This window comes from Equus caballus, chromosome 1, assembly GCF_041296265.1.
Source record: "Equus caballus isolate H_3958 breed thoroughbred chromosome 1, TB-T2T, whole genome shotgun sequence".
In the NCBI taxonomy this organism is placed as follows: Eukaryota; Metazoa; Chordata; class Mammalia; order Perissodactyla; family Equidae; genus Equus; species Equus caballus.
In genome coordinates, this window is record NC_091684.1 from 35337966 (window position 1) to 35626323 (window position 288358).

At 36.5% G+C, this 288358-nt stretch overlaps 4 protein-coding genes, 1 long non-coding RNA gene and 1 pseudogene across 15 annotated transcripts; 2 read left to right on the forward strand and 4 right to left on the reverse strand.

Moving 5' to 3' along the window:
- Positions 1–4387: 4387 nt before the first annotated feature.
- On the forward strand, positions 4388–6104 carry LOC100071087 (transmembrane protein 41B pseudogene; annotated as a pseudogene).
- A 2562-nt stretch (positions 6105–8666) lies between these two features.
- CYP2C113 (cytochrome P450 family 2 subfamily C member 113) lies at positions 8667–81397 on the reverse strand. Of its 2 annotated transcripts, none has more exons than XM_070269593.1 (9): positions 81032–81397; positions 56657–56819; positions 56335–56484; positions 44741–44901; positions 43409–43585; positions 23910–24051; positions 21032–21219; positions 16821–16962; positions 8667–9192 (listed from the first exon to the last, which is right to left on the reverse strand). In XM_070269593.1, exons 1-9 carry the CDS (start codon positions 81197–81199, stop codon positions 9011–9013), a joined length of 1473 nt encoding a protein of 490 aa, XP_070125694.1. In that variant the 5' UTR covers positions 81200–81397; the 3' UTR covers positions 8667–9010. The 2 variants fall into 2 exon arrangements, with proteins under 2 accessions (XP_070125694.1, NP_001278231.1); NM_001291302.1 differs by lacking the exon at positions 81032–81397 and adding an exon at positions 58279–58446 and having other exon boundaries at positions 9011–9192.
- Positions 81398–99422: 18025 nt separating this feature from the next.
- CYP2C114 (cytochrome P450 family 2 subfamily C member 114) lies at positions 99423–130916 on the reverse strand. Of its 2 annotated transcripts, XR_011422346.1 has the most exons (10): positions 130653–130914; positions 129068–129230; positions 128745–128894; positions 124794–124954; positions 122230–122406; positions 117466–117607; positions 111961–112148; positions 107236–107274; positions 101843–101984; positions 99601–99957 (listed from the first exon to the last, which is right to left on the reverse strand). XR_011422346.1 is itself a non-coding variant. In XM_001502256.5 (9 exons), the coding sequence occupies exons 1-9, from the start codon at positions 130818–130820 to the stop codon at positions 99776–99778; spliced, it is 1473 nt and encodes a 490-aa protein (XP_001502306.3). In that variant the 5' UTR covers positions 130821–130916; the 3' UTR covers positions 99423–99775. The 2 variants fall into 2 exon arrangements, 1 of the variants encoding a protein (XP_001502306.3); XM_001502256.5 differs by lacking the exon at positions 107236–107274 and having other exon boundaries at positions 99423–99957; positions 130653–130916.
- Positions 130917–153385: 22469 nt separating this feature from the next.
- Positions 153386–196756, reverse strand: HELLS (helicase, lymphoid specific). Of its 4 annotated transcripts, none has more exons than XM_070261693.1 (22): positions 196664–196756; positions 192098–192582; positions 191565–191686; positions 187856–187978; positions 184881–184937; positions 182384–182420; positions 182233–182297; positions 175668–175892; positions 175124–175306; positions 174285–174428; positions 171533–171729; positions 169378–169474; positions 167633–167794; positions 166397–166536; positions 166170–166308; positions 164725–164808; positions 164525–164644; positions 162260–162376; positions 161798–161957; positions 159892–159988; positions 159495–159571; positions 153386–153957 (listed from the first exon to the last, which is right to left on the reverse strand). In XM_070261693.1, the coding sequence occupies exons 2-22, from the start codon at positions 192126–192128 to the stop codon at positions 153863–153865; spliced, it is 2472 nt and encodes an 823-aa protein (XP_070117794.1). In that variant the 5' UTR covers positions 192129–192582; positions 196664–196756; the 3' UTR covers positions 153386–153862. The 4 variants fall into 4 exon arrangements, with proteins under 4 accessions (XP_070117794.1, XP_023497992.1, XP_001502326.3 ...); XM_023642224.2 differs by lacking the exon at positions 196664–196756 and adding an exon at positions 179248–179289 and having other exon boundaries at positions 166170–166311; positions 192098–192308; XM_001502276.6 differs by lacking the exon at positions 196664–196756 and adding an exon at positions 179248–179289 and having other exon boundaries at positions 192098–192284.
- Positions 196757–199591: 2835 nt separating this feature from the next.
- Positions 199592–280592, reverse strand: TBC1D12 (TBC1 domain family member 12). 6 transcript variants are annotated; one of them, XM_023642245.2, is made up of 14 exons: positions 279484–280536; positions 252758–252881; positions 249123–249159; positions 227930–228045; positions 223402–223484; positions 221341–221458; positions 220018–220124; positions 215212–215292; positions 211965–212062; positions 210972–211043; positions 206630–206758; positions 206251–206360; positions 202247–202505; positions 199592–201482 (listed from the first exon to the last, which is right to left on the reverse strand). In XM_023642245.2, the coding sequence occupies exons 5-14, from the start codon at positions 223463–223465 to the stop codon at positions 201414–201416; spliced, it is 1107 nt and encodes a 368-aa protein (XP_023498013.1). In that variant the 5' UTR covers positions 223466–223484; positions 227930–228045; positions 249123–249159; positions 252758–252881; positions 279484–280536; the 3' UTR covers positions 199592–201413. The 6 variants fall into 6 exon arrangements, 5 of the variants coding, with proteins under 5 accessions (XP_023498013.1, XP_005602416.4, XP_070117834.1 ...); XM_005602359.4 differs by lacking the exon at positions 249123–249159 and having other exon boundaries at positions 279484–280592; XM_070261733.1 differs by lacking the exons at positions 252758–252881; positions 279484–280536 and adding an exon at positions 251153–251211.
- Positions 262424–266543, forward strand: LOC138923311 (uncharacterized). The gene is made up of 2 exons (XR_011436792.1): positions 262424–262540; positions 266380–266543. It is a non-coding gene; the product is annotated as an uncharacterized lncRNA (long non-coding RNA).
- Positions 280593–288358: the final 7766 nt, after the last annotated feature.

The window sequence follows — 288358 nt, forward strand, 5'->3', positions numbered from 1 at the left end:
TTATTAATGTATCTGCACCTAACGTAGGAGCACCAAAGTATACAAAGTAGTTATTAACAGACCTAAAGGGAGAAATTAACAATAATGCAATAATAATAGGGAACTTTAATACCCCACTTACATCATTGGATAGATCATTCAGACAGAAAGTCAACAAAGAAATGTCAACCTTAAATCAAGCATTAGACCGGACAGACTTCATACATATATAGAATATTTCATCCCAAATCAGTTGGAACACACATTCTCCTCAAGTGCACATGGAACATTCTCAAAGATACATCCTATACTGGGAAATAAAACAAGTCTCAATAAATTTGGGAAGATTCCAATCATATCCAGCATCTTTTCTGACCACAGTGGTATGATACTAGAAATCAACTACAAGAAGAAAGCTGGAAGTTACAAATACATGGAGACTAAACAACATGCTACTGAACAACCATTGGAGCAATGAAGAAATCAAAGAAGAAATGAGAAAATACCTTAAGATGAATGAAAATGAAAATACAACTACCAAAATCTATGGGATATGGCAAAAGCAATAATAAGAGGGAAATTTATATCAATCCAAGCATTGCTCAAAAAAAAGAGAAAAATCTTAACAAACAATCAAACATCACACCAAAATAAACTAGAAAAGGAAGAGCAAACAAAGCCTAAAGTCAGAAGAAAGGAAATAATAAAAATCAGTGTAAATAAATGAAATAGAAACTAAAAAGACTGTAGAAAACATCAGTGAAACTAGGAGCTGGTTCTTTGAAAAGATAAATAATACTGACAAACCTTTAGCTAGACTCACTAAGAAAAAAGAGAGATAAATAAACAAAATCAGAAATGAAAGAGGAGAAATTACAATGAATATCACAGGAATACAAAGGATTATAAAAGAACATATTAAAAGTTATACTCCAAAAAGTTGGATAATCTAGAAGAAATGGATAAATTCTCAGATTCATACAACATTCCAAAACTGAATCAAGAAGAAATACAGAATCGGAATAGACTGATCACCAGTAATAAGATTGAAACAGAAATCTGAAACCTCCCAAAAAACAAAAGTCCAGTACCAGACAGCTTCTCTGGTGAATTCTACCAAACATTCAAAGATGATTTAATACCCAACCTTTTCAAACTCTTCCAAATAACTGAAGAGGAGGAGACATTTCCTAACTCATGTTATGTGACCAACATCACCCTGATCCCAAAACCAGACAAGGACAACACAAAAAAAGAAAATAATAGGCCGATATTACTGATAAACATAAATGCAAAAATCCTTAACAAAATATTAGCAAATTGAATGCAACAATACATGAAAGGGATCATACACCAAGATCAAGTCGGATTTATTTCATGGATGCAAGAATGGTTCAACATTCACAAATCAATCAACAAGATATACCATATTAACAAAATGAAGAATAAAAATCACATAATCATCTGAATAGATGCAGAGAAGGCAGCTGACAAGATTCAGCATCCATTTATGATTTTTAAAACTCTCAATTAAATGGGCATAGAAGGAAAGTACCTCAGCATAATAAAGGCCATATACAACAAACACCCACAGCTAACTTCGTATGCAACAGTGAAAAGCTGAAAGCTATACCCCTAAGAACAGGAACAAGACAAAGATCCCCACTCCCACCATTCTTATTAAACATAGTATTGGAAGTCCTAGCCAGAGCAATCAGGCAAGAAAAGGAAATAAAAGACATGGAAATTGGAAAGAAAGAAGTAAAACTGTCACTATTTTTGGATGACATGATTTTATACATAGAAAATCTTAAAGAATCTTGCAAAAAAATCTATTAGAAACAATAAAAGAATACTGTAAAGTTTCAGGGTACAAAATCGGCATGCAAAAATCAGTTGCATTTCCATACACTAAAAATGAACCACCCGAAAGAGAAATCAAGAACACAATCCCATTTAAAATTGTCACAAAAAGAATAAAATATCTAGGAATAAATTTAACCAAGGTAGTGAAAGACCTGTGCACTGAAAAATATAAGACGTTGAAAGAAATCAAGAAGATATAAAGAAAAGGAAAGATATTCCATGCTCATAAATTGTAAGAATTAACATAGTTAAAATGTTCATATTTCCTAAAGAAATATACAGATTCAATGTAATCCCTATGAACATTCCAATGACATTTTTTTGTGGTACTAGACAAAGAATCCTAAAATTTGTATGGAACAGCAAAGACCCTGAATAGTCAAAGCAACTCTGAAAAAAAAAAAAACCAAAGCTGGAAATATCACACTGCCTGATTTCAAAATATACTACAAAGCTATTGTAATAAAAACTTCATGGTACTGGCACAAAAACAGACACAAAGATCAGTGGAACAGAGGTGAAAGCCCAGAAGTAAACCCACACATTTATCAACAGTTAATTTTCAACAAAGGAGCCAAAACATACACTGGAGAAAGGAGAATCTCTTCAAATAGATGATGTTGGGAAAGCTGGAGAGCCATACGCAAAAGAATGAAACTAGGCTACTATCTTACACCACATACAAAAATTAACTCAAAATGGATTAAAGACTTGAATGTAAGACCTGAAATTATAAAACTCCAAGAAGAAAACATAGGCAGTATGCTACCTGACATTGGGCTTAGCAATACATTTTTGGATATATCTCCTTAAGCAAGGGAAACAAAAGAAAAAACAAAAGAATGACACTACATCAAACTAGAAAGCTTCTGCATAAAAAAGTATCAACAAAATGAAAAGACAATCTACCACTTGGGAGAAGATATTTGCAAATCATATGTTCAACAAGGAGTTAATTTCCAGAATATAAAAGAACTCACACAACTCAATGAGGAAAAAGAAAAACAACCTGGTTAAAAAATTGGCAGAGGATCTGAACACAAATTTCTCCAGAGAAGATATACAGATGGCCAACAGGCACATGAAGAGACATTCTACATCACCAATTATTAGGGAAATACAAATCAAAACCACAATGAGATATCACCTCACACCTGTCAGAATGGCTATTATTAAAAAGACAAAAAACAACAAGTGTTGGAGAAGATGTGGAGACAAAGGAACCCTCATACACTGCAGGTGGAAATGCAAATTGAGGCAGACACTATGGAGATTCATCAAAAAATTGAAAATATAATTATCATAGGATCCAGCTATTCCACTGCTGGGTATTTATCCAAAGAACATGAAAACACTAATTCGAAAGGGTATATTCACCCCTATGTTCATTTCAGTATTATTTACAATAGCCAAGATTTGGAAACAACCTGAGTGTCCATTGACAGATGAATGGATAAAGATGACGTGGTATATATATGCAATGGAATACTAGTCATAAAAACAGATGGAATCTTGCCATTTGAGAAAACTTGGATAGACCTTATTATTAGATCCATATTATTATTCCAGTAAGCAAGATAAGTCAGATGGAGAAAGACAAATAGCATACGATTTCATTCATATGTGGAAGATTAAAAAAGAAACACATAGCTGCGGAGAACAGATTGGCTGTCACCAGAGGAGAAGGAGAGTGAAGGAGTGAAAAGGGTAAAGGGGGACATTTGTAAGGTGATGGAAGGAAAGTAAACTTTTGATGGTGAACACGATGTACTCTATGCAGAAGTCGAAATCTAACAATATACACCTGAAATTGACATAATGTTATAAATCAACGTTACCACAATAAAAAATAATCATGATAAATAAATTATATAATATAGCCTCTAAAAAGCTTTTTGGTCAAAGAAGAAATTAAAACTGATATTACCAAATTATTTGACAGCAATAGCAACTAGAACGTCATATAATAAAATGTTTTATTTTTCTGCTTTCCCTCTCCCCAAAAATAAGGATACCCTGAATCTAATAATGAGGAAATGATCAGGCAAACACAAATTGAAGGATATTATACAAAGCACCAGGTGTGTACTCTTCAAATTGTAGCTCTATTCTAAAGGGGAAAATGTCATGCTTGACTGATGTATTCCTAAGAGAATCCTGGGCCCCAAACTCCTAATTTAACAGGGGCCTTGGCCTAGTGGCTTCTGGCAGAACTGGAGGCAGAGGCACAACGCTAGATGATCAGACACCATAGAAATGGTCAAACGGATAGCTGCTGAATCATCGCATGCGTCCATGCACACTACCTGCTCCCTAGAGATGTGATGAGCCAATCCATCTGTTGACAAGTTGTTTCCTGATGAACTATTCAAAAATAGAACAAGACAGAAATCGTCTGTGGGAATATCATCCTCGTTTAACTGGTTATGATAAAAATAGAGCTCAAGGCATTGTTTGATATTGTTGGGACATTTGAGAAAATTTTAATAAGGACTGACTAATAGATAGCATTATGAAATAATTAATTTTCATGATTGCGATAATGATGATATGGTACCAGGGAAAGGTCCTCCTTCTTAAAAGATTCATGCTAAAGTCCCTGTGGGTGAAGTGTAGTGTTTTCAAATGGTTCAATTAAAATGATTCAGCAAAATCTTTATATATATTTATATATATAATATTATATAATGTTATATATAATATGTTATATATAATTTTAAAGTATACATAATAATATTTAATATATATCCTATATGGCAAATTTATACATAAATATATTTATATTTATGTATATACATGTATATGTAAATACATTATACATATGATTAGAGATAAAGGAAATGTGGGAAATCATTAACAAGTGTTAATTCTGCTCAACTGAAAATATTAACTGTTGAATCTAGGTGGGGATATATGATGGTCATGGTACCGTTCTTTCAACTCTTCTTTAGGTTTAAATTTTTCAAAATAAAAAGGTGTGGATTCCTAGAGTCCTCTCCACAATGTTTAAGAATTTTAAGCTGTTTCTGAAGTAGTCATTTTCAGAAGCACTATCATTTATATCCATTTTTCCCTGGCTTACTATGAACCCAGGCAGCAGGGTGCCCAAGAAAGGAAGACAATCTTCTCTTCTCAAAGAAACTGTAAACAGAAAATCAGCCTCAAGTGATAAATCAAGAAAAGGGAGGGCAGAGCGCAGTCTGAGTTGGCGCTGCAGGTGTCAGCCCAGCGTCACTGTGCTCGCAGGGCTGAGGTCGTCTTAGGTGAGGTGGTCGCCCCGGAAGTAGCTGAGGCTGTGGCCACTGAGTGTTCCAAGGACCTGCGGCAGAGTCGTTAAGGGCTTGCGACATCACCCCGCTCCCTTCACCTTCTCTGCCGCAGCCATAACAAAAGGCAGAGTTGCCGAAAGATAGCAGACGTGGGCACTCCATGCGACCCCTCCATAAGGAGGATAGGGTAGGGGGGACGCGGAGTCCCACAACGCCAGGCAGGGGAGACCACCTGAAGCTGTGGGTGCAGAAACTGGGTCAGCAAGAATGTCGCTTCTTACATTGGTGTCCATTTTTTTATCTGCAGCTTTTGTTATGCTTTTGGTATATCAAAATTTTCCTCACCTTAGTGCAGAAGAGTGAATATGAACATTCCCAGAGATATGGATGATGCCAAGGCTCTAAGGTTTTATCCAAATATAAGCACATCTTTTATGTACAAGTATTTGTAGTTCATTTTGCTATGTATATTTGTAGTTCATTTTGCTATGTATATTTTCTTGCAAACATTTGCTATTCCGGGCTCTATATTTCTCAGTATACTCTTAGGGTTTCTTCAACCCTTTCCGCTAGCCTTATTTCTTGTTTGTTTGTGTTCTGGACTTGGTGCCTCATTCTGCTATATGCTCTGCTATTTAGTTGTAAACAAATACGTAACAGAGAAAGCAGTAAAATGGTCATAGCGGGTTGAACGTCATGGAGAACATGTCATTAACTACATTATATTTTTGAGAATAACACCATTTCTGCCTAATTGCTAATATTATGTCTCCTGTGATAAACGTGCCATTGAAATTTTTCTTATTGGCACTTTTCTAGGTGTCACACCTCCCTCTTTTGTAGCGATTAAGGGCGTGAACAACACTGTACCAGCTCACAATCACAGAGGAAGCTATTTCCTGCAACCCAGTATTTGTTCTAACAGTTTTGGCTCTTCTTTCTATTCTGCCAGCCATCTTCCAAAAAAAACTAAAGCAACAATTTGAGTGAAACATGATCTGGGTTTTAGTTTTCCTGTCATCAGCATCTCAAGAATGCCAAGTTTATGTGTTAAAATCACCTCTTCAGTAACTGAAACAAGGAATTTGCAAAATAAAATTTCTTGTCAGACGGTTAATATATTTAAGTGGCAAGGGAGAGAAGAAAGTAAAAACGGAAATTGATATACTATGAAAAATGCTGTCAGTAGTTATGATAGACATCTTTTGAATTACTATTCTGAGGGTAGCTATACATACTTAGTGGCAGTGTAGTAGGAAATTCTCAACCTGACTGATTCATTCAATTTAATATATTTCTTGAACTGGCTATACATACTTACTCTTGATTTGATAATTTAATATTCTTCTCTCTTATCCCTTACTAATAACTAAAATAGAAAGAGTAAATACAAGGGCAAAGATTCTAGATATTTAAAAACAGTATTGCAGTTCTGGCTAATGTTAGCCTTCTTTCAGAGCAGAACTTGAAAACTAATGCTCAAAAGAGATTTACATCTCTTTCCTCTTTTTACCTTTGAGGTAATGGATTTGTTGAGAAGTTGCATCTCAGTGGACTACAGAATTTGGAAAGGACATCAAGTTATATATATTTTGTGAATTTTATTTTTGTCTTTTCCTGTTCTAGATTATCATGGATTAGTCTGAAATTTAAAATTCTGACCAGTCTATTTTCATATTTTCTTCTAGCTTTCACAATATTTCCACTGTGCATATATAAAATGATAATTACATGATAATTGTATCATATTGATGTTGATAAGTTATATTCAGATAATATTTTGTTACGCAGTGTCCCTTCATCTCATAAGGGGGTCAAAAAAGCAAACATTCAAAGTATGCACTTTTTTGGTTGTTAGAGTAATTATATTGCTCTGTATTTTGAGACAGAAGCAGTGGCCGTGCAACAGTTAAATGGTCAAATATAGTTTATTTGTTCCAATGACTAAAATTTACCTCATTTGCTTATTAATATGGTCATTAAAGTATGTATTATGTAATTATCCTTTTTATGCATGATACACTTATAAGAATGCTTGTTTCATTTCTGTTGATGGCTTTTTGGTTTGGGACTGCTTTTGATTAATGCAATTTCCCAATTTAGTGTTTTTACTTTTTTATAACTCAAAGTAAAATTGACTTCTCACATTGTAACTACTATATTTAAATAGTCCTGGAAAAACTAAACAGCTTTTTACTTCTTGCTTAATGGTAATACCCTTGATTCCTTGATTCCAGGACATAGCTGATCTAAAGTAAAGCACTCTGTCAGTTTTACCTTCACCCAAGACTGTCAAGTTGAAAAGTACTGTAGCTGTGGGAGAAATCCTGTTATGAGAAGTGTGATCATCTTCAAAGTCTGTTTCTACTACATAGTGTGGACTCATTATTTTTTCTATCATAGTATTAACAAATGAATTTATTGGAAATACAAAGAAAATATATTAATTAATATACTATTATTATGTCAAAAAAAGGAGTCCTGTTCTTACCATATTAAGTGAGATAGGGAATTTACACAAAACTAATTGCATTAATAATCCAATTTTTGTTCTCACGATGGCAAATAAAGAAAACAAAGAAGCTGTATGAAAATGTTAACCATTATTATCTCTGTGTATTATCAGTGATTCTGTTAATGTTAATCTGTAGTAAATGCATATTCTATTTTCAGGGGAAAAATTGGGTAAAAAAATATTGACTCAGGCCAGTGGACTTTACTTTCAGCCAAGACAACCTCCTAGAAGCCTAATGTGCACAGCATTGGTCCAGACAACTAAGTCCACTTACATCCCCTGTCCACGTATTAGCCCTCTCAGGAACTCAAAGATGACTATAGGCATACAAGCTTGAGTCAAAACATATCTGATGAAACTGAAACACTACAGGATATCTACTTTCCTCCTCCTTCCAAGCCCCAACACCTCCTCCGCATAGGGTAAAGATGATCTGTGTTCCTTGAGTTTTTATCAATTCAAAGCTCACTCAAAAAACCCACGTAAAATTGTCTCATTTAAAAAAAGTGATAATCCCTAAAATGGTTCAAATAATTAGTTGAGACCAGTATTGTTAAAGACATGAGAAAATTTACCCAAAAAATTATCCTTTTTTATTTTTAACTCCTCCTCCAGTCCCTGGGTTTTCTCTTGAACTCAGTCCTCAATACTCCTCTTTCCCAGTCTGCAATTCCATAGGGTCATGACAGAAAAGTGCTGAATTTGCTTCCTTCTCCCTCTGCTTCTAAAAAGCATTTGAACCAAGGAAAAGAAGATCAAATAAAACTCTCCAAAACAAAGAATTATAGGAGGTAGATGCTTGGAAGGGAAAAAATCTATTGACACGTAAGAAGGCAAGCCAGTACACTGTTCTCGTCAACCTTAGTCCCAACGATTCCATGATTCCTCCAGTCATGTTCTGGAATATCTTCCCTTACCTACTGCTCCTTCATATCTCTCTCACTTTCTTACCTCTCTCTCTCTCTCATACACACACACACACACACATACCACAGACCACAGACATTACCATACAGAGAAACAAATATCTAAGAGACTCTTGTGTTAATATTTAATATTTATATGCATTTCTCATTGTGTAGTTTATCTGAACCTTATATTCAAGAATTATCACATCCAAGTTACAGATGAGGATCTGAGTATGGGAAGTAGTAGCAGAGTATAGAGAATAGCAGATAAATCTGTGCAGTGAAACTCAGGAAACTCTCTTTAATGGAGGTTGGATATTCACTGGATATTGAGGTAATGGGGAGATGTGAATGGAGAGGTCAGAGAAGGCATTCCTTGGAAGAGAATGAAGTGGAAAGGAGGTGAACGATGCCCGCAGAGGAGAGGAAGTTGCAGATGACGGCACAGCTGCAGCCAGATGGTCCTCCCTTCATCACACAGGAATGAAACAGATCTTGTAAAAGGGTGGCACAGAAGCAAATCCATTGACAACTGGGGTGACGTCGATGTCTTTTGGGTCAACCAGAGACTTCAAGTTAAATTTCTGTAAAATGGTTGTCAGGAATAAAAACAGCTCCATGCGGGCCAGGCCCTCTCCCACACAAATCCGTTTTCCTGAAAATAACAAACACAGGAGACAAATGCTCTTTGAATCCTGTATGTGTGACCAGCGCAAAGAGAGAACACAGTAACTATTGATGAATGATTGGATAGATGGATGGATGGATGGATGGCTGAATGGAAGGAAGACTGGTTAGATAGACACAGAGTAACAAAAATTAGCAAATGTTTTATTCACTTAATGTCTTATCTTAATGAACACCCTTCATTTAACAGATATTTATTATCAGCTCTATACTAGCATTCAATAAGTATTCTTACATTTTAACTTCTCTTTTGACATTTCAAATTTCCATCTATCTTTTTCGAGGAACACACTCACGTTACTTGGCCAGTGGGTTGAAGGGAGAAGGACTGAAAGGAGGAGGCTCATATGTCTGTGTTTCCCCTTCTATCTCTGGCCAAAACACAGCCCAATATTTTTTTCCTCAGTGTACTTTCAAAAGACATGTATAAACATGTCACTTCCTAAATTTTAAAATTTTAAATTGCTCCCCACCTGTCCTATGGGATAAAGTCTGATGGCTTGCCCTGCCTGTTCACAATCTGTTCCCAGTCTGATATTCCACAATCTTTCCTTCCATTCTTCATACGCTGTACTCTCAGCTCTAAGCATACACACTCTTCATCAATCTCCAACACACCGTCAGTTTCACGCTTTATCTCATGCTGTTCCTTTTGGCTAAGATGTACTTCTCTTATACTTCCTTCAGGATCTAGGTCAAATGTTATTTCTCCTTTACACTCTTTGTGATCCCCTAAGGTAATAGATTGTCACCCTCTCTGAGTTTCTTCAGCATCATATTCATGCTTCCAATGAAGCATAGATCGCTTTAAATCATAATTATCTATTTTTATAGCCTGGTAAAATGTGAGTTCCATGAAGGGAGGGCTCACTCATTGCCTTCTTGATATTTACAGTGCCCGACCCAAAGCAGGCATCAAGAGTCGTAGAAGAAATGAGGTCTCCATGGCCAGACATTTCAGGAATGGAGACCCAATAACCCAGATATAGGATCATGATTGGAGGAAGAGCAGGGTGCTCTGGAATCACAGTATAGTATGCTACTACATTCCCAATATTTCCCTGACACTATAATTAGCTGGCAGGATTTTCTTCCTCCTTGATCTAGAGCAAATGTCCTACTCCAGTGGTCTATTACCTCCTTAAAAGTGTCCTTCCTGGGCCAGCCCAGTGGCACAACAGTTAAGTTTGCACATTCTGCTTCAGCGGCCCAGAGTTTGCTGGTTAGGATCCCAGGTGCAGACCTCTGCACCACTTGGCAAGCCATGCTGTGGTAGGCGTCCCACATATAAAGTAGAGGAAGATGAACATGGATGTTGGCTCAGGCCAGTCTTCCTCAGCAAAAAAAAAAGAGGAGGATTGGTGGCAGATGTTAGCTCAGGGCTAATCTTCCTCAAAAAAAAAAAAGTGTTTTTTTAAGTGAAATGAAATATATATATTTTTTTAAAGTCCTTCCTTCTCTAGTTTTCTTTCTCTCTGCCCCATGTAAGGCAGCTCAAATATCATTTCTCTTATTAAAATGTCATTAGTCCATTTTATGCCTCACCAAGAGATAGGAATAATCAGGAAGGAGGCAGTTTTCATCTCCTGTCCTGATCAGCCTGTTCTTCCCTCTATCACAGCACTAATTGTACTGGATTACCACGGTCTGTTTACTCTTCTCCTTCTCTAATTGGGATGTGAGCCTCTGGGCTGCCTATACTGTACCTCAAGATATTTGGTCCCCAGATCTCCTCAGAGAGAAGCTTCAGGTTTTGAGTTCCCTCTAGATTATGGGCCGCCATACTGGTGGTGGGGTTTTGGTGAGACTGTGTCTCAGCCTCTCCTACCCACTTTGATGTGGGTTTTTTCTCATTTGTTTGTTAGGTAGGAGTGGCCCAGCTAGTTTTGGGGATTTTTTTCAGAGGAAATTGGGCTGTGTGTAGCTATACATTCAGTGTGTCCATGGGAGGAGATGAGTTCAGGATCTTCCCACATTGTCATCTTGAGCCAAAACTCGGGAGGTTTCTGATTACTGAATCAATCTCATTCCTTATTATAAACCTATTCTGACTTTCTGTTTCTTCATTATTCAGTATTGGTAGGTTGTATGTGTCTAGAAATTAATCCGTTTCTTGTAGATTATCCACTTTGTTGCCAAAATTGTTCATAGAAGTCTCTTATGATCCCCTTTATTCTGTGGCAACAGTTTCATGGCTTCTCTTTAATTTGTGATTTTATTTGTTAGAGTCTTCTCCTTTTTACTCAGTCTAGCTAAAGAGATGTCAATTTTTTTTATTTTTTCAAAGTACCAACTCTTAGTTTCTTAACTTTTGTCTATTCTTTTTCCAGTCTCTATTTCATTTGTTTCTCCTCTAATCTTTATTATTTCCTTCCTTTCTCTAACTTTGGCTTTAGTTTGATATTTTTTCAAATTTACTGAGATGTAAATTTATGTTGTTTATGTGAGATCTTTCTCTTTTTTAATGTAGCTATTTCTTGGTATGAAATTTCCTCTTAGCACTGCCTTAACTGCATCCCATAATTTATAGTATGATGTTCTTCCATTTTAATTTTTCTTAAGGTATTTTCTAATTTCCTTGTGATTTCCTCTTTCACCCATTGATTGTTCAAAAGTGTGTTGTTTAATTTGTATGTATTTGTGAATTGCCAGTTTTCCTTCTGCTGCTGATTTCAAGTTTCATTCCACTGTGGTCAGAAATAATATTTGGTATGATTTCAATCTTCCTAAATTTGTTAAGATTCATTTTGTGATCTTACATGACATCTATGCTGGAAAAATTTTCATATGTGCCTTAGAAAATTGTACATTCTGCTACTGTTGGTAGAATGTTCTACATATGTCTGCCACATCCATTTGGTCTATAGTGTTGTTCAAGTTCACTATTTCTTTTTGGCTTTCTTTCTGGTTGATCTATTCATTATTAAAATGGGATACTGATGTCTCCTACTATTATGGCATTGCTACTATTGTATTATATTAGCATGTATTTCTCCCCTCAGTTCTGCCAATGTTTACTTTATATATTTAGGCACTCTGGTGCTGCGTACTTATGTATTTATAATTGTTATATCTTCGTGATGGCTTGATCCTTTTATCATTATATAATATCCTCTCTGTCTCTTGTGACCCTTTTTGACTTAAAATCTATTTTGTCTCATATAAGTATAGTGACTCTTGCTCTGTTTTGGCTACCATTTCCATGGAATACCTTTTTCCACCCATTTACTTTCATCCTATGTGTGTCCTTATCCAAAGTGAGTCTCTTGGAGACAGCACGTAGTTGGATCTTGACTTTTTAATCCATTCAGCAACTTTGTATCTTTGATTGGGGAGTTTAATCCATTTACATTTAAATTAATTATTGATAGGGAATGGTTTACTATTGTCATCTTGCTAATTGTTTCCCATTTGTCTTGCAGATCTTTGTCCCTGTTTTCTACTCTGTCTCACTTTGTATTTCATTCTTTTTGTATACTTTGATTCCTTTCTTTTTCTTTTGTGTAACACCTACAGGTTTTCTTTATGGTAACCATGTGGTTATCAGTCTATTTTAAGCCGATAACAACTTAACTTTAATCACATACAAATCCTACACTTTTAATCCCCTCATTTTATGTTATTCATGTCACAATTTACGTATATTTACATTGTATATCCAGTAATATATTTTTTATTTATTCTTATTTTAATTTTTTTTTTTGAGGAAGATGAGCCCTGAGCTAACATCCACCACCAATTCTCCTCTTTTTGCTGAGGAAGATTGGCCCTGAGCTAACATCTATGCTCATCTTCCTCTACTTTATATGTGGGATTCCTGCCACAGCATGGCTTGATAAACAGTGCACACGTCTATGCCCGGGATCAAAACTGGCGAACCCTGGGCCACCAAAGCAGAGTGCACAAACTTAACTGCTATGCCACCAGGCCAGCCCCTTATATTTTGTCTTTTAACTTTCATACTAGAAATAAAAGTCATTTTCCTACCACCATCACAGCAATATAGTATTCTGTATCTTGCTATATATTTACCTTTACCAAGAGGTTTTATACTTTCTAATACGACTGTGTTGATGCTTATGGGCCTTTTGTTTCAAGTTGAAGAACTCCTTTTAGCATTTCTTGTAAATCTGTTACAATTGGTGATGAATGTTCTCAGTTTTGTTTGTTTGGGAAAATTGTATCACTCCTTAAATTTTTTCTTTTGTTTTTTCAGAGAAAGATTCACCCTGAGCTAACATCTGTTGCCAATCTTCCTCTTCTTTCTCTCTCCCCAGAGCCCCAATGCATGGTTGTATATCCTAGATGTAAGTCCTTCTAGTTCTTCTATGTGAGCCACCACCACAGCATGGCAACTGACAGACAGGTGGTGTGATTCCATGACTGGGAAATGAACGCAGGCTGCTGAAGTGGTGAGAGCACTGAACTTTAACCAGTAGACCATCAGGGCTGGCTCTGTCGATCCTTCATTGCTGAAGGACAGTTCTTTGTTGGTGGGTTTTTTCTTCTGGAACTTTCACCCAACTCTCTTCTCTCCTGCAAGGTTTCTGCTTAAAAATCTGCTAATTGTCTTATAGGAGTTCCCTTGTATGTGACAAGTGGCTTTCTCTTTCTGCTTTCAAAATTCTCTCATTGTCACTGACTTTTAATAATTTGATTATAGTGTGTCTCATTGTGGATTTCTTTGACGTTTTTATTATTTGAGGTTCTTTACACTTCTTGGGTCTGCATGTCCACTTGTTTCCCCAGACTTGGGAAGTTTTCTGCCATTGTTACTTTGAATAAGCTTTCTAGTCTTTCTCTTTTTCTCTTTTCCTTCTAGGACTCCTATAATGTATTTATTGGTCCACTTGATGGTGTCCCATAAGTCCTTTAGGTTTCTCTTCTTTTTCCTTCTTTTTTTCTTTTGGCTCCTCTGATTGAATAGTTACCAGTGACCTATCTTTGAGTTCACTGATCCTTTCTTCTGCTTGATCTAGCCTGCTATTGAACCCAATAATGACTTTTTCAGTTCTGTTACTGTATTCTTCAGCTCTGTGATTACTGTATGGTATTTTTATATGGTCTTTTTGTTGAAATTCCTACTTTGTTTGTTTATTGTTCTCCTGACCTCAGTGATCATCTTTATGACTATTATTTTGAATTATTTTCAGTTAAGTTATATATCTTCTGTTTCTTCATTTTTCTTTGCTCTCTGTGCTGCTGTCTGCACATTAGACAAAACAGCCACCTCTCCTAGTCTTCACTGGTTAATCTTGTGCAGCAGAACAAATTCACCCATTAGCCCAGTCAAAAATTCTGTAGGTCTCTCAAACTTGCATGCTAGTCTAGCTTGCTTTTTTGTTCTAGCAGCCCCCAGGTGTCTAGAGTACACTGAATCTTGTCAATGCTCCAAGACAACTAAGACTGAAGTCAGTTCCTCAAGCAACTCCCCAAAACAGTTTTGAAAGTTGGAATGCTAGATGTGCATTCCAACTCTTTTTCTTCTCAGAAAGAAGCTGGGATCTAGGGGGCTTCTCACCAATTCTATTGCACTTTTCTGGGGTTGGTAGTCACAGCAACAGTGTGTCTCCACTTTCACTTTTGGCTATGATGTGGCTGGATTCACGTTAACTCAGGGTACAGGAATCTTTTAACAAGTCTCCGGACTTTTTACAAAAGGAATTGATTGATGTCTTGCTGTGAATCAGTGTATCCATTGGAGGAAGGAGAATCCAGAGCTTACTATTATGCCTCGTTGCTGATGTTACTCTTTCTTATGCGAATTTTGACAGACTGTGTACTTCAAGAATTGATCCATTTCATCCAAGTTATAAAATTTGTGGGCATAGAGTTGTTCAGAATCTTGCTTTCTTATGCTTTTATTGTCCAGGGTATCAAAGCAATGGCCCTCTTTCAATTCTGACTTTAGTAATTTGTGTCTTCTCTCTTTTGGGAGGTAGCTATGGATTTGTCTATTATATTTAACTTTTCAAAAGCACAGCTTTGATTTCATTGATTATTTCTATCAATTTCCTGTTTACAATTTCATTGATTTCTGCTCTGATTTTTATTTGTAGTTTCTGTGGCTTAATTTTTATTTAGTTCCCCACTATAACTGATCTCAATGTTTCCCTATGGGATAAAGCTACTCCTGACCACAATTTCCTCACTTTCAAATTCAAACCTCAAGTAGCTCTAGATGACATGCAGCCAAGAGATCTTTTCTGCTCTGGTATCCTTTGTCCTTCTCTGTGCTTATCATTATGAGGACCAGCATGACCTCTTCAGATAATTTTCTTTCGTTTCTTACTGAGTTTGCACAAAAAAAGTAAAATTTGAAAACTGGCTTATCAAATTATATTTTTTATTTAGAAATGCCAAGAAGAAATGGCTCTGCATTGGCATACACTAATCATCTTGCTCTATTTAGTATTGACTATATGGTACTACTCAGTGTTAGATAAGTATTAGGACATATGATGGCCAGTACAAATGTTATGGTGTATGGAGAATGCTAAATACATTTGTGTAATGAAACTCAGAAAATTCTCCTTTAACAAAGGTTGGATGTTCCTGGATGAAGAGAAAAGAGGTCATAGAAGGCATCCCCAGTAAGAGAGTGAAGAGGAAAGGAGGTGAACAATTCCCTAGATGAGAGGTAGTTGCAGACAACATTGTAGGAAAGGCCATATGGTGTGACCTTCCTCACATGGGAGTGAAGAAGAGCTGGTAAGAAAGTGACACAGAAGCAAACCCATTAGCAACTGGGTGGTATCAATGTCCTTTGGGTCAACCACAGATTTTAAGGTAAATTTTTGTAAAATGGTGGCCAGGAAGAAAAACAGCTCCATGTGGGCCAGGTCCTCTCCTACACACATCCATTTTACTGAAAATAACAAATTCAGAGAGTAGATATTCCTTGAACACTGTGTTTCTGGCTTTCAGAAAGAGAATATGCATTAACTATTTGATGAATTGTTGAATGGATTAATGGAAGGCACAATGGTTGGATAGACAGTTGGACAAAGGATGAACATACATGCTATCCACCTAACATTTATTTTAACAGGTATCCTTCTTTCAACAAATATTTATTGAGTATCAGCACTATGCCAAGTATTTCATTAAGTATTCTCACAATATAACTGCTCCTTTGATATTTCAACTTTCCACCAATCTCCTTCTAAGAAACACATATACATTGGTTGTGCTTTCTATTCATAGTCTGATGTCCCATGATTTTTCTTTCTGTTCTTCACAGCCTCTATTCTCTTCTCTAAATATACCTACTTTCCATCATTCTCCAAACACCATGAAGTTTCCAATTTTATATCAAACTTCTCCCTTTGGCTAAGATACACATATTTTCAGTACTTAACTCAAATTTCATTTCTGAATTTGAAAGAACTAGGTCAACTCTCCAAAACTCCAGTGTTCTGGCCCATTAATGAGGATGTATCATGAGGAAGGAAAGTGTGTGGACACTGGAACTGCTGCTCGTGATGATGAACAAAAAGAAATTCTACAGACCAAGAGTGAGTACTATGTATATTCCAACTGATCTTAAGATGGTATCTTGTGCTCTGAAGTACCAAAGGATTGAATTTGTATTACCTGCTGAGAAAGCCATGAAATAGTCACTCTTCTTAAAGTTGCCACTCTTGTCCAGGAAGTGGCCAGGGTCAAACACCTCTGGGTTAGGGAATTCTTTATCATCATGCAACACAGAAGTCAGTGATATTAATATGTTTGTGCCCTGGAAATAACAGATAAAGATAAACTGAGTTATGAAGAAGTCATGGTGCTGGAAGAAATGTTGCAAATTTTTTAGTCTAATATTATGATCTATAGATGAAGAATCCCAGGTTCAAAGAAGGACAGTGGCATTTTGAGCCAGACAAAACAAGTAATAAGCAAGGATAAGTATAAGACCAATGGCAGTGATGCTGCTAAAGTGGACTCTAATTGCTTTTGAAATACTGAATACATGGGTCCTATGGTGCCAGACCTTCTGAATGCATTCTGTTTATCACCACGTTTGGACACTTGTGTATGTCCCCACCAGCTGCTTTATTTTATCATTTCACTGTTCACTCATCTCGCATGTGGATTATGGATTAAAATGGAAGTCTCTGTTGGAGCTTGAAATGTCTGGAGTTATCTGTTCATAGGGCTTTTGTAAACAGACATGTGATCTGCCTAAAAATAACTTCTGTGATAATAACAAGAAACGTAGTAACAACTATTAGTGTTTATCATTGCCATGAAGGTCATTTGTCTTAATTCAAAAATATGAAGTAGATTTCATTACATATTAATCCTGTCTTAGAAACACAGAAAAGATGATAAAATTAGAAAAATCACTTTGCAACAATTCAGTTTAGGATCACTAATTCAGGCAAGTTTTATCAATTAATGATAAAACTGTTGGGGGAATGATTGGGAAGCATGATGTTCACAAAGTCCTAAAGTACCATGCCATAGATTTTTATTAATTAAATGCCAAAAACAGAACTTCTGTAATGGAGAATTCTGGCAGATACCAATTTAGTACATGAGAAACACAATGTAACCAATAACAAGATAAGGGACATTATGTTCCCTCACCTCCCCAACGGCTTTCAGAAGGACATAAAAGCACTTATGTAGTTCTCTTGCCAAAATCGTAACTGGAATCTAATCTCTAGAAAACAATCGCACAATACCAGTCTGAGGAATATTTTACATGACCTCTTGGCTGGACTCTTAACAAAGTTATATGTACTCAAAGAAAACAAACAGAGCAAAGGTAATTCCTAACAGGAGACTAAAAAGAAAAGATAACCAAATTATGTTCTTGTTTCTTGACTGGATACTGAATTGCAGAGATAAAAAAGCTATAGAGGATATTCTAGAAAACGAGAAAATTTACATTTCGCTGTACATTAAATGACATTATTGTATGAATGATAACTCTTAAGTGTGAATGCTATTATTGTTCTCTATTCAAAAACGCTGTTAATAGGATATACTTACTGAAGTACCGAGGTGTTGACAAATAAATAGGTGACAGATAATTGGATGTAAAAGTAAATATATACACAAATTCATATATCACATATATATGCACATGTTTTTAATGATTTGGGTTTTAAAAACTTTTAATGAAAAGTTGGGGGAAAATTCTATCCCCTAAGTTTATGATATAAGAGGTCTATAATTCTATTTTTAAAATTATTCCCTTGCATTCTTTTAAACAAGTAATATGCAAAAATTTTTTCCCTAAGATACAAAAGCAAAAATGAAAGTTACAAAAGCAAAAATATTTTCGTCAAATGTTGCTCAAAAAATTGGATAAAGTAAAAGGAGCCATAACCATTACTTCACACTGTTGTAAAAATTTACCTGAATGGATCAATGACCTAAATATAAGCACTAAAACTATAAAGTTTTAGAAATAAATAAGGGTAAATCTTTGAGATTCTGTGCTTGGAAATATTCTTTAGATAGGACCAAAATAAAAGCACAAATCAACCTCACATCATTTCCAAGTTTTCTATTAGACAGATTGCCTTATAACAGACATTGACAACAACCCATGTGGAAATCCAGCCTACCACCTGTTTTTCTAGAGCCCATGAGTTAAGCATTGTAAATTGAAAAAATCAAGGAACAATAAAACTTTGCTACATGAAAATTACATGAAATCTAAATTTCAGCTTCCACAAAAATTAGGATATAGCCATTCTCATTTGTTTATATTTGCTCTATGACTGCTTCCATGCTACAATGGCAGAGCTGAATGCTTCATCAGACACTTCAAGACCCAGACAGTCTAAAATATTTACACTCTGGCCCATTACAGAAAAAGTTCACCAACACCTGTTTTAGACTATTATCTCCACATAGCTCAGTGCCTCCAGCCTCTTTTAGAAGAAATCACTTATTTGGTTGGTAAGAAGGTAGAATCTGCCACCCAGTGTTGCATATTTCTGTGCTGGCATGTCCCATGCAGAAGGGAACGGTCATTCCCAAATCCGATGTAGTGGATGGGAGAGATAGGCAATCCCATTCTGATTCCTAGTCCATTGTTTCCCATTTACTTAGAAATAGCAGGGGAAACCAGTTTGATAATTTATTACCCTCATACGCTAATATTAAAAAAGAAAAGTCTTCTCCTCACTGCATTCTTTGTTGAAAAAAGAGTGGACTTGAAGTCCTAACCCTTGTACTGAATCTATGATCATCGAGACATGCCCCATCACCTCTTGGTAAAATCATCAATTCTGTCTTCTGCAAAGATTGGCATTAGTACCTGCAGCCTTGCCAATCTCACTGCTTTCTTTCCCAAACAGAAAACAAATTTGTTATACTATTTTTTCAATGTAATACTAATATGTCCTGGCTTCAAGTAAACACGAATAGCTTGTAGCATATCAACTGAATAGTCTGAATATATACAGAAATGATGTGTTAGAAAGCACTGGAAATCTGCTAAGATGAAAATTTGTCTCCAGATTCCATAGTTGGGAGAACCTCAGAGAGGTAAGCGAACACCTAAAATTAACTTTAGTCTGTGTCAATGTCCAAATTTTAATCAAAACAAGAGACTTACATCATTCTGACTGCCTGGTAAGAGAGGGATAAACTCTTTCTGGAAGAAGACAAATATCATCTGAAACTCTGCATTTTTTCTGTACATAATAATTGGTATTTAACCAAAAGATATTAGGCCTTTCAAAGACAAAAAAAGAAGGGAAGACAATAAAAGCAAACCCACATGAGGGAACATTTCTCACGTATTTTGTAAGGGTATCATTACCTTGATATCAGAAATCTGACAAGAAAATTTTGAGGAAGAAAAATTGTAGACAAAAAATTTCTCATAAATATAAATGCAGAAGCCCTCAACAAAATGTAGCAAATCAAATCCAGCTCTGTGTATATACTTATAATATGTATATTTAGTGCAAAAAGTGAGACTAATGCATGCAATCATACTAATAGATGCAGAGAATTGATATGAAAAAATTGTATACACATTCATGACCAAAAAAATCATAAAAGACAAGAGGGTAAATTTCCTAATCTGATAAAGAATATCTACCAAAATATACATAAAACATCATTCTCAATAGTAAGATGTTAAATCTCCACTCTCATGCAGATCAGAAATGTAACAAGGATGAAACAAGGATATTAATCTAGATAGCAGGATAATGAATGCAGAAACTGCAAATTAATCTAGAGACTAATTATTGGCAATGATCTGAAACTTAGCAAGTTTGCTACATAAAAGGTCCTCAAAATGGTAAAATAGATTATGTTTCCATATACCAGATAAGAGAAATGGAAAATGCATTTTAAAAATTTATAACAACAATAATAAGTACCTAGGAAAAAACAAACAAAAGACCTGCAAGCCAATGTACTGAAAAGCAATTATCGAGAAAATTAAAATTGGGTTCATATACCATACCTATTAAATGAAACATTCAATGTGTCATGATTTTAAGTTTTCCAAATTGATCTCTCACCTTGATAAAAATTCCAGCAGAGTGTTTTGGTAAATTGACAAACTGATAGTAAACATTCATTGGGAAATGTAAACAGCTAAGGCAAATAATACTGAAGAAGCAGAACGAACGTGGAAGACTTACACTGATAGCTCTCAAAACCTGTTATAAAGCTTTATAATCTAACAAGAAGCAACAGGAAGTCCATCAAGTTGCCATGCATATGATTTTGGTGCTTCTCTCACTTTGTATTCATTCAAGATTGGATGCATACTTTGAAAATAAGAACTTCACGCAAACTAAGGTCAGTATAAGAGAAACAAATCTTACCTTGGGGATGAGGTAGTTTCTGAATTTAACGTCACGGGTCACTGCATGGGGCAGGTTGGTGGGGATGAGGTCAATGTATCTCTGGACCTCATGTATCACGGCATCCATATAGGGCATGTGGCTCCTGTCCTGCATGCAGGGGCTTCGGTGTCTGCCAATCACACGATCAATCTCTTCCTGGACTTTAGCTGATAAGACACAAGTAAGGCTCATGGAAAAAAGAGAAAAATGCATGCCACATTTGTATGTCAATTCAGGAATATATGAAGGAATAGGATGGTATCCCAACATCATTATAAACATCATTATAAACATCTGTTATATGCCCAGAAATACACCTACACATAGAGAGATAATTACTATAATATAGATACATAAAACTCTCCTACAAGCTAAGCTTAAGATCATCTATACATACATATATATCTGCATACATAATACAAACAATTGATGGAATGTTTCAAAATATAAATAGAACATAATTAAGTCAAGAAATTAAAGTCCTTGCAGAAAGAAAAATAGGAATTTTCCTGGAATGGGAGGTGAGAATTTACTCCTCCATCCCCACCTCATACAAAATATGCACAGACATACACAATTCCCCTTACTCCATTTCCCCTAATACATTTAGACCACAATTTTTGGCTGTTAGAATATTCATCTTAATATCATTCTAACTACATAAACAATGCTAAAAAAAATAATTTAAAGCAACTAAGATTATGTTTCATTTTGGGTACTTTCTTGGACTTACCCATCTCTCTTTAGTTCAATATGTTATTTTCTATATCTTGATTTAGAATTTCCAAATACCGAGGTAGGTGTTTCAAACTCCTAACAATAATGTCTCTATTATTAGGTTGTCTCAGGTAATTCATCACTTCTCTTTTGTTCTTGGAATCTCCCCTCATATCTGCTTTATCCACCTAATCCATTTTGAAATGGATATTTTCTAGGCCTGGTGTCTGTCAACCTCCTTGACACTTTCATTCTCCTGCATGAGTTCCCCTGATTCCTTGAGCCTATGACTTTCTCTGACATGACTTTAGACATTTGGATAAGAAAGGGGAAAGAGGGAGTAAAAATTTTGTCAAACATGCAGGTCTGAAAACACCCTCTTTTTTTTGTGAGGAAGATCTGTAGCCAGTCTTCCTCTTTTTGCTTGGGGAAGATTGTTGCTGAGCTAACATCTGTGCCAGTCTTACTCTATTTTATGTGGGATGTTGCCACAGCACGGCTTGAGGAGCAGTGCTAGGTCTGCACCTGGGATCTGAATCTGCAAACCCCAGGCCACCAAACAGAGCACACAAACTTAACCACTATGTCATTGGGCTGGCCCCCTGAATATACCCTCTTTTTATTAATACACAATTTGATAGTTGCTCTTGAAAATTCTGATACTGTTCTGAATCCTACCCTTATATATGACTTGATATATCTCTCCGAAAGTTTTTATGATTTTCTCTTTAATCCTAGTGTTCTGAAATTTCATGACGCTATGTCTTGGGTGGATGTTTTTATTTCATTTACTCGGCTATACATCTCAAGAGAATTTTCTACCTGCACTGCAAAATACGAAGATTTTTTCTCCAAAGCTGTTCACTTGCTGGAGTTTTTTATCTGGCTACTGAATTTCAGGAAGCAGGATGGAGAAAGGAGCTAAGACTCTCTGAATTCAAGAAGTAAATTCTTACCTAACCTTTCTCTTCAACCCTACAGCTCAGTATTTCCCTGTCACTGCTCAGTGTCCCTGAGTGGAGGGCCTCTTAGCTTCATTTTCTCTAGAGCAAACCTCCCTCATCCTGTTGGGGAAAACAATTACCCGATAAAAGGACTTGTTGAAGGGTCCTAGGGAGAGAGAGCTACCTTTTTCAGCCTATTTCTCCCCCTATCTTCTTTGACACTTGGTACTTCCAAATACTGAAACTTACAGGGGTGTAGGGGCACAAATGACTTTTCCTCATTATATAGCTTCCTCTTCTAACATTTAGGTTACAATTTTACCCTCTCTACTGAGTTCATTTTCACTCTCACAATGCTGTCAGTGTTTCATAAGTTTGTTTAAGATTTACTGGCTGTCTCCTGACTTCCTCTTGTCCAACTGTAAAAGACTAATTCTCATTTGCAACAGTTTAGGGTCATTTCAGTGGGACTCTGACACAGGACAAGAAAACATATGTCTCTAAGCTCCTATGCATAACCATAACTCTTTAAGGATAAATTTCTAACATAAAGTCCTTTATGAAAGGTAAAATTAGTGACGTCCCAAAATTCTTATTTTGGCAAACACCACTTTTCTGGCAGCATATTTCTGGAATAACAAAATTCCTTTACACTCATCTTAAGACTGAATAGCACCACGTTTCTTGTGAATTTAAATTTTCAGGGCATTTCCTAGACTGTGGAAATTATCTCAGCCGGGCTCACTAAATCTCTAGGATTTCCACTTATGCTTCAATAAGGTGAGTCTCTATTTTTCCTACTCTGGTTCTAGAACACTGTATTTTCAGAATGAGGAGACATTTCATTCTGAAAATATACCTGCAAGAATACACCTGCTGCTCAAAGTGGTCTTTTCATAACAATATGCAGTCCCAGGCCAATATATGCTGGCTGTGCCTTCCACAAATAACCCCCCATGAAATCCAGACATTGCTTTATTGCTTTTGCTACTGTCCACAATGTCTTCACTCTTCTCAGTCATCCTCCTGTATTACGTGAAGATATCCCATTATTACGCCTTCTTTAAATTTAGAAAAAGTAAGCTGGTTGAACAGATATTTAAATAATGAAGCTTCTCTAAGAAAAACAAGATGGAATGCACTTGTCTTTCCAACATGTTTTCTGAAGTTTACCCTGTCCACCATGCTGGTCATACCTGTGACCTCTGGGTGCTTCAGCAGGAGGAGAAGTCCATATCTCAGGGTGGTGCTCGTTGTCTCTGTCCCAGCTCCAAACAAGTCAGACACAGTGATTGTCAAGTTTTCAAAAGTAAACTCTGACTGTTTATTTTCTTTTTCCTAGGGATGATTTGATAAAATAATTAGACCAATTAATTTGCCAGACTTACAGTTAACCTAAAATAACTCACATTGCTATAAAGTTAAGCCAACATGTAAACTGCAGGGTGCAACATTAGAAAATACTATTGCATGGTATGGCAAGAGACTGTAGATCAGCTGACTCAAACATCATTTTCTACTGCCTAATCCTTCACTTGAATAAAAGTTCTACTCATCAGCCTCTTTTGCAGTTAGGTGAGCCATGCAGCATAGTTCTTGCCAGTGAGATATAAAGAGAAGCCTCTTGGTGCCACTTTGTCAATTTCCTCCTTCTCACACAAAGCAAAAGCCTTAAGGTGGAGGTAGAGATGATATCTACTTGGGACAAGAGGATTTAATCATGAAGTGAGATCTATATACTAGTCATAGGTGAAGAAAAATGGAAGGTCTCATGTTTCAGGGTTACAGGTGTTTCAAGGCTACTGCACTATCCCTACACTGACACATCACAAGACTCCTTGTAGTGAGGTAAACAAAACCACTAGTTGTTAAAGCCATTGTTAATAGGTTTTCTATTATTTGTAGACAAACACAATCTTAATTAGTGAAAATAGGTAAATCAGGCACATATCATGAAGAATGCTGTAAGCCTGAATCGAGATTTTGTAATTCTCTTCTTTGCTAAAAACTTGTATGAACTCAATATTGTCCGAGGATTCACTATGAAGTTGAAATTCTGCAAAAATTATTGTGGCAGTTCAACTTGAAATGAATTATAGTCAAAGAGAATGGATTCACAAAGACAATATGGGGCCACCACTATAACATTCCATATGCAATGCAATAGGAATTTAGTCTAGGAAATAACTGGAGGAATGAAAAGGAATACACAAATTGAGGAGGCACTACAAACCTGAAGACAGAGAGTTGGGGCCTTCGCTGCCCACAAGGGAAAAAGGAGAGAGAGAGAAGGGGTAATGCAAATGCCAGACTAATTGAATAGCGTTCTTATAAATTGCAAGCTGAGAGAGAGATAGCAAGGGACAATAACAAGTAATGCTTGTTTAGAACTGAGGAAATGATATGACACGTCAGTAAGTGGGCAGTTTGAAATACTGAATAGAAGAGATAATTAACATACAAAAAAGAATGTTTTCTGCAAACATGTCCCTAGCCAGCATTAATTTTATGATGCACTTACAATCTCCAGGGGTCCAGTGGCATGTCTATTATTATGTAATAAACACAATTAAGACAGACTAAACCCTCTGAATCTGTGTACATGTTAGCTAAAGAGTCATCTCCCTTGGTAACATTGGCTTCACACAATGTTTTAAGCCTGTCAATTCAAAATTACTCTAAAGTCAGTAAGAAGAGCAGTGCACTCATAAAACAATATTAGTATTTCCATTTCTTGAAGTGGATTTGGAGATACAGTGATTATGTGCACATAGCCTATCATTTTCAAGCTATACAAAACAGTGGTGAAAGAAATTAAAGAAAACCTAAATAGAAAAACTTTCCTTGTCATAGATAAAAACACTTAATATTGTTATAATGGCATTACTGGAGTAACATCACAAAGATGGCAGACAGGACATTCCGGGGAATCAGTCCCTCCACTGAAACAACTATTTGCCATGCATAAACTGTCTTAGCAACTATGTTGATACTCTGGAGACTAGTTAACCACTTGCAGCATCCAGTGGACTATCTAAATAAAAGAGTCTGGTAAATTTGACATCTCACATAGTGGCTAACATTCCTCATAACCCAGTTCCAGGTCAGAAAGTTCATGCTCCTAGTGCAGCCTACAGGTTCCAGAGTGGGCAATAGGACCATGTTCTTCAATAATCAGGGTTGCATGTTTTGATCACTGAGAGGCTGGCACAGAGAATAGCCATTGTTTCAATCTCCTCAGTTTCAAGTAACTTCCCCAACAGCTTTAACTGAGGAGATAAACAGAATGACATCATTTTTCTTTTCTTTTCTTTTCAGGTTCAAGTGTTTAAGAGAATCTCTATAAGGTCACTACCTGACTATGGAGATAACTGAATAGAGGGTCAAGTGATCACACAAGAGGAGAAAAATAGTCTCGGCAAAAATAATTTGGAAAAGTTACTAAACAAATGGAAGAGCGAAGTCTTCATCAAGTGACAACAGCAATTAATGGGAGAGGGAAAAATCTTATTTCCAGTGTTACCACGTTACAATATATTAAATGCTCTGTTCTCAATAACAACAAAAAGATTACAAAGCATACAAAGAAATGGGTAAGTATACCCCTTTGACAGCTAAAAAAAAAGTTGACACAAATGATTCCTGACAAAGCCTAGACACCAGACTTACTAGGTAAAAACGTTAAGGTAAATGTCTTAAATAAGCTCAAAGAGCTGAAGGAAACCATGAACAAAGAACTAAAGAAAATCAGAAAAGTGTATGAATGGTATGAACAACTAGGGAATTTCAATAATAAGAGAAATATTACAAAATGGAATCAAATAGAATTTCTGGGGCTCAAAAGTACAATACCTGAATTTTTAAAAAATCACCATAAGGTTTCGACTACAGACTTCAGTTGGTCTGAGAAAGAAACAGAAAATCTGAAGACAGGACAACAGAAGTTATCCAGTCTGAATGTCAGAAAGAGAAAGGAATGAAGAAAAATGAACAGAGCCTAAGGGACCTAGGGAACTCAATCAAGTGTATCAACATATATTGTAAAGTCAAGTCCCAGAGAATAGAGAGAAAAGGAACAGAAAATAATATTTGAAGAAAGAATGGCTGAAAACTTCAGAAATTTGATGAAAGACATGAATCTACATATGAAAGAAGCTGAGCAAAATCCAAGAAGGATAAACATAAAAAGACCCACACCAAAGCATTTTTTAACCAAACTTTAAAAGCCAAAGACAAAGAGAGAATGTTTAAAGCATCAAGAGAGAAGTAACTGATTATGTACAAAGGATCTTCAATAAGAGTAACAGGTGATTTTTCTTCAGAAACGATGGATGTCAGAAATTGGTGGAAAGATATATTTAAGTTCCTGGAAGGAAAAATGCCAAACAACAATTCTATCTCTGGCACAACTATCTCTCTATAATGAAGGAGAAATTAAGACATTCCCAAAGTAAACAAGCTAAAGGGTTCCTCATTAATAGATCTGCCATATAAGAAATGCTAAAGAAAGTCAGCTTTCAGGTTGAAACCAAAAGGCTCTAGATGATAATTCAAAGCCATATTAACAAAAATTCTTGTTAAGGATAACTATGTAGGTAAATATAAAAGGTAATATTATTGTATTCTATTATGAAACCCTCTCTTTATTTTCTATATTACCTAAAAGAAAAATGCATGAAACAATTACTATAAATATATGTTACTAGTCATGCAAAATATAAGGAAGTAATTTGTGGCATAACAAAAAAGGAGGATGAATTTGGATGGGAACAGAGTTAATGTACGCAATTTGAAGCTGCTTTGGAATTAATTCAATCCAGATTGTTATAAATTTAGGGTGTTAATATAAATCCTCTTGTAAATAGTAAGAAATTAAATTTAAAAATACAGAGAAAAAGAATTGAAGAGGGAATAAAAAGAGTACACTAGAAAAAATTGATTAAACAAAAAATAAAATTATTTTGGAGGAATTGAGAAACAAAAACAATAAAGGGCATTAGTTCAAAAAATAACAGCAGAAGTAAATCCTTCAGTATGACTAATCATTGTAACTGTCAGTTGATTGAAACTCACCATTTAAAAGATAGATATTGAAAGAATAAATTTTTTTAAATTGTATATGTATGTATGTATATATATATATATACACACATATATAATGGAATATATATATATATATATAATGGAATAGATATATATAATAGACTATTACTTAGCCATAAAAAAGAACGAAATTCTGCCATTTGCAACAACCAGAATGGATCTTCAGAGAATTATGTGAAGTGAAATAAATCAGATAGAGAAAGACAAATACTACAAGATCTCACTTATATGTGAACATAAAAAAAAACCCAGAAAACAAAACACTGAACTCATAAATACAGAGAACACATTGGTGGTTGCTAGAGGTGAGGAGTAGGAGGTAGCAAAATGGGTGAAAGTGGTCAAAGGTACACACAGTTATAAAATAAATCCTGGAGATGTAATGTACAGCATGGTGTCTACAGTTAATAACACTGTATTGTATATTTGAAAGTTCTAAGGGAGTAAATCTTAAAAGTTCTCACCACACGAAAAAAAATTGTAACTATGTGCACTTATGGGTGTTAACTAGACATACTGTGGTGATCATCTCACAATATTGAAGCATTAGCTGTACACCTGAAACTAAGATAATGTTATATATCAGTTACATCTCAATTTTTAAAACTGCATGTTGTCTATAAGAGACTCACTGTAGAACCAAAGACACAATATATTGAACAAGAAAGAGGGAAATAGATTTTGCAAGCAATGAGCAGCCAAAGAGAACTGTAACGGCTATATTACTATCAGAAAAAATAGATTTTTATCAAAAGTCGCTTTTAAAAAACAACCAACAAGAATATTTTCGGGGCCAGCCCCATGGGTGAGTGGTTAAGTTCGCACGTGCCACTTCGGCGGCCCAGGGTTTTGCCAGTTCAGATCCTGGGCACTGACATGGCACTGCTCATCAGGACATGTTGAGGTGGCATCCTATATGCCACAACTAGAAGGACACACAACTAAAAATATACAACTATGTACTGGGGGGATTTGGGGAGAAAACGCAATAAAAAAAAAGAAGATCGGCAACAGTTGTTAGCTCAGGTGCCAATCTTTTAAAAAAAAAAAAGAATATTTTATATTGGGGGGCCAGCCCCATGGCCAAGTGGTTAAGTTTGTGTGCTCCACTTCTGGGACCCAGGGTTTCACCAGCTGGGATCCTGGGTGCAGACCTAGCACCACTATCCAAGACATGCTGAGGTGGAATCCCACATAGCAGAGCCGGAAGGACCTACAACTAGAATATACAACTATGTACTGGGGGGCTTTGGGGAGACAAAGAAAAAAACAATTGGCAACAGATGTTAGCTCAGGTGCCAATCTAAAGAAAAGAAGAAAAACATTTTATATTGGATTAAAAAAAGTGAGTTCATCAAGAAGCTATAACACTATACAAATACACACCAAGCAACAGACCCCCCAAAATATATGAAGCAAACATCGAAAAAGTTGAAGGGATAGACAGAATGTTCTACAATAATAGTGGGAGACTTCAATACCCAACTTTTAATGATGGGTAGTTCATCTAGACAAAAGATTAAGGAGCAAATATAAGACTTGAACAACACTAGAATTAACTATACTGACAGATATATAAAGAATATTCTACTCAACAACAGCAGAATATACAAGCTTCTCCAGTGCACATACAACTTTCTCCAGGATAGACCACATTTTATGTCATAAACAATTCTGCATAAATTGAAAAAGATGAAAAATGATACAAAGCATATCCTCTGACCACAATGGAATGAGGCTAGAAATCAATAATAGAAAAAAATTAGAAAATTCACAAATACTAAAACATAAAATAAATCTGGCAGTTCCTCACGTGAGGAGTTTCGAAGTTGCAACTCCATCCTAACAACATGTAAAAAGCTGAACAGACTAAAAGATCAACAACTCTTCTAGGATCTATAAGAGAGGTGAGGACAAGGGAAAACCACTGCCTCCAAAATGGAAAGGTTGACAGGGGAGTACAGGGAGTCATGACTTAGAAGAGAAGAACCTCATGAGTGGAAACCACCATGAAAACCAGTGCCAGGGTAGGAAGACCTGAATTGTAATTGAGAAATTACTGAAAGCTCAGGGTTCAAACTTCTGAGAGAAAATCTACAAGGCGACCCAGTCATAGAGGGGCCCCCACTATTTTGTGAGACTTACCTCCAAGAGCTCAAGCAGATTCTCACAGCAAATATTTGAGAAAAATCCCCTCATGCTTCCAGCAAGGAGAGGAAAAAAGAAACCATTTTGAAATACACCAGAGCATTCTATTCTTAATAAGCCATAGTTAACTAGAGCCTAACCTACTGGGTATCATCAGAACCAAACTGCACTAGGGGAAGAGAAATGCTCAATCCAGTCAGCTCCAGCATTCCACATGGGAGAAGGGAAACACCCAACCCCAGCCCAGTCTAGCTATCCTCTCCCACCTAAGGAAAAAAAACACACTGGGAAACACTTGTGAAGTTCACAGTCCGGGGGTATAGGCTCACTAAAATCTGAGATCAAATCACAGGACTATAAAATGCTTTCCCTCCCTCCACATCTCTGCACCATATTACTAAATGCCTATTTACAACAGTTCCTTTTACCCGTAACACCATGTTCAGCTAACAAGAAAAAGTTCCAGCATACCAAAAGCCAAAGACAATTTGACAGAACAAGCATCAAAACCAGACATAGCAAGGATGTTGGAATTAACAGATGAGGATCTTATTTTTTCTGCCAAATCTTTTTTTTATTTTTTTTAATTGCAGTAACATTGGGTTATAACATTATATAGCTTTCGGATGTACATCATAATATATTCCAAATTCTGTGTAGATCACATCGTGTTCACCACCCAAAAACTAATTATAGTCCATCCCCTCACACGTGAGCCTAATCACCCCTTTTGCCCTCCCCCTACCATGGTACCCACCAATCCATTCTCCATTGCTATGTGTTTGATTGTCGTTGTTTCTATCTTCTACTTATAAGTGAGATCATATGGTATTTGACTTTCTTCCTCTGACTTATTTCACTCAGCATAAGACCCTCAAGGTCCATCCATGTTGTCACAAATGGCCAGATTTCATCATTTCTTGTGGCTGAGTGGTATTCCATAGTATATAAATACCCAATCTTCTTTATCCATTCATCAGATGAGGATTTTAAACAACTATGATTAATATGCTGGGGGGGGGTTGATGGATAAGATAGAAAGCATGCAAGAATCAGACGGGCAATGTAAGCAGAGAGATGGAAATTCTAAGAAAAAAACAAAAAGAAGTGCTAGAGATCAAAAATGCTGTAACAGAAAGGAAAGGTGCCTTTAAAGGGCTTATTAGCACACCAGACACAGATGAGGAAAGAATTCCTGAGCTTGGGGATATCTCAGTAGGAACCTCCAAAACTGAAAATAAAAGAGAACAAAGACTTAAAAAAGAATAAAGCATATCCAAGGACTATGGGACAATTACAAAATGTTTAACATTTATATTATATGTAACATACATGTAATGGGGAAAAAGAAGGAGAAGAAAGAGAAAAGGCAAAAGAAGAAATATTTGAAAGAATAAGGACTGAGAATTTCCCCAAAATTAATATTAGACACCAAACCATAGATCCAGGAAGCTCAAAGAACAGTAAACAAGATAAATGCCAAAAAATTTTAAAACTGCACTTAGGTGTGTATTTTCCAACTACGAAAACTAAAAGATAAGTAAAAATTTTTGAAAGAAGCCAGAGGAGAAACTGTAGAGGAACTTAGGTATGGAGGAGCAAAGATAAGAATTACATCTGACTTCTCCTCACAAACCATTCAAGCACTAAGACAGTGGAGTGAAATACTTAAAGTGTTGTCAGAGAAAAAAACACCAATCTATATTCTGAACCCTGCAAAATTATCCTTCAAAAGTGGAGGAGAAATGAAGACTTTCTGAGACAAACAAAATTAAGGGAATTTGTTGGCAGTACAATGTCTTTGCAAGATATTAAAAGTTCTTTACAGAGAAGGGAAATCACATAGGTCAAAAGCTCACATCTACATAAAGAGCTACAAAGAAGGAATAAGTGAAGGTAAAAGAAAGTTTCATTTTCCTTATCCTTTTCTTTTTGGATGTATCAAAATTTATTCAATCAATCTCTTATATTGTGCATTTATTTCTAATATTTAATGGATATAAGCAATGTTGCAAAGAACTTTTTAACCCATGTCTGTGCACTTTTCCAATTTTTTTCCAGCTCCAGAATTTTTATTTTATTGAGGCCATAATAATTTGTAACATTGTGAAATTTCAGTTATACATTATTATATGTCAGTCACCATATATATGTGCCCCTTTACCCCTTATTCCCCCTCCCCAACCCCCTTTCCCTCTGGGAACCACTAATCTGTTCTCTTTGCTCAGGTGTTTATCTTCCACGTAAGAGTGAAATCATACAGTGTTTGTCTGGCTTATTTCGCTTAACATAATACCCTCATGGTCCACCCATTTTGTTGTAAATGGAACAATTTTTTATTTTATGTGGCTGTGCAGTATGTCATTTTATATATACACTGAATCTTCTTTATCTATTCATCAGTCTAAAGGCACTCAGGTTGCTTCCACATCTTGGCTATTGTGAATAATGCTACAGTGAACCTAGGGGTACAGTGAACCTAGTCTCTTTGAATTGTTGATGTCAAGTTCTTTGGATAAATACCCAGTAGTGGAATAGCTGGGTCATACGGTATTTCTATTTTTAATTTTTTGAGAAATTTCCATACTGTTTTCCATAGTGGCTAAACCAGTTTGCATTCCCACCAGCAGTGTATCAGGGTTCCCTTTTCTCCACATCATCTCCAACATTTGTTACTTTTTGAAATAACATTTGCTATTTTTGTTAAGATCTCCTACTATTATTGTGTTGCTGTTAATATCTCCTTTTAGGTCTGTTAATAGTTGTTTATGTACTTTGGTGCTCCTGTGTTAGGTGCATACATATTTATAAGTGTTATGTCCTCTTGGTGAAGTCCCTTTTATTATTATATACTGCCCCTCTTTGTCTCTCATTGTCTTTTTTATCTTGAAGTATACTTTGTCTGATATAAGTATAGCAACACCTGATTTCTTCTGTTTGCCATTAGCTTGGAGTATTGTCTTCCACCCATTCCCTCTGAGCTTGTGTTTGTCTTTAGAGTTAAGATGTGTTTCCGGGAGGCAGCATGTTGTTGGGTCTTGTTTTATAATCCATGCAGCCACTCTGTGTCTTTTGATTGAAGAATTCAAACCATTTACATTTAGAATGATTATTGATATATGAGAGATTAATGCTGCCATTTTATCACTTGTTTTATGGTTGTTCTCTATTTCCCTTGTTTCTTATCCCATGTATTTCAGACTGCCAATTAAGTTTGGTAATTCTCTATGATGGTGTTCTCAGTTTTCTCTTTATTTATCCATTTGTTTCTCTGTTTTTATTTTTTGTTTAGAGGTTACTGTGAGGTTTGTATAAAGGGTCTTGTAGATGGGATAGTTCATTTTCTGATAGCCTCTTATTTCCTTAGTCTAAGTAGGTTCCATCCCTTTCCTCTTCCCTGTCTAAGTTATTGTTGTTGCAACTTATTTCCTTTTGTGTTGTGAGTTTGTGGTTAAAATGAAGTGATTGTAGTTATTCTTGATGTTTGCCTTCCCTTTATATTTAATGTTATAATTAAGCATCTGCTAACCTGTTCTGATAGGGAGCTGTAATTTTCTGATTGTGTCTGCCTATTTATCTCTTTGCTCAAGGCTTTGTAAACCCTTTCTGTTATTATCAAGTATGAGGGGGCTTCTTGATCATTTCTGGTATGTGAAGTCTTGTGGTGATGAACTCCCTCAGGTTTTGTTTATCTGGGAAAGTTTTTATTTCTCCATCATACCTAAAGGAGATTTTTGCTGCATAGGGTATTCTTGGCTGAAGGTTTTTATCTTTCAGAATTTTCAATATGTCCTTTCCAGTCTCTCCTAGCCTAGAAGGTTTCTGCTGAGAACTCTGCTGAAAGCCTGATAGGGATTCCTTTGTAGGTTCTTTTCTTCTGCCTTGCTGCCCTTAATATTATTTCTTTGTCATTGTCTTTTGCCAGTTTTACTAATAAATGCCTTGGAGAAGGTCTTTTTACATTGATGTAAATTAGGAGTTCTATGAGCTTCTTTTACTTGTAATTGCAGCTCCTTCCCCAGGTTTGGGGAGTTCTCAGCTACTGTTTCTTTCAACAAGCTGTCTGCTCCTTTCTCCCTCTCTTCTCTTTCTGGAATACCCATAATCCTTATGTTGCATTTCCTAATTGAGTCAGATATTTCTCTGAGAATTTCTTCATTTCTTTTTAGTCTTAGTTCTCTCTCCTCCATCTGAAGCATTTCTATATTTCTGTCCTCTAAATTGCTAATTCTGTCATCCATAATATCAGCTCTGTTATTTAAGGACTCCAGATTTTTCTTGATCTCATTCATTGTGTTTTTCATCTCCAACGTTTCCAATTGATTTTTCTTTATAGTTTCGATCTCTTTTGTAAAGAATTCCCTCTCTTCATTAATTTTATTCCTGATTTCGTTGAACTGTCTTTCTGAGTTTTCTTGTAACTCATTGAGTTTTTTTATGATAACTATTTTGAATTATCTGTCATTTAGATTGTAGATTTCTGTGCCTTCAGGATTGATTTCTGGGTGTTTGTCTTTTCCTTCTAGTGTGGAGTATTACCATACCTCTTCATACTATTTGATGGGGTGGATTTGTGCCGTCACATAGTTTTGGTATGTGGTTGCAGATTCCACCTCCTGCCCCTGGAGTGGAGGCGGGGAAGGCAGGAGCTGCGTATTCTGAGCCCACTGTGATCCCTGGCAGCAGTGCCTGCTCAAGCCTGGGACACTCCTTGGGACCAAAGCAGCACCATGGGCTCCCCCACCAGATGGGAAAGTGATCATGTGGGGGCTCAGAGCTGCTACTGCCTGCTGTCACAGTCCTGGTGAGAGGCACTCCCATTGCCATATAATTCAGCAATTCTACTTCTGGATGTATACCCAAAAGAATTAAAAGCAGGATATCAATGAGATATTTTCACACGTATGTTCATATAAGAATTATTCACACTGGCCAAAAGGTGGAAGTAACGCAAATGTCCATCAACAGTTGATTGGATAAGCAAAATGTAATATATAAATGAAATGGAATATTATTCAGCCTTCAAAAGGGAAGAAATTTTGCAAACTGCTACAACATGAATGAGTCATGAGTTATTTCCTAAGTGAAATAAGCTAGTTACAAAAGGACAAATACTGTATGATTCCACTTTCATGAGCTACCTAGAGTACTCTAATTCATAGAGACAGAAAGTAGAATCACGATTTCCCAGAGCTAGGGAGAGGGGAAATAAAAGTTACCTTTTAATGGGTACAGAGTTTCAGTTTGTAATATGAAAAGAATTCTGAAGATAGATCATTATGATGGTTTCGCAACAATACTTAATACCACTAAACTGTATACTTAAAATGGTTAAAACAGTAACTTTTATGTTATGTGTACTTTGCCACAATTTTTTTTAATTTCAAAAGTAGATACCATGACCAAGTGGGATTTATCCCAGAAATGCAAAGAGGATTCAATATAAGAAAATCAATCAGTGTAATACAACACATGTTAGGATGAAAAGAAAACCCATTACCATCTCAATAGATACAGAAAAAGAATTTGGCAAATTTCAACATCATGATAAAAACACTCAGAAAACTACAAATAGAAGAGAACTTCCTTATCCTGATAAAGTGAATTTATGAAAACTCCAAAACTAAATGATACTCAATCGTGAAACACTAAAAGAGTATCCCTTAAAATCAGGGAAAAAACAAGGATGTCCACTTTCACCACTGCTGTTTGAAATAGCACTGGAAGGACAGTGACGTCAGCAACATGGCAGAGTAGGAAGCCCTACCTCTAACTCGTCCACAGAGACACTGATAAAATGATGATTTTTGTTCCAAAACACCTTAAAGAGAAATTCAGAATCCAGCAAAAAAGTAGACACCCTAGAGGAGCACAACCTGAGAGTATTTTCACTTATACCAGTAAGAAGAACAATTTCACCTTACCTGCCCTAGTCCCTCTCCCAAATCAGCTTAGCTCAACAGTGAGAAGGTCACCTCACTCCATGATTTCTCTACAGGGGAAGGAGAAGTGAGACTGGAGTGTGTGCATGGCTGCCTGACCTTCTGGCCACACGAGGCATCCTCCATGGGGGAATTTTTATCCTACCTCATAGCAGGCACTGGATGACCTTCAGAGCCCTGTGCCCAGGGCAGCTGGGAAAAAAGGGAAGAGGAAGAACAGTGCTTTACAGCCAGAAATGCTCTCGGAGATTGAGAAAAGTTACATAACTGAGGTTTTTCCTCCACAAAGGAAGAAAGAAAGTGAAGGGGGGCTTATAACCAACAATTCAGTGCACCTTATGGAGAAATTTTGTCTGACCTCAAACTGAGTACTGAGTGACCCACAGAAAGTGGCCCCTAGGGACAGCTAGGTAAAAAGGAAAGGGAAAGATGAGCCATTACACCCAGCACTGCTCTGAGAGATTGGGAACAGATGCAGAACTGAGGTTTTTCCTCCACCATGGAGGGAAGGTAGTAAAGGGAACCTTATCCTAAGCATTTCAGAGTGCCTACATGGAGCCAGTTTCTATCTTGTCTCCTACCAACTACTGTACAACCTCTAGACTCAGTTCCCTGGGACAGTTAGCAACACAAAAAAAGAAGCCAATATTACCCTGATACCAAAACCAAACAAGGACAACATAAAAACAGAAAATTGCAAACCAGTATCATTGACGAACATCGATGCAATAATCCTCAATGAAATCCTAGCAAATCAAACACAACAATACATTGAAAAGATCATACACCTTGATCAAGTGGAATTTATTCCAGGGATGCAGGGATGGTTCAACATCCACAAATAAATCAATGTGATACACCACGTTAACAAAATGAAGAATAAAAATTACATGATCATCTCAATAGATGCAGAGAAAGCATTTGACAAGATACAACATCCACTTATGATAAAAATTCTGAATAAAATGGGTATACAAGGAAATACCTCAACATAATAAAGACCATATACGACAAACCCACAGTTAATATCATTCCCAATGGAGAAAAACTGAAAACTATCCCTCTAAGAACAGGAACCATAAAAAAGATGCCCAATTTCACCACTCTTATTTAACATGGTATTGGAAGATCTAGCCAGAGCAACTGGGCAAGAAGAAGAAATAAAAGGGATGCAAATTGGAAAGGAAGAAGTGAAACTGTCACCATTTGCAGATGACATGATTTTATATATAGAAAACCCTAAAGAATAAACCCAAAAACTTTAAGAAATAAAAAATGAATATGGTAAATTTGCAGGATATAAAATCAACATACGAAAATCAGTTGCATTTCTATGCACTAACAGAGAAGTACCAGAAGGAGAAATTAAGAATACAATCCCATGGACAAATGAAACAGAAAGAATAAAATACCTAGGAATAAACTTATCCACAGAGGTGAAAGATCTGTACACTGAAAACCATAAAAAATTTTTGAAAGAAATTGAAGAAGACACAAAGAAATGGAAAGATATTCCATGCTCTTGGATTGGAAGAATAAACATAGTTAAAATCTCCGTACGTCCTAAAGCAATCTACGGATTCAATGCAATACTTATCAAAGTTCCAGCAACATTTTTCACAGAAATAGAACAAAGAATTCCAAAATTTATGTGGAACAACAAAAGACTCCAAATAGCCAAAGGAATCCTGAGAAAAAAGAACAAAGCTGGAGGTATCACAATCCCTTATTTCAAAATATACTACAAAGCTATAGCAACCAAAACAGCATAATACTGGCACAAAAACAGACACACAGATCAATGGGACAGAATCGAGAGCCCAGAAATAAACCCACATGTCTATGGGCAGCTAATTTTCAACAAGGCCGTCAAGAACATACAATGGAGAAAGAAAAGTCTCCTCAATAAATAATGTTGGGAAAACTGGACAACCACACGCAAAAGAATGAAGGTAGACCATTATCATACACCATACACAAAAATTAACTCAAAATGGATTAAAGGCTTGAGTGTAAGATCTGAAACAATGAAATTTCTATAACATAGGCAGTATGCTCTTTGACATCGATCTTAGCAGCATATTTTCAAGTACCATGTCTGACTGGGAAAGGGAAACAATAGAAAGAATAAACAAATGGGATTACATCAAACTAGAGAACTTCTGCACAGCAAAGGAAGCCATCAAGAACATGTGGAGAAAAGGGAACTCTCATACACTGCTGGTGGGAGCACAAATTGGTGCAGCCACTGTGGAAAACAGTATGGAGATTCCTCACAAAATTAAGAATAGAAATACTGTATGATCCAGCTATTCCACTGCTGGGTATTTATCCAAAGAACATGATAACACAAATGCATAAAGATACATGCACCCCTATGTTCACTGCAGCATTATTCACAATAACCAAGAGTTAGAAGCAACCTAGGTGCCCAAGAAGGGATGAATGGATAAGGAAGATGTGGTATATATACACGTGGAATACTACTCAGCCATAAAAAGTGATGAAATCTGGCCATTTGTGACAACACGGATGTACCTTGAGGGTATTGTGCTAACAAAGTAAGTCAGAGGGAGAAAGTCAAATACTGTATGCTCTCACTCATAAACAGAAGAAAAAAACAACAACAAACAGTGACACATAAACAGAGATTGGAGTGCTGATTACCACAGGGGATGGGGTAGGGAGGAGGGCAAAGTGGTGATGGATTGTAACTATTCTTTGGGTGGTGAACATGATGTAATCTACACAGAAATTGAAATATAATGATGTACACCTGAAATTTATATAATAAACCAATGTTACCATAATAAAAAAAAGGGGGAGGCAGATGTCCTCTTACAGGCAGCATTGCTTGTGTAATTGGAAAAAAGCACAGAACTGAGTCTATTCTTCTACGAGTGAGGAGGAGTTGAAGAGGTCTTTTCCCCAACCGTCATTGTAGTTTCTCCAAGGGGTCAGTCTCTATCTTGCCTGATATCAAGTACTCCTCACTGGTGAAATTCTCTCACAGTCAAAACCATTCCATAAAGAATGGGAAAGACAGCTGCTTCATCCAATGCAAAGACAATACAGCAAACTTACACGAAACATGAAGAATCAAGTAAACACAACACAATCAAAGGAAGAAAACAAACCTCCCATTACCAACCTGAAAAAAAAAGGATATCCATGAATTGCCTGGCAAAGATAAAAAGTTACCAACTTCGTGGAGCTCAGTGAGTAACAGGAGAACACAGACAACTAAATAAAATCAGGAAAATAATACATGAACAAGAGAGAAGTTCAACAAAGTGATAGAAACCATTTAAAAAACAGACAGAAATACTAGAACTGAAGAATTCTGAAGTGAAAAATTCACTGGAGGGATTCAGAAGCATATGTGATCAAGCAGAAGAAAAAAACCCGTGAACTTGAATACAGGTGATTTGAAATTATCCGGTCAGAGAAGAAAAAAAAAAAAAAAAAAGAATGTAAAGGAGTGAAGAAAGCCTAACTTAAGATTAACCATTGAGCAAACCATTGAGGAAAAAGCTAGAACACCTATTTAAAGAAATAGTAGCTGAAAACTTTGCAAATCTGTAGAGGGAAATCAACATCCAAATTCATGAAGCACAAAGGAATCCAAATCAATTGAATTCAAAGAGCTAAACACTGAGATACATTATAATCAACTTGTCAAAATTCAAAAACAAAGAGAGAATATTGTAAGCAGCAAGAAAATAGTGACATGTCACATACAATGGAGTCCTCATGACACTGTTGGCAGATTTATCAGCAGAAACTCTGCAGGCCAGGAAAGAGTGGGGTGATATATTCAAAGTGCTAAAAGAGAAAAACTTCCAAACAAGAACACTATACTTGGCCAAACTGTCCTTCATAAATGAAAGAGAGAGAAAGACTCTCCCAGACTAACAAGTTGAGAGAGTTCATCACCATTAGACCTGCCTTACAAGAAAATGCTAAAAGAAGTTCTTCAAACTGAAAAGCAAAGATGCTAAATAGCAGCATAAAAACATAAGAAAGTATAAAACAAATTGGTAAAGGTAACTATAGAGTCAAATGCAGAATGCTCTAATACTGTAATGGTGGTGAGTGAATCACTTGCAACTGTGGCGTAAAAGTTAAAAGACAACAGTAATTAAAATAACCATAACTATAATTGTGTGTTAGCAGATACACAGTATAGAAAGACATAGATTAGGCTGGCCCTGTGGCCGAGTGGTTGACTTCATGCACTCTGCTTCAGCGGCCCAGAGTTTTGCTGGTTCAGATCCTGGGTGCAAACATGGTACTTCTTGTCAGGCCATGCTGAGGTGGCATCCCACATAGCACAACCAGAGGCACTCACAACTAGAGTATACAACAATGTACCGGGCGGAGGGGGGCGGGAGGGGGGCGGGAGGGGGCGGGGGGGCCTTTGGGGAGAAGAAGACGGAAAAAAAAAAGATTGGCAAACAGATGTTAGCTCAGGTGCCAATCTTTAAAAAAAGCTATAAATTGTGACATCAGTAACACAAAGTATGGAGAGAAGGAAGAAGTAAAAATGTAGCATTTTTGTGTGCAGTTGAATTTAGGTTATAAGCTTAAAATAAACTGTTACTATAAGGTTTTTTATGCAAGCCTCAGTACACACAAATAATAAACCTGTGGTAGACACACAATATATAAAAGAACAAAAACATATCACTAAAGAAAAATAATCAAATCACAACAGAAGACAGCAAGAGAGGAAGCAAGGAAAAAAAGGAACAAAAAACACAAGACAATAATTTTTTAAACAGCAACAATAAGCCTTCACCTGTCATTAATTATGTTAAATGTAAATGGATTAAAATCCCCAATCAAAATGCATAGAATGACTGAATGGATAGCAAGATATAACCCTATGTTGCCTATAAGAGACTACTTTAACTAAAGCTGAAAAAGGACACATATAGACAGTAAGTGAAGAGGTGAAAAAAGATATTCCATGCAAATGGTAACCGAAACAGAGCAGGAGAGGCTATTCTTATATCATACAATATAGACTTTAAATAAAAAACTGTCTAAAGAGACAGAGAAGGTCATTATATAATGGTAAAGGGATCAGTTCATTGAGAGGGTATAACAATTGTAAATATACATGTGTCCAACATCAGAGCACTTAAATATATTAAGTAAATATCTACAGATATTAAGGGATAAATAGACAGCAATACCATAACAGTAGGCAAATTCAGTACCCTAGGTTCAACAAAGGATAGATCATCTTGACAGAAAATGACTAACATTCCACCAATAGTAGCAGAATACACATTCTTCTTAAGTTCAAACAGAATATTCTCCAAAATAAATCATATGCTAAGCCATAAAAGAAGTTTTAACAAATTTAATAAGATTGCAGTCTTTCAAGTATCTTTTCCAACCATATTGGTGTGAAACTAGAAATCAATAACAAGAGGAAAATGAGAAAATTCACAAATATGTGGAAATTAAACACACTCCTGAACAACCAATGGGTCAAAGAATAAATCAAAGGAGAAATCAAAATGTATCTCGAGAATAATGCCAATAGAAACACAACACCTCAAAATTACTAGAATGCAGCAGGAGCAGTTTTAAGAGGGAAATTTATATCAATAAATGCCTACTGTAAGAAAAAAGATGGGTGATGTCATCAAGGTGGCAACATAGGTTTTCCCTAACTACAGTCCCCCTCACAAGGTCAACTAGCAGCTATCTATAGAGAAGACACCATAGTGAAAATCCCAGAGCCCAGGGGTGAGGCTGATGCACCCCCCTGGACCACAGAAACTGAGAAGAACTGCCTTAGAAAGTAAGAGGAGCAGTTTCACTTTGACCCTCCCCAAGGCCAGCACAGTGCCACATCAATAGGATCCTCCAATGGAAAAAAAGGTGACAACCAAGTCCCCCAGCATTGTGAGACATTTCCCAGGAGGCCTACTTGGGTCTCAACTCATAGGGATCTCTGGGGGAATCTGAAGGGCTTGCACACTGGGCATAAGAGAGAGACCAGAAAGGGGCTGCGCTTACAGTAATCAGTGTTCAGATCTTGGCAGACTACATTCCTGCCTGAAGCAGTGCCCAAACAGAGATCCCAGCCAGGCAGTGTGCCCATCTGTAGAGACAAGCTGGTGGGACAGTTCAGCCAGAGATCTTGGTTAGCAGTTCTGCCTAATTTGGCTGTCAGCCAATGAGATACATCAGCCATGGAGCCCATTCTTCACCCCAACAGGGCAAGGAAGCCAGTTCACAGTTCTGCCCCACTAGGAAGCTTGGTCACAGGCACCCAGCAGCAGCAGAGGGTAACTTATGGCCTTCTTGGGCAAGGAAGTAAATTTGCAGTCCCACCCAACTGCAGAGCATAATGTCCAGTTCCACCCCACTGAGAAGTGTGGACACAGATTCCCAGCTGCCTTAGACCACATGCTACAGCCCATCCAAGCAGGGAAGAAAGTTCACCACTCCACCCAACTGCACAGGATACCCACATGTGCTACACTGCCAGGTATCCTAGCCACAAGCACCCAGCAGCTATGGAGCACATTCTATGGCCCACTCAGGCAGGGAAGCAAATTTGAAGCCTTGCCCAACCGCTAAGCATAGCCTTCAGTCCCATCCAACCAGAAAGCCAGTCTATCAATGAACAGAAGACTTGGAGCACACACTATGGCCTGCCTGGGCAGAGAAGCAAGTCAACAGTCCCACCCAATTGCTGAGCATAGCCTCCAGTATACATGTATGAAAACAACATGTTGTACACTTTAAATATATACAGTGTTTACCGGCAATTATATCTCGATAAAGCTTAGAAAAAAATTCTCTTTTAAAAATAGTACTTGAAGAATTAATCAAAGCAATTAGGGAAGGAAAAGAAATAAAAGCATCCAATTTTGATAGGAAGAAGTAAAACTGTCTATTTGCAGATAACATGATTCTGTATATAGAATCCCATAGAATACACAAAAAAATACCAGAGATAATAAATGAATTCAACAGAATCGCAGGTACAAGACCAATGCAAAAATCAGTTGTGTCCCTCTACATCAGCAATGAAATGCAAATATCAGTGTGTCTCTACACCAGCAATGAACATCTCAAAATGAAATTAAGGAAACAATTTCATTTACAATAGCATCCAAAAGGATAAATATCTAATAATCTATTTAACAAAGGAGGTGAAAGCCTTGTACACTGAAAACTAAAACCCATTGTGAAAAGAAATAAAGAATGCTTAAATAAATAGTAAAACATCCCATATGCAAGTATTGGAGAATCTAGGATTGTTGAGATGGCAATATTCCTAAAGCAATGTAACAATTTAATTTTATATCTTTTATAATGCTTAGAGTAGATTCATTCATAAATGAGTACTTAAAATGCTTGTCAGCATTACTTGCCTGACCCATTGAAACATCCCTGGTAGATACGGAACTATTTAATGAACCACAAAATGCACAAGCAATCAAATAACTGAGCTGCTGTCATTAACATTTTACCTGCTCCATTTTGATCAGGAAACAATCAATAAAGTCCCGAGGGTTGTTAATGTCCAGGGATTCTTGGTGTTCCTTTGTTTTCTCCAAAACATAATTGTTTATATATGCAATATTTTTAAGCAATTTGTTATGACTCCCTGGGAAATAATCTAAGAGAACAGGGAAATGATTGCAGAGCTAGAAGAGAAAATAATTTAGTTTATTAAATAAAAGATATTTATTGAAGACTTATATACCATATGCCAAGCCCTGGTTAGAAACTGTACTATGAATATTAATAAAATATAGTCTCTGTCTTGATAGACTTTTTTTTTTTACAAATACATAATTTTCTATGCTGATAGATGCATTTGAGGGAGAAAATTCTGACCAGAGGATCAAAGATGAGGAATATTTCTTATACTCACACATCATGTTTATAGTATAAAAACATCTTTGTATCAATTCTTCCATTTTTTACATCAATTCTTCCCTACAATCTTGAAATATGAAATGGCATGAAATATTATGATTCACATTTTGTAGATGACAACAGAGTTTAAGGGAGTTTGGGCAACGTGATACAGAGCACAAAGCTAGTCCCTGCCATTTCGAATTCTGTCTAGAAGCCCCAAACTTAGAATCAGTATTTTATAACTGGGAGAGTCCTGAAGATGCCATGAAACATAACTCAACGTTTTATGTATAAAGTAACTGTGCACTGGAGCAGTTAAGTGACTTCTCCAAGATCACACCATTATCTTTTAGCAGAACGCAGAATATGTCAGCTCAGCACAGGAAAAATGTGATGCCTGTTTGTGATTCATGTACCATAAAACCAATCATTTTGTCATCCCCAAAACAACTACCTTGTCAGTTAGGATGCCAACAAGGCATCGGTGGCCCCCAAGCATGCTCCCTCTTTGATGGAGATATTCTCTTCCTTCTTCAATGCAGGTATTTCTGCCAACTAATGTGATGAAGTCGCTAAGAGTTGATGGAATGACAATACTTGTGTGTAATGGAAGCCTTTCAAGAAGGGTCTGAAAGTCCATTTAATGCCATGGGCATGCTTTAGGGAAGTTAGCAAAGTACTTTATAAAAACTGGGCCTTGGAGTTTAGTGGAAAAACCACTGGACAGGGTCAAGGGATTGAATTCCAGTTCCGTATTCTGGGTGTATGTTTTATTGTCTGTCATTAAAGGCTCAGCCATCTTTCTCACATATTCGCTCCATGATACTATACTCTGGAGAGAACTGTGGCCTTCAAACATTCACTTCACCGAAGATATTTGGACTTCTTGGAGAAAAAGAGCATAAGCAATTCCGCGGGAAGAAAAAATCTTGGCCTACCTGCATCCATGGAGAGCTACCGATCCTGACATTTTCATCAAATTTTTTCATTATATTTAGAAAATTCTGATCTGTATAATCAAAACGATTCTGGAAAATGATGGAGCAGATCACATTGCAAGGAGCACAGCCCAGGATAAAAGTGGGATCACAGGGTGAAGCTAGAGAATCAGAAACAATTTTAAAACACCATTAAACTGTACATATGAAACAATTTGTCTTTGAGATAACAGGTAAAGATAATTTTAGATACTCTAAAGCAATATCTTACCTACAAATTCCCTTAACATCAAAATATTCAACATGTATTAAATCAACACATCACCTTTACTTTAATCTGTGTAGACTATTTCAAATAGCTAGTTAAATTATGTTTTCTATTATTCAGTTCACATCCACTGCCTTTATTTGTACTCTTTACACCCAAGGTGCCTGTTAATTTGGAAGGAAAAAAGGAAAAAACATTTAAAGAGGACATTTTTTATATCATTTAGTAATTAAAGTTATTGGTACTGAATAGCATCTGCCTTCAAAGCCTGTAGAAAATTAAGCCCTGATATAGAAAAAGAGAGGTAGTTAGGGACCTTAAAAATGTTTTATGTATACTGAACAGTTGAAAGAATCATGTGTACAATTGGCAGAGGGGACGCTAAAGAGAGAGACCGTGGATGAATTCATGTATTTGAAAGAATAAGTGTAAAAAAACAGGGAACATTCTTGTTGTATAAGAAGAAAAACTAATACAAATGAACAATTATTTCAGATGGGTTTTTTTGTCTAAAATAAAAATAAAATTAGAAAATTTTATATCAACATAAACCCCAGGTAGTCAAACAAGAAAGGTAAACTGATAAAAGGAGTTCTTTTATTTTTTCATTTATATATTTTAAAAAGATCCCTCCTTAGGAAGTAAATGTTCATCACTTCCAACAACCATCAAAAATTAATTTATTGGGACAAAGCTGGCTACGCAGACTTCTGTGATATTATTCTGTACAGCCATCAACAGAATAGTATGTTTTAATAAATTTTAAATTTTGCCCATCATTTAAATCAATTTGGTAAATTTCTAGTAGAGAAATTACATTAGAGGAAAAGTTTTCTTTTTGGGGAGGGAATTTGTAAAATAGAATCGTTGCAAACGAATGATCAATGAAAGATCATTACCTGTAAAAAGATTGAAAATTCACAATTATAGCAATAATTAAGGATGACTTGAATCAAAAGTATTGAGGCAGAGTGACATCAGGAAGACGGTGGAATAGGAAGTCCTAGCCCCTGTTCTCCCATAGAAACACTGATTTAGTAATGAAATATGGACTAAAATTCTTTTATGATATTTTCAGAATCCAGTTAAGATGTTGTAATACCAGAGGTGAGGACAAAGCAGAGAGCAGCCACATTAAAACTGGTAAGAAGAACAATTTCACTTTACCTGCATCAACACCTCCCTCAAGCTGGCACAACTAAATGCTGGCAGAAAATGCCCCAGGTTGTGATCACTCCATCACAGGAAAGAGAAGGATGGAGCACGCATCCATGTACCAGGCTGAGGGACTGGTGTCTGTCTTACCTCACTTAGAGTGCTGACAGGACTGGCAGAGTGTTGATGCCTCAGACCACTGAGAATAAAGGAGAGCAGGGGGTAGTGGCTTGCTGTGGCCAGCATGGCTTGGCGCAATCCACAGATGGTGCACAACTTAAGGCTCTTCATTCAAGGGGAAAGGAAGAGGAGTGGAGCATGCATCTTGCATTCTGTCTTCTGGGAGGGCTACCCAAGGAACTATGTCTGTCTCTCCTGACTCAGGGCACTAAGGAGGAGCCTGCAAACTTTTGATGCTACTGAAACAAAGGAGAGTGGTGTAACTTGCTTCTCTCAAACCAGGGAACTTGCAGTACTGCAGATGCACACAACAAAGAGAATAAGAGAAGAGATTACTGGCTCCTCAGAAAGAAATTTTCAAGCCTCTCTAATTATGAAATTGTACACACAGCCCCAGAGAAGTTGCATCTACTAAAAGAAAAAGGCTTCACAAGCCCCCAGAATCTCTAGCCAGGATAACTGGTGAGGGTTTTTCCATATACAAAGCCAATTCATAAAGACTTGGAGAAGTGGTTATTTTTTAAAATTCATGAATCCCAACACAAAGTTATGAAACACATAAAGAAGCAGGAAACATGTCTCAAACAAAGGTATAAAATCAGTCTCCAGAAACCAATCCCAAAGAAATGGAGTCATATCAGTTATCTGAACAAAGAATTTTTTAAAAATTGATAAAGATGCTTTATGAGAACAAGAAAATGATGCATGAACAAAAGGAGCATATAAAGAAAGAGATCACATAAAAAAGAACCAAACAGCTGAAGGTTGGGGGGGGCTGAAGAACACAATAACTTACCTAAGAAAGCTTGCTAGAGACTTTCTACAGCAGACTTGATCAAATAGAAAAAGAATCAGTAAACTTAAGGACAGGTCATATGATATTATTCAATCAGAAGAACAAAAAGAAAAAGAAATGAAAAAGAATGAAGAAAGCCTAAGGGACTTATGGGACAACAAGAGGATCAATATATGCATTATGGAAGAAGAAAGAGAGAAAGGGGCAGAAACCTTATTTGCAGAAATAATGGCAGATAACTGCCCATATCTGGGGGAAAAAATAAACTCAGATTCAAGAAGACATTCTAAACAGGATGAACAAAAGAAATCCACACTAAGAATATTATAATCAAATTGTCAAAAGTCAAAGACAAAGAGAGAATTTTGACAGCAGCAAGACAAAAGTGATTTGTCACATATAAGAGGACCACCATAAGTCTATTAGTGGATTTCACCAGAAACCTTGCAGGCCAGAAAGGAGAGGAGTGATATATTCAAAGTGCAGAGAGAAAAAAGCTGCCAATCAAGAATACTATTTCTGGCAAAACAATTCTCCAAAAATGAAGGACAAAAAAAGACTTTCCTAGATAAACAAAAGCTGAGAGAATTCATCACCACTATATATGTTTTACAAGAAATATTAGAGACCTTAAAATTGAACCAATAGGACACTGAACAGCAACACAAAAGAATATGAAAGTATAAAGCTTGCTGATGTAGGTAAATATTTGGACAAAAACAGAGTACTGTAACAATGTAAAGGTGGTACATAAGCCACTATTAATTCTGGTATAGAAGTTAAAAGACCCCGTGGCCAAGTAGGTAAAGTTGCATGTGCTCCACTTTAGCATCCCAGGTTCACAGGTTCAGATCCTGGGCGCAGACCTACTCCACTCATCAGCTATGCTGTGGCAGCATCCCACTTACAAAGGAGGAAGATTGGCATAGGTGTTAGCTCAGGGTGAATCTTCCTCAACAAAAAAACCCAAAAAGTATGAAAAATAGGCTTAACTATTAAAATATGTTAAAGGATACACAATATAAAAAGATGTGATTTTATCAGATGGGAGAAATAGGAGTTTTCTATCACATTTCCCCTAAAGAATACCAATTTTCACAATCACCTATGAATGATAGTGTCTTTGTGGATGTCTGGGAGTCCAGCAGAGAAGTTCTAACACCATTGCAGGGGAAAAAAATCCATGATTGAATACACTAAAGAGGATAAAAGGAACACTTTCACTTTAGCTGCATCACTCCCACCACAAGTGGCACAGATCAGTGCCAGGAGTGATCTTCTTGGCCCATGATTTCTCCCATGGGAGAAAGGAAGAATGCGTGAGTGAAGGAAAAGCTTCCCCAGGTGTGCAGGATGCTGCCAAAGAGACCCACTTCTTTCTTGCCCCGTGTAGAAAACTAAGGTATGCTGCACATCTGAAGGGCAAGAAGTGTATGGGAGCACAGCAGTCAGGGCTTTCAGAGGGCATCACAGGATGCAAATCCCACTGACAGTTTCAAGGACTCCATCAAGAAGCCCATCTATGAGCAACTGGGGGTGTCTCACCTGCAGATTACCCCAATGGATCCATGGGCACTTCCAACACTCTGTGAACCTCACTGACACACGCGCACACACACACACACACACCCCTATGGCTGGCTCCCTATGCATGCCCCCAAGGGCAACGAGTGAAACTTTGTAGATAGTGAGCAACCAGCCTGACTGTGGGATTGGGAGAATCCATACAAACTTGAGCATTTAGTACAGCCCTAGAGAAAACAAGCAAATGGGAGATAGCCAGCACCTGGCCTGGCTTCACAGAATCAAGAGAAGGCATACAGTCTTAAGAGTTATCCCTCAAGAGAGAACAAAATTGTGCAGCAGGCATATTCGTAGAAAATGTCTGAGAAAGCCTCAGAATCCAAACAGGACTGACAGAAGATATTTCTCTCCCAAAGCCAGTCATTAAAGGCTAAGGAAGTTACTCCTTCAAATATGAATACAGCAAGCAAGACTTCAAGGAAAATGAAAAATTAAGGAAACGTGGCACTACTAAAGGAACACGATAATTTTCCAGAGTCTATCCAAAGAATTGGAGATTTGTGATCTCCCTGAAAAAGAATCCAAAATAATTTTCTTCAGGAAGCTCATTGAACTGCAAGAAAACACAAAAAGACAATTCAACAAAATCATAAAAACAATACATGAACAAAATGAGAAGTTTAACAGAGAGATAGAAATCATTTAAAAAAAACAAACAGGATTTCAGAGCTGAAGAATACAATGAATGAAAAGAAAAATATAGTAGAAGGCATCAAAAACATAATGGATCAAGCAGAAGGAAGAATCTGTGAGACAGCCAACAGGCACATGAAAAGATGTTCAACATGGCTAATTATTAGGGAAGTGCAAATCAAAACTACAATGAGATATCACCTCACACCTGTCAGATGTCAATTATTAAAAAGATAAGAAATAACAAGTGTTGGAGAGGATGTGGAGAAAAGGGAACTCTCATACACTGCTGGTGGGAATGCAAACTAGTACAGCCACTATGGAAAACAGTACAGAGATTTCTCAAAAAAATTAGAAATAGAAATATCACATGAAAGTACACTTCTGGGTATTTATCCAAAGAACATGAAAACACTAATTCAAAAAGATATATGATCTCCTATGTTCATTGCAGCATTATTCACAATAGCCAAGACTTGCAACCTGAGTGCCTATCAATGGATGAATGGATAAAGAAGATGTGGTATACATATGCAATGGAATACTACTCAGCCATCAAAAAGACAAAATCGTGCCATTTGCAACAACATGGTGGACCTTGAGGGTATTACGCAAAGACAAATACCATATGATTTCACCTATACGCGGAAGATAAACAAACACATAGATAAGGAGAACAGATTGGTGATTATCACAGGGGTAGGGGGTGGAGGGAGTACAGAAGGGGTAAAAGGGTACATATGTACAGTGGTGGATGCAAACTAGACTTTTGGTGGTGAACACGATGCAGTCTATACAGAAGCTGTAGTGATGCACCCCTGAAATTTGCACAGTGTTATAAAGCAATGTGACCTCAATCAATAAATCAATTTTTTTTAAAGTTTCCATTTCAACTGACTTGATATGGGGTCCAGAAATCAGTAGATTTGAAAACTTTATCAGGTGATTCTAATGTGCAGGGCTGAGAGCCAATGATCTAGATTTACAAAGAGAAGCACAGATAGATCGATGGGGACTAGAAAGATACATAGATGATAGAAAAGTAGGTAGATAGATAGATAGATAGATAGATAGATAGATAGATAGATAGACAGACAGATAGATAGATAGACGGTTGATCGTAGATAGATAGATGATAAGTAGCTTACATAGACAGTACATCTGAAGGTCTAAAGGAAAGGAAGAGGGAGGGGAGAAACGGGAAGAAGAAAGAAGAGAATTTGGAATGACACAGCCAGATGAGAAATGAGCCAGAACTCAATCCCTAATTGAACCTAGAAGAGAAGGAAACAAAAGTGAAAGCAGAAAAATAAAAAGTGAATGTGTCTAGCTAAAAGAAAAAGAGAATCTGTGAAGTAGAAGGCAGGTTATTTGAAATTTATCCAGTCAGAGGAGAAAAAAGAAAAAAGAGAATGAAAAGAGTGAAGAAAGCCTATGTGAACTATGAGATACCATTCAGAGAAACAATCTGCACAATAGATCTCTCTCCCTGAGAAGAGAGGGAGAGAGGAGCAGAAAGCTTATTTAGAGAAATGATGCCTCAGAACTTTCCAAATTTGGGGAAAGATTCAGACATCCAAGTTCACGAAGCTCACAGATCCCACGAAAATTTTACTCCAAAATAATCTCTGCCAAGACACACAATAATAAAACTGTCTAAAATCTAAGAGAAAGAGAGAATTTTAAATGCAGCAAGAGAAAAAAAATCCTAGCATACAAGGGAACCTCTATAAGGCTATCAACAGATTTCTCAGCAGAAAGCTTGCAGGCCAGGGAGAGTGGTATGATATATTGATACCATTGAAAGAATAAAAACTACCAACCAAGAATACTTCACCAGAAAAAGTTGTCCTCCAGATATGAAGGAGAGAGAAACACTTTCCAAAAAAAACACCAACTAAGGAAGTTCACACCACTAAACCTAGCTTACAAGAAATGTTTAAAGGAGTTCTTCAATCTGAAGTGAAAAGATACTAAGAAGTAACATGAAAACATATGAAAACATAAAACAAACTAGTAAAGGTGAACATATAGTCAAATTCAAAACAGTGTAATATAGAAATAAGTACAATAATTTCTTGATGGATACACAATATAAAAAGATGTACATTGTGACATCAGAAACAAAAAAGAGGGGTTACATGGTAGAGTTTTGTATGCAACTGAAGTTAAATTGTTATCAGCTTAAAATAGGCTATTACATAAGATGTTTTATGTAAGTCTCATGATAACTACAAAGCAAAAACCTACAGGAGATACACAAAAGATAAACAAAAGGAAATCAAATCATACAACTACAGAAAATAAGTATGCATGGAATTGTGTCCTTGATGTAATAAGAGAACACAAAATGCAGAACAGTATGTATGATCTCATTTTCTCCAAAATATAGAGAAAAGCCTGGAATAATACACCAAATTGATAACAGTGGTCCTCTGACTAATGAAATTGCCCGGCTTAGGCATCAGGTGTGGGGTGAGGAAGAAGGCAGATGTTCATTTATCGCTTTACACACGTATTGTATTTCTTTTGTAATTTTAAAGTAAAAATTCTTTATTTGCAGAAAAACTGAATAAAGCAATTTCAAATAAAAAAATACAACTTCACATCTCAAGGAACTGAAAAAAGAACAAACCAAGCCCAAATTTAGAAGAAGGAAGGAAATAAAGATCACAGCAGAAAATAATGAAAGAAAGACCAGAAAAACAATAGGAAAAAAGTCAATGAAATTAGAGCTGGTTTTTGGAAACCATAAAAGAAATTGACAAACCTTTAGCTAAACTAAGTAAAAAGAGAGAAGACTCAAATAGTTAAAATCAGAAATGAAAGAGGATACATTACAAGTGACATCACAAAAATACCAAAAAAAAGTGGAAACACTACTATGAACAATTATACACCAACAAATTGGATAACCTTGAAGAAATGGATAAATTCCTAGAAACATATGACCTACCAGGATTGAATCATAAAGAAATAGAAAACCTGAACAGACCAATAATGAGTAAGGTACTTGAATCAATATTCAAAACTTCCCAACAAAGAAAAGCCCAGAACCACCTCATTTCACTGGTGAATTCTACCAAACATTTAAAGATTGGCAAACATTGTCAATCCTTCTCAAACTCTTTAAAAGTATTGAAGAGGACGGAACATTCCCAAACTCATTTCATGAGGCCAGCATTTCCATGATACCAAAGCAATAAAGACACTACAAGAACACAAAACTTCAGGCCAATATAGTTGACGAATAAAGATGTAGAATTCTCAACAAAATATAGGCAAACCAAATTTAACAGAATATTAAAGGATCATACACCATGACCAAGTTGGACCAAGCACAAACAATAAAAGTGAAAAGAAACGCATGGGACTGCATCAAAATTTAAAAGCTCCTGCACAGCAAAACAAATGATCAAGAAAATAAAAAGGCAACCTAAGAAATGAGAGAAAATATTTGCAAACCCTATATCTGATAAGCAGTTAATATCTAAAATATATAAAGAACTCACACAACTCAATTAAAAAAAATCTTATTAACAATGGGCAGAGGAACTGAATAGACATTGTTCCAAAAATGACATACAAATGGCCAACAGGTACATGAAAAGGTGCTCAGCGTCACTAATTATCAGGGAAATCCAAATCAAAACCACAATGAGATATCACCTCACACCTGTTAGAATGGCTATCATCAAAAAGTCGAAAGACAAGTGTTGGCAAACATGTGGAGAAAAGGGAATGCTTGTGCACTGTTGCTGGGAATGTAAATTGGTACAGCCACTACAGAAAATAGTATGGAGGTTCCTCAAAAAATTAAAAATAAAACTACCATATGATCCAGTAATCCTACTTCTGGGTATTTTTCCAAAGACAATGAAAGAGAGTATTGAAGAGATTTCTACACTCGCATGTTTATTGCAGCGTTATTCACAACATCTGAGATATGAAAACAACCTAAGTGTCCATCTGCAGATAATGTTTGAAGAATATGTAGTATTTATATACAGTAGAATACTATTCAACCATGAAAAAGAAGGAAATTCTGTCATTTGTGACAACATGGATGGACCTTGAGGGCTTTATGCTAAGTGGAATGTCATATAGAGAAAGAGAAATACTGTATAATATCACTTATAGATGGAATCTTAAAAAGCTGAATCGTAGAAACAGAGACTAGAAGGGTGGTTACTAGGGCCTTGGGGGTGGAGGAAATGGGGAGATGTTGGTCAAAGAGTACAAATTTCCAGTTAGAACATGTATAAATTCTGGGGATTTAATGCACAGTATTATAATTGTAGTTACGCTACTGTATTACATACTTGAAAGTTGCTGAGAGAGTCAGCCTTAAATGTTCTCCAAAGAAATGGTAAGTATGTGGCCTGATGGAGGTGTTAGCCAATGCCGTGTGGTAATCCTATTGCAATATATGAATGTTTCAAATCAACGCATATACTTCTTAAACTTACACAACATTACAATCAATTATATCTCAATAAAGCCAGGGGGTGAGGGAGAAATATTGAGTGTAGACCACACCCTTTGAAGAACGTTGATGGGTTTCTTTCAACCTGGATATGTAGGTGTAATCACAGCTACAGTGTAAGGAAAATATGTGCTTCAGAGGAAAAGTGCATTGTCTATAGCTCACCCTTCTGCTTTATCTGACTGTGATTCTTGTACAGGAGCTATTTTGGGACTTTTTAAACTATCAATAACTGACGGCAGTGCAAAGTAATTCCTGTCTATAGACATGCAAATTCTATTCTGTTCAGTAGTGGTTCAATTGACTCCCCTGGCTAGTTTTGTCTTCATTCACACATTCATGTCAACATTCTTATACTTTAAACAACCTTGTACTTTTTGACCCTTGTCCTTTGAACTGGTTGTAACACCTGACTAATTTCCTCATTAATGAGTTAAATAATATCTTTAACTTGTGTTTATTTAAAAAAAAAAAAGACATACGAATGGTCGAGAGGTATATGAAAACATGCTCAGCATTACTAATCATTAGGAAACACAATCAAAAGCAATGAGATATCACCTCATATCTGTTAGGATGGCCATTATCAAAAAAAAAGAAAAAGAAATTAAGTGTTGGTAAGGGTGTGGGGAAATTGAACTGTTGTATGTGGTTGGCAGAACGTAAAATGGTGCAGTTAGTATGGAAAACAGTATAGAAGTTCCTCAAAAAATTAAAAATCAAATTACCATATGGCCCAGCAATCCCACTTCTGGATATTTATCCAAAAGAACTAAAATCAAGATCTCAAAAAGATATTTGCCCTCCCACGTTCATTGTAGCTTTATTCACAATACCCAAGAAGTAGAAACAATCTAAATGTTCATCAGCGATGAATGGATAAAGAAAATGTGGTAAATACACACTCTGGAATATTATTCAGCATAAAAATGAAAGAAATCTTGTCATATGCTATAATATGGATGAACCTTGAGGACATTGTGCTAAGCAAAATAAGTCAATCACAGAAGGACAAATATTGCATAATTCCACTTACTTGAAACATATGAACTAGACGGGCTCATAGAAACAGAAAGCAGAATGCTAATTGCCAGAGCCTGGGGGAGGAGTGAATGGAGAGTCACAGTTCAATGGGTGTAGAGTATTCAGTCACTCAAGACGAAAAGTTCTAGAGATCTGCTGTCCGCAGCGTGATTATAGTTCACAATAATGAACACTTAATAATTCATTAAGAGAGTGGATTTCATGTAATGTGGTTTTTTACTTTACATTTCTTTAAAATGTTAGGGAGGAATGGTAAGACATGGAATAAAAGGAAACATAGTTAGCGGTTTCTTGCCAGGCTCCTTTAAATGTTCCAAGGCTTTAAGCTTTAAAACAACTTTTGTTTTTGCTATATTGGTGGAGGGTAATTTGGTAAGCCTTGGGGATTTCTTTGCGTGTATGTGATTCACAAGTAGTCTGATGTTCAGTCTTTCCTTTCACTTCATATGGAAGAAAGAGTTAAAAAAAAAAAAAAAAACAGAGTAATTTGTACTCCAAGCTGAAAATCAGAGTCACTGTGACTTTACACTTTATAGGTGTAGTGGTACTCCCGGCAGTAGTAGGTAAATAATTACTGTACCATGAATTTGTTACCAAAATCCAGTAAAGATAAGGCAAAGTTTAACAAACTGAAAACAGAGCCAAATTTAACTTAGAAAAGACACGGTAAGCAGTTATTGAAATGGTTGAAATCTAATTAAATAAAACATATTTTAACTTGCTACTTGTATATTTTGAAGAGTTATGGTGTAGCATATATTTATTCAAAATATATAAATCAATAGAGTAGTATGAGTAACAAGAAATAATGCTGGCATTTTTAAATAGTGCTTATCTTTAGAGAGGTCATAATTGACAAGAATTGCACTAAGATATGCCTAAGGGATTAAATCCATAGATGGCATTATTCTTGGCCAGAACCGTAAACATGGACTGTGGAAGAAACTCTCAGACATGTCTATGAGGCTGACCATATAAATATAATGCAATTAAGTGAAAGTACACATGACTTGTTTCATGCTCCATAAGAGTGATGAGGTCATTCCCACCAAGTTTACTTGACAAATGTTCTCTGGTGAAATGTTCTGGAATAGGTAAACTACTTTCATGCTATAGGAAAAACATTGTTCTCTAACTCTTTCAGAAAATGACTCAAAACTGTTTTTCGTGACTTCTGATTTGAAAACAAATAAAGCTCAGGAGAGACTAGGATTAAATGACCTATTATGCCTACTCTGTATGCACAATCATGGGTGTACACACACAACAAGCAGACATGCACAAAAGTTCCCCTGACTCTCTGCTTCACATCCTCCCTCTTTCACTTGAAGACTGGTAGCAACTACCCATAATGAAAGATGTGGCCACCCCTGAATTGTTTCCAAGGACATCACCAGAAAGGTGAACAACCTGTTAAGGTCAGAGTTACAGAGAATAGAATCACCCACCATTGGTTTTTCTCAACTCCTCCACAAGGCAGCGGGCTTCCTCTTGAACTCGGTCCTCAATGCTCCTCTTCCCCATCCCAAAATTCCGCAGAGTCATGAGGGAGAAACGCCGCATCTCCCTCCATATCTTTCCATTGCTGAAAACGATTCCTACCAGGAGGGGAAACAGAAACTGAGAGGGAGGTCCTAGGGAGGGAGGAGGAAGCTGACACTTGGCAGCCTTGTGTCCCGGCCAAGATCGGCTAAGGAGCGCTCCAATTTCCTGTTTTCCATCCTCCCCACCCCCATCACCAATGCTGAACACGCACACATGCACACCTACCAAGTCCTTTATTAGCTCTTTCAGACCCTGGGGAATTGCCTCTTCCAGAAAACTCCTCCCCCAGATCAATCAGGGATTCCTTCACTGCTTCATATCCATGCAACACCACAGCGGGCTTCATGCCAATATACAGAGTAAACACAGGGCCATAGACTTTTGAGAGCTGGGAAAGGAGATGCAAATAATAGTAAAAGAAGTCACTACTTGATAATTTATTGTGCCTGATTCAGAATGACATTAACATCCTATTTTTACATTTTTATTCTGCCACATACAGCTTAAAATATTTCTGATCTTAATATATAAATATGAGGGTGATTATTACAGCTTCCACTTATGAATGGCCTGGGATGTGCCAGGTAATGTCCTGAGTAATTGGTACACAGATTACAATTAATCCTCATATCAGCACCTTCAGCACATTTATTTGTCTCACTTACAAATAGGAAACTGAGGTCAGAGAATTCCAGTTCATTTCCAGCGTCCCATGGCTACTATATAGAAGATTCAAATTTGAACATCTTATTCAACCTCTGATCCTCAAGCAATATTTCAATCCTAAATGTCCACCTTTGGACCAATATCCAGCTGACTGCTTCAGGATCACATGTGGAGCTCTTCCCATGCAAATTCTGATTCAGTAGCCCTGTGACAAATACTAGAAATCTATATTTTAAAAAAATTATTCAGGGGCCCACGCGGAGGCGCAGCGGCTAAGTTCACATATTCCTCTTCAGCATCCCCAGTTCACCGGTTAGGATCCCAGGTGTAGACCTACACACACGTGTCAGGACATGCTGTGGCAGACGTCCCACAAATGAAGTAAGGGAAGATGGGCACGGATGTTAGCTCAGGGCCAGTCTTCCTCAACAAAAAGGAGGACAATTGGCGGCAGATGTTAGCTAAGGGTTAATCTTCCTTAAAAAAAAATTATTCAAACAACTCTAATGTGCAGGCCTGTTTGTGATCCACAGAAAGAGAGCGAGTACCACAGAGGCAGGGCCAGGCCATTGAGCATCTCATGGAAGAACTGTTTCTTCCACCCTGAAGCGCTCATAGGGTACAGACAGCAGTTTTGTGCAGAATCCAAATGAGTGCTGTTATGGCCAATTAGGTCCTGACTAATTACTACTTTCTTTTATTCCCTCACCCTGGTGCTGAACCCAGAGCCATTTCGTTGAGATCAGGCACAATTTGCTTCTTCAGAGAAGTTCAGTTTTCATGGGTATCTGAATAAAGCACACAGCTTATATAGTAGATGACTTCTGGATGAAACCTCTAATCACAACCACTTCTCTTACAATTTACCTTCAGTGAAAAAACAGCAAATGGCTGTGAAACAAAGAAGGGAAACAACACTCCCAGCTTTTGTCACTTTATTATTTGGATTCTACTATAGAAAAACCTAAATGTTTCTCTACTCACAAAACACAATATTCATTCCACTATCTATGCCAAAGACAGACCAGAAAAGGCAAAAGAAATATTAAAATTTACAGGGAGTAATTTGCTTTACAATGACCTATTGTAATAGTTACCCCCAGGAATATATTTTATTTTTAAAATTGGGTTCAGTTTACTTACCCTTTGCAAGCCACAGGAAGAGCATAAAACATACTTACATTGGTTAAGGATTTGCTGATGTTCTTAACATCTAACTGCAGGATATTTCCAATAATAGGGAGAGGAGTGGGGCCAGGTGGGAGCTTCCCTTTCCTGGAGCTCTGTTTCCAGAGTGAAAGGAGAAGCCAACAGGAGAGACAGAGCCCCAGGACCACAACCAGATCCATTGTCTCTTCTTACTCAGAAAACTGTGAGCCTGAAATCCAAAGCTTTTATAACACTCCCTGTTAAAACAACACGTGCCTCGCTGAGGTATAAGGAGACTAGTCAGTTACATCCTCTTTATACTCTCTTCCAAGTGGACTTTGGACCACTAGTAAAAATAAAAATAAAGTGTTCTTTGGTCTTGTTTTCCTTCTGTCCAGAGACAACTCTGGAGATTCTGATTTAATTATACTGGGTCGGAGTTCATGTATTTAAAACAAAAAAAAAAAGTGATTGCCATGTGCAGCCAGGATTGCTTGCACTGGCTCAAGTACGTAATCTTGTGCCAAAAATGGCTCAAAATTCTGGATTCAAATCAATGACCATCTGGGAATGTCTGATACTGAGGACAGTCAATGTATTCTATGCCTTGTATGTAAAAAGTGTTTATCCTGTAACGCTGTATCTAACACTAGGATACTTTGTCCTCAAAAATGAGAGATTTTTCAATATTTTAAACTACCGTACTAACATTACAGCTCCCTATACATAAAATAGCTAACATAAGTCAAACATCGTGAATGACCAAACACTCATAAAGTAATTAGCTAAGTAGATTTACATACCTTTTATCAAGAAATCCTCCCCTTCCCCACAAAAAAAAAAAAGAGTAGAGATTATTATTTTGGATTTTTCAAATAGGGGAAAGGGAGATTCTGGGAGAACAAGAAACCTGTCCAGTGTCACACAGCTCATAATTGATAAAACTAGGATTTAAACTGAGATTTTCTGATGCCCATTGTGATGCACTCGCTTACACCACAGGTGCCTCCAGAACAATTTTAGCAAAACAAAAACCAAACCCCAAAACACGTCCCTCTGAATATACATCCCACTGACTCTGTTCACAAAATAACAGGGTTCATATTAGATAGATGCCCCTTACTTGTCTCCAGGGATAAAAGTGCCATAGATTCTCAAGAGGAGAAATAAAAGATAGAGATTCTCCCCGCTCCATCATTGCAGAGACGGAACTTGCTCAGATTACTGTGGAAAGAGCCAATCTCGAGAATTTAGTGGAGAGGGCTTGAGAAACTATGGCTTCTCCCACTCCCAGTCACCTCCAGACACAACTGCTTTTGTTGTCTTTTTGAGTCCGTCTTTGTCAAAAAAAAAAAAAAAAGGAATGAACTATGCACAGCAAGGAAGGGAATTTTTAGACAGAACAACAGGCATGGACTCAGCGGAGGATGGGAGGCAGGGACTTCATTAAACAGACCCACAGTACAGAACCACCACAGCACGCAGACCGGAACAGATTTAGTGGCCGCGAGGACCTAAATATCGCTAAAATGATATACTTAGTAGATAACTAATGGCAATGCTTGTACAAAGGCATGTTCCCTAAAGATTTTATATTTGTTCTAAATTGTTTAGTGCAGTTATTTCTAAGCTCTTTTGATAAGGAAAAAATAAGTTTTTGCCAAGATCTAATTACAACATGTTTATATGGATTCTGACAGTTAACAGAGAATTTTCACACCCATCATATCTCTTTTGATTCTCTCAATGCCCTTTGCCTAAGGTAGAATTATTTCCATTTTAGGGATAAGAAAACTGGACCTTGGAAGTTCAGTACCTGGGTAAAGGACATGACATCTGCAGGTGGCAGAGCCGAGACTTGAACTCACATCTCCGGAGTCATACACACTTCCCTCCAAGCCAACATTCAGTTCACCAGGGTCACCACATCTACTAATGTGTACTATGATGCAATATTTCCTGATTCATCCCAATCAGTGACTTTCCAGAGTTATCAATTTAGTTAATAATTATATCATCAGCTGATTAAAATGGGGGTCAGAAAAGTTTACTTTTGTAACCTTTAAACTTGACTGAGTCCAGACTTGGTGTAACCTTTATCCAGACAAAGAAAAGCCATAATTTGCTGCCTAACTCACATAGCTCTAAACTTTTAAAGAACTGCGCCAGCTTATTTTGGATGAAATAAATCCAATCACTTGCCTTAGAGCAACCATTTTATTCCTTGAAAAATGAATGTCACCGCTCTGTTCCACTTTCCTTCCACTGAGGCTCCTGACTGGCCTTTTGTTTTTATAGAATGAAGGAGTCAAAGATAACTTAAAGATACAAGGGACCTCTGAGATCAACTAATCATTTTTTTTCAAATGAGTAATTGGTGACTCAGTGAAATAAAATGTCATTAATGCATTAGTGCAAGACCTTGTCTTAGAATCCAGTTTTCCAACTCCGAATTCAGTGGCATCTCACATCGAATAGCATTCCCATTGCTGTCCAAATGATCAAGGGGACATTAGCATCAAGCCCTCCATTGGCACAGAGTAATGCAAGTTTCAGTTTAGTTAGCGTTGTGGATTAGGAGTTTTCTTTTTAATTCTTAGTATTTATTTTTTAGAGCAGTTTTAGTTTCATAGCAAAACTGAGCAGAAAGTGTGTAGTTCCTACATGCTTCCTCCTCACAGCCACACACACAGCCTCTCCCACCCACTACCAACAACCCTCTCCAGTGTATTGTAACATTTGTTGCAATTGATGAAACAACATTGACACAATATAAACCAAAGTCCGAAGATTACTTTAGGGTTCATGCTTAGTGTTGTACAGTCTATGGATTTGGGCAAATGTATGATGACATGTGTCCACCAACATCGTGTCATACAGAAGTTTCAGTGCCCTAAAAGTCCTCTGTACTCCGTCTATTCATTTCTCCTTCACCCCAAGCCCCTAGCAAACCACTGATATTTTACTGTCTCCATATTTTGCCTTTCTAGAATGTTACAGAGTTGGAACTATACAGTAGGTAGCCTTCAGATTGGTTTCTTTCATTTAGTAATATGTTGTGTTACCTTTGCTCCTTTGTCAAAGATCAGTTGACTGTATCTATATGGATCTATATCTGGGCTGTCTATTCTGTTCCACTGATCCATTTGTTTATTCTTTCATCAATACCATACTGTTTTCATTACTGTAGCTTTATAGTAATCCTTGAAATTAGATAGTGTTAGCACTCTGACTTTATACTTCTTCTTCAATATTATGTTGTCAAATCTAGGTCTTTTGCCTTTCTGTGTAAATTTAGAATCAGATTGTCAATACTTGAAAAATAACTTGCCGAGATTTTGATTGAGATTGCAGTGAATCTGTAGTTCAAATTGAGAACTAATGTTTGATTTTCAAATGATGAATCTGTTTTGTCTACTTGAAATAAATCCCACTTGAGAATAGTGTATAATTCTTTCTATATACTGTTGAATTCTATTTGTTGGTATTTTGTTAAGGATTTTTGCGTGTATATTTCTGAGAGACATTAGTCTGCAGTCTTCCTTTCTTGTAATGTCTTTGTCTGGTTTTGGTTAGAGTAGTGCTGGCCTCATAGAATGAGTTAAGAAGAATTTCCTCTGCTCCCATCTTATGGTAGACATTGTAGAGAATTGGTATAATTTCTTCCTTAAATGTTTGATAGAATTCACCAGTGAACCTATCTGAGCCTGATGCTTTCTGGGTTGGAAGTTACTAATTATTGATTCAATTTATTTCATAGTTAAGGACGTATTCAGATTGTCTATTTCTTCTAGTGTGAGTTTTGGCAGATTGTGTGTTAAGGAGTTAATTCATTTCCTCAAAATTATCTAATTTGTAGTCATAGAGTTGTTCATAATATTCCCTTATTATCTTTCTAATGCCTATGTTGTCAGTAGAGATGGCCCCTCTTTTAACTCTGACATTAGTAATTTGTGCCTTCTCTCTTTTTTCTTGGTGAGCCTAGCTAGAGGTTTCTCAATTTTATTGAACTTTTCAAAGAACTAGCTTCTGGTTTCATTGATTTTCTCTCTGATTTCTTATTTTCAATTTTGTTAGTTTCTCCTGATTTTTGTTTCATTTCTTCTGCTTACTTTGGACATAATTTGCTCTTCTTTCTTTAATTTCCTATGGTAGTTGTTTACATTATTGATTTTATATCTTCCTTCTTTTTTCAGACATGAGTTCAATGCTATAAATTTCCCTCTGACCACTCCTTTCACTGCATCCCAAAAATTTTGATTAGTTGTAGTTTCATTTTATTTAGTTCAAAATATCTTTAATCTCTCTTGGGATTTCTTCTTTGACCTATGTGTTATTTAGAAGTGTGTTGCTTACTCTCCAAATATTTTGAGATTTTCCAGTTATTTTTCTTTTACTGATTCCTAGTTTAGATCCATTGTGGTCTGACAACAGATATTGTGTGATTTCTATTCTTTTAAATTTATTAAGCTTTGTTTTCTGGTCCAGAATGTGTTTTGTCTTGGTGGATATTCCATATGAGCTTGAGAAGAATGTGTTTTCTGCTGTTGTTGGGTAAAGTAGCATAAAAATGTCAATTAGATCCAGTTGATTGATGGTGCCGCTCAGTTCAACTCTGCCCTTACTGATTTTCTGCCTATTGGATCTGTCCATTTCTGACAGAAGAGTATTGAATTCTCCAACTAAATAGTGGATATATCTATTTTCCCTTGCAGTTCTGTCAGCTTTTGCCTCACATATTTTGTTAGATGCATGCACTTGAAAGATTGTTATGTCTTTTTGGAGAATTGACCATCTTATCATTATGTAACTATGATACATATTTATTGAGGATACTCTTTATCCTTAACAATTTTCTTTGCTCTGAAGTCAGTTTTGTCTGAAATTAATAGAGCTATTCTAGCTTTCTTTTGATTAGTGGTAGCATTATGTGTCTTTTTCCATTCCTTTACTCCTAATCTATATGTTTCTTTAGAGTTCAAATTTATTTCTTCTAGACAACATAGTTGGGTCTTTTTAATCCTCTCTGACCATCTCTAGCTTTAATTGGTATATTTAATCATTGACGTTAGAATGATTATTGATATAGTTGGATCAATATCTATACCATATTTTTTACTGTTTTCTACACATTGACCTTGTTCTTTTTTTCTATGTTTGCCTTTAATACTTTTTCTGATTTTTGTGGTTTTAATTGAGTATTTTATATGATTCTATTTTCTCTCCTTTTTTAATTAAAATATATTTGATGTATAACATTGTTTAAGTTTAAAGTGTACAACATGTTGACTTGATACATTTATATATTGCAATATGATTGCCATTGTAGCATTCGCTAGCATATCTATCACATTACATAATTATTTCTTTTTTTGTGGTGGGAATAATTAAGATCTAGTCTCTTAGCAAGTCTGTTAGCTATAACTAGTATACTGTACATGAGATCTCCAGCACTTATTTACCCACTACTTGAAGTTTGTACCATGTGTCATTCCACTCTCTTCTGGCTTATAGGATTTCTGCTGAGAAATGTGCTGATAGCCTAATGGGAGTTGCTTTGTAGGTTACACATTTTTTTTCCCTGATTGCCCATAAGATTCTTTCTTTATATTAGATTTTTGATAGTTTTGTTATCATGTGTCTTGAAGAAGGTTTTTTTGGCATTGAGTTAATAGGGTGATCTATTAGCTTTGTGAGCTTGAATGTCCAAGTCTTTCTATAGGTTTGGGAAGTTTTCCTTTATTATTTCTTTAAATAAACTTTCTACTTCTTTCTCCCTTTCTTCTCCTTCTGGTACCCTAATTGATCTGGTATTTATCTTTTTGATGAAATTCCATAGCTCACAGAGACTTTTCTTGCTCTTTTTTATTCTTTTTTCTTTATCTTTTGTGTTATTTCAAAATCCCTATCCCCTAACTCACTTATTCTATCTTCCATCTGTCCTACTCTATCACAAATACTCTCTATTGCATTCTTAATCTCACTCATTGAATTCTTCAGCTCCAGAATTTCTGTTTGGTTCTTTTTTATGATTTCTATCACTTTGGTAAAGAGCTTATTTTGGTCATATATATTTTTTTTCCTGACATCATTTAACTATCTGTCTGAGTTATCTTGTAGCTCGTTGAGTTTTTTCAAAGCAGCTATTTTGAATTCTCTATCACTTAGATCCGAATATTTCATGATTTGAGCTGAGTTGTTAGAAAATTATTGGCATCTTTTGGCAACGGCATATTTCCTTGATGTTTCATGTTCCTTGTAGCTTTATGTTGCTGCTTTCACATTTGAAGTAGCAAATTTTTACTGGTTGTCTTCAGATGGGTTACTGTTTGTGGGTGTTGCTATATCTGAGTTTCCTAGGTTTTTTATGGAAACACTACGCTCTTCTTGCTCCTTTCTGTGGTAGAATTCTTAAGCTTTTATGTTTTCTTTTGTTCTTACTACTCACCAGGCTGGTTGCTGGAAACTTCTTTTGTTTTCCAGAAGATGGCACTATTGCTCCAGTTTTTGGTTTCTCCCTTTCTCATAAACCATGGTCTGTATTTCTGAGAGCACTCCAATTGCTGGACCTGCTCTCACCTCTGCAATCAGGAACCCCACACAAGGATCCAGGCACAGAGTCGGGGAAGGTGTGGGTTCAGCAGTCAGGGCTTTAGGTACCTGAAGATCCTGCAGTGAAATCCTCCAGTGAGATATTCCCAAAGGCTTGTGTACAAACTTCCTACTGATGTCCTGAAGCAGTCAGTAGGGACCACATTCCGTTAATGTCCTTTGAAATTCTTATCTACTTCTTTCCCTTTATCTTCCTTCCCCCTAGTCATGGAGATCCCACCTCAGTACCCTGAGACCCACCCAACTGGGGTAGCCAGGCACTCACTCATTGCTTTCCACCCCCTCCCTGGGAGAGGTCACTGCCACCAGACATCTTAGCTCCTTGCTGTGTTGTAGGGGAGGGAAGGCAGCTCTGGTTGAGTTACTCCCTCTCCACTGCATCTAAATTCATATCCTTCCCACTCCAGTGGCATGCTGGAGTCTCCCCTCAGGCAGGCTGGACTTCTATAAATTCTCTCTTGCCTGTGGGTCTCTGCCCAGGTCAGCAAGCTCCATGTTTTTTTCCCCAACCACAGCAAGAAGAGACGGGCAGGTTCATTGACTTTCTTGGATCTGCAGTCCTTACTGAGGTCTGTTTGTCTATTTTGGATGCACAGGTGGGCAAAAGTCTCCCAGGTCCACTTGTACAGAGTAATGGGCCCCACATCTCCCACAGAGGCACTTTTATTCATGGATGGATTGATTAGTTTTTTAAAAAGAAAAGAGAAAGGAGGACTGTCTTATGCCCCCATGATATGCTGATGTCACTCAGCTTCTCTCCTTTCTTAACATATTATTTATACTTATTTTTACTACGTCGTTTTTTAGTGGTTGCCCTAGAGTTTGTAATATACATTTACGACTAATCCAAGTCCACTTTCAAATAGCACAGTACTGCTTCATACAAAGTGTGAGTACCTTGTAACAAACTATGCCTAATTCCTCTCTCCTATCACTTAGATCACTGCTACTATTCATTTCACTTATTCATAATCTGTAATCACAAAATACATTATTGCTATTATTATTTCAAACAAACTATTCTGTTAAATCAATTAAGAATCATAAAAATAAAAGTTTTATGTTATCTTCTGTCATTTCTTCTGTAATGCTCTTCCTTTGTTTATGTAGATCAGAGTTTTTTACATTATTTCTCTTCTCTCTGAAGAAATTCTTTTTAGTGTTTCTTGCAAGGCAAGAAGTGGAGACAAATTCTCTCAGTTTGTTGTCTGAGAGTCCTTATTTCTCCTTCACTTTTAAAGATAATTTCATGGATACATAAATCAAGGCTGGTGGAGGTTTTTTTTCTTTTAACATTTTATTTTATTTTATTTTATTTTTTAAAGATTGGCACCTGAACTACACCTGTTGCCCCTTCTTTTTTCATCTTCTTCTTCTTCTCTCCAAAGCCCCTCAATACATAGTTCTATATTCTAGTTGTGAGCACCTCTGGTTGTTCTATGTGGGACGCCACCACAGCACAGCCTGAAGAGTGGTGCCATGTCCACACCCGGGATCCGAACCAGTGAAACCCTGGGTCACTGAAGCAGAGCATGCAAACTTCACCATTCAGTCATGGGGCTGGCCCCCATCTTTTAACATTTTAAATAGTTCACTACACTCTCTTCTTGCTTGCATGGACTCTAAAGAGTATTCCAGTGTAATTCGCATCCTGTTCTTCTATAGATAAGATGGTTTTTTTCCTCTGGCTTCATTCAAGATATTTTCTTTGTTTTTATTTTCTGCATTTGAATGTGATGTGCCTAGGTGTAGAATTTTTGGCATTTATCCTACTTGGTATTGCCGAAGTTTCCTGAATCTATGGCCTAGTGTCTGAAATTAATTTGGGGAAATTCTCTGTAATTACTGCTTCAAATATTTCTTCTGTAGACTAGTTTGTTTTTAAATAATCTTTTTCACTGAAGCATAATATACAGAAAGAAAAATACACATGTTCTAAATGTGCAAGTCAACACAATACAATGTGAACATATCTGTTTAACCAAGATACAGGTCATGAAAAAGAATTCCACAATTTATTTTTTCCATTGTACTATTGTGGACATTTGAGTTGCTTCCAGTGTGGGGCTATTTTGATTGGTGCTGTTAAGTACACTTCTATACTTGTCTTCTTGGTATCCCAACGTATTGCATTTCTGTTAAGTACATACTAAGTGGAATTACTTGACGTCTACAACATTGCCACTTTTGAAGGGTATAGGCCAAGTATTTGTAAGACATCCCTCCATTTTAGTTCATCTGATGTTTCCTAATGATTAAATTCAGGTCATGCATCTCTGGCAGGAAATCACAGGATGATGCTTTTTCTTCTCCTTGTTAGGTGACAATTTCAAAATATCTCATTACAGATTTCCTCTTTTTTATTGAGGTCATAATAGTCTTTAATATTGTGAAATTTCAGTTGTACATTTTTATTTTGTCAGTCACCATAAATACGTGTCCCTTCACCCTTTGTGCCCAACGCCCAACTCCCTTTCCCTCTGGTACCCACTAAACTGTTGTCTTTGTCAGTGTGTTAGTTTATCTTCCACATGTGAGTGAAATCACACACCATTTGTCTTTCTCTGTCTGGCTTATTTTTCTTAACATAATACCCTCAAGGTCCATCCATGTTGCTGTGATGGGACAATTTTATGTTTTTTATGGCTGAGTAGTATTCCATTGTATATATATATACCATATACGGAAGATTTACATTTTGATTACTAAGTTCAAGTAGTGTCTGGCAGTATCCTCTATTGTATTCAACTTTGCAATCTAGAAGTATTTTGTGTCTAGATTCTTTGAAACTCTTTATCAGTTCCTCATCACTTTTCAAGCTATTCATTTATTTATTTATATCAATATGGAGCCATGGATTCAATTGTTTTCAATGGGTTATAGTCCATTACTATTATTTAGGTGCTCAAATAGTCTCCTAATGACCAAATTCAGTGTCCTTTTCCATGTCTCCATCAATCTTTAACCAGTTCCTTACTTTCTGGCACAGCAAGATATTCCAGACTCATTTTATACTTTTCCTGCCTCAGCTCTCCAATCACTAATTCTCCAAGAAGCTGTGGTTCTTTTTATTTGAAAATGTGATTTATAAGTCAAGATCTGTGCATTAGGTATGTTTATTGCCATGAAGGTGTCACAGCTCCCAGGCCTTCTCAGTGAACAGAGTTAGAGACTATGTTCATTGTAGACATAATATACATCTTGAGAATAGAGGAAATGAAATGACTGAACTTTATCAACAGAAAGAAATAGAGCATCTTGGATTATTACCTCTCAGGCAAATCATGACTTTCAGGAAGAGGTGAGAAGTTCCGAAGCAAAAAATGACCCTATGAACAATAAAACAGAAGAGCTAGTGCCCTACAAAAAGAGAACCAAAGATCTAGAAAAACTGCTAGAAAGGACCATTTCTTCTGAGAAGCTGGAACTAAAAGCTCATATTCATTGAGAATTCAGAAGGTTGAATGTAACGTCATCATCCATGGAGAGGAGGGTGCAGACCTGAGACAAAGAATCACCCAATTTTAATTAAAGTTCAGCTTCAAGATACTGATCCTCAAGCAGTTGATGACCCTGAGAGAGAATTTGTCAGGGAACATTTGCTCCTTGATCTCTGTGCACAAGGTGATGCTTCCCCTGAAACAGGAAAGTTTCTTGTTCCTCTCCTCAATGCTCCCCTGGCTGCCAGGCCATCCTCCTCTCTTTCTCTCTCCAATTTGAAGTTTCCCATGGATCCGAAAGGGCTAGTCTCAAATCAAAGAAATGGAAGACCTTCCTTTCCCCCAAGACTCAAATCTGAGTCTCTGCCGTTCTTAGAATGAATTTCTAGAATGCCTGGGGTCCAAGGGGCAAATCCTGAGAATGGAAAATCTTTATGAGGAGCTTCACTTCTAGGTGCTGTCCAACTGGACTCCTCACTCTTCACATTCTGAAGGGTTTGCAGACATACTGAAGCAGGGAATTACTAGGGGCATTGAAATAAGGATAAACCAGTTTCCCAGCCCTGTTCCCAATGAGTCATCCTTGGGCAGGAGCTGTGGTGCTGGACAGGAAGTGTAGTCCTTACATTTAAGGTCATTGATGCAGTGGGGAAATTCCACTTTCTGGTCATGGTGGAGTAGCCTTATTAGTCATACCTTCGCACAGACAACGATGTTTCAATCTGGAGAAACTACACAGAGAACAAATTTCTGACACTGCTGGTATTTGGCATGCAGGCTTGAATATTTCTAACATCTTATTTTCTATACCCCTTTGATAAAAATTTTAGAACCAGTTTCTCTTTACCAGGCAAAGGAATGCAGTACCATTACCATCCTTCTACATGAAACTGATTCCCCTGCAAAATCTTGCTATTTGGCTAGACAATTTTTAGCTCAATATGCAATGCTAACCAGTGCCTTAACAAACTATTACTTTCTGAAAATGGCTCCCCTTTAAAAAATCACTCACTTTGTATTTTATGCTCTCTGGGTAGAACTGATTAAAGGTGGATAGGTTCTTTGTTGTCATCTAGGCAATGACCTAAAGAGATATTCCAGAGCTTATTAAGGAAAAAGTGCTGGATCTTGCATCCACCAAAAACAAAGAAACTGCCTGGCCATTTGGACTTTGGAGGCAATGTATTTTGCATCTGGATATTTCATTAAGCCTCCATGAGAAACCATTACATGCAACCAACTTCGAATGGAATCTCTTGCAGCAAGAAACCTGGGAATCATTCCAGGAAATATAAGCAAAATCTACACCTGAGCTCCCATCTCCTTCATACTCACGTAATTCCTGCTGTCTATGAACTGTCTCACAACTAGTTGAGCCTATAGCAAAAAGATCTCTTAAGTATTAGCCACTCCTAGAGATTTTAGTCACAAGAAATTCATCAGGTTGCTGAGCAGTATGTATTTGTTGAGCAGCAATTCATAATCTGTCACTAGGCCCTGGAGAGACAATATATCATTGAAAGAAAAGTCATGATTCTCTGACCAAATATTCCTGTATTACAATAGCTTTGACAAGCTGAAAAATGTTGTTTTGTGAAAAGGAAATGTGATATCCAAGAAAAGGCCAAGTATGGTCCCCGAGGTCTTAGCCAATTTCACATACAACTGACAGTCCTATCTACTTCACACAGATGGCTGCACTTGCTGCTTTAACCCAACCACTGGTCCCATGGGGGTTTTGCCTACAAGATATATCACCTGATGAGGACTCATGGTTTACTTAAAAATCTGTCTCCAATGTAGTAAGACCAATGGAGAGCTACAACCAACCACTGTAACGGTAAAATTTCTGACAGCCTATGATGTTAGACATTCTACCCAATGGCTGAACCTCAAGTAATGCTCCTTGCCATGACTCAAACATACCCCTACATACACTCAAGTTATGCTACAAATTGTCTATATACGTGATCAAGTCATTTGGACAACCTAACACTGGACTATAAAAGACACAGTCATATCATATACCCCCTCTACGAAAGCAAAGCCAACAACTTAGTCATGAACCAAATCTTTATGTTACAATGGAGCTCCATAAGAAGAAGTAATAGTTGGAGGAAAACACATGGTATGAAAAACTAATCAAGGACATGCAGTTATCATTTCTAGTGTAGTCAACTGGATCCTTGCTTGAACACTAGGTGGTAATGAAAGCTTCCAGAAGAACTGTGATTTCTTTTAGTATCTAAAAAAGCTGCTAATGTCTACAAAGCACATACTATGTACTAGGTCATGGATCTGGACCATATCATTATGGGCAAATCAATTTTATAGACTCCCTACCCCTGATATAAACTTAGGACTACAGTGGGTTTTAACTGTCATAGATACATTTTCAGGATATTGTGGAAACAAAGTAAAACATTGCCCTGCCTCTATAATGGTGGTTGGGAAAGAAATTATTATGCATGCTGGAATTAAATTTAAAGGAAAAAGAAGGTCATCTTGAGTAGCACTAGTTCCCTAAATAAATGAAACCTAAAGCCTTTTTTCATAAATTATTGACTCCCTAATGAAAATAACTTTATTCCTGGCTTTCACAATGCTGAGATTTGAAGATATGTCACAAATTTTGTGGGTATGATAACTATGTGAGAAAATTGTTCTTTTGCCACTATAAACAGGCTAACAAAAATAATGCTAGTAATATTATGGAGTATTTTCCTCTAAATGTCTCCTGTATTCCTTTACTTGATGAGCTAGTGGATCCAAATTCTGGACTCCTTGGGGTACAAAGTTGAAGTAACAGACAGGTGAAATTTTTGTGTCCTGTGTTTACTTTTTACCTACAGCTGAAATCGTGAAAATGAAGCTGCGATTTCTCTTGTGATGTATGGTAAAACATTTTTTAAGTATTTTCTTCTCACAAAAGAAGGGTAAATAGACTTTTTTAATGATTTGCTTATAATTATAACAATCTTTATCTGTGGCAAATTCTCTTGGGAAACTTAGAAATTAATTGGTCATAAAATCTGCCATTTTATACACAGTTTAGGAATAGATAAAGGTCAGACATAATATCATAGGTGAAAAGCTTTACAAAGATTTAAGAAAAGCTTTATACTGGCCATCAAGATGGTGATATAGCTCTGGGTGATGTCAGCATCATGGCAGAGTGAACTTGCCCAGGACTCTCTCCCTTCCAACATACAACAATAAGGGGCATTCATACTCCAGCAGAGGACATCCTAACACAACACAAAAATGTCACAGAGGCACGCAGCCATATGATGGAGGGCAGAGAGGCTGGAGCCCCCCTCAGAGGATCTGGAACAGGGAAAGAGAGAACTTCACTCCCTCCTCTAAAGACTGCAATCCACGACCAGGGGAGGCTGAGAGAGGGAAGGAGCAGGGGAGGGGATGTTCATTTGCAGGAATATCAAGGACTCCCTAGGGTCCTTGTAGCTTAGAGGGAAGCCCTCTAATGGGGTGAAAGGTTTTGTAGGGGGTGACCTTAACAAGCAAATACCCCAGGAGACCCGCTAGCTAGAGCAGAGCGAGAAAACCCTGAAAGCACACAGGAGAAAGTGCCCCCTCCTCCCATCTGCCCTGCCCCCACTCCACTGCCTAGGATCTCAGCTGAAGGCAGAGGGCTCAGAATATACGGCTCTTGACCCCCCCCCCCCCCAACACACACACACACACACACACACCCAGTGGCAATAGGTGGTAACTGCAACCAAATAATATCAGAATGCATAAGACCTGAGCCACCTCCTCTAACAATATCAGACATTACCTCAAATCTCCAGAACAGAGAGAAAATGACAAGTACCCAGAATTCATTCCTGGAGACACAGAAATATGTACTCTAAATGACAATGAATATAAAATAGCTATCATCAAAAAACTCAACGAGGTAAAAGAGAATGTAGAGAAACAATTCAACAAATTCAGAAGCTACTTCACAAAAGAGATTGAAACTGTAAAGAAGAATCAATCAGAAATATTAGAGATGAAAGACACAATGGAAGAGATAAAACAAAATAGGGATTCCCTGAACACTCAAGTGGACATCGTAGAGGAGTGTATCAGCATAATCAAAGATAGACATGTTGAAATGCTCCAGACAGAGGAGGAGAGAGAATTAAGACTAAAAAGAAATGAAGAATGTCTCTAAGAAATATCCAACTTAATGAGGAAATGCAAGATAAGAATTGTAGGTATTCAAGAAGGAGAAGAGAAGGAGAATAGAGCAGAAAGTGTGTTCAAACAAATAATAGCACAGAACTGCCTAAAACTAGGGAAAGAGAGGGAAATCTGTGTGGAAGAGATTTCCAGATCTCCTAGATTTGCCAACGTAAAACTACCTACTGCAAGGCATATAGTAGTAAAACTGGCAAAAATGAATGACAGAAAGAATACTCAGATCTCATCAAGGTGATGGCATAAGCAGACTCTGAACTCATCTCCACCCATGAACACAACCAGGTTACAACTATTTTCGGGAAAAATTACCCTGGAGAGAAAACTGAAAACTGGATAAAAAGAACCCACACAACAAGCGACAGTCCTGACTAAAGCAGAAGAGGCAGAAATTCCTGCTGGAGAGGAAAAAAGCCACCTTTGAGAGCAGCAGAGCTTCTCAGCTGGCCAGGTGGGAGACACCCTAAGGTACGCAGCCCTCCCTGGAGAAGTGAGGTCCGGAGCGGGAGCCAATACTGCTATAACCATCCTTCAGACTCAGCCCAACTGAGACGGGGGTCTTACTGTCTGGCTTCACTGGCTATTAACTGCAGCGAGGATACCCCCAGAAAAGCTATCAGCCAAAAGCCCAAAAGATCCGGGTCTTAAAGGGCCCATGCACAAAATCACTGATTGTAGCAACCAAAAATCACTAGAGAGAAGGCTGACAGTCCTTCGGTGAAATGAGACTCACCTGGTGGGCTCTGGGGGCATCTTGGTGAGAGGAGGGACCTCTCCAGAGACTGAGACATTGGTGGGGGCCATTGTTCTGACCCAGTCCAGGTGTGCTGACACAGGCTCCAGTGGGCACCATTGAGGTTCTTCCCTTGGCCTGTTATCCCTGGGGTCTGCCACACCCACTAGAGCACAGATTTAATCCAGTTCAGCCAGGGCAGGCAACCCACCCCATGGACCGACCCCACCTAACAGCAAGCCCTTAGGCTACTTTTCAGCCTTCATTGATTGGGTGCCTTGGTCCTCTATAGGCAGGCCAGTGTGTCCGCCTCTGTGGGGCAGGGTCTGTGTGAGGACCAGGTGAACTGTGGGGGGGCGTTGGTGGAGAGGTGGGGGCCTCTGCAGTGCAGTACCCACAGTGGAGTGGGTACACTCCAGGGGGTTGAGAAGTGTGCATGGACCAGGACTGTGTTGATGGTGTGTGTAGTCCTGTGAGGGGGTGAGGCTTAGCGGCAGAAGACCTGTGCTTCACAAATAGCCATAAAAAGGATCAGCTGGACCTTCCAAAGCCTGAAACAATTAGTGCTCCTGTGCCTAGGGCCAGCCCCACTCAGCTGTACTCCTAAGAGAACTGACAACAGCCTTGTAGGCCTGAGACCTATCGCAACTGTAAGCCCCTGAGCCTAGCAACCAGATACACTGGGTTCCAACCCAATTAAGAGGAAAATTGCAACAGGAGTGTGCTGATAGACTTTGTAGCCAACAGTGTTGAAGCTCCCCAAACCGGATTTACAAACAGCTGGCCAGGGAAGGAAAGAACAGACTCCCTGGGTACCTGCAGTGGGAGCAACCCTGCCACAGCAGAAGGACACAAGTAGCCCACAAAGGGATCACTCTTGGATTATTTGGACTGGTGACAAGAGGGAAGCACACTGCTGGGCCTCATAAGGCATCACATACATAAAGCCACTTCTCCAAGATCAGGATCCATAGCCGACTCACCTAATACATAGGAATAAGCACAGAGAAAGAGGTAAAATGAGGAGACAAAGGAATACTTTCCAAGCAAGGGGACAGGACAAAACCCCAGAAAAAGGATTAAATGAAACAGAAACAAGCAACCTACTCGACAGAGAGTTCAAACAAAATATCATAAGGATGCTCACAGATATTGGGAGAAGACTGGATGAACACAGTGAACTCATCAGCAAAGAATTGGAAGATATTAAAAAAGAACCAATCAGAAGTGAAGAATACAATGCTGGAAATGAAAAATTCACAAGAGGGACTCAATAGCAGAGTAGAGGATGCAGAATAACGGATCAGCGAGCTAGACAAAAAACTAGAGGAAATCAACCAAGCTGAACAGTAAAAAGAATTAGACAGAATGAGAACAGTCTAAGGGAAATCTGGGACAATAGCAAGCATGCTAACATTCGGATTATAGGTGTCCCAAAAGGAGAAGAGAGAGACAAAGGGGCAGAAAATTTATTTGAAGAAATAATAGAGAAAATTTTCCCAACCTAAGGAAGGAAACAGACATCCAAGTACAGGAAGAACAGAGAGCTCCAAACAAGATAAGCCCGAAGAGGCCCACACCAAGACATATTATAATTAAAATGTCCAAAGTTAAAGATAAAGAGAGAATCCTAAAAGCAGCGAGAGAAAGGCCACAAGTGACATACAAAGGAAAGCCCATAAGGCTATCAGTGGACTTCTCAGCCAAGACCCTACAGGTGAGAAGAGAACAGCACGATGTATTTAAAGTGCTAAAAGGAAAAAACCTGCAGCCAAAAATACTCTATCCATCAAGGTTGTCATTCAGAATTGAAAGAGAGATAAAGAGCTTTCCAGACAAGCAAAAATTAAAGGAGTTTATCATCAAGCAACCAGTTCTACAAGAAATGCTGAAGGGACTTATTTAAGTGGGAAAGCAATGACCACAAATAGAGATTTAAAAAATTATCAAAAAGACAGGCAATAAAATCACTTGTAAAGGTAAAAATATAGTAAAGGTAGCAGATCAACTACCTTTGAAGATAATGTGAAGGTTAAAAGACAAATGTACTAAAATCACCTATTTCAATGATAAGAGGGTAATGGATAGACACACTAAACAAGAGACTATATATGATTTCAAAAACATAAAATGTGGGAGGAGGGGAGTGAAAAAGCAGAGCTTTTAGAAAGAGGTCAATCTGAAGAGTCTATCTACTTGATAGAGACTGTTATATACATAGAACATTAAATAGGATCCTCATGGTAATCTCAAATCAGAGACCTATAATAAGTAAGCAAAAAAGTAAGACAAAAGAAATCAAACATATTACTAAAGATAGCCATCAAACCACAAGGGAAGAGAGCAAGAGAAAAAGAAAGGAACAGAGAGGAACTACTAAAACACCTAGAAAAAAAATTAACAATATGTCAATAAATACATATTTATCAATAGCTACTTTAAACATCAATGGACTAAATGCTCCAATCAAATGCCATAGGGTAGCCAATCGGATATAAAAACAAGACCCATGTATATGCTGCATACAAGAGACACACTTCAGACCTAAAGACACTCACAAACTGAAAGTGAAAGGATGGAAAAAGATATTCCATGTCAATGGCAAAGAAAGGAAAGCAGGGGTAGCAATACTTATATCAGACAAAATAGACTTTAAAACAAAAGTTATAACAAGAGACAAAGACAGGCACTACATAATGATAAAGGGAACAATCCAACAAGAAAGTATAACACTTGTAAATATCTATGCACCCAACATAGGAGCACCTAAATATATAAAGCAATTATTAACAGACATAAAAGGAGAAATAGTAACACAATAATAGAATGGGACTTTAACACTCCGCTGACACCAATGGATAGATCATCCAAACAGAAGATCAATACAGAAACAGTGGCTTTAAATGACATATTAAACCAGATGGACTTAGTAGATATATATAGAATATTCTATCCAAAAACCACAGAATACACATTCTTTTCAAATGCACATGGAACATTCTCCAGGAGTGATCACATATTAGGCCACAAAACAAGTCTCGATAAATTTAAGAAGATTGAAATAATACCATGCGTCTTTTCTGACCACAAAGGTATGAAACTAGAAATCAACTACAGGAAGAAAAAACCAGAAAAGCCACAAAAATGTGGAGATTAAACAAAATGCTACTGAACAACGATTGGGTCAATGAAGAAATCAAAGGAGAAATGAAAAATTCCTGGAGACAAATAAAAATGAAAATACGACATGCCAAAATCTGTGGGATACAGCAAAAGTGGTTCTAGAAGGGAAGTTTATTGCAATTCAGGCCTATCTCAACAAAGAAGAAAAGTCCCTAATAGACAATCTAAAAGTGCATCTAAAAGTACTGGAAAAAGAACAACAAACAAACCCAAAATCAGCAGAAGGAAGGAAATAATAAAAATCAGAGCAGAAATAAAGGAAATAGAGACTAAAAAAAAAAAAAATAGAAAAAATTAATGAAACCAAGAGCTGGTTCTTTGAAAAGATAAACAAAATTGACAAACTCTTAGCTAGACTCACCAAGAAAAAAAGAGAGAAGGCTCAAATAAATAAAATCAGAAATGAAAGAGGAGAGATTACAATGCACACCTCAGAAATACAAAAGATAATAAGAGAATACTATGAAAAGCTATACGCCAACAAATTGGATAATCTAGAAGAAATGGATAAATTCTTAGAAACATCCAACCTTCCAAAACTGGACCAAAAAGAAGTAGCCAATTTGAATAGACCAATCACCAGTAAGGAGATTGAAGCAGCAATCAAAAACCTCCCCAAAAATAAAAGTCCAGGACCAGATGGCTTCCATGGTGAATTCTACCAAACAGTCAAAGAAGACTTAATACCTATCCTTCTCAAACTCTTCCAAAAAATTGAAGAGGAGGGGAGGCTTCCTAACTCATTCTACAAAGCAAACATTATCCTGATACCAAAACCAGACAAGGGCAACACAAAAAAAGAAAATTACAGGCCAATATCATTGATGAACATCAATTCAAAAATCCTCAACAAAATTCTAGCAAATAGAATACAACATTACATTAAAAAGATCATACACCATGATCAAGTGGATTTCATTCCAGGGATGCAGGGATGGTTCAACATCCACAAATCTATCAACGTGATACACCACATTAACAAAATGAAGAATAAAAAATCACATGATCATCTCAATAGATGCAGAGAAAGCATTTGACAAGATACAGCATCCATTTATGATTAAAACTCTAAATAAAATGGGTACAGAAGGAAAATACCTCAACATAATGAAGGCCATATATGACAAATCCACAGCAAATATCATTCTCAATGGAGAAAAACTGAAAGCTATCCTTCTAGGAACAGGAACCAGACAAGGACACCCACTGTCACCACTCTTATTTAGCATAGTATTGGAAGTGCTAGCCAGAGCAATCAGGAAGAAAAAGAAATAAAAGGGATCCATATTAGAAAAGAAGTGAAACTGTCACTCTTTGCAGACGACATGATTTTATATATAGAAAACCCTAAAGAATCCACTAAAAAACTTTTAAAAACAATAAATGAATATAGTCAAGTCGCGGGTTACAAAATCAACATACAAAAATCAGTTGTGTTTCTATACACTAACAATGAAGTAGCAGAAAGAGAAATTAAGAATACAATCCCATTTACAATTGCAACAAAAAGAATAAGATATCTAGCAATAAACTTAACCAAAGAGGTGAAAGATCTGTACACTGAAAACTATACAACATTGTTGAAAGAAATAGAAGAAGACACAAAGAAATGGAAAGATATTCCGTGGTCTTGGATTAGAAGAATCAACATCATTAAAATGTCTATACTTCCTAAAGCAATCTATAGATTCAACTCAATCCCTTGCAAAGTTGCAAGACTTTTCGCAGAAATAGAAGAAAGAATCCTAAAACTTATATGAAACAACAAAAGACACCAAATAGCCAAAGGATTCCTGAGAAAAAGAACAAAGCTGGAGGTACCACACTCCCTGATTTCAAAATATACTACAAAGCCATAGTAACCAAAACAGCATTGTACTGGCACAAAAACAGACACACAGATCAATGGAACATAATCGAGAGCTCAGAAATAACCCACATAATAAACCCTTTATGGACAGCTAATATTCGACAAGGGAGCCAAGAGCATACGATGGAGAAAGGAGAGTCTCTTTAATAAATGGTGTTGGGAAAACTGGACAGCCACATGCAAAAGAATGAAAGCAGACCATTCCCTTACACCATGCACAAAAATTAACTCAAAGTGGATTAAAGACTTGAATGTAAGACCCGAAACCATGAAACTTCTAGAAGAAAACATATGCAGTACGCTCTTTGACATTGGTCTTAGCAGCATATTTTCAAGTACCATGTCTGACCAGGCAAGGGAAACAAAAGAAAAAATGAACAAATGGGACTACATCAAGCTAAAAAGCTTCTGCACAGCAAAGGAAACCATCAACAAAACGAAAAGACAACCTAACAATTGGGAGAAGATTTTTCAAACCATATATCAGATAAGGGGTTAATATCCAAAATATACGAAGTATTCATATATCTCAACAACAACAAAAAACCCAACAACCCAATTTTAAAAATGGGCAAAAGATCTGAACAGAGATTTCTCCAAAGAAGATATATGGCTGGCCAACAGGCATATGAAAAGATGCTCAACATCAATAGCTATCAGGGAAATGCAATGAGGTATCACCTCACTCCAGTCAGAATGGCTATAATTAACAAGACAGGAAACAAATGCTGGAGAGGATGTGGAGAGAAGGGAACCCTCATACACTACTGGTGGGAGTGCAAATTGGTGCAGCCACTATGGAAAGCAGTATGGAGTATCCTCAGAAAATTAAGAATAGATATACCATATGATCCAGCTATCCCACTGCTGGGTATTTATCCAAAGAACTTGAAAATGCAAGGGCATAAAGATACCTGCACCTCTATGTTCACTGCAGCGTTATACACAATAGCCAAGAGTTGGAAGCAACCTAGGTGCCCATCGAGGGATGAACGGATAAAGAAGATGTGATATTTATACACAATGGAATACTACTCAGCCATAAGAAATGATGAAATCCAGTCATTTGTGACAACATGGATGGACCTTGAGGGTATTATGCTGAGCAAAATTAGTCAGAGTGAGACAGTCAAATAGCGTATGATCTCACTCATAAGTAGAAGATAAAAACAATGACAAACACATAGCAATGGAGATTGGATTGGTGGTTACCATAGGGGAAGGGATGGGGAGGGTAAAAGGAGTGATTAGGCTCACATGTGAGGGGATGGACTATAATTACTTTGTGGTTGGTGAACATGATTTAATCTACACAGAATTCGAAATATATTACAATGTACACCTGAAAGCTATATAATGTTATAATGCAATGTTACTGCAATTAAAAAAATAAGATAAAATAAAGACTGTAATCATCATCATATTGTTGATATTTTTATTCTGCCAAACATAACTTCAAACATTTCTGGATCTTATACAGCGATGTGTCGCTTAATGACAGGGATAAATTCTGAGAAATGCATTGTTAGGCGATTTTGTCATTGTATGACCATCATAGAGTGTTCTTACACAAACCTAAATGGTTTAGCCTACTACGTATCTAGGCTATGTCGTCCTAATCTTATGGGACCACTGTGGTATATGGAGTCTGTCATTGACTGAAATGTTATGTGGCACATGACTGTATATAAATATGATGGAGATTGTCATAGCTGACACATACAGAGGGACTCTGATGTGCCAAGCAATGGCCCAGGCAATTGGTGCTCAGATCATTACAAGTAATCATCAAATCAACACCTTTATTTTCCTGTTTTACAGATAAAGAGACTGAGGTTCAAATAATTTCCTATTTATTTCCAGAGTATCACAGCTAATAAATAGAAGACACAAATTTCAACCCTGCTTAGTTGAACCCTGATGTCTAAGCAATTCATCAGTTCCCAATGCTCACCTTGGAGCTAATCCTCAGCTGACTACTTCAGGATCACCTGTAAAGCTCATTCCATGAGGATTCTGACTCAGTAGTGATGAACGCTAGAAATCTATACTTTTAAGAATCACCCCAGAAAATTCTAATGCCCACCTCAGTTTGAGATCTGCTGGTATTACTAACTCAGAGAGTGAGCATCACAGCAGCAGGGCCAGGAGATGCAGCATCTCACGGAAGAACAATGTCTTCCACCCTGCAGTGTTCATAGGGTACAGAGAGCAGCTTTGTGCAAATCCAAAAGGATTCTGTAACCACCCGGCTAGCTCTAAATCGTTCTCTCCTGATGGTCCTGATCCTAAGCTATGTCTTTGACATCAGGCATCACTGGTTTCTTCAGAGAAGTTCAATTTTCATGGCTATTCTGAACAAAACACACTGTTTATATAGTACAGGACTTTTTAAATGAAATCTCCATTCACAAATCATTTCCCTTATTTACTTTCAGGCAAAAATCATAGCAAATGGTGGTGAAACAAAGAAGGGAAGGAACAATCTCATCTTTTGCCACTTTATTACTTTGATTCTACCATTTATAAAGACCTAAGTGTTTCTCTACTTGCAAAATGCATTAGTTATTCCACTGTTCTTGACAATGACAAGCCAAAACAATAGTCCACAGGGAGCAGTTACTTTACAATGACATATGTTAATAGTTTTATCTTAATCTATTCTAATATATTTCATTTAAAAGTACAGGTTAATTTACTTACCCTTTGCAAGCCAGTGGAGGAGCATAAAACATACTTACATTGCTTAAGGATTTGCTGATGTCCTTAATGTGTAACTGTAGGATATTTCCAATAATAGGGAGAGGAGTGGGGCCAGGTGGGAGCTTCCCTTTCCTGGAGCTCTGGTTCCAGAGTGAAAGGAGAAACCAACAGGAGAGACAGAGCCCCAGAACCACAACCAGATCCATTGTCTCTTCTTACTTAGACAACTGTGAGCCTGAAATCCAAAGCTTTTATAACAATCTCTGCTAATTCAACATGTGCCTCTTTGACTCATAAAGTGACTAATCAGCTAGGTCTACTTTAATCTCTCTTTTGAAGGGACTTGGGCCCACTGATGAAAAATATGGTGTTCTTTACTTTTGCTCTCCTTCTTTCCAGTGCCCCACCCTGGAGCTTCTGGTTTGACAGGTCTGGGGTGGAGCTCTGTTACTGGTAACTTTTCTTTTAATATCCCAGGTGGTTGAGAACCAGTGAAATAAATGAATTCATTAAAAAAATTCCTCAATATTCTGGATTCTCAGATTAATGACCAGTTGAGAATTTATGACTTTGGGGAAAATCCTTGTATATTAGTAAAAAAGCTTATTCTTTAATGTTTATCAAACACTACTGTGAAAGATGACATGAGTGGAGCCATATTAAAATAGAGCCAGAGGAGGCATTTCACAGGAATTGCCTTGCACATCTTGTTCTCTTTATCTTCCAAACTGCACCAAACCACCAACATTCCAGGAAGTCAGTAAGGACAAAAATATCCTGTCTGCAGGAGCCAAACCATACAATGGAGAAAGCAAAGTCCCTTCAATAAATGATGTCTGGAAAATTGGACAGCAACATGCCAAAGAATGAAAGTAGACCATTATCTTATGCCATGCACAAAAATCACCTTAAAATGAATTAAAGACTTGAATGGAATACCTGCAACCATAAAATTCCTAAAAGAAAACATAGGAAGTCACTCTTTGACATCAGTCTTAGCAGTATCTTTTTGAATGCCATATCTACTCAGGCAAGGGAAACAAAAGAAAAAACAAATAAATGGGACTACATGACACTAAAAAGTTTCTGCACAGCGAAGGAAACCATCAGCAAAATGAAAAGACAACCCACCAACTGGGAGAAAATATTTGCAAATCATCTATCAGATAAAAGGTTAATTTCTAAAATATATGAAGAGCTGATACAACTCAACAACAACAAAAAAGAACAACCCAATCAAAGAATTGGCAGAGGCTAGGAGAAGACATTTTCCTAAAGAAGATATACAGAGGGTCAACAGGCTCATGAAAGGATGTTCAACATCACTAATTATTAGGGAAATATAAGTCAAAACTACAATGAGATATCACCTCACACCCATCAGAATGGCTATGATTAAAAAGACAAGAAATAACAAGTGTTGGAGAGGATGTCGAGAAAAGAGAACCCTCATATTCTGCTGATCGGAATGCAAACTGGTGCAGCTACCATGGAAAATAGTATAGAGATTACTCAAGAAGTTAAAAATAGAAATACCATATGATCCAGCTATTCCACTTCTGGGTATTTATCTGAAGAACATGAGAACGCTAATTCCAAATGATATATGCACCCCTCTGTTCATTGCAGCATTATTATTCACAATAGCCAAGAGTTGGAAGCAACTCAAGTGCCCATCAACAGATGAATGGATAAAGAAGATGTGGTACATATATACAATGGAATACTACTCAGCCATAAAAAAAGATAAAATCATGCCATTTGAGACAAAACAGATGGACTTTGAGGGTATTATGTTAAGCAAAATAAGTCAGGCAGAGAAAGACAAATACCATATTTTTCACTCATATGTGGAAGATAAACAAACAAACAAACACATAGATAAGGAAAACAGATTGGTGGTTACCAGAGGGGGAGGGAGTAAAGGGTGGGAAAAAGGGGTAAAGGGGCACATATGTAGCATGACAGATGGAAACTGGACTTTTGGTAGTGAACACATTGCAGGCTATAAAGAAGCGAGAATACAATGGTGTACACCTGAGACTTACACAGTGTTATAAACCAATGTTACCTCAATAAAATAATTTTAAAAAAAGAATATCCTGTCTGTAAGAACTGATGGAACTGGACTTTCCTGACGGCCAGATCGCTAACCAATGAATGAAGTACAAATCTAACCTTTTGCCTGATGCTCGAACCTCAAGCCAATCTCTGAAGCACAAACCTAGCTTTACCTTTTCTAGCAACCAGTGACTCCTCTTTACTACAATTCACCTCAACCTCCCTTTTTCCCATAAAAACCCTAAGCCCTTCTCCTATAATTGGAACACTATTTGGGTTTCTACCTGAATCTGTGCTCCCCAAATTCTTTGATCCCAAACAAGTGCTTTGCCTCTTAAACTAGTTTCTGTTTTTGTAGGTTGACATACAGTGTCAGAAAGCGGGACCTGAAGTCATCTCATCTTGGAGGACCAACATCCATTGGAAGCAGGTTTGGTAACATGAGCCCCCTTGTGTGCTCAGCCATTTCCATGGACAATCAATTCCTCAGGCCATGGGACCTCTCAGGCTCAGACCTTCCTCCCATTAGCTGAGGTCAGTGTCTTTCTATGGGATTGGTGCAGTGGCTTTCATCATTACAGGAGAGATTTCTCTCAAGTAAGGAGGGGACTCCCTGGTTACAGCACTGATGCAGCTTTTGCTGCAGTAGAGGATTCCCTCCGTAGATATGTTAGTACTTTGAACTTTGGAAGGGATTCCGTCCTTTAAAATTTCTGCTTAGACAAACTTTGCTATGGGTTAATATGCACATGAGGCTAAAGTTATTGCTAAGGGATATCTTGGAAGCCAAAGCCACAAAATTGGTGGGCATGGATAAAGCAATTAAGAGCCATTAGGGCTCTCACCACCTCAAGAAGTCTCCCGTGAGGGGATAAGTTGGTCACAGAATGGGTCAGATTGATGCCTAGGTCACCCACCAACCTCAAGGAAACTTCCAGGAAATGAGGTACACTGTAAAAACACCACACAATCCCCAACCCAGGGGCACATCTCTCTGAGGTATTAGTTTGGCTCCAAGAGACCCAAGGCTTAGCTAACTCTGTTACTGGTAGATATAAAAAACCCTACTGTCCTCGTAAGTTGCACGCTTTTCTTCACCATGGGACTTATTTTTCTAAAGCTTTCCAAGAAGGTCCTCCCTCAGGAACTCCAGCTGGTTTTACATTCTGAAGAACTATTGTCTTTCCTCTTTTACATTTTTGTCCTAGTGGATCAATAATACTAAAGATGATTTAAAATTACAGTGACCACTTTGGGGTTCTTTTGGACATCCAAAATTTGTCTTTTTGCACACTAGATTTGAGAACTGCAGACCAGAAAAATTAAGCACAATCTTTAATTTCTAAAGAGTCAAGTGCTCACCTTCTGGCACACCTGCTCAAAACTGTGGTCTCAGAAGCTGTAAATCTTTACAAAGAACAGCAAAATCTTCCTAAGCTTATTTCATGTCCTGAGAGGTTGGCTTGGTAACCATCACCCTGGGGACCCCAGGTGGTCAGATATGGCTGGACAGAAGTGTGGGTTGAACTCCATTTACAGCTAGGGTCCTACCAAACTGCCGCCAGCCTCAGGGGAATCACATTGGCCATTAGAAAACTCATTTCCAATTAGACAAGATCCTTTAAGAAGTGCACTTAAAGGCAGAGACTTCAAAATTCCAAAATAACCTCATTAAAAGTTTCATTGCCAAGGCTAATGAAAATTGAGATATAAGAGGTACCTAAAAGAAAAGACTATACATAAGTCTGTTAAGATAATGGCTTTACTGACAATCTCATATCTACCTTCAAAGGAGGACCCCTATGAGACCCACCCAGAGTTAATGAGCCTCTGAAATATTTTCTGGTAAACTGCTACATTATTCCCTTAAACAGTCAAGGGGAAACTAAAGTTAAAAATTAATGGAACCCACCAACACCTTGATCTTGGATATCCAGCCTCCAGAACTGTGAGAAATACATTCTATTGTTTAAGCCAGCCAGGCTGTGGTATTCTGTTACGGAAGCCCCAGGAGACATTAATACAGCCTATTGCACTCATTTCTGTAATTGTGCAAATTTAATAAAATATTATATAAAATGAAAAAAAGTTAATGGAGTTCTTTAATACTGCCAGAAACATTTGCTGTTTGTCCCGGCTGAAATCTGATAAGATAATTGAAAAGATTCAGTAATTTATGTTCAGAAATTTGACCAAATTGGAAGCTGATATTCAGAGCCTGATATGAATTTTTTTTATAGGCCTTCTTCTCTAAGTTAAAATAAAACTATGTACCAAGAGGGGAAAAAAGCAAATTAGGGATGATGTAGTTGGATGGATTGATCGATCTATGATATCATTTGAGTTACATCTGAAATTCTGAGGAATTAAGAGCAACTGTCCTTATCTTACAAATCTTTTCAAAACTGGAAATGCAGCTCTACAGGCACTTCGGATTCCACCCAGCACCTTTCACCAGTTCCAAAAACCTCCCTCATTTATCTCAAAAGGCTTATAACCTCTCTGCAAACTGTTATCTAGATCATCATCAACTCCTAAGACTGAAGGAAAAAAAAGAAACAAAAAGAGCCAAACGCTATAGAAGCCCCCCTGCCCAAAATCCAGCATCTTAAGTGTCTTCTCCACAAACACTAGTAGAAAAAAAGCTTTAGTTGTCTAAGCACGTAACCTTAATTTATTCCATCTTCAGAAACAAAATTTGGATTCAATTATATTCTTTGATAAGTAGTGAGCTTTGTATTACTGTACCTGATTCATGGCAGTAATTTTAAAACAACACCTTTGGGGTCTCTATGTATGTGTGTCTATATATATGTATGGTGTATATATATGTGATATTTTTCTACCTCCAGATGGTATCATTTCTAAAGGAGCTCTATTTACTTAGCTTAAAATTAGCACTTACATAAATTATTTCTAATTATAATAGAAATTAACTCAAATGAATTTCAGAATCACATGATGTAGGAAAATATTTAGTATTAAAGCCAACTTAAGTTTGTCATCTTTAGAGTTACCAATATTAAATAAAAAACTTTTGTTCTACCTAGGTTTACTAAAGGTCAAACAAATTTACGTTATCTCTGATACAAAATTTGCCACCAAAAAAATTGATTGCTGACCTTGTCTAACACCTCATGAAGTTTTTCTAGGTAATCTAAATATAATTATTGGGAACAAACTAACTAAGTAGATGTAAGTAAGATTAAATGGTTTTTAGGTAGAAATTTTAACAATAATTGTGTGTTATGGTATATGTACTTAAAAATATCTTCAAACTCTTTTGGTAACTTGAAAACTTAGAGTTTTGTTAAATCAAGTTACATGATAGAAATTTGAGTATCTAGAACATTTCCAAATAAGACAAAATATTAGACATTAATTACTAAACATAGGTTTATCTATTTTGGCTTCCTATTATAGAAAAAGTTAAAAAACTTGGGTTTACTAATAAGTATGTCTTGGGCCATGCAGAGAAATTTTCTGTGAGAAACACGTTTCTAGAAAGTATTCATAAGTCTGCCAATCCACAGAATGCTAATGTAAAAGACAATTCATAATTGCTTACTTCTTAGTTTTCACTAAAAATTAAGCCTTCTAAGGGTTAAGAATTCTAATTAATGTATGTGATTACAGCTACCAAAAATTAATTATGGAAACATTTCTGTACACAAGGAAAGTAAGATGTGTGTTTTCAGTAAAAGAAGGTATAAGGAATGGATGTTTTTGTTAAGAAAGTAACTTCGTTCAAAAGTAAAACTGGTTAGGGAAAAAAAGAAAGACAAATTCTGAAAGTAAGAAGAAAAGTTATAGAAGGTTTGTGGAAGAGGAACCTTGAGAAAAGAATTTTGTGCTTAGTCAAGCTGGCTAAGAGTGAAATGAATTTAACTAAGCAAATGAGGAGGTTTTTTTAATGATTTTTATTTTTCATTTTTCTCCCCAAAGCCCCCTGGTATATAGTTGTATATTTTCAGTTGTGGCTCCTTCTAGTTGTGGTATGTGGGATGCTGCCTCAGCATAGCTTGATGAGCAGTGCCATGTCCACGCCCAGGATCAAAACTGGTGAAATCCTGAGCCACCGCAGCAGAGCACATGAACCCAACCACTCGGTCACAGGTCTGGCCCACAAATGAGTTTTAATATAAAAAGTAAGCTGGTGCAAAATTAGAATTTGGTTTGCTCCCTCAACTAGACCAGGTGGACTTAATAGATATATAGAGAACACTCCATCCCAAAACAGCAGAATACACATTCTTCTCAAGTGCACATGGAACATTCTCAAGGATAGACCATAAGTTGGGAAACAAGGCAAGCCTCAATAAATGTACAAAGATCAAAATCATATCAAGCATCTTTTCTGACCATAAGGCTATGAAACTAGGAGCCAACTACAAAAAAATTCTGGGAAAGCGACAAAGATGTGGAGACTAAACAACATGCTACTGAACAAACAATGGATCATTGAAGGAATAAAAGGAGAAATCAGAAAATGTCTGGAAACTAATGAAAATGAAAATGCACCATATCAACTCATATAGGATCCAGCAAAAGCAGACCTAAGAGGGAAATTCACAGCAATACAGGCCCACCTTAACAAAAAAGAAAACTCTCAGATAAGCAATCTCAAACTACACCTAACAGAATTAGAAAAAAGAAAACAAAAAAGGCCCAAAGTCAGCAGAAGGAGGGAAATAATAAAAATTAGAGCAGAAATAAATGACATTGAAACAAAAAAAGCAAAACAGTGGAAAGGATGGATGAAACGAAGAGCTGGTTCTTTGAGAAAATAAATAAAATTGACAAACTCTTAGCCAGATTCACTAAGAAACAAAGAAACAAGCTTCAAATAAATAAAATTAGAAATGAAAGAGGAGAAATTACACTGGATATCACAGAAATACAAAGGATTAGAAGATCATACTATGCAAAACTTTATGCCAACAAATTGGACAATCTAGAAGAAATGGATCAATTCTTAGACTCATACAACCTCCAAAATTGAATCAAGAAGAAATGGAGAATCTGAATAGACCAATCACAAGTAAAGAGATTGAAACAGTCATCAAAATCCTCCTAAAAAGTAAAAGTACAGGACCAGATGGCCTCTCTGGAGAATTCTACCAAACATTCAAAGATTTCATACCTATCCTTCTCCAACTGTTCCAAAAAATTGAGGAGGACAGAACACTTACTAACACATTCTATGAGGCCAACATCACCCTGATACCAAAGCCAGGCAAGGACAACACGCAGAAGGAAAATTACAGGCCAATATTGCTGATAAACATGGATGCAAAAATCCTCAACAAAATATTGGCAAAGCAAACACAGCAATACATTAAAAAGATCATACATCATGATCAAGTAGGATTTTATACCAAGAACACAGGGATGGTTCAACCTCTGTAAGTCAATCAATGTGACATAACACATTAACAAAATGAAGAATAAAAACCACATGATGACCTCAATAGGTGCAGGGAAAGCATTTCACAGGATCCAAAATCCACTTATGATAAAAACTCTCAATAAAATGGGTATAGAAGGAAAGTACCTCAAATCATAAAGGCCATATATGACAAACACACAGCCAAATCATACTCAGCAGGGAAAAACTAAAAGCCATCCCTCTGGAATTCAAGAGCACATTCAAGGATCATACACCATGATCAAAAGGATTCGTTCCTGGGATATAAGGATTGTTCAACATAAGCAAATCAATAAAAGTGATACGTCACATTAACAGAACAAAAGATAATCACATAAAATCTCAATAGATGCAGAAAAAGCATTTGACAAAATTCAACATATTTATGATAAAAATTCTCAACAAAGTGGATGTAGGGGGACATAATTCAACATAATTAAGGCCATATATGACAAGCCCATACCTAACATCTACTCAATGGTGAAAGTTGGAAGCTTTTCCTCTAGGATCAGGAGAAAGACAAGGGTGCCCACTCTCACCACTCTTTTTCAGCGTAGTACTGGAAGACCTAGCCAGCGTGATCAGGCAATGAAAAGAAATAAAAGGCATCCAAATAGGTAAGGAAGAAGTAAAATTGTCTTTGTTTGCAGATGACATAGCCTCAGATATAGAAAATCCTCAAGACCCTGCCAAAAAACTGTCAGAACTAATAAACAAATTCATCAAAGTTGCAGAATACAAAATCAATATTAAAAAATCAGTATGTTTCTATACAGTAACAACTAATTATCTGAAAAAGAAATTAACAATCGCATTGCAATAGCATCAAAAACAATAAAATACTTATTAATACATTTAACCAAGGAAGTGAAAGATGTGTGACCTGAAATCTATAAGACACTGATGAAAAGACAAGTAAATGGAAAAAAAATCCCATTTTCATGGATTGGAAGAATTAATATTGTTAAAATGTCCATACTACCCAGTGTAATCTATATATTCAATGCAATCCCTATCAAGATTCCAATGGCATTTTTTACAAAAACAGGAAAAAAAATCCTAAAATTTGTAAGGAAATACAAAAGACCTCAAATAGTCAAAGCCATCCTGAGAAAGAAAAACAAAGCTGAAGGCATGACACTTCCTGATTTCAAACTATCTTATAAAACTATAGTAATCAAAAGAGTAGAGTATTGGCATAAAATCAGACACATTGATCAATGGAACAGAAATGAGAGCCCAAAAATAAACCTATGCATATACTGTTAACTAATATTCAACAACGGAGCCACAAATACTCAGCAGAGAAAACACAGTCTCTTCAATAAATGTTGATGGGAAAAGTGGATATTTACGTGCAAAAGAATGAAACAGGACCCTTATCTTACACCACTCACAAAAGTTTGCTCAAAGTGGATTAAAGACTTAAATAGAAGAACTGAAAACATAAAACTATTGAAGAAAACACAGGGGAAAAAGCTCCTTGACATTGGTTTTGGCAAGGATTTTTGTGGATATGACACCCAAAGCACAAGAAACAACAGTAAAAATAAATATGTGGGGGGCTGACCCAGTGGTGTAATGGTTAGGTTCGTGCACTCCACTTTGGTGGCCGGGGTTCACCGGTTCAGATCCCAGGTGTGGACCTACACACCCCTCATCAAGCCATGCTATGGTGGCCTCCCACATACAAAATGTCACAGACGTTAGCTCAGGGCCAATCTTCTTTACCAAAAAATAAAATAAAATAAAATAAAATAAAGCAAACTAAAAATAAACAAGTATGACTACATCAAACTAAAAAGTTCTGCACAGCAAGGGAAACCATCATCAAAATGAAAAGGCAATTTAGAGTTGGGAGAAAACATTTGCAAACCATATACCTTATAAGAAGTTAGTATCCTAAATTTATAAAGAACTCATACAACACAATAGAACAAAAAATCCAATTAAAAAATGGGCAAAGTAGGGGCTGGCCCTGTGGCCGAGTGGTTAAGTTCGCGCACTCCACTGCAAGCGGCCCAGTGTTTCGTTGGTTCGAATCCTGGGCGCGGACATGGCACTGCTCATCAGACCACGCTGAGGCAGCGTCCCACATGCCACAACTAGAAGGACCCACAACGAAGAATATACAACTATGTACTGGGGGGCTTTGGGGAAAAAAAGGAAAAAATAAAATCTTTAAAAAAAAAAATGGGCAAAGGACTTGAATAGACATTTTTCCAGAGAAGACATCCAAATAGCTAATAGGTACATTAAAAAGCGCTCAACATCACTAAACATCATCGAAATGAAAATCAAACATGCATTGAGATATCACCTCCCACCTGATAGAATAGCTATTATCAAAAAGACAAGAGAACAAACATGACAAGGGTGTCAAGAAAAGGGAACCCTATTCATTGTTGGTGGGAATGTAACGGTACAACCCTATGGAAAATAGTATGGAGGTTCCTCAAAAGAATAAAATTGGGACTAACATATGATCCAGCAATTCCACTTCTGGGCATATGAAATCACTATCTTGAGACCTCTGCATCTCTATATTCATTGCAGCATTATTTACAATAGCCAAGATATGGGAAAAAACCTAAGTATCCATTAATACGGATAAAGTACATGTGCTATATATATATATACAATGGAATATTATCCAGCCATTAAAAAGAAGGAAATTCTGCCTTTGCAACAATATGGATGAACCCTGAAGGCATCATGCTAAGTGAAATAAGTCAAACAGAGAAAGACAAATATTGTAGATCTCATTTATATATGGAATCTAAAAAACTGAACTCATAGACACAGAGAATAAATTGGTGTTGCCAGAGGTGGGCATTGGGGGTGAGGTAAATAGGCGAATATTGTCAAGATGTTTATAAGATGAATAAGTTCTGGGGTTGTAATACAGCATGGCGACCATAGTGTAACAATACTGTATTGTATATTTGAAAGCTGCTAAGACAATAAATTTTAAGTTCTTACAGCAAAAAAAATTGTAATTATGTGAGGTGATAGACGTACTAATTAATCTTATTGTAGTAATCTATTTTCAATATATCTCTATATCAAATCATTACACTGTACACTTTATATTTACACAATGTTACATGTCAATTATATCTCAGTAAAGCTGGAAAAATCCTTTTATAAAAATTTTTAAAATTAAAAAAACAGAAGAGAACTTTTATACTAATTTTATATGGCTTTAGAGTATACATAAAGGATTTTTAAGAGAATTTTCTTGGTTTATACAACAATTTTATAAATGATTTGAATCAACGTTGTACTGAGAATTAACGCTTCTAGCTTGTCAGGTGCTTCATGTCCTCCTCATAGAAAATACTCAAGAAATATGAAGTGTTCTGAGTATGTAATTGTTTCTCTTTTATTTCAAAAGGACATAAAGTAGTCACATAGAATTATACAAATGAGCTAGGTCAAGATATCAAGGTGAGTGCCCTGTGCCAGCAAGGCATTAATAGATCAAAAAGTTAAGCTTTTAGTTCAACCCATAGTCTGACCAAACAATTACTGCAGGAAAAAGAGAAAAGAGCAAATAAAGAAAAGGGGAGAAATCTGTCTATGAACTCCCAATGAATTCCTTAGCTTGCTCAAGAATTTGATAAAATTCTTCCATTTTCTGAGTATGAAATATTTTCTCAACAAATGTGTATACATTTACTTATCTCCAGATTAGTAAAATAACTAATGAATTAGATTTTAAACTTTCCTAAATTTAACAGAACTCCTTTTTAATCAGACTATGAAGATTAATAAATATTTGTATAAATTTAAAGCAAAAGAACAATAATTTCTAGAAAAGTAAAATTGAACTTTTAATGCTTTAAATTACTGACTTTTTTTTGCTTTGTAACTCTGTAACTGTGTAACTCAGACTTCTTAAGTCACTAGAAAAATATTTTTAATTGAATAATAATGAAAATACAACAGAGAATTTGTGGACATGCAGCTGACACAATACTTAGAGGAAAACTAAAGCCTTAGAAAACCTATAACAGAAAAAGAAGAAAAGTCCCAAATCAATATCATCTTTGACCTTAATAAACTATAGAAGAAAACATTAAATTCAAAGCAAGCAGAAAGGTGGAAATAATAAGGTAAATATAGAAGCAGATAGAAATGAAATAAAAAAGAGAGAAAACAAAGTAGAAGCTAGCTCTTTTTTAAAAAATTGATAAAATTTATAAACCTCTAGCTAGAAAAAAAAAGGAAAAGATGTATTTTACCAATATCAGGAATAAAAGAAGGGACATCACTACAGAGCCTTCAGAATATTAAGGAATAATAGAGGGTTATTATAAACAAGATTTTTTTTTTAGAAAACGATTGGCACCTGAGCTAACAACTGTTGCCAATCTTCTTTTTTTTTCTGCTTTTTCTCCCCAAATCCCCCCCAGTATATTGTTGTATATTTTAGTTGTGGGTCCTTCCAGTTGTGGCATGTGGGACGCCGCCTCAGCTTGGCCTGACAAGTGGTGCCATGTCCGCACCCAGGATCTGAATCAGGAAAACCCTGGGCCACTGAGGTGGAGCACATGAACTTAACCACTCAGCCACAAGGCCAGCCCCAAACAAGATTTTTGACAACCCAAATGAGATGGACAAATTCCTTAAAAGACACAGATTTCTGTATCTGACCCAAGAAGAAATAGAAAGTTTGACCAGCCCCACATCAATTTTAAAACTTGTATTAGTAACTAAAAACTTTCCAACAAAGAAAACTGCAGGCGTATATGGCTTCATTGTTAATTCTACCAGACAATTAAAGAAAAAAACACATATCAATACTACACAAACTCTTTAAGAAAATTTAAAAAGTGAACACACTTCCAGCTCATCTTACGAGGCTAGCGTAGGGGAGGAAGACATTTCCTCTACCCACTCTAGGTCCTTCTGGCTGGGCTATGAACTAAGTTGACATGAGACAGAATAACAGGAGAAAATCAAACAAAGCTTTATAATTTGTATACGTGGGAGAGACTCAGGAAAACTTAGTAACTCACCAAAATGGTGGAAGATCTCAACTTAAATACTATCCTCAGCCAAAAACAAAGGAAGATGTTGGGGGCAGGGGAAGTCAGTAATGGGGGTTTACCAAAAAAGTACAGTAAATAAGAGTAAGGTCATTATGCAGATTTAAGTCCTTGCCTTCTGCATGGATAAGAGTTTCCAGGGATAAGGTCCTCACCACTTCTTCCTGATACAGAGAGGGAGACATCTTTATAGATGGAGATTTCCCTTACAAATGTAAATGTCTCTTGCAAATGGGTTAAATTCTACTTTTCAGATCTTCTCCCATGTCTGCAGTTTTTAAAATTAACTAGCCCAAAATCTTCATGCCAAAGAGACACATTTTGGGGTAGTCAATTCCAATCCTCCATACTAGTATTACCCTGATTCCAGAACTAAAGACATCACAAGACAAGAGAACTACGCACCAATAAGTTTCATGAACATAGATGCAAAAACCCTTAACAAAACATTAGCAAATTGAATTCAACAGTACATAAAAAGGATCATATATCATGACGAAGTGGAGCTTATCTTTGGAATGCATAGTTGGTTTAACATCTGAAAATCAATCAATATAACTCAAAATATGAATAGAATGAAGGAGAAAAGTATGTAATATTTTTCAATGGATGTAAAAAAAGCATTTAACAAAGTTCAACGCCCTTTCATGACAAAACTCTTTGTTAAGGAAGGAAACTTTCTCAACCTGATAAAGGGCACCCATGAAAAACCTACAGCTAATAACATATACAATGAGGAAAGGCTTGATGTTTCTGCATAAGATGAGGAACAGAGGAAGGATATCCAGTCTTGCCATTTTATTTGACATTGTGCTAGAGATCCTAATCAGTTTATAAAGGCAAGGAAAAAATAAAAGCCATATCAACTGTGAAGGAAGAAGTACAATTACTTGCAGATGAAATGATCGTGTAGGCAGAAAACACTAAGGAATCCACAAAAAAGCTACTAGAACTAACAAACGAACTTAGCAGGACATACAGCCAATGTATAAAACTCAAGGAAAAAATCAAAACATTCTATATTCTAGGAACAAACTATTAGAAAATGAAATTTCAAAAGGAACTCCATTCACCAATAGCATCAAAAATAATAAAAGATTTAAGAATAAATTTAAGGATGATGTGAAAGACATTTACACAGAAAACGGTAAGATATTGCAAAAATAAATTATAGAATAATTTTTTTTTACCAATTTCAATTATCAACAGGCAAAATGAATTAAAGTGAAATCTTGCCCTGTAAAGTAAAAAGACTGCTTGAAATCATATTAGAACCTCAAAGGGCAGTTTTAATGAACAAATCATGCTACGTGTAGTCTTTCAGTATATTGCCATATTATAACAATTTTCAGCATAAATTTCAGTATTAAGTTTTGACACTATTTTCCAGCTTGCACACTGAGAGGGCCCCCAATGATTTCATCTTACTCACTTAAGGCAAAGAAAAGTTTGTCTAAGAAATGAGATGATTAAAACTAATCAATAAAATGTTTGTATTTACTCAGTCACTACTACCAACAACAGGAAATCCTTTGAGTTAGCTAACTCCAAAATAACGGTCCTTCCCAGTTGAAATATTATAATTCTAAGTTTGGAGCAGAATTTTTATATTCTTTGGAGAGAAAGAATAGAGTCACTAAGAAATTTTTTCCCTTTATTGTCAAGTGGAAGATGAAAGAGCTGAGGGACACTTGAGAAGCCAAGCTGACCAGTGGAGACGTTCAGTGGCCCTGATCCAAGCCCAGCCCAGGGCAAGTGCGATCCTTGCATGGACAGTAATCACAAGAAGGTCATGTGCTGGGAGGGGGCAGTGGGACCACAGCCACCTTAGCTGGAGGCCTAAAGACAAAGTTAACAGGTATGCAGCTCCAAGGTAATTTCCTTAAAAGCGAGAATAACTAAGGACAGATTCACAGAGAATAAAGTGAACAAAAAACAGGGAGTAATTGATAACAATAGAAATCTGACAAAAGAAAGCACCCATCTATATTATATCTTTCCCTAAAGTACATAAAAGCAGTTGTTAGGCAATAGTAAAATAACTTACACTGTTATTTGATAGGCTTTAATTTTCAGAGAAAAAAAGCCTATTGGATCCGTAACTTGAAATTTGCCATGGTGTAATCCTTAACAGACGGCCTTGTAATGATTTATACTGAAAGATTTAGCATAAGTAAAGTTCTTGGAACAGTGCCTAGCACATTGTAGCACCATACAAGCATTAGTTCTCTTTATCGTTATACTATCATTTTAGAAATTTTTTTGTTGTCTGCAAGCTGGCATCTGACAAAAATTTTCTGAAGTAGGATAACATACAACATGCTGGTTAAGAAAAATATTGTCCTTTGGATGATTATAACAGCACGTGACTCAAAACTCTGCTTCATGTCTCCCTGACAAAAGCTTTAAGGTTTTAAAGCTGGCTTAAAAGACTGTGGGCAAGCAGATTCTGCCTGTGCATGTGCTCCCTTTTGCTTCCTTTGGTCAATGTAGCCAGAATTCTGTAAAAGAAAGGCAGCTCTTACTCCTGTGACTAATGATAAAAATGACAAGCAATAGGATATATTGGAGTATATGAGGAGGCCATTTGGTGTAAAGCTGATTTGGCCTAACTTTATTTTTCTTTTTTCAAAAGGGCCAGACATGGCCATGGAGCATGCATCGTGTATCTGCTTTAAGCATTTCCTATGTCCCAAAGGTAAAAACAAATACCCTTAAGATAAAGGTGCAACTTCCCCCACATTGGCATTTCCTTAAGGATAAGCATCTCTCCCTAGACTAGGAATTGACTGCTATGCTCACCTGTGACCACCCAGCTCACCTGTGACCACCTAGATGGAGACAACAGAGTTGCTTCCTGTGCCATCAGGGCAATCTCATGACTATTGTAAAAGGGATATTTCAATCACGTGTGATGCATGCTCTTTGACAGTATATAACCACTCTTTACACCCCCACTTCTTTGGAGTGCTCCATTCCTTTGTGGAAGGACTCTCCCAGACTATACGGTCCTCACATTTGGCTCAGAATACACTCAACCCAATTTTGATCTATAGATTGATTATGGGTTATTTGCATAAACACTAACAGAACGAATGACACCCACTCCTGGAGACACAGCCCTCTCTGCAGAAGTGCATGGTGGCAAGGAGGAGCAGAGTAACAGCAAGACACCATAGGGCCAATCCTTGTTGCCTTACTCCCTTCCCAGGAGTTCCCAATCTGGCTTAATTTACGTTCCCAGTCTGTCTTTTTTGACTCAGCAAGGAACTGTACTGGCCATAAAGTGTTCAGAATGTACCAAACTAAAAAGGCATATTATAAAATAATATAGAGAGAGCCTCAATTTTAAAGAAAACATGTAAATATACACATATGTTTACACTGAAAAGTATGGAAGGGATTTGCTGCCAAGTTTTTAATGGTCGTCACCAGATGGTGAAATTATGAGTAATTTTTCTTTTCTTTTTGTTTTTTTAAAATATCTGATGTTTTGATACTTTCAACATGAAACATGTATTAGTTTAGAAAGGAGAAAACAAAATAGCAAAAAGTTATTTGGAAAAAATAGTTTGATTTTTTTAAAGACTGGAGAAGTTCTGCATATGCACTTACCAGTCTTGTCTTAAATATTTATTTGGCGTTAGAAATTTTTATCAAGATTAATATTGTAATCATAATGCAAAGCATAAGGCCCAACTATGTTGAAAGGGCAGGTATAAACACATGTTCAGTCTAGATCAGAAGGGATAAGACAAAAGGCTTATTTTCAGGTGCTTGAAACACCATTCCTTTTGGAAATGGCCTTAAACATCTTGCTCATTTAGGGGGCACCACGGTCTTCTGATAAGAGCTGAACTTTGACCAAAACTAGCAGCTTAGCAACCACATCCTGTCAAGGTACAGAAAATTCCATCCCCCTGGAAAGTTCCCTCACACCTCTACCAGGTCAATGCCCATCTCAAGAAGCAACTACTGCTCTGGTTTCTGGCTCCACAGATTAGTTTTACCTCTTTTAGAACTTTACAGAAATAGACATTTTTGAATGATGAAATTGGCTCCTTGCAAACTAGAGTTAAGAGGTCTTGAAGATTATCTTTACAAATGATTGAAGAAAACCTTCTAGTTTGGGAAGTCTAGCTAGTTACAATGAGATTAGTCTCATAACTCAATCATCAAATGCTACTACATTTATACAGCAGAAAAATAAGACACAGGCATCCTACATCTAATAATCTTAGAAAAAATAAATTGTCACTGGGGAGTCTGGATGTGATTTGCTTCTGCTTCTTTTTAAGGAAACAAGTCACATAACAGTTTTATATAAACCTTACTGGAATTTGGGGGTTTGTTTCCTTATAGAAAATAATAATAATTAAGATATATGAGGACTTCTTGCAGGAGTTGAGGGAATTTCTTATATCCTAGAACCTTCTTTGAAGATCTGCTTACTCTTTCATCTACGTGTTTATTCAGTAAATATTTACTAAACAATTAACTACTGCATACCAAGGCCTGGGCTAAGAATTAAGGGAAAGGTGCAGAAAAAAAAAAAAACACCCTCAAGGATCTTTCATTCCACCTGTTTAGATGTCCATGTCCTGGTCCCCAGACCTGTGATTATAGAAGTTAAATGGAAAGAGAGACTTTGAAAATATGATTAAGTTAAGGATTTTTAAAAGGGGAAGTTATCCTAAATTATCCAGGTGGGTCAAATGTAATCCCGAAGTCCTTATGAGAGGGAGGAAGAAAGCTCAGGGTAGGTGGGAGAAGACAAGCATGAGGATGAGTGATGGGAGGATGGTGTCAAGAGCCAAGGAATGCAGGCAGCATCTAGAAGCTGAAAAAGGCAGGGAATGAATTCTCTCCTAGAGCCTCCAGAAGGGAGCAGCCCTTCCAACACCTTGATTTTAGCTGGATTTTAGCTCAGTGGAACCGATATCCCCATATGTTATCTTAAGAAATTCATGCCAAAGTATCAGTGGATTTCTCTTGGAGAGGAGCTGGCAAAAGGTTAAAGGATGATGCCACTTCTCATTTCATACACTTCAAGACAGAAGGAAGGAAAAGTGATGACAATAATTTGACTATTTTAAATATTCAGGGGCCAGCCCCGTGGCCAAGTGGTTAAGTTCACTCACTCCGCTTCGGCGGCCCAGGGTTTCACCGGTTCGGAACCCTGGGCGCGTACATGGCACTGCTCGTCAGGCCACGTTGAGGTGGCATCCCACATGTCACAACTAGAAGGACCCACAACTAAAATATACAACTATGTACTGGAGGAATTTGGAGAGAAAAAAGCAGAAGAAAAATAAAATATTCAGTTGTCTCTATGCTTTAGAGATGACATGAGACTAAAGACTTCAGCATCATAGCATCAAACTGCCATCACACTAATGTTAAGTATAAAACAGAGCAGTGGAAAGTAGAAAAAAAATACAATCTGGTGACGCCTTCCAGGGATTTTGTTCTTGTTCGGGGAGAAAAGAAAAACACTTAGAATACGGGACTAGCAACATCAAAGCATAGTTAATAACTCTAAGTTTAAACACAAAGTAAAAAGAATATTTCAAGTCTTTTAGTATTCACCACGACACCAAAGCAGAGGAACGAATCCTAACATTGACTATTCATTCCTCCCTATTGCTGATCTTCTCACTGTTTCCCCAGAGGTTAAAGCTGCTTCTGGACACAATTTTTCTCACTTTCAAATCCAAACCTCAAGTAACTCTAGGTGACATTCAGCCAAAAGAGCTTTTCTGCCCTCTTCCCCTGTGTCCCTCTCTGTGCTTATCATTATGAGGATTAGAATGGCCTCTCTGGACTCTGTTTTCTTCCATTTCTTACCTGCATTAAGCACAAAAAAAGGAAAGTCTAAGAACTGACTCAGCAACCAATAATGCTTTTTATTTAGAATATGCAGAGGACAAATGGTTGTGTATTGGCTTCTACTAATCATTTTGTTTGTTTCACAGTGATAACATATTAATAACTCAATATTAGAGAAGTACTAGCATATGGTGGTCAATACAAGTATTACAAAAAATAAAGAATAGCACATACATTTAGGTGGTGAAACTCTCCTTTAATGGCGGTTGGCTGTTCACTGGATATTGAGGGAATGGGGAAATATGAAATGAGAGGTCAGAGAAGGCATTCCTGGGAAGGGGGTGAATAATGCCCCAGAGGAGGAGGATTGTAGATGGCAGCACATCAGCAGCTGGATGATCGGCCCTTCCTCACACAGGAATAAAGCAGAGCTGGTATGAGGGTGGCACATGGCCAAACCCACTGGCAGCTGGGGTGGTGTCGATATCCTTTGGGTCAACCACAGATTTTAGGGTAAATTTCTGTAAAATGGTGGTCAGAAATAAAAACAGCTCCATGCGGGCTAGACCTTCTCCCAGACACATTCGTTTTCCTGAAAATAACATAGAGAATTTGTTCCTTGAACATTATGCTTTGAACAGTCACAAAAAGTATGCAGTAACTATTTGATAAATGACTGAATAGATAGAGGGCTAGAAGGAGAGTTAGAGAGACAGATGCATAGAAGGATGGACGCACTTGCTATTCACCTAATATCTTAGTGGGAGACCTTCGTTCAACAAATATCTGCTGAGTATCAGCTCTACACCAAGCACTTTATTACATATTCCCACATTATAACTGCTCTTTTGACATTTCCAGTTTCCATCAATCTTTGTAGAAACATACCTATTTTTCTTGTCCAAGTGGGTAGAAGGCAGAAGGACTGAGGGCAGGGAACTCATATATCTGTTTCCCTTTCTATCTTGGGCACAAAATGCAGCCAAATTTTTTTCTTTCATGTGCTTTCAAAAGCACGTGTCTAAGTGTGTCACTCTCTCACTTTAAAATATTAAATGTCTTCCCCATCTGTCCTATGAGATGAGGTCCAAATGGGTTGAACTTCACATTTTGTGAGGTTCACATTTTGTTCCCAGTCTGATGTTCCATATCATTCCTTCCATTCTCCACACCATCCGCTCTCAGATCTAGCCAAATCCACTCTTCATCACTCTCTAACACACCATAAAGTTTCCAGCTTTATCTCATGCTGTTCCATTTGGTTAAGGTGCACTTCTCTTATTCTTCCTTCAAGACCTATGTCCCATGTCGTTTCCTCTTTATTATCCTTGTGATCCTCTCAAGCAGTAGAATTTTGCCCTCTCTGGGTTTCCTCAGCATCATATTCACACTTCATTTGAAGCATGGATCACCTTGAATCATAATTCTCTGTTTATTTATTTTTCTACCATGCTAAAATGTGTGTTCCTTGAAGAGAAGGCTCAGGCCTTAACATCTTGGTATGTACAGTGCAAGACCCAAAGCAGTCACCAAGGTCACTGAATAAATGAGGATGACTCTGTGGCCAGAGATTCAACACACACACTGTAGCTGTGGAGACCCAATATCCATGATGTATGATATGAGTGGAGGAAGATCAAGGTGCTCTGGAACCACTGCAGAGTATCCTGCCACAGTCCCAAGATTTCCCTGATGCAACACTTGGTTGGCAGGTTCTGACCTCCTCGACTTTCAGGAAACGTCCTGCTCCTGTGGTCCACTCCGTAAAAGTGCCCTGCCTTCTCTTCTTTCTTTGCTCCCCATCCCTTGTGAGGCAGCTCAAATTTCCTTTCTGCTGTTAGAATGTTTCTTATTCCATTTTATGCCACACTGTGGGGTATGAACGAGCAGGAAGCAGGCAGCTTCCCCTTCTGGTCTCCTGAGTAGCCTGTGTTTTCCTCTCCCACGGCACTAGTCTTACTGGATTACAATGATCTGTTTACTAATCTGCTTCCCTAACCAGAGTGTGAGCTAGTGCTCCCTAACTTTGGTGTTCATTCTGTGCTTGTGGATACCTGCAACCCGAGAGCTCAGTCTGGGGAATGAGGGATATCACATAGAAGATACTCAAAGTGGTGGAGTTACATACATTTCTCACGGAAGGCGAGGAAAATCTAAATGAGTTTCACCTTCTAAGAGGAGTTCTTGGTGATATATTAGTTATCAATATATTGGTGATTAGCTCAGTGACATATATACAGGCAGAATTCAATCTATTTGCTAACTTTTTCACATTCAAAGAACTGGGTCAGCTCCCCAAAGTTCCAATAATGGGGATGTATGAGGGTTGGGGGAGCGCATGGTCATTGGGAGTGGCGCTCATGATCATAGACAAAGAGCAGTTCTACCAGGCCCAGCGTGGACACCACGTAAGTTCCAATTGATCCCATGAAGGTAACCTGTCCCCTGAAGTACCGAAGGAAATACATTTTTATTACCTGCTGAGAAAGCCATGAAGTAGTCGCTCTTCTTAAAGTTGCCACTCTCATCCAGGAAGTGGCCAGGATCAAACACCTCTGGGTTGTGGAATTCTTTAGCATCGTACAGCACGGAAGTCAGTGATGTTAATATGGTCGTGCCCTGGAAAGAACAGATGAAGATACACTGAGTTATAAAGAAGTCATGGAGCTGGAAGGAAGGTTGCGAATCATTTAGTCCAATCTTCTGATCTATTGATGAGGAGTCCTGGGTCCAAAGAAGGACAGCGGCATTGTGAGCCAGACAGAAAAGCAACACGCAGGACAAGTTCAAGACCAGTGGCGGCGATGTTGCTAAAGTTGCCTTCAATAGCATTTGAAATACTGAGTACTTGGTTACTTGGGTACCAGATTTCTGAATCCCCTCTACCCATCACGACGTTTGAACACTGGTGTCTGTCCCACCCTCTGCTCTATTTCACCACTTCGGTTTTCATACATCTCATATGTGGATCATGGTTTAAAATGGAAGCCTCTTCTGACTCTTGAAGAGTCAGGAATATTTGGAATCTGTTCATAGGGCTTTTCTAAATAGAGGTCTGATCTGATTAAAAATGACTTCTGGCAAGGGGCTGGCCTCGTGGCCGAGTGGTTGAGTTCACGCGCTCCGCTGCAGGCGGCCCAGTGTTTCGTTGGTTCAAATCCTGGGTGTGGACATGGCACTGCTTATCAAACCACGCTGAGGCAGCGTCCCACATGCCACAACTAGAAGGACCCACAACGAAGAATACACAACTATGTACCGGGGGGCTTTGGGGAGAAAAAGGAAAAAATAAAATCTTAAAAAAAAAAAAATGACTTCTAGCAAATCCATACAGACAGAAATAGCTTAGTGGTTGTCAAGGGCTGGAGGGAGGGAGAAATGGGAAATGATTGCTTGACAGGTAGGGGATTTTCTTTTGGGTTGACGAAAATGTTATGGAAATAGTAGCTATGGTTGCACAACCTTGTTAATGCACTAAATTTCATTGAATTGTACACTTTAAAATAGCTAAAATGGTAAATTTTATGTGTATTTTACCACAATAAAAAAGAAAATTTGCCCAAGAAAAAAATGACTTCTTAAAAATTATCAACAAGTACACTAACAACTACTGAGCATTTATTTTTGGGATGTAATTGGTCTCTCTCAATTTAAAAATATGGGGGGGCCGGCCCCATGGCTAAGTGGTTAAAGTTCCATGCGCTCTGCTTCAACAGCCTGGGGTTCGCATGTTCGGATCCTGGTGTGGACCTACTCCACTCATCAGTGATGCTGTGGAGGCATTCCACATGCAAAGTAAAGAAAGATTGGCACAGATGTTAGCTCAGGGAAAATCTTCCTCCCACACACACAAAACTACATATATAGGGAACTCTTCATTGTGGATGAATCCTAGCTTTAAAACACACACACACACAGATGGCAAAATTAGAAAAATTACCGTTTTTCAACAATTCAGGTAAAGATCGTCAATTAGTGCTAAAACTGTTAGATGAATGATTCAGGAAACAGGATATTCACAAAGTCTTAAAATAGCATGCTATACACTTTTATTAATTACCTAAGTAAAAAAGAACCTCACTAATGGAGAGAGAGGGCACACACTTCTTTAATAAGTGATTACATTGGCATCACCAGTAATGAAATAAACCAGCCAAAATGTGGTACATTGGGACATACACAACATCATCTATGTAGCTTTCCTGCCAAAAACACAGTACTGGAATCTAATCTCAAGAAAACAATCACACAAAACCAGACTGAGGAACTTTTACATGACAACTGTCTTGGTCTCTTTAAAACTGTCGACGTATTGAAATGAAACAAATAAACAAAGGAAAAAGAACTATTCTTGATAACAGGGGACAAAAAGGACAAATAATCACATTATATATTTGTTCCTTGATTGGATACTAGATGCCCCCTCAAAAAAAGCTATAAAAGATCTTTTAGGATAATTGAGAAAATGTAATTATAGGCTATATATTAAAGCTATTGTGAAGATGATAACTCCTTGAGTGAGAACGCTATTATTACTATGCAAAAGGAAGTCCTTGTTATTAGAAGATACATACTGAAGTATTTAGGTGTTAAGTGCGGTAGGTAGATGATAGATAGATAGATTGTTAGATGCAGAGAGATATGTAGTTAAAATACAGATATATACACATTTTCATATATTATATATACATATATATTTCTGTTGTGTGTTTGTTTTAAATGTTATTCAGATTTCTAATGTTTTTTTAATTTAAAATTGGGAGAAAATTCCATCCCTTAAGTTCACTATAATTTTGTTTTTAAAGTTATTGCCTTGTATATTTTAAAACAACTAATACATGAAAATGCTACTTTAAGATTTAAAAAGCAGGTATATTTTCAGTAAGTGGTGTGGGTACAAGTGGATATCCATAAAGAAAAGAATTGAAGTGTCATCATTACGCCACACCATAGGTGAAAATGAACTTTAAATGGATCATAGACCCAAATATAAAAGCTAAAAGTATAAAACTTGTAAAAGAAAAGATAAGTGTAAATATTTGGAAACTTGAGCTTGAAAATAATTTTTAAGATAGGCCACAAAAGCACAAATCATTAGAGAAATAAAAACTTGTATACAAATGTTCATAGCACCTTTATTCAAATAGCCCAAAACTGGAAACAACTCAAATATTCATCAGTCAACAGATAAATAATTTGTGGTACCTCATACGATGGAATACTACTCCTCAAATAAAAAGCAACAAACTAATGACACATGCAATAACAAAGATGAACCTCAAACACATTCCGCCACATAAAAAGCAGAGAGAAGGGTTTATATTGATTACGTGTTATTCCATTCATGTCAATCCATCATATTGCATTCCCGAAAAGGCAAAACTATAGGACCAAAAGCAGATCAGTGGCTACAAAGGACTGAAACTGGGGGAATGGATTGGTTGCAAAAGGAGAAGGAAGGAACTTTTTGAGATAATGGAAATGTTTTATGTGTTAGTTGTGGTGGTACCTACATAACTTCACATACTGGTCAAAACTCATTAGACTTTACAGTTAAACAGGTGAATTTGCTTTTAGATAAGTTATACCTCAAGTTAAAAACAAAGTGTTACGTTAAGTCACAAAAAGCAATGTGGTGAAAAGTCACTCTCCCTCCCATTTAATCACACAAATCCACTTAGACTTTTCAAAAGCAACCATTCCCACCAACTAGTTAAATGTCCTTCCAGAGAATATGTCCTTCCTCTCAGAAATATTAAGCTAATCAGACAGATAAACCTATCTACTTTTATGCCACTTACCACTCTCTTCTTTTTTTTATCCAAATGACAAGCATCCCCTGCATCTTGATATTTTTATTTAATAAAATAACTTAGATACAGTCCCATATCAACACATACACATCTGCCTTATTCATGCTACATAATGTGAATGTGCCCTTATGCTACTGATGAACATTTAGAGAATTCAAAATATTTTTATTACAAGCAATGATGCAAGGAGAATTTTTTTGGACATTCCTTCATTAGCACTTGTAATAGATATCAAGAATTTTAATTCTTGCATTTTAAGATATTATATTTTATATTTTAATGGATATTGCCAAACTGTCCTCCAAAAAAAATGGACTTATTTATAATCCTGCCAGTCGCACTTGCAAGTACTTGTTTACACATATCCTCATCAACACAACATTTTCTCAGCCTTTGACTTCATCTCTCTGATAGATGAAAATGTTGTCTCATAGTTTTAGCATATGTATTTTGGGTATGTCACCTAGTTTAATTCCTGCAACATTCTATTGAAGTAGAAAAGTTTCAACAGTTTACAAGTGAGAAAACTGAGGCTCATGGGGTTAAAAACTTTATTCAAGATTATAGCTAAGAGTAGCAGAACCAGAGTTCATGCTGAGTTCCTCCTGAATTTGCATCCTGCTGCCATGCATTTCTGAATACCTACCGGAATTTTCCATTTTTAGGACACATTTGACAGAGGCAGTACCTGATTCTTTTAGAAAAGCCAAAAGGGGAATATCCCTCTGCACACGTGACACTCCCACCCCTCTGCCCTAAGCATGCAACTATGATTCTGATCATCTGTTTTCCTGGCTGGGAAATAAGAACTTGCAAACCATAAAGAGACATAATCTGGGCACATGAAACACAAATGGTCATTCTGCAACCAGAGGAAGTCATCCTTCCCCAAAGTGACTTCATCAACTATTTCAAAATTATGTGTAGGAGGACCATTTTAGCCTCTTGCTATTTTTCTGCTTCAGCCCATAAAATAGGAGCATTTGTCTTCTTAGAGGTGTAAGTACACAATCCTTTGTCTGAAACCATGGAGCCAAATGTATTTTCATATTTAGAATTGTTTGAAATTTTACAAAGATATTATGATCTATATGGCGTAAAGTTTATGACATCGCCAATAATGTGACAAATACCAAACAATCAAGCGCATTGCTATTTCTTTAGCAAAACATGAATAGTCACACACAGTGGCATAAATAAGGAATATAAATAGATTTATTTCAGTTCAAGTAAGGTTTTGGCCCCTGAATGAAATTGCACCAAACTTACCTTTGTTTTAAATTTTCCCAGTTCTGAGTATTGCAAAATTAAGGATGAGGGGTTTCTAAACCCACATTACAGAAAAAACCTTAGATCAGCTCTGTCCAACACAGCCTTGAATGATCCAAGGTTATTTACACTTAAATTAAAGCTAATTAAAAGTAAATAAAATTTAAAATTCAGTTCCTCAGTTGCATTAATCACATTTCAGGTGTTCCATAGGCACATGCTGCTAATAGCTACCATGTGAGGCAACACAGATATTCAGAATCCTCTCTCCCCCAGAAGATGGCAGTAGTAATTTCAACCTTAATAAACTCTCAACTCTTGTCCCCTCAAAGTAGAATTTTCAGTTTTTTCAAAAAATAATAGCAGTATGTGCAGGCTTCGAATGGGAATATTTTGTAGGATACTAACTAGAAAGTCTGAATAAATAGAGAAACCATGTGTCACAAAGCATTGGAAAGCTGCTGAGACAAAAATTAGTCTCCAGATTCCAGAGATGGAAGATCCTTGGAAAGGTAAGCCAATATCTACAGTCAATTTTCAACTGCGTTAATAACCAATTCTGAAATGGAGCAGAAGGCATTACATAATTCTGTCTGCCTAGTGAGGGAATGAACACTTTCTGGAAGAAGATAAATATCACCTGAGACTTCATTTTTTAATGTAATATCTGCACTTAACAAAAACTTATTAAGCACACTAAAGACAGAACTAAGTGAACACAAAAAGAGAAAGAGGCAATAAACTATATAAGGCAATAAAATATACCCAAGGTCAGAAAAATTACCCACCTTTTTTTATGAGGCCAGCATTACCTTCATTTCAGAAGTCTGACAAGAAAATATTGAGGAAGAAAAATTGTACATCAAAGTCTCTTATGAATATAAATACAAATATTCTCAATAAAATGTTGCAAACAAAACTCAGCTGTGTATATGTGAGAGAGACAGAAACAAAGATAGAGATCAAAATACATGCCATATAAATAGATGCAGAGAATCCATTTGATCAAATTGTACACACATTTATGACAAAATAATTATATAGGTTGCCAAGAGCAGGGGAGATGGAGAAATGATGAGTTCCTAATCAACCAGTATAGAGTTCCAGTAATACAAGATGAATACGTTCTAGAGATCTGCTGTACAACATTGTGCCCATAGTTAACAATATTGTATTGCAATTTAAAAATCCATTAAAAGGATAGATCGCAGTTTAAGTGTTTTTACCACAATAAAATTTTTAAATTTCATTTTAATTTCTAAAAATTGAAAGAAGTACCAATTTGCTACAATCTCTTTCAGAAGGTAGAAGCAGAAGAAATACTTCCTAACTCAATCTATAAGTCCAGCATTACCCTAATATCAAAACCAGACAAAGACATCACAAGAAACGAAAACTACAGACTAATATCTCTCAGAAACAGAGGCCACTGGGGCTGGCCCCATGGCCGAGCGGTTAAGTGCGCGCGCTCCACTGCAGGCGGCCCAGTGTTTCGTTGGTTCAAATCCTGGGCGCGACATGGCACTGCTCATCAAACCACGCTGAGGCAGAGTCCCACATGCCACAACTAGAAGGACCCACAACGAAGAATATACAACTATGTACCGCGGGGCTTTGGGGAGAAAAAGGAAAAAATAAAATCTTTAAAAAAAAAAAAAAAGAAACAGAGGCCAGCCCAGTGGCATAGTAGTTAAGTTCACACACTCTGCTTCAGCAGCGCAAGGTTTGTGGGTTCAGATCCTGGGTGTGCACCTACACACTGCTCATCAAGCTATGTTGTGACAGTGTCCCACATACAAAACGGAGGAAGACTGGCACAGATATTAGCTCAGGGATAATCTCCCTCAAGCAAAAAGAGGAGGATTGGCAAGAGATGCTTAGCTCAGGGCCAATCTTTTCACCAAAATAGTAATTTAAAAAATCTCTCTCAGAAACATACATATAAAAATGCTCAACAAATATAACTTAGCAAATGCTTAGCAACTATAACTCAATAGTGTATTTTTGAAAATTATACACGGACCAAGTGAGATTTATCCCAGGCATGCAGAGCTAGTTCAACATTTAAAAACCAATTAATGCAATCCATTACGTCAACAGGCTAAAGAAGAAAAATCACACGATCATGTCAATAGATGCTGAAAAAACATTTGACAAAATCCAATACCCATTCATGATAAAAACTCTCAATAAACTAGAAACACAAGCGAACTTCCTCAACTTGATAGAGAATATCTACAAAAGCCCTATAGCTAACATCAAATTTAGTGAGAAACTCAAAGAATTCCCACTCACATCAGGAACAAGGCTAGGATGTCTCATCTCACCTCTGCTTTTCAATATCATGCTGGAAATCTTACCTAACGAAATAAGACAAGAAAAGGAAATAAAAGGTATACAGATTGGGGAAAAAGAAATAAAACTATCTTTGTTCATAGATGCCATAATCATCTACGTGGAAAATCCAAAAGAATTTTTAAAAAATTCCTGGAACTAATGAACAATTATACCAAGATTGCGTGATACAAGGTTAATATACTAAATTCAATCATTTTCATACATATCTGAAATGAACAATTGGAATTTAAAAGTAAAAACACAATGCCACTTACATTAGCATCCAAAAAATGAAATATTTAAGTATAAATATAACAAAATATGCATAAAATCTATAGAGGAAACCACAAAACTCTGATGGAAAAAATCAAAGATCTAAACAAATGGAGAGATATTCCATGTTTATGGGTAGGAAGACTTAATATTGTCAACATGTCAGTTCTTCTTGACTTAACCTACCAATTCAATGTCATCTAAATCAAAATCCCAACAAGTTTTTGTGTGGATATCAATAAAGTAATTCTAAAGCATATATGGAAAGGAAAAAGCTCAGTGGAACAGAACAGAGAGCCCAGAAATAGACCCACATAAATAAATTTGGCTGATCTTTGACAAAGGAGCAAAGGCAGCCAAATGGAGAAAATATAATTTTTTCAAAGAATATTGCAAGAAATCTGGACGTCCACAAGCAAAAAGATGAATCTCACACCCTTCACAAAATTTAGCTCAAAATAGATCACAGACCCAAATGTAAAACACAAAACTATAAAACTACTAAAAGATAAAACAGGAAAATATCTAGATGACCTTGGGTTTGGCAATGACTTTTAAAAATTTCTGCTCTGTGACAGACATTTTCAAGAGAACGAAAAGACAAGTCACAGACTAGGAGAAAATATTTACAAAAGACATGTCTGATAAAGAATTGTTATGCAAAATATACAAAGAACTCTTAAAACTCAACAATAAGAACTCAAACATAATTTAAAAATGGGAAAAAGATCTGAATAGACCCCTAATCAAAGAAGATATACAGATGACAAATAAGCATATGAAAAGATGCTCCACATCATACATCATCAGGAGAATGCAAAATAAAATAACAATGAGATACCACTTTGCACCTTTTAGGATGGCCATAATCCGGAACACTGACAATATCAAATGCTGACAGGGTTGTGGAGCAACGGGACCTCTTATTCATTGCTGGTGGGAATACAAATGATAGTGCCATTTTGGAAGACAGTTTGGCATCTCTTACAAAACTAAACATACTCTTACCACGTGATTCAGCAATCACATTCCTTGTTATTTACCTAAAAAAGCTGAAAACTTATGTCCACACAAAAATCTATACATGGACATTTATAGAAGCTGTATTCATAATTGCCAAAACTTGGAAGCAACCAAGATGTTTTTCACAAGGTAAATGAATTAAAAACTGAGTTGTATTCAGACAATGAAATTTTATTCAGCACTAAAAAGAAATGAGCTATCAAGCCATGAAAAGACATGGAGGAAACAAATGCATATTACTAAGTGAAAGAAGCCAATGTGAAAAGGCTACATACTATATAATTCCAACTGTACGATATTCTGGAAGAGGCAAAACTACAAAGACAGTAAAAGGATCAGTGGTGGTTAGGGGTTTTGGGGGAAGGAGGGATGAACAGACAGAGCACAGAGGATTTTTATGGCAGTGAAACTACTCTGTACGATACTACAATTATGGGTACATGTCATCATACACTGTCCAAATCCATAGAATGTACAATGCCAAGAGTGAAGCCTAATGTAAATGAAGAGCTTTGGATAATGATAACATGTCAATGTAGGCTCATCAATTGTAACAAATGTACCATTCTGGTAGAGGATGCTGATAATGGGGCATGCTATACATGTGTGGAGGCCGGAGGCATATGGGAAATCTCTGTACCTTCTGCTCAATATTGCTGTGACCCTGAAACTGCTCTAAAAAATAAAGCCCATCAGAGAAAATCATACGAAAATAAGAGAAGAGGAAATATTTTCCTAAGCTTATTTTTTTAATATTTACAAAAATATACACAAATTGGGGCTGGCCCCGTGGCTGAGTGGTTAAGTTCGCGCACTCCGCTGCAGGCGGCCCAGTGTTTCGTTGGTTCGAATCCTGGGCGCGGACATGGCACTGCTCATCAGACCACGCTGAGGCAGTGTCCCACATGCCACAACTAGAAGAACCCACAACGAAGAATACACAACTATGTACTGGGGGGCTTTGGGGAGAAAAAGGAAAAAATAAAATCTTAAAAAAAAAAAAATTATATAAAAAAAATATATATATATACACAGATTATCGTTCCCAATGATGAGACATTAAACCCCACCCCTTCCTGGATATCAGAAGTGAAACAAGATGTTCACTATCACCACTTCTATTCAAAACTATCTGGAAATCCAGCCAGTGTGCTAATACAGTAAAGATAAATTAAAGTCATGAGAATTGCAATATAAAAAATAAAGCAAATATTAAGCCATATCGCAGAGCTGTGTACACAGAAATTATAAATGAATCCACAAATAAATTATTAGCAATGATAGGTGAATTTGGAAAAGTTTCTAGACACAAGGTGACCAAAATAACACAATCAATTATATGTGATAACCAAAAAGTACAAAAGGCATTTTTAAAATTATACAATGTATAAAAACATCAAAAATATAATTTATCTAGGAAAAACGTAATAGATGCGCAAGCCACTGTACTGAAAACAAAACAATATTGAAAAAGTAAAAGAAAGTCCAAATAAATTGTGAGAATGTACTATAGCCCTGAAGTGAAAGATTCAAGATGTCCATTTTTTCCCAAATTAATTTAATATTACTCTGATAAATCACAGCTGAGTATTTTGCGTAATTGACAAACTAATACTAAAATTTATGTAGAAATGTAAACAGCTAAGAGTAGTCAAAACCATATTAAAGAAGCAGAACAAATTTGGAAGACTTATACAGCCAGATATCAAGACTTGTCATCAAGCTTTACAGCACCAACTGGCAAGAACACAAACTTCATCAAGCTGCCACACATGATTTTTGCTCTTCTCATATCTTGGCGTCAGTAGAGGATTGAAACCATATTGTGAATATGGGAACTACAAGAGCACTGAGGTCAGTGTAGGAGAAACAAATCTTACCTTGGGGATGATATAGTTTCTAAATTTAACGTCACAGGTCACTGCATGAGGCAGGTTGGTGGGGACGATGTCAGTGTATCTCTGAATCTCGTGTATCACGGCATCCATGTAGGGCATGTGGCTCCTGTCCTGCATGCTGGGGCTCCGGTGTCTACCAATCACACGGTCAATTTCTTCCTGAACTTTAGCTGGTAAGACACAAGTAAGACTGATAGAAAAAGAAGAGAAGAATGCATAGCACATTTGCATTCCAACTCAGGGTTACATGAAGCACTATGAAGGTGTGCCAACAGCATTATAAACATAAGTTATATGCCCAGAAGTACACCTAGACGTGGAGTTGCCACCATATAGATGCATACAACTCTCATACAAGCAAGGCGTTGAGATACATTTGCGCACACCTATACAGGATAATCAATACAAGCAGAAATGATGAAATGCTTCAAAATATAAGTACACTATTTAACTTAAGAAATTACTGTCCTTGCAGAAAGAAAAACAGGAATCAAGTATTAATTTCATATAATATATGATGTTTTAAAAACCAAATTCTATTAACTGATGTATATATGTGTATGGTTTGTGTGACTATATGTGTGCTGTGTGTGTGTGTTTCTGCAACTTGCAATGATATCTTTTCTCATCCTCACATTCCCCAAAAGTGGCCACTTTGAAACATTCTGGCAGTTTCTTCTGAAATGTATGTTTCTTATTTCTATAGTGATTATTTCTTGATTTATCCATTTTTTAGACACTGTCTAATGACTTTTTCTGGTAAGAGATGTGAGGACTTACATCTTAACCATCATCCCATACAAAATACCTATACCTACAAACAGATGCACACACACACTTCCCCTCACCACATTTCCCCCAATATATTTATATAACGATTTTGATCATATCAGTATGCACTGTTTATATCATTAAGATTATAATAAATATTGTACAAGTAAGAAAACTATGATTATGTTTGATCTTTTGTACATTTGTGGGCTTATAAGTGCTTATTTCAATTCCTAATTTTTAGATGCCCATTTAGAGCTATTGCAAATGCTCAGGTGGATGCTTCAAACTCCCAGAAATAATTTTCTAATTACTGGAAAATCTCAAAAAATCAATCATTTCTCTTTTGTTCTTAGTGTCTCCTCATTTCTGCTTTATCCATGTGGTCTATTTTGAAATACACGTTTTCTAACCCTGGTGCCCAGCACCCTCCCTGAAACTTCCATTCTCCTCCATGAGTTCTCCTGAGTCCTGGAGCCCATGGCTTCCTCTGATTTGATTTTAGATATTTGGAAGGAGCATATCCTTCAATATCATTCTGAGAGGATAAAAACAGATATTACTTTTTGCCAATTTATAGATCTGAAAATATCCTCTAACTATTAATACTAAGGATGATCTTTTACTCTTGAGAATTATAATGCTATATATGACCTGATTTATGTCTGAAAGTTTTTATGAATTTCTCTTCAATCCTGGTGTTCTGAAGTGCCATGACCCTCTGCCTTGGGGCAGGTATTACTACGTTCACTTTGCTGGGCATATGGTGAGAATTTTCCATCTAGATGGCAGAAGATGGAGATCTTTTCTCTGCTGCTGTTCATTCTCTGGAGTATATATCTGGCTGCTGAATTTTAGGAACAGGATGGAGAAAGGAGCTAAGGGTCTCAGAATTCAAATGGACTCCTACTTAGTCTGTTTTTTCAGCCATGCACCTCACACTTTCCATGTTACTGCCCAGTGTCCCTGAGTGTAGGGCCTCTTAGGTTCCATTTCTGTAGAGACTAAGCCTGCCTTTCCTGTGTAGGAAAAACTGTTATCTGCTGCTACTTCTCCACAAGAGAAGTTGTCGAGGGAACCTGGGCAGGGAGAGTCTGCTGTTTTCTGCTCCATTCTTCCTATACCTTCTTTGACAATTGGTTCTTCCAATACTGAACCTACGTGGATATAGGGGCATGAATTTGCTTGTTTACCCATGATAAATCTTCCTTTTTTGACACTTATGTAATGACTTCAATCTCTCTACTGAGTTGGTTATCAGCCCTACATCTGCTCTCTGTTTCGGAAATTTGCTAAAGACTTCATGATTGTTGTGCTCCTTTTTTCCAACTTAAACAGGAGTAACTCTCATTTGTAGCTATTCATCGTTTCAATGAGATTCTGACCCAGAAAAACATAATGTATGTAGCTAATCTGCTATGCAGAACCAGACTCTATTTGAAGATAAATTTTTTAAGAAAGTTGTTCATAAAAGATAAAACTATTGACCTGAAAAGAAATTCTTATGGTAAACAACATTTTTCTGGACTCAGACTTCTGAAATGATAAAATTCCTTTAGAAGGGTGACATCAGTACAAGACAAAAAAATTACAGGCCAATATCCCTGATGAACATAGATGCAATAATTCTCAAAAAAATACTAGCAAATTGAACTTAACAGCATATTAAAAGGATCATACACTATGATCAAGTCGGATTTATCCCTAAGAGGCATGAGTGGTTCAACATACTTAAAACAATAAACATGATATGCCACATTAACAGAATGAGGGACAAAATCATCTCAATAGATGCAGAAAAAGCATTGGACAAAATTCAACATCCTTTCACGATAAAAACTCTCAACAAACTACATACAGAAGGAATGTACCTCAAAATAATAAAGGCCATATATGACAAGCCTAAAGCTAACTTCATACTCAACAGTGAAAAGCTGAAAGCTTTTCAGCTAGATCGGGAACAAGACAAGGATGCCTACTCTAACCACTTTTATTCAGTATAGTACTGGAAGTCTCAGCGAAAGCAATTTGACAAGGAAAATAAATAAAAGGCATCTATATCAGAAAGGAAGAAGTTAAATTGTCTCTATCTGCAGATGACATGATCTTATATAAAGACCTAAAGACTCCATCAAAAACTATTAGAATGAATTTTAAAAATTCAGTAAAGTAGCAGGATACAACTCAATATACAAAAATCAGTTTTGTTTCTATACATTAACAACAAACTATCTGAAAGAGAAATTAGGAAAATAATCCCATTTACAATAGAATCGAAAAGAATAAAATACTTAGCAGTAAATTTAACCAAAGAGGTAAAAGATCTGTACGCTGAAAACTTTAAAACACTGATGAAAAAAATTGAAGAGGACACAATTAAGTGGAAAGATATCCCATGGTCATGGATTAGAAAAATTAATATTGTTAAAATTTCTATACTACCCAAAATCATCTACTGGTTCAATGTAATCCTTATCATATTATAATGACATGTTTCACAGACATAGAACAAGAAATCCTAAATTCATACGGAACCACAAAAGACCCTGATTAGACAAGGCGATCTTGAGAAAGAAGAATGAAGCTGGAGGTATCACACTTTCTGATTTCAAACTATATTACAAAGTTATAGTAATCAAAACAGTGTGGTACTGGCATAAAAACAGACACATAGACCCATGGAACAGAATTGAGAGCCCAGAAATAAACTCTTGCATCTACGGTCAACTCTCTTTGACAAGGGTACAAAGAATATACTATGGAGAAAGGATTGTCTCTTCAATAAATGGTGTTGGGAAAACTTGATATTCACATGCAAAAGAATGTAATTTGATCCTTATCTTACACCATTCACAAAAATAACTTGAAGTGGATTAAAGACTTAAATGTAAAACCTCAAAAAGTAAAACTCCCAGTAGAAAATATAAGAGAAAAGCTCCTTGACATGGTCTTGGCAATGATTTTTTGATATGACAGCAAAAGTACAGGCAACTAGAGCAAAAATAAACAAATGGGACTACATCATATAAAAAGCTTCTGCACAGGAAAAGAAATGATCAATTTAATGAAAAGGCAACCTATGGAATGGGAGAAAATATTTGCAAACCATATATCTGAAAAGGGGTTAATATCCAAAATATATAGGGAACTCATACGACTCAATAGCAAATACTAATAACCACCAATAAAAAATGGGCAAAAGACCCAAATAAACATTTTTTCCAAAGAAGACATACAAATGGCCAACACATATATGAAAAAGTACTCAACATCACCAAACATCAGGGAACTGTGTATCAAAACCACAATGGGGGCCGGCCCACCAGCCCCGTGGTGCAGCAGTTAAGTTCACATGTTCCGCTTCTCTGAGGCCCAGGGTTCACCAGTTTGGATCCTGGGTGCAGACATGACACCGCTTGGCAAAAGCCATGCTGTGGTAGGCATCCCACGTATAAACTAGAGGAAGATGGTCCCACGTATAAAGAGAGGAAGAGGATGTTAGCTCAGGGCCAGTCTTCCTCAGCAAAAAGAGGAGGATTGGCAGTAGTTAGCTCAGAGCTAATCTTCCTCAGGAAAAAAAAAAACCCACAATGAGTTAACACCATACATCTGTTAGGATGGCTGTTATCAAAAAGACAAGAGAGAAGTATTGGCATGGATGTAGAAAAAAGGGATCCCTTGTACACCGTTGATGGGGATGTAAATTGGTACAGCCATTGTGGAAAACTGTATGGGCGTTCCTCAAAACATTAAAAATAGAACTACCATATGAAGCAGCAATCCCACTTCTAAGTACATGCCCAAAGGAAATAAAATGAGTATCTCAAAGAGATAAGTGCACTGCCAAGTTCATTGCAGCATTATTTCCAGTAGCCAAGTTATGGAAACAACCTACGTGTCCAATGGATGAATAGATAAAGAATATGTGGTGTATATACATATACAATGAAATATTATTCAGCCATAAAAAAGAAGGAAATCCTGCCATTTGCAACAACATGGATGAACTGAAAGGACATTATGCTAAGCAAAATAGGCCAGACACAAAAAGATACATTGTATACCTTAAAATATACAATTTTTATTTTTAATTATATCTCAATAACGCTGGAAAAATAAAGTTGTTTAAGAAGAAAAATATTCATTTAGGCACATCATCTATCTAAATAGCATATATCTTTTTTATAAATCTAACCTTTTAAAATATTTCCCAAATTGTGGGAATTTTCTCATACCTTTTCACCAAATTTCTAGAATTTCTGCTGTACTTCAACGAATACAGTTCCCATCTTCCCTACCCCAGCATTAGAACACTGCAAATTCAGAATAAGGAAAGAATTCTAACAAACATGCTTACCATTTAAAGTGGCCCCTTCTTAAGAAAACTAATATTCAATCCTAGGCCAATTTATGCTGGCTGTTCCTGCTACAGATCCCTTCCTATGAAATCCAGACATTTTATCCAGAGTTTTTTATTGATGAGATATAGCTTCATCGTTTTTGCTACTGCTCACACTGTCTTTGCTTCTCTCAGCCATTCTACCCCTATTGTGCAAATTCTCACTTTTACCCTTTTTTCACATTTGGACAAATTATAGCTAGTGGCACAGAAATTGCAATAGTGAAGCTTCTCGAAGAAAAAAAAGATGGAGGACGTTAGGAGTGTCTTCTCAACATCTTTTCTGAAATTCACCCTGCCCACCATGTCGGTCATACCTGTGACCTCTGGATGCTTCAGCAAGAGCAGGAGAGCATATCTTAGGGTGGTGCTCGTTGTCTCTGTCCCAGCTCCAAACAAATCGGATACAGCAGCTATCAAGTTTTCAAAAGTAAACTCCGACTGTTGATTGTGCTTTTCCTAGGAATGATTTGATGTAATTATTTGATAGTTTGCCGCCATATTTAATTAAATGAATCCAAAATAACTCATATGGTTATAAAGTTAAGCAAACTTAGACACTAGAGAGTGCAGTATTAAAACAACAACAACTGTATGGTATGACAGAGTGTGTGGATTGGTTGACCCAATCCTCATTTCCTACCTCCTTATCTCTTGCTTGCCTAAAAATTCCATTTCCCAACCTGTTTTGCAGCTACATTGGCCAAACAACATATTTCTTATCAATGACATACAAGCAGGATCCTGTTGATGCCACTATTTCTCTTTCCTTCTTCTTACTTACAACACAGATACAAACGAAGGATGAGATGGTATAGACATCATCTTGGAACATGAGTATTTGAGCATGAAGAAGAAGCTTACATAGTAGGTATGGTGAAGAAAATTGGAAGGCACCTGGCCCATGATACTTCAGGGCTACTGAACTGCCTGACATAAGACTCCTTGCATATGAGATAAATAAAACCACTATTTATTTAAATCATTGTTAACTGGGTTTCCTCTTGTTTGTAGGCAAACACAATCCCTGCTAGTATCTTTGCAGAAATTGACAAGATTATTCTGAAATTCATATGGAAATTTAAGTGATGAAGAATAGACAAAACAATCTTAGAAAAGAATAAAATTAGAGGATTCACACTTCCTAATACCAAAACTTACAACAAAGCTATAGTAATCAAAATTGTGTGGTACTGGCATAAAACAAGGTATCTAGATCAATGAAATAATAGAATTGAGAGTCTAAAAATAAATCATCACATTTAGAGTCAAATGATTTTCAACAAAGGCACCAAGACCATTCCACGCGGAAAAACATTCTTTTCAACAAATGGTGCTGGGACAATTGGATACCCATGTGCGAAGGATAAAATTGGGCCCATATCTCAAAATATCATCAAAAATTGATTTAAGGGGCCAGCCTGTTGTTGTAGTTGTTGGGTTTGCATGCTCTGCTTTGGTAGCTAGGGGTTTGTGGGTTCAGATAGGCATGGACCTATACATGGCTCTTCAAGCCATGCTGTGGTGGCATTCTACACGCAAAATAGAGGAAGATTGGCACAGATATTGGCTCAGCAACAATCTTCCTCAAGCAAAAAAGAAAGATTGGCAACAGATGTTACCTCAGGGCCAATCTTCCACACCAAACAATAAAATTGTTTTAAAAGCAATCATAGGGGCTGGCCAAGTAGTGCAGCAGTTAAGTGAGCATATTCCACTTCGGTGGCCCAGGGTTCACCAGTTCGGATCCCAGGTGCAGACATGGCACCTCTTGGCAAAGCCATGTTGCGGTAAGCGTCCACATATAAAGTAGGCGAAGATGGGCACGGATGTAAGCTCAGAGCCAGTCTTCCTCAGCAAAAAGGGGAGGATTGGCAGCGGTTAGCTCAGGGCTAATCTTCCTCAAAAAGAAAAAAAAGGTAAAAAAAATAAATAAATAAAAGCAATCATAGACCTAAATGTAATAGCTAAAACTATAAAACTCTTAGAAGAAAATTTGGGGTGAATATGTGCGAGTTTGGATTAGATAATAACTTCTTGGATATGACACCAAAAGCACAAGAAACCATAAAGAAAATAAATTGAATTTCACAAAATTAAAAACTTTTGTATTTCAAAAGACATTACCAAGAAAGGGAAAGGACAACCCACAAAACGGGAGAAAATATCTACAAATCGTATGTCTGATAAGGGATTGTATCTATAATACACCAGAACTCTTCCATCTCAGTAATTCAAAAATAATAATAGCTAAAATCAAAAATGGGCAAAGAATTGAAATAGACATTTATCCAAAAAAATGTAGAAATGGCCAATAAGCACACAAAAGAAGCTAAACATCATTAGCCATCAGGAAAATGCAAATCAAAAGCACAATAAAAGACCACTTCACACCTATTAGGATGGCTAGAATCAAAAAGACGGACAATAAGAAGCATCAGGAAGGATGTGGAGAAATTGTAACCCTCATACCCTGCTGGTGAGAACGTAAAATGCTGCAGCCACTTTCACGTCTAGGTTCTCCTCTGAGAGTTTTATATTTTTAGCTCTTACGATTAGGTCTTTGATCCAGCTATCCTTCCTCCAAAAGTTCGATATAAAGCTACCACATGACCCAGCAATTCCACCACCAAGTATATACCTGAGATTAATTAAAACATATATCCACACAAAAACCTGTACACAAACGTCCATAGCAACATTATTCATACTGGCCAAAAAACAAAAACAACCAAAATGTCCATCAACCAATGAATGGATATATAAAATGTGATTTATCCACACTGGAATATCATTCAACCATATAAAGGAATGAAGTACTGATATATGCTACAACATCAATGAACCTTGAAAACACGTTACATGAATGAAGCTAGATGCCAAAGACTACATATTGCATAATGCCATTAATATGAAACGTCCAGATTAGCACATATATAGAGACAGAAAGTAGACTAACGTTGTCTAGAACTGGGAGGTTTGGGGGGCAATGGGGGTGACTGCTAAAGAACAGAAGGGTTTCTTTTCCTGGTGATGAAAATGTTTAGAAATTGTGGTGGTGATTGCCCAACTCTGTGAAAATACTCAACTATTGAACTGTACTTACAATATGTGAAGGGTATGGTATGTGAATTACACTCAATAAAGATGTTACCCAAAAAAATTAACTAGAGGGCCGCCCCCGTGGCCGAGTGGTTAAGTTCACGCGATCTGCTTCAGGGGCCCAGGGTTTTGCCGATTCGGATCCTGGGCACTGTTCATCAGGCCATGCTGAGGTGGCATCCCACATGCCACAACTAGAAGGACCCACAACTAAAAATACGCAACTATGTACCGGGGGGCGTTGGGGAGAAAAAAGAAAAATAAAATCTTAAAAAAAAAATTAACTAGACTCTAAATACTATAGTGAAGTCCAGAGGAACAATGCAGTTTTTAAGTATAGTATTTAGGAAATACCCACTGTTAATTGAAATACCAGAGAACTTAGAGCCCTGCTTAGCCCATGATTAATGGAGAAGCTTTATAACATCGAGATAATTCCTCGAAATATGTGCAAAATACCCAAGAACTTGTATAGGTGAATTCTCCTGAAAAAAGTCCATACTTTTAATAAGATTTGCAAATCAATTAGACCCCAGAACGATAAAAATTATTGCCCTAGCAGCAGAGTAGGCAGAGAGTAAAAGTAATTTGTTTCTTCCCTCCTCCAGTTTCTTCAAACCATTCCATCTTCTTCACTTCATTCCAACTAGAACATATGATTTGGGCACTCCAGTACAAATCCAGGGACAATTCTTTGAAAGTCACCTTCATCAGCATCTTTGACTTCTTGCCATTTTAGCCTGCTAACTGATTTTTCATTTCTGCCCAGTGTTACAAAGTGGTTGAATAAAATACTGGTGGCCTCAGATGAAGGAATTTCCTTCTCTAAAGTTAGATCTTCTCAGAATGTTCTGGATTCTGTCTCTCTCCAGTTCAAGGAGGACTTTGTACCTACACAAGTGTCCTTATGGCATGTATGTTACTCTTGTAATAAAATTTCCGACTTGACCTTACCACTATTCTAATTCACTCTTCAAATTCACTAACTGAATCTTTCCCTCCTTGATAAAATATTCTTGATAGAATATCCCCTCAGATAGAATATCTGGTCTTATTTTTGAAATTTCCCATACAGTCCCTACAATTTGGCTCTCATCCTCTCCTCTAACTAAAACCAATCTCTATAAATCTCTGAGAATCTGATAAGATGGACAACTTGATTTTATTTCAGAATCCTTTGCATTTCCATGGTCTAGAGTTTCATCACGCCACAGTTCAAAGAAATGAAAAATCTCTCAGCTGGTCCTTGAGCTCCACTCTCATCATACAGTTCATCTTACAGAACTCCCAGGATAATTTTCCTAATAATTATTTGCATTCCACTCTTGTTGTGGCTCATACACACACTTGATCAAATCAAAGCTTTCATGTCAACCTTCAGGTTTACAGTTACTTGACAGACACCAACCCCTAACTCCATATCTGTCCAAATTCATTTTTGATTACCTTCAGTTAAGGCTTCTCTCTTCCATCCATCTAATCTGTTTGCCACCACATACCTCTGAACCTCTCATTACACCATTCTTCCTAGCTGAAATTCCCTCCTCTGTTCCTTATTGCAAATATTTGAAAATATATATTAAACCTGTGGACATGCAGGAAGCCCACCTAGGATAAACTCTTCCTTCTCACTCTCCCACAGGCTGTATGACCCAATCACATCAACCTTCACTTTATGGCTCAATATGTTATATTTTCCAACTTGTCTGCATTTCCATTTCACCTGAGGTGTACATTCTCTTTTCCCTCAGGTAGATTATTAGTACCTAACAAACAGGGTCCATGTATTCTAGTTATTTAACAATACAATCTTAAATCTTCCATGATGTTCAGCCGAGATCTATGCACACGATAGGTACCTAAAGTACTTCTCAAGCATTTCTTGACTGACCATTTAAACATTCCTACCAAGTACAGAACTAATCAATGAACAAAAAAATGCAGGCAAACAAATAACCAATCTGTCATTAACATTTTACCTGTTCCATTTTGATCAGGAAACAATCAATGAAGTCCCGAGGATTGTCAATGTCCAGGGATTCTTGGTGTTCTTTTGTTTTCTCCAAAACGTAACTTTTCAAATAATCAAAATTTTTAAGCATTTTGTTATGACTCCCTGGGAGATAATCAATGAGAGCAGGGAGATTATTGCAGACCTTAAAGATTAAAAAAATATTAAATTAAAAATTGAAGACATATATACCATATTCCAAACCCTGGTTAAAAACCAAGGTGAATAAAAAATGGTCTTTATCCTCTGGAAGATTTTACATTGTACATATAAAATAATCCTTTATGCTGATAAAGATATTTAAGGGAGAAAACTCTGCCCCGAAGATGAAAGATGATGATAATTTCCTACACTCATTCATCAACCTTATAATATTAAAGCATCTTTATGTCAATTCTCACATTCATTTACAATAATTCTTCCCTACAACCTTGAAATATAGATTGGCATGAATTACTATGATTCACATTTTATAGATGAAGACAGAGGGCAAGGGAGCTTGGGCAACCCGACATAAAGCACAAAGCCACTCCCTGCTATTTCTACTGCTATCAGGTAAGCTCAGAAATAGAATCATTATTTCATAATCGGGAGGGGTGCAAAAATGCCATGAAATTCAATTTAGCATTTTGTGAATAAAGCACCTCTGCACCAGAGCAGGTAAGTGACTTCTTTAAGATCATGTAATTTTATTTAGGCAGAGTGCAGGATGTACCAGCTCAGCACACAGGGCAAAATTGTCATGTTCATTTATGATTCATACACCAAGAAACCAATCATTTTGTCACCCCAAGCCCAATTACCTTGTCAGCTAGGACCCCAGCTGAAGCCTCCAACACCCCCTACCCTAGTCAGCATTCCCTAGAAGCATCTGTGGTCCCAAACATTCTCCATCCTCAAAGGAGATGTTCTCTTCCTTCCTGAATTTGGATATTTTTGCCAAGGAATGTGAGGAAGAGCTCAGTAATTGCGATTGGAGGACAATCCTGTGGACAATGAAAACCTTTCAGGGAAAGACTGGATGTTCATTCAGTGCTATGGCCATGCTTTGGGGCTGTCACCAGAGTAGTTTATGGAAACTGGGCTTTGGGGTTTAGTGGGAAAATGACTGGCCAGGAGCCAAAGATCGTGAATTCTAGCTCTATATTCAAGGATTTGTTTTCCTGTGTGTAAAATAAAGGGCTTGGCCATCTTTCCCAGATGTTCCCTCCATAACATTAAGCTCTGAGCAGGTCGATGGCTTTCAAACATTCACTTCACAGAAAACATTAGCAAAAATGGCACAGTAGACAGCTCCAAAAGCCCATTCTTCCATAAAAACGTCAAAAAATCATGCAAGAAGTGTCCGAATCAACTTGTCAGAGCTCTATAAAACAAAAGCTTATAGCAATCAAGTGAATTCTGAACCAAGAAAATAGGAACTTAAAAGTGGTGGGAAAGCTTGGTTGTATTTTTTATTTGTCCTTGTGCCACCTCCCTCCTCAGCTTGGCAGTGGTCTGAACAAGGGTAGTTTCTTGTGTGGAACCCTGGTTCCTGGTTTCAGAGGGACCAGAGTAGACCTCACTTGCAAAGAATTGTGTTTCTCTGTTCTAACCTGTCTTGGGCAACCTGAAGGACTGACACATGCACTTGTCTTTGTTTCATCTAACTTAGAACTCAGAGTGGAAAGCAGCAGACATGACTCATAAACCTGGCAAAGTGAATGAACAACCCACAGCCACATGGGGCAAAAGTTAAGGCACACAATAGAGCACCAAAACCCTGGGAAGAAAAGCTGAGAAGAAAGCATCTTCAGTTCTTAGGGCATTCAAAAGCACCCATGTATACGGAGGAATGAAGAAAGTTATGTACATGCCCAGGGCAGGATACAGGCTAAGAAAAGACCTGAGAAGACTTTAAGCTTTCACCTCTGACTGATCCCTAGGCTCAGTGCAAGCAAGAAGTGAAGATTAAGACACAGTTGAAAAAGGCCTGGCTAAGAGTTGAAGGAGTGCCCCTGCTCCGAGCCAATCTGCAAGTTATTCTCCTCCCTTTCTCCCTCCCTCCCTTCCTTCCTTACTTCCTTCCTCCCTTTCTTCCTTTCTTCTTTCTTTCCTTCCTCTTCTTTTCTTTCTTTCTCACTCTATCCCTCTCTCCATCTCTTTCTCTCTATCTCTTCTTTTTGGCTCTTCACATTCAAGGAAATCTCTGTCAAAACACCAGCTGAACACAAGCTAAAGGAACAGATATTTCAGAGACCACACATGACAAAAAAAAGACGCTGCAAAAACAGTTTAGAAAAGTCACTAAATAAACAGCTACAGCCTACAGAAGGCAAAAAAAAAAAAAAAAAAAAGAATCAAAAAAAGCTATAGAAGCAAAAAAAAAAAAAAAAGGAGGAGGGAGAATCTGATTTCCAGAGTTGCCACATTATAGTATCCAGAATGTCCAGTTATCAAACATTCGCTTCCCAGCTTTGTCCACAAAGAATGTTGGACTTGTCAGAGAGAAGAGCATACATGATTTCTCAGGAAAAGAAGACTTTACCTCACCTGTATCCATGGAGAGCTCATAATCCTGAGGTTTTCATTAAATTTTTCCAGCAAGTTAAGAAAAGTCTGATCTGTATAATCAAAACGATTCTGGAAAATAATGGAGCAGATCACATTGCAGGGAGCACAGCCCAGGATAAAAGTGGGGTCACAGGGTGAAGCTAAAGAATTGGAAAGATTTATAAAATACCATTAACATATACATATAAAACTTTGTTGTTGATAACAAGTAATTTTAGTATCTCTAAAGCAATATCTACCTAGAAATTCCCTTATCAGCAAAAATTTCAACATGCTGGGACCGGCCTGGTGGTGTAGTGGTTAAGTTTGCACGCTCTGCTTTGGCGGCTGGGGGTTCACAGGTTCAGATCCCAGGCACGGACCTACACACTGCTCATCAAGCCATGCTGTGGCAGCATCCCCCATACAAAGCAGAAGAATTGTGGCACAGAGGTTAGCTCAGTGACAGCCTTCCTCAAGCAAAAAGAGGAAGATTGGCAATGGATGTTAGCTCAGGGCCGATCTTCCGCACACACACACATACAAAATCAGCATGCTTAATATCAACATATCACTTTTCCCTTAAATGTGAATTGACCATTCCATCCTAGTTTATTTAACAGTGGTTTTCCAAGTACTCCATTTCATCACTGCTTTGGTTTAGTCAATTCTGACCCAAGGTGCCTGTTATTTTGAAGAGTAAAAGAAAAAATTTTTAAGGCTTCATTTTAAAACACTTAATAATACAGTTTATCAGTGCAGAATCACATCCATCTAGTAAGCTTATAGACAATTAAACGTTGATATAGGAAGGAAGAAAATAGTTTGGGACATGGAAAATCTTTTACATACAATGAATAGTTGAAAGAACTTCACGTAGAATCAGCAGAGGGAAAGGTTAAAGAGAGAACGATTATGGGAAAAAATCAAGTTTTTGATAGAAAAAATGTAAAGAAAGCAAAAGGCACTCATGTTGTATCAGAAGAAAAATTAACACAAACGAATAAGAACATAGATTTGTTTGCATAAAATAAAAGGAAAATAAAAAAACTTCATTACAAACTGAAATCACAGACAAAGCAAACAAAAAGTTTAAATTGATAAATGGAGTCCTTTTATAGCAATAAAACGAATTTCCTGCTCCAGGAAAGCGTCCATCCCGACCAATCAGGCCCACATTTAATTTACCTGGACAGAGCCTGCTCTCTTGTGGAATTCTGGGACATTGCTACATATAGCCACCAACAGAATGCAATATGTTATTATACATTTTTTAATTGGACCATCATTTGCGTCAATTCCATCACTTTAAAGATAGATAAATTAAAGCAGAGGAACATTTTTCCTTTTTAGTGGGCAATATTTAAATGAAATTGTTATATCCAAATGATCAATAATCTTTACATGAAAAAAAAATCCCAAATTCACATTATAGACGTAATTAAGAGTGACTTGAATCAAAAATGTTGTGAAGAAATGATAAGAAATTAAATAATAGGAAATCTGTCTAGTTAACTGCTTCTATGCCAAGCTCCTTTCAGCTGAAACACGCCAGGATACTAAGCTTTCAGAAAACCTTTTATTTTAGAAGGTAGGGGATAATTCGGAAAGGCCTTGAGATTTCTTTGTGTGTGTGTGATTCACAGCTAAAATCTCATTTTTTTAATCCTTCCTTTCACTTCATTTGAGAGAGAGAATTAAAAAGCAGGGTAATTTGGAATCCATGCTAAAGATCAGACTCATTGTGGCAAGCACTTCATAGATCAGTAGAGCTGGCATTGGGGGGTAAGTAATCACCATAAAAGTTCTAACCCAATGTCCAATTGTTTTAAAATGCACTTGGGATTTTGTTTTTATTCAGATGGTGAGGCCAACAGATCAGGAAAGGATAACCATTGTAAAGATACTTTGTTACTCACAGTGCCCAAGAGGAGGGGGCACACTTCACAGGGCCACATGGGCAAGCACCAAGGTTGGTCAAGAAGCAGAAGGAATGAGGGGAAAGCATGGTCCTGAGCCTTTATTGGGGTTTCCATGGGAAAGGAATGAGCAAGGCAGAGTAGGTATGCTGAGTAAATTTAAGATTGGATAGTGTGAATAATTTCAGGGGCTTTGGGCTGTGAGGGTGGTCCTTAGTTGTCAAGTACGTGGCCCTGGGTTGATTTAGGGCAGGGAGAATATTGGCTTGGTGTGTGAGTGTTTGATAAAGGAAACAGCTGGGGGTATGGGCTTTGGATAGGTTGGTTTGCAATTCAAAGCCATGCCCACAGACAAGGTATTTGCTCTATCTAATAATTAGCTAACCCTGGGAGGGGGTAGTTGCTCCCTGGTCTGCAAGGCCCAGGTCAAAGATGTCAAAGCACTATAAAATAGAGAAAATAGGAAACATGATTGAGATATCAATAAAAGGGAAGAGAAATATAAGGAAAGTTGAAAACAGAGCCAACTAATGGGGAAGGCAGGATAAAGAGTTATTAATGATAGTTTAAGTCTGGTTAAATAAACCATTTTATTATCTGGTATTTGTGTAATTTTCAGAATTATGCTATAGCACATATTTCTTAAAATATATAAAACAATACAGTAAGTAGGGAGCAATATTAAATAACTCAAGCTGATAGTTTAAAAATAGTTGTTTACAGATATATATCCCTATGTTCATTGTAGCACTATTCACAATATCCAAGACATGGAAACAATCCAAGTGCCCATCGACCGATGATTGGATAAAAACGATGTGGTATATATATATACACAATGGAATACTACTCAGCCGTAAAAAAAGACAAAATCATCCCATTTGCAACAACATGGATGGACCTGGAGGATATTATGCTAAGCGAAATAAGCCAGACTGAGAAAGACAAACACCGTATGATTTCACTTATGTGCAGAATATAAACAAACACATGCACAAGAAAATAGTTCAGTGGTTACCAGGGGAAGGGGGCTGGAGGGTGGGCACAGGGCGTGAAGGGGACACTTATGTGGTGACAGGCAAGAAATAATGTACAACTGAAATTTCACAATGATGTAAACTACTATGAATCTCAATTAAAAAAATAAAATAAAATTGGGGGCCGGCATGGTGGCACAGCCCTGTGTCCACACGTTCCGCTTCTCGCGGCCCTGGCTTTGCCGGTTCGGATCCCAGGTGCAGACATGCCACTGCTTGGCAAAAGCCATGCTGTGGTAGGTGTCCCACATATAAAGCAGAGGAAGATGGGCACGGATGTTAGCTCAGGGCCAGTCTTCCTCAGCAAAAAGAGGAGGATTGGCAGTAGTTAGCTCAGGGCTAATCTTCCTCAAAAAAAAAAGAAAAGAAAAGAAACAATTTACAGTAAAATCACAGTTGAGGACAGCTGCACTAGGGGGTGCAATCAAAAAATTAAGCAATTAAAACAATAAATAACAAAATATAAATAACAAAACTGTATGCATGGGCCTTGGAAGAAACCCTCAGATATGTCAGTGAAGTTGACCATACAAATATAGGCCAATTAAGTGAAAGCACATGTTACTTATGTCATGCTGCATAAGGATGTGATGAGATCATCCCCACCATGTTCACTTGACAAGTGTTCCCTGATGAAATATTCTGGAATAGGTAACCCACATTTATGCTATAGGAAAAACATTGCTCTCTAACTCTTTCAGAAAATGACTAAAACTATTCTTCACGATTTCTAATTTGAAAACATTGTGCAGGAAAGACTAATATTAAATGATCTTTTATACCCACTGTACGCACAATCATGAGTGTACACACACAACGAGCATAGATACATAAAAGTTCCCTTGGCTCTCTGCTTCAAACCCTCCCTCCTCCACATGAGGGCTGGTCACCATTACCCATATGAAAGATTTGGCCACCCCTAAAATACTTTCAAGGAGGTTATTAGAGAAGAGGTCAGCTTTAAGGTCAGTGATACACAGCACAGAATCACCCACCATTGGTTTTTCTCAACTCCTCCACAAGGCAGCGGGCTTCCTCTTGAACTCGGTCCTCAATGCTCCTCTTCCCCATCCCAAAGTTCCGCAGAGTCATGAGGGAGAAACGACGGATCTCCTTCCACCTCTTTCCATTGCTGAAAAGGATTCCTACCAGGAGGGGAAACAGAAACTAGGAGGGATGTCCTAGGCAAGAAGGACGAAGCTGATATTTGCCAGCATCAGGTTTGGGCAAACTCTACTGAGGAGATCTTTAAATTCCTGTTTTCCATCCTTCCCACTTCCATTACCAATGCTGAACAACTGCACACACACACACCTACCATGTCCTTTATTAACTCTTTCAGCCACTGGGAAACTGCCTCTTCCAGAAAACTCCTCTCCCAGATCAATCAGGGCTTCCTTCACTGCTTCATATCCATGCAGCACCACAGTGGGCTTCAAGCCCAAATACAGAGTGAACACAGGGCCATAGAGTTTTGAGAGCTGGGAAATGGAAAGGAAATGCAAATATTAGCAAAAGAAGTCTCAATTTTATCTATATTTTGTGCGTGATTAAGACTGTAATTATCATCATATTGTTGATATTTTTATTCTGCCAAACATAACTTCAAACATTTCTGGATCTTATACAGCCATGTGTCGCATAATGATGGGGATAAATTCTGAGAAATGCATTGTTAGGCGATTTTGTCGTTGTATGACCATCATAGAGTGTTCTTACACAAACCTAAATGGTTTAGCCTACTACATACCTAGGCTATATGGTCCTAATCTTAGGGGACCACTATGGTACATGCAGTCTGTCATTGACTGAAATGTTAAGTGGCACATGATGTAAATATGGTGGAGATTGTTATAGCTGACACATACAGAGGGACTCTGATGTGCTAGGCAATGGCCCAGGTAATTGGTACTCAGATCATTACAAGTAATCAAGTCAACAGCTTTATTTTCCTGTTTTACAGATAAAGAGACTGAGGTTCAAATAATTTCCTATTTATTTCCAGAGTATCACAGCTGATAAATAGAAGACCCAAATGTCAACCCTGCTTAGTTGAACCCTGATGTCTAAGCAATTTATCAGTCCCCAATGCCCACTTTGGAGCTAGTCCCCAGCTGACTACTTCAGGATCACCTGTAAAGCTCATTCCATGAGGATTCTGACTCAGTAGTGATGAATGCTAGAAATCTATACTTTTAAGAATCACCCCAGAAAATTCTAATGCCCACCTCAGTTTGTGATCTGCTGGTATTACTAACTCAGAGAGTGAGCATCACAGGAGCAGGGCCAGGAGATGCAGCATCTCACAGAAGAACGATGTCTTCCACCCTGCAGCATTCGTAGGGTACAGAGAGCAGCTTTGTGCAGAATCCAAAAGGATTCTGTAACCACCCAGCTAGTTCTAAATAATTAGTTTTTTCTTTTGTTCTCTCCTGAGGGTCCTGATCTTAAGCTATGTCCTTGACATCAGGCATCACTGGTTTCTTCGGAGAAGTTCAATTTTCATGGCTATTCTGAATAAAATGCACTGTTTATATAGTAGAGGACTTTTTAAATGAAGTCTCCATTCGCAAATCACTTCCCGTATCATTTACTTTCAGGCAAAAATCATAGCAAATGGTGGTGAAACAAAGAAAGGAAGGAACAATCTCATCTTTTGCCATTTTATTATTTTGATTCTACCATTTATAAAGACCTAAGTGTTTCTCTACTTGCAAAATGCATTAGTTATTCCAGTGTCCTTGACAATGACAGGCCAAAACAATAGTCCACAGGGAGCAGTTACTTTACAATGACACATGTTAATAGTTTTATCTTAACTTATTTTAATATATTTCATTTAAAAGTAGAGGTTAATTTACTTACCCTTTGCAAGCCAGTGGAGGAACATAAAACATACTTACATTGCTTAAGGATTTGCTGATGTCCTTAACATCTAACTGTAGGATATTTCCAATAATAGGGAGAGGAGTGGGGCCAGGTGGGAGCTTCCCTTTCCTGGAGCTCTGGTTCCAGAGTGAAAGGAGAAACCAACAGGAGAGACAGAGCCCCAGGAACACAACCAGATCCATTGTCTCTTCTTACTTAGACAACTGTGAGCCTGAAATCCAAGCTTTTATAACAGTCCCTGCTAATTCAACATGTGCCTCTTTGACTCATAAAGTGACTAATCAGCTAGGTCTACTTTAATCTCTCTTTTGAAGGGACTTTGGTTCTTTACTTTTGCTCTCCTTCTTTCCAGTGCCCCACCCCGGAGCTTCTGGTTTAACAGGTCTGGGGTGGAGCTCTGTTACTGGTAACTTTTCTTTTAATATCCCAGGTGGTTGAGAACCAGTGAAATAAATGATTTGATTAAAAAAATTCCTCAATATTCTGGATTCTCAGATTAATGACCAGTTGAGAATTTACGACTTTGGGGGAAATCCTTGTATATTAATAAAAAAGCTTATTCTTTAATGTTTATCAAACACTACTGTGAAAGATGACATGAGTGGAGCCATATTAAAATAGAGCCAGAGGAGCCATTTCACAGGAATTGCCTTGTACATCTTGTTCTCTTTATCTTCCAAACTGCACCAAACCACCAACATTCCAGGAAGTCAGTAAGGACAAGAATATCCTGTCTGCAGGAGCCAAGAACATACAAAGGAGAAAGCAAAGTCCCTTCCATAAATGATGTTTGGAAAACTGGACAGCCACGTGCAAAAGAATGAAAGTAGACCATTATCTTACGCCATACACGAAAATCACCTCAAAATGAATTAAAGACTTGAATGGAAGACCTGCAACCATAAAATTTCTAGAAGAAAACATAGCAAGTACACTCTTTGACATCAGTCTTAGCAGTACCTTTTTGAATGCCATGTCTACTCAGGCAAGGGAAACAAAAGAAAAAACAAATAAATGGGACTACATCACACTAAAAAGTTTCTGCACAGAGAAGGAAACCATCAACAAAATGAAAAGACAACCCACCAACTGGGAGAAAATATTTGCAAATCATCTATCAGATAAAGGGTTAATTTCTAAAATATATAAAGAGCTCATACAACTCAACAACAACAAAAAGAAGAACCCAATGAAAAAATTGGCAGAGGCTAGGAGAAGACATTTTCCCAAAGAAGATATACAGAGGGTCAACAGACCCATGAAAGGATGTTCAACATCACTAATTATTAGGGAAATATAAGTCAAAACTACAATGAGATATCTCCTCACACCCATCAGAATGGCTATGATTAAAAAGACAAGAAATAACAAGTGTTGGAGAGGATGTCGAGAAAAGAGAACCCTCCTACTCTGCTGATCGGAGTACAAACTGGTGTAGCTACTATGGAAAATAGTATAGAGATTACTCAAGAAGTTAAAAATAGAAATACCATATGATCCAGCTATTCCACTTCTGGGTATTTATCTGAAGAACATGAGAACACTAATTCCAAATGATATATGCACCCCTATGTTTATTGCAGCATTATTCACAATAGCCAAGAGTTGGAAGCAACTCAAGTGACCATCAACAGATGAATGGATAAAGAAGATGTGGTACATATATACAATGGAATACCACTCAGCCAGAAAAAAAAAGATGAAATCATGCCATTTGAGACAAAATAGATGGACTTTGAGGGTATTACGTTAAGCAAAATAAGTCAGGCAGAGAAAGACAAATGCCATATGTTTTCACTCATACGTGGAAGATAAACACATAGATAAGGAGAACAGATTGGTGGTCACCAGAGGGGAAGGGAGTGGAGGGAGGGAAAAAGGGGTAAAGGGGCACATATGTAGCATGATAGATGGAAATTGGACTTTTGGTAGTGAATACAATGCAGGCTATAAAGAAGCCAGAATACAATGATATAAGCCTGAGACTTACACGGTGTTATAAACCAACGTTACCTCAATAAAATAGTAAAAAAAGAATATCCTGTCTGTAAGAACTGATGGAACCGGACTTTCCTGATGGCCAGATCGCTAACCAATGAATGAAGTACAAATCTAACGTTTTGCCTGATGCTCAAACCTCAAGCCAATCTCTGAAGCACAAACCTACCTTTACCTTATCTAGGACCAGTGACTCCTCTTTAATACAACTCACCTCATCCTCCCTTTTTCCCATAAAAACCTTAAGCCCATCTCCTATAATTGGAACACTATTTGGGTTTCTACCTGAATCTGTGCTCCCCAAATTGGAATTCTTTGATCCCAAATAAACGTTTTGCTTCTTAAACTAGTTTCTGTTTTTGTAGGTTGACATACAGTGTCAGAAAGCGGGACCTGAAGTCTTCTCACCTTGAAGGACCAACATCCTCTGGAAGCAGGTTTGGTAACATGAGCCCCATCGTGTGCTCAGCCATTTCCATGAACAACCAATTCCTTAGACCATGAGACCTCTCAGGCTCAGACCTCCCTCCCATTACTGAGGTCAGTGTCTTTCTTTGGGATTGGTGCAGTGGCTTTCATCATTGCAGGAGAGATTTCTCTCAAGGAGGGGACTCCCTGATGTAGCTTTTGCTGCAGGAGAGGATTCCCTCCGTAGATATGTTAGTACTTTGAACTTTGGAAGGGATTCCCTCCATTAAAATTTCTGCTTAGACAAACTTTGCTATGGGTTAATATGCACATGAGGCTAAAGCTATTGCTAAGGGATATCTTGGAAGCCAAAGCCACAAAATTGGTGGGCATGGATCAAGCAATTAAGAGCCATTAGGGCTCTCACCACCTCAAGAAGTCTCCCGTGAGAGGATAAGTTGGTCACAGAATGGGTCAGATTGATGCCTAGGTCACCCACCAACCTCAAGGAAACTTCCAGGCAATGAGGTACACTGTAAAAACACCACACAATCCCCAACCCTGGGGCACATCCCTCTGAGGTATGAGTTTGGCTCCAAGAGACCCAAGGCTTAGCTAACTCTGTTACTGTGTATATAAAAAACCCTATTGTCCTCATAAGTTGCACACTTTTCTTTACCATGGGACTTATTTTCCAAGAAGATCCTCCCTCGGGAACTCCAGCTGGTTTTACATTGAAGAACTATTGTCTTTCCTCTTGTACATTTTTGTCCTAGTGGATCAATAATACTAAAGATGATTTAAAATCAGAGTGGCCACTTTGGGGTTCTTTTAGGCATCCAAAATTTGTCTTTTTGCACACTAGACTTGAGAACCGCAGACCAGAAAAATTAAATGCAATCTTTAATTTCTAAAGAGTCAAGTGCACCACCTTCTGGCACACCTGCTCAAAACTGTGGTCTCAGAAGCTGTAAATCTTTACAAAGAACAGCAAAATCTTCCTAAGCTTATTTCATGTCCTGAGAGGTTGGCTTGGTAACCATCACCCTGGGGACCCCAGGTGGTCAGATATGGCTGGACAGAAGTGTGGGTTGAACTCCATTTACAGCTAGGGTCCTACCAAACTGCTGCCAGCCTCAGGGGAACTCCATTGGCCATTAGAAAAAACATTCCAATTAGATAAGATCACTTAAGAAGTGCACTTAAAGGCAAAGACTTCACAATTCCAAAATAGCCTCATTAAAAGTTTCATTGCAAAGGCTAATGAAAAATTAAGAGATAAGAGTTACCTAAAAGAAAAGACTATACAGAAGTCTGTTAAGTTAATGGCTTTACTGACACTCCCATATCTACCTTCAAAGGAGGACCCCATATGAGACCCACCCAGACTTAATGAGACTCTGAAAGATTTTCTGGTAAACTGCTACATTATTCCCTTAAACAGTCAAGGGGAAACTAAAATGAAAATTAATGGAACCCACCACACCTTGAACTTGGATATCCAGCCTCCAGAACTGTGAGGAATACGTTCTATTGTTTAAGCCAGGCAGGCTGTGGTATTCTGTTACAGAAGGCCAGTAGACATTAATACAGCCTATTGCACCCATTTCTGTAATTGTGCGAATTTAATAAAATATTATATAAAATGAAAAAAAATTAATGGAGTTGTTTAATACTGCCAGAAATATTCGCTGTTTGTCCCAGCTGAAATCTGATAAGATATTTGAAAAGATTCAGTAATTTATGTTCAGAAATTTGGCCAAATTGGAAGCTGATATTCAGAGCCTGATATGAATTTTTTATAGGCCGTCTTCCCTAAGTTAGAATAAAACTATGTACCGAGAGGGGAAAAAAGCAAATTAGGGATAATGTAGTTGGATGGGTTGATCAATCTATGATAACATTTGAGTTACATCTGAAATTCTGAGGAATTAAAAGCAACTGTCCTTATCTTACAAACCTTTTCAAAACTGGAAATGCAGCTCTACAGGCAGTTCAGATTCCACCCAGAACTTTCACCAGTTCCAAAAACCTCCCTCATTTATCTCAAAAGGCTTATAACCTCTCTGTGAACTGTTATCTAGATCATCATCAACTCCTAAGACTGAAGGAAAAAAAAGAAAGAAAAAGAGCCAAACGGCTATAGAAGCCCCCCTGCCCAAAATCCAGCATCTTAAGTGTCTTCTCCACAAACATTAGTAGAAAAAAAGCTTTAGTCGTCTAAGCACGTAACCTTAATTTATTCCATCTTCAGAAACAAAATTTGGATTCAATTATTCTTTAATAAGTAGTGAGCTTTGTATTACTGTACCTGATTCATGGCAGTAATTTTTAAACAACACCTTTGGGGTCTCTATGTATGTGTGTCTATATGTATGGTGTATATATATGTGATATTTTTCTACCTCCAGATGGTATCATTTCTAAAAGAGCTCTATTTACTTAGCTTAAAATAAACACTTATATAAATTATTTCTGATTATAATAGAAACTAACTCAAATGAATTTCAGAATCACATGACATAGGAAAATATTGAGTATTAAAGCTAACTTAAGTTTGTCATCTTTAGAGTTGCCAATATTAAATAAAAAACTTTTGTTCTACCTAGGTTTACTAAAGGTCAAACAAATTTATGTTATCTCTGTTACAAAATTTGCCACCAACAAAGTTGATTGCTGACCTTGTCTAATGTCTCATGAAGTTTTTCTAGGTAATCTAAATATAATTATTGGGAACTAAGTAACTAAGTAGATGTAAGTAAGATTAAAGGGTTTTTCGGTGGAATTTTTAACAATAATTATGTGTTATGGTATATGTACTTAAAAATATCTTCAAAATCTTTCGGTAACTTGAAAACTTAGAGTTTTGTTAAATTAAGTTAAATGATAGAAATTTGAGTATCTAGAACATTTCCAAATAAGACAAAATATTAGACATTAATTACTAAACATAGGTTTATCTATTTTTGGCTTCTCATTACAGAAAAAGTTAAAATTTTAGGATTTACTAATAAACATGTCTTGGGCCATGCAGAGAAATTTTCTGTGAGAAACACGTTTCTAGAAAGTATTTATAAGTCTGCCAATCCACAGAATGCTAACGTAAAAGACAATTCATAATTGCTTACTTCTTAGTTTTCACTAAAACTTAAGGCTTCTAAGCGTTAAGAATTCTAACTAACATATGTGATTAAAGCTACTAAAAATTAATAATGGAAACATTTCTGTACATAAGGAAAGTAAGATGTGTGTTTTCAGTAAAAGAAGGTATAAGGAATGGATGTTTTTGTTAAGAAAGTAACTTTGTTCAAAAGTAAAACTGGTTAGGGAAAAAAAGAAAGACAAATTCTGAAAGTAAGAAGAAAAGTTATAGAAGGTTTGTGGAAGAGGAACCTTGAGAAAAGAATTTTGTGCTTAGTCAAGCTGGCTAAGAGTGAAATGAATTTAACTAAGCAAATGAGGTGGTTTTTTTAATGATTTTTATTTTTCTTTTTCTCCACAAAGCCCCCTGGTACATAGTTGTATATTTTTAGTTGTGGCTCCTTCTAGTTGTGGTATGTGGGATGCTGCCTCAGCATGGCTTGATGAATGGTGCCATGTCCATGCCCAGGATCAAAACTGGTAAAATCCTGAGCCACCGCAGCAGAGCACACGAACCCAACCACTCGGCCACAGGTCTGGCCCGCAAACTAGTTCTAATATAAGAAGTAAGCTGGTGCAAAATTAGAATTTGGTTTGCTCCCTCAATGAGACCAGGTGGACTTAGTAGATATATATAGAACACTCCATCCAAAAACAGCAGAATACACATTCTTCTCAAGTGCACATGGAACATTCTCAAGGATAGACCATATGTTGGGAAACAAGGCAAGCCTCAATAAATGTACAAAGATCAAAATCATATCAAGCATCTTTTCTGACCACAACGCTATGAAACTAGGAATCAACTACAAGAAAATGCTGGGAAAGTGACAAAGATGTGGAGACTAAACAACATGCTACTGAACAAACAATGGATCATTGAAGGAGTAAAAGGAGAAATCAAAAAATGTCTGGAGACAAATGAAAATGAAAACACACCATACCAACTCATATAGGATCCAGCAAAAGCAGTGCTAAGAGGGAAATTCACAGCAATACAGGCCCACCTTAACAAAAAAGAAAACTCTCAAATAAGCAATCTCAAACTACACCTAACAGAATTAGAAAAAGAAAACAAAAAAGGCCCAAAGTCAGCAGAAGGAGGGAAATAATAAAAATTAGAGCAGACATAAATGACATCGAAACAAAAAAAGCAAAACAGTGGAAAGGATTGATGAAACGAAGAGCTGGTTCTTTGAGAAAATAAACAAAATTGACAAACTCTTAGCCAGATTCACTAAGAAACAAAGAAACAAGCCTCAAATAAATAAAATTAGAAATGAAAGAGGAGAAATTACAATGGATATCACAGAAATACAAAGAATTAGAAGAGAATACTATGCAAAACTATATGCCAACAAATTGGACAATCTAGAAGAAATGGATCAATTCTTAGACTCATACAACCTCCAAAATTGAATCAAGAAGAAATGGAGAATCTGAATAGACCAATCACAAGTAAAGAGATTGAAACAGTAATCAAAATTTTCCTAAAAAGTAAAAGTACAGGACCAGATGTCTTCTCTGGAGAATTCTACCAAACATTCAAAGAAGATATCATACCTATCCTTGTCAAACTATTCCAAAAAATTGACGAAGACAAACACTTACTAACACATTCTATGAGGCCAACATCACCCTGATACCAAAGCCAGGCAAGGACAACACAAACAATGAAAATTACAGGCCAATATTGCTGATAAACAGAGATGCAAAACTCCACAACAAAATATTCACAAAGCGAATACAGCAATACATTAAAAAGATCATACACCATGATCAAGTAGGATTTATACCAGGGACACAGGGATGGTTCAACATCTGCAAATCAATCAATGTGACATACCACATTAACAAAGTGAGGAATAAAAACCACATGATCACCTCAATAGGTGCAGAGAAAGCATTTCACAGGATCCAAAATCCATTTACGATAAAAACTCTCAGTAAAATGGGTATAGAAGGAAAGTACCTCAAATAATAAAGGCCAAATACAACAAACACACAGTCAAATCATACTCAACAGGGAAAAACTTACAGCCATCCCTCTGAGAACAGGAACAAGAGAAGAGTGCCCACTCTCACCACCCTTATTCAACATAGTACTGGAGGTTTTGACCAGAGCAATTAGGCAAGAAAAAGATATAAAAGGAATCCAAATATGCAATGAAGAAGTAAAACTCTTGCTGTTTGCAGACGACATGATTCCAAGAAAACCCTAAAGAATCCAGCAGAAAACTATTAGAAATAATCAACAACTATAGTAAAGTTGCAACGTACAAAGTCAACTTAAAAAAATCAGTTGCATTTCTATACTCTAGTAATGAACTAACAGAAAGAAAACTCAAGAATACAATCCCATTTACAATCACAATAAAAAGAATAAAATATCTAGGAATAAATTTAACCAAGGAGGTGAAAGACCTAGACAATGAAAATTATGAGACATTACTGAAAGAAATCGATGAGGACATAAAGAAATAGAAAGATATTCCTTGCACATGGATTGGAAGAATAAACATAGTTAAAATGTCCGTACTACCCAAAGCAATCTACAGATTCAATGCAATCCTCATCAGAATCCCAATGACATTCTTCATGGAAATAGAACAAAGAATCCTAAAATTCTTCTGGGGCAACAAAAGACCCCCAATAGATAAAGCAATCTTGAGAAAAAATAACAAAGCTGGAGACTTCACAATCCCTGACTTCAAATATACTACAAACTATAGTAATCAAAACAGCATGCTACTCGTACAAAAATAGACACACAGAAGAACAGAACAGAATTGAAAACCCAGAAATAAAACCACGCATCTATGGACACCTAATCTTCAACAAAGGAGTAAAGAACATACAATGGAGATAGGAAAGTCTGTTCAATAAATGGTGTGGGGGAAACTGGACAGCCACATGCAAAGGAATGAAAGTAGACCATTATTTTTTGTGATACACAAAAATTAGCTCAAAATGGATAGAAGAACTCAAGGTTAAGACCTGAAACCATAAAACTCCCAGAAGAAAATATAGGCAGTACACTCTGTGATATTGGTCTTAGAAGGATCTTTTGGAATACCATGTCTACTTGGACAAGGGAAACAGAAGAAAAAATAAACAAGTGGGACTTCATCAGACTAAAGAGCCTCTGCAAGGCACAGGAAACCAGGGACAAAATGAAAAGACAACCCACCAACTGGGAGAAAATATCTGCAAATCATATATCTGACAAGGGGTTAATCTCCAAAATATATAAAGAACTCACACAACTCAACAACAACAACAAAACAAACAAGCTGATCAAAAATATGGGTAGAGGATATGAACAGACAGTTTTACAAAAAAGATATACAGATAGCCAATAGGCACATGAAAAGATGATCAATATCACTAATCATCAGGGAAATTCAAATCAAGACTACACTAAGATATCACCTTACACCCGTTAGAATGGCTATAATCACCAAGACAAAAAATAAATGTTGGAGAGGATGTGGAGAAAAGGAAACGCTCATACAATGCCAGTGGGAATGCAAACTGATTCAGCCACTTGGAAAACACTATGGAGATTTCTCAAAAAATTAAAAATAGAAGTACCACGGGTCTGGCCCAGTGGTGCAGCGGTTAAGTTCGCACGTTCTGATTCTTGGCGGCCTGGGGTGCGCCAGTTTGGATCCCGGGTGCAGACATGGCACCACTTGGCAAAAGCCATGCTGTGGTAGGCGTCCCACATATAAAGTAGAGGAAGATGGGCATGGATGTTAGCTCAGGGCTAATCTTCCTCAAAAAAAAAAAAAAAAGAAAAAGAAAGAAATACCATATGACCCAGCCATCCCACCACTGGGTATTTATCCGATCTTAACAATTCAAACATACGCACCTCTATGTTCATTACATTATTATTCACTATAGCCAAGAAGTGCAAGAAACCCAAGTGCCCATGGACTGATGATTGGATAAAGAAGATGTGGCATATATATACAAGGGAATACTGCTCAGCCAGAAAAAAAGATAAAATCACCCCATTCACAACAACATGGATGGACCTTGAGGGTATTATGTTAAGCAAAACAAGCCACACAGAGAAAGACAAACATCATATGATTTCACACACATGTGGAAGACAAACTCACACATGGACAAACAGAACAGTTTAGTGTTTACCAGAGGCAAAAGAGGTTCAGGGTGGGCACAAGGGGTGAAGGGGCACATATGTATGGTGACTGACAAAAAATAATGTAAAACTGAAATTTCATAATATTATAAACTATTATGACCTCAATAATGTAAAAAAAAAAAAAGGATAGTTTCCTTGCACTTTTAGTCTGTTCTTTATAAAGAGATTATGGAAAGATTTGCTTTATCTTTGAGTAAGTCTACCTAAAAGACAGAAATTTTACTTTTTGTCAAAATAATTTTGTATATTGTAAAGCTGAGATTTCTATTAAGAGAGGTAAGGGGATTTTCTTAACTGTTTAACTCTCTGTTTGCCTTTAACATCTTCTGTTGCCACTTTGGTTAAATGGATAACTAAGCATTGTTTCACAGTGACCTATGATCCTATTTGACCAAGTGTTTTAAAAACTTTTGATATTTTTGACAAACTTCCCAAAAATTCAAATCCTAAATAAAGTCTTTCTTTTGACGTGAAAGTAACTTTGAGAATTCCAGTGGGATCCTGGAACTTCTCAAAGAATTTGTTCTCTCCTCTTATAAAAAGGGAAATATTAAACTAATCAGGTTTATTTGGTATGTTAAAGTGCATGGGAAGCGTTCTCAAGTAAGTGATGTTAAGCCTCCTTTATGGATATCCTTGCATGCACATATGTTATTAATATGTGTTTTAGAAATTATATGAAATTTTTAAAATTCTAATATGTTCTAGTATAATGTTATCCCTCGTGATTCTAGTTATTATCTTAAAACGTTGTATGTCATAAAAATAGCCAAGTTTGTCAATTGCATTATAATATTAAGTCTTTTGTCATCTACAAACAGTCACTGTTTTACTCTGATGCTTTTGCAAATATGTTTCATCTTCAGAGAGATTCATGGCAAGGCTTCTCACATTTATTCTAGAAGACAAATCTCTGATAAACTTTCAGATCATGAAACTGGACTGGGTAAGAAGTTACAGAACTTTAATGAAGAAACTGATGGCTTCATATAACTGCTAACACATTCTACGAGGCCAACATCACTCTGATACCAAAGCCTAACAAGGACAACACAAAAAAGGAAAACTACAGGCCAATATCACTGATGAACATAGATGCAAAAATCCTCAACAAAATATAAGCTAGTTCAGTTCTTTTAGAGTTTAGAGCTAACAGAGTTAGGCAGAAAATTACTGCTTCTCTTTTTCCTGGATAAAGGTCACACTGAGTCTTGAATTAACTCAAGTTTAAAGGTTACATAAGTAAATTTTATGACCCCCATTTTAATCAGCTGGTGATGTAATTATCAACTAAATTAGTATATTAGGTAAATCACTGATTGGGATGAACCAGGAAGTACTGAATCATAGTACCTATTCAGTAAGTGTGGTGAACCTAGTGAACTGAATATTGGCTTGAAGGGAAGCATGTATGACTCAGGAGATGTGAGTTCCAGTCTCAGCTCTACCACCTGCAGATACCAAGTCCTTGGCTCAAGTACTGAATCTCCAAGGCCCAGTTTCCTCATCCCTGAAATGGGAATAATTTTACCTTAGGCAAAGGTCATTGAGAGTATCAAGAGATATGATGGGTATGAAAACTCCCTATTAATTGTCAAATCCATGTAAACATGAGGAATAAAACATTTTGTAATTATATCTTGACAGACCTTATTTTTTCCTTACTAAAAGAGCTTAGAAATAACTGCACTAATCAATTTAGAATAAATATGATGGTATCTTTATAGAACGCATGTGTTTTGGAATAGCTTGAGAAGGATAGGTATTAAATCCTCTCTGAAAGTTTGGCAGAATTACCCTGGGAAGTCTGGTCCCAGCGTTCTATTCTTTGGGATGCTTTTGATTACTCTTTCAATCTCTTTCCTTGTGATTGGTCTATTCAGATTTTCTGAATAAAAGTCCTCAGTCAAAGATCAAACCTCATACATAATGGAATTCAGAGTAGAGATAAACCCTATGAAAATAATGGACATGAAAAAACTTTCCATGATAGTTCATCCCTTACTCAAGAAGGGAAAACTTAGAGTAGCGAGAATCCCTATGAATGCCGTCAACGTGAAAAAGCCTATAGTCAGAAGTCATATCTCATTAGGCATCATAACATTCACACATTCACACAATTCTGGCTTTTTCTTTTGGTTTTGTTAGTCTGCTTCGTTGACTTCTGCCCTTATTTTATTTTATTTTTTTTAAAGTTTGGCACCTGAGCTAACAACTATTGTCAGTATTCTTTTTTACTTCTTCTTCTCCCTAAAGCCCCCCAGCACGTGGTTGTATACTCTAGTTGTGAGTGCCTCTGGTTGTGCTATGTGGGATGGCACCTCAGCATGGCCTGAGGAGCAGTGCCATGTCCACACCCAGGATCTGAACTGGCGAAACCCTGGGCCACCGAAGCAGAGCACGTGAACTTAATCGCTCTGCCACGGGGCCGGCCCCTATTTTTTTTTTATTTTTTTATTAATGTTATGATAGATTACAACCTTGTGAGATTTCAGTTGTACATTTTTGTTAGTCATGTTGTGGGTACACCACTTCCCCCTCTGTGCCCTCCCCCCACCTCCCCTTTTCCCTGGTAACCACCAATCAGATCTCCTTATCAATATACTAACTCCCACCTATGAGTGGAGTCATATAGAGTTCTCTTTCTCTGACTGGCTTATTTCCCTTAACATAATACCCTCGAGGTCCATCCACGTTGTTGCGAATCGGCCCCTATTTTTATTATTGCTTTCCTTCCTATTTTTTTGGATTTATTCTCTTGCTCTTTTTCCAAATTCTTGACTTGAATGCTTAGGTTGTGTGCTTTAAGCCATCATTGTTTTTTATATAAGTATTATTAAAACTAAAAATTTCTGTCAAAATTAAGATTTAACTCTAACATATTTTGACATAGTACATTTTAAAAACTATTTGTTAGGTATATATAGGACTTATTGTTTAATGATCTGATTCCTAACAAAAATCTATGGGGTGGAGTTTTTTTGGTTAAATCTTTTGTTGTTGGCTTCTAATTTATTCCACTATGGCCAGAAAACAGTCTTTTTGACATTGATCCTTTGTAAGTTATCAAGGCTTTCTTTTTCGCCTATTACGTGACCTATTTTTGTAAATGTTCAGAACAGACTTGCAAAGAAAATGTTTTCTCTAATTATTGGGTATAGACTTCATAACTAATGATTTAAGCTTATTGATTTATTCAGATTTCAGATACCTCTTTATATTTTTGCCTACTTGATTCGTTGGTCTTGGACAGGAGAACATTAAAATCTCCCATTGTAATTGTCAGTTGTTACGTTTATGATGGTTATATCTGCTCATTCTGTTGTTATTCCCAGTGTAATAACCATTGCTGTGAACATATCTTAGCCCAAAAGTCTATTTTATCAGATATTAAGCTGCTACTCCAGCTTTCTTTTTGTTCACACTTGCTAAGCATTTCCTTTTCGATCCTTTTTTCTTTTCTGCGACTTCTTGCTTTCAAGTTTATATCTTATAAACACCATATTGTTGGATTTTAAATATAAAATCTCTAATTTTCAAATTAAAAGCCTTTTAATTAGTGAGTTTAACCCATATGCAATTTTTACAATTATGGTTATATTAGGACATGCATTTTATATTTTCAATTTACTTTCATCTTTTTTTGTGAAATACTTTCCTCCTTTTTTGTTGAATAAATTGAGTCCTCTTATGATTTAAGTTACACATTCTATTTTTGTTCTTATGGTGGTTTTCACTTTAGATTTATTTATTTCCTACTATTTGTTTCTGAAATTTAATGCTCCTTTGGTCTACACACACACATGCCACAACATATTAATATTTTCTAGAATTTAGTGCCAATTATAAATTTGCTTTCTTTTTTCTTTACTCCTTGTTTTTCTTAAGAATAATTTTATTATTGTACATTGTTATCCTTATATCTTTTATATCTTTCAGTATCACCTAGGTTTGTTTCTTTACATGAGAACTTTCTCTGTGATTGTTTTCAATATGGATCTACATATGGCAAACATTCTGAGGCCTTACATGCATGAGGATATTTTTATGTTCTAACATTTGACAATTCGTCTGACATAATATTCTAGGTTAAAGTGCTTTTCCTTTAAACTATTATTCCATTATCCTCTTGAACTCAGTCTTGAAAAGTCTGATGTCAATATCATCTTATTCCTTTATAAGTTATCTGTTTTTTGTCCCTGAAAATTGTTAGAATTCTCTCTTTAGCTTTGCTATTCTTAAATTTCACTATAACGTATCTAGTTTGGAGCTTTTCCTTGTCTCTCGTTTTGCACTCTGAGCCATTACATTCTGGGATTGTTTATCTTCCTTTAATTTTTGGAAATGTATCTTCATCCTTTCTTCAAATATTTTGTCCTATTTTCTTTTCTCTTTACTTCTGGAACCATTATCCAGATATTGGTAGTTTTAATTCCATCCATCATATCTCTTAAACATTTTTTTATATATCCTATCTCTTCACCCTTGCCTGCTGACTTCTGAAAGAGTTTCTCAATCTGATTTCACCAATCAAAAGACAGACTCCTAGATTGCATTGTAGAAAAAATCCAGAAATACAATTACTATGACGCATTACACAAAAGAATTCAGAAAAATTGAGCATAAAAGGATGGAATAATATGCCAGGAAAATACAAAGTTAAAGAATGCTAATATAGGGGCTGGCCCCGTGGCCAAGTGGTTAAGTTCTTGCACTTTGGCGGCCCAGATTTCACCTGTTCGGATCCTGGGCGCGGACATGGCACCGCTCATCAGGCCATGTTGAGGCAGCATCCCACATGCCACAACTAGAAGGACCCACAACTAAAATATACAACTATGTACTGGGGGGATTTGGGGAGAAAAAGCAAAAAAAAAAAAAAGGATGCTAATATAGCAATATTAATAACTGACAAATAGCATTCAAATGAAAAGCTGTCCTGGGGACATATTATATATTGACAAAGGAATATACACGCATCTTACAATACAGTTCCAAAATATATAAAGCCCAAACTGACAAACTACAGAAACTATTAAATCCACAACTGTAATTGGAGATTTTAACATATACTTCTCAGAAAATAATAAATCAAGCAGATCAAGCAGTCAAAAAATAAGCAAACATTTAGATGATTTATATAATACTAAAGAGGAATATTATAAAGAATTTTACCCTCAATAATCAGGAAATATACATTCTTTTCAAGTACAAGTGGAAACATTTGCAAAATTGACCATGTAGTAGGCCACATAGGAAGCATCAATACACAGTTACGCATGGCTTAATGATGGGGATACATTCTGAGAAATGCATTTTTAGGCAATTTCATTGTTGTGTGAACATAGAGTATACTTATACAAACCTAGATGGTATAGCCTACTACACACCTAGGCTATATGAAAACATGTTCAATATCATTAACTATCAGGGAAATGCAAATCAAAACTGCAATGAGATATCATCTCACTCCAGTCAGAATGGCTATAATTAACAAGACAGGAAACCACAAGAGGGGGAGATGTGGAGAGAAGGGAAGCCTCCTGATACACGGCTGGTGGGAGTGTAAATTGGTGCCGCCACTATGGAAAACAGTATGAAGTTTCCTCAGAAAATTAAGAATAGAACTACCAAACGATCCAGCTATTCCACTGCTAGGTATTTATCCAAAGAATGTGAAAACACTAATGCATAAAGATACATGCTCCCCTGCGTTCATCACAGCATTATTCACAATAGCCAGGACTTGGAAGCAACCCAGGTGCCTATCAAGGGACAAATAGATAAAGAAGATGTGGTATATATACACAATGGAATACTACTCAGCCATAAGAAATAATGAAATCTGGCCATTTGTGACAACATGGATGGACCTTGAGGGTATTATGCTAAGTGAAATAAGTCAGAGGGAGAAAGTCAAATACCGTACAATCTCACTCATAAGTAGAAAATAAAAACAACGACAAACAAACACATAGCAACAGAGATTGGATTGGTGGTTACCAGAGAGGGAGTGGGCAGAGAGAAGGGATGAGTATGCACACGTGTGTGGTGATGGCTTGTAATTAGTCTTTGGGTGGTGAACACGATGTAATCTACACAGAATTTGAAATATATTACGAAGTACATCTGAAAGTTATATAATGTTGTAATTCAATGTTACTGCAATAAAAAAAGTAAAATAAATATATAAATAAAAACACTACCTGCCATAATCTGAGATATAACTAAAACAGTATTTACAGAAAAAATTACATCATTACTTTATCAGAAAACAATAAACACTGAAAGCAAAATAATTAAGCATTCAAGATGTTGCTTATTTTACATCAAACACAAAGAACCCAGACAGAAAAAAAATTTAAGGATGAAAGCAAGAATCAATGATACACGGTAAAGAGAAGGACATTTTAAAAAATTAGAAGCTGATTCTTGGATTAATATGATAAGCAGAACTCTGGCAAGACCGATCAAAAGAAAAAGATCAAAAAAATAAAATGCGAGAAATGCAAAATTTGAACAGGAAGATGCCACTTTATGACAATCAGAATGGCAAAATCAGAAAGGTGAATGAAGTGTTGGTAAGGATGTGGAGAAATGGGTACTCACTAGGACTGCTGGCGAGGGTGTCAACTCATACAGCTATTCTGAGAAGTATTTATTCTGGAAGTATTTCATGAAATTACTCTAGAGAAATTCTTGCACAGAGCTATAAGAGACTAAGTAAAATGTGGTGGATAAATGTAGAACGAAATGTATGGACAGCAATATGGGGGATCTTTAAAATAGAGTGAAGAGTAAACAGCAGCATGGAACGTTGCAGAGGGAGCACACCCTACACACCAGCAGTTTTCAAGCATTTTGATCTTCGGACCCCGTTACATCCTTAAAAATTACTGAGGACCCCAATTTTGTTTATGAGAGTTAACTGATCAATATTATCATATTAAAAATTAAAGCTGAAAACTTCTAAAAATGTATACTAGCACAGATTCCATTAGCCATCTGAGCTATGATGTCATCACATCTTCATACTATGTAGCCTCTGGAAAACTCCACTGTAGACCAGTAAGAGAATGAGAGAAAAAGGCAAACAATGTCATAGTACTATTATGAAAATAGTTTTGATCTCCATTCTCCCTGAAAGGATTTTGTGCACTCCAGATCACATTTTGAGAAGTTGTGCCCTATACTAATCCAGAGATGCATGAATCTCCTCTTTTTCCTCCAGTCTCTGTGATATTTGGTTACAGCAAATTTCAAATCCATTATAATGTATATTTTGTAGCAATATTTGAGTTTCTTATGTGATAGGCACTACACAAAGCATTTTGCACATACCATTTAATCCTCACAGCAATCTGAGGATTACTATTGTTTTCCCAGTTTACAATAAGGAAACTGAGGCTCAGAGAGGTTAAGTGATTTCCCAGAAGTCACAGAGCTAACTTGGAACAGAATGAGGATTTGATCCCAGTTCTGATTCTATGGCCCACACTCTTAATCACAAAACTACATTGCTTCTTGTGATTCATATTTCTATAATCTGCAGAGCTTCTGTCTACAAAGCTGACAGAAGAGCAGTTAAAGAGACACTGATATGTGAGGTCTATGGAGAGCACTAATTTGGGCTATAATCTGAAACTAAAACTTTCTTTTTCCAAACACAGGTTTGAGTTCCTGCTTGAGCCTTCACCGGTAAACACAGAATGGTCTCCTTTCCTTAGACGGGACTCTTGCTGTAATAAAACACAGTCTGCTCATACCTTGAAGCTATGCACTAGATAATTTGGAGTGCTTTTTCACATACTTTGTTTGATTTGCAAAAGAAACCTGTAAACTAGGCTGGGCAGGGACGATCAGCCCCACTGGTGTGAGAAAGTAGATTTACATAGGCTGCCTTTCCCAAGATGGTACACAGGACAGAGCAGTAACTGTAATCAGGTCTTCTCATTTCAAATCTGGTATTTTCTTATTATATGCTAAAATTAAAGATTGTTTTTGTCTTTTTTTCCCCTCAAAATTTCCACATCAATTGTCAAGAGCTTTTAGGAAGTTCTACTCACTCTGCACTAAGAGAATTGCTCTCCACTTAATGTGCTCAAGACAAACTTCTTTTTGGGTTCTGCAAGCCAAGAAAATGCCTCAGAATTGCAGCTACACATTTACAGTAGAAATGAAAGGAATGGAACTTGGTCGAAAAGAGGATTCTTTTCCCTTCAGAGAAATAATCAGATCTTTTTGTTCAAGGAATGGCAACTTTCTTTTGGTTTTTGGAGAAGCATTACAGCACAGCAGAAAGATTCTGACTAGTTTGGATTTGGGCTCTTCCACTTGAATGCTGTTTCTTTGGTAGTTCACTAACTACCACTACGAAATTGCCATTAATAAAAATAGCATGTCATGGTCTTAGTGACAATAATGTTAGCTTTCATTTATTAAACATTAACCAGAAGACACTGAAGTACTTTATGTACAATGTATTATCTACCCATATCTTTGAGGTTACTATTAAGTATGTTCTTTTGTGCAAGATCCCACTTAAGCCCTACAACATCCTAAGGTAGGAGTTACTACTATTTCCCCCATTTTGCACAAGTTTCTAATTGCCAGAGCCAAGACTTAACCACTATTCTGTACTACAGAACTAAGTTTACAAAAACATGAGGAAATCACAAAAGTACATTTTTCTGACACCTAGAAAAGCATTTAGTTCTAATTATTCAGAGAAATACATATGTTAAAACTAAAGTGATAATAGCATCGTCATCTAAGGGAAGTGGTTCAAAAGCTGCACCCAGTTCAGGATAACATCAGACCTAATTCTGAAGGTGTGGCCGCTTGTTTAGTGACATCAGCTGCTGGCTTGAAATTCATCCGCATCTCCATCTGGCTGCTGGCTATTACAACTGCTTTGCCAATAGTACTGCGGGTTATTAGGAACGGCCTACATTTTGAAGTACTGAATCAGGAAGATCCTCAGCACGGTACTAAAGAGCCATGTCAGGACACGTGGATTCTGCATTAGGTTATTTCTAACATACTTCACAGAGGTGGTCAGTCACTTTACCTCCTTTTGCGTGGCAAAACTTCTAAGGCCTTGCTTGCCTGAAAATACCTTGATTATTCCCTCACATTAAAATACTATAGATGGATATAAAACTCTAGGTTGTAAATTTTTTTCATTCAACACATTGAAATTTTTACTGTTTTATTTTACTGAAAATAAAACATCTGCTATCTACTTGATCACTGTTCCTTTGTAAGTGATCTTTCTCTCTAGAAGTTTCGTAAGATTCTCTTTGCCTTTGATGTTTTTATTTTATCTATAAGGCATCCAAGTATAGTTTTTCTTCAGTTTAGCACTTGATATACTAACCCAGTAAGAGGTCTTTCACCTTTCTCTAATCCTAGGAAACAGTCAGTATTTTTTGATCCAGTGTTCACTTGGTTCTTCTATGTAATTTTATTCCTGCTTCGGACTTCCAACACGCTCTCACATAATGGACAAGACAGACAAGTGTCCAGTCTCATGAAGAGAATGAGATGCTGACAGACTGGAAAGAATGAGATCTTGGGGGGCCAGGGCTGGGGGTGATCAGGAACATTCAAGACACATGTATAACCAATCTGTTCTCATCAGAGGTTTTCTTACCATTTCACCTGTGCCAAGAAACGTTTTCATTAATTTAACGTTTCCCAAACTTCATTAATTCAGGTACCTGTCACAGATTTTGCTATGTAGAACTAGTCCATCATGATAAAGATCAGAAGAGTAGACATCTTGAGGGAGGCTTACTCATTAGAAAGGCGCAGGAGCCTTCTGAAATGCTAGAAACATTCCATCATAATCTGGATGATAGCTACACTGGATACACCTATATACACCAAACTGAGCAAATAAGATTTCTGCACTCCCGAGTATGTGATAAAAAAAAAAAATTTGCATGTTTCTGTGATGACTATGCTATTTTTATACTTCAACTTTTTCTAGGAAAAAAGCTTTTCTTTAAAAGCTAAGAAATGACACTCTCATGTGACCACCTTAACTGTGTAGGTGGTGGTGGAGAGTACGGAGCATGAAGAGAGCCAAGCATACATTTTATAAATGTTCCAAAATACCTACGAGAAGAGCAACAGCCTGTCAACGATGGCCTCTTCAGGTGGTGATATTTAAGCAAGATAGTGAAGGATATAAAGGAATCTAAAAAGTAGTAAGACTCAGGAAGAAATAAAAAGACCCAGAGAGGTGACTTGGGGGTTATACATACATGTGGCTAGAAGAGACAGATTTGTGAAAGGAAAAATTATGAACAAGTTATTTTATCCTTTGGGGCTGCATTGCTCAAACTGGAACCTTTGGAGATAGCTCAGGAATGAGTTTTTATGTGTATTCATTTCAATTAAATCTACACAAAACTTATACAATACATTCTAGATCACATGAATGACCTTACAACCAAGTACAGCTTACCTGTAATTAACTGTTCATATTTTGAAATTATGTTGGTATCAAGTAACTCCTACAGAGTGACCACTTTTATTGTGTCTGTCTGACATTTGCACTGTTGTCGAACTCATGTCCTAGTCATGCACAATAAGACTACATTACAACATGTGGTATTTGAAGCTTAGTTCACCAATTATAAGCCAAAAATATATAAAATTCTGAGGAAAAGTAAATATTTGCTTTTATAATTCATTTTTTACAATCATTTTAATTTTTACTTAAACCTGTTTAGAGTTAACATTATGAGCTAAATTAGGGGTATAAAATGTGTATAATGGAAAGACAAGCTTCACTAAATTTTGACAAGTTACATCTTCTCTGAATGCAGCAGCAGTATATTAAACCACATGACGACAATAAATGATTCCAAAGAAGGAAGACCAAAATCTTTTAAATTTTACTCATAAGTATGATTCCCTGGGCTTGATTTTTCTAACAAAAATTGATGAAGTAATAAGAAACATAGTATGTTATTTGTGGAGATGTCCTGGCTGATAAAGCAAATACAATTGTAAAAACTTAAGTAGCAGTAACTTAAAAAGAAGCTCAAAACCAAAATAATTCTTTGAAATAAAGCACGGAATTTAAAACCAACAGAAGCACTTAATGTTTTGAATATAAACATTAGTTCTCTCCAGCCTACTCATAAAATACTACTTCAAACTGCCAAGACTAAAAAGTCACATAAAATTGCTAAGACATTAGTGAAACATTACCAAATGTTTGCTTGGAAATGTTCAAGTGCCACTTTCATTCTACCTCTCAATACATTCAGGAACTGCCTAATAACATGGAAGAATGACTCACTGAACAAATAAACAAAGTATTTTTCACAGCAATTTGATCAAGTGATGGAAGACAAGTCCTGGTTTGAGAACATATTTTATACAAGACAAAGCAGGGAGAACCTGCTTCGTTTCAATATCATAGAATGAGAAGATCTATTCCCCTCTGCCCCTTACCAGAATCTGGAAACTAGAATAACAGTAAAACGATGAAAGAGGCATTCAACTCTCACATCAAGAGAAGAGATGAGATGACAAAATAAGATTTTGGAAGCTGAAAAATAAATGAATGAGTGGTAACAGTCTCAACAGGCTGGGGAAGTACAAGTTCTTAAGTTCAGATTTGGGATAGTTTGAGTTATCAGGCAATGAAGTAAAAATGTCAAGTAGGCAGCTGAACTGAGCTCAGGAGAAAGACTCTGGCTAGAGATATAAATTTGAGTCATCACTACCATCAAGGGAGCCCCAAGCCCTGCCTGGGACATTCTAATGTTTAGGGGTCAAAGACATGAAGAAACAGCAAAGGAGACTGAGAAAGCCAGAGAAGTAGGAAGGAAAACCAAACAAATGCGTTTGTTTAGAAACTGTTTAGTGGAGAAGATTAAACAATCGTATGAAATGCTGCTGAAAAATGAAGTCAGAGGTCACTGGAAGTCTGAATAAGAACAGTTTCATGAGTGATGGGGATGAAAACGGACTGGAATGGGTTCAGAAAAGAATGGAAAAGAGAAACAAAAGTGAATACAGACAACTTTTCAAGGAGTTTGTTATAAAAGGAGACATTTCTGTTGGCTCTAGGCAGGACAGACAATATATATCCACAGTAACAGGAAAAAAAGATACATAGGGCACAGATGCTGGTAGATTTATACATGCAGTGGTGGCAACTTTTGCGAGTTTTTTTCTGATTGTTTCTAATTTCTCAGTGGCAACAGAGAGCAAGGTAAGGAAAGAGGTATTAGAGATGTGAGGACTGAGATGAACCCACAAAATACTCATTTGGGAGGATGTAAGAGACAACACAGTAGGAAAACTCAGTGAGACAACTAAGCAACCAAGGTTATGATGACAATTAGTCAGCAGGGGTGTGATGGGTAAACATTTCCACTCAAAAGAAAAAAAAACCTGCTCTGAAGACTTTCTTGTCTTTTGACTGAATATTCTCTCCAGTTTTTCTCTGAGCCCTAGCTACATTGCCCTAACGTAGAGATAATCTGATCTACAGTTAAATATGCACAGCAACAAGAATAACATTTTGACATGAGATAAACAACCTACACAGAAATGTAAGGTTCACGGAGCATTCAAGATTTCTCTACCTCGTAGTCTGATAGACATACAGGGCCTAAACTGTTCCCATTTTGGCCTTTATGAGCCTCTATTATGGATTCTGTATTACTTATATTCCTAGGTCTTGTTTCCTTCTCTCCAGTACTATTTACTCCTCCTATTATAAATTTTCAGGTCTCTTCTCTCTTCTTCTATTCTTGTCTTGCATGATATACTACCACTTGCAATTTCTGGTCATTTGTAAAGACCTTACAGTTTCTTCCAGAGCCTTCTCTGCATTAATTAACCCAATGTTCAGCTGAAATCTGTATGTGACATATGTGCGTAGTAGTAGTGAATGAAACCACATCAGCATAAGAATGTTGAATTGTAACGCCAGTCAAGACTTTTACTATTATTTCACCTGATTCATTATTTTTCTGAAGAAATAATTTGATGAGATCATCTTATAATGAAGATTTATTTGGTAAACCATTTTATAGAAACAGACCCTAAATTCAAACAATTTCTTATTTAAACAACGGAAAGCATTATCTCAATCTTTCCCCCATCAAAAGCCTACTCCATAACTGAAGTACCAAAAGCCCATGAACTGTACTGCTAAACGGTGGGGAAAAGACATTAAACTTCCACAGGAAGACTGTATAAATCTGGCAGTGGTGACGTACACATCAGCCTGTACCCAAGAGTACTACCGAGTCTGAAAAGTTAACCGAGAAATCTACACCTAATGTGAATACTTCTTTGTTCTGAATAAAGCTCAGAAAATTATCAACTATTAAGTATGCAATGGTACAGGTTACATTATGTAAACTGATATAATCAAAAAGTAAAGTGGATAATCTGGATTTCAACACCAATAAAAGTAAATCAGTGGATGTAAATAAGAATTTTTTAAAGACATTCTTTAGCTCCAATTTAAAACAAACATTCAGGACTGGAATCTTCAGAATTTTCTAGTATCTTGAAAATCCCCATCTTCTCTTTAATCGGTCCTGAGGCATTCATTTGATCTAAGAGAAAAATATTAAAACAAGTATTTATTTCTTAAAAAGTCTAAGAACCTAAAAAGGAATTCTAAAAGAGATGTCCAATATATTATGAGAAGTGAGTCAGTCATCCGTGCAAAATTTAAAAATTCAGAAATGTGGGTCATTTTATTCCTTTATCATTAACAGTTAATAGCAGCAAAAGCAAGAAAGCGCATTCCTCTTATTACAACTAGAACTGGCCTCCAGGGAGCACAGAAACTGAAACATCAGTTTGTGAATCAAAATCACTTCTGCTGAATTTAAGATATATATAGAACAATAAACAGAATACCAATTTGAATTAATTCTCAGAGAAGGTAAAAAACAAACAAACAAAAAAAACCAAGCCCAACCATGGTTAGTTCAAAAGTTGGGAAGCACACCATGAAAATTTATCTTTATACACACTCCCATTGCCAATATGTGATCTTTTACATTTTTGTCAAAATGATAGTTATGGAATAAAATCTCTACTGGTTTTAATTTGCATTACTCTGATTTCCAGGGAAGTTAAAGCATCTCTTTATGTTCGCTGGCCATTTCTTTCTCTCCTGGTAATCACTTGCTCAAATGTTCATTTTTCTTACTGATTTTTAGCTATTTGTATATGATAAATACTTCCTGTTACGTGTTGCAAATATTTTTTGTGGTTTGTTATCTCTGTTTATGGTATCATCTGTTTTTACAGAAGTCTTTAAATTAATGTAATAAAATGTTTTCACATTAGTCTTTAAATTAATGTAATAAAATCTGTATCAATCTATTCATTTAGTTTGTGAGTTTTGTACCTTAGGAATTCTTTTCCTACTCTAAAGCCATACTTATATTTTCATATCTGTTAAAAGTTTAGCTTTTAATATTTAGGTTTTGACTAGTTAGATTGTTAATTTATCTAGAATTTGTTTTTGAGGATGGTATGAGGTTTTCCCTGTTGATTACAAACTGTCCCAGCATCATATATTGCATAATAGGAATTTCTCCTCTCTGGTTTGAATTGCCCTTTCTGTCATTTATTGGTTTTCCACAGAAATATAGTTGACTTTCCAGATTAATCATACCACTAATCAATTTATTTTATCATATGCTAATTCAACAGTCTTGATTATTATGACTTTTTTTAATTAAATCTTAATTCTATCTATGGAACATTTTGCTGTTCTTCAGAATTGTCTTTGCTCTTCACCTTTCACCCTTCATATAAATTTTAAAAACAGCCTGTGACAGTTCTTTAAAGTCCTATTGAGATTTTGGGGCTGGCCCTGTGGCATAGTGGTTAAGTTCATGCACTCTGCTTGAGCAGCCGGGGATTCATGCGTTCGGATCTCGGACATGGACCTACACACTGCTCATCAAGCTGTGCTGTGGCGGCATCCCATACACAAAATGGAGGAAGATTGGAACAAATGTTAGCTAAGGGACAATCTTCCTCAAGCAAAACAAAAGAGGAAGATTAGAAACAGATGTTAACTCAGGGACAATCCATCTCACCAAAAAGTCATATTGACATTTTAATTAGAAGATCAATGTAAGGAATCTAAGTTAATTCGGGGAATACTGACGTTTTTTAATATTAAACATTCATATCCGTGAATGTAGTTTAATCTGTACATTTACTCAGTCCTTCTGTTACTGTCCAATGTTTCATAATTTTCTTCACAAAGGCCTTAAAGAAATTGTTATAATTAATCCTAGGTATGTTATAGTTTTGTAGCTGCTGTAAATAACTTATTTTTTAAATAATTATTGCTGATCCACATACTGTTAATTTATACCAACATTCTTGAATTCCATTCTAAAAACTTCTAGATTCCCTTGGACTTTCTATGGAGACAACTGCACCACCTGCAAATATAAGCAATTTCAATTCTCTCTCACTACACAATAGTCCCCTCTTTTTTGCTTTCTGTGGTTTCAGTTACCTGTGGTCAACCACAGCCCAAAAATATCAAATGGAAAATTCCAGAAATAAACAATTCACAAGTTTTAAATTGCACTCCATACTGAGTAGTGTGATAAAATCTCACTCCATCCACTCAGTCCACTCAATCCTGCCTAGGACGTGAATATCCCTCTGTCCAGCGTATTCACGCTGTATACACTACCCGCCCTTTAGTCACTTAGTAGCTGTCTCTGTTATCAGATCGACTGTTGCAGTATTGCGGTGCTTGTGTTCCAGTAACCCTTATTTTACTTAATAACAGCCCCAAAGTGCAAGAGTAGTGATGCTGGCAATCAGAATATGCCAAAGAGAAGCTGTAAAGTACTTCCCTTAAATGAAAAGGTAAAAGTTCTCAACAAGGAAATAAAAAAATTGTATGCTCAAGTTGCTAAGATCTGTGGTAACTTTTAACTACAGCGTATTGTTCTAATTGTTCTGTTTTGTTATTAGTTATTGTTGTTAATCTCTTACTGTGCCTAATTTATAAATTAAACTTTATCATAGGTATGTATGGATAGAAAAAAAACAGGATATGTAAGGTTCAGTATTATCCGTAGTTTCAGGCACCCACTAGGGGTCTTGGAATGTATCCTCCAAGGATAAGGGTGGGTTACTGTAATTATTATTCTTCTAATCTATTTTATCTTATAGCATTAATTAGGACTTTCTTGTACAGTGAACAATGTTGTATACTAAACAGTGTGAGCGAGAGCTGGTATCTTTGATTGTTCTTCATTTTAGCAGTAATTTACTAGATGGATACATTTTATCAAATTAAGAATATTCTTCTCTATGTCTAGTTTAAGAATTATGAGGGTGATTATGTTGTATCAAGTGGCTTTTCAGTATCTAGGAATCCTTTATTCATTATAATGTGAGTTAGTATCTTCAGGTATTGCACTATTCTTGTATACCTTCTATACTGCTGCATTTTATTTGATAATGTATTTAAGATTTGGCCACAAAGCTTTATCTTTCTCATATTTTTTCCTGAACTATTTAAAAATTAAAATTCATATAAACATGCAAAGAACCCAGAATAGCTGAAACCAATGTGATAAAGAACAAAATTGGAGGATTCACTTTTCACAATTTCAAAGCTCACTACAAAGCTACAATAATCAAGACAGTGTAGTACTGGCAGAGAACTGACAAACAGATCAATGGGACAGAATTGAGAACAAAGAAATAAACTCTTACATTTACAATCAAATGATTTTCAACAAAGGTGCCACAGTAATTCAATAGGGGAAGAATAATCTTTTAAACAAATGGTGCTGAGACAATTAGATGATAACACGAAAAATAAATATTTAGATCTTTCCCTCATACTGTACACAAAAATTAACTCAAATTTAAGAACTAAAACCACGAAACACTTCAAAGAAAAAAAAGATCATGACCTTAGGTTAGGCAAAGATAACCTACCAACATGATAGCAAAATCACGAGTGCTAAGAACAAACACAAGAAAAACTGGACTTCATCAAAATAAAAAATCTTTGCCCTTCAAAAGACACTAATTAAGAAAGTGCAAAGATAAGCCACAGATTGAGAAAAAATAGCTGCAAAACATATATCTGATAAAAAACCTGTATGTAGAATTTAGAAAGAATTCTTTTAGAGGCAGTCCCGTGGCCTAGTGATACGTTTGGGACGCTCAACTTCAACAGCCCAGGTTCAGTTTCCAGGTGCAGACCTACACCACTCATTGATAGCCATGCTGTGGCGGTGACCCACATACAAAACAGAGGAAGACAGGCACAGATATTAGCTCAGGGCGAATCTTCTGCAAGCAGAGGAAAAAAAAGAGGAAGAGGCCAGCCTGGTGGTGTAGCAGTTAAGTTCGTGCGTTCCGCTTCAGTGGCCCAGTGTTTGCCAGTTCAGGTCCCGAGCATGGACGTACGCACCACTTATCAAGGCATGCTGTGGTGGCATCCTACATATAAAAAAAGAGGAAGATGGGCACAGACGTTCGTTTAGGGTCCATCTTCCTCAGCAAAAAGAGGAAGATTGGCAGATGTTAGCTCAGGGCTAATCTTCCTCAAAAAAAGAGTAAGGTTGGCAACAGATGTTAGCCCAGGGTGAATATTCCTCAGCAAAAAACCAAAAGATAAAGCTTTCAATTCAAGGATAAGACAAAGACAATTTTATTATGTTTTTTTCTTTCCTTTTTTTTTTTTTTTTTTTTTTTGAGGAAGATTAGCCCTGAGCTAACTACTGCCAGTCCTCCTCTTTTTTGCTGAGGAAGCCCGGCCCTGAGCTAACATCCATGCCCATCTTCCTCTACTTTATATGTGGACGCCTACCACAGCATGGTGTGCCAAGCGGTGCCATGTCCACACCCGGGATCCGAATCCATGAACCCTGGGCCACCAAGAAGTGGAACATATGCACTTAACCGCTGCACCACTGGGCCAGCCCTACAAAGACAATTTTAAAAAGAGCTATTTGAAACTAAGTTGAAGACATTACAACACTATACACGGTGGTATACTGGTAAATGTTTAAGAAAACCCTTCTCCCTAGCCCAAAAAGGGCCCTGGTTTGTAGTTTTTCCCTAGTTCCATAGTATCAAATATTCCTATCATCACCAATATCAAGCTGCCAACATAACTCTGCTGAACACAGAGCTGGGAAAAGATGCACAGTAGTACATCATTTTATACTATTTCCACCATACAGATACAACACACATAAATAATCAAGAGCACACACACACACAAATTAGGAGATGAAGGGTTATATTTGTTATATTTGTTTTCAAGATAATTTATGGTCACCACTATAAGCATCAACTCCTCACTATAAAAATTGATAAATAAAAGAAGCAATTTATCCTGCCTCCCATTAGAGATTATATCTCAGAGTAACCAAAGAGTTGATATAGTAAAGTTAACAGACTAATTCCAGCTAATGAAGAAATGACAGAACAAGAAAACCATCATTTTGCAGTCCTTAAGGAAATAGTTTAAAACATCATCAATGGATGCTAAAACCATCAGCTTAAATAAAAGGCTGACAGGAAACAGCCTGAATCAGCTGATCACTCAGCTCACTAAAACTAAGAAACCCAGACATATGTGCCTCCTGGCATGATTTACAACATGAGAACAAAGCACTGGTATTCCTAAGATATGGAATCTAAATGTAATTGAGCCTGTAGAGCTATTTACCACTCCACAGAAAACAAGTAGATTGAGGAACAAATCAAAGGACAACACAAGAGGAGAAAAAAAAAAAAAATCAGCCGATTCCAGTCTAAGTCATTTTATAGGACAAATAACCCAGTTTCTCCAACAAATCAACGGTAAGGAAAAACAAAAGTGAGGAGGATGTTACAAAAGGAAAGAGACACATCCTAGATCCTGATTCAAACTATAAAAAAATTTAAGACAGCAGGGGAAACCTGGATATGGATTGGGTATTAAATGAATTAAGGTTTTAGTGCCAATTCTCCTAAATGTAATAGGAGAATGAATTATACATAGGGGTACACTATACTATTCTCTCTACTAAAGTGTATTTTTCAAAGTTTCCATAAAAACAAATAAGTAAATACAAGCATGAGAGATACTTACCAATGAGATCACTTCGATCTAACAACAACTCTAAATCTTTATCGCTAATGACCTTCTCTCTTGATCCTTTGACTTCCCTATAAGAAAAGAAAATATTGAAATCTCTATGATAAATCAAAACTATGAATTACTTTTTTTTTGCTGAGGAAGATTCACCCTGAGCTAATATCTGTTGCCAATCTTGCTGTTTTTTTTGGCTTGAGGAAGATTCACTCTGAGCTAACAACTATGCCAATCTTCCTAATTTTGCATGTGGGTCGCTGTCACAACATGGCCACCAAAAAATGATATAGGTCCACGCAGAGGAAGCGAACCTGGGATGCCTAAGGGGAGCACGCCAACTTAACCACTGAACCACAGGGCTGGCCCTGAATTACATTTTCTTAAAAAATCTTACCTTTCATAATCTCTAGATTTTAATAACTCCATTAACTCCTTAGGGTCTAAGAAGTTCTTAGATTGATTTAGCCCAGACTGACCACCTTTGAAATGATCTAGAAAAAATTTTCAAGAAATTAAAAACATTCAAAATTGCTTCTTAAACCAAAATACAATACATTACAAACCAATCAGAATAGCTTACATTAAAAAGGACATACAAAACCAAGTGTTGGTAAGGAAGAAAAACCATCTAAACTCTCATACTTTGCTGGTGGGATGTAGAAAGGTATGTCCACCTGGGGAAAAGTTTGGTAGTTTCCTTTAGGTATACACCCACTTTAAGAAGAAAAACAAATAAATCTATGTCCCCCAACACTTGCAAAAGAGCAACTTATTCATAAAAACCAAAATCTGGAAACAATTCAAACATCAATCAACAAAAGAATGGATAAACTATTTGGCAATTTAAAAAACAAAATCCCAAACTTCTAATATACACAACATAAATGGATCTCAAAATACTATGTTCAACAAACTAGTTAGACAAAAGAGAATACAAACATACATATGAATCCACATATGAAGTTAAAGGAAAAACTAATCTGTGTGACAGAAATCAGAATATCAGTTGCCTCCTAGTGAGGGGACGAGGGAACACGTGAAATGACTGGGAAGGATGCACGAAGAAACATTCTTGGATGATGGTAACGTTCATTATCTTGATCTGGATGATAGATATTTAAGTGTATATATTTGTCAGAATTCATCAAGCTGTACACTTAAGATCTGCGTATTTTATTGTATGTATGTTATACCTCAGTAAAACACTATCAGTATTTTAAAAATTCCTTTAAAATTGTTTTTTCAAATTGATCTCTCAAAATAGAACTTGGGAAAATAAAACTACAAATAAACTTTAACTAATTTATACTATCTTCAATAAACAAAATATAATTTATTTCCTCATTCAAATTCCTAAAGCTGCACAGGTGAAAATTTTATTTTGCACAAAATCTCATTAAGATTAAAATTCTTTTTTCTTCCAATGCAAACTCGAACTACAATCTGAATGCTCTATCAAGTCAAATTAAAGATGTCTAACACCTAATCCACATTTCCCTCAAAATCAGACACCTTGGAGAAAGTATTTCCAAGTAGAAAAACAGCATAAAATAAATTGATAGTGATTTTCAACATTATTAAGATGTTCCCATTTCTTTAGGCTTCCCAACTTACATATATGATTTTCAACTTTTCTTAAGGTAGCCATCAAGCCATTTGTCCAAATAGAATTTTTTAGTGAATGAATAAAAGTAGAACTTCTCCAAGGAATTTCAGTCAACAGAACATAAAATGCCAATGCCTCGCCCATTTCACTTTCCTTACTCCTCAGAATCTTTTCTGGACTAAAGATGACTGTGTTTTTAAAATACAAGACCAAAAATATGAAAAAGAGCATTCCAGAATCAAATATTTTTTGAAATAGTGGGTTCAATAAAATACATACATTTTTTTCATAGTACTATTTCAGTATACCCTTTAATAATCTAATGTTTAATATAACGAAGTTACAAACAGAGGCTTGGAAGTTTTCTTAAAGCTTTGTGGCAGGTAAATCTCTTATGAAGAATAAGCATTAACATCATGTCATCCCCATGACAGAGTTTAGGACGTGGCACTTTAAAAGTATCCTTGTTAATTCTCTCTGCTCCTTTGTTCCTCATCTAGACACTCACCAAAGTTTGTTTCTTTTATTTCTGTGGTCATCAACTTAGTTTAGGTCTCTACAGGTCCAAATTACCCACTCCCTATTTAAATCCTGCACTCATTAAACTGCACTAATTTCTTTCATAAAGAAAAAATACCAAATATTCACAATACACAATAGACAATCGAAACAAAAAAGTACTAGAAGGTGTTACTTTTGTGGATGATCAACTTTTCCAGTTTTCTTTTAGCAGCTGCTCTTTCCACAATTTTCTGATCAATAGTATTTGCTGTAACAAGACGATATACAACAACTGGCTTTGTCTGACCAATTCTATGACATCTATCCTGGGCCTGAAGATCAGACTGGGGGTTCTTAAAAGGAAAAACAACATTTAACAGTATAAGGTTAAAATTATTTAAACTCAAACTATGGGTAAAGTCAACATGCATGATCCAATCAGAAATTTAAATAGTGCCTTAACTCAATTAAGACTTCTAGAGTGGCTTCATTGATAAAAACACGTTCAAGTCTTTACACACAGGACACTTGATAAAGAAATGATTTCTATCTTAAATATCTTTTCAAAACATAAGTCAAATTGCAAAGTGTACAATGAAAGATTAAAAATTCAGAATAGAAATATAATCGGCACACTGCCATACTTTCAACTTACCCAATCACTATCATAAATGATAACTGTATCTGCTGCAGTCAAATTAATGCCCAGGCCACCAGCTCGTGTACTCACTAAGAAGATAAATACATCTGGATCTGTGTTGAAGTTGTGCATCTAAAACCAAAAAGGATGTAAACACAGGAATTAAGAAACTGTTCCTGCCTAGAATGTGGATGTGGTGCTGCATGTGGAGCAGTCATCTTATAACCAGGTGTCTGCCAGGAAAGGAAGGGGACTGGCAGTGGTGTGCCAAGGGATATAATAAGCCAGCATTCTTCAAACTGGGTATGAGTTCTTCAGCATCCACAGGACTGCGGGGGTAAACAAATACTGAAAACCCCAGGGGCCAGCCCCGTGGTCCAGTGGTTAAGTTCCTGCGCTTTGCTTCAGTGGCCCAGGGCTTTGCCAGTTCAGATCCTGGGCACGGACATGGCACTGCTCATCAGGCCATGCTGAGGTGGCATCCCATAGAGCACAACCAGAAGGACCTATAACTAGAATATACAACTATGTACTAGGGGGCTTTAGGGAGAAAAAGGAAAAATAAATAAATAAATAAATAAAATCTCCAAAGAAAAAAAAGAAAACTCCAGCAGCGCTAAAAGTTCAGACAGACCAATTTGCTGGAAAGAGATAAAATTGTCAAAGACATGCCTCACCTCCCATGGAACAAAATATCACAGGCACGTCTATTGCCCAGGCTGTAGCAATAAACCAGGGGCCTTGGGACACACTGTATCAATGTGACCTGCAGAGGGGCTTGAGATGAGTAGCTCAGGCCAGGCACACAGGTGATCCACGCCTACATGACCAACTCTGAATAAAAACCCTAGACACCAAAGCTCAGGTTTGCTTCCCTGGCTTACTTCACATATGTTGTTAGAAATCGGTGCTGGGAGAATTAAGCACTGTCTGTGGGACTCCACTGGAGGCTCACATCTAGTTTCTTCTGGATTTCACTCCATGTGACTTTTCTCTTCGCTGATTTAAAACTGTATGTTTTCACTGTAATAAACCGTAATGGAGGGAGGAACTAACTTTTTAAAGACTGAGGAGGGAAATTGTTTTTAACTACAACTATTAAAAGTGTATCCAAGGGAGGCCAAATCAATCATTCAGATCTATAAAACAATTATGTTATATAGAGTACCTGTTCATGTTAACTTCATTTATTTTCCAAGCACTTTTTTAATTAAAGAGATTTTAACTTTGTTAAAAAACAAAACCAAAAAAACCCTCACATATCACAAGGGAAGTTTAAGTGAGGATATCTAACATTAGAGAAAAGTCTATGGGGGCAGCCTGGTGGCATAGTGGTTAAGTTCGAATGCTCTGCTTCGGCAGCGTGGAGTTCACAGGTCCGGATCCCAGGCATGGGTCTATGCACCGCTTATCAAGCTATGCTTATCAAGGCAGGCATCCCACAGATAAAATAAGAGGAAGATGGGCACAGATGTTAGCTCAGGGTTAATCTTTCTCACCAAAAAAAAAGTCTACGCCATACTCCCTCAAAAAGTGGTCACACACACACAAATAAATCAAGTGGTTACCTAGGAGATTGGATAGACAGGAAAAGTAGGTTGACTGGGAGGTGGCATGAGGGAACTTTCTGAGCTGATGGTAAAGTTCTCTATCTTGATAAGAGTTTGGGTGACACACATGCATTCATCAAAACTCAAAAAATGTACACTTTATTCAATTCTGGATATGTAAAACTTTTACTCCCAAAGACTTAATATGCTGAAGAAATTAAAAGGGAAATATCTTCTATAATTGGTTTTGAAATGCATGGATACAGTAATTCACAGGTATGTGGTAAAACAGGAATAGCAAAATTTTAATGGTAGATCCTAGGTGGATTTACAGGTGGTTACTGCAAAATTCTTTCAACTGCCATATGCTTGAAATTTTCATAGTAAAATGTTGGGGTAGAGAGACCAGCCAAAAAGTCAGGAGAAAAAGTTTTCTGTTATCTCAATAACAGAAGATTATTATATAACTTATATATATTATATAACTTATACATATATAATAACTCATGGTTAAGTAGGATATTATTAAGTAAGGTTGTGTCAGAAGATATATAAAATTTGAGAAACAAGACTTATTAATACTAAATCAAAATGCTTATGTTTTAGATCCAGCTATAGGGTTTTTGCTCTTTCATATCTATTAATCTGTGAGTCGACTTTACATTACTTTAGAAATCAAGATAGGAGTTACAAAAAAAGAATTTGGTATGTATGACATAAGTAGTCTTACATTTTTTTCTCTCTCTGAGTAAGACATGGATCCATCAAGCCTGCTAAAGTTGAAATCTCTAAAGTGGCAGTAATCCATCAAAATGTCCAACATTCTTGTCATTTGTGAAAAAAGCAGCACCTGAAATTTAAATATATCTTAGTATTTGTACTGATCAGTAGAGAATAATTAAACACCAAAAATCAAATCAAAAGTACCACCTTGTGACCTCTAGTTTTCAGTTCTGGCAGCATTCGATCCAAAATTAAGAATTTCCCAGAATTTGTTACCAATTCTTCGTCAATCTTAAAAGTGGACAAAGACAGAAAAAACAGAAAAAAGTCATGATAACTACCAATAATTTGTTTTTGTCAAAATAAAACCTATATAAACAGTTCAATGAAAAATTTTTCAATGAAATTTAAGTCCCTGTAAAGTTAAAATTTTTTTAAATTGACCTTGTTATTTGATCTTTTTTATCAGAAGATAGTTCCCCAGGAAAGACATACTCTAGAATTTAAAACCAATGATTTCACAAAAACAAAATTCAGTTCAAGTCTAACTGATCTATTCTTCCCCATTCCTCTCCCAAAATCTTTGTATAAGACATCAATAAGTTCAAACTTACTGCATATATGTTGAGGTTTATTGTATGTAACTGAGTACATTTTCAACAAAATAGGTATGAAAATTACAACTAGAATTCTCAGTAGAAATTCTAAAGAAAACACAGGAGCTTTAAACAACCTAAGTATTGAAGATAAAGAAAATTTTCACCTTCTGATGAATATCCATCATCTCATTAGAGATTATCTTCTTCCTTACTCAAATGAAAAACTGTAAAGCAGTAGTTCTCAAATGGGGGTAATTTTGCCCTCCCCCTGCAAGGTGTATCTGGGAGTGTCTGGAGGCATTTTAGATTGTCACAACGCAGGGAGGGAGATATTGCTGACATCTAGTGATCAGAGACTGGGCATACAGCCAAGTGGCCTACAGTCCACAGGACAGCACCTCCTAAACAAAGAATTATGTGGCCCAAAATGTCAATATTGCCAGGCATGAATAAACTAGCATGCTGTAAACTAGTATGAAACAGCGTTATTGAGGGTTACTGAGAACTGATTTATTTTAATACTATGTATACTATTTTTCCATCAAATGTCCAAGAAAGTAATTTCATTCACTGAATCTGAAAGCCCATAACTCAGTATCAACTTTTTAGTTCTCAACTGAGGCTATCTGTTGAAACCAAGAGCTGCCAGACTGGTTTTGACAAGCAGAATACTAACTAAAAGGAATAGTGAAAAGGTGACAACAATTGCTAAACTAGAACAGCAAGTAAAACAGAGTGAAATCAATAGCATTACTAAAAATATATATATTTTCAGTATCGCTCTAACTTTAGGATGATTCTTACTATTCATATATAATATGTAAATAAAAATATTAGTTAGCTTACATATAGAAAGTGACCTTCATTCAAACACTCAAAGTTCTCAATTTTGTGAGAGAAGACGTCTTTGTCTCCACTTACTGGAAGGATTACAATATTCATGACAAACACCACAGTATTTAAGTATAATAATCAAAAATACAAAATAAGACTTTTCCCCCCACATAAAAAAGTAACAGAAATCAAAACAGTCCATTATTAAATGGCATTCACCTTAAACTCTTGTGTCACCGGGTCTATAGGGTACTCAATCAAATATGGATGATTACAGCATTTACGAAGTAGCATCATTATATTCTGCAGCTTCAGATTAACTTCAGATTCTATAGGGATATTCGCTTCCACAACAGCTCTACTGAAAGCATATAATCCATGAACACAAGAAATACAAAAAAATACCACAGTTTAAAGGATACTTAAATTCATTTCTAAACTCACACCTTTCTCGGTCTACCTCTGGCTGCATTTGACTGATCAATTTTTCCAATTCATTAGGGAAATCATCTATTTTGCTGTAATTTATTGACTTTCTAGTTCGCCGTTTTGGTCGTCCAGTGGGACTTAGCTCAACTGTTTCTTTCTAAAAAAGAACAAATTAAAGGAATATCTGTTTTAAAAGCTATATCCTTCAACTCTAAATATATACAAAAGGGGGGATAATATTTTTATGTACAAAATCTTTTAAGATATAAAGAAAAAAATTGTCTTTAATCATCAAGTTTCGTAATTTCTAAAGTCAAAAAATCAAGGATTCATAAACTATAGCCAAATGCAAATGACGTCATGTGAAATTTATTTGTTTTAACACTGATGACAATATGTGAGAATTAAATTGAATGCCTTCATATCTCATTGGAAAAATTAACGGATATAACTGTTTTGAACTTATATAAAAGGATTTAATGGCTTAAGGCTGATATAAAGCTCCAGAAATCTGCATTAGAGGGTATTTCTTTGGATTGGTATAATATTGCAACGAAATTCCTCACAATAAGCAACTACTGTAAGTTTCTAATAGCTAAAAAACCAAATCTCCCCTTTATTAAAATGAAAATGGGAGAACAGAATCTAATGGCTGTACAAACCAGAAATGCATAACCATAGTATTTTGAAAAGTAATACACAGGTCCATGGCATACAGAAAAAAATCTGGACAGTTAAACAAAATTTAAGGTTCTCCTAACTTTTAGTTATAAGATAATCTACATTCCACTCAATCTCCTGTAATATGGTGAGTGACTAAAGAAGGTATTTCTTTCAAATAGGACATTCTATTAAATTTTTTGGCTATCACTAACCTCCTGTGAAGGGATTATGTATTTTGGGAGGATTGGTCTAGTTGGCAAGCTGTTGGTATAGTATGTGCTTCCTGAAATATATTTCCAAGTCCATCCCCAGATAGCATGATTAGGGTTAATCTGGGCCAGTGATTAAACTTTTTAACAAGCACTCCAGATGACTATAAAGCAATTAATCCATGAGCCATCACTTGAATTTTAGTAGAACTACAGAATTACTAGGAGACAACTTTTGCTATTGGCCTTATGCCTTCTACTCCAGATAGAAATGCACCCTCAAAAAGTCCCGCAAACAAGTGATAAGCATTAGACTGAAATCAACCAGGAAATTTTCTATGCCAACTGTCATTTACAGTATATTTCAAATCCACACTCTACCTTACTGGATCCAAACATGTTCGCAATTGTACGGTTCACAATGGCTGTATAAAAGATCTCTTGTTTCTTTGAAAGCGGTGCATAAACGACTACTTCTCGTTTAGGAGGAACTTCAAGAGCAACATCAGATTTTAGTCTTCTCAGTAAGAAAGGTGTTAGAATCTAAAATTTAAACATGAAAAAACGTGAATATTAAACATTCATATGTTTTCAGGGAATACTCTCTCCATGTACCACTCAACCCCTTCTTTCTCTCATGTTTCCTATATAAATATCATTAAGTCTTGAAAGGTGAGATAAAACATCTCCTTGAAATTTTCCCAGACCAGACCACCACATAACACATAAAATTTATCCATAACATTTCACAATTTACTAATTTTTCAAAATCTCTAGGGGGCCGGCCCTGTGGCTAAGTGGTTATTAAGATTGCATGCTCCCCTTAGGCAGCCCAGGGTTTTGCTGGTTCGCACCCTGGACGCGGACATGGCACCACTAATTAGGCCATGCTGAGGTGGCATCCCACATGCCACAACTAGAAGGACGCACAAATATACAACTGGATACTGAGAGGATGTGGGGAGAAAAAGCAGGAAAAAAAAGCAGATGGGCAACGGTTGTTAGCTTAGGTGTCAATCTTTAAGAAAAAAACAAACTAATATATCTTGAATATTTTAAAAAGCAGAAATAAGGTACTTTTAGGGTTAAACTTATAGCCTACCACTTCAGGCTCTGGACTAGTAGAAAAGCAATGAACCAACCAATCCAGAGATGTAGACATGAAAGGTTCTATAAGTTCTAAAACTTCAGACTTAAAATTACCCTCCTTCATTAGCTGTGTGATGACAAGTGATTTACACATTTATAAAACAACACAGAATAACTATATCATTATTAAACTGCTGAGGTCTTCAAAAGAAAACACAAACTTGTTTAAAATCACTTTATATCTTTTATAGCCATATGTCTAAATAGAAAATAACTGATTTACAAATAGAAAGTTAATTTTTAGGGCTCTGTACTGAAATAACCCACAGGAATGGAGCCAAACATAGAGAAACTTGACCAAAGAAAGAGAGAACATTACGAATAGTTTAAGAAAAAACTATCTGTAGACAGCAGCCCAGAAACAAACATACCTATAGGCAATCATCAGGAAAAATATGGAAATAACTTGATAGGGGAAGTATGATTTGAGATATTTTTACTTTTGATTTCTTCACTATTTCCTTTTTTATCATGGATATGTAGTATAAACTTTAAAGTAAAAGAAAATTACAAAAGACTGAATAAAATTGTCAAAGCATAACTGAGAAGCTTTTGGTGCCCAAATATGAAAATGACTAGGAGATCTTTGAAAGATTATGTTTCTCTAAAGTAAATATAGGAAAGATGGGTAGAGATTGCAGGGAACAGTAAGAACGGATCATGCAAGTACAGAAATTATACATAAATTATTGACAAACATTGCATAAAAACCACTCATTTTCATTTTTAGGCTGACAAACATCAGTAACCATTAGGGATAAAATTAAAATACAGGAAAAGGGCAAAATTTTAAAAATCACTTCAGTTCTGCTATAAAGCCATGTGACTTGTGGGGTTGGGGAAGGGCAGCGGAATAAGTTAAATTTGGCGAGCCCTAATTTTTCTAAATCTACCACGAAGGGATGAACAGCTGATCACTAGGGTTCCTTTTTTATTCTCTGAGTCTATAGTAAACAGAATAAGAAAAAAGTCAAAACCTGGTGCAGCATATGCAATACATTCTGTTCTCTTTCTTTAGCAATAATATCTTCAGCAGTTTCAGAAAGACTAGTGATATCAAACCAAGACTCAAAGCTGTAAGAGAAAGAAATGATTAGAAGTTAACCTATCACACGAATCAATTATATTAACATTTTACATTCTTGCAAATATTTTCTTAAAGTGGACATTTTTCCTGACTTATAAATACATTAACGTCTTACAATAATATGAAACTCAAACATTAAGGTACATTTTTCCCTTCTTTTTTAAGGCAGACTGCTGCATGCAGTCCCTCACTTGCATGTATCTGGAATCTTGGAAGCTTGACTACCCTACATTCTCCTATGAACAGACCCTGACAGCTTGTCTGGAGGTTCTAGCAGAGTGCAGCTACTTGCATATCCTTGACCGAAGAAGGATCCTCCTCTACCAGGGAAGGTCATCCTCTTCGACCAAGCGTGTAGCTTCAGGAGGGATGCACATGGAGCAGTGAGGAAGGAAGGGGACACCCAACAGCAGCCTGACCAACCGATAAGCTGAATCAACCCTGGTGATCAATGGGTTGACAGATGTCCCAGCCAGATCGCCCTCACATCCTAAGGTACATATTTTATGAAACACTTTAATAAAGTTATAGAAATGAAAAATATCTCTGAAAGCCAAGGCCATATGATCTCTCTCTTTCGGTATAAATATGACCCGCTAGAACCAATGTTTTAAAAGTACAACATATACATACCTTGGTAGTGATTACCTAACATATAGCCTTAGTTCTTTACAATGTGAAAAAAAACTATTAAAATGAGCAATTAAATAGTTCTCACAGTCTATACTAAGTCAGACTATAATGTTGGTAAGTGCTATTGGCAAAAATGCTGATAACATTTATGCGGTATTTAGACCAGGTAGTTACAAACTTTGGTCACCTGAATCACGTTTTATAAATTCAGATTCCCAGCTCCTACCTTGATGTTCTAACTCAGTAGAAATGCACAGGACCTGGAAACCTTGTCCATCAATAATAAATGTTTCCTAGACATCCAATAAGACTGCCTGACCTTGGGCCAATATTTGATAACCAAAGGCAGAATACTTTCTCAAAATAAAACATTAAAAGTTACTTTCTTGTATTAAGTGAACTTTCTTTAATGATGCCAAAATAAGTATAAATCAATTATTTTGCACTCCTGATTTTGGTATTTTCATCTTAATTATTTTTAACTTCTGTTAAGACTACTGTCTCCTCTTCCATTCTGAGCATGCTAATTATTTCCTAAAAACTATTTTTATTTTGTGGTTATTATGATATAAGCCAAGACAGCTTCTAGAATAAAAAGCACTAGGTTTAAACCGGGAGAACCTGGTTTTACTTTTGCACTTGGCATTAACTAGTCTTATTTTTAATAACTTCATACCTGGATTTTCTTTTATGTGAGATAGGGGATATATCCAACTTCTCTATCCCCTGAATTGTCTTATGAGGATAAAATGAGAAAAAGCCATCTCAAAGTGTTTCACAAAGTCAAGACAATAAAGAAAGAGCCTTATAAAAATAAAGGTAGCATTCAAGAGTTTTCTTTTAATTAATCAAAACAAACACTTTAAAATAATCTTTTATTTATCTGCTTTCACATCATTTATGTCAAGAGTAAAACATCCAGGGGGAAGGGAAATTGGAGGAAGGTGGTCAAAAGGTACAAACTTTCAGTTACAAGAAAAGTATTAAGGATGTAATTACAACATGATGACCAAAGTTAAGATTGCTGTACGATATATATGCAAGCTGTTAAGAGAACAGATTCTCTTAATAGTTATCACATGGAGGATTTTTCTTTCCTTTTCTTTTTATTGTATCTATGAGATGATGGATGTTAACTAAACCTATTATGGTAATTATTCCACAATATATGTAAATGAAACCATCCTGCTGAACATCTTAAACTTGCATAGTGATGTAAATCAATTATTTCTCAAAGGTGGAAAACAAAAACACCACACAGAACATGTAATATATATACCACAAAGAACCTGCCAAAAAGCTACCATTTTAATTAACACAGCTAACAGGAAGAAAGGAATTAATTTTAACTAAAAGCACAGATTTTGAGGTTAGAAAAATACAGAAAATAGTTAAGTAAATGGCTCACCTACCTTTTCAAGTCATCAAATACATCTGGCAACAAAAAGTTTAGCAATGACCAAAGTTCTGATAAATTGTTTTGCAGGGGAGTACCAGTCAAAAGAAGTTTGTTATCCGCATTGAACCGTTTTAACTCCCTGATTAGACGGCAGTTCATGTTCTTAATCCTGTGTCCTTCATCTACTATCAAGTATTTCCAATAGCAATGCTAGAAAAGGAATTTAGTTAAATATTTTTAAATGATAATCTCATGATTTTTCCTACAAACAACTCTAAAAATAAAACTTTTTTAGGGAACGGATGTTCAATTTTATCAAATAGCATTTCTGTATCTATTGAGATGATCATGTTTGCCTTTGATCTACTAATAGGATAAATAAATTTCCTAAAATTGATGTATACTTGTGTTCCTGAAATAGACTTCACTTGGCCATGAATTAATAATTAAAGTCCACCTGCTATTATGTAATTAAGATTTCTCCATTCACATTCTTCAGTCAAAGCAGTCTGTAGTTTTCCTTCCTACGCTTTGTCAATTTTTGATTAGTTTTAAAAAAAACTGAGGGGCTGGCCCCGTGGCTGAGTAGTTAAGTTCGTGCGCTCCGCTGCAGGAGGCCCGGTGTTTCGTTGGTTCGAATCCTGGGCACGGACATGGCACTGCTCATCAAACCATGCTGAGGCAGCGTCCCACATGCCACAACTAGAAGGACCCACAACGAAGAATATACAACTATGCACCGGGGGGCTTTGGGGAGAAAAAGGAAAAAATAAAAATCTTTAAAAAAAAAAGAAAAGAACTGAAAGCTTTTATTAGTTCCATACACTCTGAAACATTAAATAGCATTAGAATTCTCATTGAGGCCTACATCTGAGATTGACACTCTTTTAGTCTGATGGTGTTCTCAATTTCTTATAAAGTTATTGGTTTAAGTTTTCCTTTTCTTCTGCAGCTAATTTTAACCACTTACATCTTCATAGAAAGGCATCCATTTACTTTCGTTGTCATGCAAGTTGATTTAATTTCTCATATTTATTATCTGTGCTTTCTCTCTTTTATCTTGATCAGAGAAACTTAAAGAATCTATTTTATTGTGTAAAAAATACAAAAACATGCAATATTTCTGGAAAATACAAATATCAAACTGACAAGTGTAGGTATCCTTGGATAACTGGGTTGGCAAATTGGATGAAGAGTATGAAATGGGATATCTTTTGCATTTTACTTTATACATTCATAGCAGAAAAAGAGATTTTTTTACATAATATCATGACTTTATTTATTTATTTATTTTGAGGAAGATTAGCCCTAAGCTAACTACTGCCAGTCCTCCTCTTTTTGCTGAGGAAGCCTGGCCCTGAGCTAACATCTGTGCCCATCTTCCTCTACTTTATACATGGGACGCCTACCACAGCATGGTGTGCCAAGCAGTGCCACATCTGCACTCGGGATCTGAACCGGCAAACCCCAGGCCACCAAGAATCGGAACGTGCGAACTTAACCGCCGCGCCACCGGGGCAGCCTCTATGATTACTTTAATAAAAGCTTGGGACTTTTTTCTGGTGTTATAGCAAACCACATAACCTAAATAATCTCTCAGTATAAGACACCTACCTTAGTAAGCCAAACAAAATATAAAACAAACTTTATAAACAAAGAGATAAAAAAGAGAAGAGAAAATACAATGAAAAAGAAATGATGAGGAACCTGAAAAATGAATTACGAAGTAGACTCAGATACCTCTGCTGCCACTCAGGAACAGGAGCCCTGCACCCCGAAATGCCATTAACCCTTAAAGTTAGGATGCTTGATATAATAACATAAGCTCAGTAAATGCCACTGGCAAATGGAATTGACCAGGACACTTAATGTTTCAATTTGGGCTTAGTAGGGACAGTATAAATAATTGGAAATGTCTTCATGTTATATTATTTAATAGAAAACAGAAGTTTTAAGAAAGAACACATAGTATGTAAATTATATCTATTTATTAACAATAGTTATTTAATAGAGCAGTAGTAATTGTCTGGTAGTATTTTAAGTCTTTCTGCACACTACTTTTTTCTACAAGCAGTATACATTACTTTTACTGTGAAAAAACAATATAACTGCAAATCATATTCTAAAGTTCCTACATCACACAAGTTAAAATTCCATGTACTGGTCAGAGAAAGGAAAAACAAAGCAGTAAAGAACCATATGTAAAATAGGTGGAACAGTGAGGAAGAGGTTCAAAACACTAAAAAAATGAATTGACAGAAGCAACGAGAGAAGGTCAGTTTTCCAATTGCATTATAATAACTTGGGCACTAATAAATAAATACCTACAACATGAAGAAAAACAGTTACGGAAATGTTATACCATAAGATCCATAATACAGTCTAAAAATAACTTGTTTTCATATATCCTAATTTGATAAATTAAATGGATAAGAAAGTTCTATACACTTAAACCACAAGTCAGAGAGACATCTGTAATATATTCACAGATTAGGTCTATGTCTGGCTGATTCAAATACATTTAAAATGATATCATGGCTATAGGTTCAAGTGCCACAGGCTTTAATTTTCTTGTTAGAGACTACAACCTTCATCTCAATCTTTCTGTTAATATAAACCTCCAGTTTCCAAGGGAATATGCACAATACAATCTATTACTTCCATCAGAAAAAATAAAATAAAATGCTACTGGATGGCAAAAAGGTGTAATGAATTAAGAAAAATGTGTTATGGATTATAAAGAATCCAATGAAGACCATCTATACCTGTAACGCATTTCGGTCTCTCATGGCTATTTCAAATGAAGTGATTACCACAGGATGAATCTGGAGTGTCCCTTTTCGTTTGTGAATATTCTTTACCAATTTTCGACGTTCCTCCTGGGTCCCATGATATAACATAGTAGGAATCTAAAAGATTTTACATTGATTTATAATAAACTTTAGAACAATGTAAATATCAACGATTTGGAAAATGTAAAATTAATCATTTTCCAAGAGAAAAAAGATAACAATTTAGTTCTATTTTTCTACAACAAAATCAGTCAATTAATTCTAATAAATTATTAGACTCCTATCAGAAAATTAAAAACCCATGAAAACAAATCTAGAGTAAGGTGAGGTAGACAGCAAAGCTACTTCTGGAATATATACTACTCATAAATACAGGATGTGACTAAGGCAACCATATGTATGGAAGGAAAACACCATACATATATATATAAAATATATGTATCCAACATATGCCATATTATACCATAATAAGTTTAATATAGAATACTACATATATATACTAATATAGAATATTACATACTAAGAATAAACAGAATTTAAAAATAAATTCTAACTAGGTCTCTGGTGAATCATATTATCCAGTGCACTGAAAATCATCCAGGGATATTTTTGGCAAGATGTCTGAGATTACTAATACCTGTTCAGCTATATAAACCTAAAGTAGGTATTGCTGAGATTTGAAGGATAAATCAAGTAATTGTGTTTATGCATAAATCAATATAATTTTAGTAAGATCTACAATTTAATTCTGCCAACAAAACAGAATAAAACATTTGAAGTGGTAATATATTTAATGAAAGGAAATGTCTTACTTCTGGTGTAAATCTTTGGAATTCAGCCATCCAGTTAGGAAGCGTAGACAAAGGGCCACAGACAAGAAAAGGTCCAGGTACTCCTCTCTGAATCATCAACGCAATTGTAGCAATGCACTGAACTGTTTTTCCCAATCCCATTTCATCTGCTAAAATGCCATTAATTCCATTTTCCCAAAGCATCTGAGCAAAATAATATATGCTGCATTTAAACTCTGATATAAACACCTATTATAGTTTATGTCTTATTTTCATCTAAAGATGGTAATTATGAGACTGATATATTCAATATACAATAAGTTATAATAACGACGGTGGGAAGCCATTTATCAAAGCCATAAATGTGTTGGTAGCCTTGAATAGGATAATTTTTACTTTTAAAAATTTACTCTGGGAAAATAAATTAGAAAATATTTACACACAAATGCCTGTTGTACCTATAACAGTAAAACACGGAAGGAATGACTCAAGTTGTGTTACACTACATTAATAGATCATAATAAAAATGAACGAGTATCTGGAATTAAAATTGAGAATTCATTACCCTAAGCCATTCCATGCCTTCCACTTGGTACCATCGCATCACCCCTCCTATAAAGTGTTTTGGTTGCTGAAAGGGTACTGGTTGTCCATTACATTTCCGAACTGGGTCAAAAAAGAATTTAGTATTCTGTCTAACCGTTTGAGACAATCTATCTTTAATCATACTATTTGAATCTTTGTTTCTCTGAAGATCTTCTACACAGAGATGAGATGAAGAGCTTTCATCCTATAAAGAAAAAAGTTTAATTAGAAGTTTGATACATAATGCTGCAACCCCCTATTGATCAGAAAATGTAACTACAAGTCACAAGTTACCCAGTCCTATAACCACTAATTATGGAGAAATAAAACCATATGTTAAATAAAACCCTAAAGACAGTTACCTCCACACCCTCACAAATGCAATGTCATTGAAAAAGAGACTTCTGAAAATAACCCTTATAGATTATAGGCACACACTTTTGAAATGATCTTTACAATTGTACCAACCTTCCAAACCTCTAAAATATGCTACCCAAGAATTATTAAACTATTTTCTTTTTTTCTGTTTGTTTTTTGGAGGTTTTCGTTTTTGTTTTTTCTTTTTGAGGAAGATTAGCCCTGAGCTAACATCTGTGCCCATCTTTCTCTACTTTATATGTGGGATGCCTGCCACAGCATGGCTTGACAAGCAGTGCATAGGTCCGCACCCAGGATCTGTACCAGCGAACCCAGGGCCGCCAAAGCAGAACATGCGAACTTAACCACTGCGCCACCAGGCTGGCCCTATTAAACTATTTTCTTAATAATTTCCTTCACCAATAACAAAGATAATGGAGAATGCCTGTTTTAAACAAGAAAGAACTTTCCTTTGAAGGAACATAGAAACATTTACTTCCATCTAAGTAACTACTTTCGTTGAAGGGAAAGGGGCAAAGTAGTTTAAAAACTTACTCTATCACACTTAGGACTGTCAGTTTATCTGTTTGTGACACTCAGGACCAACTTATGACCAATGATAGATTCTACTGGCTAGCAATGTCCACAACTCCATTTTAAGAATGTGAAAAAGAGTATTAAGTCAATTTAAAGGGAAAAGTCTTATAAATGATCAGTCTTATAAGTGATGCCACAAGTGGATATTCATGTGGAAAAATATGAACCTTGAGTCTCACCACTCCATATATAAAATTATTTTGTGATGAAGTTATACATTTAAACATCAAACCCAGAACCATCAAGCTTTTAGAAGAAAACAGACTATTTTGACAACTTTGTGATAGGCAATGATTTCTTATACAAGACCAAAAAAGTACCAATCACCCAAAGGAAAAAAATTGATAAATTGAGCTATTACAAAATTTAAAATTTATGATTAAAAGATATCATTAAAAAAATGAGCAGGCAAGCCACAAACTGAAAGAAAATATAGTACATAAATCTGACAAAGAACATGTATCCAGAATATATAAAGAAATCTTACATATCAACAATAAAAAGACAAATAACCCAATAAATGGGCAAAAGAAATAAAGAGAAACTTTATAAAAGAAAACATACAGGCATTAAGAATGTGAAAATATACTCTGCATCATTAGAAATTAAGAAAATGCAAAATAAAACCACACAAGACTCATTTCACTTTCAGTAGAATGGCTAAAATTAAAAAGACTAACAACATGAAATACTAGCAATACTAAGAAAGGAAACTTTTCCACACTGCTGGTAAGAGTAAAACGATGTGTTCACTTTGGAAAAAGATACGCATTTTTATAAAGTTCAGCATACATTTACCATATGATCCAGCAGTTCCATTCCTAGGTACATACCCAAGAAATATGCAAACATGTCCATACAAAGACTTCTACACAAATTATCATAGCAGCCTTATTCATCATAGTTGCAAACTAGAAATAATCCAAATGCCCATCAAGAAAATGGATAAAGAAATTATAACATTCATTCAATGGAATACTACTCAGCAACAAAAAGAAACCAACTAGTAATAAACTCAACAACATAAATGTGCTTCAGTCATGTTGACTGAAAAGTAGAAGGAAATAAAATATTGTTATTTGGTTCGTATGAAAACTTGCTTGTGATGGAAGTTAAAAAATCAGGCAAAAGTAGTTTGTGATAGAAATCAAAAAGTAGCTGCCTCTAGGTTTGGGGTTAGGGAAATGACTGGAGATACAACGGATCCTTCTACCATAATGGAAAGGTTCTATACCTTGATTTGGATGATGACTACACAGATGGATACATTTGTCAAAATTCATCAGAATGAACACAAGAACAGCATATTTATTGTATATTATAAAATGAGGTGGAAATCCCACAGTAAATCTTGATATAAGATTAGATTATGCCTTTATCTTTAAAAATGCAACTAAATAGGGGCTGGCCCCGTGGCCGAGCGGTTAAGTTCGCGCGCTCCGCTGCAGGCGGCCCAGTGTTTCGTTGGTTCAAATCCTGGGCGCGGACATGACACTGCTCATCAAACCACGCTGAGGCAGCGTCCCACATGCCACAACTAGAAGGACCCACAACGAAGAATATACAACTATGTACCGGGGGGCTTTGGGGAGAAAAAGGAAAAAATAAAATCTTTAAAAAAAAAAAAAAAAAAAATGCAACTAAATATTATTTAAAATATGCTCATGTAATCTTATTTACATTTAACATGGTTAGGTTATAATTGCATCATAAATTAACCCTTATGCTGAACAAAAATCAATGCACTTTTGCGGCATAAATAGTGGACAAAATTATGAAAGCCAAATGGATTCTCTCTGATTTTATAATTAATCATCAATTGTCCCAAGGGCCTATTAATCTTTGATAGGTAAATTAATTTACTTCATATCCTGTAGCGAACATTTTTTTTTTTTTTTTTAAAGATTTTATTTTTTCCTTTTTCTCCCCAAAGCCCCCCGGTACATAGTTGTGTATTCTTCGTTGTGGGTTCCTCTAGTTGTGGCATGTGGGACGCTGCCTCAGCGTGGTCTGACGAGCAGTGCCATGTCCGCGCCCAGGATTCGAACCGACGAAACACTGGGCCGCCTGCAGCGGAGCGCGCGAACTTAACCACTCGGCCACGGGGCCAGCCCCCTGTAGTGAACATTTTCATGTTATAATTATTTTTGCTTCCCTAAGAAATCCTGTACTTGTAGGGACTTGGATAGTAAATACTCAGATAAGAAGGAACCTCTCTATAAAATGGGAGTGGGGTGGGAATCAAGCCTTCCCAAACAGAACCAAAGAACATCTTTAAGGCCAGCAACCAGATTAACATCCCTGATAGTGTCCACAAGCTGTGGAACATATATATCCATACGGTTACAGGCACTTGTATCATTGCTAGACTCCCAAGGACCCATAATTTAATATTTACACATTAAGAAACAAGCAATAGGACACCTAAAGTTGATACATAAGAAAGAATCATGTTAGGATAAAGAAGTGAATGGGTATTTTTTTTTTAAGGCTATGAAGTAGGGTAACTAGTGAGGAAAATGTACATTGGTGATTAAAAGAAAGGGGCTAATAATTACGGAAGGAAATACGACTCCTTAATTTATTATCTATTATAAATCTCTTACCTCATTCTCCTTTTTATTTTTTTTAGCCACAGACAAAATTTCCTAAAACATTAAGAAAACAAAAACAAAATAACAATATATGTAGTTCATTCAATTATTTACTCAACAAACATTTATTCTGTTCTGATTTTATGCCAGGAAATGGAGATAAGGTTCTCAAAGTAATTAAAATACAGACGACTCAAACTGGTGGACTCTAAGCAAAATTAAGCCAACGGTGTCTTATAAAATTCTGAATTACTCAGCAACACTTAAAAATTGGGATATTTATTCATGAATTTTCCAGTTGTCTTTTTTTAATCGAAGTTTACCTGAATAGACTAAGTCCAAATTCACACATGGCAACACTCCTAGTACAGAGTGGCAAATCACAGCCTGTGGACCAAATCTAGTTGGCAACTTGATTTTATAAATAATTGGAATAAGTCAATTTCCAATTATAATTATAAATTAAATTATATTATTATAATTATATATTTAATATTTTAATATTTATTATTATTATTATTGTAATTTCCAATTATAAATAGCTGGAAAAAGTCAGGCTTATTTGTTTAGTTTGTCTCTGGCTGCTTTCAGGCTACAATGGCAAAGTTCAGGCCTGATTAAGTTACCCACAAAACTATTCAAAGCCAAAAATATATACCATCCAACCCTTTAGAGAAAAAGCTTTCCAAACACTGCTCTAGAGTCAAGGTGTGGGCTCTCCTGTTATTCAAGGATTCACTCCCAAATGTCCCAACTCCAGCCCACTTTACAATTTAGGCCTCTGTGAATAGATGTATGAGTTTGCAATCTTGAGCATGATGAAAAGACAAATAAATTAAAAATACAGAATAAAAGTGTTTTGATTTTGAAGTTATCTACTTGATGCTAAGGGTGTGGAGATAAGCAACGTCTGAGCGCCACCTGGTGACGTAGGAGAGTATTATGTTATATCAAATTACCTAAAAAAGCTGTCATAAGGCGCATGAACATTAAAGACAGAGTATGGGGACATTTCAGGCAGAGAGAATACCACGTGCAGAGGACAAAGAGGATAAAATAATATGATACATTCAAGAAACTTTAAGCGTACCTCAAATTTAAGATGAGCAGGAAAAGCACTTGACATGTCAGTAAGTGGCTGAGAGACACATACATGTGTCATGAGTGTATGTAAAGTATTAGGGAAATACAGATTATTCATATTCTAAGGCTCAAGGTACTTCATATAGGGAACTGCTAGAAGAGTTGTTTTTAAATGACTAAATAAGGTGAAGCTTTTTGGAGAACAATTTGTAATGAATCAAAACATAAGCACACCACCACCTATGAAGTATTATAAAAAATTAAACCTCATAATTAAACTCCTCACTCTGCTTACCTCTAACAGCTTCATCCTTCACCACCCTTTCGTTTACATACAAACCAGAGCCAAATATACTTTTTTGAGCTTGCCAGGATCTCTCCCGCCTCTGGAAGTTTGTCAAAAGTTATCTCTTCCTAAAATACTTTCCTACTGCTTTCCCTGTTCCTTACTCTTTCCCTATTAACCTCCCTGCCATCTTTAAAGGATTTAACTTTTATCCCTCAAGTTTCAACTTAGATGTCACTTCCCGGAAGAAAACTATGAACCTCATGCCTGATTTAAGAGCCTCACTATATGCTCTATAGCGTCCAATTTTCCAATTATAATTGACTACTTACTTCTATATATTTCTCACTGGATGTGGGCTAAGGCAAAGACAGTGTTTACCTTTCTTTCTAACTGATCTTATCCACTTAGGACAAAGTTTGCCCACAGCAGATATGCCACAAACATTTCCTGAGTCATATTAAGAGCTACACTTAAGTGATTTCATTTAGTGATAAAGCAATCAACTAAACTTCAATAAATCTCATTAATAAACTGCAGGCTGAGTATGTTCCATAATCAATTAAATGGGTCCTGGGGCCCGCCTGTGGCTGAGTGGTTAAGCTTACATGCTCCACTTCGGCAGCCCAGGGTTTCACTGGTTCGAATCCTGGGCACCTACATGGCACTAGGCATCAGGCCATGCTGAGGCAGTGTCCCACATAGCACAACCAGAGGCACATCACAACTAGAATATACAACTATATACTGAGGGGCTTTGGGGAGAAGAATTCAAAAAATTAAATTAAATTAAAAAAAAGAAAAAGATTGGCAACAGTCGTTAGCTCAGGTGCCAGTCCTTAAAAGAAAAAAAGAAAAGGGTCCTGATTATTATTTTTAAATGAAAACAAAAAAAATCAGAGCACATCCCTAAAGACAAATATTATGTGAAATTTTATATTTTATTAAGACCTAAAGAGCCTGAATTTCAGCTAGAAGAAAAATGCAGTAGGTAATAAGTTTAGTTTTTTGGGGTTTTTTGCTGAGCAAGATTCCCCCTGAGCGAACACCCATGCCAATCTTCCTCTAATTTTTAGCATGTGGGCTGGCAGCACAGCACGGCCGCTAAGAGAGTGGTGTAGGTCCACACAAGGGAATTGAACCTGGGCCACCAAAGCACAGTGAACTGAACTGAACCACTAGGCCACCAGGGCTGGCCTCAGGATAGAATTTTTTTAAATATAAGAATGTAATGAATTAAAATATGCTTAAGGAATATTTAAGGTTTGTCATAATTGAAGATGCTCTTTAATTTCTATTTTATGAGGTAACAAGTGAGAAGGTGAAAAAGCAATCTGGTTTTAGAAATGAATATATGATTTTAGCTCCTTAAAGGTCTTCAACAAGAAACAAGAACAAACTGCTAAAGGTAAGGCTTTGAGGTTACAAGAAATTATAATTTCTGATTAGCGAAGCTCATGCTCCTTTAACAAACAGGAAGACAATACCATCTTCTTCCCTAAAACGCTTAACAGGCTCAAAAGCAAGTAAGTAAGAGCGATCCATGCAGCTTTAATGTGGTTCAAAACCCACAGTAGGTGTTACTCAACATGGAATCTTATGTACCCTTCCCCCCTTTTTTTTTTTACCTCTTTTGACATGACCTCTGAAATATTGTATGATTCATCTTCTCTTCCTCTTTTCTTTCTCATAACTATAAAAAAAATCATTTTATGTTTGACAGTAATTAAAGCAAAAATACAAACACATATTCTTCAAAACTAGAACAAGGATATTTACCTGGATTCTCCTCATTTACATCAATGGAATTTTTACCCTATAAAACAAGGATTTAGAATATTATTTTTCTAAGGACTTCTATGGTATTACATATTAAAAGGTACTGATTAAGTAAATGTTCCTTGGAGTTGAACCACATCCACAACTCTTTTGTGGATATTATACTATTATACCTACCAACATGTAATCTTTTTCTGTATTTCCCTACAATAACTTCTTTGTAACCATATCCCTCTACTTTTTCCCAAAGACTCTACTTTCCTCAATATTCTTCCATTTAAGAAGACAAATTTCAAAATTAAACATAGAAGGCATTTTTATTTTGAAATTACCATGCACATCTTCTGTAACTGTCCGTTTATGCTCAAAGATATTTAATGCGTATGGTATGGAAGAAGCACTGATTTTCAGTAAAATTTATAAGTTAAATACAACTAAAAAGATAAATAAAAGAGAATACTGACTAAAAAATTTTAGGGGAAATAAGGAAAAGGAAGAGATGTTAAAAAACAAAGTTTCAAAGCAAGAGTTGGAAAAGATGATTAAGAACAGGTAGACAGCATGTATGTGAAATCAAAATGACAAAGAGATAAGAAAAAAAATGAAGTAAAAAAGGTAACAGATTAAGAGAAAACACCAAAAGGGACTAGCGAGATGGGAGTAGGTAGAATTTAATGGTTGGCACCTTTAGAACAAAAGCGAAAAAAAGCAAAACCCTGGTATATAGTTAGCTGGACAAAAGTGAAAGATGGTTTAAATGTACAGGTTGAAGAACAGGGAGTAAATGGTTAAGCCAGTAAAATTATATGTTCTTCAAAAACCCAAAATAAGTCCTTAGAACTAGCAACCGAGTCAAATATTAGTTTTCAAGAATTGCTTTTGTTGCAAAATTACCTACCATGTACTTTAACATCACCACTAACCACACTAAGAATCAAGGTAGCTGTACTTAAAGATACCCTATCTATTTTGCCTATTAGCATTTTCATATTTCCTAATAAAGTCAGTTTAGTATAGAAGTTAAGTGTGGGGTCTCAAACTAACCCTGGGTTCAAATTCTGGCATTATTATTTACTAGATATGTGACCTCCAGCAAGTTACAGCCAACTCTCATTCACACTAATTATATTCTATAAAGTTGCTGCAAATACTTAATTAGTGACCAGTGAATCACTGCCTCTAGGAGAAATACAAGTTTAGGTTCCTGTAAGCCTCTGGTCACATTTTCATCAATCAAAACATAATCCTGTTTTTCATGTGTGTTGCTGTTTAGAGACATCTTAGTTAATATACACGTTGATTAACATTGAACCCAGGGCCAACAGCACTGTAACTCACACCTGAAGGAAGCTTATCTAACACGGATTTCCTTCATGAGGCACATCACAGCCCTTCTGCATTAGAAACACTAGACAGCACTTCAGTACAATGTGGCTGAGGGCCACTTTAAACAGCAAAATCAACAAAAAGCACAAATGCAAAAATCGTGGCGTTAAACAGACCACAAAAAGGATACTTCTTTGCAGTGTGACTGCTTAAATAAAGCAGATCACTACTTTGAGCTCAGCTGCAAATGTTGTGTGCTGGGAGACTCAATTTCTCTGCCATTCTGCACATGCACATGTCTGTGTACAACCACAAAAACAGGAGTATTGATTCTGAAGTTCAAATAAATTTTAGCCAAGTGTTAACTGGTAGATATGGAATCTACAAATAATGATGAAGTGTATCTCCTTCATCAGCTTCTTTATATGTGAAATGGGGATAATAAAAATACCTCTACCTAGGAGGGCTGTTTTGAGAATAAAGAAAAACAAGTAAAACTTATTTACTTTATTTATTATTGTTCTAATACCTGACACACAGTAAGTACTCAATAAATGTTGCCTTTATTATTTCTCTTTTCACTAGCACAATTGTTCTTTATACAATTCCCATTAATACGGCATTAAACAGCCTCATGTTAAAACATATTCCCCAAAAAGATTACATTTAAAATTCAGGCTATTTGAATTCAGTCTAAATGAATGCTCTATTATCTGAAATGATATCAGCAGATACACTATCTGCTCTAACTTTGGCTCCACTGCTGAGCTATGCATAAGACACCAATTTAGATTATTGTTATAGCTGCAAGTTGACATGAGGTTGGAGGCATGAAGGAGAAAGAGTAATCATTACAAGCTCCAAGAGAGCTGGCCACTAATAAAATGCTATGAGGTATAAAACAGTTGCAGACTTTTTCCAGTTCAGAAAGTAAAATTTTGCTATTACCAAAAACAGTCCACAGAATAAGAAACTGAAGGTGTCATTCTTTAGCTCTCCTTTCATATCTAAAAGACTGAGAAACAGATCTTATATTTCTATGCAACCTGAAACAAAGATAGGTTATCAGATAAAGAAGGTTGAAATTAAACAGATGATCAATAAAGTCAAAAACAATCTCTTTAATATTTAAGGTAACATATACAAAATATTCCAGCTTACTACATATTACCTTTGTAACTTTTAAAGATTCCTTTTTTCTCTCCAATTTCTCTTTCTTCTTCTGTTCCTGTAAAATAATTTTTTCTTAATGTCACAAATGGAAAATACAAATTATAAAACACATCTCAAATAACTTATGTTCACAACAAATAAACTATATAAAAATTAAAACAGTGGAGAACTTCCACTTCAAGCTTTTGGAGAGCAAGAAGAAACAGATTTACCCTCCTGCCTTAAGCAACTAAAATCCAGGTAAAATAATTAAACAATGGTTTTCAGACAACATACAGCAAAAGACAGTAACAGTGACAAAGGAAACAAATGAGGGCAATCTTCTGATTGCCCAGGTTAAAGGCAATTTCCAAGTGCAAATAATAGAGGGAGAATCCAAACAGAGTTCAACCGTCTCCCTGAGTTGAGACAGAGCACAAAACTTAGAGCAGCTAGCATACCCAGGGTGAAGTACCAGAGAAGGAGAGCTGCGCACAAAGAAAGCTAGGAAGATCTGAGGCCGAGTCTTCAGGCTAAGTACCCATCAGTGCATGAGTGTAGGAACACCAAGGCCAGGAAAACAGCCACTAGAAAGAAGACAGAACAATCCCCTGTGCTCATAAGGGATCAGGAACAGTTCACACTCCTGTCAGCCAAAGCAGAAAGGCCTCCTAACATACAGGGTATCAAAAAGAGTGCTCTGTACAGGGACCGGGTTATTCCTAGACTAAAAGCTGTTCCATATGCACCCTAAGAAAGCTTTAAAAGCAAGACACAAAAGGATTCAAATCATTTCTAAGAGGAGGTCAAAAGGGTATATGCCTTATAATAACTCACTAAGCTTGATATTTGTTTTGTTTTTCTATATCTGTGTTTCTTTTTACTATACAAAGCTTTAAAAGGGGATTTCAACAAAGGAAAAAAGAACTTAGCAAATGCAGCAAAATCTTGATTGATAATTGTTACATGTATCTAGTAGATAATAAATTATATAGTATTCTAGATAAGTGCAATGGGAAGAACAGAGCAAGGTAAAGGGGATCAGGAGTGTGAGAGCGGAGGTGGTGTCAGGTAGCAACTTTATTTAAGGTTGTCAGGGCAGGCCTCACTGAGAAAATGTTTAAGCCAAGGCTTGAAGATGATGAAGTAAGCAACGCTGCTATCCTGCGAGAAGAGGGTTCCAAACAGAACAGCCATGGCAAAGACCCAAAGGCAGGAAACACACTTAGAACGAAGTGTGAAAGCTAATGGTGTTGAGGGAGGCAGCCACATTGCTTACAGTCTTGTAAGGCCATGGTAAGGACTTTAGCTTTCTCAGAAACAACGTAAGCTGGAAAGCAGTGAAACATCATTAGAGTAGTGAGTGGGGGCAGGGCAGGGGGTGGAGGATGGCGGAAAGGAAAAGGAAGCAGTGAAGAAAAACAATTCTTTACCCAGTAGAAATATCTTTCAAAAAATGAAGACAAATGAAGACTTTTTCAGACATATAAAAGCTGAAAGAACATATCATCAACAGAAAATGTAAATGAAATCTTTAACAGAAAGCAGGTCAGTGGCTATCTGGAAATGAGGGAAGACAGGAATAAGGGATGGGAGTGAATTAAACAGGGGCAGGAGGAGCTGACCCCATGGCCTAGTGGTTTAGTGTTTAAGCTCAGCACATTCCGATTCAGCAGCCAGGGTTCCGTTTCAGGGCTCAGACCCACACCACTTGGCAGCCATGCTGTAGCAGCAACCCACATGCAAAACAGAGGAAGACTGGCCAGTATGTTAGCTCAGGGTGAATCTTCCTCAGGAAAAAAAAGGGGAAGAGGGCAGGAAATTAGCCATTTAAAAAAGGAATGAAATCATGCCATTTAAGACAACGTGGACGGACTTAAGGGCATTATGCTAAGTGAAGGAAGTCAGAGAAAAACAAATACCACATGATCTCACTCATATGTGGAGTCTTAAAAAAAAAAAAACAAAAAAACACAAACTCTTACATACAGAGAACAGATTGGTGGTTGGGGGGGGCGGGCAGTGAAGGGGATCAAAAGGTACAAATTTCCAGTTATAAAACAAATCAGTCATGGGAATGTAACGTACAGCATGGCAACTGTTGTTAAAACTATATTGCATATTTGAAAGTTGCTGAGAGTAAATCTTAAAAGTTCTCATAAAAAAAAAATTTGTAATCATGTATGGTGATGAATGTTAACTAAACTTATTGTGGTATCATTTTGCAATATATACAAATATCAAATCATTACATTGTACACCTGAAACTAATACGTCAATTATACCTCAAAAAAAAGGGGGGGCAGGAAGAATTTTTTCAAGTTGATGATGATGTTCATTATATCTGATTGTAGTGGCTTCATGGATGTATGTATGTCAATACTTACAAAACTGTACATTTTAAATGTATGTAGTTTATGTCAATCATATTTCAATAAGCAATTTAGGAAAAAAAAGACTAAGAAACATAAAATTCACAATTTCCAGCATCCAAAAAAAATAAAAACACTAGACAGGATAAAAATCAGCCAATAGGTAAAAAGAAAAATAAATGGTAGGACATTCATACAATGGAATGCTTCTCAGGGATAAAAAGAATGACCCATTGAATAGACACAACATAAGTGAATCTCAAAAATATGCTGAGCTAAAGAAGCAAGACACAAGAAGAATGCTTACCATATGATTCCATTTATATAATATTCTAGAAAAAGCAATACCAATCTACTGTGACAGAAAACAGATTATCAGTGGTTGCCGAGATCCAGGCATGGGGATCACTGAGACAAGGGAACTTTTTGGGGTGATGAAAATGTTCTTCATCTTGATTGTGCTGATAGTTATTTATACAGGTCTATACATTGGTCAAAACTCATCAAATAGTACATTTTAAAATGTGTTCATTTTATTGTATGTAATTTATATTTCAATAAAACTTTTTAAAAAATTTAAGCTACTGGTTGTAATCAATTGATTACAATCACCTATACATACCTCTAATTGTTGCTGTTCCATTTTAGTCAATAAAAATTTGGAGTAGATATTGCTTTTTTCAAGCAAATGTTGAAGTCTACGGTACCGAATGTCCATGGATTCTCTATCCCAAGACATGCGAGCCTATCCAAAGAGAAAATTTCCCCGTAATTAAGTTATCTTGACATACACTGACTTTTTTTGCATAAGGTGTAACAAAAATGGTTAGATAAGTGCTCTCTAGGTTTAACATAGTTCCTATATATATTTAATATATTTCCTATATATATTTAATATATTTATAAAAAACAAGTTTATAATATTAAATTCATTTACTAAAAATAGTTTATTTTCCAAACCAAAAACTAGAACAAATAGCTGAAAAATATGATTCTTGGGTTCAACAGGCAATCCGGTAAGATGTAGTTTGGACACCAAAATACTGAAATTAGGACAGTGGACATATGGTTACCGGCATCTACTGAGCTGAGGATCCATTTTTAAAATATTTGAAATTAAAGTTAGAAAGTAAATATTTAATTCAAGGTGGATTTATGTTTTTAAACAAGCAAACGATTTCAGAAAAGAAAATTCTCATATACCAGTTTTATTGGAAAGAGCATTAGAATGAAAAAACCTCAGTGGCTAGGGATTAGAACATCTATTTGTAGAACTTAAAAAGTGTATTGTCAAAACACTTCAACATGCTAAATCTATGGATGATTTCTTACAAGCATCTCTTTCCACCTCAGTATTGTGTTCCCCTCATCTTTTTGCTTTCTTACTGTCATACTGCCATACTCTTAGCTTTATCTTTCACCTCTGTATACCTTCCAATTACAAACCGTTGCTTTTCATATTACTTTTACACACGATTTATTTACTGAGTGATTTCTAAGAGTCTACAATAGTCTAGTGGCTGAGGAGGAATCCTCTCTTAATTCACATTGCTAAAAGTTAAATATTTTAAAAGAAAAATACCAGAGAGTACAAGATAGAAAAAATAAAAGCAACAAATAAATAATATAGTTCAGTGGTCCACAAACTTTTCCTGTAAAGGGCCAAAGGGTAAATATTTAAATATTTAAGCATCATATGGTTTGTACTGCAAATTTACAATTCTGCTTTTTTTCTTGGATAAGAGGGGTCATAGACAATATGTAAACAAATGGGCGTCGTTGTGTTCCAATGAAATTTTACTTACATAACTAAGCACAGGCCAACTCCAGTTCATAATTTGCCAACCTAGTATAATCTGAATTCAAAGGAAAGCATCAAGTGGGCTGAAGAGAGTCAAGTGAGAGCTAAATTCATCTACTAAAGCCAAATACATGCAAACCTCACCAACCAGCAACGCCACTCCTGAGACAGAGTATGGGTGTGTGTGTGTGTCCGTGCACACACTCGCATGGGCTAAAGTTAGCATAATCTACTTAAATTTAATTTAGTGGTTAAGGACTGAGCTTGCAACTCAGACACCATTGTATGTTGGCTTCTATTTCCTAGATCTTATGTCCTCTCTCTCGTTTTTCTTCCAAAATAAATTGCTTTTCTATTACAAAAACACTGACAATAAGATGTCTAAGAATAAGTCTAAAGTGACACATGTGCATTACAGAAAAATTAAATATTAAAAAAAAATCACCCATAATCCTACTGTGCAGATAATCTGTTAACATCTTATCAAACTGTATTTTCAGTTCTTTTAGGACAGCCTTTCTTTTACCATTACCACTATACTTCTGCGATTACACCTGGTAGCCAACGAATGAGGCGGTTATTATAAATGGGGATATAAAATTAGACTTCATAAAGATGAACTCTTAAATTTTTAACTTTCTTAATCTGTTTAAAACTTTAGCTAAAATATTCTGGACTTAATTTAGATATATCTGCTACCTTAAATTCTGTTCAGGATAAATTAGCATAATTTTTTAAGTAATTAAAGTTTTAAGATGCCATCATGGAACAATAATTTATAATTAACATAATTAATACTATGCTAATGTTTAACCTTTAAACCCAATCTTCCCTATTTCAAAATAATTTTGTAGTAAATCTTATTTATCATTACTCTTTCTTGACTTAACAATTTTATTGTTTGTTTTATTAAGGTAAATTGTAGCTCCATCTGTGGAAAGCACTGAGTGCCTGGCAAGGAGCATCTCTTGACGACTAGAGTGAAAGAGTATGCCAATGGACACCAAGAGCACCAATTCCCCACTGTCTACCCCATTATCTCTCCCATCACCAACTCTAAGATTCAGGCGATGAGGAGGAGGGGAGTTATATTTCAGTCTACACAATATGAACTATTTTCCTTTTACCTCTCCAAGAAATCTCCCAACTCTTACCTTTTCCCCTCCCCCACTACATATACTGAATGCTACTCTTAAGTCTTCTAGACTAACAATGACTTCTTTCAAAAGCAAATGCAGGTAAAAAGCCAAAGAAGATAACTGCAGCAAATGAATGTCAAAGTAGTTCTCCAGGCTCTTCACAAAACTTAAAGTCTCCTAAAGCAAAGTAAATGCTTCCCATTAACGAACTTAAGCTGGCTCTACCTCTCTTAAGTACTTCTAAATATATGCCCATAAATACAGTATTCTCCCAAAAGAAAAGGAATCTTTACTTTTGCATAGTGAGTTTTTGGCCTCCAAAGACAGGTAGGAAGAGACTTAACTCTTAGAATTCTCTCCAGTCACCTAGGGAATAACTAAAAGTGTCAAGGGCAAAAATTAATAAATTCTTTTACTACCTCTACAAAAAAGCAATGTAACGACAATAGATGACAATACTACCAGATTTTTAGCATATTACACCTTTGTGTCAGAAGGACTGAAAAGAGCTCTACGCTTTATTCACGGAAGGACTGAAAATGAATTAGAAATGGCTATTTTAAGTTCTAGGATATGTAACTGCATCATATTATTCAATGTATATTTCCTTAGAGAGGTATAGGGTTAAGGACAAGAACTCTGGCGACCGGTGGAGTTCAAATTTGAGTTCATTAGCGTGTGACCCCCCAGTGCCTCAGTTTCCTCATATGTAAAAGATTTCAAAAGTACCTATGTCATCTTAATATTGAGGATAAATATATTATAAAAAAAAAATCACTTAGTAGGCAGTACCTACTAGCCGATGGCATCATTCTTTCTCTTTTATACGCAATAATTAAGCAGCAGGGTAGGACTTGATTACTGAGGTGAAGTATACTTAAGAATTGAATTTTCAAGCAGTTAAAAATTACTTTTAGTAATCTACACACTAGATACTCTGTACAAGAAAACCACAATAACTTATCATCAAAAAAAGTACACCAAGTTTTACCTAAAGGAATCTTATTTAGCATTAGCCCAAGAAACCAAGAAAACAAAAAGCAAGTTGATCACTTAGGTGGAAAACACCACTGAGAGAATTCACTAGAGAGGATTCACTAGCGACATTGGAAGAATTATAATAGCTGAACAAGCAATTTGAGATGCTCACTTAAAAGAGAGATGAGGCCACTTTATAGAGTAAGACTCCATCTCCTAGAGGCATCACTCAAAGCACGTGCGAAGGTTTCTCAAAGATAGCATCTGTAAACACACAGACAGATAAACAAGAAAGCCCGTTTCCAGGTTTATGAAAACACCAGACTAGTCAACCTAGGAGCACAAACCACACCTCCCAGGAAGCAGCAGGTTACTCCTGGCTCTAACGACGATGAACTTGATTCCTAAATTACCTTTTCTAGCATCTTCCGCTCCCTCTCAAGTCCGGCAGCCTCAAGCTGTTCCTCCTCTTCTAGCATGGCTGGGGTAATCACGGCGGGCTCCACTCGCTCAGCCACATCTGGAGCCAGGGACCCTAAGAGGGCAGAAGGCTTTTAAACTGCACTTTTAGAAAACTGCCAATTACTCAACTCCCACATTAAACAACCTTCCTCCTCTTCCCACATGCATCTGAGGCAAAAGACCCACGGAGACGCCAGCATCACCTCAGAAGACATCCTAGGTCTTCCCAACGTCACTAAGCTGCCTGGACCCATTCACAAACCGGGATGCTGAGGAAAATGCAGCTTCCCTGAGTAAAATCTCTTCCATCACGCACGTATGTGCCATTCCGGGAGTCCTCCACGCCCTCTCCACAGCTTCCTTCCCTCCTCAGGCTCTGCCCGGGGTCGGCTCTTCCCCTGAAGCTCGGCTGCAGCCTCCATGCTGCACCCCCCCGGCCCGGGACGCCGCCGCCCGTGCCCGGAGGAAGGTTCTCGTCACTCACCGCCGCTGCTCGCGGGCCGCTGTGCCGGCATGGCTAAACACACACTCTAGAACCAGGTCCCTTGGTCTCAGCGCCTGCAACACCGCGCGCGATATCCTCACAGCGGCTGCCGGTCCGAGTCTTCTCACCAAATCCCCGACCAGAGAAAAACGCGCGCTTCTCTTTCGCGGGAAAACGCCGTCATCTCGCGATACTTCGTGCTACCCGCCCCGCCCCCGAGTCCCGGAGGCGCGAGATTTGGCGCAGTTTGGTGCTCGTCCGAAACGGTGAGCTTTCACCTGGGCTTGTGTTTCGGGGTTGCGCTGCAGAAGTCGGCCTTTAACCAGCGCTGGGATACCGGACGAGCCTGCCTGCCGTGGAGGGCCCCGTTTCCTCGCGTGTTGGATGATAGGTCCGAACTACGAAATACTTTAGGAGCGCTCTTAAGAGTTTGCAGGGCACCTTCACGCACTGGCTGATGTGATTAAATCCGCCAAGCGATGATCCTTTAGGTAGAAAGATGTATGAGTATCCAGGTGAGGATGTCGGAAGCGAATACTGCCAGGCTCGCCTGCGAGGCGCAGTGCGTAGCTCACGTTTTGAGTGAATATTCCCCGAAATGACCCAGAAGAGGGCTTTTTTTATGGGTGGAATGAGAGAGAGAGAAATATTAAGATTATGATAGAGTTTTAAAAAGTTGAGGATAAGGGAAAACCGAATGCAGTTTTAAAGGAGCGGAATGGCCAGTAGAAGGGAGGTAAGATTGAGGAATTCCGCAGACCAGTAAAGTGAGCACCTGAAGGAAGAGGCAGGGCTTTTCTTGTCTCTAGTTTTCCCTTCAGCCTTCAATTCCACCCTTTCTTGTCTTGAAGTCCCTTTCAAAAAGTTCCTGTGTCGTCCCCCCACCTCAGAATTTATGGTGTACCTGCCATGTAACAACCTATTTCCCTCATTTCTGACTCCAACAACTTTAATAATTGTATTTGTACAAAATCTTAAGGGTTTACATTGCACATGCATCATAACCGTCTTCAGCAACCTTCATTACAACACCGAGATTAGCAGAGCAGATTTTTATTCCTGCACTATAGTGAGAAAACATGCTCAGAAAGGATAAATTGACTTGCTCAGAAGCCAACAGTCACTGTGATAGAACAGGAGTCAAACCTAAGTCTTTTGACTCCTAGTTCAGTATTATTTTGAAATAAAGTGTAGTCTCAGCTCTTAAATCATACCTCTTTCTAATCAAAGACAATAGCTATCAGTCTCACTCTACGTAAAATTTTTAACCTTCACCAAACTATCCTCCAAAATTTTTCTCTTTAACGTTTGAAACACGGCTTTTTACAGGTTTTCCCCCAAATGTATTGAAAAACTTCCCTCTTCCTTCTTTTGAACTCAATTGTGGCCCACCTCCCAAAATCTTTCCTCCATCTGTTGCTTTTCTCTGTGCACTTTGTTCCTTGTAGCATCTGCTCTACAGCCTTCGATGATCAGCTTAAGGCCGACAACTTCCCTTCTAAATCCTTAGTGATGAAGATTTGTCCAAACACACATGAGATGGAGTTCAAGGCAATTTCATCTGATTCGCAAGGAACAGACATCTCATCTAACATCTGGCCCCATACTTGTTAATATAAGTACACTGGTGCATTTCCTGACCCATGTCTTCCATTGGGCAGACCTTCCCTCAGAATGGCTGTGAAAAGTTTTGTTCATTCATTCTTATTTAAGGGCCTACATTTAAATGTCTTCTGGGTACCGGGAACTTTTCTATGAGCTGTACAGCAATAGACAAGACAGACAAGATCCCTGTTGATATGGAACTTAAATTCCAGGAGTTGTGGCAAATAAGTGTGTGTGGGAGGGGGATGTGAGAAGTAATTTGCAAGATATTAGAATAGAGTCGCGTGAGAGGAACTGAGTAGTTATAGACTGGGTAGTCAGGTATCGGAGGAAGTGACACATTTAAGCAGTGAAGCAGCCAGCTTGCCCAGGGGAAGAATATTCCAAGCAGAAGCTAGAGCTAGTGCAAAGAGACTAAGGCAGGAATAAGCTTGGGCATGTCTGAGTATCAGAAGGCCAGTATGATTGAAGCAGAGCTGGCAAGGGGTGTGACAAAAAGTCAGAAGTAGTCCGTCCAGATGAGGCACTGATTTTTTTTTTTTTGAGGAAGATTAGCCCTGAGCTAACATCTGCTGCCAATCTTTCTCTACTTCATATGTGGGACGCCTACCACAGCATGGCTTACCAAGTGGTGCCATGTCCTCACCCAGGATCCGAACCAGCAAACCTCAGGCCACCGAAGTGGAACGTGCAAATTTAACGGCTGCAACACCGCCAGCCCCTGATATTTTCTTCTAAGTAAGATGTCACAAGTCATTCTTTTGTTTTCTTACCCACACAAAATGTCTTCTTCTTCTAGAATCCTTTTCATATTAATGGATTCACCATCTACCCAATCATAGAAGTAAACAAAAAACAAACAAAAATCAAAAAACAAAATCAGTGTTCCCTCTTGCTTACACTTAGATGGCCCCACTTCCTGCCTACCTCACAAAGTAAACAAGAGCTACAAAACAGAACTCCCCTTTCAGATTCCCAAGACCATATTTACACAAACCTACCTGCAGCTGAACACCTTTTCCACCTTACCTCGTGCTATACTCTGGATCCAACTCCTGGCAGCCTATTCAGGAATCTTAGATTACACATTATCCCATTCTCTTTCTTACACCTCTACTGAAAACTTTCCATTAGTACTTACTTACATCTCTCCCATCTTAAAAGGAAGGAGGCAATCTCCTTTTTTACAACCATTATCTATTCTCTCTTTCCCTTTATAGCTAACTTAGCTATCTTTAATTTCCTTGCCTCCCACTGATTCTTCAACCATTTGTCTGGCTACTGCACTCAGCCCACACTAAAGTGAGGAAATCAATGACCTACATGTTGCTAAATTTAGTGGACATCTCAGTCCTCATCTCAACCTCACTGCCACATGACACTATCAATCACTCTTTTATGGTCCCTTATTTTTTCTGACCCCCAATATTCCTATTTCTGACCTCTACTAGTTCATTCTCTTCTACTCAACCTTTAAATGGTGAACTTTCTGAGTAAGCCAGAAATAATTTGAGTTGTTTCTAGCTAATTGCATAATCTAATAGAAATATTTTAAATGAAAGATAAGTTCACTGAGAAATGGCCCCATATAAAAGTAATCTATTCATCCATATATATCACAGGTAGTGCTAAGCACTATTTTGGGCACTAGCAATCAGTGGTAAAAAAAGACAATGTTTCTGACCTCAGAGTTTACACTGTAGTGGAAACAATAGACAAACAACTATATAAGACAATGTGAGCCAGTGATAAGTAATAGGTACTATAAAGAAATATGAGGGGCCGGCCGCGTGGCCAAGTGGTTAAGTTTGCGCACTCCGCTGCAGGCGGCCCAGTGTTTCCTCGGTTCCGATCCTGGGCGCAGACATGGCACTGCTCATCAAGTGACGCTGAGGCGACGTCCCACATGCCACAACTAGAAGGACCCACAACTAAGAATATACAACTATGTACCAGGCGGCTTTGGGGAGAAAAAGGAAAAAATAAAATCTTTAAAAAAAAAAAAAAGAAATACGAAGCAGAGTAAGGTCCCGAGAATGACAGAGGATGGATATTTAGAGAAAAGTCCGATTCTGAGGAAGTGACATTGAGCAGGGATCTGAATGAAAAGCTAATATAAGCCATACAAAGACTGAGGCAAGGAACATTTCAGAGGGAACAGCAAGAGGAAAAGCCCTTAGGTAGATAGCAGTTTGGCAGATTGAGAAATGGCAAGAAATCCATTAGGTCTACAGTGGCGTTAATGAGGCTGAGTGGTTGAAATTGTAGATAGGCAGAGACCACAACACACAGGAACTTGTAGAGCAGGGTAAAGAGTTTGGGATTTTTCTTTTTTTTTAGGGAGATTAGCCCTGAACTAACATCTGCCACCAATCCTCCTCTTTTTGAGCTAACATCCATGCTCATCTTTCTCCAGTCTATATGTGGACGCCTGCCACAGCACGGCTTGACAGGTGGTGCATAGGTCCACACCTGGGATCCAAACTGGTGAACCCCCAGCTGCCAAAGTGGAACATGCGAACTTAACCACTGTGCCACCAGGCTGGCCCCAGAGTTTGGATTTTATTATGAGGAATGCCACTAGAGGGTCTTGAGCAAGGAAATGATAGGATTTGCTTTACACATAGTCTAATCAAAGGGATGAGAATTATTTACTTTTTCAAGGGCTCACATAAGTGGGTTTAAAAATCAAATCAGAAGAAATATTATAACAAAGTAATGAGAAATTACCTTATTGCACCACAATTTATTTAAAAATCACTTGGTTTAATTATAGAACAAACCCTATCATTCACTTTCCAATTTATCTTCTTACTTTAAAGTCCAAACACAACATGCAAAGCCTTTTACAATCTACAAGGTTTTAATCAATACTTCCCTTTCAAAATTTCTTAAGAATTTAGATGCTAAAATTAAAAGCCTTTGGATTTATGTGATAATCAAAATACATTATCTACTTACAATACTGGTTATCGATATTGCCTAGACCAGGAAAATTGGAAACTTCACTTTCTGCCTTTATAATACCATTGTGTATATCATTTCATCGTATGCCTGAAGATGAAAAATGAGAACATATATATCCCATTGTTGTCAATTTTGTATACTCCAAGTCTATATTAATCATTTACATTTTATTACAAAAATAATTTTCCAAGTACACTGCAATAGTACAAAAGTGATTTTACCTTAAATAAAATCATGAAAGTGTTGGTGCCTACAAACATAGGTTCCCTACCCGCCACAGACAAGGGGCCAAATAAAACTGGACCACCAGGCTTATGGCAAGAAAAGGGTTTTTATTTCGGATGGTATCAGCCAGGAGACGAGAGTGAGTCCTCAAATTTGTCTTGTTTTGTCTTGTCTTCCCAAAAGATGGGAGGCAAGGCTTGTGAGAAATGTGGCTGTTTGTAGACAGGGGCAGGGAGTCAGTGACCTTGCTGGTCAGAGCCTTCCCACCAGCCTGCTTTTGGCCTTGGGAGGCTGCTTACAGGAAGAAGGATGATAAGGGAATTTGCAGGTGGGCCACGTTGGCTGTTTGTCTCCATGGCAGATAGTGGGGATAGTGGATTCTGGAACCAGGAAGCCAGGGGGTAAACAGGGAATGAGTGTTTTGGCTTTAGCCCCATATGTGCTGGGTTTAATGTGGAGGAACTGATATCAGGGCCAGTATCAAAAGTTTTTTTTTTACTTAAGGGACCGCCTGGTGGCGCAGCAGTTAAGTTCCCACGTTCCGCTTCTTGGCAGTCCCGGGTTCGCGGGTTCAGATCCCGGTGCGGACATGGCACCGCTTGGCAAAAGCCATGCTGTGATAGGCGTCACACGTATAAAGTAGAGAAAGATGGGCATGGATGTTAGCTCAGGGCCAATCTTCCTCAGCAAAAAGAGGAGGATTGGCAGTAGTTAGCTCAGGGCTAATCTTCCTCAAAAAAAAAAAGTATTGTTTACTTAAATATTTAACAGATTAAAAAAAATTGTATTGCAAAAGTGTCTAAAGTCAAATTTCCTCCTGGTGTTTATTAAAAAATAAACCCAACCCAAAAAACAAAATGCACATGATAAAACCTCATTAATTGGAACTGAGGGAAGATCAATGTGAATGGTAGAATGTTTGGAAAGAAATGCAACTTTGCTAATTTAGCAAGACTTGTAAGTTGAGGTAATCTATCAAAATGTTAAGAGGCAGTGCTTTGCTCATAATCACAGCTTAACAAGTGTTGCTGCATTCATTCAAAGTACCAAGTAGCTCACTTCTACTGCAATTACACTGTTAGTAAGCAAACAATATTTTTAAAGGGCAAGGCTTCGTTCTCTCTCTGAAGTGGCTAATTTTCCTGAAATCTTTCTAAAACTTCCATTTAATTTTCATTTTTACATGTTATGAAAGCAGTGAAGTTCTAATTAATGTAGTTTTACTACATTTGGGAATTCATATTTTGGACACTGCTTTGACAATATCAAAGTAATATGAATTCAATACAAAAATCACTTTCTCTGCCAGAGGGAAGACTTTGTTTTCTGATTCTATAGATGTTAACTAGTCAAGGCAAATTAAAACCTGAGTTTCCAATGCTACCTCACATGTGTTTTGCCTCTTTTATACCAATCTCTGCTGTCTGAATATGCTCATGGAATACAAAATAATTTTCTTATCCAAACGAAAATAGGAAATGAAAAATCAAAATAAGCCATATGGCATCATAAAGTAACATAAATTATTCCATCATCATAAGCTTTAGAATTATACCCTCCAACAGTGTAGACTCTAAAAAGTGTAAAAATAACATTAATTCCTAAGCTACAATGAAAACTGTTATCCTGAAGTCAAAGGCTTTGAAAATCTCAATGCCCTTTTGCAAATGCCACTAACTTTTGTAAAGACAAACAAATATGCTCAAACCAATAACATTATATGAAGGTCATCGATGTAAAAGAAATCAGCAAAAACTATGACTATATTCTATGACTTTAGGAAAATTATGCTAGTTACTGGAGTCTTCTAGTAGCATTTAAATAAGACAATGTAGACCTGGGCTAAAAGGACAATGAAGTGAGATATATATAAGGTAGACAAACAAATGAAACACCATATTATTTCACATTTATCTTGAAGATTTTAGGAAAAGTTACTTTTTGTTTTTTGAGAAAGGTTAGTCCTGAGCTAACATCTGCTGCAAATCCTCCTCTTTTTTTTCTGATGAGGAAGACTGGCCCTGAGCTAACATTCGTGCCCATCCCATCTTCCTCTACTTTATATGTGGGATGCTTGCCACAGCATGGCTTGACCAAGCAGTGCGTGGGTCTGCACCCGAGATCCGAACTGGTGAACCACCAAAGCAGAGTGTGCAAACTTAACTGCTGCGCCACTGGGCTGGCCCCTAGGAAAAGTTATTTTATTTTTGAGGAAGATTAGCCCTGAGCTAACTACTGCCAATCCTCCTCTTTTTGCTGAAGACGACTGTCCCTGAGCTAACATCCGTGCCCATCTTCCTCTACTTTATACATGGGATGCCTACCATAGCATGGTTTTTGCCAAACGGTGCCATGTCTGCACCCGGGATCCGAACCGATGAACCCCAGGCCGCCGAGAAGCAGAACATGCAAACTTAACCGCTGTGCCACTGGGCCGGCCCCAGGAAAAATTATTTTTTAATTGACCAAATAAATTGTCATCCACTGACCATGTGAATAACCCCGTATTGCCTGTATAGGAGGTTCAAGGGAAGATACAATATTTAGCTGCCAGTTGTCAGTCTTAAGAGACTGAAGGCCTAGTGCATCCCTTGGAAGAGAAATTTGGCAAAAAAAAACACGTTTATTCCTTTTTTCTTCTAAATGTGGTTAAATAATCCAGATATCCCCAAAGTAAGGAAGACTCATTTCAAGTAATTACTCTGCTTACAAGTTTTATTTACACAATAACTGTTAACAGTGGTTCTTAGTGAATTCCTTGTATTTACATTTTATATACACAATCATACTTGAAAAGTAAAGAAACTGTACAATAATAAAAGTAAGAAAAAGAAATACAGTAACTTAGATTCAACTCAGGAAACAAATACACAAAGTTAAGATTAAATTTAGGCCAGTAGTATAACCTCAATGAGATTACTGCCAGGTGTTACATTCCCTCTATCAGGGCCACCAATACCAAGGAAGTAGCTACCAGAGTTAAAATGTCATTCTAAAACCGATTAAGACCCTGGGTGCTCCTTCAATATTTTACTATACTACCAGTTTCCACTAAGCAAGCTCCTATGACAGGAGTTAACTTCAAAGGGTTCCACTAGTGGTCCCTAGGCTAGAATGACCCATGGGGTAAAAATATATGGGTACCATCTGGTCCCATACTTCTAAAGAGGCAGTCACTATACTAACAAGGTTCTGAGGCTTGTTAGTTTGAAGACTATATACCACTAACACAAATAGTGTGCTTAAGTGTTGTTTCAAACCAAACTGCAACAAAAAAGCACACTATAAATCTAATTACTAACCAAATAACATGTTATACAGATACCACTCATAATACTCAAGTGATTTATTTTAGGTTAAAGAATTAAACATATTATAATAAATTTAATGTCAATTTATCAATAATTAATAATTACTTTATCCACTATATCATCAAAATTAGGCTCATTAGAAAAAAGTTAATTTTATCTTTTTCTTTTACTCTTATTTCCATTGATTAGAAAATTATACACAGTGTTTTTAACAAATCATGGACTTTGCTACATATTAAGATTTCAAATTTCAAACTGGAATTAACAAATTTTGTTTCTACAGACAGTAAAGGAATTTTAACTAAAAAATTTAGTCTTGCCAAGTAGCACGCTATTTAAGAACTCTTAGAATTCATAACTTTTTACCCTTATCAGTGAAAAATCTCATTTATATTTATGGACTTACTCCCAAAATCAAGTCATCAGTCCACTAAAGTGCAAAGAACTCTCCTTCTACCAGTTAGAGTCTTAAATTACTAGATGAACAATTTCTTAGACAAGAAACAGAAAGGCTAAAATTCTTTCAGGGATAGGAATTCCTTAAGGAAAAGAAATAATTTCTCTTCAAAAACAAATAGACATGATACTGTAGAAAAACACCTAAACAAATGCTAAACAATCTTCCACCAATATTTCCAGTTCCCAGATAACCCAAACTTGCCCCGGTCTGTGAATGAAGATCAACAACAACTTCAGTGACTTAAATAATTTACAATCAAAGTTACTTATTCTTGGTCCACAATATCTTCAAACGGTTGGAACTGGAGATAATACCTGTATGTACTAAGGTGTTTATTTCAAACAGTATTTTGGAACTTAAAGTAGTATTTAACAATCATTCTCTGACCTCCAAAGTGCCTTTATGGTAACTGTTAAAAAAGAAAAGATGTTGTAAAAATCCGAAGTATCTCCAAAGCTGTTAAAAAAATTTATTGCATTAAACTTGTTTACTCCAAATTATGGAGTATGTACTAGCCATTTAAACTTTTTCTTTTTTAAAATGGCTCTCCCTACAAAATACTTTTTTATTAATACTGTCAGTAGGTTATTCATTTCATTTACTTCAGCCATGGAATTCAAAATCAGTAGTTTTCCATGTCTTGATTCTTTTAGATTTCTCCATTTTCTTCCATGCTTTTTACATAGGAAACAAAAAACATTTATCAAAAAAATTTTTTATATTTCAATTAGTCTGTTAATTTTGAAGATTAGCTTTTCAGAGCAGGACTATTATTCTTGTCTCCTTCTTTAATATCCTTCATTACAGATGAAAAGACCTGGAAATTATATAAAGTAAAGATTAATCTTCAAAAAACTACCGCACAGATTAAAGAGATTTAAATAACTATAGTTTATTAATATGAAACAGCTTTAGTATACTTAACTCTGTCCCCTGAAAGACTGCCATTCTCAAATCCTCTTGTTTGTTTCAACCCAATTTTATGGTATATAATTACATTCCAGTTTTCATCACTTGCCAAATATTCTGAAATTACTATTTGGTAACAGAATATTTTCTGGACCAATATTCTTACATTTTCATTTTCATAAGCAATAAAACTGTGAGCTTTTAATGCCTACTGTCTATTTATTCATGGAGCAAGAGGTAATGCCATCTTTTATGTCACTTAACTTTAGACTGCCAATACGTTTGCCTCCCTAATAAGACTAAGCATCGAAAAAGCCAGGATCATACATTATAATCTTTCTACTGCAAACCTTCAATATACAGCAGGTGTTAAATACAACTGTTGTCTATTTGAAAGACCAAAATAATTATATAATGGATCTGGCAAATACACGACAATTGTAGGTTGTACTTCACTAAGCTCATTAACTACTCTGGACTTACATAAAAATAAAGCCATAGATCTAGATCAGTCAAAGAGGAACAATCTGGTTTTCTTTTCAAAGTCAAAAATTATTTTTTAAATATATTTTTTAAATTTAAGCGTTAACATTTGAGAAATTCATAACTTTTTTTACAAGTCAACTGATTGTTTTAACACATTTGTTAAGAGGGAAGAAAATGTCACTCTACCTGAGTCCATTTTTTGGTGCTATTCTGCATCTGAATGGCTGCAATACAGCTGAACAGCTTTTCTGATGTGATATCTTCTGGCAATTTAGTTAGAAACTGTGCTATATGAATAAAGTCCATCTGCAGAAGAATATCTTCATATAATCGGAGGATTCCTAATCCAGTCCTAAATAAAAATTCCTCCCCATCTCTGCAAAATACATCCCAGACTCGACAGGCCAGATCAAGTGGTAGTGATTTGCTATATAGTGTGAAGATCCTAAAATTAGGGGGGAAAATACTCATTGAAATTTTTCATTCATTGATTCATTTACTCATTAAGCATTTCTAGAAAAGAATAGTGTTTAATTAGGGATAAAAGGCCAATAAAATATAGTTTCTTCCCTCAAAGAACTTGAGTAATGGGAAATTAAGTCATAAATAACATCATTATGTTAATTTACAACCTTACATAGAGATACAGCCTACTACAAACTAGAGTAGCAAAAGAGCCTCTGGTTCAGGGTATGCGCTGTGAAACCAGAATGCCTGAGTCTGATTCTTAAGATTTGCAACTTATTAGTTTTGTTACCTTGAGCAAGATATTTATCTTTGCCATACCTCAGCTTCATTAGTAAACAAAAGATAATAAACTACCTACCTCTCAAGATTCTTCTGAAAATTAAAGAAGTTAATAAATGTAAAGTGTTTAGAACAGTGCCCGGCACATAAGAAATGCTCAATGAAAGTTACCTATTATTATTGTATGAGGAACCCAAGTACCATCTTTTAGTAACCTAAACACAAACCAGAAAGTCTGACTTCTCTCTTTTCTCTTCTCTTTCCACAAACATCCAGTTTTTTTTTTCCCTTCACCAAACTTTACTTAATACTTCTCCTGCAACAGAATCACCAAAAGGTTTCTCATCCTTTCTGACAATGTCTGATCATGTAATTCCTTACCCAGTGGTGCTTCGGGGTGGCATTCTGGTTGGGGAAGTAGGGAGAGCAGGTGCTAGAAAACTTCTCTTGAAATTGCCTTGGCACAGAAAGTACAGACTTTTTACACAGACTGTGTTTACTTGAGGTAGTGCTGATGAAACTTGAGGAAGGGAACTAAAGACTCTCCCACCAAAAAAAAAAAAAAATACCCTTTAGCACTGCCATTTATTTATTCCTCTTTTTTCTTGCATAACTGATTCTGGGATTTGTATGTAATAAGCTAATAAGCTCAAAAGGCAGTGAAACAAAAATCCATGTCTACTTCTTAAATTATAAACACATATTTAATTGCATAACAAAAAGCATACTCTTGGCAGTACAGAGAATATTAATTCACTGTTCAAAATGAGAAAGGGATAAATCAATGTTACCTCAATAAAAAAAATTAAAAATTGAAAAATTATAAAATGAGAAAGGGTACCAGCAATGCCTAGGCAATTTCTTATACACAGTACTCATTATTAGTTCCAAACTGTTCCCTATATCAATTGTGATCCAGATTTGCCTCATGTTCACAATCTTCAAGACTGACAATTGGGGTTTTTTCTCCCTTCTTTACAGATTTAGTATTTGATTTTGGTCCCCTGGGTCCTATGATAGAAAACCCTTCTTCTCCCCTTTATCTTGGGTCCTTCCCAAAGGAACTCTAATTTTCCTAGTGAGAATGGAAGAGAATACATTGAAAAATGACTTAGTTTTTTGAAAAGTCCAAACAAAAGAGCCCCAAACAACTGAGAAGATATCACATTTGATCAATGCCATTATTTATTTTTCTATATTAAAATTTAATCATTTATACTAAACCCACTGATTTTGAATGATTAGGATTTAAGGTTTAAGTATTTCATATTACACTTAACAACCTATCTTAAGAACAATTCTCTACCTCTTCCGCAAAATTAACTCCCCGTTCTATAATCAACTGGCTACTGTTCGCAGAGCCCTAGGCAAACCCTCCAAGTTAAAACACAAGAGCTGGAATCAGAAAGTTGAAAAAAGACATTTGCACCTAAATAAGGCATCATTCCTCTGCCAGAAAGCTGGATAAAGCCTTAGGGGAAAAAAGCCCTCAGTAAAAAACACTATCATAACTATCATAGGCCCTTGTGTTAAGAATAATAAAGGAATAGCAATTAATTATTTCTGAGAGCTTAGTATGTACCAGGCATTGAATGAGATAATCCATGTAAAATACCTCCACTGCAACTCAAGATATAGATATTGATACCAGCTCCACACAAGGTTGACATAAGTGAAGCCATATTGTAGAAAAGACATCATATTGTAACTTTCAATGACTTCTGACTAACTAACCTATGCATGCTCTGTAGATTTTATGGATCCTCCCAGCTACTATAAATTGATAATTTTGTTCTTTTGAATTCCTTAGGAATGTGATGACCCCCAGGCAGAGAGTCTGTGCTGACAGCCATCATCAATGACAACTGAAAGATCAGGGTATAGGACGTTGCTGTGGTCTCTGCATATCCAGTAAAACAAAAGACTATCAGGAACTGAGACCAGATGTCTGCCCCCAGCTGGAGATCAGATGGAGGCCCCACTGGGATTAGGTCTGTTTTTCAGGGACTGTTGAAATTTGGGTTTTCTATACTTCTTATCCTTCTGGTCAGACACCTGATTATAAAATGTGCTTTCATATGTTCCAAAACTGTTGAGCAAGATACAAAATTCTAATACAAAAATGTCAACATGAAGCCGGCAACAAGGGAATATTTCCAAATGAGTGCTTAAACAGTTTCATTCCTCTAACCCAAATCTATGCCCCAATTCAGTAGGAAGTAGCTAGACTGGTCATAGCCCCAAATCCCTCAAGAATGAGGAATACCGAAGAATATGAAGGACTGAAACTAGCAAAGAGTTAGCCACTGATGATTAAGTAGCTAGGAACTAAAGGTTTTTTTTTTTCCTTTTTGCAATTACTGATTATAGTTTTTAGCTGTTTTACCCACCCATTGTTAACTGTGCTGTTTAGGCAATATGCTATCAGACTCCCACTAGGTTCCTATAGATAACATCTCCCTGGAGCCTGGGTCACCATGGTAATGGATGTTTGAGCTGCTTTTCAGGAAAAACCCCTTTGTCCACTCCAGGCTGGTTTAGATCACCAACTCATCAACTGGGCCCATGCAGATGTACAAGAGGCAACCTTTTGATGTCAAGAGGATAAAAACTCCACCTTAGATCATGTTCACACCACCATCTTGTGAGCATGCATCCTATGAAGAGGCATGGAGTCTGACTACACTTGCACACATCATCAATTACCTCACCTCTCCTCACCTCCAATCACCTATCTCCCACCTCTCCTCACCTCCAACCGCTTATCTCCACATTTCAGTCCACTTGCCCCCCATCCTATAAATATCCCTGGGTCCCTATTTTCGGAGAAGCTGATTTGAGACTCATGCTCTCACTTCCTCACATGGCTGCCTTGTGATTAAACTCTCTCTGCCACAATCTCATCATCCTGGTGTTTGGCTTTCTAGGCAGCGGGCAAAAACTAGCCTGGTGCAGAAACAATATTATCATTTCCATTTTATAGATAAGAGTCTTGGGGGCCGGCCCCGTGGCCGAGTGGTTAAGTTCATGTGCTCTGCCTTGGCGGTCCAGGGTTTCGCCAGTTCAAATCCTGGGCATGGACATGGCGCTGCTCATCTAAGCCATGCTGAGGCAGCATCCCACATGCCACAACTAGAAGGACCCACAACTAAAAATACACAACTATGTACGGGGGGCTTTGGGGAGTAAAAGGAAAAATAAAAGCTTTAAAAAAAAAAAAAGATAAGAGTCTAAAACACAAACTGAGGGATTCTGATTTCAACCCAGAGTCCATACTCTTAATCAAATGCTTCCCCACAGAAATGTGAGAGTTTCTATTTGTAAAGAAAGTTTTTTTATATGTATAATCCTGTGCATGAGGTTTACTCTAGTTCCTAAAACACATGCAAAGTTATACTTTGTTTTCCTTTTAATTATTATATTTTATGTATGTTATGACTTACCAGTCTATCAAGTATATGTCTGGTGTAAGACTATAAGATTTGAAATGAAGAAATAGTTTGGAGAGATTTTCTTCAAAAAATACTTCAAATGTTGCAAAATATTTCAACATCTAAAGACAGAAATATCAATAAAATTATTAAAGAGTATACTCTGTAAATAGAGAAATTAAATCCTTAATCATAAATTAACAGAAAATCTTGCTTCGCACACCTTTCCGAGTCTTTTCGTCAAGTGTTCATAAAAGTAAAATTCAGCAAAAAGTTTATTTTAGGTCAGATTACCTTAGTGTTCTAATTATTGTTTTTGACTCTAAAAGGGCATTCAGACCACAGAAACTGACAGTCAAAGGAAAATACAATCCTTTCCAAATGTCCATACCATGCTGTGATCCACACGAAAAAAGGCCAGCTGGCATGGTTTATTCAGGAGATTTGCAAATGCAATGAAGGCATCCGCCTCTTCCAAATTGAGAATGAGAACTGCTGCTATGAAGGACATCCCTTGGACCTTCAAAGAGAAAAGCAATTAATTAAAATGTGCTTACAATAATAATTCTATAGTTTATTGCATTCCTGAAAAATTACAAAGTGATATTACAAAGTAGAAATAACCAAGATTTCTCCTTACTTCCAAACAAAGGTAAACAGAGAGAACCTACTAATAATTATGAGTCCTCCCTAATTTTATATTTTTTGTTCATGTGGTGTGGTTTAAAAAGTATTAGGGAAAATTTTGGAAAAAAGAAAAAAGTATCAGCTTTCACTTGCTACAAAAGCCTATTCTCAGCGTACTACCTAGTTTTCATTTTCTTTCAATCTGAAGTCTTTCAAAGTAAAGTACAGAATCACCAAGTTTAATGACAATCAGGTGATTGTCTTCATTCTTATAACACATCTGTCGGAGGTAGAAAGTGAGGAACTAAGAATAAAAGCGATCTATGAGAAGTGCTGCTGAAATTCCAAAAAAGAAGAGTTTGTGGGGCTTGAGACAGTAAGGCTGACTTCCTGGAAAAAGAGGAGGAAGAAATGTGGAAAAACCATTCCAAGATGGAAAAGATGTATGAGCAAATACATACAGGACCAGCCCAGTTGGAGCACAAGATTTACAAGGGGAACAATGGGAGAAATTAGGAAAAGTAGGATGTATTTACGAATTGTGAAAGGTCTTGAGTAAAAAGCTAAGCCAAACAGATGTTTGCTTGTGAGTTATGGGTAGCTATTTTACATTTTTCAGCAGATAAGTAATATGGAACTACTATTATAAAAAATATTCATTCTTACATTAAAAAAAAGTTTATCAAGAACTTCTGGTAGAGATTTGTATAACAGACTTACACAGAGAGACCACTAAGAATATTTGCAATTATACCCCTCTGTTCCCAGTCAAATGTTTTGAAAGGGCTGCCTAAAATCGCTATTTCTACTTTCTCAGCTCTATTTAAACTCTAGTACACTTTAATCTGAATTCCCACTCTGTTACTTTTACTGCACAAATGGGGTTCTTCTATCTGATGCACATATGCACATAAAAAGCTAATTATTACAGCATCAGCTTTTCAGAGAAGCAAGTTATTTGAAGTCTTTTTCTCTTCCCCTATGCCTAGCTAGTACATGGGAGGAGGTCATTTACTCAGATTACCCATTCTCTATTATCTTTGCAGACATGCAAACAGATCTTTCTTATTTTAGGGGATATTTTCTTATTTTATAGATAATCACTATAAAGAAACAGCTTTAATGAAAAATAAATGTGGGAAAGTTACAAAGCTTACAAAGTTCTTATGGTTGAATCTGAGTCCTGGTCTACAGTTTCTGACTCCTCCTGAGATACTGGGAAATTTAGTTTCTCTTCTCACTTCCACTTTTATGGTATGGCCCCCTTAGAGTCCCACCATACTACAGACCCAGTTCACTATACATGCCAGTAGATACAATCCAGGCAAAATAATAGCTACCTACGACCTTGCTTCAAAGGCTACAGCTTGTAGCAGAGGACCTACCAACAGGTGACACTCAAGACTCAAGAGGTTTACTCTACTCAAAAGTAATCCATAACCATTTCCTCACAATGGAAAACTAATACAATTCAACAATCTAAACAAGAGTGGTCTTAAATAGTGGGATAAGCATACCCTGGAGATACAGACTTTCCAAACAGTACACTATACACTGTCATGGATTATTTTAAGGGAATCCATTCCCACATCCTCAATTTACACGTTTTCTTTTCTTAACATGGTCTAAGAATGTCACTACATTCACAGTAGAAAGTGAAAATCACAGTTCTCATCCATTATAAAACTTACTATGGTGAATTGCTCAGAGGCACGAATTGTGAAACCAAGGGGTAGCTCTAAATACTGTTTGGGAAAAGTCTCTGGCTTTCTGTCATGTATATGAATAGAAATATGACTGAATTCCATTATATGGTAGAATAGAGATAAGTAATAACAATTTTCACTTAGTGACCTCATCTCTTCCATACCACACCTTTTATCAAAGAATACATAACTCTTGAGGGAGAGTCCCAGGAGAACCAATAAAGAAAATAGCAATAGAGATTGATGCCTTTGGATCTTTTAAATATAACTGGAATGTGAACCATTACCAAATCTTTTCAAGACTGAACAAATTACAGATAAGACTTTTACATGATTTATTCACAGATTCAGCATGTTATTCATTAATGCAGTTAAAAACCTGTTTTGTTAAATCACATCATGAAATACGTATTCCAATGTAGTTTATTCTATTCTTTTTAAAGATTGTTTTTTCCTGTTTCTCCCCAAAGCCTGGTATATAGTTGTATATTTTTAGTTGTAGGTCCTTCTAGTTGTGGCATGTGGGATGCTGCCTCAGCGTGGCTTGATGAGCGGTGCCATGTCTGCGCCCAGGATCCGAAGTGGTGAAACCCTGGGCCGCGGAAGCAGAGCGTGCGAACTTAACCACTCGGCAATGGGGCCAGCCCGTATATTATTCTTATCTCATATTATAAAATAAGTTTGATTTGGCTGACTGGTTTGTCACTGAGGCTTGGCATTACCCATTAGGTTATAAGGTGGTCATTTTACATAAATTCAAAGAGCTAAAAAATCTGTGTGCTCTGTAAAATAAAATGAAGAGCTTGCTCATATATTTTTCTTTAAATGGATGATGATATACATAAAATCATTATAGTGTTTAAACTCCAATGGCTACACTTTTTAAAAGACATATGAGTTTTATTTTTTGTTTTTTTGTTGGTGTTTTTTTTTTTTTTTTTTTTTTGTCAGGAAGATTGGCCCTGAGTTAACGTCTGTACCAATTTTCCTCTATTTTTTGTATGTGGGACACAGCTACAGCATGCCTTGATGAGCGGTGTGTAGGTCTGCACCCAGGATCCAAACCCACAAAGCCCAGGCTGCTGAAGTGGAGCACATGAACTTAACCACTATGCCACCGGGCCAGCCCCAAATATGTCAACATTTAACAAGTGAAAAAATTAAGTTCTTTACAATTAAACTTATGATGAAAAAATTTAAATGCCAACTTAAAAATGTGAAGGGGTTACGTAATGTTTTTACAATTCTATTACAGAATACACAAGCAAAACAGTTGAGACTCTGTTCAAATTTCACTTTCTCCATAAGGACTATTGGACCATGTTCTTTAATAACTACACCCTGTCCCATCCCCAAACCTGGCACTTCACCCCTATACTGTGCCATATTTTTCCATAGCACTTATCACCTTGTAACACACATACAATTTACTTATTTGTTGGTTGTTTATTGTCTGTCTCCTCCTTCTAAATCCCAAGTGTCAGAAAGGGAGAAATCTTTCTTTTGTTCACTGAGGTATCTCAAGTGCCTAGAACAATGCCTGGCATATAGCAATAAGCATGCAATAAATATTTGAGTGAATGAATGAACAAATGTACAAATGAACATGCAAGAAAAGAGAGTAAGTTGTACCAGTCACCCTGTTGTGAGGTCTCTAAAATTCTTCTAGTTTAAGACAAAAGTGAAGAGATGAAGGTTTAACGACTTCTAGTTAAACATGGCAAATTTAACACTCACATTTTACCTTGTTCCCTCCTAAATCCAACTAAAATAACAGTTAAAAAAAATAAATATTAACCTAGGAGGACAAAGAGAATGGAAAATAATATAAACAGCAGATAAAAGATGTGAATAGCATTTTAGAAACTGTAGCTTAACTAAATGGAGACTGTTGAGAGGGAAGCCAATAAGCAGCAAGCCAATTCAGCCACAAAATCTGGAAGGTTCAGGAATTGAAGTTATCAGATACCTCTGAAATCAAGGAGTAGGGCTAAAACTAGGATTGGCTGAAAATTTGTAACAAGAGCAAATCTCCTCCCCTATCCTGTATGGACAGGTGCCTATCCTGTCCTCAACCTGGCAAAACATAAGAGATTTATTTCTGAAGGCACAATCAGGAAAAGGAGGGCTGGGGAGAAGGGGACAAGGCACCACACCAACAGCAGGGGCAAAAATAAAAGTTTACAAATTGAATGGTGAAACCCCCAGCTGCTGTCCAGAAAGTTAGCAGCCAGTCTCATAAGTCCCTGGTAGAAAATGGGAAGATTCCTCTCTGGGTAAGTTGATAGGCCTGAGAAAAAAAAGACATAGAGATACAGACAATTGGGAGCCAATAAAGGACACTTTGATAAGATAGATTAAATATTTATATTTAAAAAAAAGACTGAAACAAATACTTACATAACCAACATCAGGTCTGTAACATGTATACGCCCCTAAGATACTATGTAAGACATCATGATATGGGCCACCCTTAGGAAAGAAGAACGAAATGTCAAACTATCCAAATAACTGTCTCTAAGTTAATTCTCAAATAACATGTTAACAAACTTTAGCATTTCCTAAATAACTAGTTTTAGTTACTATATTTAATCATTGTCAAAAATACTATAAATGCACTCTCTGCCAAGAAGTTTTCTAAAGTATTAATAAAAAAACATTAAATCGTGAACAACCAAAAAAAGCCAAATAAGATCACTTGATGGATACAAGGCTATATAGTTTGTGTACAATTTGAAAGACTTTTAGATTTGGTACAATAAGATTATGAAGAAAACAGATTTTTTCATTTGATATAGTTTCAGCAAAAGAAAACCATCAAGCTAAACTAAGTTTATTAATAATTTTAATCTTAATGGTAAAAATTTTTATCTCATTTTAGCAATCAAAAGATAGAGGAATTCCATGTATAAAAACTTGATTCAAATATAAAGCACATATAAGATGTAACCATTTCTCATAAAGTGTAAGCAACTTCATAACAGTCTTTACACAAAAAAATAAACTATTTCTTCCTTTTTCAATAGTAATTCTGAAAAATTTTAAATTTGGGGACAAAGGTCTTTATATTTTAACAATTTACTAGGCAACAATGTTAAAATTCAAATACCTTACAGAGTAAGAAGTAAAACAAAGAAATTCACTTTCATGAAAATACATCAAGAACCTACTACATAAGATATTATGTGCTATGCTAACTGCAATGCATTCAGTCAGTGGAATAAAATAATAGAAATTCCTTTAAAATTTTCCTACAAGTTTTACACTTTTTATATACAGGCCTCCAATTTTTATAGATTTTACTTTAAAAAAAATAGCTATGCATTTAGAGAATCTGTTCCCTTGGATTTAAAAAAAAAAAATAACAGTTACAAGCTAGTTAGAAACCCTCACCTTCTGAAAGATGTAGAGAGATGGAAATGTACGAGATATATCCAACTTAATTAATTCCAGACTGGCCTCCCGATCAGCAACAGATACACCTGCATTTCCTAGGTAGATAAAATTAAAATGATTACTTGGCTATACCAAGTTCAATCTTGTAAACACAGAATGATCACACAGCATATATGTTACTTAAGGCAAGTTAAGATCTGAAGAGTCAAGACATTTAAAGAAATACCACATAGCTTTTGCTGGAACTTAGCAGAGCCTCTTATATGAAGAATATATCTATATGTTTATCAGAAAGTTATATGGTGAAGGATTTCTGCTTCCACTTTTTACAGAAGGTATGGGAAGACTATTGCTCCAAGAATAACTAAGAAAAAACAAATTTCAAATGTCACGTTTAAAAAAAAAAAGGCCTAGAAGATTTAAATCTCAGACAGAGAAGAGTCTTTCCTAGGTGAGTGGCTACCAGTGGCTGTTCTTCTTCCTGGGGGCATCTGCCAAGTCTGGGCATGGGCTCCAGATTGAGCTTCCCGTAGACAAAGGTACTCTGCTTGGGGAAAGAAACCAGAAGAGATTTTCATGGCCAAATAGACTGATGTGATAGATAGGATCTGGAGGAGCCTGAACATATATCTCATTTTCCTCCACGGGACTTGTGCTAAGTGCTAGTGTAGCAAAGAAGGCTGAGCTGGAAAGGCAAAATGAAATCACCAAAAATCACATGGTCCTTGGGAGAGTGTCTCAGTGGAGGGAGGAGCCTGCAATCAAAATAGGACAGTCTTCCCAGCAAGAAATTTGAAACCCAAGATGAACTAAGTCTATCTAAAGCTGCAAACTTGCCCCAACTTAGCTCAGTTACTGACTGAATTACGGTGATAACCCAAATGCCTAACAGAAAAGAGCATGCTTCCTCTGCAGGGGAAACATCACTTTCAGTTTATACATTCTTTTTATACATAATGACTGACAATTTAAAATTTTAAAGGAAGCAGGAAGATATGACTTATAATCAAGGGGAAAAACAGCCAATAGAAGCAGACCTGCAGATGATCCAGTATGGGAAATAACAAACAAGAACATTAACTGTTACAAATACATTAAAGAAAATAGAGGAAAAGATAGATGGAAATGTATGAGATTGAAAGATGAAGAATTTCCGCAGAAAAATAGAGTCTACAAAAAGAACCAGGTGGACATTCTAGAATTAGAAAGTAAAATATCTGAAATTAAAGAGTCATTGGACAGACTTAATAGACTGAATATAGGAGAGGAGAGGATTAGTGAACTTGATTATAGGTCAGTAAAAATCTAAACTGAAGTACAGAAAGAAAAAGAATTTTTAAAAAAGTGTAAGACTTGTGGGACACTGTTAAATGATCTAACATACATGTAATTTGAGTCCCAGAAGGAGAGGAGAGATAGAGCAAAAGTAATATTTGAAAAGACAGTGGCCAAAAAGTTAAATGACAACGGCAAATTATAAACAGCCAGGAAACAAGAAATCAGTAATTTAAACAAAACACTGCTTCTCATTGGAACAATTCTTCATTTACATTCAATTAACTGCTTCTGAAGTGAACTTTTACCATTAATTATGACAAAATGTCTCAGAAGTAAATGCTTATAATTTTAATTTTTACACAGGCATACTTTGTTTTACTGATTCACCTTATTGCACTTTGCAGATACTGCATTTTTTACAAGACCTTCTATTAGCAAAACGATAATGACTTACTGAAAGCACAGATGATGGTTAGCATTTTCTATCAAGCAAATATTTTAATTAAGGTATGTACATTGTTTTTTTTTAGATATAATGCTATTGCAGACTTAATTGACAACACTATAGTGTAAACATAACTTTAATATGCACTGGGAAACCAAAAAATTCATGTAACTCACTTTACTGTGATACTGCAGTGGTCTGGAACCAAAACCACAACATCTCCAAGGTATGCCTGTACTTTCAATACTTCATAAAAATGGGTTTTAAAAAAATCATCATTTTTTTGTAAGACCATGCTAGTATAAAACTTCTTACATCTTCATCTTTGGACTTTTAGTTTCCCATAAATAGCTGACATAGCTATCAGGTCTCAGGATGATACATACATGAACCCTTCTGGAAATCAAGTCCTCTCTCTAACCTTGTTTAGTCAACTTTCCTCACCCTACTCTTCACTTTTCTAAAACAGAAAAAAGAGTACTCAAGGAATTTAACAGAGTTGTTTACATACCCATAGAAAACTACTATGAAATATGTACCATTTCTCTATCCTAAACCATGTTCATTTTTAGAGTTTTCCTTAGAGGCCAAGAGAATAGGGTTTGCTTTTCTATGAAGTAGAACAAATATAGAAGGAAAAGAGATTGGCAAACAAACAGCCTTTCATTATTCAACAAGAGATGGTTGGATAAATTTACCTAAACTTGGGGGCCGGCCCCGTGGCCAAGTAGTTAAGTTCGTACACTCTGCTTCAGCAGCCCAGGGTTTCACCGGTTCGGATCCTGGGCGCAGACATTGCACCACTCATCAGGCCATGCTGAGGTGGCATCCCACATGCCACAACTAGAAGGACCCACAACTAAAATATACAACTATGTACTTGGGAGATTTGGGGAGAAAAAGCAATAAAAAAAAAAAAAAGATTGGCAAAAGTTGTTAGCTCAGGTGCCAATCTGTAAAAAAAAAAAAAAGCTTTACCTAAATTTAATAAACTATGATGACAGGAAAAAAAATTGTTCCTGTTTTCTCCAAAATGAGGAGGGGGAAAAAAAACTGATAAAAGTGGATGGAAAGATGGGGTCTATAAGTGAATTAAATAAACAAAGTTTAAGGCACAATAAGAATGATAAATAATATATCAGGAAGCGAGTGAAAGTCAGTGAGTGAGGAGACAGGAGGTCCCAAGTGAGTTGTGAAGATCATCTATCTTTAAGTTAAGCAAGAGTTGGCCCAAAAATACTTCACACCATTAGTCTTACTGATGTAATTAAATCCTGGACTCTGGAGTCCAACGATCTGAGTTTACATCACAGCTTCACTGCTTACAAGTTAACTACTCTGAGCCTCAGTTTCCTCTTGTATTATTCAGAATAATACTACCTACTTAAAGGGTTACTAACATCAAGGAAGATAATGTGTATAAAGCAATTTCTACAGGTCCTGACACATGGTAAAAATCACACGATGTCTTCAGTAACTGGATTTTCATCCAAAAATTTTTATTAAAAAAAATAACCACACCTTCTGTATTATTTTCTGAATTCGTTTCACTGAAGCTTTTCCACCGTTCTTTTGCTCTTGAGAGGAAGATTTCATAAAGTTCTGGGGGAAAAAAAGAAAAAAAATTCATAAATAATAGGAAAGAAATATATTCACATATTTTTATTTTTACTCTTAAAAATACAGAGAAAAATCCTATTTTAGGTCAGGTCTCCCCTTATGTAGCAGGCATCAAAAATATGGCAAATTGAAGTACCTGATTTTACCAAAACTATCCGTTACACAACCAGAAAGACAGCAAGTAAAAATACTGCAGAGTGGTCATCCAAATAGCTACAATACAGAATATAAGTAAAAGGAAGGAACAGATGCTTCTGCTAAAGGAGTATCATTGTGGAATAGCAGAAACAGGATTTTTTGGAGTCAGTCAGACCTAGATTCAAATTCCAGCTCTGCCACTCACTACCTGTGAGACTTCAAGAAAGTTCCGTGATCACTGTGGAACTTCGCTTTCTTTATCTGTAAACTGGTGAAAAATAACACCTGATCTTGGGGTTACTGATGATTAAACAAGATAATTTACATAAAGCTCCTGAACCTTATACACCTTCAATTAATGCTAGTTCTTGCTTTTCTTCCCTCTTGAAACTGGTTTCTCCATTATGATATTGCTGTCTAAAGCTACCTAAGCTATCCACCCAAAGCTACCTAAACTTCACACATTTGGTCAGCGGGTCTACATACAGAAATCTCTACCCCTATCTTTTTACTTTAAATGCCTAATCACTTTTTGAGATTATCACTCTGTGCTTCCAATATACAGGATCTCATTAAAACTTTAAGAACAGAAGAGATTGAAAGTATTTTCTCAATTCCCAAAATTTAATTGTCTTTACTTCCTAACTAACCATTACAGATATTTTAAATTACATAAATACAGTAAATTTCAATGACAGAACAGCAAAAACTATTTCTTGCCCAAACACTAACATTTATATATTGCCCAAAATATCAAGAGTAGTTTTTGTTTCCATTAATCTTTTTGAAAGAATTTGTTTTTAAAGGTAATACTGAATAGGATTGTTTTCAAAACTTCGAACAGTACAAACAGTATAGAGTGAAAAATAAGTTTCCTTTCCTCACATGCAACTACACCTATCAGAGCTCTAAAGATGAAAATACGCATGCACAAGTATATATAGAGAGATATAATATATATACATAGATAGACAGATATCTTCCTTTTTTAAAAAAGAAAAAGTGGCAACATATTACATGCACTGATCTGCATCTTGCTTTATCATATTGGAAGTTGTTCCATATTAGTAAAATAAATCTGCTTTAGTTCTTGTTTTTAACAACTGCACAGTATCCCAGTGCATGACTGTACCATAATAAGTATTCTTATATTGCCAAGAATAAGATCATTATAAAAAAGCTGACTAGATATATTTCAAACAGACCCTTACTATTCTGATCTCTTCTCCCTTCTGTTCACTTTTCATTACTACTAATGGTTTGAAAAGAAGAAATTTAAAAAGAAAAAAGAAATGGAACTTAAAACTTCTATTATTTGTGCCCAATTCTATCAATGATTTAAGAGGTGAATATAATTTTAAAATGTAGATATATAATTTTTTTGCAGTTAGGTATCAAATCGAAGTTTGCACTTTTTGATTTCAAACTGATTCCATGCCAGGTCCAGTTTCACTATTCTACTCAACTTTTAGAAATTTCGTGCAAGAAGAAAGGCTCATCAAACAAATACATCACTTTGGGAAGCCACAAAATTGATACAATATAAAAATGTGGTAATGCATTTCAAAATATCAAAGGACATCTCGCCAGGGAAGATTTATAGCGCTTTTCTATAAGACGACGACCTGCATCTCAGTTCATTTTCATGCTTGACTGCACATGTCACACTTATTTAATTTTCTATCTACAAATGTAGAGCTTGAAGCAAAGATGTACCTTGGACCCTAACTTTGAGATCAGTGTATGTTTCACTTCCTGATTTTCTGACAACGATGATACTATATACACTCTGAGCAAATTTCACTTTCACTACAATTTTATATTCACTATCACAAATAAGCGTTAGAACAATCCTTTGAGATAGCTAATAATCTTATCCTCATTTTACAGATGAAGAAAACTAAGATTTTTAGATGTGAAGTAATTTGCCCAAGGTCACAAACCTAATATATAGTGGAACCAAGATTTGAACCATGTTTGACTGACTTTAGAACCCTTATTCTTAGTTGCTATTCTCTATTGGTTATAAATTTTATGACTAAAACAAATGCAACAGGTAAAGAGTCAAACTAAGCTCACTGAAAGTAAACAAGATTATCAAAAGTAAATTTACTTTAATTGAAGTTTAGCTTCCTTCCTACCACTAATGAACAAGAAGAGAATGAGTACCCTTCCATTCCTGAATACATAATTATTTAGTAGAGAAAGCCTAAATTACTTTGAAAATAAATGACCCAGTTATGTTTTACACTTTACAAATTTCTAGCTTAATAAAGAACTTTTTGATTACAGTATCAAAAAAAGCCAATAAACCAATATTTTAATGTCTAAGTTATCAGGATACCTAACATTCTAAAGCCAAAGTGCTCAACAAAACTTCAAAGAGCCACCAATACTTCATCACCTCATCTGTAGTCAAAACTGATTGCATGATTCTTGAGATTTTAAACAACTAGAATACATTCAACAATCCTTCATATGAAGGATTTTAATAATCTAACTGAAAGTCTGACTATAGGTAAATATATTTCCTCTTAATCTGTTCCAAACACAGAAGGCAAAAGAAGTCTTTGTTTTATTTGGAGAGAACACTTAAGTCACGTAGAATGTAACTTTTTCTAAGCTAAATTAAAAACTCTTAATTCTTCCTTTAAATTCTATGTTTAAAATTAAAAACAAAAGTTTGGTTAAAATACCATGTTCATTACAGGATATTTGTGAAAATAATTTTAAATATCATACATGATCATGCTATTCAAAGTTGGCATCACTTTTAAGACTAAAGATAAACATTTAGATTTTTGTATAATTCTCTCCAGTTATATATAATGCAGATTGTTGCTATGAACATCTTTGTAGAAAAGATTTTTACCCAATATTAACTATTTCCTTAGAGTAGATTCTTAGAACTAGAATAAATAGGTCAGATGTTATGGTTTTTGAGGCTTTTGCTAAATATTTCTGACATTTTTATTCCTACTGAATGTGAATAATTCTCATTCATTTTAACCACTTTTAATGTGAGAGACAAAAAACAGTACCATGATGTTCTTTAAACATATATGTCTCTGATTTACCTATCACTGGGAAAATGGTTAAATAAATTATAGTACAGCCAAACTGTAGAATACAGTGTAGCTATAGTATGTATAAGGTACACTTGTATGTACTGACATGGAAGGATGTTCAAGATAGATTATAGTGTAAAAAAAGCAAGCCATAGAATAATCTTATGGCATAAACTCCTTTTTGTGGGGAAAAAAATAAAAGGAAGAAAAACGGAAACCTTAAAAATTATCACACTTTTACATATATACAATGGAATACTACTCAGCCATAAAAAAGGACAAAATCGTCCCATTCACATCAACATGGATGGACCTTGAGGGTATCATGTTAAGTGAAATAAGCCAGACAGAGAAAGATGAACTCTGTATGACTCCACTCACAGGTGGAAGTTAACATATAGACAAGGAGAACTGATCCGTGGTTACCAGGGGAAAGGGGGAGGTGGGGGGAGGGCAGAAAGGGTGAAGTGGTGTACCCACAGCATGACTAACAAAAATGTACAACTGAAATTTCACAAGGTTGTAAACTATCATAATCTTAATAAAAAAAATAATCACACTTTTTTATGTGCAAAGAAAAAAGATCTGGAAGAACATACACCAAATTGCTGACTTGTACTTATAATAGGATCAAGAGCAAGAGTTTGATCCTATTAGGTGGAAGAGGGAGGAAAAACATACAGTTTGTACTTTACTATTGCTTGACATTTTTTCAATAAATATGTAAAGAAAAATTTTTAAGTAACAGTAACAATATTTTACATTATTATACTAGAGTTCTTAAGTCTTTCTGTGGTGCCATTGTCTAGCATTGTCATTATCACTCAGACCGATTTAGTACCTTTCATTATTAACTCTTTTATATTTTCCTCTATTTGATATTATCCTAATTTTATTTTTATTTTTTTAATTCATCAAAACTACTCTACATTTTATTCTTATCAAGTTTTAAGAAGCTTAAGAAAACCAAACTACTACTCCTTGAGACTCTTACTTTTTTTTCTGTTTTTCAAACTTTAAAATTTTCAAATAAAAACATTCCAAGAGTGCTGGTTTGAGCACAGATGTAGGAAAAGAAATTTCTAGCCTTCCCTTAATATTTATGTGTTTATTATATTTATTCAAAAAATTGAATAAAGGGGAAACCTTTCCATAATTAGATTATTTTACTTTTCCTTGCATATTTTTATTATTCATCCACTGCTACCTAAATCCCAGAAATTTTTGCAGTTACCTAGCGTTAATATATTTGAATGTCAAGAATATTATTGATGGTTGTAAATTAAAGGAAAACCCACAGATCTTATTTATACAATATGAAATATAGTAACTTACTTATTAAATCATACCAGATTTTAGAGGGAGGTGGGGAATGAAGCATGCTCTTAAAATGACACTATACATGGTAAAGCCTTTTTAAACAGCCAGTCTACTAATCTGCTTTGTAACTCTGGAGATGGCTATTTGCATGTGTGGGAAGAACTGAATATAGAATACAAACCAGGAGTGATATTTAGTTCATTTCCTACAGCTAGACTCCAAACTTTCCCACGAACACTAGGGGGCAATCCCTGCCACCACAATTCTCGAACTCTTCTCGTACTACGCCTAGAATTAAAGGGGGAGAAAAAAGGAGAAAGTTACTTTTTATACCAAAAATACTAGTTGCATGATGGTTTACCTAGTCTATGGCCAAGGGATTGAATGATTTTTAAGAACATAGAGACACATTCTTTCCATTGGGTTCACGCTTTAGGCAACAAAAGACTGAAAAATATATAGTACCCTAAAGGAGGGATGATAGTAATTTAAAGGGAACTGCCTTCTATAGCTGCCATTTACACTAAGAATACAATGAAAGAATCAAAAATCTGTGGACAGATAGAAAAAACAGGATGAAAGAAACATAAAAATTTGTTGTCAATTCAGTACCAAAAACAAAATCACAAAGTATTTACTATGGGTAAGGCTCTAGTTTTTGAGAGGCAGTGTAGTCTGCTGAAAGTGTGGGCTTTAGAGTCAGAAAGACCTGAGTTCAAATGTGGTTTAACCATTCATTAATTGTATAACCTTGGGCAAATCACTTAACCTCTCTAACCTTGAGCTTCCCTATAAAATAAGTGGGAGTAAAGGTTCTAAGAATCAAATACCATTACTTATGTAAAGAGCCTAATATAATATCTGTCAAACTGTGCCAATATTCAACAAATTCCCAATGCATATCCTACACTAGGCATTGCAGAAGACATCACCTACCCTCCAGTCTAGAGGGAAGACAAGGCATGTACAAAAATATTATCAAGAAATAAAAGGCAAAGTACAGCAAGAAGTATATTAGTCTCAGAGGATAATGGGACATTACAAAAAGGAAAGATCACATATACCATATTCTCTTGATTATGAGAGAAGTACATTGAAAATCACTTTAATATTCAACATTTAATAAATGCATCTCACAATAAATGTACACATTTAATTTATTCTTTGCAAAAACCTGCTATTACATCAATAGTTAGAATTAAGAAAATACGGTAACTGAGGAAATTAAAAGTTTCATAGATCAGCTAGTATTTCAGATACAACTCAGAGAACAGGTGAGATTCTGACAGGCATAGAAGGTGGTCAGTAAGGGAAGTGGGTAGTAGAGACTAAGGGATTTATAAAAGCAAAAGTACAGAGATAAGGACAAAATTTTTCAGACCTTGATTAATAGCATAATTTAGCCAAAGCATAAGATACATGCCAAAAGTAATAAAAACATAGAATTGGAAACATGAGATCTTTGGAAAGAGAATGGAATTCAGGAAAAGGCTGCTTTACTTACATTACTTCCCAATTGGGCAGTATTTCATTGATCCAGATTACCATTGCACTCGCAATATTTTCTTCCTGTTTAAATCGTTCTTTCATTATTTTTTTTCTTTTATGTGCTTCTTTAATTTCTGTTTTAAACAAGTAAAAATTATTTCAATACAAAACAGCTAGATCAGAACACCCCTCTCCTTTTACCTAAGCCTACAAAAAAGGGTTTCTCAAAAAGAATATTCTGATAATAGGAAGGAAGGAAGGGAAGGAGGGAGTGAGAAGAGGAAGGAACAAAGGGGAAACAAGGAAGGAGGGGAAAAAAGAGAAAGCAAATAAACTTGATTAACCTAATATTCTACAAAAGTAAATGAAATAAAGGTCAGAAAAATAATTTAAATAGGTTACTATATCACATATTCTATTTATACTTAATCAATGAACTGAAATGTGTCATGAATTAACAACTACGTAAAAAATAACTGCGAGCAACTAACCAACACCTGTTTTTCATAAAAGGGGTTTATGAATTTCCTCACATAAAACCACATGACATTAAAAAATGATTCTGCCAATAGCACTATTATGTGAACACTTTTTAGTATGATATTTCACTTTACTACTTAGACTAAAATTAAAAAATCCCCATAACACGCACATACTCACAACACCCTTCTGAAAATCAGAAGTCACAATTTCAGAACAAGAGATGCTTCAAAAATAGAGAAGTGAGTAATATATACACAGTTACATATAATTTTACAACCAGTGGACATTTCAGAGATCAGCTAGCCAAACTGTTTTCTAATTGTGTTTCACATATGCCTCAGAAACCATCTTAAAAAGCAAGGAGGAGGCCAAGCAAGCAGCTCCACTTTTTTTTTTATGTATTCAGATTCTATGTAAGATTTCTTTGGAGAGGGTTCCACTGCTTTAAAAAAACTGTTGACAGAAGGTCTTGACAGCCTAGAGCAAGGTGACCTGCCCCACCACACACCCTTTACAGAAGTGAAAACTAACATTAGGTCTATCTAGAGTGTCACCATCCAGGTAGTGTCAAACTGGATTAAAGTTGTGACCTTCTGATTTCTCAATTAGATGTTATTTCTGTCATATCCTGTTGTTAGGATCTTATCTATTTATCAATATCTATCTTAAATATTAGTCAAATAGTAAAGTCAGAATGGAAAGTCAACCAAAATTTGCTGAGAATGTTAGAAATATTTTGAATTCTGTATAATAAAATAAACTTAACCAATGTTTAAATAATTAGGCCCTTTAGAAAGAGATAAATGGCCTTATGTATCCTAGGTTTACTATAAAGTTAAAGAATTAACTTCATTTCCAAAACAGTGCCACAAAGTAGAACTGTAGACCATTATAATATCCCTTAAGTCAAAAGAAAAAATATCAGTTGTTAATAAGGCATATGTCTAAAAACATATACAGTTGTGTAGTATTTTCTAAAAATGTATCCGAAACTAACAGTGGTTAGTAAATAAATAAATTATCCTTATGTTACATTTTTGGTTGGAGAACAAAATCAATGAATAAATGTATGAATTTACACACATCAGAGTACATACATTTATATGCCTGTCCAAATGATACCACTGGGACTATAGAGAGACTTCCTAAGTCACAAAAACAAATTTTAATTCCAAAGCATATTCTCAAAGCCATATAGGAAGTTTTCTTAAAACATTAAAATTATTAATTTACAAAATATCTAAAGCCTAAAACCTTTAAAAGAAGTGAATTTCATGGACAAAATCTTCATTTATAAATTAAAATATGAGTAGTCCAAGATTTATGACTACAGTTACAAGATCCCTCATAGACAGTCTGCTGCCTTTCTCCTCATATTAGTTTTGTAAAAGTACTCACACAAAAACTATGATCCCAGTATAGCATTTTATTTATTTTTAAGAACAAATTTAGTTAGAAAAATAAGAAATCAGCATCGTGTTAAAGACAGACTTGATTAATTTTACCATCTACCTTTCTGTTGAAATAAACCAACAGGTTAATTTCCTGTTGAAATCAGTAAATTAAATATACCAATTGGAGTTAAATTTGATACCTCGTTTTTTAGCCTCAGCCACCATCTCATCATATTCTTGTCGGTGACGTAAAGCTTCTTCCATAGATTTGGCAGGAAGATTTCTGGAAAAAAAAAATTTTAAGTCAATTTTTAAAAAACTAACCTTTAAATGTAGTGACTTCTTCCTTTTTATAGCCAGATACAAAGAATTTTGAACCTAATCTTCTTATTTCATACATTAAGAAAGTAAAAGGTTGAAAAGAACTCTGCATTTTAGAAAAGATCGAAATCCAGGTTGCTAATATTTACTAAATATACGTTATATAGTTATACGTCTTATTATTTTTATTGTGATTTCATTTTGTCGAAAATGAGTATTTATATATATACTCTAAAACAAAACAGTACACAAATAATAACTGGCTTATTAATTATTCTACATCTTGGTATCCCCTTCTTCAAATCATCATAAATGTAAAAACTCTAGTATACAGTAGGTATTCAATAGTTATGCTGCGAAGCTTAATGGCCCATATTGTAAATATCCTACCAATCTTCGATAGTTTAAGGAAGAGCAGAGCTTCAGCACTACAATTGCTAAGTAACTATGGGCTACACTGTGAATAAGGCATAAAAACAAATACATATACTGACTTCTTTTTGTTTTTCAAAAAAAAAATCACTCATTTTGTAGTCATCTGTTTCGAGAAGCAAATAAAAAAAGAAGATTCCTCAGTCTTGAAAATCAAATGCTGAGTGAATATAATCAATCAAGAAATATTAAACACCCCACTCAGCACTCTTACTCACCATAAGAAAAACATAAGTTTTATTCCTATCTCTTATGGAAGTGTCAATTAGTTACGTGGTCACGACAAGAAAGCACTGATGAATATCTAAGAATATCATGCTAAAACACATAGTATAAACATTTCCTGCTTTTTTCCAAAGGTATCACAAAATAAACTTTGTCGTCTTTCACTTGTATTTTTAAGGATTTCTACCATTTTGTTTGGTACTAATGTTTATAATAATTCAGTGAGGAAGCTAGAAAAGAAAAGGAGCTAGCTCTATCTATTAGTGGTTTAAAAAAATAGTTCTATAAGCATCAGTGATTGAAAAAATAGAAGAGATTCATATCAACACAATCGGCTTGTATGGACCCTTTTATCTTCCTGTTCAAGGCTGTCTTTACTGTGAGGTGGATTAAGATAGGAACAAGCAGAGAGAAAGTTAACAAAAGCATGTAACAAATTATTGTAATTCCTATATTTGAAATCTTCTGAGACTTCAGATGATTAAATGCTATACTTGCTTCATCTGTAAAGAAGTTTCAAGTATAAAAACCTATGAAGTTGATGATTCTGGATGCTTCGGCAAATTACAGGGGCTAAGAAAGGAAAAGTAGCACCAATTCACAAACTCCTTTTGCAGGGGGAAATGCCTCCTCTCTCATATTATCACTCTGGCCTCTGGAAGAGGAAATTTCCAATATCAATTCCATGCTAAGGAAAAACTTCTGCCTCTTTCCCCACCCCCTCACAGTTGTCACCTCATAGTTGAAGTAGTGGTGCTACCAGGACCTGGGTGCATTCAGAAACAGAAGAAACCTACAGATTACACAAATCTCCAGCTTCTCAGCCTGTGAATGGATGGATGTTAGCTGGCTCGAATCTGCTAAGAGAGTATTCTGAGGGAGATAAAGCAGAAAGTGTCCTTTAACACTCACGTTGCACCCAGGTACTCTCATCTGGCTTTATCCTCAATAAAATTAAATTTTTCCTTTTCATCTATTCTCTATTATGTATTTTCACTTATTGAAGAGAAGGAAGGAGGAGGGATGACCGATTAGGTACCCCAATGTTCCAACACCATGGACAGCCTTTGTTTGTAGGTTTGTTTTAGTTACATCAATGCAAGTCATACAAATCACTTGCCCTCAAAAAAGACACCTTCAAATTTAAGAAGGTAAACAAAACTTTTAATTAACCACAGCATCTCAAAGCTGAGTGGAACAACAGCAATCAAGTTGAATCTCTATATTACAGATGAACAAACTCATACAGAAACAGAATAAAAGCTACAATATTTACTATAATTAAGATACAAACTTCACACAGTCAATAGTAGAGTGGAAAAAAAGTACTTCTTTCAGTTGTTTATACATTTTTGGTACACTAAGATCTTCTCATAAAGTTATGATGTCTAGTGTATTATTTCAAGTTCCAATTTCATGGAACTGCTTGTACAAACTACAAGAAAAAATTTATAAAGCAGATATCACTAAAAGTTGAAGAAGTCAACAAAGACTTAATAGAAAAGAAAAAGCCTAACCCTTAAAGGATTAGGTAGGTAAGAAGCAAAAATAAGATAACTGCACTCCAAGTGAGGATAATAACATGAGCAAAGGCATGAAGGTGGGACTTAACAAGACAGCTCTGCTTGTAAAATATAGAGTATGGTGCAAAGAGAAATCTGTTCCATTGTCTAGAACAGAACCTTTTGCATAGCAATTTTATAAACTCCTTCTGGGAAGAAATTAACATTCTTGGCAAAAAGCTTAACCCATTTTGGATGAATTTTAACAAATTTAAGAAGGCTCTTCTGGGAACTTAGTTATCGACCTACTCAGCTGACTGACAGTCAAGAGTCTAAAGATCTTTAGGGGATGGCCCCGTGGCCGAGTGGTTGGGTTCGCGCGCTCTGCTGCAGGCGGCCCAGTGATTCGTTGGTTCGAATCCTGGGCGCGGACATGGCACTGCTCATCAAGCCACACTGAGGCGGCGTCCCACATGCCACGGCTGGAGGGACCCACAGCGGAGAATATACAACCATGTACTGGGGGGCTTTGGGGAGAAAAAGGAAAAATAAAATCTTTAAAAAAAAAAAAAAAGAGTCTAAAAATCTTTAACCAGGTATTCTTTTTTTTGTTATCTAACCACTCTTTGAATTGGCCTGGTGCATTCTCCTGCTGGAAGCAAGACTGAAATAAAACATTGACATGTTGTCATAACTAAATTTCTGAAAAGTTCGTTTTTTTACCAATGGAAAAATGAACATGAACATATTCACCAAATCCTAAAAGAAGAAGTATCAAGATCACAGTTCTTTAGCATGAAAGGACTGTAACAAGAACAAAAAATAATGTACTTTTATGTCCAGCCTTTCTTCTCTCACAATGTCTAAAAACTATTCAACCTCTGCCTGTTTGGCCCCAGCTTCTTTTATTATGCTCATCAGGATAATTAATGGGTGGAAAAAGCTGCAGACCAGGAAAATGACAAAAGGGTTAGTAATTTTTACACTGGAAAGAAAGAGAAGTCCAGAAGAAGAAAATTAATAGATCCAGAGAGCCCAAGAAGGAGAAAAGGAGTTAAGAATCAAGTGGTCTTGCTTTAGGGAAGGTGTGCAAATCAGAGGCAGTATTTTGAAGAACAGCAGTTTGTGGAAGGCTGAGATGTGAAGCACAGAAATGGGAAGGGAAGAATTTCAGGTGTTTTTCTGGATATTAAGAATACTATGTTCTTGGGGCCAGCCCAGTGGCGCAGTGGTTAAGTTCACACATTCCGCCTCAGCGGCCCGGGTTTCACCAGTTCGGATCCCGGGTGCAGACATGGCACCGCTTGGCAAGCCATGCTGTGGCAGGCGTCCCACATATAAAGTAGAGGAAGATGGGCATGGATTTAGCTCAGGGCCAGTCTTCCTCAGTAAAAGAGAAGGATTGGCAGCAGATGTTAACTCAGGGATAATCTTCTTCTTCAAAAAAAAAAGAATACTATGTTCTGTTTTGTTCAATGATCCAACAAATTTTTCTATTGAGCAAATACTGTATAACTTGTATATATGTGTGAGTGTGTGTGTTGTATTGTAATAAAGACTGCTTGCCATGAATGGAAAGTTAGTAAGACATGGTTTGTATCATGAATGTATTTTCTTTTATTTCCCCCCAAGTAATTTTATTGAGATCATAATGGTTTGTAACAGTGTGTAATTTCAGGTGTACATTACTATTTATCAATTTCTGAATACACTTCATCATGCTCACCACCAGTAGTCTAATTTTTGTCCATCACCATACATATGTGCCCTTTTATCCCTTTCGCCCACCCCTCAACCCCCTTCCCCTGTGAGAACACTAATCGGTTCTCTTTATCCATGAAGAATACTATACTCTTAATAACAGTGAAACCAACTGGTTGACAGTAGTTACATGGCATAAAAGGCAAGAACAGCTTAAGGACATATTAAATGTCAAGAAAGGAAAAATCATTGCTGTATCATGTTAAGATAAGGCAGAGGAGGGGTGAAATAGGAACAGATATAAAAAGCCAAGATTTTATGTTTCATACATTGGCTCACAGAGACTTCTAGAAAATATGCATACGGCTTAGACATCAATAATATATTCTTCCTTGTGAGTTTTAGGATATACGACAGAGATTTAAATTTTTTTTAAATAAATACACTGCTATATTTAATTTCTTGATATCTTTTGTGTGAAATAGTAAGCAAAATTAAATTTAGCTTTAAAATATAAAGTGTGCCTGACAATCACTAGAATACTTACGACGGTCGATCCTCGAGAATCAGGGCAGTGGTAGAAAGAGGCTCAAATTCAAAATTCTTACGTCTTGAAGACTGAGGTGGTGGTTTACAGGTCCTCCCTGTTCGTGCTTCATATTCCTAGGGTATATAAAAATATACTTTATGCAAAGACTTTTCCAATTTTCAGTCTATATTATTAAATCTGTATCATTAAAGATATTATGCTATAATAAGGGACACATACAATTCATACCTTAATTTGATTAAAATATCAGGCAGACAGGGAAAAAACGTCACTTTTTTTCCCTGAAGCAATCTAAACTATGGATTTATACTGCATATAAAGTATCAAAGTGTGTTAAGAGGGGGGAAAACAGAAATAAACTACATTAATGAGGAAAGGTTTTAAGGAGATGTTCTTGACTGCCTTCTACGGTATCAGCTATCCAAATCCAGCTTTGAATAATCTACCAGCAGATAAGCCTACTTTCTACACCCTCAGCCAGATCAACTATGGAAATGTTGACACAAGATAGAGATAATCTCATTGTAATGCTTTAAAGATCTCTCTCAAGGGTAACACTGAACCTCTAATCAAATGCCGGTTTTGGATTTCAATCTACCTTTAATCTAACTACTATAATCTACCTACTTACTCTAAATTTAAACAACAATTCACCAATGTAGCTTATCCAAAAATATGTCCAAAGATTGTCAAATACTTCACTAAAATTAAGAAGCTGTTACTACAGTATTTTTCTAATTCATTTCAACTGATAATCTCATTTAAAGAAATGAAGTTGGGGCCAGCCCTGTGGCCGAGCCGTTAAATTTGCACACTCCACTTCGGCGGCCCAGGGTTTCGCCGGTTTGGATCCTGGGCACGGACATGGCACCGCTCACCAAGCCATGCTGAGGCAGCATCCCACAGAGCACAACCAGAAGGAGCTACAACTAAGAATACACAACTACGTACTAGGGGGGCTTTGGGAAGAAGAAAGAAGAAGATTGGCACCAGATGTTAGCTCAGGTGCCCATCTTAAAGGAAAAAAAAAAAGAAATAAAGTTAATTTGACATGATACGTTCTCGGTGGACACATTTCAATTTCTACATCTGAACGTTTTTCATCAATGTTCACAAACTTCTGCTTAAATTTATTTCTAGAAATTTTCCAAAGATCAATAACAAGCTTACTGGCTTGTAATTTCCAGGACTCACATTTTTTCCCTTTCTTAAAAATAAAATTAAGCTAGTGTTCGATCATCTCCAGGTAACAAATGTATTTTTCAAGAACTCCTCAAAGATTTACTCAGTGATTTCCTTAAGTCTGCATGCCCACTGGCAGCTGGAGAAGACATTAATTTAAATGAAGAAAACTAAATGCACTTATAGTAGTCAAGTGTTTCCCTTACTGGCTGCTTTCCTACAATGGCATATAATTCTTTTTATATTATTATTATCTTTTCCAACTCAAAGACTTTTCCTCTTTACTGAATCAAACAGCTATAAAATATGAATTGATGGTTCTACTTCTCTTAAAAATTGGATGATCTTGCTGAAGTTTAATCTTCTTATCTGAAACATTACTTAAAAAAAACCAATCTGTGTTGTCTTAAACATTTTCTATAACCTTCAGCTTACTTTATGGTTCCTGACACTGTTTATAAAGGTCTGTATCTATTGTTTTATAATTGTCTTTAGTTCTGCATCTCCCCTTCCAACTACTAAATCTATGCTGTTAATCTGAGAATTCCTTTGCATAACTGCATTGCATTTTTAGAGACTTCTTTCTCATGTAAGCTCATTTTTATTAACTACCATCCCAATATAGCCTTTCAGAGTCAAAAGCCACGGGGTCACTCATTTCTTTTTCTTTCGCAATTTTCGTTCCTAATATCTAGGATACATATGTAGTTTCCACTTATGATCAATGGTTCTTTTCTTCATTAGAAACTCAAGTGTAACAAATCCTCTTTTCTGCTAATGTTTTTCTTATTAAAAATAGTACATAACAGACATATATGAGATTTGTTATCATTTAAATGGCATTTTGTTTTCCTACAATGTGACCTGGCTTTACTGCTAGACAGAATACAACCAATATTATCCAAAGCATAAAGTATTTTCTATGTAAATAAATGCCAGTGCAAAGAGAGCAAAATAAGACTACTAAATCAATATATTAATAATAACAAGCAGCATTTACTGACACTTACACTGTACCACGCACTGTTTTAAACACTTAACACCTTTAATTCTTGAATCAACCCTGTGAGGCACCTAGCTCACACTAAAGGAAGCTGAGGCAAAAAGAAGTGCGGTCACTTGCCAAAGATTATAAATGGCAGGCAGTGTAGCTCCAGAGCCTGGCCTTTTAATGATCTATTATTTTACTACATTAACAGTCAAGTAGCTATCTATGACAATTTAAAAGAATGAGATAGACAAAATCATTCAGTGAGAGGCTGATGGGGAACTTTAAAATGGGTAGATCAGGCTGGCAATACCTCAATCACTGATCCATCTAAAAACATCACAAGAAAGGACCACCAGTAGTATGTGTTTCTCGTTATGATACAGTATGAAGTACATACTGCCATTCTTGAGACATTCCTGCCAAAAGAAAAATCAAACTGAAAAATGATTAAGCCTCTAGAACCGTGCTCTCCAAATGGTAGTCCAAAGAAGCGATAACCTAGTAAGTCATATATGCTTAAATATACATAGAAAAATACCAAGAAATCTGAACTATTAAGAGGTTCTCCTCTGGAGGGTTGGACTAGGAAGGAAGGACATTTGTTTTAAAATTATTCATCATTGTTTGACTTTTCTTACAAGAAGAAATAAAGTAGTTTGTTCTTAAGAGAGATCACTTATAGTCATGGTGGATAACTGACAAAGATATTACTTGAAGAGGTGGGATCAGAACTAGGACAAAATGATGGGTGTTAATTACATAGGCAGAAAGGATTGGAAGGAACTAGCCAGGAGGAACAAGCAAAGGCATAGATTAGAGAAGCATATTAATCTCACTGAATATGAAACAGGATGGGAAATAAGATTGGAAAGGTATAGGCTAAATCATGGGACCTTTCATTGGCAAAAGTTATTCGGAATTCATGATGAACAAAATGGAGAGCCACTGAAAGTGTGGATAAAGCCTGGCTTTGATTAAAGTAGTCTTTCATTAAAAATTAAATGAATAAGTACACATTTAATATAAAAGGTAACATAAATAAATATCATTTATGTATCTACCTTACTGATGAGCTTTATATAGAACTATCACTCAAGTATTTTTCACACTGTTTGAAAAAGTTGTATTCTAGCATTTCCCATCACAGAACCTTGGCATAAAAATGCTTTAAATTTCCAGAGGGTAACTTTGTAAAAGGCTTAAAAACATGGTATCAAATCCATCTATCCTTATCTGTAAACAGCAGAGATTTATATATCCTGAATGACTCAAATATTTGAATAAATTAAAGATGCTATTCTAATATGATTAAAATTGCAAATTATATTAGAAATAGCAAAATAATAAATATCGGTACTTTCAGAATTGATCACAAAGTGATATCCTATGTATTAATTAGGATTTTTTTATTACATATAATGAAAAACCCAACTCAAATAGGTTTAGGCAAATTTTTCAGATCATAGGACTAAATATTCCATACACTTAGCTAACTTTGTACTCTGTTTGACCAAGAGGGTCACAGCATCAGTTAGAGACTCCACTTCTCTACCACTCTCACAGCCATGCCCTCACCCATGTGGGCTTCCTCGGGAGGCTGGCTTGCTGCTCAGAGAAATGACTGTAGCAATGCCAGTTGTCACATCCTTGTAGCATAACTTTCAAACATCTTCCAGCTGCTCTTCTGGTAACTCTCACAAAAGAGAAAGAAAGCACCCTTCCTGGAAGTATCCCATTCTACAATCAATCAAAATGACCGGAGAAATAAGCTTTATAGATGAGTTCAAGTCAAACAGGGCCTATCCCTGCAGCTGAGGCAAATCACATGACTCTTAAATAACTCTTGAGTCAGGGCAGTAAAGAGCTCAAGTTACTGAGAAGTAGTTCAAATATATAAGACTTCATTGAAAAACATAACCAAATTATATCTCATGGGTGGAATTCTTGAAGTAATTTTCACTTTAAATCCATGTGTATCATGTCATAAAAATCCCCCGTATATTTCTTCTATGAGAGTTTAATAATGAACTAGATATTGATAATTTTATAGGTTATAAAGACATTTTACAGTATTAACTGAAAATATTAGTCCAAGGAAATAAGTAAACAATGCTAGCTATAGTACACCCACTGTCTGAAAATACTTTATCAATCTGCCTCACTTTCTGCCAACAAAGCTCAATTTTAACTGACCTATTTTATGAGTAGTTGGGAACAACCTGCTAAATGTAAGATAAGCATTTAGTTTTTCTTTTAACATATAGAATATATTTCTATGGGATGCTATAATAAAGCCCGTTTATTTTTTTTAACTTAACTTATTCTTCATTTTCCACTCAAAATATTCTGTCCTATGAAATATGTTTACTTTAATTGGGGTAACTAGAATAACAGATGGAGCCAATGCTAGGGGCAGGCTGGCAAGTATCTGTAGGATAATTTATTCTAGCTACCATAGGAAAATTCGAATCAAACAGGCAATTAATCCTAAGCTTGATCAAAAGATGTAAGGTAATTGTTGTCACCTCCATGAGCGTAAAAGTAGAAAAAGACGACTTAGAATTCCAAGGCAAAGAAATACTGTATACACATAAAGGGAAAAGATGTTTTTCCTCAAAATAATGTCTCAAAAAAGAGGGAGCACATTTGCTTAACAACATCTCTCATATAATGGATGCTTTCTATCTATTAATTTTGAACAGCAAAGCACTATCTGGAGAAGATACATTATCCAGAAATGACCTCAATCAGTGCTAGTTTGGAAGGCCATTTTTTGATCACTGTGTTTTTTGTTGTTGTTTTTTGTTTAACTGGAGTAGGAGAGGAAGAAATTGAACACAAAGCAAGTAAGGAAATCCAGAGGTGTAACCAATTGCAAACTATCATAAAGAGCCTTTTAAACATTACCTTTAAAAACAACATAGTAAGAGACTAGGTTGTAGAGATCATAATTTTATACCCATACAACAAATTAAAGAAAAAATGCAATGTATTTGGAAATCTGTGGCTTGGGATGAAATTTCTGGTAACAAGATAATATACAGAATTAAAAAGCACTGTATCTCCTATAATTTGGACAAAAGTGAAGATGATGTACTCTGGAGTTAAAGAACCCAAAACTGGTCACAGTGATGCTGAACATATTGATATCAAAGATGTATGCAAACAGTTTTGAACGAAAAGGCACTATTTCTTAATTTTATATAATGTGCTTTGAATATGTAATTCGAAATTTAAATAAATATTTCACTTTCCTCTACATTCTTAAAAATTATATATACATGTTGGCCAAAAAATTATTCAGAAAGACAGGAGAGAGTCCCACTTGGTGGACTGGGTAATTCATATCAACTTTCTTGCTGAAAACCACCTCTGTGTTCCCAGACAAAGGGGACACAAAAAAGGTGAGCCTCATGATCACCCCACTGTTTGCATGGAGGCAATTCTAGACATCAGTACAGGAAGGAGGAACTCCAAGAAAGCCTGGCTGTCAGTGTGGAATAGCCAAACGGGACCAGAAATTGTGGGCCAGAGTAGCAGAAAAGAAAGCACTCCATTGAGAAAGAGCTCCAGAAATCTGCATAGAGTCCTCTTGAGTCTTTAGCTAAATACTAATCTGCACATGTGTAAGACGAAACACTAGAAGGCTGGGCAAAAAACAACTTCTGGGGAAAGAACAGTTACTGGAGAGTGGTACGCAGAACAGTTCCCAGAACTCACTTGGGGCTGAGAAGTATTCACATTCCCACCAACCAAAATGGAATGTCATCACTGACTACACAGGACATTCAGGAGAAACCTGAATGTTCAGAGCCATCTGTAACTATGCAAGTCAGAAGACAATGGAATAATCTTTAAAATGCTTAAAAAAAAAATAATAAACAATGTGGGGGAGAAAATCCTGCTGACTTAGGATCCTATACCAAGAGAAAATACTTTCAAACATGAAAGCACAATAAAATTTTTTCAGACAAACAAAACCTGAGAATATCTGTTGTTAGTAGACATGCACTATATTTTAAAGGACATTTTCCAGGCAGAAAGAATATATTTCATGAAAACATGACTCTATACAAAGAAAGGAAAAGCACCAAAAATAGTAGATATGAATAAATATAAAAGACATTTTAGAAATGACATAAACATAAGTCATTTTTAAAATTGTTAAAGGGTATCTTGACTACTTAAAGCAAATGTAATACCAATGTATTGAGGAGTTTACAGCACAAAAATCAGAAGGAAGAGAATGGTAGTATACTGTTATAAGGTTATTACATTGAACTCAAAGTGTATAACATTATTTGATGGTAGACTGTGATATTAAAAATAAATATCATAAGCCCTACTGCAGCAGTTCTCAACAGTGTCCCACCGATGCCTTCATAGGGTCTGCAAAGTCAAAACTATATTCATAATAGTGCTAATAGTGTGTCTTTGCCAATGTATTCACATTAGCAGTAATGGTGCTAAAGGAATGCTGAATGAAACTATTGACGTCCTAGCACAAACCAAGGCAGGGACATCAAATTGTACTACTAGTCACTGTATTCTTCATGACATGCACTAACAGTTAAAAGGGGGGTGAAAGGGATTGGCCAGTTTCACTTAAGAATGTCCAGGATGAAATAGCATATAATTATTAATTATATTAAATCTTGACCTATGAATAAACATCTCTTCAATATCCTACTTGATAAAAGGAGAAGTATACATAAGGAACTTCTGCTGTGCACCAAAGTACAATGGTTGTTTAGAGGAAAAGCATATGTGCAATTATTTGAGTGGTGAACTAGACAAACTCCTTTTATCATGAACATTATCTTTACTTAAAAGAAAAACTGATAGCAAACTACAGTTATTCAGACTTGAGTATCTAGCAGATGTTCTCTCAAATGAAGATGAAGTGCCCACTTCATCTCCATGGTATTCCTCCCCAAAAAAACAGAACCCTAGACAAGTCATGAGGAAATTATCAGATAAACCCAAACTGAGGATGTGACATAATGAGAAATATATATATTTGGTCTCTGCCTGTTTCCTGGCACACAGCTCCTAAAACCCTTGAAATCTCCGAAATGCTAAGTGTCTTTTTATATGCTAATGAGATGACTGGTGGCTGAATCTTGGGGGGGGGGGGGGTGCTGGGTGCCAGGGGGACCAACCATGTGATTAGGGGTTAGAACTTTTAGCCTCAAGCCCCGACCTCTGGAAAGGGGAGAGGTGCTGGAGGTTGAATTAATCACTAATGACCAATGTTCAATCAACTATGCCTACATAATGAAACCTCCATAAAAAATCCTAACTGAAGGGGTTCAGAGTGCTTCTAGGTTGGTGAACACATCAAGGTGCTAGAAGGATGATGTACACAGAGAGATCATGGAAGCTCCACACCCTTTCTCATATACCCTGCCCTATGTATCTCTTCCATCTAGCTGTTCATGAGTTGTCTTATTTGATAATAAATTGGTAATCTAGCAAGTAAACTGTTTTCCTGAGTTCTGTGAGCTGTTCTAGCAAATTATCAAACGCAAGGAGGAGGTCGTGGGAGTCTCCAATTTATAGCTGGTTGGCCACAAGTACTAGAAGCCCAGACTTGCAACTAGCATCTGAAGTGGGTGGAAGTCTTGTAGGACTGAGCCCTTAACCTGTGGAATCTGACGCTAACTCCAGGTAGATAGTGTCAGGACTTAATTGTGGGACACCCAGCTGGTGTCAAAGAATTGGGCAGTGTGGGAAAAATCCCTACATAGTTGGTGTTGAAATATTGAAGGTAGAGAAGAAATAGTAGAGTTTTTCTTTTAAGGGACATTCTGGAAAATATCTGACCAATACTCCTCCAAAAGCGTCCAGGTCATAAAAACAAGGAAAGAATGAGAATCTGTCAAAGCTCATAGAAACAAAGAAACATGGTAACAAAATACACTGTGGTATTCTGGATTTGATCCTGAAACAGGAAAAGGAATAAGTAGAAGAACTGGTGAAAGCCAAATGAAGCCTGGAGTTAGTTAATAGTAATGTACCAATGTTGGTTTCTTAGTTTTGACAGATGTCCAGAGTAATGCAAGACGTTAACATTAGAGAAAATTCAGTGAGGAGTATATGGGAACTCTCTGTATTTTCATTTCAACCTTTCTGTAAATCTAAAGTTATTCGAACATAAAAAGTTTGTGAAACAAACAAATGATGAATAAATGAAAAACAATAGGAATATATTGGAGTATATGACGAAGCCATTTGGTTTAAAACTAATTCAGCCTAACCTTGTTTGTCCAGAAAGGTCTGACACGGCCTGCTGAGCATCCATTGTACATCTGCTTTAAACATTTACAATGTTCCAAAGCTAAAAATGATGACCTTAAAGATAGGGATGTTGCCTCCCCCATATCAGCATTTCTTTAAGGATAAGCATTTCTTCCCAGAAACTAAAAATTAATTATTGACCTGCTGACCATCAGCTTGCTGTGCTCACCTCATGACCAATGACCTGTCGTGCTAGGTAAGCACCTCATGACAGTAGTAAAAGAGATATTTTTGTCATATGTGATGTATGCTCTTTGTTCCAAGACAGTATATGACCACTCTATACACCCCACTTCTTCACTGTGCTTCCTTCCTTAGGGAAGGAAGCCCCTAGGCTATAGTCCTCAGACCTGGCTCAAACAATAAACTCACCCCAATTTTGACTACAGATTATTTGTGTTGACAAAAGAATGAAGTGAGCCAGCACTTTCAAGGAAAGCAATTAAAAGTAATTGTTGCCAATAATAAAAGTCAACCTTCCAAGAGAAAATTAAAATTCTGCAAAACTTGTAAATGGCATTTGAGAGTTTCTAATACTTAAATTTTTCAGATGAAATCAGCGGTATATTACTGCAATTTTTTGATATTGTATAATGAAACGTTACAACATTTGAATGATCTGCATAATATGGTAAACCATATTTTCCAAATGATCAATGCATATTATAAAACCACGTATGGGTAAAAACTTCCATTCAAAGCACAAGAGAGACCAATGGATTTATTATAACACAATTATATGGTTTCAGTTTACACAGTATAACTTACCATCAAGAAACTACCATTTGATGATTTTTGGAGTGGTATTATAAAAGAACATCCACAATTATCTGAAAAGGCTATTAAAATACTCCACCCTTTACTATCTACATATCTGTGTGAGGCCAGATTTTCTTCACATACTTAAACTAAAATCACATATCGAAAAAATTGACTGCAGGAGTAGATATGATAATCCAGTTTTCTTTTATTAAGCCAGACATTAAAGAGATTTGCAAGAAAAGTAAAACAATGTCACCCATCCTACTAGTTGGGTTTTTTTAGTAGTTTTTTTTTAAATAGTGTTAACGTGTTATTTATGTTAACATGTAGTGCCTTTATTGTTATTTTTTAATAAATTAATAAATATTTCAAATTTTCAGTTCTAATTTTGGGTTTAATAATAATTGATAATCCCTATAAACAAAAACTCTTTGAGGTCCTTAATAACTAAGAAGCCAAAGGAGTTGTGAAACTAAAACATTTGCGAACTGTTGGCCAAGAGCAACCACTGAAAAACTAAAACAAAAATACATCTAATAAGCTAATAGTGGAGATAAAATTGAGCACTAAAAAATACTCATTTAGTCTAAAAGAAGGCAAGAAAAGAGGGAAAAAAAAGAAAGAAAGACCAGATGGGACAATTTAAAAACAGATACCAAGATGGTAAATTTAAACCAAGTCATACCAATAATGACATTAAATGGCACTCCATTTAAAAAGCAAAGGGTATCAGACTGTATAGAAAAGACCCAAATATATGCTATATACAAGAAACACACTTCATATATATAAAGACAAATGAAAAGTAAAAGGATGGAAAACCAAATACCATGCAAACACTAATTAAAAACAAGCTGCATTGGTGAAAGTCAGACAAAACTTCAAAAGTCAGAACTATTAGCAGAGCAAAAAAGACATAATATTAATGGTAAAGAGGTTGATTCATCAAGAAGACTTAGAAACAAAATTTCAAAACACAGGGAGCATAAAGAGAAATAAGCCAAGTAGATTATGGTGATTTTATTACTCCTCACTCAGTAATTCACAGAACAAAGTAGACAGAAAATCAGCAAAATCACACAAGAATTGAACAACACTATCATCTACCATGATCTAATAGACATTTGTACAACACTCAACTAACATCTGCAGAACACAATCTCTTCAAGTACACAAGGAACATTCACTAAGACAAGCTATATCTGGACGTAAAACAAGTCTCAATAAATTGAAGACTGAAATTGTATAATGTATTTTGTATGACCATAATGGAATTAAATTAGAAATCATTTACAGAAACGTATCTAGAAAATCCTGAATATCTGAAAATTAAAACAACTTCTAAGTAATCATGAATAAAAGAAAACAAAAGAAAAAACATTTGAATCGAGTGAAAATGAAAATACTGAAATTTGTGGAACACAGCTAAAGCATGGTTAGAGGGAAATTTATAGCTTAATATATTTATATTAAAAAGATGAAAGGCCTAAAATCAATGATCCACCTTAAGAAACTAGAAAAAGAGGAACACAAATCCAAAGCAAGAGGAAAGAAGTAAACAATAAAGAGTAAAAATAAATGAATAGAAAACAGAGAAAGAAGAGGTAAAAATCAGTGAAACAAAAGCTGTTTATTTTAAAAGATCGCAGTAAAACTGATAAACTTCTGGTAAAACTGAGCAACAACAAAGAGAAGACACAGATTACTGAAATCAGGAATATAAGAGAGATAATCTCTATCCATATCACATAGCTAGTAGACATTAAAAGGATAAAAGGGGAATATCATGAACAATTTTATTCTAATAAATCCAATCACACAGATGAAAGATAAAAATCTCTTGAAAGACATGTTACCAAAACTTGACTCAAGAAGAAATAGAAAACTTCATAGCCCTACATCAATTAAAATACTAAATTTCTAATTAAAAATCTACTCAACAACAACAAAAAACTTCACGTTGGTTTGTGTCAGTAGTTCTCAAATGAGGTCAACTTTGGCCCTCAGAGAACACCTGGCAATGTCCAGAGACATTTTTGCTTGCCATGACTGTGGGGTGCACTACTGGCATCCAGTGGATAAAGGTCTAGGAAGCTGCTAAATACCCTACATTACACAGGAAAGCTCCCCACAACAATAATTATAATGTCAGTAGCACTGAGGTTGAGAAACCGCGCCTTAGATAATTTCACTGGTAAGTTCGATTAAACATTTAAGGAGAAATAATACTAATTCTACAAATTCTTTCAGAAGAGAGAGGGAAGAAACAATTCCCACTGCATTCAACGATGCCAGCATTACCCTGATACCAAAATCAAATAGACATTAAAAGAAAATTACAGACCACTATCTCAAATAAATATGGAAGCAAAAATCCTTAACAGAATATTAGCAAATCAATTTCCGGTTTCTGGTGCAGCATGTAAAGAACTTAGAAGACGCCACTTCATTCTAACAAGCAAAAAGCCAAACAAACTAAAAAATCAATAACTCTTCTTAGATCCATCAAAGAAGTGGGATCAAAGGGCAAACTGCTGCTCAAAAATTAAGAGACAGATAGGTGGATACAGACAACTTACCACAACAAAAATCCACAAGCAGAAACCTCTGTGGCAACCAATGTTGGGGTAGGAAAACCTGAACTGTAATTGCCAAATTGCTGGCGGCTCAACGTGGACAAGTCTGAGAGCTAAAACTCCAAGAGGACCCAGTCCCACATACTGTTCTTGAGTTTTCCCTCCAGAAACTCTATCAGGTCCTCACAATGAACAGAGAAAAATCCCCTCATGCTTCCAGGAGGGGAAAAGGAACTACTTTGAAATACACTAGAGCATTCTGTTCTTCTTAACGAGGCCTCTCTCAGGAGAAATTATTTAACCAGAGTCTAACCTTTTGGGATTTTATCAGAGCCTAACCTTTTTGAGAAAAGGGAAATGCCCAACTCCAGCTCCCTCTAGCCTTCCATATGGGGTAAGGGAAATACTCAACTCCAGCCCACTTAGTCATCCTCTCCCACCTAAGCAGGGAGGGGAACTGAGAAGCACTGGTGAAGTTTAGAGTCCAGCTGCACAGGATCACCACAACTGAGACTTAATCATAGGAGAATAGAATACTTTCCCTCCCCCTACACCTTACCTCTACATTACTAAAGGTCTATTAACTATAGTTCCTTTTACCCAGTCCGTCATGTCCACTGTTCAACAAGGCATATTAAAAGACAAAAAACACAGTTTAAAGAGACTGAAAAAGCATCAGAACCAGAGTCAGATATGGCAGGAATGTTGGAATTAGTAGACAAAGAATTTTTAAATACTATGGTTAATAGGCTAAGAGCTTTAATGGGAAGACTAGACAACATACAAGAACAAATGGATAGTGTAAGCAGTGAAATAGAAATTCTAAGAAAGAATGAAAAAAATTACAGAGATCAAAAAAACCACAACAGAAATGAGGAACACCTTTGATACGCTTATTAGTAGATGGAACACAGCTGAGGAAAGAATCTCTGCACTTGAGGATATCTTAATAGAAACCTCCAAAACTGAAAAATAAAGGCTAAAAAAAAAAACAAAATAGAATGTCCAAGGACTGTGTGACAACTACAAAAGGTATATATGTGCAATGGGAATATCAAAAGGAGAAGAAAAAGGAGCAGAAGTAATATTTGAAGAAATAATAACTAGAAATTTCCCCAAAGTAATGTCAAGACCAAACCACAGATCCAGGAAATTCAGAACATCAAGCAGAATAAATGCCAAAAAAAACTATACCCAGGCATATCATATTTAAACTGCAGAAAATCAAATATCAAGTCCTGAAAGAAACCAGAGGGAAAGAACCCCTTCCCTATAGAGAAGCAAAGATAAGAATTACATTCCACTTCTCCTCAGAAACCATGTAAGCAAGAAGAGACTAGAGAGAAATATTTAAAACATTGAGAGAAAAAATGCAACCTAAAATTCTGTACCCTGTGAATGATCTTTCAAAAGTAAAGCAGAAATAAAGACTTTTCCAAACAAAAATTGAAGCAATTTGTTGTCAACAGACCTGCCTTGCAAGAAATGTTAAAAGCAGCTCTTTAGTGAGAAGGAAAATGATATAGGTCAGAAACTTGCATCTACATAAAGAAAGGAAGAGCATCATGAAGGAATATATGAAGGTAAAATAAAAATTTTTATTTTTATTATTCTTAACTGATCTAACAGATAACAGTTTGTTCAAAATAATAATGATATACTCAATTACATATGCTTATATATGTACATTTGTGTGTGTATGCTTATGTATACATGAAATGAATGACAACAAGGATACCAGGGACAGAAGAAAGGAATGAGAAATATTTTTTTATTATAAGGTACTTGCACTACTCGTGAAATGGCATAGGCTATCTGAAGGTTGACTTGGATTGGTTGTAAACATATTATCACAAACTCTAGAGCAACCACTAAAAAAATTTTTTAAAGAAGTATAACTGATACAATAAGAAGAGAAAATAGAATCATGTAAAATTTTCTATTAAAATGACAAAATGCAGCAAAAGAATGGAAAACAAAAATAGGAACAAAGTACAAGGACAACAAATAGAAAACAGTAACAAATATGATAGATATTAATCCAAACAATATCAACAATTACTTTAAATGTGAATGGTCTAAATACACAAATTAAAGAGTTGATCAAAAAATAAGGGCCAACTATATGTTGTCTATGAGAAACCCACTTAAATAGAAAGATGCATATAGATTAAAAGTAAAGGAACAGAGAAAGATATGCCATACTAACACAAAGAAAGTGGGAATAGCTATATTAATTTCAGAGACAGCACACTTCAGAGAAAGGAAATTTATCAGGGATATAAAGAGGGGCATTACATAATGATAAAAGAGGTCAATACTCCAACACGACATAAAAATCCTCAATGTGTATGTGCCGCACAACACAGCATCAAAATATGTCAGGCAAAAAGTGTTAGAACTGTAAGGAAAAACAGATGAATCCACTATTACAGTTAGAGACTTCAAACCCCTCTATCAGAAATGGACAGATCAAGAAGGCAGAAAAATCAGTAAAGACATCTTCTAGCCAAACTAAGAAAAAAAAGAAAGCGCAGACACAAACTACAAATATCAGAAATAAAGAGGTATCACTACAGATCTGACAGACATTAAAGGAAAATTATGAACTAGATGCCCCCAAATTTGATAATTCAGATGAAATGGATCAATTCCTTAAAGACACAATCTGCTAAAACTCATACAAGAAGAGACAGACAATTTGAAAAGGCATATTATCTATTTTCAAAAAGTTGAATCAACAATTTGAGCCCAATAAAGCTGGAAAAAAATGAAACAAAGAAAGGAAAGGAAGGGGAAGAAAGAGAGGGAGGAAAGGAGGGACAGAGAGAGAAACTGAATCAGTAATTAATTACCTTCCAAAACAGAAAGTAACTGGCTCACATGGGTTCACTGGTGAATTCTACCAAAGATTGAAGGACGAAATGATACCAATTCTCTACAATCTCTTCCAGAAGATAGAAGCAGAGGGAATACTTCCTAACTTAATCTATGAGGTCAGCATTACCATAATATCAAAACAGGCAAAGACATTACAACAAAAGAAAACTATACAGCAATACCTCACATGAACATAGATGCAAATACCCCCAATGAAATACTAGCACATCAAATCCACCAATGTATAAAAAGGATTATACACCATAACCAAGGAGGATTTATCTCAGATATGCAAAACTGGCTCAACATTTGAAATTCAATTAATGCAATCCATCACATCAACAGGCTAAAGAAGAAAAGTCACATGATCATGTTAAGACATACAGAGAAAGCGTTTGACAAAATTCAACACCCATTTATGACAAAAACTCTCAGTAAACCAGAAATACAAGGGTACTTCTCAACTTGATAAAGAACATCTACAAAAAACCTGTAGCTAATATCATATCTAATGGTGAGAAACTTGAAACTTTCTCGCTAAGATCAGGAACAAGGCAAAGATGTTTCCTCCTACCACTGCCTATCAACATCACACAGGAAGTCCTAGCTAATGCAATAAGACAAGAACAGGAAATAAAAGGTATACTGATTAAGAAGGAAGAAATAAAACTGTCTTTGTTTGCAAATGCCAAGAGTGTCTATGTAGAAAATCCAAAAGAAAAGACAAAAAAAATCTCTTGAAACTAATAAGTGATTATAGCAAGGTTGCATGAGACAAGGAAAGTCAATCACTTTCCTAAAGAAGAGATTAAAAAAATCTCTTGGAACTAGTAAGTGATTATAGCAAGGTTGCATGACACAAGGAAAGTCAATTGCTTTCCTATATACCAGCAATGAACAAATGGAATTTGAAATCTAAAACACATTAACATTAGCATCCAGCATTATGAAGATGTCAGTTCTTCGCAACTTGTTCTATAGATTCAACACAATCCCAATCAAAATCCCAGCAAGTTATTTTGTGGATATTGACAAAGTGATTCTAAAGTTTCTATGTAGAGGCAAAAGGCCCAGAATAGCAAACTCAATACTGAAGGAGAAGAATAAAGTTGGAGGACTGACACTACCTGACTTCAAGACTTACTATAAAGCTACAGTAATCAAGACAGTGTGATACTGACAAAATAAAAAAAAAAGACAAAAAGATCAAGGAAACAGAACAGACAGCCAAGACACAGACCCACCTCTGACAAAGGAGCAAAGGCAATACAATAGAGCAAAGATAGTCTTTTCAACAAACAGTGCTGATGAACCTAGATACAGACCTTACACTCTTCACAAAAATCAACTCAAAAGATTTAAATGTAAAACAGAAAAACTACAGGGGCCAGTCCCGTGGCCAAGTGGGTTCACTTTTGGCGGCCTGGGGTTCACTGGTTCAGATCCTGGGCATGGACCTAGCACCACTCATCAAGCGATGCTGAGGTGGCATCCCACATAGCAGACCTAGAAGAACCTACAACTAGGATATAGAACTATGTACTGGGGGGGCTTTCAGGAGAAAAACAAAAAAACTACAAAACTCCTAGAAAATAAAATAGGAAAACCTAGATGACTTTGGCTATGGTGATGACTTTAGATATAACACCAAAGATATGATTCATGAAAGAAATAATTGAGAAGAGGGTCTTCATTAAAATTAAAACTTCTGCTCTGTGAAAGACACTGTCAAAAGAATGAGAAGACAAGCCACAAACTGGGAGGAAATATTTATAAAAGATACATCTGATAAAGGACTGTTACATGAAATATATGAAGAACTCTAAAAAGTTTGGGGCCGCCCTGGTGGTGCAGCGTTAAGTTCACACATTCCGCTTCTAGGCGGCCCAGGTTTCGCCAGTTAGGATCCCAGGTGTGGACAGAGCACTGCTTGGCAAACGCCATGCTGTGACAGGCGTCCCACATATAAAGTAGAGGAAGATGGGCATGGACATTAGCTCAGGGCCAGTCTTCCTCAGCAAAAAGAGGAGGATTGGCAGTAGGTAGCTCAGGGCTAATCTTCCTCAAAAAAATAAAAATAAAATAAAATAAAAAGTCTACTGAGTTCTGTTCTTATTGTTACAAGAAAATGAACAACCCAATTAAAAAATGACAAAAGATCTGAAGCGACCTCTCAGTAAAGAAGATATATGGATGGCAAGTAAACCCATGAAAATAAGTTCTACTTCATATGTTAACAGGAAATTGCAAATTAAAACAATAAGATACCACTACATATCTATTAGAATGGTCCAATCCAAAAGACAACACCAAATGCTGGTGAGGATGTGGAGCAGGAGAAATACTCATTCATTCCTGGTGGGAATGCAAAATGGTACAACCACCTTGGAAGACAGTTTGGCTGTTTCTTAAAAAACTAAACATATTCTTACCATACAATCCAGCAATTGGGCTCCTTGGTATTTACCCAAACGAAATGAAAACTTATATCCACCAAAAAATCTGCACACGGATGTTTATACCAGCTTTATTCATTATTGTCAAAACTTGGAAGCAACCAAGATGTACTTCAGGATGTGAATGGATAGATGAACTGTGGTAGATCCAGACAATGGAATATTATTCAGTACAAAAAAAAATGAGCCAATGAGCCATGAAAAAACCTGAAGGAAACCTAAACGCATTTTAATAAGTGAAAGAAGCCATCTGCATACTATATGATTCCGACTATATGACTTTCTGGAAAAGGGAGAACTATGGAGACAATAAAAAGATAATTGGTTGCCAGGGGCTGGGGTGATAGGCAAGGATGAATAGGCAGAACAGAGAAGATTTTTAGACCAGTGAAACTATTCTGTACAATACTATAACGGTGGATACACATCATTATACATTTGTCAAAATTCATAGAATGTACAATCCCAAGAGTGAACCCTAATGTAAACTATGGTCTTTGAGTGATAAGGATGTGTCATTGTAGGTTCATTGACTATAACAAATGTACCACATTGTGTTGCAGGATGTCACAGTAGGGGCGGTTGTGCAGGTGTGAGGACGGGGGTATTACAGAAACTCTCTATACTTTCTGCTCAGTTTTGCCGTGAATCCAAAACTGCTTTAGAAAATAAAGTTTATTAAATAAAAAAAATATATGCAAATCAAATCCACCAACACAAAAAATGGGTAATAACTGCTGTGACTAACTGGAGTTTTATCCCAGGAATGCATTGTTGGTTTAACAATTAAAAAACTTTTACAACTTAAGAAAAATGGTCAAAATAAACTGCATCTGAGCTTTGTCTCATCTGGATGGATGAAAAAACTAGATAGCTGTGCCATCAGGCACCTGAGAGACACAAATTCAAATCTTTGAAAGATAGTATCACCTTAGCCTTCAAGTTGTTTTTTACATATGATATTTTACATATTATATCCAGCACCCAAGCAAAGGTAACCAGGAATACAGAGAGATATAATAGCATACGCTAACAAAAAGTAGCAGAAACAACAGTGAATATAAACAGACCTACAGAATTTCCAGACATTGGAATTATCAGAGACAGGCTATAAAACAACTATACTTACTATGTTTAAGGAGATAAAGGCCAAGCTTGAAATTTCAGCAGGGAACTGTAAACTGTAAAAAGTGATACAGCAGATTTGAAAAAGAACCAACTAGTAATAGAAGAACTGAAAAACACAAAAATGACATTAAGAACTCAAAGTATAGGGCCAAGGGATTCATTTTCTTAACACACTCCCTAGGTAATCCACTATGTTTGGGAACCAGAATCATAGACTACTACAATAAATCTTAATGTCTTCCTTTGCAAACCCACTCTTTTCTAATTTAGTTTCTATAATTCATCCAGAATTATTTTTCTAATAAATGAATTTGATGTCTCAGTACTTTATTTAAAAGTATTTTGGATAAAATCCAGCTCTCTAACTTTGTGGGTAAAGACAACTCACCATCTATCCTACATCCCTGATATACTGGCCTACTAACTAAACAAGTCTTGTGCATTCCTGTTTGCTCATTCAATTTCCTCTTTCTGGAATGGCTTTTCCCATCTTGTCTACCTAGTGAACTCCTACTGTACACTTCAGAACACAACTTGCATGCCATCTATAAGCAGAATTAATCACACTTTCATCTGTACTCTCATACTTTGTTCACGACTCTACTATAACACTCACCACACGAGATTAAAATTAGATTTGAACCTCTGCGTCCTCCCCACAGTTATACTGGAATAACTCAAAGCTAGGATTCATATTTATTTATATTCCTAGAACCTGAACCATGCCTATTGTATTATACACAGTCAAAATATGTTGAATAAGTTATGCATTCATTGAAATGAAAGCCAGACAATCTTACAGAAGATCAATTCAAAAATTTTGTCCTTCAATTTCTAGGGAAGAAAAGGCTTATTAGACTTAGCAAATGTGAGATCACACAGTGGGCTGGTGGCAGAATGTTATTCTACCATATTCTGATGCCTTGAGCTCTATAGCTAAAGGGATCTACCAGAAAAAAGGTAGACCAGAAGGGAAATATGAAAAAACATCCAACTATGGGTTCAAAGAGAGAGTGGGAAGAGTCTTTGCATAGCTTCTTAAAGAAGTAAAATACAAGAACTGGGGAGAAGAAAGAATAGAATAGGAGCTTCTCTTCCAAAGACATTGTGGAAGCCAAAAGAGCCGATATATACACTGAGTCCACTTTGAGTTTCAGCAGACAGCAAACACACTGCCCTTAAAGGAGTTAGTGATAAACTCACATTAGTAAGTAAACTCTCACATCTGTATATGCTGTGAACAGTTTACACACAGGCAGAATAATGTCTCAGAAATGGAAGAAACTCCTCATGTAGACATCTATACCACCTCAGGACCATGTCTGCTCAAGATAAAGAGGTTCTCTTACACAATTTGATCCAAGAGCCAGGAAAACCATCACACTTAAAGTAGAGGGGGTTAAGCCGATTATGATGCTTTTACTGATTCTAAGTTTTATTGCAGAATCTTGAAGTAAGAGAGATAAAACCCAGTCCACAAATCAAGCTTAACTGAAACCTTTGGGGGAAGCATTTTATTGCCCTCTGGCATATAAGACTGCCTTAGTAAACTCCATTTTAGCAAAGTCATTAGCACCATTTTGTTTGTTTAGTCTAATTTGAAGCCTAACAAAATATACAAACCTGACATAAAGACAGAATGAATACAACTTTTAATATAACTTTGATACTCAAACTGTATTGATGGAATCAAATAACAGGTACTCAGAATATTTTCAAACTGCAACCTCTTTCCAAGTCTCTGTCTCTGATAATAGGAAAAGATTTTCCCTACAATCCTACTCTGTTCAGTTTGTGAGAACTTACTGTTTTTATTCTTTTAGTTTTCTTTAACTAATTTAAGCTTCTCTCATACTTCTCCCTTCTCCCAGAAGCACAAGCCCAGAGCTGTTATGAATTCCTTGCTCAACCTTCAAACCACACAAATTAATTTTGGTGAAATCAATTTATTCACACACATGAAGGACATAATAATTTATCATTAATTATATATATATATAAAAAAGAACACATATGCAGCTAGAAAGTTAGTTATTCACTACCTTTTCAAGGTGACAATACATTAAGTAAATAAAGATGAAAATAAAACATGCTAACAATTTTAAGGTCTTCTCAAAGACAACTTCTAAACATAGTCCAAACCCTCCACAATTTAACAACAACGAAGAAAGTAGTTCCTTTTTTGCAGTACTCGGTCAAATTTTACACCAAAATTGTCTATATTTAAGTATAATTAAAGCCAATGAACTGCTTTAAAATGTTCTAATGCTACACACCAATAAAGTTAGTAACCAGAAAATTAAGCTCCAACACTTTCAAAATGTCATATATTCAAATCACTTGTTCACAAAGCACATGTATACTAGTCCTTTCCATAATGTTATCATTCCTGCAATAAAAATTTCAAAAGCAAAGGCTTAACTGAGGAGAGTGACCTATTCTACTTTTAGACAGTTTGAAGTGCTCAGATTAAGAAATCAGTTAGTATCTTAAAACTTTTTTCCTTGCCTGTCAAAAGTTATGTGAAAATGATTCAACCACTCAACTAAAACTTCACTCAGAAAAAGGACATGAGTGCTGAAAAACCTGAAACATCATCTAAGTACTACAATCTCATTTTCTCATTAAAGATGCCAGTACAAAAATAGTGCCTAGCAAAAAAGATACTGAAAGATTGTCAGTTTGACATAAACAGGGTATATTCAATCTAGTATGCAATCATGTTACAATTATACATAACATGGCTCATTTGTAATCATTCTCATTTGCAGTTTGGAGGTCATAAGACAAACTATGTAGCTGGATTCCAACTTCAGCCTATTAATTTAGAAAAACCAAAAACTTAGGTCAATTGAACTACAATATAACTGAAATACTATTTATAATTAATAGATGCAATTTTTAACATGGCTCACCAACTGGTTCAAAAGGCCACAAGCAAGAATTTCACACCTGCAAGAGAACACATGTGATAATCCTCATAAAATAATATTATGAATATTCATGTGATTTGGGGATTGTCAAATTAAATGCCAAACTTCAATCAGTTTGACTTTGCTATTATCTTAAAATGATTTTTATGTTTCTTTACTGTTAACATGGAAAGCACTAAATTGATCAGACCTTTAATAAAATTTACTGTAAGAATAAAATTTTAAAAAAATTTAACCTACAAATATCTTTCACTTATGAACTTCATATATCTCTGAAAAGCTACAGGTGTAAAACATGTAAAGTTAAATAGGGCAAATATATGTAGAGAGAGAACGTGACATTTGCTCTTGGAATAAGTTATAGAAAAAATATATAACACCATATATGCAAAAATATACACATGTAAAAATAATTATATGTGTCTTCCACACAAAAAATGAATTTTAAAAGGCCTAAAAATGTGAAGACAAAGTGAAATGAGACATATCTTCCTATGTTTTATATTTTATATAGAGAATATAATCATGTATTTGTGTAATTAACAAATAAGAAAAAAAGTTTTTAAGTCAAACCTTACTTTATCGTTAGTTTATAATCCTATCGATGTCTTTCAACTAAAAAACAATTCTGGCCCAATAACATAATTATACTCATATTTAAAAGTATGGTAACTCCCTTTTCAGTATCTGCTTTAAAAAAATTAATTATCCTGAGCCAGCTCTGATTGCCTAGTGGTTAAAGTTCAGCATGCTCCACTTCAGCAGCCCAGGTTCAGTTCCCGGGTGCAGACTATTATCACTCATCTGTCAGCAGCCATGCTGTGGCAGCAGGTCACATAGAAAACTAGAAAGACTGACAACTAGAATACACAACTATGTACTGGGTCTTTGGGGAGGGGGAAAAAAGAGGACATTTTAAAAAATACTAAGAATTATCCTATGAAATAATACTACTTCTCTAATCTAATAAATCTTACTTTTGCCACTCAAAGAGCTAGTGAGGCATCTTCAGAAAGTTCAAAGGAATTTATTTTTTCTTGGTATTTTTAGTGCTTTTTCAGGCAGTTTTACACTGGAATTACTAGCTACCTTCATTTTCTACAGCATTAATAACTTAAGATCCTACCCTAAAACATGACAGATATGTCCTAACATTCTTCACGGATTTACTGGTAGTATCTTCATTTTTGAGTTCTGATTCTAAACACATAACACATTTGAAAGGAGTACATGGTAAAGGATCTCAAATATGTTCTATATTTATAATGTTTTAAAGAGTTTAAAATCAGGGCTGTGAAAAAATATTTTCAAGCAGGAACAGACACACAAAGTTGTAAATTTACCACTACTGATAAAAGAAAATCACGGCCACTTTGAAAATGACAATTGCAGGGAAGAAGACAGCAAAGTTAGACAAACAGGGAGTAGAGGACACACACAGAAGTACGGAAAGAGAAAGCAGAAAGGGAGAAGCAGAAACATGTTCTTTCACATGGTGAAAGAGATACATATTTTGAGGGTGGAAAAGGATCAGAGGAACAATGACTTCACTATACATCACACCTCCCAGAAAACAAACAGAACTATGAAAAAGGCACCAAAATACACACTAGTACCTACATACGACTGGAAAGCTCAAAAATTAAAAGAGGTAGCTGGGAGAAATCATCATGTGTAAAAGGCCAGAGAAGGGGCTGTGGAGGGCAGTAACTGCATTTCAACTCCGTTCCTTCTTCCCATATGAAAATAAGAGTCGTTCTTTTCCTGACCACTCATCAAATTTTCACACAGCATATATTAAAAAGAGAGAGAATGTGAGGCCTTGGCTTTCCAAAATTAAAATAGCAGATTACAGGCATACAGCATATCAGTAAACAAATAATTATCCAACCGGTAATTTATTTAGAGACCTATGGTAAGAAAATATCGCAGAATGTTAGTTTAAATAAAGATATAAAAGTGTGTGCACATGCATATTTAAGGTAAACTACCATAAAGTCAAGAATACAAACCTTCAATAGCAAGACCACTGTTTTGCCTCTAGAGGGCGAACTTGGTCTTCTGGAAAACTCTAGACAAGAGAAGTTACTTTCAGACTTTACGAAAAAAAAGTTAAAATTCAAGATGTTGAGATAGCAAAGATTCCCAAGCTTTCTTGGTTAACAGCGCCCTTAGTGTCTCAGTAGTTTTTTCATGGTCCCCTCTAAACCCACAGAAATATTAATCATTCTGTTAATAAGTAGTTATATCCAACAATTTAATAAGAATTTATGTCCTAACACTTAGTAGCCATTTGAAAAAATAACACACATAAATGAAAGAAAAAAGTTATATTTTATTCTTAAATAACCACAACTAATTACTTTTGGGCGTGTATGTCTTGTGCACTGTACAATTCCACAAACCTCGAAATCAGATTGGAGACCATTACACTCATTTCCTGTTCCACATTGATTTTTGCACAGTATCTGATTTTTATCACAACATCCTCAGAAAAAACCAGATTCACAAAGATACAATGCTACAGAAAATAATATAGTGCCATTTAATGTTGAAATTGTGTACTATCTCAAGCTAACAGTCTGTACTGTATCTGACAGATGTAGGGTATCACTGAGTTCGTTAGCTGCCGCACATGGGGTGCCCGGGCACACAGCTGGGGAACCACAGCACTACAGTTTTAAGTCCCAGCAGCTAGATAAACTAGTCAATATTTTAATTACTTGTAAATAAAATTAATTATAACGTATTTTTAAAGAGCTAAAAATTCTTTTATTACTGGGGAAACCAGTTTTTCTTTTGAGCAACAAAAGGAACACTATTAAATCCTCAAAGGAAGATATTTTTTCCAATTTGAATGATGATTATTGCCTTAATGTGATTAATTTTATAAATGTTGGTTGTGTTAAATCTGATAAACTACAACTGGGAAAGAGGGAAACAGGAAATTTATTATATATCTCCTTAGGAGCAACAGCTTCTCTGAACTTAAAAGTGCTGCAAACTGATTCAGTCTCATTGCTTTCCAGTATCATTGACTTCCTAGTGTGGAGGAGCACAAGTTCAGAAGTCAAGCGAGATCTGAAAGTCATAAGAACTCAAGAATATGGATATTAAAACAGATATTAGAAGAATTGGCTCCTAAATTATTAGAAACAGATTATATACCCACCCATCTCACAAAGTCCTTGGTTTAGACAGAACGCTAGAAAAATGACCAAGGAAGGAGTCTAATCTTAAAATCTATTAAGTTTTTGCTTTTTACTGTTTTATCAGTTCACAACTACCTATATCCATAAAATAAGTGCCATTGGCAAATACTACCAAGTTCACCTAGAAGTCAGAGTATGCGGTGAAAGTGGTTAGCTAAGCACAAAAAAAAAAGCTATCCAAGGAATAACTCGGAAAGAAAACCAAACCAGTGTTCTGTTTTCACAACCATAAAAGACAAGTGAAAATATGTCATGTTTAAAAAAAAAAGGTAAGGCTAGTACAAATATCTATAATCTCAAAAATTTATACGTAGAAAAATATGAATAAAAATGGAATATGGTTAATTATCAAGAAAAGAATATTTGAAAAGCTAAGACAAATCACATGGCTACACTAGTACTTACCTGCTGAATGATTTTGGAAGTTTTCTGCAGATTTTCTCTGGGAGGGACTTTACCAAATAATTTCCAACCAGGAGCACTATGGACAACTGATTTGAATTCCTTTGTCCTTTTTGAAAAAAGGTTTCTGAAACACAGAAAAGGTACATGAATTGTGTTTTTGGTAACCAGAGAACTATTTAACAATAATTTTTAAAGTATCTTTATTCCCAGGACAAATCAAAATATTTTTAAATGAAAATTATTTCTACTACTTAAACTACTATTAAACTAATAAGACTCAATTAAGACTATCTGGTTTATATAAAAAATATCAGAAGAATCATCAACAGAGATATTAGAGAGAGAAACAAACTGGGAGAAAAATGAGCAGTAAACAAAATGTAAATATTTGCTTTGAATCAGCTACGAAGTGTACTAGAATTGACTATACATATACTTGAGAATAAAATCCAAGAACTGGACAACAAAAAAGTTACAGACAACTTATATAAAATGGGTAAAGGATTAAGTAATACAATCTTTTGGGAAAATACCATTTAACTATTTTCAGTAATAATTTGTTACTGTTTGTAATAAAACGGCATCTACTTACCCTCCACTGCTATAATTATGTATATGTAAATTGTTTTCCCTAGGACAAGTATGCACAAGAAATCTTATTGCAAAAGAATCAATATATCACCAAGGAAGAAAGTAAGTATCTCTCACTGAAAATCTAAGAAATTTGCACAAGGATCAAGGATTTTACATATTATCTCCACGCTCTTACCAACCAAATTAAGTATCTATTGCACACATAAGCAGGAATGATATTCAAAATATATATCCATCAGAACAGCATGACGAGGGCCCCATGGACGAATCAGAAAGGTGCTGATGAATCCACGTGAATATCAACCCTTCATGTAGGCTGCGATATAAATGATCGTTAAGAAAATTTTAAATTTGCACATACAGTTACAAACAGTTACAAATTATGTGAAGTTCCAAATAACTCAGTTTGTCTACACTCTAAACATCATATAAACATATCTGTTCTTAAAAGTACATTATTGTGATGAGAAGGTTCGTTTTTAATGCATAACGTCAAGGCTATTCTTCAACTTTAGAAGGGTACCAATGCACTCTTACAAAAGAATGTGAGCTAATTAATAAAAAAGAAACATTCTCATTCCCTTGGGTGTGCAGTGGAAGTGAACTAATGACAATGTAGAGTAATTTCTACTTATGATACTCTGGAAGTTTCGTCTCAGAGACCCAATTCTCTACCTTATAAGAGCTCTAGGTTGGAGTTTTTCAGTAATGATTATACTCAGGACTGGAATATTCATAATGAACAATTTCAAGCCTCAAGGGGTAGTCTACTAATTTAAACAATATTTGGTATCTTGTGTGAAACTTAGCAATTTATTGCCTTGTAAATCCATATTCACCCTGCAATATATGCTCTGTGATAACAGACAGAATTCCTATGACCTTTTCTCCTTTAAAACAAACATGAAACTGTTAAGCTTTCTCAATAAAGAGCACTGAAAGGACATTGCAGGAGGAAGGGGCTCTCCTGTGGTTTCCAGCTGCTGCAGAGTGGGTCAGTGGTATGGGTGTAAGGACATCCAAGAACTCTGTTCAGTCAGGTGCCCAAAACATAAAGTCCCTTAGCAAACTTGCAGGCTTAGCAAACTCGCAGCCTTAGCAAACTCAGCCTCAAGATGGCTTTCCTGCAGCCTTCTTGAAATGGAAATGGCACCCCAAAGGCTTCCTTGCAGCACTGATAGATACACCAATTCCCTCTGTAAGCTCCACATAGCTGACCAGTACTCCCTGGACAGTTCTCACCAAGTCGTGCTCCCCCTACAAGACCCTATGTGGCCTACCTATGCTGCAAAGGTTTGCCATCCAGCCAAGTTAAACACAGGAGAAAATCTTTGTCATTATGTTTTATGCAAAAAATTCTTAAATATGACATCAAAAGCATGATCCATAAAAGGAAAAGTTGATAAACTGGGCTTAATCAAATTTAATACACTTGCACTTCAAAAGACATCAGTGCAAAATGGAGGAGTAGGAACATCTAGAGGTCAGTCCCTCCACAAAGGAAAAATTGAAAGAAGGATTGGAATCAACCATTTTAGAACTCTAGAACCTTATCAGACACTTATAACAATCGGGGGAGTGCATGAAGGGAGAGGCTGCTGATCTTTAGTAAGTGAATGGCATGTGTGAACCAATTACCATCCCCTATTCCTCAGCCCCTCCCTCCCATAGCAATGAGGACAGCAGCCTATGTTCCTGGAGTAGTTGACTGGTGCCAGGAGGGATAGGTGGGATCACATCCTTCTAAAATTTGGAGTTGTGCATTTTGGTTGGCAGTCGCATTGTTGGCAGTGCCCTGAGGGACCTGCAAAGGCACTTGTATCAGTTTCAGTCCTCTCTGCAGCAGTAGCTTCCAATGGTGGTATCTATCAGAATATTAAAAGAGATGGAACTGTTTTGTCCCTCTCTCTGAGCCAGACATTTAGGGAAATCTTTGCCAGGTCACCAGCTGACTGCAGAAATAACAGAACAGAAACTTGTGACTGCACAAAATTACATTGATCTAATCATTGACCAGAATCAGATCTTTAACTATAATCTTGTTTCAAATCTAAAAATCCATAAATTGCTCGTCTCCTCACAACAAAGTGTGAACAGGTAGTGCTTATAAGGAGAAGAAAAATAGGATTTTATTCTCTATACTAGAAATGCAGAGTTTCATATATAATAAATTAAAGCAGAGAAACCATAAAATAGAAGAGCATAAGCATTTCTTGTCCAAATTCAATGAAGCACAGCTTCAAATAATGTGACCTGGCTGAGAATACAGACAGAGGAGCAGAATGAGAAGACTACAAGTTTAAGATGCAGTTATATCAAAGACAGTAACAACCACAGATCAGAAAATTCTCCATGGGCAGAGTTTTACAAGGAGCCTTCGGAGGTGGTTATGTCTCTATACCTTTATGTACAATTAGATATTGTATTACTACCAAATATCATCTTATATGAAAAACTAGAGGCTACACATACTAATCCTGTACATCATACCTTTATAAGTTACAAAACAGTACTCTTTATAAATCACAGCCAAAATGCCAAATATACATGAATCTTTGAGTAAAGACTTAATTTCTTATGCCACTAAGAAATTCTGGATTGTATTTTCAGGTTATCCTCTGCCCCAAAAAGTATTTATAATGTAGCTAAATGGTATAGAGCTGAAATGAAAAGTAATTTTAAAATATTATTATGAGTATACGGAATTGTATTAAAACAACATTACAGATTAAATGGGCCTCTACCGGTTAGCCTAGGAAGAGAACACTACTTTATTAAATTTTAGGGGGGAAATACAATGAAAAGGTACACAAGTAGTCCAAAATTGTGTCTTACTGTATCATTCTTCTCATACCCCATCCCTTGTACCCCAATCCACTGTCAAGGTACTGGTAAAGTTGAGGTCTCAATGCAAATAATTGTGTGAGACTAGGTTCCTCTTCATCACCTTTTCAAACTGAACACAGACACACACTCACACACATTCTTCCCTTTTTCCTATCATCCAAAATATTCAAATTTCTTAAATTTAAATTAACACTAAAGGCTTCTTAGCAAAACAAACCAAATGTGTTCAAGCACTCTCACACCAAAGAGAGGACAATTCTTTCTCTCTGAATTCCAGAGGTAGAGCTTGAGTGTATGAATGAGATTTATACTGCAATGTTGGGGAAAGAGCCCCTTATTCATCTCCATCCGCGGGGTTGAATTTTGGTGACAAAAACTGCAGCCTAATAGCAGAGAGAATACAGTTTGTTCTGCTTTCCTTAAATGAGGCTGTTGCCTCTGCACTCCTCTGCTCCCCAGTCCCATAGGAAAGGCTTGCTGTGCTAGTGACTAGCTGGATATATTTAATTGAGGCAACGTATTAGGAGGCCGACTGCAGCCAAAAGTATGTCTTTGGATACAGATTTCATCAGTATTAAAGCTGATGTTTTGAGGTCCCATTTGTCTGTGTTCTATGTCTTTTTTTCTACTGATTCCAAACTCAGATGGGCTGATAAAGAGATGTCACTTACTACTTTCTCCCTAAATCCCAAGAGTCAAGTTATTATAAGTTGAAAAGTGTCTTATTGTTTCAGATAGACTGGAAACATTAAAAACTACGTGTTTTCCAGTTTAGGGAGTTTTTTTTAATTCTGTGACACATCTTGGCTGTATGTACAGAGAAGAGGAAATGGTAGTGGCAATCCATCTTTCCCCCACTAAATTCATTCTCAACCCAGTCAACACTATGTTTACATACATAACTATCTACACACACACAGAGAAACAAACACACCATTTTCCATTCTCTCCACTAATTTGTGTCCACTCTTTTCAGCAAAAAAAGTTGAGAAAATCTGTTGCACCAGTTACGAAATAGCACCAGTTGAGAAAAAGTAGTTCAATGTTTCTATATTGCTGAAAACATAAAGAAGAAAAAAGGCACACCAAGAAGAAACTTATGAGGGGATTAGAACAGAAAGAGTCAAAAAAAAAGCGCTAGCCTTCTATCTTAGTGGCTTTTACAATAAAGGTTGATGAGTGACTCTTGCTTATTAATACTTGTTAATATTTGCTTCACATATCTGTGTCTGTTTCATTTTTCCAAGATTTCTTCATTTCTTTTACCACACAAAGAGTTACATATAATGTAAGAGTCAGACCACTTGCCTACTACACCTTATTAAAGGAAAACACTAACTAAAAAGGAGTAAAACTTATTTACACCATGTAAGTTTTCTGCTCATGATTTCTAAAGTTGCAAATCTCCAGTGCTTGGGTCTTTCAGACTTGGCAAACTCACTTATATATCTGAGACAAAACCATGTGAATTCCATGGTTTCTCAGACTGTGGAATTTGACACTATAGAAAACTGTGAATACCTAATCCTGAATCTTCTTACTGCCAATAATACTGTCAGCTCTAGCAAAAAAAAATTCCACTGTTTTTGTGTAATATTTATGTCTATATGACTATTTCAACTTTTTAGATTCATTAGATAAATTCTAATCATCACTTAAATGGAGTTATACATTAAAAAGGGGTTAGAAAACTTTTGCAAACAGGAAAGAACCAACTTCAATCAAAAGAGTAACATCAGGTTAAAAACTTAGGAATTGTGACCTGATCTTCAAACTCTGTCTCAGTAGAAGTTGGACTGCTGAAGACACATCAACTTCCTGGACTTTGTACTTAAGTTTCCCCAAAGTATAATAGAAGCCAAAAAGAAAACATTACCTAGCGATCATGGAATGCCACAGCTGACTACATAACTAATTCAAAGAAGTATAAGTACTGTCTCTTTAAAATTCAGTACTTTGGCTACGATTGAGTATTTTGGATTAAAGATCTGGCACAAATATTACATTCTTTCCAAACCTCAATCATTTTTCACTGGAAAAGGACTTTCAGCTGACTATATGTAAAAAAAATACTATTTTTTGCCAGCTAAGTTAGGCTTTTTTTTAATTCCAAGAATTTTCTTTTTTAGGCTGTTTCTGAATCTTGCCTTTGCCATTATTACAAAGCCTAAGAATAAAAAAAAAAAAAAAAATAGGAAGAATTTTTTTTAATATACAGTGCTTAACTAACCTAATTATTTTCAGAGATCAGAACTATCAAAAAAGGACAGAATCCATATTATTTACTCTGTCAAAAAACAGAATTTCAAGGCTGAAAGTCAAGGTTATAATTTAAAAGAAAAAAAAAGGTATTTTAGAGTTTCCAGGGACCTTAGAAAGCAACCAGGTCAAAGGTTCTTCATGAAGAATCAATGAACCTACAAGAATGGGCTAGAGGAGGTCCATAAGCCTCCTCAAACTGTACACACAATTTGAAGTAAACGATGTACTAATGAAAATTTTTCCTGGGCAGTCGTCCACAGCTTTCATAGACTTCTCCAAGGATTTAATGTGCCACCTCACCACCCCCAAGAAAGGTTCATGAGCCATTTGGCAAGGTCACAACGCTAGTAAGTGTTTGAGCCAAGTCTCTTGCACAGTTCCTTTTCCTTCTAATCACACTTATTTGCTCACGCCCTCCACAGAACAATCAAGATTAAAAGCTTCAGCGGTATCCCTTATTCTCTTTCATCCTACACTGTCAAAACGCCTCTGATTTTCACTTGAGCAGTTCAAAAATATAAATTACTTTCTTTTTCCTCCTGTGTTCATGTTAGCAAATCACCTTATAGTACATCTTATTTCCTACAGTAAATAAGTTTCAGGCAATATCTTACTGATAGAGATCTCTTTATTTTGTTGCAGGGAGGGAACAAGATAGAATACAATTAAAGGAAAAAGAAAAAAGCAATTATAAAAATATTCTAGCTTTTGTACCACATCACCATGTACTAAACGATTCATGAAGAGAACCTCCACTGCTTTAAGCCAGTATAGTAAGTAAGGCATTCAGAGGGAAGACAGAAACCACGAGAAGAAGAAAAGAGGAAGGATATTGGGAAGAATTTTTAGGACAAGAACATGAGCAACAAGGAACAACATCAGCAAAATATGACAAAAATATTCCAACCGCCAAGAGGTAAGCTATATTTTAATCTAAGAGAAAGTTGGAAAAAAGGCAAGATAACAATTGATGACGATGAATAAAACTAACCATATCTGTGAATACCTTTCCAGTTATGCCTCTTGTGTAAATAAAACAGAAACTATGTTAGCGTTCTTGTTTACAATAAAAGTAAAATATCTTCACATATATTTAATCTTCATAATGAGTACAGGGTTTCTTGTTGGGGTGATAAGAATGTTCTAAAACTGACTGTGGCGACTGCAGCACCACTCTGTGAACATACGAAAAACCACTCCCCACACATCCATGGACAGCTGATCTTCAACAAGGGAGCCAGGAACACACAACGGAGAAAGGAGAGTCTCTTCAATAAATGGTGTTCGGAAAACTGGATAACCACATGCAAAAGAATGAAAGTAGACCATTATCTTACACCATACACAAAAATTAACTCAAAATGGATGAAAGACTTGAATGTAAGACCTGGAAGCATTAAACTCCTAGAAGAAAACACAGGCAGTACACTCCTCAACACCTGTCTTAGTAGCATGTTTTCAAGTACCATGTCTGACCTGGCAAGGGAAACAAAAGAAAAAATGATCAAATGGGACTACATCAAACTAAAAAGCTTCTGCACAGCAAAGGAAACCATCAACAAAGTGAAAAGACAATCTAACAAATGGGAGAAGATATTGGCAAACCATCTATCTGATAAGGGGTTAATATCCAAAATATACAAAAAACTCATACATCTCAACAACAAAAAAAAATGAACAACCCAATTAAAAAATGGGCAAAAGATCTGAACAGACATTTCTCCAAAGAAGATATACAAATAGCCAACAGGCACATGAAAAGATGCTCAACATCATTACCTATCAGGAAAACGAAAATCCAAACTACAATGAGATATCACCTCACTCCCGTCAGAATGGCTATAATTAACAAGACAGGAAACAATAAGTGTTAGAGATGTAGAGAGAAGGCAACCCTCATACACTGCTGGTGGGAGTGCAAACTGGTGCAGGCACTATGGAAAACAGTATGGAGACTTCTGAAAAAATTAAGAATAGATCTACCATATGATCCAGCTATTCCACTGCTGGGTATTTATCCAAAGAACGTGAAAACACGAATGCATAAAGATACCTGCTCCCCTATGTTCACCGCAGCATTATTCACAATAACCAAGACTTCGAAGTAAGCTAGGTGTCCATTAAGAGACGAATGGATAAAGAAGATGTGGCATATATACACAACGGAATATCACTCAGCCATAAGAAATGATGAAATCCGGCCATTTGTGACAACATGGATGGACCTTGAGGGTATTGTGCTACATGAAATAACTCAGAGGGAGAAAGTCAAATACTGTATGATCTCACTCATAAGTAGAAGATAAAAACAATGACAAACAAATCATAGAAACAGAGATTGGACTGGTGGTCACCAGAGGGTAAGGGGGGAGGAAGAAGGGCGAAAGGGGTGATTAGGCATGAGTGTGGTGATGGATTGTAATTAGTCTTTAGGTGGTGAACATGATGTAATCTACACATAAATTGAAATATATAATGACATACACCTGAAATTTATATAATGTTATAAACCAACGTTACTGCAATAAAAAAATTAAAACCACTGAATTGTACAATTTAAATAGATGAGTTGTATGGTATGTGAATTATATCTCAATAAAGTTTTTTTAAGTGAAAAAAATCAAAAGTGACAATATGTGAAAAGAAAAACAAGACCAAGTGGGGTTTATCCTAGGAATGCAAGGCTCATTTAATATTTGAAAGTTAATCAATGTAATCCACCATACTTTACAGTCTAAAGAACAAAAACCACATGATCATATCAACTGACACATTTGACAATATCCTAAATCATTCTTGATAAAAAATACACAGAAAACTAGGAATAGAAAGGAAGTTCCTTAGCCTAGTTAAGGGCATCTACAAAAAAACCTGGCACTAATTCCATACTTGACTGTGAAAGATCAAATGTTTTGAAGATTGGAAACAAGGTAAGGATGTCCACTCTCATCACTCTCATTCAAAATCATACTGAAAGTCCTAGCTTGTGCAATAAGGCGAGAAAAGTAAGTCTTACCAATTGGAAAGGAAAAAATAAAATTTTCCTTATTTGCAGACAACACTATTGTCTACATAAACAATCCTGTGGAATCCACATAAAAGCTCCTAGAACTAATACGTTTAGCAAGGTTACAGGATATAAGGCAAACAAAAGTCAATCATATTTCTCTATACCAGCAATGAATAATTGGAGACTGAAATTTTAAAAAATATATCATTTACAATAGCTCAAAAATATTAAATATTTAGATATAAATCTAACAAGACACGTGCAAGATGTGTATGGCGAAAGCTACAAAACTCTGAAGAAAATCCAAACAAACCCAAAAAAATGGAGACATATTGTGTTCAGGGAATAGAAAATTCACCATAGTCAAGATGTCAATTCTCCCCAACTTAGTTAACAAGGATTACCTGTAAATATAGACAAGCTGATTCTAAAATTGATATGGAAAGGCAAAGGAAGTAGAAGAGCCAAAATAGTTTTGAGAATTTATTTAGTCATTATCTTCTGCATTAGAATATGAGCTCTACGACATTACCACTGCATTAGACTGTGAGCTCTGTGTTCACCATTGTATCCCAAGTGCTGTGCTTGCACATATAAATGAAAGTCTGCTAATTTAGGGGACTACAGAGAAAAAGATTACTTCTAAAAAAAAAAGACCACTTCTGTTTTCAAACTTAGTAGTCTTAGTCTGTTCAGGCTGCTATAACAATACCATAGACTTGGTGGCTTATAAACAACAGAAACTTATTTCCTACAGTTCTGGAGGCTACAAAGTCTAAAACCAAAGAGCTGGCAGATTCAGTGTCTGGTGAGAGCCCACTTCCTGTTCAGAGACCACCATCTTTTCGCGGTGTCCTCCGCATGGTGGAAGAAGGAGAGAGACCTCTCTGGGGTCTCTTTTATAAGGGCATTAATTCCATTCATGACAGCTCCACCCTCATGACCTCATAATTACTTCCCAAAGGCTCCACCTCCAAATACTATCAAACTGTGGATTAGGTTTCAACATAGGAATTTGGTGTGGGGGGAGAAACAGTCAACCTATAGCATTAACGGAGGAGTGCAATCTGGTGAGCCATTATTTCTATGAACCTTTCTCCTCTATAAGCCATTTCTTCTATGAATCCTTCTGATACTTTTAACTTTCTACCTTACATACTGATCTGAATGCTACTTTTAAACTATAAATGAGAACAGGATTTGTGTGACATGCACAATGCTCTGCGTATAAGGTATTTAAAACACTCAGTAAATATTTTACTTTTTTAAACTAACATAGAATAAAAATTGGCTGTTTTTCTTTTGGTGTACAGTCTATAAGTCTTACCACATGTACAGATTTGTATAACTACCACCACAACTGAGGTATAGAACAGTTCCATCACGCCAAAAAACTCCATCATATTACCTCTTTTTGGTCACTCCTCCTCTAACCCCTGTAAAACACTGAAATGAGCCTGAAAATGGACTTACAAAGCAGATTACATGCCAAAGTAGTAAATCCTGCTTCCTCCCATCTCATGCTCCCTCACATCATAGCATTTCAATTTATGTTTGCAATGTGATCATCACTGACTTCACCAGAAAGGGCTTCTTCTAAGAAGCTCCTTCTTTTCCTGGAATATAGTCGGTGCTAAGATCTGCTTGCTGAATGAACAAGAGAGGATTCAGACAAACAGAAATTAGAGAGAGGAGGAGAATGACAGATAACTCATTCTGGCTAGAATAAACTACAAAGTACAAGCAGGAAAGAACAGAGCATTACATTTCCTTGCCCCCAAACCCTCAATAGTCCTTAGCATCTATGGAAAAGTTTTAACTCTTTATTCTAGCATTAAAGGCTCTTCACAATTTGGACCCAAATTATCTTTCCAACATTATTTCCTACTACTCTTTCTACAACTAGAAGAAATATATGTCTTTAGCATACCTGCAACCCACTCCCAGTTCTTTGACAGTGCCCTTTTCCCAGCCCCTACTGAAGCAGTAGACCAAAGTGACCATATTGGTATCTTATGGTCTTGCTCTTCAGTCAGCACTGATTAGATTGGACTGCTGAAAAAACAGAGACAAATTCATTCACTGGCTGAGACAATCAGGTTCCCAGGATTTTTAAATAGGAGACTTGAAGACTGAGTCAGTCAAAGGATGGTAGATGCTTGAACTGATAAATTGTGTAGAGTTGAGATAGTTATACAGGGCTTTTGCAGGTGGAAACCAAGCATTGAACAATGAAGAGACAGAAAAGAGATGAGAAAAACAAAGCATCTCTTGAAAGGCAGAGAAACCATTATTCCAGGCACTCTGTAGCTCAGGTATATTTTATATTTTATCTTCAAAATGTCCACAAGATACACCTACAATAAACACTCCTTCATTTAAGGTAACTTAAGTGGGCTTCTGTTCCTTAAAATTACATGAACCCTAACATATCAGCCAAACTCAATATTCTTTTTCACACATTCTAGACTTTCCTGCCTCTATGCTCTGGTTAACTATATACACATCTTATTTCCTTTACTGATGTACAAACTAAGTTGGTTATACGTACCTGGAACTATAATGCACCAAATTTAGAAGATTTTTACTTTTGTGCATCAAATGACACCATCAAGAAAGTATAAAGACAATTCATAGAATAGGAGAAAATATTTCCAAATCATGCATCTGATAAGGGTCTAGTATCCAAAATATATAAAGAACTCATATCACTCAACAACAAAAATACAAACAGGCCAATTAAAAATGGGCAAAGAAACTGAATAAACATTTCTCCAAAGAAGATATACAAGCACATTAAAAGATGTTCATCATCATTAGTCATTAGGGAAATTCAAATCAAAACCACAATGAAATACTACTCCAGATCCACTAGGATGGCTACAACTGAAAAAAAAAAAAAAAAAGGAAAATAGTAAGTATTGGAGAGGATGTGGAGAAACTGGAACCTTCATACACTGCTGGTGGGAATGCAAAATGGTGCAGTTGCTGCAGAAAACAGCTGGCAGTTCCTCAATAGGTTAAACATAGAATTCTTATATAACCCAACAACTCCACTCCTAAGCATAATACCCAAAAAAACTGAAAAGAGGTGTTCAAACAAAAACTTGTAAACAAATGTTCATAGTAGCACTATTCATAACACCTAAAAGATAGAAATAACCCAAATGTCCATCAACAAATAAGTGAATAAATAAAATGTGGTATATCAATACAATGGAATATTATTCAGCCATCAAAAGTAATGAAGTACAAATACATGCTACAACATGGATGAACCTTGAAAACCTTATGCTAAGTGAAAGAAGCCAGACACAAAAGGCCATCTATCGTATGACTTCACTCATATGAAATAACCAGAATAGGCAAACCCACAAAGACAGGACACAGATTAGTGGCTCCTAGGGGCTTGAGGGAGGGGGAGTGACTGCTAATGAGTATGGAATTTCCTTTTGGAGTGATGAAATGTTCTGGATTTAGACAATGGTGATGACTATTCAACACTGTGAATGTATTAAATGATACTAATGGCAAATTTTATATGTATTGTACCATAACAAAAAAATTTTACCAAGTTTCTAAAACTGAGCTTCCAATTATGAGTTTTTAAAACATGGTCACCAGTTTAATTAACAGACTACATCCATATCTTTAAGTAGGAATAACTATGCCAGGCCAAAAGCCATATCTAAACCACACATTTTTGTAAAATAAGAACTATTTCAAGGAAATTCACTTTTTTTTCTGGCTCTATTTGGTATTAAATATATTAAGTAGAAAACTAAATTCCATTGGTTAAGTCTTTATAAACAAAATACAAAAATGATTGTTTGGGGCCGGCCCAGTGATACAGCAGTTAAGTGCGCACATTCCGCTTCGGCAGCCTGGAGTTCACCAGTTTGGACCCGGTGCGGACATGGCACCACTTGGCAAAGCCATGCTGTGGTGGGTGCCCCACATACAAGGTGGAGGAAGATGGGCACGGATGTTGGCTCAGGGCCAGTCTTCCTCAGCAAAAGGAGGAGGATTGGCGGCAGATGTTAGCTCAGGGCTGTTCTTCCTCAAAAAAAAAAATGATTGTTCACATCGAAAATTGTTTATTCTACATGAGCTGTTTCTAAGTTTTATCAAATCTAAAATGCAGGTAAATATTTAAAATTATTAAAAACTCTGGTGATGGTAAAGAAGTGTCATTTAGTATGGATTCATAAGAGTAAATAAAATGACAAAAGATGTATGTGTTGGCTATCAACAAAAGATCAAAGAATAAAAGATAGAGAACAAGAAAAAGCTAGACACATCTAGTTCTACTGAAATTCAGAGTAATTTGTTTTGCTAATTAGAAAAGCTAAAGAAAATATTTACTTCACAAGTGAAAAAAGTATAAAGAACGCTTCAACACTTGCAATAGCATTAAGGCAATATTTATAATATAAAGTTTGACACTTCTTTTACATTATAATATTTTCAGTTACTGATGCTGTATTATGGATTTTACCACAATCTAAATAAGTTAGTCCTTAAAACATGGGCTGTTTTACAAACCCACTGGTAATGAAAGACTTTCAGGCTTCACCAAAGTTAAACTGATGTAGCTAGATCTACCCAAAGACAACCAAATTTAAGGGTGGCAGATCCCAAGTCTGTCACTTTATTTAGTCCTTCAAAAGAGTACCAGAGGTGAAATTATTTATGCCTTTTTGTACAAACCTCAACTATTTACATATTATATCTACCTACTTGCCTGGGGATGAATCTATTCTCCTGAGAATATTAGAGTACTTATTACAGCTAATATACAACTGAACTTGCTTATTTAACTTCCTAACATATTTCAGCTCTAACTCCCCTCCAATATTCAGTTCTTCGGTCCTATCTTACATTGGCCCAACTGATTTCTCTCCTACAGAAACATCTCCCAAAGACGGATACCAAATATACTTTGAGAAATGAAAGTAACAAGTGGAGAGCCTCCCAGAGTGACAAATTCGAAGGTTCCAATCATCTGGCTACGTAAATTCTGATATCTTTAAATGAGTTTTTAATCCAATAAATCTTTGTGTTCCTATTAAATATAAGGCTCCATGTCTCTGCGGAGAGACAAAAAAAGCAAAAAAGACATCTTCCCTATCTCCAGGGAGTCTGCATCTTAGTAGAAGAGACACATATCCATACAAGTAATTATGGAAGCCTCAATACTTTGTCTTTACCTCATTCAGTTCTCAAAAACTGGTGATGGGTATACTGCCACCAACCACTTTGAATGAAGCAAAGTACAGAATTTTTGTACTGGATGTCAAGACCTGATTTTACAACAACTTTACACTCTCAAGGTTTTTCCCTCAAGTTGTTTCCTTTCTGATTCAAGGCAGCAAACAACTACACTAACAGCTATTCCGACTCTTTTCTCCTTCATCAAATTCCTTATAAAACACGGTAGACATAATTTTTCACATAACTCTCCATTTTCATCTCATCCCACTTTCCTCAAAACAAAAATCAGGTTCAAAGTTTACCTTCATTGAAGCTTCAAAAAAAGGCTACTCATACAAGCATATGTCACTCAATTTGTTAGTTATCCCTTCTGACAGAGACTGAATTTAATGTTACATCAACTTATCTGGATACCACATTCTAATAAAGAAACTGACAAGCACCCATAAACTACCAGAAGTATATCCAAGCCTCAGTTTCTCAAGTCTCAAATCATCTGCCACACCACTACAAGAATCACTGTTCTAAAATGCAATTCTAAGCATGTTGCCTTTGTGTTAAAAACCCATGAAAGGTCCTGTGCACTGCCATCTCTTACGGAATCAATTCAAATTGCTTAGTTCTGTCACACAAACTCCTTCATAATTTAGCCCCTATCTTTCTGCCTGGGTTTTTGACACCATACCTCACCTGCCCTAAGGGCAGTCATACTGATGAATACCTGAAGTCCCCAAAGTGCTGCTATTTCATGTAGAAATTCTGCATATGCTTTTGTGAGCCTGTACTGTCCTCAGTCTCATTCCAATCCAAACCCTCTTCATTGGTGAAAGACCAACCATTCGTTTCATCTACTGTGAAGAGTTCCCTAACTTCCCACCCCAAAGTTACTCACTCCTTCTTCAGTGCTACTGATGCATCCTTGTATCTTCTTTTATAAACTGAATCAGGTAATTTGTAAATACTGATTTATATGACTCCTCCATCTTAAGTTTATTAATAAAACATCCTATTTATCTAATTTCCTTAGTGCTTCATATACATAATAGGGCTCAAAGAGCATTGTCAAATGAACAACTCCTAAGAAAACTGCAAACTAACTCCTAAGAACTGTATATGCTTAGCTAGGAGAATCCAAAAACAAAAAAAGGTTCAGTAGCAATCTTTAAACTTCTAAAGAATGATTATGTAAAAGAACTGACTTGTTCTTTGTGGCTCTAAAGGGCAAATTAGGACCAGGAACATTACAAAGAGATACACTGTGCTTCTACATAAAGAACCTTCTAACAATTAATACCCTCAATAGGCTGCTTTGAGGAAACTGAGCTCCTCGGCTGAACAACATCCATCACGGGCCTATACTCTCTAAGAATAAAGAGGCAGACACTCGGCTCTAGGGTTGTTGTTATTTTGTTTTATTTTATTGACATTTTGCTCCTGTCTGACCTAGAAGTACTTCCTGAATTGACAGTATGCATGATAGAAACTATCTTCCAGTAGCATAGTTGATACCCCTCTCCTGACCAAGTTGATGGCCTTTTTTTCCCACATGGTCTTATGATGTTTCCATTAACTGAACAACTAAATCAAAAGCTATTTTGGTGTTCTCATATGAGAGCAAAACAATCTTATCTCATTAAATATGCAGCTAGTTATTACTTTACTCAAGAAAATTTTAGTTATCTTCTAAAATTTTCCTTAATGAGTATAATTCTCAGTTATTTTATTTGTATGCCCTGTTTTGAAAGTTAATCAATGTCCTAGTATTCTCGACAGTGTTAACGTGCTTCTGGGAGTATATCACAAAGATGGGTATCATCCTCTGTTTATGCATTCAACTACTGTGCTGTTTACCTTATATAATAATTATTTATCAAAAGTTTTATTTTATTAGTCCTTAGATAACAAATTTTGGTGCTCACCACTCAATTGTGAATCACAACAAATTCTTTGTTTTCCAAACAACACGCAAGGATTATCAATCTCTTTAATTCCAGATAGTACCAAAGAAGTTAAAAAGTCAATCCAAGGATTGGGGGGTGGATAGTGACAGGAGTGTCAAGGGTCATGTAAGGAAAAGAAGCTACTTAATCACTCTTCAGAAACACAGAAACTACTTATTCAGTTGAGACCTTTCACCGAGTTAAAATTTCAAAAACTTACTTCAGAACTTAAATTTTTAGGCACTATATCTTCCTGGTAATGAACAATTAATTTTCTACTAATGTGTGAGAGAGATTTTAATTCTGTTTGCTAGATTTATCATGATGCTTATAGAAGAAATTTTCCTTTTAGCACTGGAACTCAAAAATACACCGTGTAAAACTGTATTGCATTTATCTTACCCTTTGATATGTGTACTTTTTACAACGTGAATCTGTCACACTAACCAACCTAAACTTTCCCCCCCATTGGATCTTACTGAAATTCGTTGTGAAGAGCTGACACCTTTATGATATTTAATGCCTGTTGAAGAGAGGCAGTTGTTGTAGGAATCCTTAGCTTCTTGCTGATTTTTTTTTTGAGGTCACAACAGTTTATAACATTGTGAAATTTCAGTTGTACATTATTATTTGTCAGTCACCATATATATGTGCCCCTTCACCCCTTGTGCCCACTCTCTAACCCCCTTCCCCTCTCATAACCAGTAAAATGTTTTCTTTGTCTGTATGTTAGTTTATCTTCCGCGTACGAGTGAAATCATATGGTGTCTGTCTTTCTCTGGCTTATTTTGCTTAACATAATGCCCTCAAGGTCCATCCATGTTGTTGTGAATGGGACGATTTTGTCTTTTTTATGCCTAAGTAGTATTCCATTGTATATGTATACTACATCTGTATCATTCATCCATTGATAAAAATGCTGCAATAAACACAGGGGTATATAAGTCTCTCTGAATTGCTGATTTCAAGTTCTTTAGATAAATACCCAGTAGTGGGATAGCTGGGTCATATGGTATTTCTATTTTTAATTTTTTGAGGGGGGCCGGCCCCATGGCCAAGTGGTTAAGTTTGCACACTCCACTTCGGCAGCCCAGGGTTTCTCTGGTTCAGATCCTGGGCACGGACATGGCACCACGCATCAGGCCACACAGAGGTGGCGTCCCATGTACTAGAACTAGAAGGACCCACAGTTAAAATATACAACTATGTACTGGGGGTATTTGGGGAGAAAAAGCAGAAAGAAAAAAAATGAAGAAGAAGATTGGCAACAGTTGTTAGCTCAGGTGTCAATCTTTAAAAAAAAAAAAAATTTTTTTTGAGGAATCTCCATACTGTTTTCCATAGTGGCTGCACCAGTTTGCATTCCCACCAGCAGTGTATAAGGGTTCCTTTTTCTCCACAACCTCTCCGACATTTGTTATTTTTTGTCTTGGTGATTATAGCCATTCTAATGGGTATAAGGTAATATCTTAGTGCAGTTTTGATCTGCATTTCCCTGATGATTAGTGATGTTGAACATCTTTTCATGTGCCTATTGGCCATGAGTATATCTTCTTTGCAAAAATGCCTGTTCATATCCTCTGCCCATTTTTTTATCAGGTTGTTTCCAACAACCTAAACTTTTAAAGCCTAAATTAAACTTTATACACACAACCTACCATTAAAAAATATTTCAGTTGTGGGGCTGGCCTGGTGGTGTAGTGCTTAAGTTCACACACTTCGCCTCAGTGGCCCAGGGAGCAGACCTACACACCGCTTATCAAGCCACACTGTGGTGGCATCCCACATACAAAATAGGGGAAGACTGGCACAGATGTTGTGTGTTAGCTCAGCAACAATCTTATTCAAGCAAAAAGAAGAAGATTGGCAACAGATGTTAGCTCAGGGCCAATCTTCCTCAACAACAACAAAAATTTCAGTTGCACAATATGGCCTATTAAAAGGCCATGAGGAGATGGGGACATTAGGGACATTTGGAGGGAGAGGCATAGCAGATATCTTTAAGGAAAACATGTTGCCAGAAACATCCACAAAGGCCTTCAGGTAAGCAGAGTTGAAAGATAAATATGTAGATAATCTGTGGTAATACTCTGAAGCCCACAGGCAAAAGCACAGAGCTATCTTCCAGATAACATTTATTCTCTCTAGCAATTTTTCTCTATACAAACCTCTTCAAATTTATTCTCTAACAGTTTCTCCTGTCTCTTACCATACCTCCACATCCTCAGATTTTACTACTACTATTCCATCATCTTAACTGGAATAGTATGGAAACAAAGTATCTATCTTTAGTTTTATTTTATATTCCCTGTCCTGCTTTTCAAAAGCAGATCACATGCACATTTTATGTTTTTCTAACAACAAAAAAATTAAACTGTTGTAGTCTTGGAATAACTTTTTTCCTGGGACAACAACAGAAAAGTATCTCCCCTACTTGACTAGAAGATGACTACAAACAGTCTAGATGAAAACCAGATTTGGAAATCCTAAACAATGCCCAATGTATGATGGGTAATTGTACTGACAGTATTTGGGAAAATATGAGAAAATGGCACATAATTTGATTTCAAAAGTATCATGTTTGGTTCCAAACTTAAAATGTTTTAGTCTGTGTGGGGTTAGAGGCAGGCAGACGGAAACATTTTTTAACCAAGAAATGTATCCCAAAATAAAATCCAAATTAAAAAGAGATCAAAAAGGTAAATTAAACACATTACCAAGTCCACTCTTAAACTAGCTCTAAGTAGCAGCATAACTTATAGCTTGGTTTCCTAAGGTAAACTTCTCTTAATTGCAGGAAAGAGCCTGCTGAAAACCCAGACAGTCACATGGGTTTCCCTCTCTTTCTTCTTTTGGCCACAGAAATAAGACGTTCAAGAAAGGCTGAAGCAGCAAATTCTGGAGGGAAATAAGCCATGTGCAATGTGCAGGATTTTTTCTTAAAGGCATGGAAAAGAATTACAACCAACAGCAGAAGGAAGGAAAATTAACATCATTTTTGATAAGCTACAAAACAGGAGAGGTAAAGTTAAGACTGCACATTGAAGAGACCTGAGTAAGGTTTTGGGAGTTAAAGCTTTCCAGGGAACAGGCAAGCATGGCTATCTAAACAGCATAAAATGAAAGTAAAAGACCCTTCCCACTAATAAAAAGGAAGCTAAGATTTAATCAGGCAGAGATAATTTCTCAACCTAGTGAAGGTTAGCAAAATCCTCTACATTTGTATTTATTTGGGTTCTCTATTGTATCTCTATTTATACTCATCAATTACACAGAACCTAAATATGATCCCATTTTAAATCAATAATGTAACCTATAAATGTATGTTGTACCTTCTTTCATTAGTACCTGAGTAGACCTTCCTATCAACAATTATTTCAGTAATTATAACTTGGGAACCACTTGGAAATCCTTGTTAAAATATTTGGATTCCTGCTGGGCCCCACCCAAGACCTACTGAATCAAAAGGGTGGGCAGGGGTGTCAAGGAATCTGCATTCTTTACAACCGCCACCCTCCCCAAGTAATTTTAAACACTGAATTACTGTAGTAGTAAGGTCCAAGCAACTATCAACCAGAACTACCTGGGGACATCTTAGTGTTCTTAACAGAGTTCCTAGGAAGAAATAAGCAGCCTCAAAAAGGACTGGCTTTCCCTTTCTGAATACATTTAGAGATGGGTAACAGATGGATCACCTCAAAATCTCCAAATGTTTCCACTCTTCCCCAAAGCTTTCCTACCACAACACACTAAGTATGAAATGTATGAGTAAGCCAAGTTAAACATTTCATGAACTTAAACTAAAAAATTGGCTTTGCCTATCTATAAAAGTTCCTTAAAACAGTAAAAGATACAAATATTTTCATCTTTCCCAACATTCCCTCCTTTCCGTTCCTTCTCAGATTTGCTTTTTAGTCCAAGTTCAAGACTTCTGGAAATTTTATATCACTATGCCATTTAATACGATCCAATCCCAAATACAAATTACATTTAAAAATCTACTATACAAATTCTTCAGGCAGCGCACAAAAAAATTCACACCAGTCTCTTCCTTTCTTTAAACCAGTGGATTTTTGTGATGCAGCTGGGGAAAGTATTGTGGTAGTCTTGCTGTAGTTTGAATAATAACATTTGAATCCTCATTGTATGTCATATAATAAATACAAGGTACCCAGACTATTATCTCATTTAATCCTCATGATAATCATTATTATCCATATTTTATGGATGAGTTGCCTAAGGTCCAGAGAGGTCAAGCAACTTGTCCAGAATTACACAGCCAATAAGCCAATTCAAACCCAGGCAGTCTAACTCCAGAATCAGTGTTTTTAACCACTGTACCATCCTGTAGTCTGAAGACGCCACTTGCCAAAAGCAAGTCATCCGAATCTGACTTAGGTAGGGGCTGTGGATTCTGGAGAATCTAAATTTTCTCAAACGCGCTTTAGGTAATTTTGAAGTATAACAAAGGCTAGGAACTACTGTACTAGGCTATTAGTTTGCCAAAGTGGACCACTGACAACCTTTGAAAAAGAACTCATGGTCTGGAAGTAAAAGTCTCAAATTTCAGTTCACTGATTAACTAGAATTAACTTATCACCCTATTTTCTCTCTCCTACTTCAAAGAAATTATAAGGAAAAAAAGATCCAGAATTTGCTACAGAAAAAAATTAGAGCTGCTGGCCTGTACTGTCTACACATGAGAAACTAAATAAAGATCACTAATGTTTAGCGTGATTACTGTGGCAGACTTACACTTTTACTGAAAAAAAAACTGTCAAAGTAGAATTTACAGTTGAAGGGTATATTTCTATCTCTGGCAACGTTCTCATTTTACAGATGAAAAAACATCCTGTTTTTTTAAACATCCTCTTTAACTCAGTTCACATTTGTAATATTTAGCCAGCAAATATTTGAGGTCTACTACAGTGTGCAAGAGAATCATGTAATATAAAATCACAGTACATTAGAGCTGGAAGGGACTCTGAATCTCCTAATTTCACAGATGAAGAAACAAAAGTCAAGAAATTTATTGATGTGCCCAAGGTCACACAATTATTTAATGGCAGAAGCAGCTACCCAAGACAAGAGTCAGGTTTCTTATTACACCAAAAGCTGTGTTTTTGTTCATAAACTTATCATTCATAGAAATCAGCATATTAGCTTCAAACTCTAGGAATCAGATCCACAGTTAATTAATGAAAGAATCAGAGCTAGACAGTCTGACTTGGGGCAAATAACTGTAAAATAAAAATAAATCCTACCCTTCCTAGGTCAAGGAATATTTCAAGAATCAAAAAAATAAAATAAAGGAAACCTAAAAATAATTTTAGAAAAATATAATATTATGTAGAATTAAGATATACTTTCACATTTTTTTCTAAAGGCAAATAGGTAGTGGTTGTTAAATCTTGTAAATACTGCCCCAATTAGCCTGAACTTTGAAAATCACTGTTCTCGGTCCACCTGAAAAGCAACTCATTACCATGTCTAACTCATTTCCAACAATAAATTAATACCACCTTACTAGGTGTTATCTAGCAAATAAAAAAGCTCTCTGATAACAGCACTGTCAATTTCCAGAGTATTAAAGGAGAAATAAAGTGACCCCTGAGGTTCCTTCCACTATAAAACATTTCTGATTTTACAGTAAACACGATTGCTCCCCAAATGAAAATCCTTTAGTCAATATCTCTATGCTAAATAAAGTGTAAAGTTAAATTACTTGTAATGTACTAATGCTGGTTTCTTAGCTGGGACAAATGTACCACAGTAACTTGATGTTGACAGCAGAGGAAATGGGTGAGGGGTATACCAGACCTCTCTGTACTATCTTTACAACTTTTCTGCAAATCTAAAACTATTCTAGGGGCCGGCCTGGTGGCCCAGCGGTTAAGTGCGCACATTCCCCTTCTCCTGCCAGGGGTTCGCTGGTTCAGATCCCAGGTGCGGACATGGCACCCTTTGGCAAAAGCCATGCCATGGCAGGCGTCCCACATATAAAGTAGAGGAAGATGGGCATGGATGTTAGCTCAGGGCCAGTCTTCCTCAGCAAAAAGAGGAGGATTGGCAGTAGTTTGCTCAGGGCTAATCTTCCTCAAAAATAAAATAAAATAAAACTATTCTAAAATAAAAAGTATTTAAAAAAATAAAAAGTAAATCTCTCTGCCTATTTTGAATAGTTTTTTCAGAAAATTTCTGCCAAACAAGAAACCCCAAGTTAATATTAGAGTAACAATCTGTTTTGCTTATTGGGGTATAGTGTTAAAATGTTAATTTAGTTTAGCACTTCAAAATAATACATCTCAGGGGTTAAAATTACCATAGCCCTACAAAAGTTGGAGTTTCCCAACACTTTCTACCTAATTTATATTCAGATTATCACATCTCTAACCATCCACCTTAAAATCAGGAATGAACTTTTAAAGTGAAGCCCCCGAATCCTGAATTTCCAGTGGTTTAGTGTAGAGCCCTATAGCGTTTTGTGATTGGTTTGTTTTAAGAAAATACTAGAGAGGGCCAGTACCGTGGCCGAGTGGTTAAGTTTGTGCACTCTGCTTGGGCGGCCCAGGGTTTCCACAGTTCCGATCTTGGTTGCAGACATGGAGCCGCTCAAAATGCCATGTTGAGGCGGCATCCCACATGCCACAACTAGAAGGACCCACAACTAAAATATACAGCTATGTACTGGGGGGATTTGGGGAGAAAAAGCAACAAAAAAAATAATAAAATACTAGATTGGGGGGAGGGGCGGAGACACGGAAAAGATACAAAAGGCTCTTGAGCATTAGTTCCCCAATCCAATATTTAAACGGGTAGCTTCACAACACTCTAAAATCCTAACAGACTCTTATTTTTATTCTAGAGCAATTAATTACACATTCTTTCAGCTTTTCTAAAATTTTAAACATTTTAATTATATTAAGATGTAAGTAATGTCCAAAAGTTTCATTAGTCACAAAGAAATGAATATTTCTGCATTTATTTTTATAATCTCTTGTAGCAACAAAAATACTTAGATCAAGATATTCCTTTATTCTCCTTATAAACAATTACACCAACCTGTATTAAAGAACTGCTTGCTTTGGGGAACTATAAAAATCCTTTAAAACTTATCAGAAGTTTGATATTTTGCCATTTCTTTACTGAGATGTTTAAGGGATTTTTTTGAGAAACTGGTTTTGAAACTCTAGTTTTTATTTTAGTTGACTGGAGGAATACACACTGCAGAACAAATAAGGGAGCCCTATCTGACAGAGGTCTATGATGGCTCCGTCGGTGAATTATGATTCTGTCAACTAGTGTAACTTCTTGGTAGGAAAAAGGATATGGTTGATTTTGTTGTTTCTGAGAACCTTAAATTTAAAAAAATTATAACTGTAGGACTTTTAAATTCTCAATATCATAATTAACAAAAACTATATATTCTCAACAACTTCCATGTTGGGGAGAATGGTGACTGCCTCGATGTGAAAAGAAATCACAAAAAGAGCCTTTAATCTTTCCTATTCAGACTAACTGTAATAAAAAGAGCTCTGTGAAAATACTTTTCTGCCACAACATTTAGGAAGTTTCAGAAGTCAATAATTACAGGGAAAGCTACATGGATCTATATGTTCCAGAATCTACAAAGTCTATTTTTTTTCAGATGGGAAGAAAAAAATCTTCAATACTGTCTTCCCTACCTTAGCTATGCCCATTAAGGCCACCAAATTCTTATGATTCATCATGAAGACTGTAAAAAATTATCCACACTATCAGGAGACAGGAGACTCAAAAGTATTAAATGGTTTTAAAAAAATACATCTATAAAGAGTTTACCTAAAAAATAAAGCATTCTAGCTTGAAAACAAGTAAGACATGAATTTGTTTGAAGGACCATAAAAATGGGTTAAAGCTACTTTCTTTTTAAAACAGAGTAACAAACATACCCTTGAGGAACAAAAGCTAGCCTGGAAACATAAGAGATTTTTTTTTAGTTTTCATCTCCTCACAGCTGAGTTGGCAATAGTGGAGGGTAGCGGTACCCCCCTAACATTTCAAATTTTATAGATAGGAAAGGGCCAAAGATCTGAGGGAATGTTACTTCTAAGGTTCCCACAGTCAAGTCACCATAAACACTGAGAGATGCCCATGTGAAACTGAGGCAAGCCCCAACAGGGACTCGAACAGAACTCACCTAATCTAGAAGGGAGGGTAAGCAGGAGATGATAAGGGCAATCCCATCCTGGACCAAATTCCTTTATGATTTCTACCCTACTCAATGCAGCTCCTGTCAATGATGTGTCTTAATTGAACACATTGTAGGAATTGTAGAAATAAATAGATTGCTGTAAAACACTCCCCTCTCTTTGCTTAAGTTAAAACAAACATGAGACTATTCTTTAAAAGTATTTCTGTTACAGACTTTTGCCCTGTTAAGAGAACGAGAGGAAGTGGAAAGGAAAAGGGAAAGATGGAGGATAATCAGGTAGGAGAGAAAAAAGCCACAAGTGAATAAAAGTTGTGATTAAATGTAAACCTGGACTGAAAATCAGGAATCCTGGTTTCTAATTCCAGCTTTGTCATTAGCTAACTATCTTCTTTCGACAATGAGCTTCGTCATCAAAAAATGAAGTGGAGGTAGGGCTTGTACCCAAGAACAAGAATACATCCTAGAACAAGATATCCCCAAAGGGGAACCTCACCTGGACCTTCAGAGTTGAGAAAGACAACTGTGCACACGAAGGAAAAAACCTCTTAGGTTGCAGGAGCAAGGGAAATTTCTGATTATTCTGCCTCGAGATGGAATATTTGTTCAAAATTATACTACCTAGAGAAGAGTACAGAGGGCAGGTCCATGAGAGTTGCCACTTCAACACAATCTGAATGGAGTTCTTCACACCAGCACTAGGTACTGCAAATTCAGAGATGAATGTCATAGTCTCTACCTTTAAGGCGTTCAGAATCCAGTTAAGGTTTTGGGTAAATGCTAAGAGAAAAACTGTGCCTCTGTCTGACTCTGCCCTTTCCCAAGAATGTTATATAAAGGAAGCAATGACACCTAGAATCTTGACATTCATATCTCAATTAAGAAAAATGAGATTGAGAGAAATTAACTTTAGGGCACCCAGGTTTTCTCACTTCAAATCCACTGCTCTGGTACACATGATTAGTGTAGCCATATGAATGTCAACTAGCTATATTAATTAACGTCCTAGTAATCTACAGGTTAAGGAAAATTTTTTTAAATATATCAAAGTTCCTGCCTACTGTTAATAATACGAATGTCTCTTATAATAGATTTGCCTTCTTATTGTTCACAAATTGCAATGCATATATATGTATACATCTTCAAACCAAATCCCCACTAGCCCGCACTCCACCTCTAAATCAGGGACCATTGTCCAAACCACCTCTATTCTCAATGGGTGGCACAGAGCAAGTACTTTGGATATACTGGTTGAATCAGGATCTCCAAAGCCCCTTCCCAGGTCTAAAATTGCCTGACACCTGACATCAAAACATGACCAATGAACACCCAAAGGCCACACAAGGTCATGAAAACATAAGTTTAACTCACCTTGAGAGCTTTTAAGATATTGCCACTACAAGCTTTAAGTATATTTTTGCAATTATAGACACAAATACAGATCTCACTAGTATATATTTTGTCCTGAGTAACAAAAACTTAGGATTTCCCAATCTTGATTTAAACAACTTTATAATTTATTTGCAAGTTTATACAAGCAGGAAAAGTAAGGGATGATGAAGTAGAAAAAGGAATAAGAAATATTAATTAAAGTCAGAACACTGAGCCTGTGTCTACAAATATACACAACAATTGTATAGTCCTCTACAACTTGAACTGCAGAATTTGTTTCTTTTATTTCTGGTTTTTGTCAAGATCCCTGAAAAGGGAACAAAACACAGGAGAAACAACTCTGAAAGGGAGAGTTTTACAAGTTGGGAATACTTTCCTATCTACCTAGAGACCAAAAAAAAAAAAAAAGCGGATCAAAGTCTGACTCGAGAAATTGCTTTTTCATTAATGTGCACTGAGATGAGTATTTTCTGACTACTTATTTATCCCTATCAAAGTCCCCTTCTGAAATCTGCAATATCCAGCACCATAATTTAATTTCAAGAATAGCAGGTCAAATCACATACACAATACCATTAAAAAATGAAAAAGAAGTTGCTGAAAAAAAATTACAGGCCTATCTGGCATAAGTAAAGAAGAGACATTTTCTAGATAAAGCGCCGCAGAAATTTGGCTTTAAAGGCTGGGATCAAATACTAAACACCAAACTGCATTTTAATAAAGGTTACCGAAACAAATGGTTAAACACTGAAACACAACCCCTTCTAATTTCAGGAATTCTGAAACTACCTGAATAGGTTTAGACTCCGCGCAAATAGACAGCTCTGCAAAATGACTTCCCTTTCTCTTTCACAACCACACTCGTACACACAAACCGCCGCACCGCCCCTTCCAACTCTAATCTATGTCGTACAATCAAAAATAGAAAAATTGGGGACGGAGAAAGTCGTCTGCTTTTCCGGAACAGGCAAAACTGTACATCTGGCACTAGCATGCTCGCAAGAGCTGAATACACAGAAACCAGGTACGAATGGCAGGTATAGCCTCCAGGCAACAGGGGCACGGAGAGATTCGCTGCCCACAGAGCTCCCAACTTCTATAGACAACACGACACAGATCCAGTTCCTCTTTCCCTGGTAACAAATCAAAGCCAAGTCCTGACGCAAGCGAGTGCCTGCACGGAGGCGGCCCCAGAGCCGCCCTCCGCCAGCTCCCGGCCTCGGCCCCGGCCCCGGCCCCGAACCCGCCCCGAGCCCCGACGCAGCCTGCACTGTACCTGGCGAAGAAGTCGGCGAAGCCGCCGCTCCGTCGAGCCCGGGTCGAGGTCCCCGCGGGGCCCTGCTCCACGGCGGGCGAGGGCGCCTGCGGCCCCGCCGGCGGCAGGTGGTCGCGGGCGCTCTGGCGGCGGCTCACCTCGAACGTGTTCCGCGAGTTCAAGAGAGCGCCTGCGAAGCCGAGGCGCGGCTCGGCGCCCGCGGCCCCGCTAGTCCTCTCGGCCGAGGCGGCGGGGGACGCGCCCTCCTCGGGACGCCCGGCGCCGGCTCCTGGCTGCTCCAAGTCCTCGCTGCCGCTGCTGCCGCTGCCGCTGCCGCCGCTGCCCGCGCCCTCGGGCTCTTCGGTGTCCGCCGCTGCCAGGCAGCAGGTCCGCAGCGGGTCCTCGAGCTGCGCGGCCCAGTTGGACCGGCTGCCCGCACCGTCCGCGCCCTCGTCGCCAGGCCCCTCCAGGCAGAGGCGGCGGTGGCGCGGCTCCCGGCCACCGGCGCGGGCCAGCCCGCGAGCCTCCTCCAGGTCGTGACAGTCCTGGCCGGGCAGAAAGCCCGAGTCCCCGTTGGTCATGCCTCCGTGCCGCGGCGCGCGGGTATCCGCCGCCTCCGCGCCGCGGTACTTGGAGCCCGAGTCCGGCGGGCAGGCGTGCGGGAGCGGGGCTGCGGAGGGCGGCGCGGCGCGGGGCTGGCCGACGGCGAGCGGACAGTAGCACAGCCCAGGCTCCAGCTGCCCCCCGGCCGCCGCGAGGTAACGCCGAAGGAGCTGCTGAGGCGGCGTCTCCTCCTCCTCCTCCGGCGGCTCCACAGCGCCGGCGCCTCCGCCAAAGCCGCCCGTGGCCCGGATCATCTTCCCGTCCTGGCCCGCAGGCTCGGGCGCCAGCACACGGAGCAACTTGGGGTTTCTTCCCGAGCAGGCTCCGGCATCCTCCGGACCCACCATCTGGGGCTGGGTGAGCGCCGCCCGAGGAGGCGGCGGAAGACTTCCCGGCGCAGGCTCGGCCTGGGAACAGCCCTGAGTGCTGGGGCCGCGGCGGCAGCCGCCGCGACGTTCCCACACCCACCCCTCCCACCCCGGGGCTCGGGCAGTTGCGGGAGGGCGGGCACGCGCCTGTGCTCGCGCACGCGCAAAAGCCGAACGGTTCAAGCCGCGGCCGGGCGATTCCGCGAACCATAGAGACAGTAGCTAGAGAGACCGGCTCCGTACCACTTTGGCTGCCAATCTGGGATTTACATCTGGATGGTGGAGGCTGGTTGGTCCATTCCGAGCATGACAATTCTTACGGAAGCACGGGTATGGCTCACTTAGCAAATATTCGCTTGAAGTGCTTAATTTATGGGAATAGAATACAGGATGTTACATGTGAATAAGACCTTCCAGCTCTAGTGGGTGTCCAATCGACTTTAAGCTTTTTATATCCATCTCCATCGCTGTTGCCACAATTTAGGGCTTCATCGCCTCGTCCCAACACTCTCCCTTCTCCACTTCATCTTCCACAATACTACCAAAATTATCTCTCTTATCTAACACCACATTTCATCACATCGCTCTTCTTAAAGATTTCCTCTATTACTCAAGGGGGGAAAGGAAGTGGAATCAGGCAGAGAGAGGCCATTGAAATCATTCCAGCACCTCGTGATAATGGATTAAAATGGGATTTGATAACGATTGAGTGGAAATGAAGTGTGTTTAAAGTCGAAATCACAAGACGTGATAACTGGTCAGATATAAGGAATGATGGAAGAGGGAGGAACCAGCAATTATTTCAAAACTCTTGAGACTGAAATTGATGTGGTCTGAAGAAATAGGGATTTGGATTGGGAAAAAAAAAACTTAATAGGGGACATATATCTGGTCAAGTAGAAGACTGAGAATATACAACATATAGTTAGAGTTCTAAAACTTGGGTTAGGGCTTAGGTTTGGGGAGGCAGATTGAAGAGTCATCTGCATAATGCAACTAGGTGAGTCACAAGTGACATCACCTAGGAAGAAAGAGTAAAGATAGAGGTGGGGCAGAGACGCAAAGCTGTCATTATTAAAAAACGTGTACTGCAAGGAATTGAAAGAGGCACTAGTTGTGGATAAAATGAAGCGGTAAATATAGACCATTCATTCTAGAAGTATGTCAATGAAAGGACAGACATCAGGTAATGGAGTAGTAATTAGAGAAAGCAGGATTGTCAAGCCTTTAAAACAGTTTTTCTTTTTTTGTTAAGATTTTATTTTTTTCTCCCCAAAGCCCCCCAGTACATAGTTGTATAGTCTTCGTTGTGGGTCCTTCTAGTTGTGGCATGTGGGATGCTGCCTCAGCGTGGTTTGATGAGCAGTGCCATGTCCGTGCCCAGGATTCGAACTAACGAAACACTGGGCCACCCACAGCAGCAGAGCACACGAACTTAACCTCTCGGCCACGGGGCCAGCCCCAAAACATTTTTTCTTATAAATATATATACATAGACACAAAATAGTGAATATGAGTAAAAATAAAATATGTAAATAAAATGGACACCCATGTACCCAGCACCCATTTTAAAAAACATCGTGTCTTTTATAATGAGCATTTCTAAAGGCCTTATGGAAGGACTAAGTGGCAAGGACATAGTTAGCAATACATTTATTGTCAAGACCTTTCAGAAGAAGAAATGACTTCTAGGACACAGGAGGAAAAGTTAATATGGGAAGAGAGAAAATATTTGCAAATCAAATGTCTCATAAGGGGCTAGTATTCAGAATGTATAAAAAACTCATACAACTCAACAACAAGAAGACAAACAACACAATTTAAAAATGGGTAAAGGACTTGAACAGACATTTCTCCAAAGAAGATATGCTCATAGCTATTAATAGGCATATGAAACGATGCTCAACGTCGTTTCACCTAGTCACTAGGGAAATGCAAGTCAAAACCACAATGAGAGATAGTAGCCACACCCACTAGGATGGCTATAATCAAAATGGAAAATAAGAAGTGTTATAGAGGATGTGAAGAAAGTGCAACTCTCCGACATTGCTGGTAGAAATGCAAAATGGCACAACTGCTGTGGAACATGTTTGACAGTTCCTCAATAAATTAAATGTAGAATTACCGTATGACCCAACAATTCCACTCCTTGGTATATACTCAAAAGAATTGAAAACAAATGTTCAAACAAAAACTTGTACATGAATGTTCATAGCAGCACTGTTCATAGAAAGCAAAAGATGGAAACAACCCAAATATCCATCAACAGAGAAACGGATAAACGAAGTATGGTGTATACACACAATGAACTATTACTCAACCATAAAAAGGAGTGAAGTACTGATACATGCTAGAAAGTAGATGAATCTCAAAAAATTTATGTTAAGTGAAAGAAGTCAGACACAAAAGGTCACATATTATATAATTCTATTTATATGAACTATCCAGAAAAGATAAATCCAGAGAAAGAAAGCAGATTGGTGATTGCCATTGGCTGGGGGGAGGGGGAAATAAACAGAGCCTGTCTAACAGATATGCAGTTTTCTTTTGGGGTGATGAAAATGTTTTGGAGCTAGTTACAAGTGGTGGTTGCATGACATTGGGAATACACTAAATGCCGCTGAATTGTACTTTTCAAGTGGCTTTATTTTATGTGAAGTTTACGTCAATAAAAAAAATTTAAGGGGCTGGCCCAGTGGTTAAGTTCGCATGTTCCTCTTCAGCGGGCCTGCGTTTGCTGGTTCGGATCCTGGGTGCAGACATGGCACCACTTGGCAAGCCATGCTGTGTTAGGCGTCCCACATATAGAGGAAGATGGGCACGGATGTTAGCTCAGAGCCAGTCTTCCTCAGCAAAAAGAGGAGGATTGGCAGCAGATGTTAGCTCAGGGCTAATCTTCCTCAAAAAAAAAAAAAATTAAGTTAATATAGGAGATATCTAGACATAAGTATAGTTATATGATGGTAAAGATGAAGGTAGCAAATCTCAGGTTTTTTTCTTTTCAGCCTTTTTCCTCTCTGCCTAGAGAATTTATCCTTGCAGTTTTCTTCCTGCTATCAAACCTTTCCTAACTTGTTAACTTACTCCTTTCTAGTTACTACTCTATTTCCCGCTCTGTGAAATCATACTATTTTAAACCAGTTTCTCTAAATGGCTTGTTTTGTACATCTGCTTCTTCTCCCATAGTCAATAGCAGCAAAGGTTTTATGAACCATAATAGTGCATACAACCCTAATATTTTTTCAGTACAGTCTTCAAAACTGAAACACCTTTATATTTTGTAACTTTGTCTACAATAATATGTATTGCATAATAAATTGTTAGTGGTTCTTGTTAGTGGTTAGTGGTTATATTTCTCACTTTCAACAATAAAAGTTTCTCTCTTATCTGATAAATAATATCATATCCTATTTAACAAAGAAAAAAATCTACTTTCAACGTGTAGTATATCCTTTTTGCGGTCCTTAAGAGTTTAACATTAAAAACTTTTGATACCATGTTACATTTCTACAACTTTAGGCATAAATAATATATCCTGGTATTCCTATAAATCAGATGAAATTATTATGATGAGAAAGGATATTCTCAGTCTCTGCTGTAAAATATTAATTAACTTAGTTAAAATATGGAAAACTATTGGTATACTTGGGTGCTTACATTTTCTAAGAAAATGTGACTTTCACAGAAATTCTCAAAATATGTATAATTGGTTATATTCTATGTGTATGACCCAATCCTCATTATTGAAGGGTGAAATATGGTACCATTACCCCATGTTATCATTTTGCTACAATTATACTCAATGAGAGTACAAATGCCTAAAACAAAAAGCCTCAAAACTCCTCCTCACATCTTTCTTTAATCCTCATCCTTTTCCTTGTTATACTGGGTTTCCAAAAAGCATTAAAATGTGCTTTACCTTCTATCGTGTTAAATCACCACCATCACCACCCACACACATACCCTTAGAGCCATGCTGTGGCAGCGGCTCACATAGAAGAACTAGAAGGATTTACAACCAGAATATACAACTATGTACTGGGGCTTCAGGGAGGGAAAAAAAAAAAAAGAGCAAGATTGGCAACAGATGTTAGCTCAGGGCGAATTTTCCCAACAACAACAACAACAACAACAAAAGCTACTCAAGTAATTCTAATTTACAGCCATGGTTGAGAAATACTACCTTATAGCTACAACCTTATCTCTCTGCTTCCCTGAACAAGCAAGCCTCTTTAAAAAGATGTTTACACATTGTATACCTCCAGATGCAATACCCTGAGAAGGACACAATGTGGCCAAGAATGTATAACCTCAATCTAATCGCACAAAATCATCAGGAACTCAAAATGAGGAAAATTCTATTTCAAAAAATGAAGTGGGAAGACTCTATTCTTCAAAAAATGCACATATCATAAAAGGCAAAGAAAAGCTGTGGATATGTTCAAGATTAAATAAGATTAAAACAATATGAAAATTCTACCCAATACTTGCACCTAAACTGGATTTCATACTAGAGAAAAGAAAAGCATTCTATGAAGGACATTATTACACCAGCTGACACAGTTGTCATATGCACAGTGAATTAAAAAAAGGTGTTGATGTAAATATTGATATTTACAATTGATAATTGCTGTATCAGTTCTATAAGAAAATACTTCCATTCTTAGGAAATGCATACATAAATGCATATTTAGGATACAGGGCCATAATATATGTAATATGCCCTCAAACGATTCAGAGATAAAAATTATGCATGCACACACATACACATAGAGCAAGTGATAGAGTAAATGGAATAAAATGTTGACAGTAGGGAAATCTGGGAAGGATGTATGGGGTGTTCCTGTACTATTTTTATGTTTGCAACTTTTTGTTAGTGTAAGATTATTTCCAAAAAGAAATTTTTTTAATGTCTCCATTTTCTCTCCTCCCATTTACTCCACTCTAGCTTCTGTCTGCAGTTCTTTACTCTCATTAATGACTTCCTTGTCCCTAATCCAAGAGAGAGTTTTCAGTCTCCATCTTGCTTGATTTTTCAACAGAATTTATACTGTTGATCACTTCCTCCACTTTGAAACATTCTTTCCCCTAGGTTTCAACCTTTTAAAAGAAACTTTTTCCTTAGTTTTCATTGCTCTGTTGTCTCTGTTTTTCTCTCGTACATTTTTGGCTGTTTTTTCTATGTACTCTTTGGGAAGGTTCTTCTTCCGTAATCCAAGTGTAGTGGCTTCCTATTCTCTTAAAGACAGAAACAAAATCTTTTTTGTGACCTAAAAAGCTCTTCATGGTCTGTCTACCTGTCTAGCCTCCTCTCCCACTTCTCTTCCAGACTCCCCGAACTTCAGTCAGATTGGTCTTCTTTTCATCCTAGCTGCTACAAAGCTCCTTCTGCAAGCATCTGTATCTAGGATATTCTCCATGCTGACCTGGGTCTTTGTTATACTGACTTTTATCTACCTCTCCAGCCTCATTTCACATTTCTCTTCTCCTCACTCACCGTGTTTCAGATACATCACTCTTTTCTCTGTTTCTGAAATTATGTGCTACGCCTCTTCTCCGTAAGGGTCTTCATGCGTGTTGGTTCCCCTGCCTAGAGGGCTCTTCCCCACTTTGTTAACCTAGCAAACTCCTACTCTTTCTTCAGAACTCAGTTTTAACATCACCTCCTCAGAGAAGCCTTCTCTGACCTCCCCTCCAATTGCTTAGACTGCAGTTATATAGTTTCATAATACTCTTTTTCTTTGTAGTCAGTCTCTTAGCTGTAATTTTATAGCTTTTTGGGCAGGCGTTTGTACACACACACACACACACACACACACACTACACTGGAGGCTCTGTAAGGAGAGGGAGTATGTCTGTTTTGTTCACCTTCTTAGCAATAGTATATAGCACAGTGCCAAGCACATAGTAGTTGTTCAGTAAATGTTTATTCAAGGACTACATGAATAAATGGGTGAATAAAACTACTATCAAAATACCTGTCTAGTCCCCAGGAAATTCCCAACTCAACAGAGTAAGCATATCTATAATCCTCAAGACCATGATTCAGAAACTGCTGTATGCTTATTCCTATTTATACTCTTGAACTCATGTAATTTCATCATTAATGGATGTATGTTTAACCTAAAGATGGTTTGTTTTGTATGAGTATGCACTAGGGAAACCTAAAATATCTGCAGATTGTCCTCACTATATACACATCTGAAAGCTCTGGATCTTTGATGATGAACTAATTAAACAAAAACGTGGTCAATATATCCATTCTAAAATTGTTTGACAAGACATGGAAGAAATTTGGCATCAAAATCCAAAAGAAAGTTCTGTAAAGCAGTGGGAATGGACAATCTTCTGTAGGACTATGCGACTTGGATTGCTACTGAAATCATCTTCAACTTCCACAAATGGTTTAAATTCCATGCATGCCTGATAAAGCCTCAGCTGGTCAGAGAGGGTGACTAGGACTAAGGTTGTGGATTATTGTTAGAAAACCAGTATTGAAAGGATGTGTATTGCAGATTAACTCAGCAGGGTGAGATATGTGTGGGAAATGAATGATAGTAAGATCACAAAGCAGCTGCCGTTTGGTAGACCACAGCAGGACAGCCACAAACCAAGAGACAGATGAAATGCTTTAGAAATGCACACTGATCCTTTGGGGAAGCAAACTGATGCCACACATCAAGAGGCACTGTATTCCTACTCCCTGGGATCTGTCAAAGGGAAATCATTCAAAAGAATAAAATAAAAGCTGTACACAGCTGTTTATAGCAAAGTGTTTAATTGTTAAAAATTAGAAATACCTAAATTGTCAATAATATGGGAAGTGTAGGGAAAACTAGGTATATCGGTGAAATAATATGAAGATATTCAGATGATATAAATGCAGAAAAATGGGGAAATTATACAAAATGTTAAATAAAATGTAGAAATACACGATTGCATATCATCATTTATACAATGATGTATAAAACTGCATATCTAGCTTGATAAAGGTCACAAAGTTTAGACATGAAAGAAGAATAATGGAGTTTTTTGATTTTTATAGTTGCCCTTTTTATATCTTAAAAATTAAGTAAATAGCTCTTTAAAAGAATGCTCTGAAAAGTATTTTCAAATATGTGTCATAGCTATGAATTGTGAAGAAATAAAAGTTGCAAAATTGGTCTATGCTGCAAAAGGGTATTTAGCTACATTTGGAGGAAAAAGCATCTATAAGCCTACATTTAGCAAGTATAGACAGACTTTCAAAAACAATGACGATTCTGCAAATAGTTACTACTGCTAAAATCAAATGAGAGTTTTTACATAAATTCAGCATAAGGAGGACTAAAGTTTGTCAAGTGTAAGTATTTTCAAAAGCTTTTGGGGCAGACCTGAAGCAAGTTAATATTTTTTTCAGTGATCTCTTTATTTTGATTGCAAAAACATAACAGGAAGCCATTTTGCAAGAGAACAGAATATAGGCATTTTTTAAAAAAACTAAAATCCCGTCACCCCAAAATAATCAACTTTAATTTTAATTGTATATTAATTGATACTCTTTTACAGATGATTTAATTTGCTGTGTTGTTTCCCATTCTGCGGATGAAATAAAGTATATTTAACCACTCCCATTACTGGACATTTTGATGGTTTCACCTGTTACTGTTATAAACACTGTTGCAATTTAATTCCTTGTATATAAATATTTGTACATATCTTTGGTTATTTTCTCAGGAAAATTTACTAGAAATGGAACTGATAGGGGAAATGATATAAACATATATTTTATTTTTTTATTGGACTTGAAAGCCAAATATTTTGCATTGCTTTACATGTTTTCTTCCTATGTCTAATTAACTCTCCCTTCTGCAAATTTAATTCTCATTCATCCTCCAAAAGCCAGTTTTAAGCTTTATTTTCCATATAATTTCGGTGAATCCTGC

Excerpts from the sequence above, each read along its gene's own strand:
- CYP2C113 (XM_070269593.1), bottom strand. The coding sequence starts at position 81,199 with ATGGATCTGGTTGTGGTTCTGGGGCTCTGTCTCTCCTGTTGGTTTCTC. Across the intron at positions 24,052-43,408 it reads TCCTGATCAAAATGGAGCAG|GAAAAAGAAAATAAACAGTC; the intron begins GTAAAATGTTAA and ends AATCATCCCTAG. Across the intron at positions 9,193-16,820 it reads TTTCATGGCTTTCTCAGCAG|GAAAACGGATTTGTGTGGGA; the intron begins GTAATACAAATT and ends TGTTATTTTCAG.
- CYP2C114 (XM_001502256.5), bottom strand. The coding sequence starts at position 130,820 with ATGGATCTGGTTGTGTTCCTGGGGCTCTGTCTCTCCTGTTGGTTTCTC. Across the intron at positions 128,895-129,067 it reads AAGAGTTAATAAAGGACATG|GAATCCTTTTCAGCAATGGA; the intron begins GTAGGTGTGTGT and ends CCCTCCTGGTAG. Across the intron at positions 112,149-117,465 it reads GAAGCATCCAGAGGTCACAG|CTAAAGTTCAGGAAGAAATT; the intron begins GTATGACCGACA and ends GTGTCTTACCAG.
- HELLS (XM_023642224.2), bottom strand. The coding sequence starts at position 192,128 with ATGCCGGCACAGCGGCCCGCGAGCAGCGGCG. Across the intron at positions 191,687-192,097 it reads GCGGCCCGCGAGCAGCGGCG|GGTCCCTGGCTCCAGATGTG; the intron begins GTGAGTGACGAG and ends CTGCCCTCTTAG. Across the intron at positions 162,377-164,524 it reads ACTCAGAGAGAGAAAAAAAT|ATGCACAACTTCAACACAGA; the intron begins GTAAGACTACTT and ends TTTTGGTTTTAG.
- TBC1D12 (XM_005602359.4), bottom strand. The coding sequence starts at position 280,412 with ATGGTGGGTCCGGAGGATGCCGGAGCCTGCTCGGGAAGAAACCCCAAG. Across the intron at positions 223,485-227,929 it reads ATTCTCGAGGATCGACCGTC|AAATCTTCCTGCCAAATCTA; the intron begins GTAAGTATTCTA and ends TTTTTTTTCCAG. Across the intron at positions 221,459-223,401 it reads GGCTGAGGCTAAAAAACGAG|AAATTAAAGAAGCACATAAA; the intron begins GTATCAAATTTA and ends TGTTTAAAACAG.